General features: G+C 37.5%; 2 protein-coding genes across 7 annotated transcripts; one reads left to right on the top strand and one right to left on the bottom strand.

Annotated features, from left to right (window-relative positions):
• Positions 1-53330: 53330 nt before the first annotated feature.
• LOC102222015 (TSC22 domain family protein 3-like) lies at positions 53331-95686 on the bottom strand. 3 transcript variants are annotated; one of them, XM_023328534.1, is made up of 4 exons: positions 94961-95672; positions 69830-69898; positions 63506-63557; positions 61243-62931 (listed from the first exon to the last, which is right to left on the bottom strand). In XM_023328534.1, the coding sequence occupies exons 1-4, from the start codon at positions 95299-95301 to the stop codon at positions 62662-62664; spliced, it is 732 nt and encodes a 243-aa protein (XP_023184302.1). In that variant the 5' UTR covers positions 95302-95672; the 3' UTR covers positions 61243-62661. The 3 variants fall into 3 exon arrangements, with proteins under 3 accessions (XP_023184303.1, XP_023184302.1, XP_014327165.1); XM_014471679.2 differs by lacking the exons at positions 69830-69898; positions 94961-95672 and adding an exon at positions 63926-64298; XM_023328535.1 differs by lacking the exons at positions 61243-62931; positions 63506-63557; positions 69830-69898 and adding an exon at positions 53331-53364 and having other exon boundaries at positions 94961-95686.
• Positions 95687-113412: 17726 nt separating this feature from the next.
• mid2 (midline 2) lies at positions 113413-264296 on the top strand. Of its 4 annotated transcripts, XM_023328674.1 has the most exons (12): positions 113413-113855; positions 145310-145368; positions 191296-192176; positions 219631-219696; positions 222096-222191; positions 232239-232346; positions 237092-237240; positions 238768-238895; positions 239626-239769; positions 247286-247447; positions 260121-260328; positions 260639-264296. In XM_023328674.1, exons 3-12 carry the CDS (start codon positions 191352-191354, stop codon positions 261060-261062), a joined length of 2310 nt encoding a protein of 769 aa, XP_023184442.1. In that variant the 5' UTR covers positions 113413-113855; positions 145310-145368; positions 191296-191351; the 3' UTR covers positions 261063-264296. The 4 variants fall into 4 exon arrangements, with proteins under 4 accessions (XP_023184442.1, XP_023184441.1, XP_005806843.1 ...); XM_023328673.1 differs by lacking the exons at positions 113413-113855; positions 145310-145368 and adding an exon at positions 162932-163231; XM_023328675.1 differs by lacking the exons at positions 113413-113855; positions 145310-145368 and adding an exon at positions 163309-163475.
• Positions 264297-288358: the final 24062 nt, after the last annotated feature.

The raw sequence follows: 288358 nt of genomic DNA, 5'->3' as shown, positions 1-288358 counted from the left end.
TTAGCAGCAATCCTGTTCTTTTCAACTCTCTGCAGCTGTGCAGTTATAATGTATTATTTACCTGGCTCTTTCAAAGAATTCATCTGCAGCATCCCTTTTTCCAGGGCTAATCTAGTCCTTGTTGTCTATAAAGCATCATTAGGAACATGTTATAAAAACCACTTGACCAAATTGTGCTCAGACAAATTATTGACCATTGATGAAAATGATTACTGCAGTACAGAAAGAGAGTTCTGAGGATGGATTTTTAAGAAACAACCTTGAAAGCAGACAGTCGCTGTTTACGAATGAAAGCAAGAGGAAAACTGGCCACACCTCGTGTAACCCAATAAAACCCTGGTGAAGAATGTCTCTCGGTAAAAATTTTTTTAAAATAAACAAATAAATAAATAACCTCCTCATGAGTTATAATCCAGACAGTGGGGCTGAAATTGAAATACTAAGCAGGAGGACTGAAGGGGTGGGTTAGCTTAAGTGAAGGGAGAAGAAACGGCATGCGCCATGGACAAAATAAGGAAATCATTAGAGATGATGAGACGGCGCGTGGGCCAGGCAGGGTGCAAGTTTTTTAAAGGTCTGTAAAAATTACTGTTGTTCGAAAGGTCACTGTCTGGTGCTGGAAAGCAGCTGGGAGTTGTAAACGACCCTTCTTATCAAATGTTAATGCTGGCAGACCTCGTGTCAAACGCGCCAGCACTGGGAATATGTCTTTGAGGTCCCGCAGGTTCCATAGAAACAAGTCATTTCATTTACATGCGGAAATGTGACCAGCTAATTGCTTTTTGCAGAACATCAAATAGCAGGATGGCTTTTTGTGGCGGGGGCCAAATGGAAGACTCGAGAGAGGGGAAGCACACATACGACCTCCCATCGAGTCCATTGAAGCTGTCTCACTTTGTTACCATATGTGTCACCAGTTTGACTCAAGGCCTGAGAATGAAGGGAGAATATTTAATTTCACCCAGAGGAATCCTTATGTAATTTGTTTACTTTGAGGCCATATTAGGGTCACTTTCTACATGATGTTGAACCAAATAGTTCTCTACCCACACAAGGCTAAACAGTAATACAGGGAGGGGATGACAACAGCTACACCTTAGTGCACTCAAACAGCCCAGATTTGACCTTTCACCTGAAGAGAAACTTTTTTTTTTCCTGGTCCCTTCAAATGTTTTCACCATGCCATCAAAACAGACTTTAATGGACAAAATATTAAAAGCATAAACCTATCAGTTGTTATCAAGGATGTTTTGTTTGACTTTCTCTCAATACATGCTGGTCGTCATAGGTGTCAAACTCAAGGCTCTAGATATAAATAGAACTTCAAGATAACAGTAGTGTGCTTAAATATTATTTTAATCAAATTAAATCAGTTTATATTTGTATAGGGCCAAATCACATCCATGTGAAAGATGCTTAAAATTATTTATTCTTAAGAAGTATAAATCAAATGCAGAGAAAGCTATAATATTTAACAGTTTGTTAATAGGTAGTTTTAGCAATATGTTCTGCCACAACCCTTTGAGGGCATCCATAATCTTGATGTGGCCCAAAATAAAAATGAATTTGACACTCCTGTTTTACACTGTTATTATTCAATCTGTCCTGCACACATCCATCTCTGAGAGATTTGGCTCATCCACAAAACAGGACATGACCAGACTGCTACAAACAATTAGGACTGCAAGAATCATCAGGGCTGATCTAGCCTCCATGCAGGAGTTGTACAGCTCTGGGGTCAGAAAATGGGCAATTGACATCTCTGCAGACACCCCACATCCTGGACAGAAACAATTGTATGCTTTACTTTCAGATTGGTGCCACAGAGCGGTAGTTTCAAAAAACAGCCACCACAGCTGCCGAACAATCCCCCTGTTAAAGAAAACAGGGCGATATATATATATATATATATATATATATATATATATATATATATATATATCCAGTACAGACCAAAAGTTTGGACACACCTTCTAATTAAAATGGGTTTTCTTTATTTTCATGACTATTTATAAAGCAAGAAATTCCAATTATTAACCTGACAGGGCACACCTATGAAGTGAAAACCATTTCAGGTGACGACCTCTTGAAGCTCATCAAGAAAATGCAGTGTGTGCAAAGCAGTAATCACAGCAAAAGGTTGCTACTTTGAAGAAACTAGAATATAAGGGGTATTTTCAGTTGTTTTACACTTTTTTGTTTAGTTCATATTTCCACGTGTGTTATTCATAGTTTTGATGCCTTCAGTGTGAATCTACAATGTCAAGAGTTATGAAAATAAAGGAAACTCATTGAATTAAAAGGTGTGTCCAAACTTTTGTTCTGTACTGTATATATATAGTCTGTTATTTATGCTATTCAGCCATCAAATTGGAACAAAAGCCTTTTATATCCATTCAACTTTCAATCATTAATTTTGAGAAATGTACAGAAATAAAATTTATTCTTTTATAGTATGTGTTAAAGATCATACAGTACGGATAGAAATGATTGATCAGAGGAAAGGGCAAGAATTCATATTTCAGAGAAATTTGAATTGATTATGTCATGACAAAATGTCTTTAATGTATCTTAATATTGCCATGCCACCTTCCAAATCTTCTTCTTTTGGGATGCTCAGACTGGAATAATTTTGACTTTCTAATGGAAAAAAAATGAAACGCTGTCATCTTTTAGTCTCTCATCAGAGCTGCTAACTGCTGGCTAATGTGTGCCAGCACTGATTCCTTAGTAAATCCAGGCCATGTGAATATTGATGTATCTCCCTTGTAAACATTATCACGCAGGCTGGGCCCATTATGATGTGAGTTAGAGCGCCTCTGGACTGCAAAGGAAGATGGCACTTACTGTCTGTTTACCATCTCAAGGCTGATAACATGATGTGACGGAAGCAGAGAAATTGATTTAATCTTCAACCGCGTAGCAATGAATGTTAATTTTCTTCGAAGATGTAATCTTTGCCACGAATGGTTTGTTATAGACATTAGTGTAAACCCCACTGTTGGAGGGAACATGACTGTTATCATTCCCCTTTTGTCCCAGCTGAAAAGGGAGATCAAATGATGTGCGATTACAATGATAGGGTGTTATTTTCAATCCAAAATGCCGGAACCAGGAAACGTAGAAGGCAAATCCCTCCAGAATTATTTATAAACCTAATGATATGCTCAACACTTTGCACTTTCACAAAAAAAAACATAAGTCCTGCATGCGAATCCCTTTTTGTCCTTGAGAGCTAATAATACGAGAGAGTTCATACCAATGGGAGAAGGGAGTAAAAGTGAGGCAAAAACCTATAACTAACTCTCAACACACGAGGCATACTAATGACCAAAGAGTAGCTGGAACTTCTGTCTGTAAAAAGCAACAGTGTCAGTGGTAATTACACATGTAGAGTGGGGCTTGTCCAAACACAATTTAGATGTAAAACAATGGGTGAAGGCTGCAAATCCACCAGCTCCCTTTTCAGCCCTCCTCTTGATGCACTGCTGGGTTGTGCAATGCAGTAGCCCCCCCTTACTCTCCCTGTCTTTATCCAGACAAGACTGCAGCAGCCCCATCAGTCTGAGAGGACAAAAAGTCACCACTTGAACAGATATACCTCATTTAACACTGCCCCCTGCTGCTTGACAACTGGAAGAGCAGCCAGGATCAGCGAGAGTAGAAAAAAAAAAGATTGAACTCGCATACCTCGCTTACTCCATCTAAACACCAAAAGAAAAAGAAAAAAAGAAATCCATGAATTGCTTTATGAATACATAGATTACATGCTTCTAAAAATTCTGCCTGACTACGTGAGAAATACAGCCTTCAAAAGTGTCTTACGTGTCACGTCGATGGGAGCACTTATACAGCTGACAAAATATAAATTGTTGGTTTAAAACAGTTATAGGCTGATGGTTAGAAAATTACATCCACGTCTTCAAGTGGCTTGACTACATCGTTTGCAGTTTGATCAATTTAATATTTGGCAAGAGGATGTTACTTTGTCCGCTGATGTGCAAAGACAAGAAGAGGTCTGCAAATGAAAAAGAAAAAAATAGAAAGAAACAGCAAAATCATTAAGGCAGCCAAACATAGATTTTGTGTCAGTGCTTCATTCTAATTGTACAGACTTGCATGGTGTATTGGATGTAAAGAAGCTTGAGGGAACAGTGTGTGTTGAGTGTATGTTCAGACCTAGTTTGAACTCTGAGAAGATTGCACTCAAACTGCCTCCCTTAACGGCCTTTATAGAAAGAAAAAACAAAGCAAGGTAAGAGACGGAAAAGGAGACAGAGCTGGAAAATACAAAGTAAGAAAAAAAAAAAACACATCTGCTGGGGCAACAAGTCACAATTGGTGGTGTTCTTCATGTCGCATCCCTGCGTCACCTGTGCAGCTGCTCTCACCTCAATCCCAAACCCAGACCTTTCTCCCCTGCGTTCGTTGAATTGGTACTGTCCAGGAAAATAAACGATCTGCAAGTTCAGGCACAGCGTAGTGCCACAGTTAACTTAGCCAGTGTTAGAAAGATGTTGTTTTTTTTTTTAAATTGTATTCTCCAAAGGTCACGCTCCCCTCTCCTACAGTCTCTGCCCGTCACCTCAGCTTTGTGCGTGGAATCCTTGCCTATTGATCCGGACTCCAACAAGCACGTCCTCAGAGGCGAGCTGCTCAAATCACAGCATGCCGTCTGCAGGGCGGCTCCCACACTGTGCCCCGGATCACAAAGCATTTGATAACAGAAGAAAGGACGAAAGGGCCTGGAGAAAGGGCGAGTGGATGGCAGGGAAAGAAGGATGAAACGGTACGGGATGACAGAGAGGAAAGTAGGCATTATTGTCTGTATAAACGACATTTTTGTTTGCAGACGGAGAGAAAAACCTTCCCCCCGGATGTGTGAATCTTTTTTTTTTTTTTGAGCTTTGAAAATCTAAACGCTCTATCCAGCCCTCCCCTCTCTTTTCTCCACTGCTAAGCCAAGGCCAAATCACAAGCCCCCTTGTGTAATTTCTCAACAATGCCTCTGGCCGCCTGACTTGATGGCTCAATGCTCCCTGTATGGCATGGACTGCCTCAGAGGGAGGTCTGTGCTTTTATTTAACTCAAACTTGATACTAAAGCTATTCAGACAACAAGGATTTTTCTCTAAATACGCAGTAAAGAGTGTGTGCATGTGTGTTTGTGCAAGTCAGTGAAAGAGAGAGGTAAATCAGTGGGTGGGCCAACCAGATACTCAAGGCACAGCAACATTTGTCATCTTTCTCTTCCTCCACTTTTTTCTTTCCCCCAATAACCTTTTATTATGTATATTTAGAACTTTTTTTGTTCTTTTATTAATCGCAGTTTAATTTCTTTTATTATTATTATTATTATTATTATTATTATTATTATTATTATTATTATTATCTATAGATGTTTTCTCCTATCCCTTGCATGCCTCCTTCACAACTACTTGAAGTGTACCGCCACTGAGAGTGAGATGTGTTTTAATCTACCATGACAAATTAAAAGATCAGCCAAAGAGAGCAAATGTCATCTTTATTTGCCAAGCCCTATCAATAAAGTTGCGATCGATCCTTGTCTCTTTATCCGCATCTCCAGTCTCGTGTCGGGGGGACATTAATCTCGATGGCCGGCGTTTGTGTGGTCAGTGCGGATCTTTAAACACAGGCCCCTGGGATACAAACAGGCAGAGCGGCTCTTGAATTAGTGCTTTTGAGTTGCTGGCCTGACTGCAAGACTCCTGTCCACTTGTGTGTGAATTAGCGATTGATTGCAGTCTGATGTTTGCACTTGCAGACAGTAAGCGTTGAGAGAGGAAAGTCCTGAGTGTGCTGGAATGAAAAAGTCTCTTATCACAGGGAGATATTTGATTATTTAAAGAAGCTAAGTTTCCCCCCTGAGGCCCTCAGGGCATCAACAGTCGTGCACATTTTAATTCAGGTCACATCAAAAGCAACAACACACTATTAATGGGGCATTTGATTAATTAGTTTAATTCATTGTAAGCAGTGGACTGCTTCTTATGAGACCCTGACACAATATCCTCCCACGCTCATCTCTTCCATAAGTGTTTGCTAATAGCGGCAAGATAATGAACTACCTGAGCAACAACACAGTGGAACATTTAGTCTTGTTGTTATGTTCTTTCACTGCTCAGCCAGCCTTATGCGAAGGTTCAATGGGGACACTTACATTTAACCTCTTCTCTTTCTTGTTTTAGCAGCTTTTCTCTTCAGCTGTCAACTTTAAGCATAGCAATAATAAATCATGTACAATGTCATCATCGTCTACTCGTTTGAGTCTGCAGCCACTAGCTGTCATTTACAGTTAATTACAACAGAAGCTTTTTATTCAGACCTAAATTTTAGTTTATAAGTAGAAGAAAATTTAATTTAGTGCTAATTCAGATATTTCAGCGTTCACATTCCCTTAATTTGTTTGTCCAAATTTTGTACCTCCAGATAGATGCATTATTAACATTTGTTATTAGTTATTTTTGTGAAATTATCAAACATTTACAGTGTAAAACTTATAGTAAAAGCCACTACAACAGCATCAGGTCATCACCAACCTCAAATTAGCACAATTACGTTGCCTCCCTGGAGGAAAGTATAGACCTGATGATGAGTTTAGGAGGGAGCTCACAAGCCTGAGCAGAAGCCCTGCTGTTTAGTGCCACCATGTGGCAATGTAAAGTAAAACCCATTAAGGCAAAAGAAATTTTGATAAAACTCTTTACACTTTAATTTATTTGTTTTGTCTTAAATGAGAAGGTGGTGTGGAACCAATCACAATCATATTGGTAAAAAATTGGCTTAACAATTAAGTCTTGACATGACAATTTGTGATCAAAAGGCAACAGAGATGAAATATGTTTATGGCTTAAAAACAATCTAATTTGTATGCATACCCTCACTTTTATTAATAAAGCTTTTACATATTCTTTAGCATTTATTGTGACCATGATATTAACTTGACCTCTTTCAGCTCAGATGTGTGTATGCATGTTTAAAATATATGAATAAAATAGCTTTCTGTCTTTTAAGCAATCCGAACAATATGTGTACACAAGTCTACCAATTTTAACATGTTTAACAAAGATAAACTAATTGAATATGTGTGATCTATGCACACATAGATTACATTAAATTACTATGACTACTTGTCATAGTAATTTATTTCAGGATGAATTTATGCTTTTAACATCATTACCAAGCTTCATCCGAGTGGTGTTAATTTAATTGAACCATTACTCATGCAGAAACAATCTATAAATAAACCTCATAAGCCAATCATGTTGGATCTTCAATTCACTCATATTTTATTTATTTATTTATTTATTTATTTATTTATTTATTTATTTATTTATTTATTTATTTATTTATTTATTTTAAATCTTTCCTCATCCACTCTGCAAGTCCTTCCAGGATTATTTTCACCTCTTAAAATATCAAGCCCCCTCTAAACTTCACACACTTGGTGGTTGCCCAAAGTTGTTCGAGGCAATCAGCATAATTTTGTTTGGGGACCCATTTCCCACAAAGCCTTTTACAATCACTGCAGATTTGGATGAGCTGATGAAAATGAGCAAAGTTTAATTTGTTGTTCACAGGCATCATGGAAAAAAAAGGTTAATATTCTTAGAACTGCATAAAGAACTATGGTGTGTGAATCTAATGTTGACAAAAGCAGCAGAAAATGCTCAATTAGAATTAAAATGTCACTTTTAATTATACTTTAGAATTGTGAAGGTGTTCCTCTCTCCTTAGTATCTGCCTTGCATGTCTAAGGTGTAGGAGGATATACTACCATAAGAAAAATGCTCCAGAATTGTCTTCTAAAGCATTTGATCACCAACTAAGCCAAACCACTGCCACCAGATTTACCGCTACTCAAATAGTGCAGAATGACCCTATCATAACCTTTCTTTGTAGGATGCAATATTAGTCAAAATTAGGCACAGCTAAGCATAAATTGACTGTTAGTGACTAAGTAGTTGCAACATCATACTAGGTATGTGTGAAATATGCATATACAGTTTGCAGTAATTAGTTACATATGACACCTTTGCTGCATTAAGACCAGAAGTGGTTTGGAGAAAATTTGACTGCAGACAAGTATTTAAGATTCACTCACCTTGAGGTACCAGATGCAGGGTCTTGATAGATGAATGAAGACATGACCTGCTGTCTGATTATTCCAGCTAATAATAATCTTCGGAAACTCATAAAGCATTGTAATTTCGTTCCCAGATGCTCAGCTGATCAATAAATATATCAAAAATAAAATACATGTACCCCATCATAACAAAGTTTAGCACAGTGAATTCTTCAGTGAAATGCAACAAATAAATTTCTTACTCTGTCTTATGTAAATCCATGTGTCCTCAGGGACCCCAGACCAGTACTGGACCATTAGTGCTCTGCACTTTCCTATCTAGTCATCTTCCTTTGTTTTCACACTGTCATAATTTGAAATCATCTCTGTATTTCTCATAGCAGGAAATAACCAAAACATACGCTCCATATTTCAGCCTGAATGCTGCACATGCAGAGCACTCAGCAACCTACACCTTTTATCGTCTTTCCTCTAAATTCACACAGTGTGTAACGGAGATAATCACTCCCCTAATGAGTCGCCAACTTACGAAGGAATGCATTGCCAGATTAGAATGGAGCACGGAGCCAACAAAGGGCTTAGGGAAGGGGGAGTTAAGAGTTGACAGAGAAGCGGCCAAATAGCTATAGAATGGGGAAAAAAAGTCAGAAGCAAAGAGGGAGACGAAAAGTGCTAGCAGATAGTTTTATTCGTTAATTACTCCCCTTGTTAACCTCTCTCTAAAACTATGTGCATGGAAGCTCCACAAAGTGTCTGGGTGAAGAGAAGGAACAGTTTAATCCCACTTCCTTATATATCTCAGGCCATGCAATAAATTCTTTCCGTTGTCAGTTTTCTCCTCCTGCATCTTAAAATGTTCCTTCAGAGCTCCCCTGGGCTTCTTGTTTTAGAAGATAAGAATCAGAGGGAAAACACAACACAGCGTTTAAGCAACGGTTTGCTCTATCTCCTCTGTGCAGCAGAAGTATACCAGGATTGTACATATTGAGACCACACATTTTCAGACAGTCCATCGTCATGCCAGACTATTGCTCCCATCTTATAGTCAGTTATGTCATATAGAAGGACTAAAGTAAATTTTTTTAAGGTCAGATCTGAAAACCTTTGATGTGTCAAATTTTATTCACTATTGTGTGATTTGTTGTCAATTGTCTCTGACCTTAAGGAGTATGAAAGCAAGCACTCAGTGCATGAGGCTGATTCAGCAACCAACCAAATCACGCGCTGCTTCTTTTTGTCACTGAGATGAAAAATGTAATCAATGCTTGCACCAATCTGAGCTCACGATTGCATCATAACCACTTCTTATTGCATTCAGTTTGCATTTCATTTTGAAATTCAAGTGGGAGTTGTCTTCCAAAAAAAAAATTATTATTATTTTTTTTTACATCCCTTTTTTCTTTTCTGGAAGGAAAGCACACTGTGTCCGAATCTTTCTGATGGAGTACGTGATCAGAGACAAGAGTGTTCTTTTCAGTAAGATTGCACAATAGATTATACACACACACACACTCGTATCTGCAAAGGTTAATTGAAGATAGTTGATTCGCAGGTCAGAGAAGAGGGAAAATAATGGGTTCTGCAGTGCATGCACAGCTGTGTACATGAAATAAGACAGACTGCCATATGTAGCCAGTTATGCAATGTATTTTGAAGTTGAAGTCTTCAGTTTGAATGAAAAGGGGAAATTTTCCTTAGAACTCCTGTGATTTGAAGGTGTCAGTCATACCTACGCCTATACACCATGCAATTACTGCCACAGTCCAGTGGTTCTCTGGCTGATTAAGTCAGTGATCTAAGGAACCCTAAATGTGCTATAATGACTATTCACAGCAAAGCCAGTTTTTCAAAAAGAGCCACTCGCCTCTCTACATTTTTCATGGCTCACTTTTCAAGGCGATGCGCCTCTATGCTGTGAAAAATCCTTCACTTGTGATAGCGGTCAAAAAGTAGGAATAAAGCAACAACGGGCATGTGTTGAGGAGAATCGAACAGCTTGTCAAACTTGGACGTGGATGGAATGAAGCTGCAGTAAAGCACAGCCATCGTCCTGACAACTGATGGTGAAAACATCAGGAAGTCCATGGCCGGAAGCCAGATGACTGAAATTCAGGGTGAGCAACTCTCTTAGCAGACCTATCGCTCATCACCATAAAGATTTAAGTCTGATCTCTTTGCTTTACTTCTGTGACTGAAATGTGAAAAGTTATGAAAGTAAATAAATAAATACACTATGTAACATTTTTGATTTCAATATGGGAATACCTGCAAGACTTTGATTCAAAACAGAATATGTAGAAGTTGTTGTTTTAAGTATATTTGGTTTTGTTTGTGTATGAAACATGCAATTTTATCAGAATTTTTCAGTTAAATGTGATCCTAAATACTCCAATTCCTTTAAAAATTGATAAAGTAAATTTGTCATCCAATAATCTGCCAACAACTATCATCTGCATGAATTTTTTGATCAGATTGATTCTCTTTTTTAGCCTGCAGTAAATGTATTGATGATGAAACCTTAATTAAATTCTTAAGCTTGGAAAAGTTGTTTCTTGATTTTTGCTTGCAGTATTTTCAAACTCAGTCAGAGACAGGGCCAGAGCAGAGTAAATTAACTGAACAACCTTGGGCTTTGTTAAAACAGACAGACGAAGCCAGCGAGTCTCTTTTATCCTTATCAAGGCAAGAGTGAGAGTTGAGAAAAAAATATTTTTTTATGTTTACTTGTTGCCTTAAAAAAATTGTTACTTATTGAGTAAATCACAGCCTCGCAATGGGTCATTGAGTTTCATAAGCCGACGTAGATGAAGACTGTATGGCCGCGTTCATTTGACCAAACAAACCTATGAAACATGACATTAGTTTAGGAGAAAGACCAGATAGAGAAGAATGCTTAAACAAATTTATACCATTGGATGTGAACAAAGTATATATATCAAGGGATGAATGTCATAATAAGACATGACAAAAAACAGCATTAATGTTTTTAACAACAGACTATTAGTGATGGTATTATTTTATTATTTAAGTTTGTAATACTTCGTCTCTAACAAGAGACTGCTCTTTCAACCCTTCTCTCGGTACCGTTACGATTCAGCGTGTTGACCGGATTTAAATGCAAACGAACAAAGACGGTGAGTTGATATTATTATTTTTATATTTTTTATATTGACAGCATGTTATATTTTATTTTTATTTTGTCTACAATTGCTACTCAGTGGTGGTGTCTTGTCTCTATGCTGTAACTGCGAAATAATTTCCCTGCTGGGATGAAAAAAGTAATTCTATTCTATTCTATTCTATTCTATTATTTTTGGGACTCTAATGATAAAACATAGTAAAGATTGGCAATAATCCCAGCTTGTTAAAATGAGCTTGTAGATGGAATACAACTGCTTCTTTATTCTACATTTGTCATACATTTGTCAGAGAAGCTCAACATTGAAATTTAAGGCTTCAGAATTACAAACACAAAGTTCATAGAGGGTGTCTTCTTTAATTTTTGTTGCAATCATGAAAAAAACAATTTGATCTTTGAATTTCAGTGTGTAGCTATTCAGCAAAGTAGTAAAAGTATGGAGAAAATATGTACACATATCTAAATGTACCATTCAGTAAAACTTACATTCTTTTGCAACTATATTAAAACATTTGAGACTGGCAGAAGGCATGCAAAAAGAAAAAAAAACTAACTTTTTGGAACCACCTTCTGGTGGTGGTGTGCTCTCATACTTGACATGTTCAATACATACAACATCCAGCAGGAGGAAGCACAGGCTTTCCCTCCAAAGTTTGTGACCTGGTTTCAACCCTGAGTGTCTAGGACATTTTGTTCTAGTCTCGTCCATCGTTCCCTATTTTCTCACATGAGGTCAACCGTTTTAAGTAGCTTAAAGGCCAACTGTTCAGCCAAGTATGGCCAAAGGAACATATTTCACACTCGTGTACAGAGCTTGTGACAGATATGTCCTTTTCATTCTAAACAAAGGAACCAAGCCCAGTGTGGTTGTGACATTAATAACTGATCTGTTAGTAAACTTAGGAACTAAATAAAGTGATAAATAACAACACTTCTTCATCAATCACCAGACAAATTTTGATCTCTTAATTTAAAATGTTTCATTTTTGTTTCCTGAAAGAACTCATAAATTGGGGTTCTTAATTTAGATCTGCTGCGTTTATTACACATTTCAGATTACACAGCACTGCTGTCACGATATTTTCTTTCAATGCAAAAGTTCCTCAAAGTTCAGCACAAATCGTTCATGTTACATAAGAGCTTTTTGTTGTGTATTTGTGTCAATATCAGTGTTTTTGATCATATCGCGTTACTGTTAGCTGCTGGATCATGTGGGTGTGTACGTGAGAAGGAGCCGGTGAGATGCTTATGTGTTGTTTAAACTGCCTTGTGAAAATTCAAAAGCTGTGACAAAAGATCTTTTATCACATATCAATATTTATATTTTCAGTTGAATATGTCCCTGTTTACAAAAAATAGAATTCAAATGCATGGAGTAGGTCTGGAACAAGATGTACAGCACCTTACACAACAGGTACAAATGCATATTTCTTTTTTTATTTTCTCAAAATTTTCTAATCTTGCTTAAGGAGCATTTTATATAAATGCCAATTTGGTTATTGATACTGCAGCTACATTATATCCACATGTATATCATAACACCAAACAGTTACAAATCCCTTGCATAAATATCCCATAGAAGGACCAAATCTACAGAGCAGACGCCGCTAAACCTATGAAAGGCTTCGACAGTCAGCCAAAACACCAGCCTTTGTTCCCTGTATCACAAATCTTCTGAAAACCTGCATGAATCCTTGTGGTTACAATGCAGGTCAGAGACATCCAGGGAAATGAGATGTGCAGTAAAATTTTGTGAAACGATTAACCAGTCTATGCAAACGAAGCCAAGTGAGAAACAACACAAAGGCAGGGAAGTCCTTGTGATTTTGTGATGGTTTTCTTTCTTTTTTGCACACATGCCACTGTACCACAGACCAAGCCAATTACACAACCACAGTGGCTACAATACTTGCTAGTGACTGTGCAGTTATCTCAGGTCGTCTTCAAACTCTTTATTGAAGGTTTCATCCCTCGTCTCTCAAAGAAAACATGTTGCCTGTACTCTTGTCATCAGCTTTTCTGCGGCTGCTCAGTAAAGTGAAAGCAAGTCGTGCTCAGAACATGATGTCCTTGGTTGGTTTTCACAAAAGGAAGTGGCTGAAAACCACCTACACACAGACACACGCAACATCTGCCTTCACACATGAAATGACATGATTTATAATAGGATGTTGTGCATCTGTTGACGGCAAAAAGAAACTAAGCTGAAAAGACTTTGGTGGAAAATATTTTCTTTAACTTCAGTTGCGAGTTTCAAACTGCGGTCAAGGATTATGTAACATTACATTTATTACAATACACCTCTATAATAAAGGGTAGGAAGAACTCAAAGGTGAAAATATTGTATTTCAAAAATTAGTTGTAACTTTTTGGCAGTGAATCCCACACATTTCAACACTAGCAAATGTGAATTTATATAAAGTTATTGCATCACATGCAACAATTATTTCTTTAAAATACAAATACCACTTGCTAAAGAAAATCATAGTTATGCTTTGGATCATTGTTGAAAGCTGCATAACAAAAGCAAGTAGTTGCTGAAGTACCCTCTCTACAGTATTTTACAAAAAAACACCCAGTATCCTTTGAGCTTCCTCAAAGATCAGGAGCTGCTGTTCATCTGACCTGAAGGGCAAAGAATGTAAGCATATTGATGAAGAAGTTCAGAGAAGTAAGGTGGGGAAAGGTCATTCGAACACTTAAAAACTAAAATAAGGATTTTTAAAATGAACACCAAAATGTACACCCCGTGAAGTGAGACCAGAATAGAGGTGATATGTTGTATTCTTGGCAGTTAAAAACCTTGCAGCAGCTATTTGAATCATCTGCAGACAAAAGATGTATCACATTGGTGGTGGAAGTGGTGAAAGATAGCTAATCACACAGCTAATCGGACAGACCCCTGTTTTAGCTAGTAAAACAACACAAACTGAAATTTTATATATTCATGGAATCCAACACAACATAGTAAACATCTAGTCTTACATAACGGTCGTTAAGTTAGCTGCTAGCATGTGCTCCTATAAAAAGTTATGTCAGCCAACTGTCAGTTCGCCTCATCAACTTGGACTTGTCAGTCTGTTCTGGGTCTGCTGACAGTGCATTATACTTTTAGATCTTGTGATAGATTGTCATTTGTCCAGCACCACTGAAGCTGACACACACTTGAGCTTTTCCAGGTATTTTGGTTGCTTGAAGGATATCCCAGTTACGTCATCATCAGCAGCCCATAGCCTGCATCACAATTACTTTCTGAAGCCTTTACATATTTCTACTAATAGTGTTGTATTCCACAAATATTCAGTTTGAGTTCTTTTTTGTATGTAAAATAGCTGAAGGGATTCTTGTTTCAATAGCAGCAAGCCTCTTTTCTTGAGGTGTGTTTGCTGAAGGACCAAAATGTAGACTAGAGATGGCGTATGGATCACGTTAATTGTTTAATGAAAAAAAAATTAAGGTCTTACTTGACACATACAGCTCGTCTTCTCTTGCCCTTGTTGACTATAATCCAGCTGGTAACATATTTGAATTAGTTCCAGTTAATTGTAAACAACACAAAGTTAAAGATTTTCAGATTTTCTTTGGACATCATAAAACATAATGACGCACCTTCTATTTCCTCAATGACAGCAGGAGGAGAAGAAGGTTGCATGTTGCATGACAAGTTCTCTATCTTTTAAGTAGATGTCACCATAAGAGAATAAAAAAATCTTTGATTTTAGCTATATCTTATCAACAAAATAATAAGCACAAACTGTAATTCAGGTTTGAAAGCCCAGTCCAAAAACAATAGATCTTGACACAATCACAGACAGAAGAGAGAGACTTTGGGAGCTGAGTTTTCTCAGACTCTCAACACTGATCATTTACAACTGCTGTGATTGAACCCAAAGTCGATACCTTGGACTGGAGCTGATAACTTCACAGAACCTCATGTCAAAAACTCCGAACCACCTGTCAAAGTAAACAGCATCACAGAAGACTCTAGAGATCTGACTTGTGTAAATACTTAGCATACTATTTATAAAGTTCACAAATATGAGAAATTATACTTGTGCTATATTTTTTTCATAAAAAAAACAAATGAATTCAACCAAAGAAAATTCCCTGCAGTCTTTCCATTTTATAGTTTTAAAATTCTCTTTAAAACATATTTGAGAATTTTTACTGGGCTCAAAACATTTACTAAATAAATAAAATCAATTGTTCTTTTTTCTTTCTATATTCTTGGAATAAATTTTTCCTGGAAAAGTTTTGTTCTTAAAATTACGACCTTTAGGCACAACAGCAGGCTGCTGACATTCATCACTGGTAGTGTGAGCATTTCAGTTTACACGACATGCCTTCACCCTTGTGATGAATAGCTGCATTTTGCTATTGTTTACTGGGTAGTTTCCGGCAAAATGCTTTATTTAATGAGTTGGTCATGAGTTCACCTTTACAATCATTTTTTGTTACATTTCTTATTTATTTGTAGCTAAATTTTATTTACTATTTATTTGTTTATTTACATGCTTTAGGAGATCGATAACAAAATAACCTAAATAAGAAGTGAGGGCAAGGAAGACTTTGCGAAGACTGAGAAAACACAATTGCATAAACACACAAAGACACACGCCCCCACAGACAGACACACGCACACACACACAAAAACAATAAGTGGTGAATTATCCCAGTTGTCTCTGTAGCCCAGATGCAAATCTACCCAAATAGCGGAGGCACGCAAGCAGCAGCCGTCTGGGCGTTGTGCCATGCTGCAGAAAGGAGACATAGTGTGCTGAGGACAAGCGAGGTCATGCTGTTTTCCTTCTCAGCAGGTTTAATGAGCATGAATCTGAAAGGACAGGGGCATGTGGTCTCAGGAAAATCGAAATAATAGGGAGGCATAGAATAACGCTCATGATATGTAGTCAGTGGTGCATGTATAGCAAGAAAAGAAATATGAGCAGTAAATTGCAAGTTGCTTTGTTAGAAAAGTTCCTGAAGAGTGGAAAGCTTGTGAACTCTGTTTTAAGGCCTAAAAGTGCATAAAAATAGATAAATAAATAAACTGCTGTGGACTGCAGGACTTTCCCAGAATCCATTGATGAACCATGTAATTAATAAAATGCAAATTTGAGGAAAATGGCAACAAAAGCTTTTAATGAGGCCACACTGTCTGTCTTTCTTCATATATGTGCAGAACAACGTCAAACAAACTTGTGTAATCTGACTCGACATCCACAACAATTATTATACTCAGGCACACCCAGAAGAATGCATTTAATGTGTTTTTAGTGTGGCTGTTTGTGTGACATTAGGTAGCTGAGGCATTTTGTTTGCAACTTTGACAAACCTGTGGGACATAACCAAGATTGCATCTAAAATGTCTACCTCTAGGGGGCTCACCACCAGTAGAATCCCACTTAATTTTCACTACTGGCAAACTAACTGAACATGTACATTAGGGGAGCTTTAAATGTTATTGAACAAGAATAACAACAGCACAGACACATCGGGTGGATAATAAGTGAGTATGTTTGTATATGGAACATTATTTATATATATATTAACCTTTTTTAGTAACCTCACATTTTAACTCTAAACATTTTCAGTGTCTGTTAACAAAGACAATGAAATGTAAATATGATGGATGCATAAAATGGAAATAAAACATTTTTAACTGCTCTGTTAGTGCTTTGTGGCCACCTGAAGGTAAACCTCAGGCCTGCAGAGGGCCCACTAACATTACCTTGTTACCGTTGTCTGTTCAGTGGTGTTACATCAGACTAACCTCTTCTCTGCAATGTTTGGAGGTTTACATCAGATTTCTTGGCTGATACAAGACTTCTGGAGGTATAATGTTGTTTTTTCTTTTTGTCACCTGCAAGTGTCTTAACTTATTTTCTTAGTGCCAGTGTTGGTGAGAAGTATGTCTTCCACTTCTGCCCACCAGCAAAATAACATGTTACAGCTCCGATGTGAAAATGAATGAGTGCAAAGGAAGGTGCTGCTGGCAAAAGTGTGCATCCTGAGTGAGGTTTTCTTGTAGGTAAAGGTTGGGGAAACACTTACGGCTCTTGCTGATGTGGTGCTAGAATGTGGTGACATTTAAGCAGTGTTAGTTTAGAAGCCAGCTGACTTGTGCCAGCAGGAAGCTCTGCCAACCTCCGTTCTGTGTCCTAGAAGGTGTCAGGTCACCCAAGTTTCATGCTTTTGCCTTTCTTCCCCAGGCGGACCATTAAATATTTATGTTCAATAGATTTTCTTAGCTTTTTCTCACGAAAGATGTGTGGACTTTTTCACTTTTTTACATAACTGCAACAGGTTTAGATTTGCAAATTAGGTTGCACAAAAAAACTGCTAGGACAAGATTTATTAGCTGTAATGTAAAAGCTGCCTCTTCTTTTTCCGATATCCATCTTACTCAGTGTTTTGATTATTTTGGCCTCTCTCCAAGTAACAACCATGTTATTGATGCTCAAAGATTCTGCATGAGGCTAAACCTTTTCCCTGAAATGTGTTCATGCATGTAATAGCTTGGACTCATGAACTCAGTGTTGCTGGAAAACCCCATGGATTTAGTTTCACTTTAGTACTCAGCTTGGTTGTCATGTGATTAGTAACAGTGACTTTCACTTCACTGTAAATGGACATGATTTCAGGAATTCAAATTTTTAATTGACTGGACGTAATTGTTTTGGGAAAAAAAATACATCCTTATATTAAGCCCACAAAAAAGATTAATTATATTAAATACTAAACTATTCCGTTCACCATTTGGTTTGACCTGTTTTTTTTGTTAAATCCAACAAAAATATATCTATACACAATAAAATACATAAAATCTTTTTCTTTTAACCCATATCCAAAACTTATGTCATACTTAACTTGTGGCAAGCAAACTACTGTGGCACCTTACAACAGCGTTTTAATCGCTCAGCTAAGTTAAAAAGTGCCAGTGGAGGTATTTTCGTCACAGGAAGCAGAGCCACCCTAAGGCTGGGTCCCTTTTGGTCGGGGGTCGTTTCGCCACTGTACGTGATTGTTCCCACAGAAAAAGGGAAGTTTGCGGTTGCTGAAAACCTGCCTCAGCGCTGCGCATCACATCTGCGGGGCGTGATGGGAAAACATCTGAAGATGTCACCTCACTATCACGTGGTGAACTTCTGCATTTTGTGGCGGTATAAAAGCACAGCGAGTTATTCCTGTGCTCAGTGCTCAGAACATGTCCTAGCCACGTAATCAGAGCAGAATGAGTGTGGGTGGAAATGAATGTAGCTAACTAAACAAATAATTGGCATGTTGTTTAGCAACTCTTGAAGGACTTCAAGTACAAAAGCTACATATTCATTCTTTAGAGGTGTTTTTAATTCAATAATTCTTTAAGTTATAAAATAAAGGTTAGGTATTGAGCTATATTTTGTCGTTTTTTTGTTTGGTAATGCACTGGACTTAAACCTTTTCACATTTTGTCACCTTACAATTTCAAATAGCAATGCTTTCTGAAACCAATGGCAGACCAATAAAAAGCGTTGAATATCTTTGGACAATATGTACTTTTAAATTTCTTTTACATGTAAAAAACTGTGTCATGCATTAGTGTTCAGATACTTGAGCGAGTACTTTAAAGAACCTTCTTCTGCTGCTATTAAAGTTGTATGTTTTTTTTCTGAAATGTCTCTTCCAGTTTTTAGATCTAAGAACTGAATTTTTTGCTTAACTTTAACTGGACCATTCTAAGAGTTACATATTCAATATAACTTCATTGTAGCTCTAACTGTAGGTTTGTCATTCTACAGGAAAAGTAAACCTCTAGTTATGTCAGTAATCACTTTGAATTGCCTTGTTGCTGAAAATGTGCTCTATAAATGAAATTACCTTACCTTACATCTTATGGGCCTCTAACAGGTTTTTGTTCATGATTGTCCGGCACTTATATCCATCCTGTCTTTGACTTGTTTTCCTACCTCTGTGGAAAAAGAACATCATCAGGTTTTTGGTTTGGTCTCATCTAAACAGACCAGGATTCTTCAAAAAATTTGCTGTGGTCTCTACAAAACTTGTGGTAAACTAAAAATAGTATTCTTCTATTTATTTGTTTTGTTTTTTGTTGTTGTTATTGTTTGTTCATTATTGTTCTCTTTATAACTTCTGGATTTTAATAGATTACTTATGAAGAAAATGTGTTGTGCTGTGTTGTATTTTGCAATGTCAGCATAAAATGGATTGAATACATTTGCATTCCACACATATTTGTACTAATTAAAATTTTGCAGATCATGTTTTCATCCACTTCACTATTATGCACTGCTTTACATTGGTCAGTCAAATAACAAAATAAACTGTTATAGCGAGGCATTGTACCTGGGGCAGCCAGTTGCATCAGAACATTTGGGAGGATACAGAAAAATAGGTGCGGTGATGCCTATGATTGCATGAATGCATCTGTTCATGTCTCTGCCACTCAACATACTTTAGGTGCCATCTCTGTGAAATTGTTTGGTCAAACTGATGTGTGCATCAATATTTACCCAGATATAACAACAGAGCCGTACTGCAGCATCAGGATTACAGATTGCTAACATTTTGATCTAAGACAATTCCCCAAGCGAGTTCCTCAAATCAAAACTGTCCTCCTCTGATTTCTTGGGTTTCTCTGTAGATTGCACAGAGCGTATGATCCCGCTCAGTTACTGCCCTCCAGAGAGTCCAATTAAGACTTCTGCAGAAAGAAAACGTCCGTTGTCTGCTGCCGTATTACACGGTTTTTGCTAAAGTTTGTGCCAGAACAACCACTGGGTATGTAATAGGGCACAATTTGTCAGATGGAGAGGAATTTGGCATGCAGTTAAAAAAGCATATTTTATGCTCCTTGTAGAAGTCCATCATAAAGCAGAACAAACATGGCATAAGAAGACTAAAGCTTGTTCTTTTGTTTCAAACCTTGACGGTTTGTAAAGTAGAGCTCAGAAATTCCCTTTGGCACAACACAAGTAACTAAAATAGACCAGCTATTACAAAAAGTTTAATTTTCATGTTTAAATACAGCTAAGGATGTATGTGCGCATACATTCCTTACATTAACTGTTTTGGACAACGTCTTTATGATAGATGATTTTAAAAAATGTTTTATTTTGGAAATATATCTACAGAACACGGCGTTCCCCACAAGCCCGAACTACTCAGCATTTTACAACAGGTCTTCATAATAATAAATTGCAAACTGCACACGCTCATGTTATTTTATGTGACTTCATCTCCGCTCAAAACTGTGCAAACAAACTGTCCTGTGCTCGGCTATGCAGCCAGACTCAAATGTCATCACCTGAGGATTACCCCTCCCTGAACTGACTGGCGGCTCAACACAGCTGGCGGCACAGATGGGCACATGATCGCACACACACCAGCACTGAAACACCCCACAATGAATACAATAATGCGCACATCAAGGAACATCAAGGACTTTTGTTGACGTTCGATCATATAATTCAACTACGTACAACTTCAACACGACCACTTGTATTTAAAATGTATGGATGCTAATGGTTTACATACACAGCACACACTCGTAAAAACCCCTGAAATCATCAGTCCTGCAAAAACATACTACAAGTACAAACCAGCTGTGTTCTCACCTGCACGAGTCTTTGCTGAAACCATGTTTTGGCTTTCAGTGTGGAGACACTGGTAATTGGTCATTTGTTTTTTTTACTTGTCTGGGGACATTATGTAACTTTAGCAATTTCACACAAGGATAAACATAAGTCCCTAATCTACCAAATGAGCTTATGAAACTGCCTCCTTAACACTGCAGTGACTCTAAAATTATTTGATATTTGTTAGATACATTGCCTTGCAAAAAGTATTCATGTACTCTAGACATTTTTAGATTTACCGTAAAACAACCATAAACGTTATTGTATTTTATTGTCATTTTATGACCGACCAAAACGAAGTAGTGTGTAAATGTGAGGTGTGAAGCAAGTCAACACTGGTTTTTGAAAATTTTACATAAAGAAATTTTTAACTTTAGTCAGCCTCTTTTCTCTGAAAAATACTTCAAAGAAGCTACAATATTTTGGTTTGCAGTGGAGTTTTTTGTGGAGCTCAACAAATTGTCACTCCACAACTTTTTGATATTTATTGTAAAATTATTCTTAAATGTCATGAGGACACAGGTGTCGTCATGGATCCATTGACTAAGATATAAGCGTTTTGGGGGTGACAGTTAAGGGATGTGCTCCTTTGGGTCGGGTCATTACATAAAATGATGATAAAAATCTTTGTAACAGGACAATCAGCAGGTGAATATGTGGATGAATGAGTGAATGACTGAATTCCACTGGAATAGAACATGTGCAGTACAAGTACAGGTCATTTACCATTTTACCGTAGTTATGGCTCAAAGGAGGGGCCCTATGCTGAAATATTTCACAAATTTCGTAAACAGACAGCTCTAAGTTGCATTGTGCATGTATCTGTGAAATCACAGTGGCTTTTCTCAAGGGTTGCGGTGGATCCTCAAGATGTTACTTCTTTCCTGGAAAACCATATGAATTCCTTCAACTTTCGTGACATGACAAAATAACTTACCAAATGCCATCTTACTGTAACAACTGACTGAAATCTTTGTTCCCTGTTGTGTAAGAGTTTGTTTTTTTTCCCACACCCTGAAATAGCTTGCAAAACAACTTTTGAGTGTGAAAGTATTAATGCAACTTGAATTCAATGCTCAGATGCACTAATAGAAATAGACATATTTGTCCTGGTAAGATAAAAATGCCCCCCAACTCTTTTAATAACCCGTTCATCCATCCATCCATTATCTAACATGCCTATCCTTGCAGGGTCGCCAGGGGGCTCGTATCTATCTCCAGTAGTCAACGGGCCAGAGGCGTGGTACACCCTGGAAAGGTCACCGTTTCATCGCAGAGCTATTTTAATAATCAGTTTGCAAATATCTCTTACCTCTCAGTGATTACTAAATTCACTTCTCATCCTAACCAAAATGCTTTTCTTGGTTAGGATAAGAAGTTACATCCTGATTTAACTTCTCAAGAGTGCTGTGGTCATATTTGAAAATACACTGTTACCAAATCAGAGAGGAGAGAAGCTTTGTACCAATGTGTTGTTTGGTCTTTCTTCCATTGCCTTTTTCTTGCATCAGATTTCAGCTTTGCACTTTGTGAATCAGTATTATTCCAAAATTCCCACGCATGTGCTTATGAGGCTCATAAGTGCTCATAAGCACATAAGCAGTGTCTTTACCTCAGTTTCTTTTTGCATTTAAATTATGCACTTTGTTCCACTCTCCATCCTCCTCTGTCTGTACAAACTAATCACTTATTTTGCAAATGTCCCCCTACAGGAGGTAGTGGAGGATAAGGCCATGAGTAGTGGCCTGTCATAAGGTGTTGTGAATGGCTGAGCCGCTTTTGCCAGACACATCCAAGGTTGTTAGCTGTCTGGATCCACGACTTAATCCATGAGCTGGTAGGAGTTAATAAGGGTTTAGAGGCAGGAGGCTGTCTATTTAGCCAGGGCCTGCTTGTTCCCGTAAGGGTGATGTGGCATTAAAAAATGTCATTCTTTAATCAAATATACAGACATGTGCATAAGACTGCAAGGGTTCTGGATTTCGTCTCTCACAACTTTTTACTCTTGAATATCTGTCCCTGTAATTCCTCCTTCCTCAATATAGGTTATAATTGCAGTTTATTCTCCTAAAGAAACAGTATTCTCTATACTTCATAGAAAAAAAACAACTCAAAGTATTGACTTCATTAAGTGTCCCAGCCTGTTGTTCCATTCTGGGAAACCCTTCAATGCAAGTTGATAAAAAAGTGGGAGTAAGCTTCCATATTTCAATCTGCATGAAACTTCCAGTAAAACACTGACAGGTGCAATCATTGAGCCCTTTATAGCTGACCGCCTAAAGCTGAGGACAGGAAGTTGGATGATTTTGCTGCCAGAATCCCAGCATCAGCAGGAAAAAGCCTGGGCATGGCACTGGAAACGACTCCTTCCTGAGCCAAAGGCGCGTCGTGCACACACATCCATGCACTCACACAATCACACTGTGCTAGCTGGCAATTATAAAGCCTCTCACACACACATATGCACAAAGCAGCATGGGGTTATTAATCTGATGGGCAAAAATATTACTCACTGTACCTGTTCAGCTCCCTCTGAGCCGGGCTGGGAATCACAGTGCGTCATGCACAGCAAGAAGCATTTCTTCCTGCATTTCACGCCCATAAAGGCCTCTTGTGTTTCAGCACTAACTGTCAACTTCAAAATATAAAGATATATGATATGGGGTGACTAAACCTTATTTTTGCTTTTTCAAAACCTGTTATAGGTTGCAAAAGACTTGAGACTTTAAAAAAAAGATTCAGCTTCCAATAGAATAGCACCCTTAAGCATACAACCACAACTACAATATAATGCTTAGATCAAAGCGTGTGTGTGGGCGTGGGTGGGGGTGTTCAAGTGGCCAAGTTAAACTACAAAAGATATGTGAAAAGAACCGATAATTTACGTTCTTAGGCAGTTTCTATCCAACCTGATTGAACTTTAACAATTTTGCAAATAAAAAATCAAACTCTAGATATCGCAAGACATGCAATGCTGAGAAATGTCACTGTAATGATCATTGTATTTTGAACAATAACGTCACAAACTAGATTCTATACACACTTCATCTCAACAACCACATGTTGTTCTTTTTCTACAGCAGCTTTCTGAAAATGCTGCTGTTGCTAATCAGATTGTTTCTATTGAAGGAAGTGAAAGGGCAGGTCTCAGTTATCATTTCCTTCTACCTTGAACATTTTCTTCTTTTGTGCAGCACTTAAGAAGAAGCAGTTCTTCTGCAGGATTAGAAATCCTGCAGTATGAACAAGCTGATTAGAGCAAAATCTGATTAGAAATCCTGCAGTATGAACACTAAATAAATAAAGAGTTTTATGTAAGAAGCCAATCAAGGCCCAGTTGAAAAGTGGTGATTATGTCTTTCTAACTAATTCGGTGTTGTGAGTTAAGAGATGATTTCAGATATGATTAGGTAGAAAACATGGAGCTTTGTCAGAGGGTGCAGTTGAATGCAGGAGACAGTTATTAGACAGTTAAAGAGGTGGATGTAATTCTCATTGACAGCGATAATGAAGGTTTTCATGGTCATTTCACACATCATACTGCATAATGCTTAATAACTGTTCATCTGTAACTTTACCTCCATGCTCATTTGGATTGCAGGTATGTCATATCAACTGACTTCAAAGTGATAGGTGGGCAAGTTAAAACTAAAGGTGCAGTGAGGTGGAAATGAAACATTTTTATTTTTATTTTTGCATTTGTACTTTCAGATCAGAAAGTTCTCGCCAACAAAGCACAACCAAAAGAGCTGCTTAGCGGATGATTATTCTAAAACAAAAAATAAGTTAATAATTGTAATTGCTTTTAGTGCTGGTGGGATACATTGATCCTTTTTATGACATAGAATGTGGAAATTCACAACATTAATTGCAATACTTCTTAGACAGGATTTATGCCTCTTGAACATTTCTGTATTTTGTAATGTTACAACCCAATCACATTTTGCCCATTCTTCTTAGCATACTTTATAACTCAAGCTCTGTCACACAGGAAATAAAGAATGAATGTTCAAGTGTTGCCCAAGTTTCTCAATTGGACTTAGGTCCAGACATTGACTAGACAAAAGCATGGGTATGTTGTGATTCCATCACAGTTCATTGTAGTTCTGGATGCTATCCCTGATCTCATGTGTTATATTGCCTCTTAAAACTTTTCAGCTCTGACTAGCTTCCCTGTCCTGCATCCCCATGCCACCACCATGTTCAACAGTGGAGATAGCTTGTAGAGGATGAAGAGGTGTTCATTTTCCGTCAACCATAGACATTTGGATGTGGGCCATACAATTAAGTTTTGGTCTAATGTGAGCACCTTCCTCCATATCTTTGTTGTTTCCATCACATGACTTGTGGCAAACTGTCAACATGGCTTCTTTCTTTTGTCCTTCTCTGAGGAATGACTTTCTTTTCCCCCCTCTTACATAAAAGCAGATTCTTCCATGTAAAATGCAGATTTTGCTGTGTTATAGCAATATTCACTAATATTGTTATTTGTAGTGTATATATTCACTACAAATAACAATATAATGTAGGGAGCAAATAATAGAGAATGCAAAATTTCTGAATGAATGTAGCAGGAAGTATTTTTCTGCATTTGCTTATTTTAACAAAGGTTCGTAGAACAAACTAAAGTCACCTAATGAGCTGTTCAGTTTAAGAGAGGTCTCTATGGTCATTATTTTGAAGCTGCAGCTAACTGTGGCTAATAATCAAGCAAATCCTTTCACAGCAAATATGTGCTGCAGAACTGGAGCTGTCAGAAGGCCACATGCTGGCTTGTTTTCACTCTTTATTCCATGAGATAAAGAATGGTAATACGGCCTGCGTCTTCAAACCCTAGTTTAAGTGAAGTCATGGGAGTAAAAGTCTAAGTCAAATCTGAAGTTTTTATTTTTGTGGCCTGATTGAAACCTGACTTTGAGTCTCAAACTAGAGTCAATATTTCTGCTTTATGTTAGTTTAAGGTATACAATCCAAAAAACAAAATACTGTAATTTGTGATGGTAATGTGTCAAAATAAAAAATAAAAATAAAAAGAACTGAACTCTTTTGCAAGGCTCTAAATCATGTTGCAGAATCTCAGAACTTATTAAAGTAAATTTTAACGTTGTATTATTTTCTGGGCTGAGAAATATGAAAGGCAATGTATTCTATGCACAATTGTAGTAGTCACGTATTTCCAATGTACTTTCCCCTCTTCAGGGAAAGTTAAACAAATGGAAAGGAGCACAACTCTCTCATGACGTTATTTGGATATAATTAACACCCACAGCTTTGCTTCTGTGGACCTCAGCTATTAATCAAGCTTAAAATGGTTGCTGCAGGAAGCAGGTCTCACACCCACAGCAGAACAATATCATGTCTCTTTTTGGCTCAATCCACCCTCATCAGTCTTCATCTACTGACAGCCACACCCTAGCATTAGCCTGTTCCTCACGTCTAACTTTCCTCACCTCAACAGTCTCCAAGATGAGGAGACTGAACACCATTAGAGCTGGCCTGGAGATGACTAACAATGCCAGCAGCTACACGGGCACAGTCACGTTCAGGGTCTAAGAGCGTATAAGTCCTTACAAGGTAATTGCCACACTTAGATAAATGTGTGTGTACTGCTCAACTCACATGGGTCACTGCACACCTTCAGAGGTGACATGGATAGTTGAACACGCACTTCACCTTCTGTATACACTCACTGGTTGTGTATTAAACAAAATCCTACATAAATTCAAACTGTACACTTTCAGATGCAAACCTGTACATTCAGCTATTTTGGACAAACAGTGTCCCAGATAGGTTAGCGCAAGACCAAATTCTTTAGAAATTGGAAAATGATGCTAAGTTGTGCAATTAAGCATCACTCACACTTTCCCACTTATTCCCAGTTATTTGGCATTTGCTGCAGATTTGATTTATAGGCTGCAACTTATTCCTCAGTCAATATAAAACATCTTTCTCAGAGTGGTATTTCTTACTGCAATCTTTGTTGTAATTAGCTTGTTTTTGCAAATGTTTTTTGGGGGGGGCAAAATAGCAGTGCCCTTCCTCCGTTCAACACTTTAATCTGAGTTTGATGTTGTGGCAGTTTGAAGTCCAAAGTATGTGATGCTGGACTTGAGTCTGAGATTCTGATTTGTGCCAAAGACATTCTGTTTCTTTTTGACTTCCCTCTGCATGTGAAGTAGCGGTGTGTGTGTTTTTTCGCAGCCTTTTGGCTGGTTCTCTGCCAGTGACCGTACTTTGAACCAGCAGCAGCTGGGGCGCGAGCACAGCCAAAGATAGATGACTTGCTGGTGCTGAAACCAGCCCCTCTCTCTCTGTCCCTCTCTTCCCCAGTCTGTTTGCTTTTGGTATATCTCAACCCTCCTCTTTCCCTCTGTGTCTTCCTTTCATCGTCCACGTCACGTTAGTACATCTGCCAAATTACCATCCTCCTTCAAGCAGCTTTACAGCTCCCTGAACCACAGACTGGTAATGCTGAGCTCATTTTCCTTTGACCTATTTTCTGATGTTTTGCTTCAGTCTTTCAAAGTTATACAATTAATAAATCTAATATAATATCATGTAATATCAAAATGATATTATATGACCGGTATTTCACAACTTTTTCATAGAAGCTATAGATGACCTTTATGCAATTTTGAAAACTGCATATTTTCACATAACTGAAAATATCATTGATAAGGTTGTACTTGACTATATATTCTGCTCTCTGTGTACTGGTGTTAGTAGTGACTACTAGGTTTTCATTGTAGAAACTACTTTAAATTATGTAGGCATTCATATCAGTACAACACACTTCAGAATTTATTGCCCCCAATAATAAATGTGTACAATACTTTCAAGAAATTTATTGTTTTGAAGACACATAATTTTTCACAATAAACAAATACAAATATAACTTTTTATCTATGAAATTCCATGATAGCTTAGAAGCTTCGCATTGTTCACATTTTTAAATAACGCCATATTAAAAGAGCAATTTAATATTTTTAAGATCGAAGCGCCTCAGACTTTTTTGATAGTTAAGCTCAAGCCCATCCCATCCAAAGAGCATGTTATCATCTAAAAAACCTTCATAACATAGAAATGTTTTAGCAAAATCTCTGACTCTACAAGTGATAGGACATATCCCAGTTCCTAAAATTAAACATAACTGCAATACTTGTTTTATTTGTTTCAATTTAACTTTTTGAATTGATCGTAGGTTGTTTTTTGCTAATCTCTGCCTTGCCATTTATGGAGGGACACAATGAAGGAAACCTCTGGCTGTTAACTTGAAGCTGAAGTTAGTTGTCAACCACCTTTTTAAAGCTGCCCTGATAAAAGACAAACTTTGACATGTATGGAGTGATGCCAGACATTTTCTGTTACCACTTTTTCTGTGAAATATCCACTGTGCTCAGGTTTGGGCTTTTTCACACCTGTCTCCTTTCCTAAACCTTAAGTGTCTGTTTTCAGCGCATTAACATCCATTGCTTCAAGATAGACAATGTTCATTTGTTAGAAAAATTAGGAATCTTGCCCATTTATGGCACTGGAACAATATTTAAAAGGCATGAGAACACAATTTTATCTTGACAAGATGCACAATGAATGGTTTGGAGTTTGATAAGGGGGTGAGAAAATTCTCCAAAACTTATTCACAGTGGAATTCAGCAATGTGTGGCATCTAGGGTTAACATGGTGTTCACAACAACAAACTATTCTAAGACTTTTCTTCAACAATTGTGGGCAACAGAAACTCCTGTGGAAGAATTAAGAATGATCATGTTTAGGGAGGAAAAGAAAAAACATTAATGTGATGGAAACGTTGACGTTATGTTGTTGGATATGTCCTGTTTACACCAATTCTTCTAAATGCCATTGCTGTTATTTCCTCAGGCATCTTTTTTCTAATAATAGCTCATGCCTCTTCCCCTAAATAAAATGGCTACTAATGAACAACAGATTTCCTCCTTTCCCGCTCCCATACATCTTGTTAGCTGTCTGTTTTGTGCAGAGAGACCTGCTGAATAAGATGAGCAAGAGGGGCTCTAAACAGCTGTGTTTTCCATTTACCTAAAGAGGAGTACTAAACAAATTTTCAGCAAGAGATTTATCATGTGAAATATTGCAGGTTCTCTGCAGAAAAAACTATAGAGATGCTGAACAGATGTCTAGTCAGTGGTTCAAAGACCTTTTCATCTGGATGATAAAGGACGGAAGTGAACACGCTGCTTTGATATACATCAGCATTTCTTCATCTCTTATGTAAATATACTTTGAGGCTCACTTCCAATGAGCCCAGCTATTGTTAATTCTTCTCTACAAAGCTTTGACTTTTCTGGTCAACATAAAACACTTATAGCTTCTTTTTGGTTTTAATTTATATTTATATTTATATTTACATTCTCCTATCTGAAAAAAAAATCACTCAACATTGAACTACAAATAAGGGCATAAAATCTTTCAGAACACAGAGCTTCTAGTTCATACTAAACATTTTTGTGTCTTAAGGGATTTAGCTCTCAGAGGCAGATGAAGCACAGCTTTGTGGTGGTGCCTGAAATCCTCACAGACTTGTTCATCTTGAACTATATGGATATTTGGATACATTTAAACACAGTATTTAAAAATTGAATCACAGAAGGATTTCATAACAAAATTAAGTTTTGTGTGCAAGTCTTAGAAGCCGGTGTGGACAGAAAAGGGCAGACTCAAATATCCTTAGATTAAAAAAATAAATACACAGATAACTAGAAGTGCTCCTTACAGGTTGTGATGAACAGTGACATTTTAAACCCAAACAGTTTGAAAGATATTTGGCTAATAAAAAATAAACTTCAGTATCAAGCTGTAGTCTACACTGGCTTGCCATAGGTTGTAGACTTTTATCATTTTTTTTCTGATTTAGTCTTCTCTGAGCTATCTGAATTTTTCATGTTGCTTCAGTTTGGGTCTTCTAAAGCCAGCAAATGAAACAGAATCATTTTAGATGTTCCATTATTCAAAATAATTCCTAATGCTGTCAGATGTTTAAAGCCTGTAGAATCGCTGAGATGAAATCACACAAAAGTACCTACAATTCTAGCTTCTCACTTCTTTATAAAAAAAAAGCATCTGCAAAGCCTGCCTACTGGTCATTTAGACTCTGATATTTCGTACCTCTTGAGGTTTGACCGATGTAACATGGTCGTTCTCAGATGTCTATTTTTATTTTTGTTTTTTCGATTCTTCAATTGAAAAATGTGCTGCTAAACTTATTCAGAAAAATATATTTGTATGTAAATCAGTTTTTAAATAAAAGTTTGTTTGTATTCATGGTGGAACGTATCTGTGTGCTGGGAAGGAGCACCGTTTATGCAATCATTCAGTCATTCAAAGCTCTGTTAACAGGATTGGGGCTGGTCCAGCTCCAGTTCTGTTTGCCAATAGCCATCTGTCAAAGTGATTCAACTGCCAAGTTGTCGTGTCAAACATAAACTTGGGTACAGTGAGTTTCACAGAGAACATTGGTCAGATTGTAAAAAGGTACCTCAATTTACAAAATGAGAAACTTGGAAAATAAATCTTTCAGCATGTATTTTTCACCTGTGGACTGAAAGAAATCTCTATGTCGCCTGAAACAAGCTGTATTGTTTATTAGTAATCAATTGATTTGTTTGCTTTTGTTATTTTTAGTATTTTTCTTTCTTTTCTGTTCTTTCCTCTGAATTAATCTAAATATTCCTAAGCTTAAGGCACACAACTAGCAAATTCATAATTAAAGGCTTTTCATTTTGCTGAGATATTTTTGTCTGACTGGAAGCATTGAATGTCGAGTAGATTAAGTCATAGCTTTAGTCCAACAGAGAATTTGGGAAAAGAGCCACAAATTAGGATGAATCTAAGGAGGCCTTTTCAGCTCCAAATATGTACACCTCTTTGAAAAAGATTAATTCTCAGAAATATCACTGGAAGCATGCAAAATGCGCGTCTTCAATTATGAATAAAGTTTTCTGGTTTATGGGGAAGGGAATGAAGAAATGTCCTCATATTATTCAAAAAAAGATTTCCTTTGTACCTTTTGGAGATGCGTGTCATTTCCGATCTGAAACAAACTCATTGGATTGATATAGATAACTTTGGATTTAAATCTGCCAAAGGTGTGAAAATTCTTGGGCATGTATAAATATTTTACTGTGTCTGAGATTTATTTTACAAGTCTAGTAAACGATAATGAAACTGCAAACTATTAGACACTTACTGGCACTAGTTAATGTCAAGTCATCAATCTTAAACAGTAAGGGTTTGTTGGGTTTTTTCATCACATTAACTACACCCAAGCATTTTTAAAAAATATGTAAACTCCTACAAGTGCCTGTACCACTTTTAATGAATCCTGTCCTTTCATTTACAAGGTGTTGAGTTTGACCTACATTTCCAGCCCTGGTTTGTCTCTTAAACACCCCGGCAGCTGCAACCAGCAGCTAGAATCCAGACTGCAAGCTTTGGGTCAAACTTGGTGTTTTTGCCACAGTGGCAAACCGGAATACAGGGCATGAAAACCCATCATGCTGTATGTTGGTATAATACTTTTTTCCCCCTTTTCCATATAAACCTGCACACAAACACATGAATGTCAGCAAATTGGTGAATTGGTGGAAACGGGAACCCGAAAATAGAAGCGCTTGAATGTCATAATTGGCTGATTCAGATAATGGGGGAAACATTGATGCCAGTGGTAAAACACGGCCATACTGTTTAGGTGAAGTCACTACTGGAAAAAAAAAAATAGAAACCCAAACCCTCCTCGTCCTTCAACAAATGCTTTTTTTCCCCTTGACCTCCTAAAAATAAAATTGAAACAAGCTGTGCTGCAGATGGAAAAATTTAATGTATAAATCTTCCATCCATCCGTCGTCTGTACTCATTTATCCTTGCACGGGAACAGAAGCTTATCTTCAGTGGTCATTGGGCGAGTGGCTGGGTACTGTAGACAAGTCAGGCCAAAAATCAGCCTTACCTTTATATTTACAATTATACAATTTTTAAACTCTTAAACTATATTTATAGGACTTTATTTTTAGAGCATTCATGTTTGTGTTTCAAAGTAAACAAACATCAAAGCTCATTTTATGAGTTGGGTGTTTTTGGAGCAGGAGTGTAAATTTCCCTCAGGGGTAAATGCATACAACTTAAATGAACTGTTTAACATTCTTGTAGTGTATTTAGGCTGACTGCCTCACCTTACATACTGATGAAAAGGGTCGCTTTGGGTCTGAGGAGAGTGTGGAGCGAGCTCATGAATGAAACTCTTGTACCACAACATCTGCATCAACAGTCATTAACGACCCAATTGTGTTGCTTTAAGCGCCAAATATAGGCACAGCATACATGACATAATGCATCCAGTTTAGAAACTGCACTTCTGGCTTAACCACAGTGACGACAGGGTGGCATGACATCTTCAACAGCAAATCATTTTGCATGGCTTTTGTTTTTCTACCGAGTTTGGTCAATGTGAGGAGGGCAGGGCTCGGCACTTTTTATTCATGTGTGAACAGAGTAAAAGAGGATCCTTGTCTTGTACTGATCAAGTCATTTCCTGCAAAATAACTTTTGATGCATTTGATGGAAATGAGAGACAGATAGTTCTCACACTAGCTTTTTTTTTTTTCTCTGTCATTTATGTCCGTTGTCAGTTTAGAAAGGCACATCTCGTTTCTGAGATACTTGCTTGCGTCATTTCCTCTTTTTACCCTGTTTCTATAAACTGACTGTCGCCATAGTAACCATGTACCGCTGCTAAGAACAACAAACAGCTTATGAGTAAAACCTGAAGTGTTTCAATAGAGGAGAAATATCCCAGTTTGCACCCAGGTGTTTAGACTGAAAGCAAAATTACTTTTGCAAACAAACACGTCCACCAGCTTCTCACGTCTCTGCAAAATGAACTAAACATTTTAACTTTTCAGCGCCCAGACAACCAGAATAGATTTAAGAGTACAGGGGAGGGGCTGTGGAGGATTTTAGCTGGAAAGGCTGTCTGGCTCCCTTCCTGATGGTGACTCAGACTGAGGGGGGTTTCCTCTGTCTGTCTATCCACCATGTGACTGCAGGGTTTGCTACTTTTACTAACCCCTTATTTACATCCTTCTTTTCTTTAACAATTTCATCTGGACTGTTTTTGCCCTTATCTTTTCCTCTATCCCTCTGTGTGTCTACCTTATCCTTTCACTTCAGGGTGTGGAAGCAAAATGAGCATGTCCTTATAAGGTCAGGTTAGCTTGGCTGTGACAATAGGTGTGCTGCTGATAATTCCCTCTGTGGCCGTGCTCTCCCCGGGGAACAGAATGGTTGGTGTTTCCCGAAGCCTCTATCGGCAGATGATATGAAGAGAAAGTAAACAGGATACAGATTGAAAACAGCTGCTGAGCTCCCAGGGTTGTCATCAACTCTAGCTTTCAAATTGTCTTCTAAGATTAAACAGTTTCAAAGATGTTTTGTCTGGTGGAACAGTCTGGAGGAAGCTTGTTGAGGGAAAAAGTTGCCTCTCTCAGCAGGATAATACCTGACTTTTAACACGCCGTCTTTGATTTTATTGCTGTGACTCATGTTTGACTTGAGTTTCTTCAGACTGATTTGGGAAACAGAGTTTAATGTCTGAACGTCACTCTGTTTTAACCATGGGTGCTTTTCTCCTGTGGGATTCTTTGACAAGAGTCTAGTGTGTTAAAAAATACACTCCTATTTAACACAACAAAAGTGTATCTTTGACTTCAGTAATTACAGGCCTGTTGCCTTAAGATCTAACATAATTAAAACCATGTTATTGGCACCTCTAATCAAGTGAGTTGCTTTTAGGCCCCACTGCAGTTTGTGTTTTGCCTGAAGGTTGTAACGGAGGGCCTATTATTTACCTGCTTTTGTAAATGCACTCTGTGCTAGAGGTCAATGTTGTTAGACTTCTCCAGAGAATCTTTTGAGGCTTTATTGATACAATGTCTTGCTATGTAAAAATAATGCAATATTCCTCATCAAAATATTCACAAAGTACATGCTGTCATCAAGTGACCTGGATAATTAGGTGAGTGTTATAACCATGATATCATGTATCAGACTTTAAGACTGATCCAGTCTGGTCATGAGGTGGTGCTGCAGTCACAGATGTGGATATACAGTATATATGTAAAGACATTGTGTAATCAGTGGTATTTTACCTTATTAGTGTATGCCTACATGCAAGTTGAAGTATTTACATAACATTTCTACCATCTGATTCTTGACTCTCCTTCAGCAGTGAATTTTCCATGATGGATGTTTTCTCTTCTGTGGCACTGCTCCAGATGTAAAGCTAAATAACCAATCCTGTGTGGTTGTTATGGGGGAAAAAAAAAAAAAAAACTCTTGCTATGATTTCTTTTTCAAAATTATTAATGATGCTTCAGGCTAAGAGAGGTGAGCTGTGCTGGCTATGAGTTGTTAATAATGTTATTAGCCTAATTCTAAATACTATAAACAGTCAAAACAATGTATTCTTTCATTTTTTCTTTCTTCACATGAACTTAGAGATAGATTTCAATCCAAATCCTATCTGTCACCAGTCCATACTATGGAAATATGATGGATGGAAATACAACTTATAGGATGAGGTAATCATAAACACCAAAATTATTTACTTATTTATTTCTTTTTTTAATACTGTTTCTGTTTTGGAAACATGAGTGAGGTACAAGAATATGACTAATACCTGGTTTATCTCCTTGACAACAGGAAAACAAGATTCTTTAAAAGCAGGAAGTGCAGTGGGTTTTTTTTTGAGAAAACTTACTTCACTCATTAAGCAAAAGAGGAATGTTTATTTTTTTCTTTTACATAACTCTGAAATAGAGGAGGTTGTCATGCAGCTCATGGAGTAGGTTGTGAGAAGAAGAAAGTCTGATGACGTTCTTCAGCACATTAGAAATGTCTTAGTGTCTACAGTCTAACTCATTTAGATTTTCTACAACAAAGGCTGATTTTGAACCCTTCCAGCAAAAGCCTTATATGGGCTGAAAATGTTTAACCATCAGAGTGGTTTTCTCCTTCAAGCTAAATTAAACATTATTTTTCTTCTCACATTTTAGTCATTTAAGATGTGCTTTAGGAAGTGCAATGTTCTCAACATTTTGGCAAATTTCATCAAGAGAATAAATGTTAAAAAAACCCAGTTTCCAATGTTATTTTCAATAGTTAGAGGTGCATGTGTTTACATGTTGTCTCTCTGTTAACAATGTAGTAGTTTCTGTTTTGCCAGTTTGAGTGGCATAAAACTAGATCTTAAAGTGAAAGCTGACTTATAATTCATTATATTAAAATATGAAAAATGCTAACACCAACACTAATCAGTTGAAAGCTAATTTGTTGGGTCATTATACTATTAAACCTCACCCTCCATAGTACAAATCCTTTTGTGAGGCCTTCTTCTTTGTTTAAGCCTAAATAAATCAGTCTTAATCCAGACACATGTTTCTGTTGTGAAATAGGTATTAGAAAGCATTCCACAGACGGACATTCCCAGGACATTCCTTGATTCCCCTTACGCATCTTTCATCCACCACTAAGGAGTAAAATGAAGTGCTACGTTCTAGTGTGGATGAAAGGGGGTCTTAATATTTTGCTATAAATAGAAAAGTCACTGAGCAGGTTTGAGCGTTCTCTGAACATAATGATAGTACATTCTCCAACAGCTGATTTAGACGACTTTCATGCTGTTCAATTCTACATTATATAAAATGAGTACTAGAGTAAGCCCAGTTTTCCAGTTAATGCCATATGGAAAACAAAATGATGCCTCCATGGCAACTCATCTGGTCAGTAAAATAAAAATGTATCTGTTATATTTTGAGATTAATAAATGTATCCCATCACATTATGGCAAAAAGAAATGCAATACCATTATCATTTTATGGGTTAAGGTTCCCTTTGGTACATTTTTTTCTTTCTCTCAAAATAGGTCTGCACTAGCAGAGGGCATAAGTCAAATCAATACAAATTCTTCAAGAAAGAAATAATAAAATATTCATAATATATTTGGAAAGGTGTTATGTTGAGTAACTTTAAAGACGTAAATGCTACAGACAAAAAAGGAGTAACAGAAAGCAATGTGTCTAAAGATTAAGCAAGAAATCCAAATAGGGGAGGTGAAAATAAAAACACTTAAAAACACACATGCAGCAGAAATGGTTGGGTTTTGAAGCAGAGATCAGTGGAGAAATGAGGATCCTGGGAGTTTCTGTCTCAGGATGCAGAGGTGATATGATAATCGGGTGCTCCACTCACAGGAAGGACGCCAGTTTCTTGGAGGTCGACCGCCTTGTACTCTTGTGGTAAACAAAGGTGCCGCCTTCTATTTGCACTGTCACCTCAGGCCACCTTGTGTGTGTATACAGTTACCATAGAGAAATGTGGTGCTGTTGGTAATCAGGGTATACATGACTCATGCTGAAAGCAGCTCAGCCCGTCCCTGCGCACCGACAGAGGCGGTATGAAAACGACTGATTCAGCCTCGTTCTCTCAGTCACAGTTTCTAGTGTGACCTCTGTTACTTAGCTACAGTTGTACTTTGTGGTTCAATACTGTTTTGCCCAAGCTATGACAAGGCATGCCAATGATTCAGTTTTTCAGGTATTTCATCATAGAATAAATACTGATTCCTGAATCTGCATAACAGAGACTAAATAACTGACAGATACCAAACACCAGAGCTATGGATACACAGTGTTGCAAAGGCAAACTGAACACCAGATCCTGAATATCAGCCAGCAGAGCTGAACAGGGTAAACAGTGCCAGATGGCGCTGACAACACACCACCAGTGACAAGCACTGGGAACACTTTAAACGACGGTAGACGTGACTGGGGAATGTGCTCTGAAATACACAGGTCAACAAATCACATTTTGTTCTTGTGCTTCCACACTGCCTCGGCGAGACTTTAAACACAAGCTGCCGAGCTGTGCCAGCATGAGTCCACTTTTTCTCGAAGACAGTGTTCTGACTGCGTTTACCACCAGCACTTGTTGGGCTGTCAGTGTACATCATTTCGAGGCAGAGGGCATGTGGTGTCTCATGTGTAAAACAAGTGGATTCACAGCAGGTGGTCTGTCTGATTTTATCCTCAGTACTGTCACTGGGAATATGCTCAAAGGAAAGCTTTGACTTTGGTGCTTTATAATCATAAGATCTTTGCCTGATAAAACTCTATAAAATGACTCATGCTGTTTTCTGGTGTTGTATAGACAAGAAATGGATCAAGCTGGTGACAAATAGCAGACAATATTAAGTAGGGTCCCAGGCAGAGTTGAGAAATAATTTCATCTTATGCAATAGAATTTGGTTTTGTTTTCTTGTAAATCTATCCTAACAGTTTCCCGTGAGGGAAGTTATTTTTCACATTTCATTCATTATTTGCATCCGTGGATTGTTTTCATTTTGAATTAAAAAAAACATAACCAAACATGCGGAAAAAAATCCTGCCAGATTTCAGGGCCTATTGTACCAACTTTGTTTTATAAAATGTCTGCAGTGACATGCTGCTCTCAGGAAAAGGTAGCATGCATGCTATTTAGGTTTTCTTAGATGTTGGTGAATCCATGAATACAATTTATCACACTATTCTCCTACACCAATGATGTAATAGAGGTTGTTCATCCTCAGAGGTTATGTCTTCTTGACTGGAAAGATTTTTCACTGTTGCAATTGGAAATGTTTCATCCTCAACCGCCCCAAGGGAGTTCCTCAACGCTCTATCCTAGCGTCATTGTACATGATTCCTTTTGGCTATATTTTTGTGCTTTAGTATTTTCTACTTGCTCTATATTTATTAATATTATTACCTTCCATTTTCCTGGCAGTTTTAATGTTTTCTTTGTAATTGTTTTGGTATTGTGCAGCACTTTTCATAATTTGAATTGTGTACTAGTTTGCTGTTTCTTTTTCTCTGTTGCCTTACTCATTCCTCACATTGCACTACTTCATTAAAACCACTTTTAGCATCAACAATGAGTGTGGGATGGAGAACAGAATTAAAAAAAATGTAGCACTTTCTGGAAGCCGACCACTTAGCAGTCACCTAACAGTCTGTGATTCACTTTGTTTTGGTGTCATTACCTAACAAACCACCTTTTCCTCCAAATCTGAAAGCACTTTAACTCCAGCCTAACTTCAAAACCTGTATTTTCTCCAGCCAAATTATCCCATTGTGTGTTTAGGGCTAGAGATCATCCTGGCGTGTTTGCTTTACCATCTGTTTGCAGTCAGACACTCCACACACACACAGGACAAAACCTGCTCAAGGACATGCACTTTGACAAGCGTGTCTGTTGCATAACTAAAGTGATCACTAAAGATATTTTTACTTAGTGTAAGAATGGTCTTCCTTTGTTTGGAGACAATTTCTGTTCTAATTTTGTAAACCGGAACATTATTTAATTTTTTTCAATGCAAGACTGCTATGAGCTTTAATGTTTCATACTTGCTTGCAGGTCACTCCTTGTTATTACACCAGCTGCAGGATGAAAACAAATTATGGGATCCAATTAGCATATAAACATTGTGATTAAAGAAACATTTGCTTATCAAAGTGCTAATGTGCTGAAACAAATTTACACAAACACATTGCATAGATGTTTAGAGAGAGCAATTGAGGCATGGATAAGACTGTGAATTGATTGGTAACTCAGTTGATTTATAGATTCAAATCACATTGATGCTAGTCATTACAATTCATTTTGCATGATTAGGTCTGTAATTACTTCAGAATAGTGTGCCTGTTAAATATGCTTACAGATGAAAGAAGTGCACGAAGGTTTCTGACTGTGTGCGAATATCAATTTTAATACCCACTTTACTACACATGCACTAAGTGATCATGCTGGGAACTCTGGTAAAGAAAAAAAAGATTTTAGATTTTCAACACACACATTGTTCATCAGCAAAAAAAAAATGGAAATTCATTCTTAATATTTTGCCATCACATCAGCATTTGTACCATGTAGTTCCATGCAATGTAATGTATTTTGTAATAAAACATTGTCAGTTCTTCTAAACAAGTTGAGAGAAAAATAAGATATTATTTGTTTAAAATAACATAAAATCAAACAAAAACTCTGATCTAATGTTATTTTAGCCTGTCACAAAATCTTGACATGCTAGTTTTTTTGCATTCCATCTAATCATCAGCATGTTTTGAAGTATTCTTGTTTTCAAAGTCTACTATTTAGAAGTAACCAATCATAAAACACTGTATATGCTGACTGATGTTGCAAGAATGTTTGAACAACAAATGCTGATATATTAAATCACAAAGGTTTACTTTCAAAGGCTAGATGAGGATTGCTGATTCATCAGGTTATTAGTCCTGTTTCTCAGTGTGATATCTTAAACAAATACCTGGATAAGGAGCCAAGGGATAGTGGGGAGAGTATTTGTTCTTATGTCTGTGAATTATTGGAATATGTTTATATTTTAGAGAGTGAAATGGATGTTTGCACAAGCTTTGTAAGTAACAGTCATCTCCGGAACCATGTGTAATTGGTGCTTTTGCCTTTGATAATTTTTGGGTTGGTATATGTAGTTTGTTCACCTCTGTATGATTCTCTGTTCTTAAGAGGAAAAAAGGTGAGGCAAACACACCAGGGGAAAAAGTATTATCCTGGAACAAACACACACCCTTGTGTTTTATTTTTGCTCCAGCTTCGTCCACACCCAGTTTCAGTGTAAGACACAAAAATGCAACATCTTTCCCAGAGTGAGGTATTAGAAGAATCATATGAAAAAAATGGGATGAGTCTTTGTTTCCTTTCACTTCTCACGTCACCTCCGTCTGCAGTGTTTGTGTCAGAGATTGCTTTCATCTCTATAGCAACAGCGGCAGAGGGAAACCCGTAATCAGCAGACGAAGAAATTTCTCCCCTGCTCATGAAAGAAACCCAGAATAGAAGTTCTTGAGCCTCTGGAACTGGTTTGTACTTTCATGTACTGAAAGCGGAGGAGGTGGTAGCTGTTGTATGGTACACCACTATTTGGATGGGGATTTATTCTACAGTTTTTCCCAGGGGTTTAACTGAGAAACAAAGAAGTAAAAGAGAAGAAAATCGGTCATGCCCTGGTCAGCCATAGAAATCCAACTCAGCACAGATGTGTGTCACCAGGAGTCCTGGCACAGCTTCTTTCAACAGAAAAGCTGGTCAAAGTTTACTTGCGCTCAGTGCCTGGTGGCTATTGTTCCAAAGTGTGCTGGTAAAACTAAAGTTTGGCAAAAAAACAAAACAAAAACCTGTAATTCCATTTAGGCTTATTGAAAGATTATCACTGCATTATAGTTATTATCAATAAAGCTTGCTTCAAATTGTGTTTACTCTTATGCACATGTTATGCAATAGGATTTGGGTTTGTTTAATCTAATATAACCCTAAAGTGTAGCTCAGTGCAGGATGATGTGTGCAGCTGTCTAAATATAGAGAGGGGCCTGAAGGAGTCTCCTTCTGAGTGCTGTTCCAGAGAGTCTGCATGAGATCTGTGTGGGAAATGATGAATGAATTCAACAACAGTTTTACATGATCATAAGTTAACATCAAACCAACTGTGCCTGGATGAGTTGGTCTTTGGTGAAGGAACAGTGTTTTTCCCTTCTCTCATTTTTTTGTTTGTTTCAACAACATTGTTGCATTCAAGAGAAACAACTTTCTATGTTGTCATTATAAACATAAATGTGTGGAGTTTACTCACCTGAACGGGAAGTGTTTTCAGGAAAATAAGACGGCGCTTTTCAGCAACAAAACCTCAAGGCAGACAGATTGTAAAACAAATGGTTAATTATGGAAAAGTAGCGCAAACCCAGTTTTAAGTATTGTTGAGGAGGCTGTAATGGCCTTTCAAACACCTTGTTAGAGAGTATGTCAGGATTACATTTTTTATATACCTCTACATTATTCATTAATATGGATATGGTGGCCTCTCCCAGAGAACTCAAATATACTGTAGGTCATCACTGAATCTCTCAGCAGTATCACATTCAAAGACAAGAAGCCAAATCAGCATAGAATTGGTTCACCAGACGAATTCAACGCTGAATGGTGGTCTTAAACCCCAGATCTAAATTCTACGGAATAAAATCCTCTGTGCTGAGTGGAAGACAAGAAGGCATAGAGAACAAGACCAACACATTCCTCTGTAAGTACCTACTTGATTTCACATTTGAGGAAAATATTTCCTTTCTTAAAGAAAGAAACTTTTGAAATAATTAAAGGAGCATCAAAAACTAAGAGGGAACAGCAAAAACCTGGAGGTATGTGCAAATCTGTAAAGACAAAGAAGAAAACATGAATTCACAGTGTCAGACAGTACAAATTTATCAAGGAATGGAAAATAAAACTGCTATTTCATAGTATTTACATGTGTTACTATGCTGTATGTTTAAATCAACAAAAGCTTTATTGGTTTAAAATATGAGTAGACAGTTTGCGTTTACTGTCATAGGAGATTATTTGGGGGATTGTAAAGTCTTCAATTTGAAACATTCAGTCTGTCATTTTTGCTTTGGACCACCAACACTGAGAACATTTGCGACGAGTAGAATTAACTTGGAACGTAGGAAATTGCAAACTGCTGCTCGTTTCTAAAGCCTGTTGATTCTGCCTAACTTATCAGATGTGCTCCACACCAGAAAGTGTTGAATGATCTTGTCTGCAATTAATTCTGCATTTTCATTCATCAAGTGTGACATCACAACGGAAGACATGTGTTCGGTGAACATAATGCACTGCATATACTGTTACAGAACGATTTTGTTTTGGAAAGGATGAAGCAGAAATAACACTGTCTTTTTTTTCTAAAGACAGATGAGACCAACAGTGTTTTCTTTCTTTGATGTTGTTTTTTTGTCTCCCACAGTCTGATTCCTGAAACCTCCTGAGGGGAAACGAAATGAAAACACAGCAAGACAGCCTGATTTTATGCTGTGTTTATTTGAGTATCAGGTATAACAGTTGTAATATATTAAAAGTATCTCTGCATCCCAAACAGAGAAGTAAGTTGGTTTAACAATTTAAATCGACTTGATTTACTCTATAAATTAGACCATCACTGTTCTTTAGATGTACACTTAACTAGCACAACATGGAAAATCTTCTGCATGGCAAAAATTCAATCATATAAAATGTATGTGTTGGAAACGTTCCTCATTGCCACATTCAACAAACTAGTCTGAGTTGATTTGAGTTTTGTGATATGGTGTGTTATCATACTCAGTGGAGCCATCAGAAGATTGGTGCATTGTACTACTAAACAAATGGACATGGTCATCAAAAATACTCATTTATGTTGTGGCTTAAATGAAATTCAGTTGATCCTAAGGAACTGAACTGCAGTACAAGGCAGGATGGATCTATGCTTTTATGTTTTTTTAGTTGTTGTTGTTGAATCCTAAATCTTCTCAATTGTACAGCTTGGGGCTGATCATACCAGGCAAAGTTTTTCCAATATGTTAGTGTCCAGTTTAGTTGACACCATGTGAATTGCAGTCTCACATTGTTGTTCTTGTTTTAATGAAGGTGCACCCAGTGTGACCTTCTACTGTTGTAGTCCAGCAGGTTAAAGGTTCAACTTGTTGTTTGGGGGTCATATTCCACATACTTTCATCCAAACAACTAACACTCACTGGATGCTTTCTCTTTTCTTGTACCATACTTTACATAGCTGAGAGATGGTTGAGTGTAACAGTCTCAGTACATCAGCAGTTTCTGAAAAGAGAGAACAGCTTGTTTAGCACCAATAGCCGTGACACACTCACCACATCTAGGTCCCTTAATGCACTAAGTTGCTGCCATGTTATTGACTGATTTGCTATTTGCTTGAACAAGCAATTGAACAACGAAGAGACCAGAGAGTGTATATCAACAATTTTAACATTATCCATATTTGTTGAATGTGACTTTTCATTAGCAATGTGCTATTTAATTAGCCAGCAGATTTATTTTCTTATCACTGAGTTTCAGCTTATACAGAGCATGTGATTATTTAATCAAACTCCATAAAAATATGCAGATAAGAGGGTAAATACAAAGACTGATTAAATGAAATCAGCAAAGTTTATCAAAGGGGATCAAATTATGGTGATGTTTGAATAAAATTCCTATTTGAATCCCCAGGTCAACAAAGATCCTAAGTAGTCAAAGTTTACTTATAAGTGGAGCTGACCCTGAGAACAACACAACATATCTGTCCGTCTGTCCGTCCGTCCGTATATATTTAAAAAATTTTTTTGGGTGGGGGGTCGATTTGGTAAAGATTCCAACAATGATATTATCAATTCTAATTTAAGACTTGTGAATAAGGACACTGTTTCTTGAAGCAAATAAAGTTGCTGGGCCATTCTAAACACTAGAAAGATTAACATGAGAAGTTGTTTTACTTAATTTCACTGTCTGAAATCATTTCATTTATGATGTAAAATTGGTTCTGTTTAGTTTCCCACAGTGCTTCTGCAATAGAATCTGATAATGTTCAAAGCATTTCTTCAAGCTTTTTCATTAGTCCCTTTTCTTAACTGTTTCTCGGAACAAAGCACTATTATAACATTTATTAGTCTGTGACTCACTTTTGCCTACGCGTTTAGACTGTTTTGCCCCAATTGACATCAGTGGCGCATCCCAATGATGCTGCCTCAACCAATATAAACAATGACCTCCACTGTTGTGTTATGAAAGCTCTCCTACATGGCCTGAATTGGTAACATGCAATGTCATTTTCCTCAAAGATGACATTCTCTGTTTCTGCACACTGTGAACGCACTTGTTTTCTAGGACAATTCATCAAAATGAAGCTCCCAGAGAAGTAGTTCTCATGAGGATTTCTTCCTTGCAGCTTTGTGTGTTTGTTTGATTCTAAATCTTATTTTAAATTAGTTATTTGGTGGATTGTAAAACAGCTTTAAAGTGGATTAGAAATTGCAGCTTTTGTAAGACTGAGATCAGAGTTGCAAACAAATCCTCCATTCTACGCACCCTGGATTTGAGGCTCATTAAATACATTTCTTACGGTTCAGCAGCTGTTTTCATTGACTGGTTTTATGGGTATATAAATGGAATGCCTGTCAGTGTGTTTAGCGCTTTCAAACTTTGATAGTGGGGTGTCATATGTTAGCATCTGTTGTTTTACTCTCCTCGGCCAGTAAAGTAATTTAAAGAGAAATATAAAACTCTCCGTGGATTTTCTCTCAAATTAAATCGTAATGTTTCTGCTTTTTATGTGACATTTTTTAATGCAGCTACCACAGTAAATTTACTGCAAATGTCTTGCAGCATACCTTTGAAATGAAAGCTAACTTTAGCTTTCTCTAATTAAAACAAACTGAGAAGTTCTCCCTATATGAGAACAAAATAAACCACACTCCAGTGTGGACATATTTATCTTGCTTACATAAATTTGCGTTGGTGAAGATTACAATGTTGGGCGATAAATGGTAGTTTTTTTTACCCATAAACTCCATCAAATTGCCACCTACATTTGAGCTCCTTGCAAAGAAGCACAAAATATCTTGAATAAAACACCAACGACAATTAAGATCAAGCCATAAATCTGTCTCATTAGCCTGAAGCAAAATTCATTTAATGTGTTTAATTTCATTTAATGATCAGGCACACCTTAAGTGAACATGCTGTACATTTTGTAAGAACAAAATATTTTATGTAACACAAGTTGCTAGAGACATTACCTTGGCACAGATTTCCTTCTTGATACACAAGAAGTGTTTTTTTCTTTTACAGTAAATCTGTGGTCCTATTATGGATTTTATTCTTTGACAACATAAAAAAAATTATTGAACTGAATTAAGCTGACTTGAGATGAACTGAACTAAACTGACACACACTGAATTGAGCTGGAGGGAAACTAAAATTGGTCTTCATAGAATAGAGTAGAATGGAATAGACCTAATGGAAGTAAATTAAAATACACACAATATAGTGCTTGATTTTCCATTCCCTTAAACAGCTTCATCAATGTATTTCTAGTTTTCCCTCCTGTCTAGATGTAAGACTTGTAATCTCTTCTTAATTATAGCTGTCACTTGTATGTTTTTCAAGTCTGCCATAAAAATATATCATAAAAGTAAAGTACAGCAACACAAGTGAACAAAGAAATCAGCATTAAAGAACGAAAATCTAGACAAAATGGCTGTATAGCAAATATACAAAAACATTAATTCTGCTTAAGCCCAAACACAAACATACCAGTACCTTTAAGAAAAGGAAGTAAATTAAAATGCATGTCTGTCCTGTGTGCAACTGCCCAGACAAGGTCTGATGCGACAAGAAACAAGCTGACATCTGCTCCAGATAGATTATTGTTGTCTGAGGCCAAGTCTATGGGCCAAGTATCAAGTCTTAATCCAACTACTGCTAAAGTTTAACCAGAACAAAAGAATGAAGGACAGAAATAATATAAGAAACAATTAAAAATACCAAATATTTATCTTTCCCCCTTTTTGGTGGAAAACGTTTAGTGATTCAAAACACAAAGCACTTCACTACATTGTACTGGCACACTTCCAACACACGTAACCTAATGAAGGTCAGCTAAAAATGATCTGTTCGCTATGGTTCACATGACCCAGAAAAACAAATTAGGTGAGGCAGAGATTAGATGGAGGTTAACATGCAACATGTGCATGAATATAGGTTAGTTCTTGAACACCACACAGACTCGCATGTGCTGAAATTCAGAACAAAATGTTAAAAATTCTTCCAGGACTGAGGTTTGGATTCATAGTTTCTGGAGTTTACATATTAATGGTTAGACCCACCCAAATCAAGTGCAGAGTAATCTGGTGTTAGATAACGGATCAGCAACACAGCTGAAATAGAACAAGATATCCGCTAGGAAGGAGCAAATAATGGAAGGCAAAGGTAAATAACTCAATTGTATTGATGCAGCTGAAAATGTTTGGAAAGAAATACCAAAGGTCAAACCTACACTATGCAAACCTGAAATATTTAATCAGTACTAAACATTGTGTTTGTAAATACTATTTCAAATTAAACATTTATAGTATGTTTGTTCTTAAAGTTTGTCAGTATAGATGCAAGTTAGTAAAAGCATTCAAAAGAATGTGTGGATAATTCCTGTGGATTCACTGACTGAAAAAAATCAGTTGACTGAATGATCTAACTGAATGTTAGTAAGAAGATAACTCTGTTCTCATTACTGATCAAGAGTTCCTGGAAAACATTCATAGGAATGGAACAAACAAGCAAGAAAGAATGACGAAAGTTTTATCTCCCTCCTGTTTACCTTTAGACCGCTACATTGAATGGACCTGTTTGCATGTTATTCAAAGCTTACCATCTTTTGGCTGTAACAAACCACTTAAAAAGACATAACACTTGTGTTGTTCTTCTCCTCCGACTCAAAACTATTCAACAACATACCCCACATTCTTTTACTATAGGAACAGTCAATAAATGGAGTAAAAAATAATTTGAGCAACAAAGGCATGTGATTCTGGATGCAAACACCTAAAAATATGTCTTTGAATGTGTCCAATTATTCCTTTTGGCCTTAAGGGCACAGTTTGTGTAGAGGTCTACTAATTATTTTCCTGCAGCTCCTCCAGAGTTCCCATGGGGATCATGGCTGTTTTGCTGATTTATTCTGTCCTTATCAGAAGGGCACTGACTTGTTTGGTTTGCTGTTGTGCCATGGCCGTTTTGATTTTCAGATGATGCAATTGAACAGAGCTTTGTGAGACAATCACAACTTTTAATACTGTATCTTAACCTTATTATGATTAGAAATTCTACACATATTTATCCATGACATGTCTGCCTTTGTCTTCAGGTTGTTCTGTAATGTTCTCTAATAAACTGAAATTGCTTCTGTGTGCAGTGGTTATCTCCAGAAGTTATTTGTCAGAAAGGATTATGAATAAAAATGCACACTGCCCTTTTTAGATTATTTGGTGAATATATATATATATATATAATGTACTTTACAGTTACTTTATAATGTACCTTCCTTTCCTTTGGTCTAATGCATATGATTCTAATAAAATGTATTGCACTTTGGGATGTAGCATAAAATGGGAAAAAGGTCAAGGGTTGTGAATGCTGTTGCATGACAGTCAAAGTCTAGACTGAAGGTTGACAAGTTTACAATAGGCTACTTTTTTTTTCCTTTGCTACCTGCTTTCTGAGGGACAAAGGTCAGTGGTTTCATCTTCTGATTCGGCACACAGCTGAGCCCCGTGGGCCTGGAGGCCTTTTTCCAGTGTTATAAGGGAGGTAACCCATTTTTCAGAACTGGGCTATGCTTTGACAGCTGAGAGGAAATGACAGTGAAGTAGGTCGGTGATCCTTCCTTTCTGAGTTTCAGGCCCACAAGCCGAAGAAGAGAGAGTGGGTGTTTGTTTTGTCCGTAAGCCAGGACACAGCTTTCCCTCAGGAAACTCCTGAAAAATGCAGCATCAGACCTGAATAGTGCTTTGTGTGTCCCAAACTGCAGCTGAGGCAGCAGCAGGAAAAGCTAGAAGGATTTCAAGCCCTTTCCCTTGGTTTATTTGAATCTCTGTGACACCCAGAAAAACTATTGTTAGTTGACGGCTCAGGTAACAGGATATGACAGAGATATGGAGCAGCTACAGCTTGGAGAGCACGCTGATCTCACAACCCTACAAAGTGTCCTGGTTTGCACTTTTATTTCAGCAGTTGATGTTGTCTTTCCCTAAATAAAGCCTTTAATTTTAGGGAATTGTCACAGCTACTTTAGTTTATGCAACAGACTCCAAGTCAGCAACTCACCAGAACATTCACATTCACTTACAGTATATATGTTTTAATTTTCTATTTTATAGATAATCTAAGAATAAATGTTTTTCTTGACTAATATGGGGCTCTGAGACAAAGAATTGGGAGCTTATGCTCGACCTTGTTTGGCCATGTAAACCTTGCCCCGTAGGGAACAACCATTGTATTTTTCCATATGTTGTTTTCTCTGCACAGCCAACTGCTTCCTGTGTTTTCACCCCAGACCTGACGTGGTCTTTGCTCTGTCTTTTTGTGTAAAACAATCTGCCTGGACAATCAGCAACCAGAAAAACAGGTTGTTCCCTATGGCTCATGGTTAGATTCCTCACAGAAATTACACAGAGTTTAAACTTTTCTCGATATCTTGGTTATTCTATAAATTTTTACCATCACACCATTTTGCAAAAAAAATAAAAGTATTTAAATGAATTTAGGAAATTATTATGTTTATTGTAGTTACTGACTCCTTGACTGCCTGACTTCTAAAACTACAGATTTTCTATCAACTCCTGGAGGTGAGAGTATATTGTTCCCCCATTTCTGACTTCAGTATCTATGGACAAACTTTACCATCAATAAATAAAGAATGAATTGTTTTTGTTAAATAAAATAGCTCATCATCTGAATGAGAGTGTGAAGAATCAAACACAATGATCTGTGTTATGTTTTTTACTGGAGCAATCTGTTAGGAAAACATTTTTCGTAAATCAGTTTGAGGAATTGTAGATTATATAATAAACAAGAGTAGACATTACACAGCAGTTTTATGTAACTCTTAAGTTGTTTACTATAATAAGTGTCAAGTTTGGATTGAAAGGAGTGAATGTTATTTTGTACACACACTTATTGGCCACTAGATTAGGTATAGCTGTTCAGTTGCTTGTTAACAAAACGTCTGCAAATTAGCCAATCACCGCTAAATTGTAAACCAAGTATCAGAATATGGGAGAAAGGATTTTTAAGTGACTTTGGATTTCTAATTGGTTTGATTTCACGCAAACCATCTCTCATGTTCCAGTAAGTTGGGGTTGTAAGGATTAAAATGCAGCACTAACATTATGCAAAATATTATCTTTGAGCACCCAGCACATGAAAGCCTAAAGAAGATGGACTACAGCTGCAGAACACCACACTGGGTGTAACTCCTGTCAACTAAGAACAGGAAACTGAGGTTCACCAAAATTGGACACGAATTTCAACTCATCTCAAGTTGCTTTCTTGAACTTGACAATGACTTCACTATACACCAAAATTTCTGAGAAATGTCTCTTACACTGATGCTATTAAAGGTGTACCTAGTATTTTGGCCAGTAAGCATTGTATACCTTTTTTAAGTTCTCTTCAACTTTTCACACTTTTAGAAAATCCTAAGGAAACTTTTGACATAAGTGAAACAAAAGAAGCAAAAAAGAAAGTGTTAGACACAGCCATCAAAATTAAACCTATTTGACAGCCTTAATAATTTGTTTTTTAAATAGACTAAATTACTATTAGTAGTTAGTCAGGGGAATCAGGGCAAAGTCAGCACACCCTCTTTAGCGCACACACACACGCGATGTGTGTGTACACAAACCTTTGGCTGGAGAGTGTTGCGTGTGAAGACTGTTGAGTCTGCAGAGCGAGACAGTCCATGCACTGATCTCTGTCTGCCTCAGAGTTATGCAACACAGGCTTGGCTGCACCACATGCTGACTTTTGATTGGCTCTGCGGGAGTTGCTGATTTGAAAGCCCTGCCCCCCAAAACGGTTTCTCTCTGGAGTCACTCTGACTGAGTGCAGGGCTGTTTTGAAAGACTGTTCTCTATTTTAGAGCGGTCATGGTGGCATTTTGGCAGCTGGATCAAAGATGTTGAGCGACTAAACAAAATCTCTATTTTAGCTATTTGCAGGTGGGAAGAAAGTAGGTGAAATGAAAAAACAAAAACACATTGGAAAGAAAAATCTCTACTATTAGAGGTATATGACCTAGACCAGGGGTCTCAAACTCCAGGCCTCGAATGCCGCAGTCCTGCAGTTTTTAGATGTGCCACAGGTACAAAACACTGGAATGAAAAGACTTAATGACCTCCTCCTTGTGTAGATCAGTTCTCCAGAGCCTTAATGACCTAATTATTCTGTTCAGATGTGGTGCAGCAGAGGCACATCTAAAGGTTGCAGGACTGCGGCCCTTGAGAACTGGAGTTTGAGACCCCCGACCTAGACTAAGATATAGAAGATCCAATAATTCCTCAGCTATACACCAATAAAAAAAATCACTTTATGATAGCTGATAAAATACATGAGACCACCAGAGATAAAATCTGCATTGAGTATTTCAAGTTGTATTTTTTTCTTTTTCTGAGGTGAACAAACTAGGAGCACAGATGCTCCTGGTTTTTACACAATTTCTTTTTTCCCCCTTTGAATCTGTTTAAATAGTGATTTTGCTCCTTTTTTAAACATCAAATCTGTCGTTATAAATGAGTCCACAGAGAAGCCAAACAACTCCTTACCTTGATGCATTTTGACAGCTGATTACATGTATTTCAGTTTAAAATGACCTTAAGCTCTATGTCCTCTGGAAATGCTGATGTGGCATTTTGCAGGCTCAGGGAGGTTAAATGGGAATTCTGGGTTAAAAGGCTCAGTGATTATGAAGGAAGGTAAACATGTGGTTGAACAGCTAATCCACAGAGGGTCATCTAGATCCAGCTTGCTCCCAACAAACATAGAGTTCTCTCAGGGGGTTGAGATTTAGTATTAAACCAAATATTGGTTATCTTATTTCAGGCTTTTCCCGTAGTTTGTTTATATTTTTATAGTTTTTCATGAAGGATGGACATAACTGGATGTGATCAACTGTGCTTTTCATTTCACTGTCCACCATATTCATGCAGACTAAAAGCTTGTGAACTTGTTTTTGTCCCTGACCGGTTATCTGAGTGTGCTTGTTTAATCTGAATGTTTCTTTCACCTGAGAGCATGCAAACTAGATATAGGATACGAGTTCTGGCCTGCCACTGTTTGTCCAGTGCATTAAAGCAACAGAGCAAGAATGGTCATGTTGCAAGAACTTTGCAAGAATGTTGCAGTATTTAAAATACTGACTGGTGATCATTTGGAAAAATGCATCTCAAGATTATGAATTAATCTTGAATGTCTAATAAATAACATCTAATATCTAGAATTTAAGGTTGGAATGACCATGCCACATACAATACTATTTAAAAGCAAGAAAAGAGGTCACTAGTTTTAATTTATTGTTAATTTACTATAATTCACAATTGGGTACAAATTAAATATACAGGCGCAAATATTTATTTAAGAGTCCACTGACATTTGGATAAATGCTCTTTTGCAACTTGCAGAAAACCTACTTGCTATTGGCAGTCAACAACATATTTGCATAGTTCTATTTATTTCATGATCTTCCTTGCTGAGTTATGGACATTCATATAAATTTAATGGCTTTCTACCAGAAGATGACTAGAAATGCCCCAAAATGTTGTAAATGCTTTTGTCTTTGCCATTTAAGAATATAGTCTTTTTGTCATTGTGAGAGAGTAGCTCAATGTTTGTCTTGTTGGACCATAAATCTTTTTGAATAAGAATTTTGACTTGTCCTGCAAATTCAGTGCAGCTTGAAGGTGTTAATTCTGGAGCAGAGTTTTTCTTCATGTTGATTCTGAACCAGCTTTTTGGACAGTGACACTGGTGTTCCAGTAATCTCCAGCTTATGATCAGCATGAGCCTTAGAGGTTCTGTAATTCTTTCTGAATATTCAAACCATTTATTTAGTCTTAGAGTAACAATTTTTAGCATCTGTTTGGAAACTTGGACACAATTGGGTGATCCCAAAACTGTCTGTGGACAAGACAGACCCGACTCACATTGAAGTTTTGGAAAACCTAAGCCTCAACTGTGAAAGATTTGAGCCATAAAAGTGAAGATGGAAGCCTGGAATAAAGCACATAGCCAATGTTTTTTGAATTAGTCACTGCAAAATATATTTGCTTTTATTGTGTTTAAGAGGTACATCAGAAATGATCTTCAAGCACTATGAAATAAATTATCTCCAAATAAGGTTGACAGACAGACACATAATAGCACATTACATTCAAATTGACATCAGCATTGCTAATTGTCTCTTGTCATGAAGGTATGTTTTAGTCAGACAAAGTTGTAATGAAGCTGGACAAGCCTACATTCTTGCTTTCTACAATGCTTGCATGTCATCTAAAGCATGTGTTAGAAAAATAGTTTGCATCGCATGACAAGGCTGTATTTTAAAATATTTGGAATGCACACTGCAGCGCAGCATGTACTTACTTCGTGCATTAAGATGTATGTCTGCAGTCTACAAACCTGTCAGTGTCCTCATAAACTGGGTATTGAGTGTCTTACGTACCGACAAGCTGTCATGAGCTCAGCCTTCTGTCCATCAGGGTGTCAGTTATCTGAACACAAGCAGCTGGGAATGGTGTTTATAGATATGTCTCCCCTGCAAATTAGCAGTTTGAAGCAAATGATTTACAGACTAAAGAGGCAGTAGACACTCACATGACTCTGACATGTAAATTGTGCTAATATTAGGAGATTAAAACATTGAAGCCCAAGGGAAATAAATTTTGCAGAAATACTTGGGTGTTTACTCCTTCACACACAGTCTACAGTCACTTTGAATGAGTTTAAGTTATTTTACTAAGACCAATAATAGAAAAACAATTCAGATTTTCAAAGCTGGATGATACAACAATTATAAGACCTGGTGGTTCTGCACAGTTTTGACTCAGGGGGTTGAAGATAAATGCACACCATTTTTAGATCTCTATTTGCCAAAATTATCTTAACCATATATCCATCTTGTTTTACTTTACACATATGCAGGCCTTCATATTGCTCTATCACATAAAATCCTCAAAACATATATTAAAGTTTGTAGTTTTAGTGTTAAAAAGTTTAAGGGTTGTAAATAGTTTTTCAAGGTAGAATTTTTTATTACTTTGTTTACACCAATACAGTCACCAGCCGAGCTTGTCACCTGATCAGAGACTTTATATGAGGGGTGTTTCTGTGATCCACAGTTTCTCAGCTAGTTTTGTGTCTAGCCGTAAAATAACACTTTAATTGCTATGCAGGATTATATGAAGCACAGCACCAAATGGTGCATTAAGTCTTTATGTGTTTCAGCACACATGGCGTTGCGTGCGACTGCTTTTATTTGTGGCTCTGAAACATAAAATGTATTGTGATATAATAGTAACTTAGCTACTTTTCTTTGCATTAAGGTAGGTCTGACTTGTATAACATTATGACTGCTTATTAACCTATTGTAGATTACTGTTAGTACATCTAAATAAAGTCTTGAAAGCTAAAGATGTGCCTCTGTCACATTTAATGACCTCAAAAAGTGAAAATAACTGCCTCCAAATTTGTAGTAATCCACTGATCTAGCAATAATCCGGGGCTTTCCTTTGACGTCTAGTTTATTGTAGCGATAATCCTACTAATTTTACAGTCAATTACAGTGAGTCAATGTTGGACATTGTCTATTGCGGATTTCACCTGAAGAATCAATTATAAGGCTTTAATCATTGACGCAAATGCATAATCATGGTCACAAAAATAGGTCAGTTCTCCCTGTTGGAAAACACAACACTGGATGGGATGGGATAGTACAGAGCTCATCTGCACACAGGAGCCCTGAAAGACAAAAGTCATTCTGTTAGATCAGGGGTGTCAAACTCCAGTCCTCAAGGGCCGGTGTCCTGCAGTTTTTAGATGTGCCACAGGTACAAAACACTGGAATGAAATGGCTTAATTACCTCCTCTTTGTGTAGATCAGTTCTCCAGAGCCTTGCTAATGACCTAATTATTCTATTCAGATATGGTGCAACAGAGGCACATCTAAAGGTTACAGGGCAGTGGCCCTCCAGGACTGGTGTTTGACACCTGTGTGTTAGATGAAGACTGAATAAAATACACAAGTAATTCCCCCAAACAAGATGTGCTTATATTTCAGTAAAATGCTAGGATTTTTAAGTTTTTCAATGGTCACCACCATCAATATCTGTATCAACTAAATGTTGTGTCAAGTACTTTGGAGTCCTCTGACTTGATAATGCACTATACAAATGCTGGCCACTTGTTGTCACAATAAGCTGAGCCACAACGATCCCCGCCTCACATGTAGGTCCACTGAGTGTCCCAGTGTACCTTAGTGTCGATTTAAAGACCAAAAACTATACACCATAGGGAATACTGCCATTTACTCAGTGTAGTAAAAGCTTTTTTTGTTTCTCATTGGGTCTTTGTTTTGTGCCACTGGCCTTCAGCTATGAATGATGTTGGTTTTAGTCTGCTAGTACAAAATTTTAATTGTAGGGATCAGAAAAATAAAGAGAGAGTGAGCAGCCCTGCCCTGGCAATTAAGAAACTTCTTATTTTGACTTGTTGTATAACAGTTACATAAGGTAGCGCCTTCAGATCTGTCCTGGTTTTTTTCTTTTGTTGTTGTTGTTTATTTTGGGTTTTTTGTCTTCTGTAAAAGCTGCTGAATTCCAGCAACAGTGCAAAGCATGCAAGCTTCGGGGGTGGCCTCTATTGTAATTGAATAAAATCATAGCCATGGAGCATAGCTGCCAATTGAGAAGCATAAAGATTTGGCTCACTGACAATGCTTTCTGATCTGCAATAGCTTTGCACAGCTGGGAACAGGTTAAACGGCTGTAAAGCAATCCTCATAAAGTTCACAAACCCGGAAAACCACAGGAAGGCAATAAACCATGGAAGAACATGATGTTCTGCCATCCAAAAGGAGCTCAAAGCATTCGACCTCCCAACACAATAGAAAGGTCAAGTGTGATTATTAGGTCACACTTAAGATATATTCAAAGAAACATTGTTGTTCCTATTGTTATTGTATAATCTTAATAAGTAATGTGGGTCCATGTTATGTAGAGTTACTGTAGTTCTTAATTAAAGCTATTTTTTGTCTGATTCAATGTAAAAGTTGAGTATTAAGCTAAAATACAATTATTTTGGCAAAATAAATAATTTAAAGTCAAACATAGAAATCTGGAAAGTCTATGTATTACAATGTCAATGTCTGCTTGTTTGTTGGAATATGAAAAAAAAAAGAGCAAAATAGCTATGTCTGTTTGTGTGTTATGATTTGCACAAACAGACATAGCGTATGCATACCAGGCTACCTGTAAGTGTTTTTCTTTGAAGAAGAGTCCAACTCAGCATTATGTAAGGTTTTGGTGTTACCAGGCAAGCTGCGTCCTATTCAGATGTAAGGCATGTAAAGAGAAATATCAGAGATGAGACATCAGATATGCAACGAGACATACTGTATTTTCTCTGTACAAGGAGTTGTCTGTGTGCAGCCAGTTTAACCGCTTTCTGTCTGGCACACATCTACTCACTCAACACACATCCAATTATCAGTGAAAAACATTAACAGTAGTTGAGGCCTGTTTTGACACATATTTGAGTAACCTGAGGTGACACGTTGTTTTTTGTTGCTGGTTTTTTTTCTTTAAAAAAAAGAGTGCCTAGGAAACCTTCTTAGTCACTCAAGCATTTTAAGACAGTTGGCGATGGTGCCGACGGTGGTAGGAGTTCACCCCACAATCAGCGGGGTTTGATCCCCACTCCATTCGTCTCTGTCTTAGGCAAGAAGACACTTCACCTGCTTTGCCTGCTAGTGGTGGTCAGAGGCCCCGGTGGCACTGGTGCACAGAAGGCTTGCCTCTGTCAGACTGCCCCAGGGCAGCTGTGGCTACTATCCAGTAGCTTACCACCATGAGTGTGTGCTTGAATAGGTGAATGACTGTAGTGTTTTATGACTGTAGTGTTTTGGGTTACTCTGGGCTTGATAAGATGCTATGCAAGTACAAAGCCATTTACCATTACCTGCTACATCTTGTATGAACTGCTATTTTAATTTTTCTGAATTTTGCAGCTTCAGAAAATTCTGCAGAGGGGAAAAATGTGTAAATTCAATAGGGGGTAATGCTGATTGTTTCTGCAAGGAATTTCAAGCTGCATCAGGGTTTGTTGCATAAAAATCAAACCGAGTGCATGAAAAACGTTTCCAGAGGGAACAGTCATCTCACCTTGTAGACTGCTTTGTTTCCCAGCTCCTCCCGATTCAGACTAAAACCTTAAGTCTTGCACAAAGAAAGCCTGTGCAAGATTGCTGCTTCAACATCTTTAACTTCCTCATCAGTGAGCTTATTAAAGTGTTCTCAGGAGAATTTTGACATGTCACAGCAGCAATTCAAGATGAAGGGATAATACCTTAATTGCTGTTATATAATTCACTTCAGGACCCTGATATTAAGTATACAGCTTCTGTCTTTTGAATTCAAGTCATCATCAGTCACACCTAGTGTCATGCTTTGACAGGTTATAAATGTCAAAAAGCTTTGCTAAAAACATCTTTCACATGTTCCTGCCTTTTCAGTGGCATGTTAGTGTTAAAAGAATTCATCGTTTCCAACATTCTACATAGGGTGGAAGAATTAAATTACATTTGGCAATTTAAAAGGCAAAGAGCAATGGAGAGGACTCAGAACTATGAATGAGCTAGTGACATTGTGCTTAACATACATGAATTTTTCTTAAATCTTACCTTTAATTTCACTACATATAATCAGTGAGGAAAATATTGTGAGATATATCACTGCAGTAAAAGGCAGATTTATTTTGGCACATTTTGTCAAGGATTCTGACTATATTGTCCACATGCATTTTTAGGGAACAAGATGATCATTATTTCTTGTGTTAATTAGCAGTAATCCTATTGAAATTCTTTTTTCTCCACATGTTTGCAAACTGTAAACTTTTCTCAAATTTTAGTCTTGTTACTTACCTCCAGCCACTGGCAGCTTTACTTAGCTCAAAGCAGAAGCAACAGTTAAAAGATGCTTCCCAGACAGGTCCCATATTGGAAGCACAGCAGGGGGGAGTTACATAATGCTTTACAACCCATGTCTCATAGTCTTTACGCACTGAATTAATTTTTGAAACCCTTATTATGTTGCCATCATGTTGGGCTAAATGGAAGAAGTTTCCCAATTTGATGCAATTTAAAAATTGCATCACTTTTCACATCTGAAAAATATATCTACCCTATCTAATTCACGTTATGTAACCATTTCTTTCAGGAACTTAAATATGCCATATTTGGAAGTGGGGGTTAGTGGAGGGTTTCAATTGTGTGTGTAGTCTTGCTGAGCATTTGTTCCAGGAACAGAGGCATCAGTGTAAATTCAAAACCGATGGCTCTTGACCTTTTGTCTATTTGAGTAAGATTTTCTGACCTGGCAGAAGTCCTTAAAAATCAGCATGGATACAACCAGTGGCGGCAGGAGTCCCACTCCCTCTATGAGAAACTGTGACTGACACACAATTACACAAGAAAGGATTGCATAAATAACTAAAAGTGGGTAAATACTTCTATGACTCTTAAACCTACATAAAATGAGAACCACTTGGAACAGATATATGGATAAATTTGTTTAGAATTTGATTTTCCTTTCTGTTTTTCAGGATTGGCTATGCTGCCCACATTGACGAAAGGTATCAATAAAGTTGTTTAGCTGTGTATATGTTTCTGCATCCTTGAGGTTTATGTGTGGGGGAGATCAAAAACCACATTACATAACCATAACATAATTATCTTCAGTAATTTGCAACTCTTCAGAGCAACGTTTTCTAGAACTACTAATCCTAGTGCCAGAAATGCACTGCACAATTTCAGTTGTAGAAGGTGTAGCAATAAATATTTAGCAATTGTTTAATTTACTCTGCATGTTGACATTTTTAGCAAAGCATGCAAGTTGGGAATGGAAAACAATCTGACCAAATGATTCCCCTGCATGCAAACCCAACCACTTGGAGGCAGAGCCAGTCTTTCCCTGCACCAACCCAAAATTTCCATCTGAGACTGATGTGTATTCAGTATGCATGTGTGTGTATGTGTTGCATAACTTCAGTAATCCAGCAGAAAGTCCTTTTTTAGCTGTTTAGTTTCATGTGGCCTAAAGCTTAAACTCACAGAATCATAAGTGAAGATTTGAGTTTCAGCATTTTTTAAGAGAGTATTGATTTGAGAGTTTAACTTACCAACAAAAGAATACAGTGTCTTCCAAAAGTATTCCTAGCCCTTGATCTTGTCCACATGTTTGCACATTACAGTCAGAACATCTATTTATTTGAATTCAGCCATCTTGAGTCTATACACTATAGTATTCCCTTTTTGCTGCAGGTATAGAGACAAGTCTTTTGGGGTCTCTTCTGGCTTCACTTCAGAAATGGTTGCCAGTTGTTGTTTTTTTCAGAATTGTTTAAGCTCTGTCAGATTGGAGAGGAAGCTTTTCTAAACAAAATCTTTTAAGCCTTGATCCCAGCCATCCTGTGCTTGTTCTCCTGTATCAGATTTTCCACCAGGATTACCCTCCATGTAGCTACATCCATCTTGATAAAAGAGCTCCCAATGAATGATGCTGCCACTACCATGCTTTGGTAGTTGCTGATGTATGCTGATGCTATTTGCCCAGAGCAACTTCTTGCACATGTTTCTTTTGTACCCTACATTGCTTATGACAAACTGCCAACGGAACTTCTTAGGCCTTTCTTTCCATAATGGCTTTCGTCTGACCAATCATCCACAAAGCCCAGACTCTTAAAGTACTAAACTGGTAGTTTTTCTGTAATTAGATTCTTCCACCTGAGCTGTGGCTCTCTGCTGCTCCTAAGAGTCACTGGACCTTTGTTGGCTTCTATGCCAACTAATCTTCTGATTTGTCAGTTTAGTTGAACACACATTTTTCAGCAGATGTGCAGCAGTGCATACTTGTCGCCTTCATACCTCACTGTTCAGATTTTTAAAAAATGTAAAACCTTTTATTCTTTACCTTATATTTCTCAACTATGTGCCGCTTTGTGATGGCCTGTGCAGAATATCAAAATAATACACTGAAGTTTATGGTTGTAATGTGATAAAAGGGGAAACTATTCACATGTTGCAAAGCCCTGTCAACAAGAAGATGTTCTAAAGCAGGGGTGCGAAAGTCATTTTCAATTTTGTCCATGTCAAGATGGTGAGTGTCTCAAAGGAACAACTGAGGCAGAATGCATTAAGAAGGTTAACTCATAACTAAAATATTGTAACTTTCTCTGCATTCAGTCTTTATAAAAATGAAACATTTAACATTGAAGTAATTTGACATTAAACACATAAAAACTGATTTGATTTGACTGATAAAATAACATTTAAGCACACTGTTGTGAAGTTTTATCAAGATTTAGTTTGCCAAAGAGTCTAGAGGGCCACAGAAATAATTATGACGGCCGGATTTGACCAGCAGGCTATGAATTTGACTCATGTTCTAAACCCTACTTGATATGATTGCTGATGAGTTTGAGAACGTATTTGATATTTTCAAAGGGACCCTTGAATTTTGAATGTTGTAGAAAAAAGTTTGGGCTGATGAATTTTTTAGGGATTTCTTTAGAGTATTTTTGCACTTCCATTTGGACCTGGTTTTAAGAAGCTAAACTGAATTACGCTCACCATTTACCTAATGTGTTTTCAAAGAAGCTGCAAACAGCAGTGAAACAGACATCATGGCTATGGTTAAGAGACATCTATTTTATCAGCTGTATTTTTTTGGTGTTATGTCACATATGAAGCATGCCTGGAAACTTGTCATCAATCAGTTGCAAATCAAAGGCCACTAAAATGAATCAGGAACACACTGTTTCGGAACCAGCCTTAAAATAGAACAAGAGAGCAAGCAAAGTACTAGCTGAAACCACAGTCCTAATTGTCTTCAGGTTTTTCCTGGGCCTCTATAGTTATTGGCATGCTGGCTCTACAGCCAGATTGAATTTTTCCTTTGCGGTTGAAGCTGTTTTTGCTATTAACATGAGTGTGATTAAACTGGAGCACTGCTTTCTGTAAATAACCCTGAAGCCTCTTTCATTGATAGACTGACCAGAAGTATTTTGTGTGAAACAGCCAATAAAGACCTGACTGTTTCCTCTTTGTTAAATAATTAATGCGGCTCTCATTTAAAACTGCACACCCATCCTGCCTCTAGTGAAATTCAGAATGCGACAAGCAGAGGATGCATTGATCTAGACCATCAGCTGCACAACCAATCAGTTATTCTGTCACAGATCACCTGAAGGAGACCACAGATTTTAATCGGTGGTGATGAGTCTCAGGCCAGAAGAGGCCATGTTTTCAGCAATAGATGGATACGAGTCTAGTCTTCGCATCAGGAAGCCACAACATATCTGGTTGCATGCAGGCTGCCAGCTTGACTAAAGGGAAATAGCTACTAGTACAAAGTGTTTTTCCCCTCCTCTGCAGATTCCAGTCCACAGGCAAACTAGCCATTATTACTTCACTATCATTAGTGGTTGTGCTGTTTTTGACTTTTGGGCGGGGAAAACACTTACATAACGATTATACACAATGACTAAGAGTATGAAATGTGTCTTATTCAAGTCTGATGAGACGACTTCAAGTTGCTTATTTTTGCAGGAGAAACCATGTAGTGCCAGGTAAAAGTATTCACACCCCTTTTACCTCTACATATTTTGTCAAAAACAATTTTGTTTTGAGATGTGAAAGATCAACACAAAGGAAACTTTGAGATGAACGTAATACATTCTTTTCAAATCGTTCAAATACGGAAAGGATGATGTGTCTTTTAATTGGGCACCCCCAAATGTTATGAAACTCACTGTCTTCTGAAACCACATAAATAAAGATTATCTGCATATCATATAAAATCAACATAAATACATTTGTTCAGTTTGTTCAATAACAAACACCATTAAGACAAACAAGGAACACAGCAGACATGTCTGGGATAAAGGTCTGGAGAGTTTTAAAGCAGGGTTGCCTTATAGTATTTGTCAGATATTGGGACAACTCTAAGAATTTTTCTTTCACAAATGTTGAAAGAAAATCAAATGTATTCCCTGCATGGTTGCTCACAATCCACTTAGGACACATGTGTGACAAGGGGTGCTTTAGTAATGTGAGACTAAATTTGAAGTTTTCTGACATACATGCTATGTGAGGAATAAAACAAACACACTGAAAACACCATGTCCAGCAAAACATAATGCTGTGGTCATGCTTTGGTTTAGCAGGGGCAGGTGATGTAATCAGAGCAGATGGCAAGATGGACGGAGGCTGGGAGAAAATAATGATAGAGGCTGTAAAAGACTTAAAGTAGGCCCAAAGAAATTAACACAAGAAATTTCTTCTGTGATGTGCTTAGAAATTTGTAAGCATTTAAAAACTCTGTTTAAAATGTTTACTTCAAGATGAAGATTTGGGGGATTTCAGTGGATTTCATGTCTCACCCTATTAAGTGTCCTCAAGCAAAAATGGGTAACAATTTAAGTGTTAGCTTGTGAAAGCTTAACTTATACCTAATTAGGTTTCATTGAAGATGACAGGACAAACTGAATACAAATTGTTAGCAGTTCAAAAATAATACACAATCTCATTATGATAGAATTATGAGAGAAAGACCAACAACATGATATATTATGTAAACATACGGTTTATTGCAACTGTGCAGTTGTATCCAAAAATTACAGTTGTCAACTGTTTCAGGGATACTTTATAGCAACAAAATCGTAATTTTTACAAAACAAACACAAACAAAATTTAGCTCTAGTAACGAAGAAGACTTCTCCCTGTGAAGTTTTACACATGGTCCTCATTTGGTTAGCTTTTGTTGCCGTGTGAAAATACGTCTTTGGTAGCTGGAAAAAACGACAACAATAACCAAAGTCTTGTCAGAAATGCGATCATCGCTTACAGGCACTGTTGTCGTGCCATTGTTTTCAAGTTGCGATCTGAATAAGGAAAGAGACCATATACTGGACGGCACTACCTACAAACAAAAGAAGTGCATAGGCTGCTAGAAACACAGCCGTCTGCTTGCAAACCATCCTAACATTATTTTCCTCAGAGACATTTCATCTGTATGTACATTGTAGTTTTCCTGTGAGTTAAGCAAACAAAATGGCAGATATGGACGGACCTGTAACAAAGACAGCTTCTGAAAGCCTACTACACTGCTCTTATTGTACAATACAACTGATTTTTGTTCTGAATTTAACAAAAACAGAAGATGTAGCAGAATTAGTTTTACCCCCATAACCAGCAAGCCCCGACAGCAAACAATACAAGTCTACATGTTTTATGAGATATTACAGTATTCTGTTAGTTTACTGCAGCAGTTCATCAGATTAGATGGAGAACATTGCGCTGACCTCCACCGCTGTAGCCTTAGCTTATCCTGTGTATTTTCCTTGTTATGCTTAGGATGGACAGGAACATGGCAGCAATACACTGTAGGTAGATCAGAAGTCTGTATGTGTCTGAAATGTGCGGTTGGAAGTCCATTAAAGTATTTTGAGATGAGGTGAATCCACACCGATGGGACTGTTCTTGTTGAGACTTGGAGGGCCGTCTCAGATGGGTCTCCTCTGGGTCATGAGGGAGTGAAGTCCCAGCACTTTCCAGGTTAGCGCCTGCAGGGCAAGCCCAATCAACACCTCCTTGCTCTCCCCCTTCCTCAACAGAGGAAAAAAGGAGGGTGCTTTGCTGGAAGAGTTTGGCTAGGGAGGGAAATCCCCCACCCTCTGTCTAGGCTAGTCTGCCCTTTCTATGCTTAACACTCATGCCTACGAAGAGAGACTACGACAAAGAGCTGGATGGTACACAGGATGGGCCTGATACGGCACCAGTTTTAGAGCGTCTCTAGTTCTGGTTTTGTGCTTATCAGTATCAGCAGTTCATTTGAGTCCCATCAATCATTTACAGCACCGATGACTCTTCTTCGATGTCCCGAAGGGATCTCGGTGGCGGCGATTTAGTAACGCTTGCGTTCAAAAACGAGGTCCACGACTTTTAAAGACAAAGTGGCTCTGCCCGCCCCAAAGCAGAGCCACTTATACAGCAGAGCCAGTGCTGTGGCTACAGCTCTGCTGCTGGTTCTTTTGCTGTGGCGCTGGGGTCACCCGGACGTTCTGATTATCCAAGAGCACATCTGTCGGGATGCGGGACTGGAACTTCTCCAGCTGCTCCGGACTGGCCAGGTTCTTAAGCAGGTAGTTCTCCCTCTCAAGCTGGTTGTTCTTCTCTGCTAGCTCCTTTATCTGCTCCTTGAGGATTTCCACCTCCTCACGCACCGCGTACATCAAGTGGTTCTTGACAAGATCCTGTCATTTGAAAACCAAGAGATGGATCAGATTCAGAATAGGCATGGAACAGAAAATCTTGTAAGACAAATGAGTTTATCGCAGAACTGATGCATGCATTTGGTTCGCCTGTTGATTTTCTCCTCAGTTTTTCTGAAGGGTATTATTACAATTAAATTTGCATTTTATGAACCATGTCATTTGTAAGTATTGTTTTTTTTCTCCCAGGACTTGTCTTCAGCTCTGAGACGTGAGGAAAAACATGTCTGTACTTGCTGCTCACTTCAGGAGATTTTCACTACTTTTATTCACAATTAGTTTTAGATATTATTTCTTGCAGATGCCAGTGATTCTAAATGTCCCAAATAATCATTCTAGGAAAATGATCACAAGGTTATTTACAGGGATAAACAGCCCATGTAATGTGATGAATGAATTCTCTGTTTACAAATTATATTGAGGTCAGACTGATTGCACTGTCATGCTGTGACCTGTATAGCCCAGCCATTATAGTTTCTGCTAAAAGATGCATGAGTCTACTATATAACCTTTCTGCATGCATTAGCGTTGTGTTTGGTGTTCATTCTCTACTTACCATGGCCTGCTCGATCTTGTTGTCAATGGCCACCACGCTAGCACCAGAGGCACTGCAAACAAGAAGAGAGAGCCATAAACACACTGATAACTTCACATGCACTGTTCCTTCCTGACGTAATACCTCTGACACAGTGAAATAAAAAGCTCCCAGAACAGAAAGAGAAAGAGATCATCACCCTGCTGTTATCTGAGATGGTTTAGCGTGAACTGCACCAAGAAGTTTATGACTCTTTTCAGATCGACTACAATGTAACAGAGTCATTGCATCGTAAACAGCGCCAGCTCATGACACGCAAATAGTGGCGAAGTTGGTCATTCAAAGAGTTTGTAACAGTAAACAGCAGCAGAGGGCGGCTAAGGGATTACAACAAACTCGCGTCGGTTCATTTTCATTCAAGCACTAATCGACCAAATGTACCTGTTGTCAAGTTTGACCGAAACGACGTCTCCTCCGAGCAGCGAGGAGAAGAAAGAGATGGAGAAGTTGTGCAGCTGGTAGACTGCCACCTCCATCGGAGTCTTAGCGAACATCTCCGTGCTCATGTTGAGGACCACACTCGTTTGGATGATGCTTCTCGCCACGATTGCGACTTGGTCGGTCACCGAAGTGAGTCAATAAGTGAGGATCCGATTGGGATGATTCGGTTTGTTTGGTTCGTCGAGTTAGTAGCGCTGCACTGACTCCTCTTGTTCTCTATAAAGCCTTGGAGCTCAGTGCTGTGTCAGGGTTATATGTCAAGCTTCGCCGGTTTGTACGAGCGACTGTCTGTTGCTATTTCTGCCCCCAGCCTGTATTTGTAAGACTGGTTTCGTGACGCAAGCATAAATTATGCAAATTAGCTTTAGGGCGGGAGGGAGGGGAGAGGAGGAGGCAGAGCTTCTGTTGCCTTCCAGGACTGTCAGAAGAAAAGAAATCACTAATGAGCCATATTTTTGGGTTCTGATAAATACACCCCCCTCCTCTGCTTTTACATAATGCAATGCAACAGGGTACACTTTGTTCTGTACGGTCCATCAAGTGTCTAATTCACCCCGATATTTTTTTATATGCATGTAAACTGTTTTATGAGAATCTGTTCACAGTAATTTTCCTTCTAATGAATGCTTAAAATGGAACATGAACAAAATGATCACACATGATTGAATGTGAAATGGTTCAATGCTACAGAAAGGTACTTTTTAAGCATTTTTCACATTCGATAGTGGATATCCGGTGCATGTTTTATTTTTACTCAGAAACTTTTCAGATGTTCTTGAGAGCCAAATGACACAAGCACAATCCACTGCAATTTTAAAGTGTAATCAGTGTAATCAATGCATTATCATATTTTTTTTATGCAACACGTCAGTTCTTACACAGAGCAACGGCTTTCACCAAAAGACAAAACAACCTCCTGGCGAACGAGTCTTAATATGAGGCTTTGAACGCAGCATTGCAAGTGCCCCGCTATTGAACTTCTGTTCTTTTTCAAATGCAGATGCATGCATTTAACCCACAGACCGAGATGTGCTCCACTTCTAACCAACCTAATAAAACAAAATGAACTTTTGCATATGCGTAAACAATGTGCTGCCTTTGTAAACTAACGCTTGATGTGATCAAATGTCCCATGCACTGCGCAGTCGTCTTAATCAAATCTGATTCTCACGTGAATTGGACAGTAAAATAGGGTATTTGTTTTATGTTTTAGTTGATTAGATTTTCACTGATTTGCTCATGTGAGTTTCTTGTTATGGTGTAATTGATTCGCTGTGTGCAGAAATTGTTGTCAGTGTGATTCCCTAATAACTTGGTATAGTAATGACAATAACATGTTGTCTCCAGGCCTTGACCTACAAATTGTTTATCAAAAGGTCTATTTTCCACCCAAGCACGTGCACACTTACACTTTATTTAGGTATTTTTTTCCATATAGTTAGGTAAATTTCCTTAATTTAAGTCTGAACTCGATCGCCCTCTAGTGGTGGGAAAGTAAGTTACACTATACACTACAATGTACTGTACATAAGATAGCCTTCTTTTTTTCTTGTGGGTTTTTTTCCAGTCATCCTTTGGCACCCAGTTTCAACTTGCTTTTCCTTCCTCAATGTTTAGAGCTATTAATACATTCATTTTATAATGTTCATATGTCACACTAATGGAATTATATTTCTAAAGAGCACAACAAAAACGTCAGGAATATTTTAGTGATGTAAATAAAGGTTATTAAGTCTGCAACGATCATCCCTGATTATTTATTAACTATAAATAATCACTCAACAGTCCCTGCTCCCTGTTGCATGACCTTCTGCACTTCTGGTAGCATTTTGAACTTGTTACCACATGTGACGCAATTGCATTAAGTCTCCTCCAAACTGTAATAAACAGATTGTGGGCAGCAGTACATGCTGATAAAGCACACAAAATGTCAACATATTTTTTCCCACTGAGCAGCATCTGAATGTGTTGTTAGATGTGTTTATGATTGATGCAAAGTTTAACAGATTTTATGTCATTTCCTACAACTACTCAGCTGTCGCTCTGTGTACTCTTTTGTTGGTGTACTTTAGTGATACTGTATCAGCTGGATATATTTTTTTTGAAACACCTCTAGGTAAAACATTTTGTTCTACTACACCAGGAAGAACATTCAAAGTTATTCAGTAACTTCTGTGGAATTTTTCCTCTGAACTCTGAGAGCCTTCCATTTTTAATCATTCATATCCAATTGAACATAATCAGATTTGTAATACAATTATTTGATATTTTGTTAAATTAATCAGTAGTAAAGCTCATACAGTCAGAAAAAATGACTACAATTACAGAAATATGCATACCCTTTTAACTTATAGTTATAGAGTGGAAGGAAAATAAACTTTGTTTTTAAATTTTGTCAGCAAAAACAATTCCGAAAGATGTGTTGTTTTATGTATTCCACCTCCTGAATCAATATTTTGGCTCAAATTACAGCTGCAGGAACTGTACATATCAAGAGGCACACATCTTTGTGCCACTGACTTTTTAAAATACTTCAAATTTATTCTAGGTCTGGACTTTGACTGGGTCATTCTAGGGCATAACTACTACTCTGAGCAGTTTCCCTGTCTTGTTGAAGACAAGTATCACCATAGCTTGATGCTGCTGCCACTACCATAGTTAACATGGTTGGTGTGTTCAGGAAGATACTGCTTATTTTTTCCAGCACACATTACATTTTGCATGTTTTCTAGCAAGTTTTGGTCTTCTCAGTCCACCTTATTTAAAATGTTTATAATTACGAACTGTAATGACCACAAGCACTAACTTGGAATTGAGCACTACCTTGTAGACAACTGCAAACTTTAACACTGTTCCATAATGGACAGATTGTCAAATTAAGCAACTATTAGATGACATGTCACTAAATTCTGTCATCTGAGCAACAGATTTCTGCTACTCCTCAAGAATTATTGTGGACCTCCCTGCTTCGCTGATTAATTCTCTCCTTGTCTGGTCTTTTACCCTCTCTGCAACTCCCATGTTAGTTTGCTGTGCTCCTTGTGTTTTGTGACGTTGGTTGGTCACTGACATTTCACAAAATTCCTTTGTTGGCCTTCACAGAACAGCTGTATTTCTGCCAAGAAAAAACTACAAACACATTGACTCTATTACTACTTAGAGGACCTTATGAAGCAGCTGACTGCACTAGATTTTATTTAACGGGAACAAAATTAAAGTAGTGAAATACAAAACACAACACTTTTCAGATTATTTGTGAAAAACATATTTCATAATTTATGTTACTTGTACTGCAGTATTGTGAGCTATCTTGTTTTGTGGAAAAAAAACAAATATGTTTAATTCAAGTGTGTGGTTGTAAAATGATAAAATTATGAAAAATGTGAAGGGCATGAATGCATGTACAAGTTCTTTTAGGCAGGAGTCACACTTCTATCTAGGCTGAAATTCAGTCTCCAAAACATATCTTATATGTACTGAACACATGGTGATCAAAAAGATGAATGCATACTTATTTCATTGCTTTGCCTCGTTTTAAGTTTTAGAAAAATAAATCTTAACAACAATATGTTTTTCACAGCATAAACAACTTCATTTAGCTTGCCAGCAGCCTGTTTCTAAACAGTTTTATGTGCTACATAGACATAATTTTGTTCCTTCTCAGTAGCTGAAGTGGCTCATATTTCTGATAAACCATTGGTGCCTTATCACATTTGATGCATGCCAGTATCATTTAGTGAGTCACATTACAGCCAGATCACAGTTTCCATCAGATGTCCAGAGTTCCAAAGCCAAACATGTTATAAATTATTGTTCATATGCAATAATGGCTGAAGAAGAAAGAGGGTGAGTCATGCTGCCAACTGTTAAGCTCCTGCCTCAAGCAACATTTCTGAGTTTTGACACACCAATTTCAAGATGTACGCATCAATAACTGCCAGAAATGCAAACTGTTAAATCAACAGAAGATGTAAGCAAATAAACAAAAACAAGCACATTGTTTTGAGCTTGCTTTCTGGTCATCTTCCTCTCGTTTTCCATAAGTTTGTAATGTATGGCGTAGTGAAAGTGTGGTCCAACAATGTGGATAATTGCCACAGGCTGCAGCTAGAGGCTATCTCAAAGGAAGCTGATCTCAAAGGAAGCTGTCCATGTGGGCAACAACATTAGCTACAAACCCTGAATACTGAATGGTCTCCATAAACCAGCACACCCACAGGCAGTCATTACCACATCTCCTTCAGTGTCCTGAGCAACAAATAACAAGAAGGTTTGTGTTTTTCATATTTCTAATGAGATGTTTTATTAAATTTAACATGCTGTCAATATCTGTCATTTATTCAGAAATATTCTCTCTAGCAAAATGTTGTGCAGAAGATACAGAATATTTGATGAGATTTAACATGACGGGATTGGCATTGCAATTCAGTGTCCTTTGCTACTAATGCTCACAGATAAACAAGAAAATGTGCACATTTGTTTTATTAATGCAGCACAATTTTAGAAATTATTAAGAGCTTCGTAGAGCATTCAGCATTCATTAGTGTGGCAACAAATCATTAAAGGTGCAGTCATATTATTATATATACGTATATAAAAATTGATGTTACATGGAACCAAATGTGAGAAACTTTAGCAGATGTTTTTTTTTTTTTTTTAATGCCATAGTCTGTCACCTTTGAACTATGTGTTCTTCTTTTGATAAACCTCTGCTCTGAATAGTACATGTGGACTGGAATCAAAAGTGTGGCATTTAGTGTTCTGCTGTGATCGGACTCAGTTTGTTGCTTTTGCCTTTCTGTCATCATTTCTTTTTAGTAATTATTTCATATTATAATTCAGTCACTGATCAGCTACTTAAGTCACATTTACGTAAATTCAGTTGCGCCGACGCTTACCTGTTTTGACGCTCCCTAAAAGAAACTATGACAGTTTGGCTTATTAGGTGATCAAATTATAAGTTCTACAGGGTTAAGTAATAGGGCAAAGCTGGTCTTATTCAAATAGAAGGCAGGTATCTAATATTGTGTCAGGGTACGACAATGTGTCTAATATTAGGGCTGCGTGAAATTAGGAAAACATTTGATATGTGATAATACTGGATAACATTGCAGTAGCAATATGACTTGCGATAAATATTTAATTAAAAAGTGTTAATGTCTTTCTGGTTGGGGTTCAAAAAGAACATAGACTCCAGAAAATAAGTAGATTAGCAATACAATAGAATAGCAATTGGAAAAATGGTAATCTATTCTTTCCTTCTTAACAACAAGGTGTTATTGAAAAAGTTACTCCTGCCTGGCATCTGCTGTTTTGGCAATTAAACAACTTAGCTAGTTGCTTAATGACTTGACTATCTTCCCAGCTCTGTAACTTTTATGTTACAGAGGTTGTATTTAATACAAGCTTAATACTGTAAGCTTGTATTAAAGCTTACAGAGCTTTAATACAAGCTCTGAGCTTTAATACAAGATAGTTAAATAATTATAGTGACACCTTTGCTGTCCAATTAGTTCTTTGGGAAATGCATATTGCATGTCCCAGTAATATACGGATAAGGTAAATATGCTGTGTATAGTGCAATCCTACCAGGTATAAAGAATACTAAGTTATTTATTTCTGCTGTTTAACTGGAATAAAATCTATGTTGTTTTAGTAAAAAAGAAAGACAGAAAATATCCATCCACAACTCAAGATCTCTCAGTCGCTGACAAATTACTTATCTTCCGCTCCATTCATGTGCTACTCTGTCTTTGTCACTGTCACTCTCATGGCACCATCATGCCAAATGTCCTGCTCAAAACAAGACAAATTACTTTCCCCTCCTCTGCTGCACTCACTTACCGGCGATCCGGCCTTTTGAAGAGACTTGGTGAGTATGGGGGAGAGTAGCTCACAGTTCTGTCTGGAAAGCTGTAAGGGAAATGGGGATGATAATAAAAGAATCTCTGAGGTGGTTCGATCACCTGAAGAGGAGTCACAATCCTAGGAGAAGGCGGCCTTGCCCCAGAATAGGCAACTCCAGTGGGACACGTCTGGGACTGTCCCATCGTGGTGTTAGTGACTGTCAGGGCTGTGAGAGGCTCTTGGCCGTTTTCACACTGTTCTGTGGGTGTTTGTACCCGGGAACTGCTTCCTCAGGGCACAAAGAGGCAATTGAGCAATGACGATACTTCTGGCTCTGCAGCCATGGCTCTGAGTGCCATGCTCAGACTGATACTTGTATGATGTGACTCCATTCTAGTGAAATACAATAGTCCTAGACACCCAGCGAGGATGACAGTTCTCTGAATTGGGGCCAATTGCTCCATGTATGCAATGCTGGAGTATCTCTCTCAGGCAGACAAAAGAAGATATTTCTCAAATTGCAGCTTCAGAAAGCAATTGCCATGCCGGTCTCTGTACTGTATTTTAACAGTAGTATTAAAGTTCGCTCAAAGTACATGTAAATATCGCAAACTTATCAAGAGCCTTCTGGGAAACTGAAATTGGTCAAATAACAGCTGACATGTCGACATTTGTTTGCAAGCAAATGCAAACTGAGACAGATTAATGAAACTAATTGACTGTTATGTAACATTTCATATTATGTATGTGGTGTTAAGGAAATCCTTCAAAGTTCTGGGTTTGCCCGATGCATAAATCCTCTTTTGTCATCGGGGATATACTTGTTTGGAGAGTCACTGCTATGGAAAAAGAGCTCTAAGCAGCATTACTAAGCCAGTCTTGATTTGACAAATTGTACGCCTCTTTCCAGTTTGACAGCTTTGCATAAATATCTCACATCTCATTTTAAGCTTAATCCTGTCTGCTGGCAAGAATGTTGTGACATTTGACATCCCAACTGCAGTGCAGATAAGTCTAGTGGTAAAGGTAGTCATGCAATGTAAAACTGGATTTTCCATTCCGTGGACCATCTGTCAGATTTATAGATGCATCCTGTAATAATCTTTTAAACTATTCATTATAAAATTTTAGGTAATTTACAATTACAAAAAAGATCAGCAGCACAGGGGAGAGGGAAAAGAGATTCTTCTTCTTCTTCTCCTGGAAATGTATGCCTTGGATGTGTCATTTACATCAGTTGCTTTATGTCTTAAGTGTATGCTTATATTCACTCAAAGCACACTGAAGGACAGCATGTGGGCATCTCTGTTAATTTCCTGACCTATGTTCATCCCATTTCCAATAGTAGTTCATCTTAATTCAGTTTTGAATTTGAATTGGACTATAGGAAGAAAAGCTTTTTTCATATGGTATCAACTGTGATTATGATTGCACAAAATACGACTATCCAAGAACATATACAGGTTGGTATAAGTTGTTTATTTATAATCTCTTCTAAATTAAATGTAATAAACAAACAGGTTTCATTAAAGTCTGCATTAATGCATGTACGGTACCATAAATTTAGACCTTCAGCAAAAAGGATCTTTTGCTGGAACTAAAGGAGGGGCAAAAAGAAAATGTGGCAAATGGCACTGTGATCAGTATCGCAGCAAACAAGCTTGGGCACTTTGTAACTGCAGACACCAGGACACATCTCAACAAAAGTCAGGTGTTTTTTGGGTCACATCGTAAAGAATTACCCTGCCATATCCCTGGATATTTAAGTGTACACTGCAAGTCAGCTATCAGAGTTGTTGTGAAGGTGTCTACATCTTATTTAAGCTACTTAAATAAGATTTTTTTTTTTTTTAACGCCATAGTCTGTCACCTCTGAACTATGTGTTCTTCTTTTGATAAAGAAGAACACATGGCTCAAATGAGCCACTACTCATTTGAGTAATGGCTCTTTCAAGCTGAATGATGCACAAAAACTAATTAAGAAGAAAACCAGTCAGCTACATGCTGCATGCTCCTAGTGGCCAGGTGTTTTATTGCAAATTATGTCATCTGTTGAGAGTCAGAGAGTAATTACGATGAGCAACCTTGGTACGTTGGCAGATGCAATTTTTTGTTCTGAAAAAAAGAATCCTGGGGCATGCACAATCATTTGCATTCATATTTAACCAAATGAAGATATCCTTGAACAAAAAGAGATAAGGACTCTTGATGGGGTATTCTTTTTAAAACAAGTTTGTTGTTTTTTGGTTCTTTCATGTATTTTTCTATATATCTTTTCTCATGTAATTTTCTTTCCCATCGTATCTCTTCTTATTTTTTTCCCTGTCTTGTTTCTGGCTGAGTTTGCAGCTGTGTGACCCAAGTCACCAACAACTGGAACAACAGTGGAGCAACTCAGGCCATCGATGAGCCGCCCCCTGGCGTGCGATTATGTGCTTAGTTCTGTTTTTGTTTTCCAGTGTGCACGCTGATGCATGGCGCTTGCCGCACTTTTGTATGCCTGCGTGGCCTGCTCATGCACGTCCCACTTTGTCAGCAGGATCTGGATTTAACTGGATGATAGGCACCCTGCTAACGCTCACTGTCAGTGTCATCCAAACACTGAGCTGTTCCCACAGACTCCTGCAGGCTCCTCTGCTGAGCCTTAAAGCTATTTCTTTGTCACCTGTGAGATGATGATGGAGTCGTGACTAAGTTCCCATGGATAATTTTAAGTCACTGGCGGTCATTCTGATAAGATATCCAAATGACCAAAAGTCACACATTTCTGCAATAAGACAATGAACTGAGGAAAAAATGGATGTAATAGGATGTTTGTCTGATGTTTTTCATTAGTTTCATGCACCTGGTGATAAAAAGCTCCACCATACTATGCATTATTTTCTTGGATATGTAGGACAACTCACTGGAATCAGTGACTCGTTGTGGCTTCTTCCACTGTTTTTTATATTAGCCTGAGGATGTTACATCAGACTGATCTTTGCCAGCAACACAACTTGTGTTATACACCTGTGACAAGACCGCAATAACTCAGCTCACACAACTGGAGCTCTAAATTATGACAAAAATGACAAGTCAACATATAATCCATCAGCTGAATGTATAGAGAGTATTTTCATTTAAAAAAAGCTGTCAGATGCAATATGCTCATCAGGTAATATGCTATCATAGAAAGCTGAAAAACTAGGAAATGAACATTAGGAGTGTGCAAAACCGAAAGAAAAATTAAAGCAAATCTAGTGTATTATTCCAAATATCCTTATTTTACACATGAGGTGCTTAATTTTGAAATATTATAAGTCAACTTCAATACTCTCATGTTGTTTCTGCAATAATCCAGTCCAACGCTGTAAATTCACTTTTCCAAATTCCACCATGGCTTGTGTCTTATTGACAAACCTCATCAGACGTTGTCTAAACTTATCTTCTTTCTTAATTAATTATCTGAAGAAATGAAAGTCTTTCAGCAACACACCTGTTTGAGGAAGCATTTCAGTAAGAGTCAGTGGGGTTTAAGTAAAGCAAACCTTTTTTTATTTAGTCGTCCTTTTGTTATTCTTTGCAACTGTCTCTTATTTTGAATACAGAATAGACACAACAATTTTCAATTTAAATCATATTTAATATGTAGTTATGAAATTTAAAATCCATTTATTTACACCATTTTATGCTTCCTTTGGGAGATATGACCACTTAATTATGTTTAAACTTAAAGCAAAGCACTAACCCCAGAAATAAAGCTAAGCAGGGTTCACACACATAAACATCTATAAATTCAGCCAAGCCATAAAGGTGCTTTTAAAATTTTCACTATGAAAAGAAACTTCTGCTTCCTATCACCAGGGAACCTGATATAACATAGTGTTGCTGTGAGGGAGTACAATGGGGGACTATTCAGCACCTCTTGAAGCGCTCTCTTTTAGCAAAACGTAAAGATTAAAACCATTGAACGCTGAACTATTAAAAAGCGCCAGGCCAATCAGATCTCCACAGAAAGGCACAGTGAGAATCTCACTCAGGAAAGTTGAGGCCTGAGAGAACGTGATGATTGCAATATTTCCACAGCCTGTCTGCATGGTGAGAGTCCCCCACAGCGTGAGACAAACAGGGACAGGGACAGATGTGAAGACTCTTAAAAGGAAACATGTTGATTTAGAGCAGAGGAAAGCTGGAGGCATCTTTGTCTACTATAAAAGACAAACCGAAATGTGTGTCCAGCTGCCGCCCACCCAGGCAGGTAATGTTTCTGAATCACATGAATATGACTACAAATAAATTTACTTACTTTTGATTTCATGAACTAGTTGCATTGGGGAAAAATAATTATTCTCTTAATGGCAATGCTTAATATTTGTTCAAAACTGGATTAGAGCATATTTTACACATACATGACAAGTAGAGTTGGCTCCTTTGGATAGAATAATTTAATCAGATCTATCTTTGCAATATGTTAAAGCTGTGACCTGAATTAATCTACCAACAATTTGCTACCCTGCTCTGTTTCTGCATAATATGATCTACAATGTTTAGATGAGAATCTAATGTTTGCTGTTTGTTCCTCTGACTGAACGATTCACTTTATCTCAACAAAGTCTACCCAACAACTAACAGATATGGTTGATAGGTAGTCTTAGATCCTGTTTACCTACTTACATCTCTCAAAAGAAATTCAAATTTAGACAAATAGACAACAGGATGTGTTGTAAAACAAACTCATTTAAGTCAGATTTCAGAAATTTTATCTCTGGGAGTCAGTTAATCACGATCATTGATAAATCAATTCATTTCCTCCTTTCTGATATGCTATTGAGCTGAGAGTCCCAAACATCCTGCACTTGTCAATGACATGAATCCTTGAAACACATTTAAGGATTTGCACAATTTTAGGATGAGACTGAAAAACAACATTTGAACCTGCAGCAAGAATATCCAACCGTCTGATATTTCCTATGGTAATGGTATGACAGTTGTGACAATCAAGATATGATAGTGTTGCACTTTCACTGTCTTGTTAGAATTTTCTACTGCACAGCGTGTTCTGGGTTTAAGATGGCCTATTATAACAAAAACAGAGTTCTCGCACACCTCAAAAAGTCTTTAATTTCCTTTAATGACATCTAAATTAGTTTGGGTAAAAGAAAAACAACTATGGAAAAAGTTAGATTTCTGGGTTTTTCCTTTTCTTTTCATTTTCTGAAGGACAAAAATGGACCTTAAATGCAATGTTTTTACATTTATCTATTATTAATTGACATTCTTTATCTTTGATTTGCCTCATCAAATCCCGATGTTGAACAGTTTACCCTCTGACATACTGACTGGATGAATCATTTTACAAGTATTTATTGCATCCTAGTCAGAATCAGCTACGAGTCATTCTGACAAAGCAAATGTTTCTGTTCACATGTGTTATCATTTCTAATATGACTTAGGAGTTACTGTAGGAAGCATTAGAGGTGGAACCAGTTTGTCCATTGTGAACTGTAATAATAATTTAAGTTGATGGAAAACCCTTGATCTAAGAAGAATAATTTGCTGTTTTAGTGATTAAAACTAGCTAGGGCTGAAATTATGTAATTTCTTATTTGGAATACTTTAAGCATCTTTTCCATTGAACAAACAGGAAATGCTGCCGCTTGAAGTCGCTGCCGACCTCACAATTGCTTACAGCACACAGGACAAGCTGTAGATGCATCTTGGCTTATTTAAAACCCACACAGAGGGTAAACAAATCTGCTATCATGGTCATTTTAGGCTGAGGCTGAAGCACCTCCACCGTGTACACAAGGTGTCCAAAGTTCACTTTTAAAACCAGGGAACATTCTTTTATCTGCTCTGCACGCACACTTCGTGCAGGTACACTGATCAGCCATAGCCCAGTGCAAATGAAGATGTGCATTCAGGCATGCATGTTAGCAAGATTTCCAACAATGCATGCAGGCAAAAAGTACAAGTGTGCATCATGACACAAAGACATACGTGTGTGCAAAGAATACATGGGAATGCAAATTATAGATCAGCGATGTATTCAGACGAAGCTCAGACACAAATGTAAATGCAAAGACCCCAGTCTGCCTTTTCTCTGCCCATGTTGTTTTGTACCTAAACTTAACTTTGTGATCAATTTTAGCTCTTCTAAAACTGTGATCTTTTTGGATCACAATAAACATCTTAAAAATATGTAATTGACAATATAATGATTAATGGTAGCAGAAGTGGAAATGAAGCAAATGGCTTCTGGAATTATCTCTCACATCGGTCAATTAAAAAAAATCATAACAAAAACGAATGTGCCAGCAGACAAAAACTCTGTTGCAGTGAAACCTGCTTCTGACGTGGCACATCTTATCAGATCTGGCACCTGAGTGAGAAAGTGTGCGTAAGAGTCGTTTATTGTTTTAAAGAAGCTCAGATTTCCGCACGTAAGCAGTATTTGGGAGCCAAGAAGTTGTCGTTTTATCTCAATGCTGAAATCACCAAGATCATGCTTTGATGTATGAGCTTCGCACATTGATGGTAGTGTGTCTGTTTTAAGCTGACACATCAAGGAAAAGGCAAGGAAATTGCAAATAAAATAAAAAAATGCAACTGCTTGTAAATGGCGATGGAAAATATATATTTTTTAGACCTGGAATGTGGAAAGAAATCATAAAATTAGAGAAAACAAGACTCAGAGAGACCCACTAGTTCAAACCTGTACTGCACACCAGAATGCTCATCCAGGGTTGTTCTTCTTAAATACAATGTGGAATTACTACGCCCAATAATAATATATGTGCCAGCTTGTTTGTGAGCCATTATCAATCATTCTGTCTACTAACCAAAAGCTGTTTCAGTTTATCAAATCTAAAAAAAAGACAAAACTTTCTAAGTTATTACTACTTTTGCAGGCTAAGCATGGCACTGTTAAATATGTCACTTTTTTATTTTATTTAACAATAAATTGTTAAAAAAATTTTTATGTTGGAGATTGTTTAAAGGAAACTGGAAAACAATTCACTAAACAAAAATACATTTATTAATGTTGATTTAAATGTATTCCTGAAATTCATAATTTTTAAAAATGAGCAAATATTTAGTTAATAAAATTGTATTTGTAAAAATGTAAAAACACACAAGTATTTTAATAATTATTCTCCTTAATTGCATCACAAATGTTTATCTGTTAGCCTTACCGTTCAAAAACGTTGGACACTGCTACCATTGCTAGAGAAAGTGATTCCTTTGAATTTGTCTATTTGATCTGCAAAGTGATAATTTATGATTTATTATTTAGATATAGCACAGATACCACACAAACATAAAATAATTATATTTAAATAATAACTAACTAAACTGATCTAAATTTGCTAGTTCTTTAATTCTATTTTTCATAAATGATTATTTTAATAAATATTGATACAGTTTGTATTTATGTGATATATGTTTAAATTGTGTTGAAATTAACACATACTTAAATAACTAAAAGATTTTTTCTTATTGTCTGAATTATTGAAACTTTGCATCCCAGTAATTTGCATAAGACATTTTAAATAAAATAATCCTGAGCCCTTTAAACAGGTTGCTTCCTGTTTGCCACTTATTTGTCATTATAACTGATTCACTCATGTACTGTAAAGTAAACCAAAGTCTGTTAAGTCATTTTGAGGAACTGTGTCAAAATTTGAGGAACTAAACAAAATCACACCTTTTACAGGTTCTTTAGCAACTCCCAAAATGTGCACGTACACACAAATGTGCATTCACAGTTAAAATTATAGGTCACTGTCTTTGTTTTCTTGTCTACTTGTGATGGATTGCTGTCTTTAATGCTTGTGGGTTTTTTGTTGTTGTTAGACTGCAAAGTCTTGCTACAAAGGTGTCAAAACAACTAAATGCCTCAAGGCATCTAACAACTTTTCCAAAGTCAACAATTGCAGATTACTAGGAGTGTGAAGCTCCTGTTGTTTTAAATATTATTTAATTCCAAACATATTTAAATCAATTTTAAAATGTGCAGCTTTTGACTTGCCATGCAACTTTTGTGTCTTGCCTGCCACCTTGTGCACAACCGTTTGTCCTGCTGCCTCAGCCGTGCAATTCTTCAGTCGGGTCTGTCTGGCTGCTTTTCTGTCTCTGTTCTTCCTTTCTGCACAGCTCACCTCCTTCTTTAACAGCTGGTATTAATATTATTCCTGTCTGTCCTCATTGTCCCTGTGCATAAAAGCCTCTCTGAGTGGCGTGCTTCAGGAAAGCCTAACCCCCGACTTTGTCTCTAGATAATTATCCTGTCTCTGACCTGTCTCGTCATATACCTAATTGCCGCCTGCCGTATTTGCCCCACCTATATTTGGCCCAAGTGTTGCTGTTATGCAATGGGAAGGACCCGAAAACATTAGGACCTTGCATGAGGAGACACAAGGTAGGAAGGGTTACATTGAAACGACTTCAGCCTTGTGGACAATGGACTTAGATATTTGTATTTACTCTGCAAGTGTACCATGTCGGAGCTGTGTTCCAGATTAAAGGTGAACACACAACAAGGCTGCCCGGTCATGCCCTGCTACCCTGGTGTGAGAAAGTGAAAAAAAACAAAAAACTTTCCCCCCTCCAAACACATGAATAAACTTGTAGATTTTTGCTCAGACTAGAGTAGATAAAAAAAATCAATTGAAGATAAGCAAACCTGCATGTATATTTGTCCATGTGTGTTAACTAGTGAATTACATAAAGACCTTTTTTTTAGCACTATCGCTGATTACGAAGAAATGCTGCAAGATATGCACATTTCTTCACACCCAACGCCACTCTCTGTTTGCTTAAAAGAACACAATGCAACTCTGAGCCAACACAACTGGAAATATGCGCTTCTTAAAGTTTCGTTTTATTTCTAGTCATGTTCCAGGTCAAGCACAGGCATGATGAGGCAGACAACAGACGTCAAACCAGTGTATCGCTTTTCATCAGAGAGCAATTCACGGAGAGCTTCATATCTGAAGGTTGAGCAGAGCATGACCAAACACCAAAACAGGAAAATGCAAAAACGAGGAAGAGAAAAGATGAGGAAGAGGAGGAGGGACGAAGGAGGGCTTTCGCAGCTGTTGTTCGGCGGTGTTTCCTCTGATAGGAGATGTTGGCTGTACTCCCAGTTCTTTAGGTAAACTACCAAAAAAACATGGTTACCTCAAGGAACAAGGGTGGGGAAACAGGGTGATGGGGGTCATACTAGTTTGTAAACATAAAAATGAAATGAGCTAAGCTCTTGAAATAAATAAAAAAGAAAAAAGAATTTCTGAATGGAGTTGCCACAATCAACTAAAGTATCTAGGCACTTTTTCTTGTCAAGAGGAAAAAGTGTGCAGCATAATTTTGAAACAACCTACCCTATTAGTTGTCAAGCTCTCGATCTAAAGGTGAAAAAATCTTTTACTTTATGACATCTACGTATGTTGCACCTAGAAAGCATCATTGCGCATGCGCAACATGATGCTTTAGAGTAACTGTGCAGACATCTGCAAAACATGTTAGCCTCTTATCATGGGATCAAGATGATAAGAAGAATCTAAGTCTTTAATCTGTCCCACTGGATGTCCCAATGTGTTTGTGGAAACAGGTGTCACAGCCTGTTTTAGACTATCACTGCAGGCCAAGAGTTTGCACAATTACTCCATTCTATTCCCAAGACAATTAAGATCATGGACAATGAGTGAAACACACATTGACTCCCAGAAGTGGCTGCCAGGAAACAAACTGGTGACATTACCAAGATTATGCAGAGTTGGCGTATAAGATGTGCAAGAAAAAATTACAAATTAATATATATAAAGTGCCTTACAAAAATATTCACACTCCCCAGAATGTGGTGAATTACCACTGACAACATCATTGTAAGTTATTCCGATTTTAAGTCTAAGAAAAATACACACTAAACTAAGTTTTTGTCTTCAAAGGTTTTTGTTAAGAATCTAAGAAGTGCATTTGTGTTCAGCCCCTTTAGTCAACACATTACAGAACCACCTGTTGCTGCACTACAGTTGTGATTCTTTTGTGGTGTGTTTATACTAACTTTACACATGATTAAAATTAAAATTTTAACCTATTTTTCTTTGTAAAATAGCTCAAGATCAGAGCCCTACACTGACCTGCTAGAAGGTGAACCTCTGCCAAAATATCCTCCAGCAGCCTGCAACAGGTTTTCTTCCAGTACTGCCCTGTAATTGGCTGCATCCATTTTCCCATCAACTTTGACTACCTTCCTTACCCCCTGAAGGAAAAAAAAAACATCCTGACAGCATACCTGATGCTGCCACCAGCTGCATCTTAAATGCTCACTCCAAGCTGAGTGTCTAATTTGATCAGCTACATTATTTTCAATCTGCTTCAATAAAATGTTTCACAAGAAGAATATGTCTGTGCAAGAAGGAGAGGAAAAGCTCCCCGAAATCGAATTGCATCCTAAGAGGTGCTCAGGGAAGCTTTTTCAGGTGCAAACAATACTCACAGCACAAGAAAGCCTTTGTCAAAATCTGATATCTCCTCCTTGCGAAACATTTAAATTTGAATAGGTGGAAGTATCTTGCTAAGCTCACAGCTTCAGTTTTCTTTTTATGCTTCCTAAGTGTGCAGAAAAGCACAGAAAAAATACTCTCTTCCCATTGATATGAGCTACAGTAACTTCCTTTCTCTTTGAGCCACCAGAAAGAAAGTCTGAGAACAAAAACAGAAGAAAACCCAAAAAGGCCTTGTAAAAAAAAGGTGGTTCAAATAACAACACTTTCATTCAAGCTGGCTACTCAATGGGCAATATAATGAACAAAGCTGTTGAAGGGTTGTTTTGCCAACACGGTCACACAGTTTTTCTGTGTGTTTGTTGTGTAACCTCTTGTGAGAACAGGACAGCCTTGGGAGCACTCTGCCATTACAGCACATCTACAGATCATTCACGGTTGGAGAGTCAGAACATTAACCACGGGTCGTCCTAATCCAAGACAATCCTCATCACTCATAGAGTGATTGCTGCAGCAGTGAGAGTTTTTTTTTGTTTTTTTTTTTGTTGATATCAACTTTAGTATCAGCATAAAAACCAATCACAACATTCAAAGTAAGGGTCAGGCCAATTTTTGAAATTGAAAACAAAAAGTATGAACATTTTGTCACATTAAAGCCAAAGTGTGGACAGCACTTGTCTGAGGCACCCTGAGTCAATATTCTTTAGCGATTCCTGCATACTTGCTGCCCAAGGCCAGCCGCTGCCTTTGCACCTTATAAAACAATCTGTGATCAGTCTTAAATAATTCAGTCCAGGTTTGTCCTGTGTTTATAGTGTTTACTTGTTCGTCTTAACCTTAATGCTAAATAGAGATGACTTTTTGTGAATGTGTATTCACAGTTTGAACTACTGATTGTCAAGCTCAGACTAGAGTCTTTAAAAATCTGTTAAGTTACACTCTAACTGAGTGCTAATGGAGAAACTTCAGTCATATACTGTCTTCAGTATCCTAAGCCAGCTCTGGCATGCAGCCATATTTCTTTACAAATACACCTTGCACAATACTGGTACCAACTCGACTTTGTCCTGCTACACATGCCTGTAAGCAATAGAAAACTTGCTAAGGGTAAAACTGATAAATTACTTTTTTCTTTCCTTATTTGACAACCCTGTTCTGTCCAGTACTGCCCTCGGCAGAGAGCCACCAAGGCCACACCAGAAACCACTATTGCTTACTGCCTTCCTAGAGCAACATCCTACAGTATCATGCTGCCACCACCAAGTCTTGGCATAGGGGTGATGTTTTTAGGGTTTATTTGCTGTGACCTCCTAAATCACTGGTCAGTGAAGGCCACATTTATGGAGTGTTTTCCTGTCAACAGATCCGTCCACCAGAACTACGCATCTCTGCAGCTGGTACAGAGATAATGTGTGGCAAAAGTCAAAGGCTATTTACAACTTTTGCAAGGTACTGAATGTATGCAACAATATTTGCTTTCTTTATTATCAAAGCCCCTTTTTCAGGATATTTTTACCATCTTGAGCTTTGTGCAGCACAACACACCTGATATTCAAAGTGCTTAAAGCATAACAACATGTTTTTCTCTGCACCTTGACTGAACATTTCAGACTTTTTGTAAACATTCTGCACAAAAAAGCAGAGTTTAGTAACCTCCTCTTCAGTATGTGGACTATTCCCTCCCACGCCATGACCTGGCATACGAGAGCAGCCTGCAGAAGAAGCATTGCTCAGATGAAAGTTAAACAAGCCTAAGGATGATGGATCAGTTTGCACTTAAAGGTCAGATGAAGCAAGTGTGTGGAGCTGACATGTAAATAGGCGATGCAAGGCAAAGAGGGAAAAACTCCTGCAGCAGATGATTATTTCCTGCTGGATTCCTGTAAATGTGGGAGAATTTAGCACTTGTGGAAAATTACTGAAAAGCTGAATATGTACTGCTGGCTAAATGGAAACATTTTTTTTCTTTTTTCCATTTGTGTTATTGCTCCTCTGACATGTTACAGTTGACTTGTGATATACGTCCAGCTGTGATTGCAAAGTTTCAGTGAAGTAAATGCTGGTCTTCCTGTTTTGCTCAGGCGCTCCCACAACAAAAGATCCTCCCACTGACACACGAAAACCACTTGACCCCAACTAACTTCAACGAACACTGAAAGGTTGCAACCTTAAACGTTACGTAAACGGCTCTCTCTCTCTGTCTCTCTTTCCTTCCGAGGCTTCCCGTTATGTGACACCTTACATTCAGGCTAGTAATAAATAAGTCTTTGTGTGCATTGTAGGCCCCTGAAAGGCTTGTGTCACGGATGTGGGTGGCAGCCTAGATGGAATCTGGGTACATATGAGAAGAAATAGTGTTAAGTAAGAGAAAAATAGTCAACCTTCCCTTTTTCTCATCAGCCTGGCTGCATTTGACTATGTTTTGTCCAGAAACATCGACATGCTTCATGTAGGACTACTGTTTCGCTTAATCCCAGATTGTCGACACAACAAAGAGTGCAAACATAACGATGAATCCCTGAGTCATTCGTTTCCATGACACCATACTGGAAAGAATGCAGAAAGGGCATTTAATGTTGCTAGCATTAGTTGTCCCTAATGGTGGTGGGATGGCACGAAGGGACGGAGAGAGAGAGTCTTGTCAGATCCAACCAGTCTAAACCGCTCCTTGCTGGAGAGCAAAGCAGACAGAAGGGAGGTCATGGACAGGATGCATCTTGTTATTTTCGCTCATTTGACTTGGCTGGTGCCTCCCACTCTCTTTCAGTCTCGTCTCTTTCTCTGTCAAACAGCCAGAAACAATCACAGACTATCTGAAACTTGGCCGATATGTTCAGATTTTCCTTCACAACATATTGTTTCCCAGAAAGAGTAAAGCAGAGCCAGACTGAACAGGCCTACCTGTCGACAAATATTTTCTCATCTTCGCCCTTCCCAAACTCCCCTTCTATTTTATTTTAGTTGCTCTCTTTTCTTTCTTTGCCAGTGGCCTTTCCAGGAGTGCAGAAACCCAGTGCATGTACAACAAATCTTGGAAATTTTACAGGAAACTCTATTCATCAAACCCAGAGTTTGATGGTTCATGGAGATCTGCAAGCCAATTTTAATGCAGGGCATGAATACTCCAACCCTAACTCACATTGTCAGCTACATTTTATTCAGCGTCTGCCAAGTTCCAGTATATTTTAACTGGGAAATGAGCTTTCTTGAATAATAAAAAAATAATTTATTGCCAGCTTTATGAAACAAACCCATTGCACCACAGAGCATGCAGGTTGCCCAACATGCTCTCCAGTTTCCCAGCTTCACACCTGGATGAGGTGTACAGCTTGTTTACCTTTCTTTCTCGATTTATCAGCGTTGCACAGTTTAATGAAACTTTTTCCCAGAATTTCTCTGGGTGTTGTTGGAGCCACACGTCACATGTGAGACGTTTCAACATAAATCCTGTTTACCTCTACTTTCAAAACATCCACTGTATACAACTGTTTATTCCACAGAGAGAAATATAAGGAGAACCCTTGTACCCATTTAACTTTGTGATGCATAACTCAATTCAAGATGGGCTGCTTGGCCAAAATTATGTTCCCCCTCTTATTACCAAACTCATTACCGTTTTAGGCATTGCACGACAGGAAGAGTCTTGTTTAGGAAAGTCAGGTCTCCCTAAATTGCATCTCCACCCCAAGAACCTAAAGCTGTTTACTAACACTAACATTTCATCAGTGCTGGAAAACTGCAGTCGTCCTGTAACTTTAAAAGCAGAATGTGGGATTGGGGTCTTATGTGGCAACTTTTGAGTCCTGATAAAAAATCCAAGAGCTGCTGAAGCTCTGAGAAGTTGTTCTTTTTTCTAAGAAATGAGATGCTGCATCTGCAGAGACGCCCCAATGTTATAGGAAGCCTCAAGAGGAATATAATTTGGAGGGTGAATTGAGCCCACCAATGAGTTCAGCTCTACTGACATTTATCCCTTTTAAATTGTCCATGTTTAATTGTGCATTTTGTATTAATGCAAGTGGTTTAGTAGCATTTACTGTATTGTGTTTTACTGTCACAACTATCAGCAAAACATCACTCTTTGAAAGCTTGTGTGCAGTTATAAGAAGGGTTTTAAATCCTAAATCTAAATACTGCTGGTGACATGAATACTTTTCAGTTTTTTCATTAGGTCAACACATGACATAAACTTGTGCTTGTTCTAAATAAGAATGAAAACAGGAACATAGGACTATAACTTTCTGATTTATTTGTAACTAGCTATTGTGTACATGACGTTGTTTTTAGCTCAGATTCAAGCAGGATAAATTATTAACCTGGCTTCAAATTATGACTATGAACACATGAATTTAAACTTATAAAGGTTTTTCTCAGGATCTACACTATAAGTGAAATTGTCAATTGGTCTTGTGTGAATTGGAGTTTTCTTTGTAGCTCCAAGGCCAGCATGAGGCCCTGAGAAGCTGCAAAGTTTACTAATATGCTGGGTCAATATTGCTTTAGTATATCTCATTACTAGGTCATCCTCCAGGTTGATGTATGTTTCTCTGAGCCATTATTATCTTTTTCTTAATGAAGCTGCCCACGTTTTTCTTGTCTTTCATGTAGTTAATCTAAACATAGCCACAGTTCTTCTGTATTTGCTTTGCACCTCTCTCTCTCGCTCTCTCCCTTTGTGTCTGTGCATGTGTACACTGAGAGTACATCATGTACCCAAAACTGCATGTGAATAAAACCCAGGGAGAATAAGATAGGCTAATGATAGTCCTGGCTCAGACCTGCTCCACAAAAGCACCGTCTGGGTGCATTGTGTGGAGCTGGCTACTGTGGTTAAACAGAAACGAAAGTGATGCAGTGTGAGATGAAAACACTTGGGATTATGAAACAGGCGTCTAACAGAAAGAAAAACAGTTGGAGCAACATCAGAATTAATTTCAAATAAAGTCTGAGAATGCCAGTCTTTTAACAACAAAAAGGTATAATTATCTTAGGATTTTGAAACATATTTTTGTTGGAAAATATTTCCTATGTTAAGTTAACTAGGGGCACAAAGAGTTTAAGCTTTTCAAGCAACATACTTATCATATACTTGCTGAAGTGTTCAATGCTCATCAATAGTCATTTGTTTCCATTGTCTCTACGTTTCACCTCCTCTTTAAGTTAACAAATAGTAGCCAGGAAGGTCAGAACACCACAACTAACACAAAGTCAGAAAACAAGTGGGATACGCCTGTTGATGAAAGCAGAATATGGTGAACATTGCAGAGTCCTGCATCAGCTTCCACTAAGGCTACTATAAAGACATCATGTAACAACATGCTTTATAAACTCAAACTTGAACTTTTTGTCGGGATTTTGTATCCATACAGCACAAAATAGTTTGTTACATGGAAAAATTATGTATCATTTTTAAAGTCTTAGACGGTTTTATTAATTTATTCATTAATACTTATTTTTTTCAAACAATTTGAAATCTACGTATTTTAAACATTTAATCTGAAACCCCAACAGAAAATTCAGTCCAACAAGACTCTTAATTTATTCTCAGTAATGAAGACAAAGGAACACACCAGACACGGCTGTCCACCAACACTGACAGACTGTGCAAAAAGAACATGAAGGAGAATTGCTTGATTAGTCACCTATTAGTCATGCGATACTTGATGAAAGAGTGGCAGAAAGAATCAAAGCCATTTCTGAAGGAAGAATGTTACAAGCATGTAGGGCACGGGAAGCATGTGTGAAAAGGTGCTCTGCTCAGAAGAGGCCAATGTTAAACAATTTAGCTCACATACAAAATGTTCCAGCAGGAAAATGACCTAAAACATACAACTAGAGACAAGGTGGAATGGAACACTTGTTAGATTTTTAAATCTAAATCTGGATTTTTTGAAATCCTTTATCTTTCCGCTTCACAGTTATGTACTACTTTATGTTGGTGAGGTTTGTGGTTGTAATGTGTCAAAATCTGCAAAGACTCGTGTTGTGTGAATATTTTTGCGGAATCTTACGAGGCTACCCCTTGTGCCTTATCACTTTCCAAACTAAATACAGTAAAACATCTAAATAGATAGAGGCAGGATGACTACACTGACTATTTGAGTTAGGCTGCATGCAAAGAAGAGTGTGCTCTCTTATTATCTAATTAGGCGCCACAGCCATGGTCCAGAAAGATAAGACAGGGAGCACCAGTCACAGCTGCTCCACCCCACCACATCACCGCCTCCTCTGCACACTTGCATACGCCGAGAAACTGCCAACTGGAACTCAGAGAGATGTGGAGTAGAACAAAACTCAAGGAGAAAGAAAAGGCAATGTGGCAATAATGAGCGCAAGATCCTGAAGGACTTCCTCACATTTTTTAAACCACAAATATATAGTTTCAAAGGGTACATTTATAAAATCATCACATTCTCTTTAGGTTCTGGACAATTGTTATGTTTTACAACAACATTCTATCTTAAGCAGTATTAAGAGAACATCCTTGGGGCTTCTTTTACACAATCAGTCCAGTAACTCATGAGAATTTCCAGCATACATTACAAAAAGCTGTTTCATAACAATTAAAATTGCCTGTCATTTTTTTTCTTCTTACATGATCCTGTGGCCATTTTATCATTGGCAATATAGAATAGCAAGTAAAAGAGTCTTAAATCTTGCTCAAAATAGTTGTTTCATTATGAAACACAGAGAAATACTATGAAAAAAACATATATATTTTAACAATTTTTTTCTTTGTCATTCTCAAGAACAAGGGTGAAAATTATGGGGGGTTTTAGCCAAGCAAGAATTATTTTTTTGCATTATAGGCATGGGAGGACTAAAATATCTTGCACACATGCATCCTTCTATCCCTGCATATGCTAACATGCAGCACACAGATTCTTATTTCAGGTAAATATCTAGTATTTTGTGAAGTAGGGAACGTTTTGTGAGCCTTTATAGCATTGGCAGTGAGCAGGAAACATACTTTTGGGAGCCAAAGGGGAATCCTGCTCCTCAGATAACAAAGCAAAATACCAGCGAGTTAGCCTGAGTGCTCAGGAACAATGTCGCATTTTTGACATACTGGTAGCCCAATTTCCTTTGTACTGCAATCTGATATCTTGTTCTCCTTAATGCCTCCCTTTATGTTTGGGCTTGGTTGGTTGTGTCTGCTCAGGCAAGGGGAGCTGACCAGGTCATTCTGGTTACCTCCTGTAACACCCATCTTGAATTGTAATGGCCAAAGTTGAGTTTGAATGCATTTAATTTTAATGGTTTGGAAGAGCTCATGATCAGCTCCCTGTCATAATTCTTAGTTGCTTCTCTGCACAATCTGATCTTGAGGATGTGACTTCAACAACTAACACGTGTCACTCACAGATTTTTAATCCTCCTTTGGTACATACAGTATCTACGCTTGGGACAAAAGAGCTTAGATGGATTCTGTTGTTGTGTTGTGCTAATAATGCTTTGGGTCACCTCTGTATAATGAAGGAGTATTCAGGAGTGTTCCTGTGCTTTTAAAATGCCTCATGTCAGTTCAATGCAAAAACTGAAACGACCAATAACAGACCAGTTTCCAAGTTTATTCCTACCATTTGGCCAATATTTGACAGAAAATCTGCCATGTGTATTTGGACCACTTAAATATGGTTATTTTGTAATAAACCCTGGCTGTTTCATGGACAGAGAATACGCAAACAGATTTTTATTTTTATTAAAAAGATTTTAATATTTTTTCAGCAAATGAGCTTCGTCCAAGTCTTTCATTTGAAAATGCATACTTATGTTTTCGCATTCCACAGATTTAACCTATGTTTTTTCTCTGTGCTTATACTGTATTCCCATGACAGTCTGACATAGCGCTTGGAGATTCATCATGCATTTTTTGCTCAAACTTATTTTGGTTTTATTAGGGGTCCTAATCTGTCAAAAGTCAGCTGGTGCAAATGGGGATCTGAGCCAAAATGAACTTGAATAAATTGTAATACAAACCTTTGAGATACCAATGTACGATTATGTTAAAATATAGGTGAAAAGTTATTGCCATAACTCATTTAAGAAAATCTTGTAAGGAAATTTTGCAATTTTTGGGGTGTGTCCAGCACCTATTGACTGAATAACCTGTGTTCCTTTGGTGACAAGAAGGTAGTGAGTCTGCAATTACACCATACTATTATTATGGCTGTGCAGAAGAAAAATGTGTTCAGTGATATTGAGACAAATAATCTAAACAAAGTTCACGGAGAAAAGGAACAGCTCTCTGCAATATATCTAATATTTGTAATGTTGCTAAGAGCAACTGAGTACAAAGTGGCAACAGTGTTGTTTAAGAAAGAGTTGTACGGCCCAGATTGCATGAACTTGTGGTTCAGGGTGTGTCTGTACATTTTATACATTGAGACACACACCCCCGCACGCCCACACACACACATTCATTTCTGTCTGCACAACAAGATCATAATATTGGTTTCCATTGTCTGTGTTTGTGCAGGTTTAGGAAGTAAAATGTATGCATTCTTCATGTTTTGTCTTTGGTCTAATAACCATTTTCTCACAGACAGTAGACCTAGTGTCTGAGGCCCTTGACAGTCTGACGCAGTTATAAACTGGAACACCAACTATGTGAAGGTGGTTCCAAGAATCGTCTGGCAATGCACCAAGAACATTCCCATGCTGTTCACAAAGTCACAGCACAACAAGGCAATAAAAGCCCAATTAAAAATAAATTGTTTTGCATTCATTTTTAACCAGGTCCTCCAGTGAACAAAATGGCATAGTATGTGTTTCAAAGACAAACAAATACATGCTAAATTGTTAAAGTAGTCTTTTATGCTGGAAAGTGATCCCTGACCACCTCTTGTTATTGTAGAGGAAACTCTGGAAAGCGAGAAGAAAAAACTTTTCATGAAGACTTCCTCTCTCTTTGGCACTCTGTTTGATTTATACCACAAACATCAGCACTCTGCCTATATCTTACCTCAGCTCACTATCAACAGTACCCTATTTTTAGTTAGTCCGGACTATGCTTTGTCTTCTTTCCAGCCTCCTGTCTGACAGCCTGACTCTTACTGAAGCTTCAACTCTCCATCCTGGCATTGCTCCTCATGGCCTTTATTTGTCAGAGACATGAATCTATTACATCCCCCCCCCGACATTTTTGGCCTTATTGCCCTCTGCAACTGTGTTTCAAACACAGATGCTCCAACAGCTCAGACTTTTCTTCAACAAGCACAAAAAATAAAGTGTAATAAAAAGAGAAACTGACCAGAGTGTGCCTGCACTTTGTTCTAGGCATCAACTCAAAAGCCAGGTGTCATTAAAGACTCCATTTTAGGCTTTAATGCCTCGGTCCAGAGTGTGACTAAATCTGCTTTTTATTGGCTGAAGGTGCCTTTTATTCTAAGCCAATACCCAATGCATGAAATGGAACTAGCTGTGTGCCATGTAGGACCAGGAAAAGAGCAGATTTTTATTTTTTTATGGATTCTGTATCCTGGGGGATAGAGACATTTCACAGGCTGTCGAAGAGAAGGCCATCAGACATCTGCACTTTACATCACTTGATGCATTTAAGGAGGTGTGAGTTAAAAATTGAGGCTATGTGACCTCATGTGAGCATTTGAAATGAAACGGATAGTTATGTCAATTCAAAAGGAGCAGAATTTATGTACAAACGCACATGTTGTGAGGTAATGGGGGTATTTTAAAATACCTCAGGTATTATTTTACATGTTTTTCTTATTACTATTTAAATCAATAATAAGATTGTATGCATTTAGGGAATTTCTGCCATTTCATGGGTCTACTGAAAAGAGAAGTGGTGGTAATTTTATTAAGACCAAGGTTTCAAATAATAATTTTGTATGTAATTTTATACTTTCTGAGAAGAATATAAATATATAATTCTTCAAGAAAAATTTTCTTTTAAGAAAATGTTTACATGTGATAATTAGGAATGAAAATTTATGATAATTTGGGCCAAAATTGTTATCCTATAATATTGCTTTTTTTTTCTCAGTAATTGTTATTTACCTATATTATACATACAGTATTTACTTACATGGAAACAACGTGGATTTTGATACTGTCACCAGTGTTACTTATCTCAGATAATAATGCAAAGGAAAACTTTAAAAAAAAATTTGCTAACTTATTGAACATAATCTATTTTCTAGTTGTATTTCTCTTATTTGGTGTATTATTATTGCTTATATCCTAAAGAAATGAGTAATAAAAATGTAAAATCAATTTGACTTAATAATTCATAAGTATTTGGATCCTTTTATTCATCCACCCACTAATCATTATAATACAGTTAATTTTTTAATTAGACCTTTGTGAAACACACTTTTCATCTTTGCTATACAAGTAATAAATTGTCTTTGTGGTTTGTTTTTCTTAAGAAAGCTCAGATCAAGATATGTAATTAGGAAACTTTTATTGCTTATGATGATGTTTTGCCTCTAATGTGGGCAGCGCAGGGATAGCTAATAACAGTTTTCTGGGAACAGCATTTCATCTTCCAGATTACGCATTGTGCCATGTCTTTGCAGGATTTAAGATTGCATCGTTCTTGCACAAGAATGTCTTTGTAACATTGGAAAAGGGATTTGATTTTTAAATGTTATAGGTGGCGCAATGATTTTGTTCTGATCTCTGTGCTTGTTTCACCACGCAATCCATTTGGTCTGTTAAACCGCATGCCAGAAAATACATTTTACATCTTTACATTTTATATGGTAAGGATTTGGAAAGTGAACTCCAGACTGTTTTGAGTTGTTCCACATTAATATGATCTGCATAGAAAGGCACTTAAGAGATGGTGGTTCATTCTGAGATGTTAACACAGAAACAAATCTCAAAGAATGGCACGTAAAGCAGCCAAACTGCACAAAGCATGGGTGAAACTGAGTGCACATTGAGGCCTGCTTTGGTTTTCCATACGTCTGTTTCACCATTCATGCAAATCATGCCTCTTTAAAACTGAGGAGCTGTAGTCAGTTCAAGTTTCACTGATAAGAGGCACATTTTCAGGTGTGACTTGTGTATAAATTAACTAAATTGGTCACTGTCTGGGCACACCTTGGATTAAGAAGGAATTTACAGCGTCTCCTGTATATTTATACTGATGTTAAAGCAATAAGGAAGTCTTGTTGGCGGAAGATTTTATCAAAATTTCACCAGAGATTAGATGCACTGTAATTTCAGAATGTCACAGATTGTTCCAAGTGAACTGATATGAATTATTTGCCTCCTTTATTTGCACACCTGATAAAGATGTATTAGAAAACCTTGGAATAAAGGAATATTTACTGAAAATAGCACAATCTCACTTGGAAAGATTTGCGCTCTCTAAGCTCTGGAAATTGTTTTTAACTTCCTCTTCACCACGCATGTGGCAAGATTAGTTGATGTTCTCATCCAGGCTTGCTTATTACAGTTGTTCCAGTTGTTTTATGCTTTTTAATTATTTCACCTATTGTAGAAATGGGCAAGTTTAAGCAAGTAAGCGCTCCGTGTAGTCATTCTTATATTGGAGAAGATCAACACACAACTGCCTGATGGGAATGGCATGTTCTCTTTTATTTCCATTTTTTTTAATAGATGCTAGGAGAAATGAGTGTTTGTGTTGCTTTTTTCTCTATTTGTAAGGGCTTCAGTGATTAGAAAAACATCTTAGCATAGCTTCAATTATATATATTTATAGATGCTTTTGTCATGTTTGTTTTTATAGTTACAGTTCTATAGGTGCCACTAATTGTGAGGCCGCCGATTTTAATTCTAAACAATAATCTCTTTGTGTTTCTTAAACACAGAACAAAATGTATTCAAATTAAAGGCTGAATTCTAATTTATTTATTCATCTGATAGTATGCTACAGCATTAAAGTGTTTTAACTGTGTTTTGCATTAACTGTCAAGAAATGTGGACAGGAATGCAAGCACTTTAGAAAGGCACCATTAAAGATAAACAAATTTAGATCTTCACATTAAAACTTTTGGGTAGTCTATACAGTGTTTGAACCAAGACTTTGTGAAAGGGATTATGAAAAATCCTGATCATGTCTTTACTCCTCTGTGAGACGGTCAGATGATGATGTTTCCTGACCACACCCAGCAATAAATTCAAGATAAACTGGCCAACAATTTTCCATACAATAGGGTTTTGATTTTGCTGTAAACAAAACAGAAACTAAGGAAAGTGACTGTCTGTGTCCCACTTCTGCTGTTTTCTTCAAAAAATTTAAACAGTGTTAGTGTCTGTAATTTCTAATACTCTCTTAAAGAATTATTAGCCATTTATCACAATTTTCCCAATGGAGCTGGAAAATTAAGTCTGCAGGCAAGATCTGGGAGATTAAGGTTTAATCTCATCTTTACGTGAATTATGCAACATTTGCCTGCGCTGTTTTAACAGCTCATTGTTATTTCAAACCCATCTCTACCGAACATTCTCACACATAGCTGAGGCGTTCACTCCTTAAAGTGATTAAGTTTCAGACAGGAACATGAAATTCTTCATACCTTTTCATTGCATAATTTGTTTGTTGCAGATATTTGCCCTACTGTTTGTAATTGCTGTGTGAAGGGAGCAAATTCCTGTACAAAGAGTTCATGGGGAGGATTTTATGAGGTCTTTGACACACTGTGTTGCTGTTTCGGAAGTTTTCACTCCTTTGTGTTTTGACTGTTATTTGGCTCTTTTCATAAACATAAAGTCTCATGATCAGTCATTGTACGGTATGTGTTCACAACTCTTCAAGTTTGTCACATGATGGCACTTTTGAGACTGAAAATGAGACAAAAGTGGCCCAGCATTGCAGTCACCTGTAGTCGCCTCTAGCTAAATGATTAATATCGTTTGGTTCATTTCTGTTGAATCACAAATCCTGGCCCAATCTGAACTTTTTGGCTTTGCCTCAAACAACAATCACGCCAATAAGTCCTCCTAGAAACTTCCTGTAAGTGTTGTTTCATTTATAATAGAAGATTCTCTGACTGCTGCAACTATGGTGTTTTCATGCAAATGCAAACCTTATCCAGGGTGTGCTAAAGAATAACTATAATTATCACTATTGACTTCATCAGCAGGACTCCAAAAGAAACAGTAATAGCAATACTTGTGCAGCCCAATCAGGTGAAGACTGCAATAAATGGCTTTACGTCCTCTGCATGGTCTGTACTCATGCAAAGTAGATCATGAGCCAAAGAGATTAGAACAGCCATACAGTACAGGAAAACAAAGGCTGGTTAAAGTTTAACTAGTATGGATCATCTGCATTATTATAGCTCTTATCCAAAGAACATAACTGATATGGTAATGCCTCCAAACAACTGAAAAATTTAACAGTAACTATATTTTCCAGAGTGACACCTAAATGTTTAATCAACACAAACAATTGTATAGATGTTTTTTATCCAAATAGTCAGCACATACAAAATGGGGGTTTGTTTGACTTCTTAATATGATGAAAAGATGGCAGTGAATTTACATTTATGATCTTTTATTTTGCTTTTGTATTTTCAAACAAATACAACTAATGTATTTATAATGTTTATTGTCATGGTAATTATATGTAATAACTGAGGAACAGCAATAACATATCAGACTCTCTGATAACAATGAAACAGTGACGGTAAATGTTAAAGAAAATACAAGATTATGTGAAAGTAAGTATTTATGAAGAGAAAACAAAAGCTGAGATAAATATCAAGAATGTCCTCAAGATTACCTGTAAAAATAAATCAATAAAAATATGTCTTTCATTGGTCAACAATCGACCTTGATGTTTTTGTTTCGCATATTGTTTATAAATGTTGTTAAATGGGATTTTATTTTCCTGAATATGTATTGATTTTCCTCTCTAAAATTAGATCAGCCTGACCTTTACCCAGGAAATTAAACAACACTGAAAACTGCAGTTTGTTAGAAAAAAACAGAAGCAGCATTTCATTTATTGTTGCAGCAAATCAAACTTTAAATCACTATGACTTAATAGGTTCTGGTCCCTCTCAAAAGTTCAGTTATGAGGTTTAAAAATATGTTATAAAAAAGACCTAAGAGGGAGATGAGACACTTTCAACTGAAAGTGTCAAACCATAAAATAATTCTTTTAATAAATTTATGGGAAGAAATTGCTTTCCAACAATGAACTTTACTGAACTTTAATGAACTTTTTTACCCAGATTGGTCCAACAAAGGGATTTATTTTCGAGGTAATGCAACGAATAGTCATTGCATGTAAAGTCAGGAAGTTCAAAAATAAAATCACAGTTCACAAAGTAAAAACCCAGATTTGTCAGAGTTGCGCACGTTTGACTGCACATGTCAGTACATGCAAGAATTTGAGAAGGTGTGCAAGTGTTTTGAAATGATTTAGTTTAAAAGTTGGATCTTTTCGCCTTGCTGTTTTAGATATCAGATCAAATCTGGAAACAGTCTGAATAACTCAAAATAAGATCGTTTTCATTGATAATTTTATGCACACTTCAACAGGTGATAAGGCAAACTTCTTCATAAATATTCTTCAAGAACCATAGAGAATCATTTTCAGTTCAAATCAAAATTTGGTATTGTGAGAACAGAACTTCTAGATTCAGTCGCTGACTTATTAGTTAAGTACGTCTTAATCAAATCAGAATATTAAACGTACCTGTGAAAGAAGAGTAGAATGGACAACATAGTCTGGTCGATGTTGCTGCTGCAGATGCCCTCATTGAGGAGAAAGCAGGGGTCCCTCACCACTGACTCCAGGGAGTCCTGCCTCATGATGTTGTTCAGCTTGTCTGTGTTCAGGTTCTGGTACACCAGCTGGCTGCGGAGCTGGCGAAAGTGGTTCACACTGGGGCTGGTGGGACTTGGTGGCAGGGCCCCCGCAGTGCCATGGCTTCGAGTCGGACTGCTGGACTGGGAGTCATCACACCCGTTGGCCAGGTCCAGGCAGCAGCTGCAGCAGTCCAGGCCTATGGGCGAGCGGCAGTCTTCATCTGACATCTTCGTGTGAGAAAAGGGAGCAGGTGCAGGAATGACAGAGACTGATGTGAGGACTTAGTGGAAGAAGTTCAGGGACAGTCTAGTGTGTCATCCTGTCCCCACGCCTGGGCCAGTGAGGCTAAAACGTCAGGTTGAGCTCCTCCTGAGAAGTCGCCACGCACTCTGCCTGTTTCTGTCAATGAGTCTCCCCTCCTGTGGCTGTCCTGTGTTACAGCTTTTTTGTTCCGAGCCGACGTTGCTGCACTGTTTTGCTACAGTGGCAGGAAAATAGAGTTCTATGCAAACATTCTCTCGCCCCGATTCAGCGGGAGTCCTCTTGTAAGCAAAACCCAGAAGCTGCTTGCTGCTTATCACTGTTTTCCCTGAACTTTTTTTTTTTTTTTTTTTTTTTGTTGGCGTGCCTAGAGACACGGAGGAGGGAGCAAAAGAGGAGGGAAGGACACGCAGAGGGAGTGGAAAGACCTGTGATTGGTAAAAGGCATCACTGTTTGCAGAAACTGGTCCCTCCTTCTTTCTCTTTCAGATGGCCAGAGTGAGTACAGGAGACAGAGAGGGAGGGGACCTTGCTGAGCATGCTTCAAACATGTGCAGCTGTCTAAGCTCCACCTTACCCTGCTGACAGCCCAAGGAGTGGCCGAGAGAGAAAGTTTGCAGCAACTCTAAACTGTGATAAGATGTGCTAAGTTGTGAAAATAAAAGCACACAAGGGTTGCCTCAGCTAAAGTTGGCACATTTAATTGAAAAGGCCTGCTTCTTGTTATGACTTTACACAGTTTAGGGCCTTGCAAAAAAAATTCCCCATTGCATTTTCTCCTATTTTGTCAAGTTGCAGTCACTCAAATAAATGCCTTTAGAGCACAAAGTGTGATCTAAACAATTCCTTTGTAGATCTCATTGTATTTTTAGGGTTATTGTGCCGCTGGAAGGAAAACCTCTGACCTCAATCTTAGATTTTTTGCAGCATTCCATCAATCTTCCAGTCAACTGTGACCAGCTTCCAGTTTCCTACTTTAAATAAACATCTCCACAATATGCCACCTCCACATTTCACAGTAGAGATGCTGAGATCATGTCACATAGAGAATTTTGCAGGAAGGCCAAAAAGTTCAGTTTTAGTCTCATCTGACCACTAAATGTTGAAAAAGTTCAAGACTACAGAGTTTTAAATTGAGCATCTAAACAAGTTGGAGCATTTATTTTGTATTTCATGGTAACCGATTGTCTTCATCTGCATGATTTCAAGGCAGAATCTGACATTAATGAGCTTGTTTGCCAAAATAGATTTAGTGTGTATGTCCTTTTCTTGAGAGCAGGAGACTCTGTTTTCTCAACTTGCACACAGCCATAATCTTATCAGGCCCCCACTGTGTTTGATAGCAGTTTTGTCGATTTTCATATCTCTTTTAAAACTGTGCAACTGTGTGTGTCGTGTTCATGCCCTGCAGAAACATGCTTCACAAGCTTTAGTACAAACCAGCACAGTGTCATCACAACCGCGCTGATGCTCCGGGATGATGGCACTGCTGACCTCGGCCGCTGACCAACGAGTGTACTGCATGCTGTCAACAGATGGATGGTCACGCAAGAACACGGCAACAAGATAATTGTACTCTGAAGCGTCAGGCAGTTTCTGCTGCAGAAAAAATATATCACAGCACATATTGTAGGGGAGCAGGGGGATCAATTTAGCAGAGAAAATGACTGACTATTGCTTTATTGAGTGTGTAATGATGTCCTCAGGCAGCAAGGCTGCTACAGTTTGGTTGGGTGAGAGCAGAATGGCAGTCTAATCTGGGTGTAGGCTGCCATCTAGTGGAAAATAGGAAGCATTGAGGAATTGCTTTAAAATTATTTCACAACAGTTCCAGCAAAAGTTTATTTCTGCTTCTAGTCTTTCTAGTCTAGCTGCAGGTTGAATGATTCTGTGTGGTACCTCAGATTTAGCTAAACAGCTCAACTATGTAGATATTATTGTATGCAGCTTCACAGCTTTTGGATGTTTTCATGTAAATGATTCTGCCATTTGTAGAAGGAGATTTCAGTTTCATGCCTGTTTTTTCACCAGAATACACTTCATACTTCTTCATTTTACACATAATTTGAATTAGCAGAAGCTGCTAAGCCAAAAATGCATGGAATGACATTGGAAAATATTTTTTGTTAATTGCCGCAGTATGGGATCACTTTCATAAATTGTATAATACTTTACCACTGAAATCTTCTTCTAAAAGCAATGCTGAACATTTCTGTATTCAGTGACTACTTGTATGCACCATAACAGTTGAAGATGTGATGGGTTCTCTGGTTACGACCTGGTTTTCTATTTGTTTTGGAATGAAATGGATAAGGTTTTTTCTGACCATTTACATTGCTATCAGCAAGAAATCCATTCTTTTCATAACAATTTTTATCAGGGCCCTAGTAAAAAGATCAGTTACCCTATTGGGAGGCAGTATTAAGAGAAATATGCAGAAAACAATCAGAACAAAACTGATGTCCAAGAATTGTTCAGCATGTAAACAAAATAAATAAAATATTCTGCACACATTACATGAAAGAAGAAAAGACATGAATGGCCTGGTTTCAGTCCTAACATGTTCTGATTTGAGAGTGTGAGGAGAATTGCGAAATGAAAAATGCAAGAAAATGATTCAATGTGGCTACACACTTAAGAAAGTCTTTGAAGAAGGAATGGAGCAAATAACATTAGACAGGCTTTGCTGTGTTGAATCTTTAGTGAATCTTTTGTTTATGTCTTATGAGAAGTAACTTTGACAATAACAAGAGGTGAAAGTTTTGCTGTCTTGTTTTTTGTGGCTATATGCTTGCAGGACAGGTAAGCATGTCTAGACATTCTCCAGCATCATAATTAACCAATCATTTGATTTAGGGTAGATGCAGGACACTAACTCTTGAAACATGACTTTAGACACCATATGGTTCTAAATTGTGTGCCTAATGCTGTTTGTCTTGTTTGTTTCTATGTCACCCTGTAATGAACTGGAAACCTATCCAGGATTTAAATCAGAAGTATTCAGGAAACATGCAGGAAAAGAATATTACTTAGAATAGTATTAGAAGATGCCTATATCCAAATGTTTGAACTGAGTGAATCTCTGTCTGAAAAAAAAAATACACAGAAACTGACACCAAGTAATGAATGCATGTTGAGAGTTTTATCTCTGCCTGTTATACTTTGTTTGAAGTCTTGTTTTAACTTGCTTGGACAGAAATTAAGTCTCTGGACATTTAGATCGCACCATGCCAAATGATGCAGAAAATTAGTGTAAAACATTGATTGGTGGGGAATTGCTTTTTTACAGACAGAGTCCCATAGCTGCCTAAACTAGGTCACAGAAAGTAGGATAGTGGATGTTCTGTGTTACCGGTGGCATGCTTCCAAAATTTGCTCAAATAATTCTAATAATTCAACCCTGACATAAAACATGTCCTCGCCTTTTGCTTCAAGCTGCAAAATTGCAAAAGCTCAGCTGGTGTGACTTTAATTAAGTTTAAAATATTTGCTATCATTTAAGTTTCAAAGCAACTTTAGCTCAAAAATAGGAACAACATGGTATGTATTACCAGGCTTGAAATTATGAGTTGACCTAAGCTGTATATGTTTATAAATAACCTTTTGGTTAATGACAGATGTTCAAGAATGTGACCCGAATTATAATTTGGTCTTCACAAGTCATTTTGCTTCACTTGTTAAACCCTTGGAAACTGAAGGACGTTCAGGAAACCTTTGTTGAGTGAAACCAGTGATTAGTTTACAAAAACTATCATCAGGAAGATTAACATAAAACCTGCCTCAGTCCATCAGTAAAAATCTTGCAGTCTTATATTGTGGAAGAAGATTGATGGAACACTGTTTTGTAGATACAGTTGTGGTCAAAAGTTTACATACACTTGTAAAAAACATAATGTCATGGCTGTCTTGAGTTTCCAATAAGTTCTGCAACTCTTATTTTTCTGTGATAGAGTGATTGGAACACATACCTGTTTGTCACAAAAAACAGTCATAAAGTTTGGTTCTTTCATAAATTTATTATGGGTCTGCTGAAAATGTCACCAAATCTGCTGGGTCAAAAATATACATACAGCAACATTAGTATTTGGTTGCATGTCCCTTGGCCATTTTCACGGCAACTAGGCGCTTTTGGTAGCCTTCCACAAGCTCCTGGCAAGCTTCAGGTCGAATGTTTGACCACTCTTCTTGACAGAATTGGTGCAGTTCAGCTAAATGTGATGGTTTTCTTGCATGAACCTGTTTCTTTAGCACTGTCCACATGTTCTCAATGGGGTTTAAGTCAGGACTTTGGGAAGGTCATTCTAGAACCTTAATTCTAGCCCGGTTTAGCCATTCCTTTACCACTTTTGATGTGTGTTTTGGGTCATTGTCCTGTTGGAACACCCAACTGCGCCCAAGACCCAACCTTCTGGCTGATGGTTATAAGTTTTCCTGCAGAATTTGGAGGTAATCCTCCTTCTTCATTATCCCATTTACTTTCTGCAAAGAACCAGTTCCACTGGCAGCAAAACAGCCCCAGAGCATAATACTACCACCACCATGCTTGACAGTAGGCATGGTGTTCCTGGGATTAAAGGCCTCACCTTTTCTCCTCCAAACATATTGCTGGGTGTTGTGGCCAAACAGCTCAATTTTTGTTTTGTCTGACCACAGAACTTTCCTCCAGAAGGTTTTATCTTTGTCCATGTGATCAGCAGCAAACTTCAGCCGAGTCTTAAGGTGCCTTTTCTGTAGCAAGGGCTTCTTTCTTGCACGGCAGCCTCTCAGTCCATGGCGATGTAAAACACGCTTGACTGTGGAGACTGACACCAGTGTTCCATCAGCTTCCAAATCCTTGCAGACCTGCTTTTTGGTGATTCTTGGTTGACTCTTGACCATCCTGACCAATCTCCTCTCGGCAGCATGTGATAGCTTGCGTTTTCTTCCTGATCGTGGCAGTGACAAAACTGTTCCATGCACTTTATACTTGCGAATAATTGTCTGCACAGTTGCTCTTGGGACCTGTAGCTGCTTTGAAATGGCTCCAAGTGACTTCCCTGACTTGTTCAAGTCAATAATTCGCTTTTTCAGATCCACACTGAGTTCCTTTGACTTTCCAATTGTAGCTTTTGTGGCTGAGTCTAATCACTGGGTCAAATGAGCCCTATTTAAATGGGCTCATGAGAAGTCAACAGCTGTAGTCAATCAGAATCACTTAGAAGAAGTGAAGAGGCCATGACATGAAGCTAATTTGATTGACACAACTCTCTACATCACCAAAATTGACAATTTATGTTGCTGTATGTATATTTTTGACCCAGCAGATTTGGTGACATTTTCAGCAGACCCATAATAAATTTATGAAAGAACCAAACTTTATGACTGTTTTTTGTGACAAACAGGTATGTGTTCCAATCACTCTATCACAGAAAAATAAGAGTTGTAGAACTTATTGGAAACTCAAGACAGCCATGACATTATGTTTTGTACAAGTGTATGTAAACTTTTGACCACAACTGTATTGTAATATGGATGCGAGACAAGTACTTTCCACCATTGTACAGTTTTCAATGCAGAGAGTGCATCCTCATATGCAGCCTGGAAGATGAGAAAAAATGTTAACCTTCTGTCTAAACTGTGAAATGTAATAATTGCAGTAAGAGAAAAAAAATAACTGAGTTACACTGCACTTAAAAAAACATAGAACTACCTATATTATTAAGCAAGGCTGAATATTTTCTGTTTTAGGTCAGTTAGTAATTACCACAATTATTTCGAAACACTGTTAGAAATGGTGGCTAATATCAGAGCATTTTCTTGCATTTTGTGTTTTCAAACAGTGTAGAAACAAGTTCACTCTGCTATGGCATTAACGTTACAAATTAACTTAAATAACACTAGAGGGCAGTAAAAGCAAACTAAACGTGCAGTATGCTTTTTTGTATTATACTAATTATGCATCTTAAGGACAATATGACTTGTTATTTTTTTCTGTTTAACATTTCTCAAGTTGCAGCATGCTCTTATAACTGGAGCTGCCATTTTCAATGTAGCACTTGTGTTTACATTCTAGTAGTTTTGTAGAGTTGGGCTCTTCATTAGAGAAATGTGCAAAGTCAGGATCAAAGAGCATGGACAAAAAGATAAACAGATAATGCTGCATTGTTGTTTAGAAAGCGAGCCTCCTCTTAATTCATGGAATAATTTTGGAGTCCAGTTTTTTATAGGTGAATACAGAATTAATCTATGACACTGTCTCCATCCCAGTGCATTATTTCTTTACTGCTACTCTCGCCTGTGAATTTGATCCTCTACCTTGGGCTGCAATTGGTCAAGACCCAGACAGACTCATATCCTTGGTTGGCAAGATATGGCAAATAATCTTAAGCTTCTCACCCCCTCTGAGGATTACCTTTGCTGTCCAGTCATCTTTAAGAAATGCATCACCTCTGGTTAGCCTTGGATTATAGAAAAAAAAAGTTAAGCAGGCAATCTCTCATCACAGGAGCATACAGCACTGAACTCAAGTGGTGAGCATGTGCTTGCCATAAAGTAGATTTAGGCCATATATTAAATCGGAGTAGTAATTGTCAGGAAACCTATATCTGAGCTCATTGCCCAACATGCCTGGTTTCACTGTCTTAGTGCCCTGCTCTACCACCTTCCTCACTACTCAACTTCAGTTTTATTTCCACATTTTCCTTTTTCTTTTTAAATTACACATTCCTCTATCTACCAGTTTGTCTTCCTCACTGAGGAAACATGAAACAAACTAACTTCTGCACTGTTTTCTCTTTGTTTCCAGCCTGGTTTCTTTGATAAAACGTCTCTGACATTTAAGTATATTTTTAATGTTAATGCGATGTGCAAGGAAAATGTTGGTGCTTGTAAGTACAGTCTGTTGTCAGATAAACTATTAGTCACATGTTTAAAAAATATGGCATTTATAGAAGACTGGCAGAAAAGACAAAACATTTGCCACAAGATTATAGGAGAGACATCAGATGAATTAAATTTGGTTAGCTGACACTAAAACAAAAGTGTTTGGCCTACATGCAAAATATTGTGCCTATTGTGCCTAAAGCTTGTGTGGTGGTCAAAAATACAATGAAACATGGAGGTGGCAGCGTCATGCAGTGGGATACTTGCTTTTGCAGGGAGGAGGAAGCTGGAAGCTAAATACAGATCAAAATACTTTGCTTTTCTTCAACAGGGAAAGGGTAGCAAAGTTGATGTAGATATTACATGTCTGTTAACATCTATTCATTAATTGTAATTGTAAATCACAGTTGTAAATGCAATTAAATGTGTTTTTAAAATCGATGAGTGAAGGGAGCTGAGTTGTAAAATCCACATATCATTTCCTTTCCACTAAACCTAAGCATTTAGTGTATTGTCTACCACATAAAATCATATTAAAACACAATGGGTTTTGTGGTTTTAATGGGATAAAATATGAAAAAGCTAAATAAGTATGGACTTCAAAGTATTGTATAACACACAGCAAATATTCCCCACTGAGATCTAAATGGAATAATGCATCATAAGTTTCTTGATAAATGTTAAATAAAAAAAGTAACATTTCAAACAACCTTGGGATATTCCTTTAGAAGATTGTGCTTTCCCATAATTCATTTGTCCCTGCAGTCAATTTTTGAAGTGCTGCTACTTTGATTCAAATGTTTGATCTCCCCTGTATGTTTCTGCTGATTATTTGAGGTTCAGATGGGTTTTTTGCTCACCAGGCGGTGTCCTTTCGACAGCAGCATGTACAGTACATTTGACTTCCAACTCTCCTTCTTTGAAGGGAAGATTTGTTATGCTTCTGGATTTAGTGCTGCAGTTTTCATAACGGTAACTCACGATGCTTACACTTGAAAAGAGTCTGTTAGCCTTGATAACATTTCTGGTTTAAATTCAGGTGAGACATATTTTTTTTAAAGAAACATGTGGGAAGAAAGGCTTATGCTGATTATTCTCTGGGCTCAGCTTCAATTTTAATGGGATCCCTTTTAAATCAAACAGAATGTAACTCCAATTCTGGAAGATTGGAGTTACATCAACTTCTGATGATCCTCACCAGCAGACGTTAAGCAATTAAAAGCATATCTGATATTTTATGTCATGCCAAAATGATTAACCCACAGTTAGGTATCCTGACATATTTGTACAGTCATCACAGATCATAGGAAGATACAGGAAAGGAAAAATTTATAATCCATAAGTAGTCAAAAATGATGAACATCAGGACCTACAATACAAGTTTTTATTCTTTGATAGATTCAAAATGTGTCTAGGTTCATGCAGGTCCACATTGCAGACCAATGTAATTTATTTCAAACTGGATATTACTAAGTGAGAGAAAAAAAATATGGACAGCTTTAAGAAACGGATGCCTGGCTTGAATGTTCAAATTTATTTTCTATCTGAAAACCTTAGGAAGCTTAAAAATAAAGTTTTAGTGGCTTAAGACAATAAAATTCTTAACAATAAAATATTTAAAGTAGAACAAACTGACAGTTTCTCAGAAGTCATAAGAATAGGTCTGCACCAATTAAAAGCTACAATTACAGTAAAATCATCCAGGTTATTGGACAGAGTTATTTCAACAGATAAAAGTCCAACTAAAATGAATTACTGCAAATCTTATTTATTGTTTTGCAAGACAGATCAACAGCAGTTCAATGACGTTTTTCCTTTTCTCATCAGAAGCAATACATTTCTTTTCTCTGATATCAAATGCAAATAACAGCTGTGTCTGTGGATAAGACTAAAACAATCTGTTTTGCTGCTATTTGTTATGTTAAATCATTCATTAATTACACTATGCAGTAGTGTTTAGCATATTTTTGCTATTTTGATTATTCATATTAGGGACTGCATGTGAGTTAGACAGAGACAGAGACACCTGTCAGTGTTTCGCAGCTCTGCTGTTAAACAGGATTTTACTATCACTTCAATAAAAGGCAACATTGCAACTGTTTTAGCTACTTGTATTAGAGGTCAGCACAGTCAGTACAGTTAGGTTTAGTATCTTTAAATATCAGCGTTCATTTGTATTAAAATAGCAAACCCTTCCTGAAAGCATATATTTTTTAAAAGATTGCCTACAGTCCCTAATCTAGAATGTCCCTAGAAAGAAAGACAGAAATAGACCTCAAAAATATTATTGTTATTATCATAAAAATCTTGCCTCATACAGGAATCTGAAGTGGGTGGTGAGTTGAAGTGAGGGTGGATGTGTTGCTTGGTTTTATTACATTTATGTAATCCTGAGGCTGATGGTGGCACCCAGCGTTTGTCTGGTCTGTCCTGGAGCTTACATGTGTCAACAGTCAGACTGAGAACATCCACTAGTGTCCTCAGCAAAGTCACAGCAAACTCTTATGTATGAAAAACCATAAAGTGTCCTTGGCTAAGCCTCCACAGTGGAAACATTAGTGCAGTGTTTTCAAATGTTTTCAACAAAACTTCAATTTAACGCTTGCCAGGGGACTAACTCAGATCAAACAAAGCAACAACTGCAAGAACATCTCCCCTGGGGTTTCCATGTTGAATCTCTGGTGACAGTATTTCTAAAAGAAAAAAAAATGCTCCAGGAAAAAAAAACATTACAGCTACAGGGGCCTCTTCGCTCACTGTTAATTAAATCCAATCAGTCATTCCAGGGGCCACTGGAATCCTGGACAGACTCTGTTACAAAGAAACTGGTAACAACAAATGGCAAAAGGTCTGTTTGCTTTGACAACATTTTCAAGAGGACAACGCAGATCTCTAGTTTGTTGCAGCTAATAAATTGTGAGTTCACCAGAGGAGAAACAATATGATCCCAGTGGTTCCAAAAGCTATTTGATCTTTATTTGAACAACATTAAGAATGTCGTCTTTTTGTTTTCTTTGTTTTTGTGTATGGACTTTTTCATGCCTGAATTAAACTAAGCTGCAATCAGGCAATTCATCTGGGGAGACGTATCTTTCAAAATCTCCAACAGAGTGTAAGACAGACCTGTTCCTTAGCTAATTAGCATTAAATCAAAGGTCAGAAATTTAGTTTTACTCATTCTTGGGCAATACAGAAGAAGAGAGAAGTGTTTTCCTAAGTATGTTTCCCATATTCTGACAATTATTTGCACTTCTATTTGTTTACTACTGAATGACAGTGAATACTACGTATTAACCAGCAGGCAATGTGTTTACAGAAGAAGGTAAAGATAAATCAGAGGAAAACTGAGTCATTCAACATTTTAGTCTGCCAGTTTTCATGTACTTCTAATGGTCATTCATTAGTTTTATGAATCCCCATTGTATGCTTTAGTGTGATATCTTTGTAATAGGAAGCCTGTATGGGGCAGTCAATTAAGACTAAAGCAATTAATTTCAATTTGCACTGACAGGAAGCAGTATTGTTTTGTAAATACTGACAGATTTCAGTTGGTTATCTGGGCTCTCTGTACCAACTTCTCTTCTTTGTGTTCATTATACTTAATATCCTGAGTCACTCCACTACACAATGCATTATTTATTCTAGGAAAAGTTTTATTTTGAATAATTTTATGTGTGGGTAACTTTACTTGTCACCAATATTGTGTATGAGTTTCAAGTCAGGGTCCCCAGAAACATATTTAAAGAGGAAAGTGTCAATGTTTTTTGTTACTTTCTCTGCTTCATCTGGCATAGTTTTAATGTAAATAAATAAATGTGTCATGCAGTAAGTTGATTTCTCTCTGCTTCCAGCTTTCACATAAGGATGTCTGATATTTTTAAAAATACACTTCTAATGGGGTGTTTTCAACCTAAAAAGCTTTCTGCTTTTTCACTCGTCTCAAAACAGACAAAAACCTTTTCTACTGACAGTCTACACACATTTCTCCAGAGCATAGAAAGAAAATCTACTTTTTAAAGCATGTCTGTCTGAGCTGTATGAACAAAAATCCCTCTGAAAGACAGCATGAAATCCAGAGACTTTAAATGTGCAACATACTTCTTATTTCTTCTTCTATGGTTTAGCTTCTTACTTATACAAACCTAGTTTTAGTTCTAAACGCCATAGAGATCATTTCCACATATATCTGTGATAATGGGAGAGGAGTGGGACGCATCATGGGGTTGCCAGTGTTGGTACTACTGGGAAGCCATATTTCAAAGCCTTTCTAGATTAAACATCATGACAACTGTGACAAACTCCAGTCTGCTAATGCAAAATGGTATCTGGGTGACGAGTTACAGTAAATGAATCCGAGTCTAAGTTAAATGTCACAGTGTACAGTTTTCACAGTGCATCAAAAGAAATCCGAGTGTGTTTGAGTGTGAGTGGGACTTATAGATATCGAGCTGTATGTACATATGGAGGAAGTGAAGTGCTGCTGGGTCACTCAGTGTGACAGAGAAACTATCTGAGGCCTCTGACTTTGATGTCTGTCCAACAGCCCAGCAGGATGTTCTTCTGTGACCTGCTGGTGCTGTTGGATTGGTCGCAAACAACATTTCTGTGCCGGACGGACACTGCCATTTTATCTCTCTTCATGCTGTAATTGACAGTCACAATCAAATTCATCTTTGGCTGTTGTCTGTTTTGTATCACAGTGCCACTTCAAACAAAAGCTCTTTTCAGTTTTACTTCTGGCTGATCCTTGAAGCTCGTGATCTAATGCTTTTTCACACATATAAAAAGAACAACACAAAAAGTGTGCTTCTACAAAACACTAACAAAAATATCCTCTGAGCTATTTATTTGCCTCCTGCTGTTCTGTCATTTGCTCACATTTTTGTAACTTTTTCTGCTAATCTGTTTTTTTTCTAAATGATACTCAGGGGTCTAAGCATCATCATTATATATATATATATATATATATATATATATATATATATATATATATATATATATATTTCTGTTTTTTTCCCCCCATCTCTGCTTCACATCTTTCTCTGAAGCATGTCTTCCAGTCACGCCTGAGGCCAGAGGATTCTGAGGACAAATAAAAGTCAGTCAATGTGTCCCAGAGGACCTTCAGATTATAGGAGTCTTAGGGATCCATGCACTGGCTGTCACGACTCTCCGGGCTTGGCCCAGGAGAAATTATCTCAAGAGAGAATGAGCCAAACATCCTACTGCAAGAGGTCGATTCAGTCATTCCTACTGTGGCTACAAAGCAGTGTTACGTACTATGATTGATTTTAAACAGAAAAGCATCACATTTGAATTTAGTTTTCCATATTCTATTCACTTTCATCATTACCCAAGGGGCCTTCACATGCAAAGGTAACACTAAGTTTTCTTTCCACTTATCATTCCCAGAATGTTTGAAAAAATCTAAGTCAAGAAGTTTCCTTCTGTAGGATGAAGACATTTTAAATAGTGCACTGTTTTTGTTGTAAGTAGAAGAGCAGACATCAAAGTGGACAATTAAAACAGCAGAACTTTAGAAGAAAGTCTTTTTTTTCTTCTAAACTAGAGGAGAGAGTACTATTTGAAATACAAATTGCAGTTTGCACAATTAGGTCACGCAGAACAGAAAAAGTCTGAAGTTAGAGCTTAAAAAATGTTCATTTCTGTGATGGCTCTCAATGTCGGGTAAAAAGCATTCGAGCACCTTCAGCTTTTTCCCACTTTGTTGTATTACAGCCACAAACTTTGTTGTATGTTATTCACAGTGATGTTAGTAATGCGTTATAGAGTAATATTTTTAATGAACATCGTCCTCTTGAAGAAGCTTACAAGTGGACCACTTAATTAGAAGTCATTTATTCCTCTAAATTTCTTTAAAGCACAAATAGGATCACCATGTTGGATTGTAGCAGTAATTATTTCTCCAGCTACATGAATAATCTCGGTTTGATTGTTAAATTTGATTGTGTTTTTGGCTTTACTAATGCTTTTGATAGAATAATATTTAAAAATCAAGTAAAAAAACGTCTCATATACAACATCCCATTTGCTTTGTAAATACTTTTTTGTTGCCTCATTTGCGTTCATCTTTCTTTCTTCCTTTTTTGTTCCTGTGTCTCCACCTGCCATCTACATTCAAACCGTCTGTCGGTTTCATTTTCACATTTTCCTCAGTTATCTAACTCTGTCACACTGACAGCAAAAGCCTTAAACCCCATTAAACCCTCCCAATTCAATTTCAGGACTGCTGCTCTGTTTTCCAGGCTGCTGTCAAGCTGGACTCTAGACAGGGCCGCAGGATAATCGGAGTCCCCTCCGGCTCATCTCATCTAGCATCGCCTCCTGGCTGGCAGGAACAGATGCCTGGTTATTCGTTTGAGGATTGTGTGACACAAGACCACTTCTCAAGCTTCTACAGATAATCATCCTAACTATGCAGGACAGCGGATAGGCGTCTTAACTTCTGTTTACTCTGTTTAAAAATAAGATGGAAAAATAAAAAACCTGAGTGCCTTAAATTGGTTTAAAACAGATTTCTTTTCAGAAGAGTCAGATAAGTGTTCTCTATTCTTGCAAAACTGAATGTCTGACTAATAAAACTGGACTTAGTTAAAAAATTTGTGGCAAGATATATTCTTTCTAAAATTTAATGAACAGAAAACTGGAAATTAATGCTAAAGAATCTGTCAATATATTTTCTATATTACAAATAATAATTCAAAAGTGATCAGTATGAACAAATAGTATTTTATTTCACAATGGGCTACTTTTTCATGCATATCTCTGCTTGTTATACTATATGTGCTTATAGAGTTCACCGTTTTGGGGCTTTTTTATCCATAAAAACATATTCTTCACTCTCACTCTTCCTCCTTTTAAGTATTTATGCATCTGTACGGCTTTACCCACATTTGGCTCACAGTCTGGACAGCGAGCTGTAAGAAAGCAGCTGGCAGCCTCTTTATATCAGCGCTGATCCTCAGACGCAACAGACAGCCAGACACATAGCAGCCAAATCCTCAGAGCAGCTCAACAAAAGGAATGTGTTTAAAAACTTGCTGAAATGCTCATATACAGTTGGAGAGCAGCGATTAGTCACAGACAGTTACATAATCTGTGAAGGGCTGCATGAATGGATTCTCTGAACCTATTGTTCAGCAAAAAACAAACAAAAAAATCATGTAGGGTAATCTGTAAAGATGTATAAGTATTGCCGTTTACTTTTAAATATCTTAAAAGTGAAAGTCTAAATAAATAAATGGTACTTCTTCTGAGAGATTAGACTGAACTGAGTTTGGATCTTGTTTAAGTGAAACATTCTGGAGCCTTAAAACTTGAGTTTTCCCTGTGCAACTTCAGAAATGGGTCATTTGCCTGCGCCAAAATTTAATTAAGTATCCCACACTGTCCCATCTGCACCCAGCTTCATCAATTATTACTTCCCCTCGAACCTCAAGTTACACGTCGTCCATTAAACATTCATAAGCCCCGTAATGGTTAACAATATGTTTGGGATAATCTCTATGCAAATTAAGGATGCTTGGTAGGAGATAATGCATTTTGAAACTTATCTCCACACTACGCTAAATGCTTTTCTTTTTTTCATTAATCTCCAAGGTTTCAGAATAAGTTAGGGCTGATATTTCCTTTAAAAAGAAAATATCTCATTTACTTTTCATTAGTAGGTGGAAAACAGAAGGTCAGTCCTATTGGAGAAATATGTTTATGTATATGCTAGCATTGCTAGCATTTTATGACTAGTTTACAAATTTGCAGTTGGAAAATTGTAAAATTCTCTACATTTCTGGAGCCTTTACAGATCTGTGCTCTTGGAGTCAGAACTGGCTTGAAACACAGGAAAACATTAAATGCTTTCATGTTATTACTCCACTTTCATGGATACAATCTCTTAATACTTTAAGCGCCCATATCTGGAGTGCAGATAACTGCATAGTCTCAATCTGGGTGCAAAAGGTTAAAATTGATGAAAGGTTTTACGGAGCAACTTAAGACTGAACATACAAAGGTAGAAAGGCAGAAGGCTTCTCTAAATGTGTGTCAGTATTTAAACAAGAAGCAGCTCTGGTTCATTCCATCCAGCACTTGATCAGTTGCTAGAAAATATATGCTGGTCACATTTAAACACTTAGCACTCGAACCCATGACAGCCGCATCGAGGCCTTTGTACATGGGTCGTATTCTCCACTCACAGCGCCACCGGCTACTTTTAAAATATTTTTTGGTTGCAGTTTTTGTAGAATGAGAGAAAAATGGAAGAAATTTTTGTTTTTTGTTCAGGAACAAAACTCGGCAACAATCAAACCAAACATCTTGATGTACATCATAAATGGAAGATAAACAGATCTAATTTGTGGAGACATAAACAGCATAAACTGGCTGTCAGTTAACTATTTTTGGGTTTGTTCATATTTGTAGTCATTGTAAATGTCAGGCTAAATCCCAAATAGCTCTTACTACTTTAAAAGTCTACCTCTATAGTTTATGTGTTGATACAGAAGAGATTTAAATTTTTTTGCTCCAACTTTGTGAAATGTTAATGCTGTCTTTGCAAAAGGATAATTTACTGAGTATTTACTGTAGAGGCACCAACAACCAGCTCATGCTACCAAATTAACTTATTTTAGGGCTTTTTTCACATCTTTACCAGAGGTGAAAATGTGTAAGCCTTTTGTGACCTTGAAGCAACTGATGTTTAAAATCAGGGGTGACAGAAATTAAATGCAGCATAAGGCTCATAAGAGGACTCCAGACAAACTGTGACAATGTGAGATAGCAAAACAACATGTCTGTAACATGTATGGCAACTCCAGTCTTCTGTGCATCTGTCAATGTGTATTGATAAGGCAAATGCCATGATGTGAAATCTGCAAAGCTAGCAGTGGCATGTCCCCAAAGGAGCAGGCTGTTTAGCAGTCCTTCCACGCCAGAACAAAGTTCCACCATCCACTTTTGGTATTCAGTCCTGAGGACACGCTGAGCCCTGGAGTTCTACTTTAACACCTGCATACAGAGGAAGGTGAGAAGGAATCACAGCACACCTCCTGCCCTCACCACCTGCTCCACCGCTTCATTCTTCACAAACAAATATTGAAAAAGCAAACTGGGAGGATGATTGTTGAGCTTTTCTAAGTACCGTCTGCCTCCGCTCCACTGAGGATCCTCTGTCTGATTACAGGACGACCATCAACGGTCCAAACGGACATTGATCCATGAGAAGGTTGGCCTGAATGTTCACATCGGGTAAAAGCACAACAAACATGGCACATCTCTCAAAATCCAATCAATAATTATCTGTGGTGGGGTGAAATAATGAAGGTCACATTGTGTTGTAGGGGGGCTGGACAAATCTGAGCGAGAGACACAAAGAACACCTATCAGCTCTCCCCTCAGCATTAAGCTGTCCTTCTCATCTTAACCGAGCAGGCAACTTGTCACAGAGGAACTAATTAAGTTGGCAACAATCAGTGCGGCTCTGCCACAATTAGACATCGACCACATTAGCATTTAAAAGCTGCTTGAAAGCAGCAATTCAGCAGATAAATCTTTGTTCCTTATGCAGCTGAAACACACCAACATTCTCTCACCTGCAGGCAAAGAACAATCTTCTCTCATCCTGATCTTCAAAAGTATTGGATTATCTTTATTTAAAGAAGTTAAGTAGCTACATTTATCTTGACTGCATTTCTTAGTAATACTGATATTTCCCACCAGCTAACTACAGGGCATTCTTAGAGAACATTTTAAAGACAAGAGACAAGAGGGCAATAGGTATGGCTGCTCTGACTTCAGGACAGGGGAAATGTTGATTAGAATCAGCCAGACACTGGGATGTTTTTGTTTTGCTTCAGTTTTATAGCTCAGATACGGTCTGTGGCCCACTGACTTGCTCTGTGCACCTATTTTCTATAAATTTTCAGGAGGCATGTAAATTTATTTGTTGAAGTTTTATATTTTCTCTCCTTCTACAAGATTACATGCATAAGTATCTAATATATTGGGACAGATCAAAAACATGCATATAAGCGTGATTTTGAGTATTGAGTATCCAGCAATTTTTATGAATTGTATTGATTTTTTTGGCTCACTTAATTTTTTTTTTTAATTTAATATATATAGCTCTGTTTATTGATTAAGGTTGCCAACTGATGACTCATCAATCAATCAAAGGAAATAAAATCTTATGTTGGCTGTCTAGCCAGCAGTTTAAACAAAGAAAATAGCTCAACATCTATTAGAGAATGTAGTTTGTATTTAATTTCATTAAAATAGCCATGAGCTTGGGGGTATGCTAAACTGCAAAGTCAGATTACAGGAAAGTACTACAGAATATTTGAGGAACAAGTTATGCATTTTGAAAAACTACAGGAAATTGTTGAAATAAGAATGTTGGCACATTCTTCACTTATATGATGTTGAAAATATGCTCTGTAGTATTATTCCAAGATTTTGGTGCTTAGTTATATAAACTAAAGTAATTTTAGATGCTTTAATTTTCAATCTTTAGCTTTTAGTCTCCTCTAATTTTGCATTTATTATGCTCTCCTCTGACTGTAAAAGTCATGCCAACATTTAATAAAATATTATTGATCTACTTTTCATAACAAATGTCATATTTAGTTTTGCAGAGCCTCCACGGATTCTATCAGATTAAAGCTGGACCCATGTTAATGTTGCTTCCAATCAGAGAACGTTGATAAAATCAAAAGATTAAGTTAAAACTAAATCTCCAATGGGCAGATGGGGCAAACATTTTGCAGTTCCAAAAAAGACCCAAAATAAGATTAAAAAATTTTGAATCCCAATGGCCAAAGATTAAGCATCAGCTGAATTAGAACATGTAGCCTTGAGTAAGTAACCTGAACTAAAATAAATGAACAGTATAGCATAAAAATAACTCAAATGATTTTCTGTAAGCGTATCTAGCATCAAGCAAACACTTACTATTCCCAGGCTACTTTAAGAATGACTTAAAATTATTTTCAGTTTCATTATTTGAAACTGCTGGTTTTCAAATAATGCCACTTTTTCAAATTATGCTTATTAGACTGCCAGTCACCTGACTAATTTTAGCAGCATCCTTTCTTGTAGAGAACGGAAAAAACTGTATTTTTGAAGTGGAAATAAATACCAATGACAGCGACACCGTGAGGCCACAGGGGGTGAGAGGGCGGATGGAGAAGGAGGAGTATGGGTGCGCACAGCGCGAGTTTGGTGCGCGGGCATGGAGCAGCGGTGAAACCGATCCCAGCTGCTGCCTTGTAGGGGAATGAGAGCTATTCCTGTCCCCCTGTGGGCTGGTCACGTGTCCTCCAGGGAGCGTTTGGCTTGGGGACCACGTCGGGAGAGAGTGTAAGCGCACCGTTGCGCACAGCTGAGTTGGAGAGTAACGACATCCTCGAGAAGCGTTGACGGTCTGACGCGGAGGAACCACGACCAGTTTTGTTTTGGGGCGTAGTCATAATAATAATAATAATACTCCACGGGTTCTACTCACCCACTGCTACTATGTGGGTGATCCCTAAGTCATTGCTTCGTTAAAACTTCTCAGTGTAAGAAACTGTGATCTCCACGGCGAGCTTCTTCTCCTTCTTCCTCCTCTTCAAGTCGACATCCAGAGCTGTCACGGCAAGCGGAGGTAGGATGCGCTTCTTTCCTCTGCTTTATTGTGATGGGATGCACATAAGGACACAAACAGGCTAAATAACCAATTTTGTTTGTGCGGTGCAAACGCTGCCAGTGGGAAGCTTTTGATGCTGCATGAAACAACAAAACAGTGAGTACTGGAGAAGAGATGAACTCTTGCATAAGCTCAGTATACTGTAATGTCTATTGGGAACACAGTAGTTCTTTTTCCAAATGTTTCCAAAGAAACTGACTAAATTATAATTAGTCTTTCCAAAAATATTTAACTGGTCTTGAATTCATCATTATTGCTTAGCAGTAGGGATGAGCTGGTATGAGAGTCTCACAAAATAAGCTTGAGTAAAAATACCTTATTATGGTACTTGCACAGATGTTAATTTGGCAGTCCTCCTTTAGTATTCACACAATGAATGAAAATATTTCAGACTGTGGAATCTGCCTTGAATGCAAGAGGAAGGTATAGAAGCCATCTTTCAGCCTGCTGACTGACAGTGCACAGCACCAGGTTGGGAGGAGGCAGAGCTGCTCACCCTACCCTTCAGATAGGTTGAGAAAACACTGGTTGCTCTAACACTTTGTATTTCATATCAATAAAAGGACCAACCTCTATAATGTTATGACAGAAGCGTTAGTATAACTCGATGTTATAGTTTGTGTAACTTTTCCCCTTAATAAATGGAATCATTAAATTCAATTTAGTAATATTTGTGGAAATTAGGTTGACTTGTAGCGTTTAGTTGTGACAAAAAGTTAAGAGAAGAAATTGTTGGGGAGGCAAAAACATTTTCTGGTTCTGACACCTGTAAATGAAATGTACCAATACATTTTTGAATAAATATATATAAAAATGTAAAAACAGCACATTGTTCATAAATATCAGTGGAAACAAGAAAGTGATCCTTTTATTGTTAAAGTTATGAATTATAACTCTTAGTGGTATTTACACTATAACTTTAAACAAAAATGTAAAATGTTGGAGTTTCATTAAGTTCCATGCCATGACCTCACATTGTTTTTAGTCAACTGGGGTTACTTCCGAACAGCAGAATCTTTATTTTATGAATACAAGGGCAAAGTGTAATAGCATTTTTTTTTCAGCCAGCTGCCAGTTTGTGTGCAGCAACAGGTGGGAAGAGGCAGAGCTGCACTGCCCTGTTCTTTAAACAGAAACCTGTGGTGACTTAAAGTCTATCCATGACACGTCTAAAAAAAAAAAAAACACTGATGGTATTGGTATTATGGAAGATTTCAGAAATGTTTTCACTTAATGTTTAAAATCTAGGTACATCTTGATCTAGATATCCAGATCTACTCCTAAGAAAGTCACCTTAGCTGAATCCCGTCCCACCCACTGCGTCAGTCAGAAAATGATATTTTGTTAGACAAAATAGATAGAAACAAGTTCAAAATGGATTCTGCACATATATTATGCACATATTTTTCTCTGACTTATGCAGAAAAAACATAAGTCAGAGAAGAGTAGTCATTATAGTAATTATGCAAAGTAAGATGAATATGACAGGGTGACCTTTAGGGATATTTCATCAGTTTGGCTCTAGTATTTGGTATGTTGTTGAGGGCATGCTGCTGGTGACACTAGAAACCAGAAAAAGGTTTGCTGTCAGAAATGCATAGTGTAAAATGTCAACTCCCCATCCATTATGCATTAGACCTGAACAAAACAAGTATGAGGAATGATGGCAGGAAGTGTTGCTTTTCTGTGTTTTAAAATTAGAGAACAAATAATTGGTTAGTGTAAGCTCATCCTGTAAAACACAGTCAAACAGATCTGCGTCCCAATCCAGAATATGATGTTTTGTCTCTTTCACGCTGATCAGTAGTGGGATATAAAACCACATTTAATGAACTGTTGTTTCACCATCTTATAATAAAGATGAATGAGCCCACTCTCTATGTCTTCCTTGTTACTGCCTGATCAAAGTAGTTAATGAGACAGGTCTCAGTGCATGGGGCCTGACACTCTCTGAGACGAGGCTGCTAGTTGGGTGAATACAGCTGGCACGCTCATTCATCAAACATCCACAGGGTGCTGCCTGCTTTTTCATTCTATCCAGGCTTTTCTTATTTCTCTCTCATGCTCCCCAGTTGCAGCCTCAGATGATGATAATTAAGACATTATAAAGATGACAGAAGCTGTGCCTTTTCTGCTGGAAGGACAGGATAGCTGTGTCTACGTGCTGGGATGATTATAGTTGTGGCAGAGAGTTGGACGGAGGATTGAAAATTGTTGTTGCAGCTGCAAAGACTTCCAAGAATAGTTAAGTAGTGTACCTGTTTGGCTTCGTAAACATTGTCCACCACACTCCCTGGAAAAGATGTGTAGAAAGCATTAAAGGAAATGCACCATTTATTGCATTAATATATTGTCACACAGAAAAAGTATTACATTAATAAATTATCTGGCTTTATTCATCAAGTTTGAGCTCACAAGAGAAGGAATTTGGCTTTGGTTCCATTTTGTTCTCAGTTGAAGTATTTTAAATATGAGAATTTGAGAAGGGAATTAAAAAAAATGTTGGTTCTTTTTTCTTTAAATATGTACATATATACTACGATGGACTGGCAACCTGTCCAGGGTCTCTCGCCCCCGCCTCTTGCCCGAAATGTCTCTCTGGAGGTAGGCACCAGCACCCCTCACGACCCTACTAGGGACAAATTATTTCCATGTTGAGAAATTATTTTCCATATATCTAGTAGAAGTGGGAATCTTTTACTAGCTCACAGTTTGATAATCAGCGTTTTGGGGCCACGATTTAAGTCAAAATCGAATTTTTGATTCAAAAAGATAATTCATAATGATTTCTGCTTCAATTTATAGGTGTGCAAAGGATCTTTATGATCTACTATTGTCTGCCTTGCAGGGCAGAATGACAAATGGAGACATTAAAGTATCTTTTTCACATTTATTAGGTTTTAAACATTAATCCATTCTTAGATGGATTTACTCCCTCCCTGCGTTCTCCATTTTACTTTAACAAAACAGTCTCCTTTGTGTACAACAGGGGAGATTTCTATCCAGAAGTTTTTGGCCATTTCACAGTGTAGTTTAGTGAAGAGTTACACAAGTGTGCATGATTATGTACCGCATCAGATAAATGCTTCTTAAAAGTAACCATGCCTCCTGCGGCATAGTGGAGGTAGCAAAAGTTGAAGCAAAAGATCAACATTGCTTTCCAAGCGCTTTTCTGCATAAAACATGGCCAAAAACGTCTGACCAATCACACATCACACCACACAGAGCTCTGCACAGGAGGCTCCGCTTTACTTTGGATCAGCTGTAGTTTGGCTCTGCACATTTGCAGCATTCCCTAAGCGCACAGTCTTCACTTTGCAAACCACGGTGAAACTCATGAAGCTCGGTCTTCTCAGGCATTTTGTAAAAACCAAAATGAGTCCAAATGTTTACCACAGTGGTGATTGAATCTCTCTCTCTCTTTCATTTTTGTAGTTTGTTTTTGTGCTTTCCATGCATGCGTATATTCCAGTACTTGCTGTGAAATGACATCAGGATGTCCCATATAGTTACAAAATTGAGTATTTTATGTTGATTCTGTAAATAACAATCATGATTCTAATGTGAATAATTTTTTTATCACAGTCCTAAAAGTTAACATACTACGCTATAGAAAATTAAAGAAATTTCTATCAGAATACATCCTACACATAAATCTGAGGTTATCTGCTTTGCAGACTGCAGCTGCAACCTGAACATGCGTTGTTTCTGATGTGGGTCTGCCAGTGGAGCATTATATTAGTGGGTGCAATGTTCATTCAAATGTAGGGAGGGGGTTGATGGAGTTAGAGTGGGAAAAAAATCTATGAATATATCATTGTCAGTGCTGGCAGATAGATAGAGTTGGAAAACATTAGCATATTTGGTATAATGGAAAATCCAACATTATGCAACTTTACTTTTAATCTGATTATTTGATTGTGACCTCTTCTTCTGCTGTAGGTTAATAGACTTTGTGTTGATAATAATAACCGCTGCCTAATGTTCAGATACTCATGTTTCTCTCAGCATTTGCTGGCATCAATATAATGTATTCAGTAGCCAAAACCAAACACTAAAGAATGCTGTTGGCATATTTTAGTTTCAAGCCAAACAAAAAATTAATGTTGAGTTTTTGTTCTTCTTTTATATTTTTTCAGTTGTTTGGCGCAAATGAACTAAATAAAATTTGATTGTCTTATTAGAATACTTAATTTTGAGTTTTCTTTCATTGGTGTCCCGAACCACCTGAAAGTTTGCTTACACTTATTTTAGTTTGTATGTATGTTAAATTTACTATAAGACAGGGTTTGGATATTTTCTTATTTAATAATTTAGTTTAGTTTGACTGGGAACTGAATCATATCAAGTTTATTAGGTCATTTCCAGAGAGTTTCTTCTGCATGAATTTGTGCCAGTAGTAATTTTTATATCCAAACAATGGGTTACCTTAGGACGGTGGGATACTGAGGTCAGTCAGTCGCTTCTTTGCCAACACAGCGGCAAAAACACATTGAAGCCTCCAGTCGACATCACACTATTTAATCTCAGCACTCACCAGGGGTTTAATATTCAATTATGAGGGTCCTCCTGTTCAAGCTGTTTTTGGATGACTGATGGAAGTCCCCACCTATCGATAAGTGGGCATCTTATCTTAATAGGCTCACAGTTTGCCCCTGAAAGAAGAAAAACAAGACAGATGGCTTGTAGGACTGCTTTACTGGTGCGGTCAAAACTTCTTTGCAGTTTTATCTAATTAGTGCATTTATTAGATTTAGAAACAGGAGAACATGTGAGGATGTGGGACCAGTAAGACTAAGTTTAAAGGGCTACCTTTAAAAAGTCTTTACCTTTTTAAAAATAAATTATGCTTAATAGAATAGAAGAAATAAAATGAATGTCCAAATGTGTTCTTTCAGAGTGCTTAATGACAGTGTCATCCCCCTGCCTCTTAGAAAATAACTGTGACTTTGTGCCAAGCTGCTATGTCCAGCTGAGTCTGAAGAAACACAGGTCTCCCAGTGTTGGGCCGACAGAGGCAAGACAGTTCAGTTTTTGCCCTAGTAGAGTGTTGGGAGAGCAGTGTCTTTCTCCTCTGTCATCTTATGGCAGACAAGGCTCCTCGGTAGATAGGTATTGAGACCTTGCTGGAGGGCCATCTCTTGAGCTGAAAGCTGGACCAAGCTGTCAGTCAGATTAGCACTTAGAGGCATCGATGGGTGTGCAGCCGTATGAAAAACCTACAAATCCCCAACTCTGAAAATACACAGACATTCACAGCCTGCCCCCGAAGAACGAAAGGGTGAGATGAAGCCAAATCACAAGAGGCTGTTTTCAGATAAATTCCTCCTTTGGGAAACTACTGTGTCCTTCATGCCCTTCATGCACATGTGCATACAGTTACACACACAAACACACCCCTAGACTCCCTCTCCCTCTTTTTAATCGGAAGGGGAAAAACAAGAACATATGGTTTACTATTGTGGTGGATGCTCCGCCCACCACCACATTGTGTTAGTATTTTTCTTTATATTATATTACAGTTTATACGTTTAAGTTAGTTATTTCATTTAGACATATATTTTCTAATGGGTGCACACTGATTTAATGTCTGTCTGAATGGTTTATTTACACTTGTTCTTTGTTTGAGGTGCTGCTGAGACAAACCAGCTGGAGGAGGAAACCTGGAGCATACCATTTGTTTTTGAAAGACTGAAGGGGGAAGACTTGTTTCAAGTTGTTTTTAATTAGTTAATTTTGTCACTTAAATATTCACTTATTGTTTCTGCTAAGTAAGAGTTAGTTTTGCTTTATTTATTTCATAGAATGCTTTAGTTAATTTTGTATTTATTTGTTCTTTTGTTATGTCGTGCCTCCCTCATGTGGTAGATTTAGGTTACTCCACCCCTATTTAAGCAGCCTTTTGTTCTTTGTTGGCAGGTCAGTTTTGTTTGTGTTCAGTTAGAATTCAGTTGACCTCAGTTAAATTGGGCCCGAAATTGTTATTTATTCTTTGACTTATTTTTGCATTAAATCTTTATGTTTTGTTTGCTATTTTGGAATAATTAAATTGAATTTTTGCTACTTTGAACTTTTTTTGTCCTTGTTTGAGTCTGGTCCCTCACACTATGCACAGTACAGATCCCATAGATGAATTTATAGTAGACCTTTACTGTCAGGAGTAAATAAAGATCTGCATAAATGTGTCTGTCATTGTACAACTGCCACGTTTGGTTGAATGAATTTACCTTACTTTGACCTTATGAGATTGACCCTCAGGAAACTGCTGGATGATATTTTCAATTAGTGAATAATGATGACAAACAGCTGAAATGACAACAGGCAGAAAGAAGGCAGAACACAAACTTAGCCTGATTTTAATAATCATACTTTGATGAGTTCTTTATGAATTGTTTATTGCCTGATTAGTTTATCAATTTTCACATATGAGCTTCTAACAGTTTCATTAGAATAGCTTCATAAAGATAATTGAATCATTTTTTTTCTATTGTTTACTCAATTATGTGCTCATATTGGCAGCTGCAGTTTCTCTCTGTGAGTTAACTTTGTTTAAGTCAGCGATGGTTTGTTTACATATGCTCATTTCCATTAATTTCTTTCCAATACAGTGCAATAGAGGAAAGTAGTTTGTTTATAAATTGAAGCAATAAAGTTGCAATGAATGAGCTACCTAAGACAAAACAAAGTTAACTGGCAATCTATAGCAGACTCCTGCTCGGTCAAATTAATATGGCCTTAATGTCACTTTCATGATGGCCGTGGTGTAGAACAGGAATCCATTAAAACTTGCTAAACAATATCTGTTGGATTCTTCATTAGATTAATTCACAATATTGCCAGAAGCATTACTTTTCTTTTCTCTTTAGGCTGATTTAAGCTTCTTGTCTGGCTGTGAGAGGGCAGTGCCTTGCAAAAGTATTCATACCCATGGAGGTTTTCACAATTTGACAACCACAAATTCTTCTGTTTTAGTGGGACAGAAATGGGACATTTGGGCCCACAATCAAAACACAAATCAAGACAAGCTGCAACCGTGTCTTTGATGCAACAAATTGATGTCATTCTGCAGAGTCAGTTGATTGTGTAAATGTTAAGCTGTAAAATGTTGCAATGTAATTCTTTTAAACTGGAGCAGACGGTAGTAGTGTGCCCTCTGTTCAGAGGAGGGGGTGTAGTTAGCTTTGAATTACATGTGTTACACTGGGGTAAGGTTATATTCTAAACAAAAATTAGCAGCTAGCTGTGTATAAAGTGAGTGCATCAACGGTATCATTCCTGTATCCCTGAAGCATCACCAAAGGGAGGAGGCAGAAGAGTTTGATGTTTTTCACAGATCCTGTCTCATTGTGTGCATAGCTACTGTTTTAATAAATACGTTAAAAAAAAACATGTCTTTAAAAAGGTTATGTACTGCATCTTTAATAGCAGTATTTAATTTAGTATCAGATACTTTGCTTTGTTAGTGGCATAACAAAAGCATCCAGTTGAGGCTGTTCTGAGCAGAACAGTTCAGTTCGGAGCAGAATTGAAGAAGACAGTGTCCTCTTGGTGTCGGCTGTCACCATTTGTTACTTAGAAACATTAAAGGTCGTGCCAGGTGCAAGGATTGGCATCTTTACCTAATTTACTGTGAAATATCATTCCTAATTTCTGTCTTGCTGACCTCTGCTGTCAGGCTAAAGGTACAGATTTCTTCAGAGATACAGGCGCAATCATTCTCGGTTCTTTTGCTTCTCTCTTTCTACTCGTGCTCCACCTCCTTTCAGCCTTCTTAACTTACTGTGGATTTCTCATTTAGATTTATGAGACACATCTACACCCCCTCCTACTGACAAACATTATCTAAATCTCTCCTTTGTAGTTTATAATCATCTCCCTTGCAGGGTTTATGTAGCCCGTTCAGTTCTGCCAGTTTAGCATCAGATTATCTGCTTTGTGTCCACAGTGTTGGAAGGAATGTTAATTGGTAGGTTGCAGAGAACAAACTATTTGTCATATGCATCTTGATTTAAATTAGAAGATCTCACTTTTTTTTAATACACCAGCAGTAATTTCAGAACTTCATACAATGAATTTATGCAGTGGAAGAGCTAACTCTCTTGTTTGGCTTCTGCTTTGTTTTAAGTGCATTTTGGATGTTTTGTTCTTTTGGGTATTTTAGCCTTTTGGGTTGTCTGTACCAGACACCCTAATGATGGACCCAGGAATGTGTCCAAATTGGGAAAATCTCAACTCTGCCAGGACTGATGATCTGAAACTGCAGCATTTTCTGCAAGCTCTAAAAGGTCACGGAATCAACAATACTAATATCACACGTCAGTTCACGTCTTCTGTTGATTCAGGCTGTAACAGAGCAAGAGAGAAGAAAACTTATAGAAAGTAACAGGAAGGTTTACATGTTACAAAGACATTGCCCTGTTTCGTTCATTTGTCATGAAACAAACAAAGGGAATATATATTGAAACTGATGTTTTAGTAACCAAGGGAGCTCTTATTGCTAATTTAAGATGCTTCATAAACAGCTTAATGTTCATCCAACTACGTATACATCCATTCTGTTTATCCATCCTTCTATCAACATCGCATTGAAGAAAGGCTATTTAACTTTCCTATAGAAAAGTATTTTTGAATTGACTTGAAATAAATATTTTCAATGTAGTTTAATTACAGTACCTAAAGAGAGATCAGAATGCACATCAACAGGTCAGAGCTTTATAATAATTGGAAAATGGTAACAAATATGTGATTGATGGATTTCTAATTTCACGTTGCCACTTTCTAATTGGAGACTTTTACCTGAACATATGAAGTCACGAACCAGGGACATTTTTTATCTGATCAAAAGATGCATTGCTATTTTATATTGAAGGTTATCTTAAATATTACCTTACTTAAATTTTTGCCTTGGAAATGGTTTGGCTGGACATTACTTCCTGAACAAAATAAAGTTTTACTTTGCTAAAATTGAGGGCACGACACCGTACTTCTCTGAAGTCATAAGAGATTTTTCACATTTCCAGGTTAAACCTGAGAGTGCCGAAGGATTTAGCTCTGACCTTGGGGATCAAATCAGATACAAAACCTCAATCGACCTAAGGCTGCACTTCTCAGCTTATCACTTTTATTGCTCCTCCTTCCCTCCCAGCCTTCACAGGGTTGACTTCTTGTTGAAGAAGAAGTGCTCATAAGTGTTGTTATTTAATTTTTTTTACAGAAAACTGTTGGACAATTAACTTTTTAGAGAAAAGCTTTGCATGTGGACCAGTGAGATAACATTGTATTGTACATTCAAGCCCTAAAAGTGATATTGAATCAGCCCTCCGCGTACAGGAGAACGCTGGACAGACTCCAGCCTTCTGCTGTCCTCCTCCACCACTGGCTTTCTCATAAAGCAAATAAAGAATTACTGTTGCAACATGGCATTTTTAGATCTCATTACTGAATTCCTCATCTCACGAGAAAGGAAACCAGCTCTTAGAAAACCCCAACAAAAGCAATACTCTCATAACCCATGCGACCCAACCTCAGCCTCATGGGAAAAAGTCAGTCCTGCGCCCAATCACACTACGCCCACCGCTGCCACTCAGCAGCATTCTTCAGCTGTGTTTAGAAGGTGATCTAACATTTAAAAAAGTTCTGCAACTTTGTTTGGTTGGTGAACAGGAAAACCACCGTGGTCCCCTCTGAATGTAGGTGGGAGTTGTCTTTCTGCCCTTTATTTACACTGAGATATGAAACTATAATGAATTTGACTGTGTTTGAATGAGTCCGGATAATTACATCAGGACTTTACGTGAAAATGTTATCACAACGCTGCTGTTCTGAGTATCCACATAATCTCACTCTATACAAATTCACTTTTGAATTGAGTTACACAAGTGGGTTTTTGCAGGTTGTTTTTCTTTGATTTTTTTTTCTTTTCCCAAGAGATTTAATACATTCTTGTTCATTTCATGTCCTGCAGGCGGAATGATAAAAAAGGTCTTTCGCTGAGGCTGAACAGCTTTTTTCACACATGATTTAAGACCCTTTTCTTTTTGTATTGAAGAGAAAGACATTTCATTTCACTTACTTTGTTGCTATGGTATTGTGGGGATAAAGCAATGACAGCTTAAAATAAAAATGAAAAAAGATATTGGCATGGCAAAACATAATTGAAACTGCAAATATTAACATCACCTTTATATTGAAAGTGAAGCAAAAATTGCTTGTGAAAAAGATTCAGTGTGACTGTGATTATATAAAATATAACAAATAACTCGCTTATTTTAACCCTGGAATGTTTTTTGTTTCTGTTGTTGACACAGTTTCAACTCTCTGCCACAGCTTTGTTGTCTGCAATTGGGATTCAGAGCTACATATTTTACACGTCAGTGGACGGCACTTGTACTGACCAAGCTACCAACAATTCAATGACTTAATCCAGTTTCGTAGCAAAGAAAAATGAAGGGGTTCCTTACCTGTTGTTTGGAAGGTCCACTTTGAATCAAGCATTGCATATTTTGTAGCTGGGGATGGTCCAAACCGAGACTGAATCTGAGATGAGCACCGTTGCTGTTTCAGATCAAGTATTGGAATCACGGAGAAGTTTATAAGTATTTGTGTCAAAACCTGTCTGACAACAAATGTCACACTCGCATATTCAGCTGACTGAAAGGTTGGTTTGGATTGTTTGAAGTGAGGCTCTGTGACAGTTTTAACGTTTATTGTTTTCTTATCTCTTTTAGAAAATGTCACATCACAGTGAGATTGTTGGAGGAGTAAAGACAAAGGGAAGATTATTTGTACTGCGCTTTTCAACAACAGGACAATTCAAAGTGATTTACATGATGAAAACATAAAACAACAAGCTAGATGCAACAGATTGCAGTTACAAAATAAAGGAAAGCAAAGAAAAGTTGGGATACAAAATAAAATTACTATTTCAGTTCTAATTCATCAAAGGCAACCCTAAACAAATGAGTTTTTAGTCTTGATTAAATGGAGCTGTGTGTTTCTGCAGTTTTCTGGATGTTTGTTACAGATTATTGTTAATAACTGGATTCTGCTTTTCTGTGTTTGGCCATTGTAAGGGCATCAGAACTGGGGTGATGTGCTCTAAGTAAGAATGTAATATTTACCTGGGCTCCTTTGCATGTGGCAGATCAGGACTGAGAAACACACGAAGCATGAAGTTTCTGCAGTTTACTATGCAAATTTGAGGAAGGTGCTGTGAGAAAGGCCCCAATTCCAAATAAATGAGTTATATTTATAGCCAATGCTGAAAGCATAGCCACAGTGCTACCGTGCACCAGAAGCATGAAATGTGAGTATTCACAGCAGGATCCACTGTGGGGAAGGAGCTGCGGCACAACAACGATCAGTGAGTGTGTGAGCAGCCCGTACACAAGGGTCATTGACGAAGCTTAGATCTGGCTCCTGGTTGGTTGCTTCTGGTTGGGAGAAGCAAAAGAGGAGCTCTTTTTTACAGATAAACTGTCTCATAGTATACTGTCATGACATAGTGACAGTTTTATGAAATATCTTTAAAAAAAACAGTTTCTATAAAGGTATTCCTACTGTAGCTAAAACATAATTATGAAATCCCAAAGAATCTATCAAAATTGATTCATCCTTCCTTCACCTTCACACCCAGAAAACAACAAAGAATACAGTAATTTTTTAACAGAACAGCATCAGCAAGCCTGGCAGTAATTCAACTAAAACTATGCCAAGATGTCAGCTAATGTGGGCAGGAAATCTTCACAGAGTGACACTGCTTTAAAGAGAAGTGGACAGAAAAGTGGAGCTAGATTTTTCTTATCTTTCCCAAAGGATATAAAGTGGGGCTGGGGATACTGTGTCCGGACCTCTTATGTCTCGTAATTAGACCTTCATGTATTATGCTTAGAGAGCACAGACCAGAGACAGACCAAATGCAGATTTGCAGATGCAAATCAAACAGGAAGTAATACAGAAACCTCAAATATCAGTCTTTATAAAAAAATCTACCTCTTTGTGACCTTATTGAGCATTTGTAGCCATTAGGGAATTTTGCAAATTTATGATGATTGTTACTAAGATTTAGTGCAAGTTGGATAAAAAGCAGTTGTGTTCAGTTTATTTATTTTGCACCAATTCACAACACATGAAAAAGACCACGTAATCCAATCATACAAGAAGATTTGTGACATGCATACATTCTGAATTTATTTTAAATATGTTTTGCTTTTCTTCATTAATTGTGTATATATTTCCCAAGTCTGTGTGTTTTTAGAGTTAGCAACTAAGCAAATATTAAGGTAAAAGTCAAAGCTTTTTAAAAGGTAGTTTTCCTCAATTGTGTATGCATGTATATATACATTTTGACTTTAAAATTGCTTTTGTGTGTTTTGGAATAAAAGTGATGAAAAAAAACTTTGCAAAATAAAGTCTGCAGTCTCACAGTCTCAGTGTTTAGCCCCCTGGGTAGATTTTGACATATTTCTCTCACAGTTTGGGCTTCTCCTGTAATCACTTAAAGTTATTCACAGCCTCTCTCAGAATATACAATTTTGATGCAATATTCAGATAATGTTTTCCCCGGGTGTGCTGAGTTACTTTTATTCTCAAATTGGGTTACTTTGACAGAAATGGAAACCTATTCTCCATCTCTCACTCTGAATTTAGCTGACAATGGAGGTGCAAATAATTAATGACAGGTCGGAAATCTCTTTCAAGCCCCTCTCAAGAAACCCAACAGGGATGAAAAACGGAGCCTGAAATGGCTTGGATTGTTCTCAAAAACAAAAAAATCTGTCATCAAATCAGAGCATTTTTTTTGCTACAAAGAATTAAAATGTGTTGTATCTTTTTCTCACCCTGCCTGCAAATAATATTTTGACCCAGTTTCAGTTGAAGTCTGTTATAGATCTGATAAGAGTTCTGAATAAAAAAAAAAGTGAAATAATCTCCTTGGAGAGTCGACTTAGAAAATACAGTATATTACTCTAGAAGAGGTCACTGGTTCGTTTTTCACAGTCACTTTGTCTTGTTCAGTCCTGCAGATGTGCTGAAGCCTTTCCCAGCTGTTACTGGGCAAACGTCAGGTTACGTACTGGACAGGTCATCAGTCCAAATTCACAATCTGAGCACTCAATTCTACTGTCAATTTAAATATAGCAACCTGTGTTAGAGAAAACCAGAGAGCATGGGGAGATCATTCCTATCAATTCTAGCAGTTCTGTTCCTCACATTTATATATTGCCTTTATATAAATCACTGATGGTATTTTTAGGTGAGTCTACAATGTTTTGTAGAATTAAAACATCCTATTCATAAAACACATGTATGAGACATAATGTTTTGACTTGTTAGAACTGATGATATTCTGCCTTGAGGTTGGCTGTGCAAACAGGGCTTCAGGTTTGAGATATATCGCTGAAAAATGAAGAGATTCATTCCACATCTTTCTCAATCATCCTATAGGCATGTTTTTTTCCCACCACAGAAGAGTTGATGGAAGGATGGACAGGTCTACATGTAGGGCAGTTCTGTTACAAAACTATTTGAAAAGACTGGAAAGATGTTTACAGATGTTCTTCATCCAGTCAGACTACGCTTAAAACAAATGTACATAGTTGTTAGAGACACATGTCAAAAGATAGTTGTAATTGCTGTGAAAGGTGTTTTTCTAAATTATTTGCTTTGGGAGGAGAATTAATATTATTCTACACATGACTTGGAAAACCACATATCTTTTTCCTTCCAGGTCACAATTATGCAACACTTGTTCTATCACATGAAAATCCCAATAACACACTGTCACATTGTACATTTAAAGTTAGAATGTGACAAAATCTAAAAAAAATAAAACTAAATAAATTGTAGATTTATAGAATCAAAGATTTCTATGAAAGCTCTGAAAAAATGTATCAGCTGTCTCAGCAGCACATCAATTTGTAACTAAGTGATGAGACAAACTATTTGGCTGCAGATAGCTAAATAGTGATAAGAACTATTTTATTAAGTCTTGGCTGATGAGATGTTACTGTTAGCAAGAATTTATTTAGCTAAAAAGCGGCAGCTGTAATCTTGTTTAGAGCTGATGAAGGAGAGGGGAGCGCACACTGGAGATTGATGCAGCCTGAAGGAGAGAGGAGAAGTGAAGCAGATGGAGAAACAAGCTCAGACGTCCTGAAGCAACTCTTTAGAGGATCTGGGGAGAAAGGGACAGTTTGTTTTATTCAGTGTGTACGCTGTTATGGAGTATTCACTCAAATCGACACGCAAAGCTGCAGTCTTTCTGCTGTGCTTGGTAATAGATTTTACAGGACGTGGCTCCCTTCATCTGTTGTATATTGAATTTCATCAGCAACAGCAGATATATTGCACTGCTATCCAATACTGCAGTAAAAATGAGGAAAGATGTGGAATTTACTGATTTCTCTGACAGAACTGTATTTTTTCCTCACTCCATGTTATATATACATGTCAGACTTTTGCTTAGTGCATAGATTCTATGCGTAGTTTCTGATTTTAATCTTGCTGTGGCATCGATTTGTTTCATGGTTGCTTGTTTTTACATTATGCAGATGCAGTGACAGTCCTTTACTGTGTTAGATTTTTCAACTGATTTGCACTGGTTGATGAAAATACATTCACATTATTATCAATACACTTTGTTCATGGCTGTGTGTCAGTCATACGGTTGTGGTTTGTCAAACGATATATCTTCACTTCGATTAACATCTTGAAACTCACAGGAGGTAAATTAAATGATTTACATTTTCCGCTCCTGTTGAGCCATCTCCTTTTTTAATCTCCAACTAGGATTTCATCTCAAGCAGAGAGCTTTAAAATATTTAAATTAGAATAAATTATCTGTGTGATTATCGTTTTGACTCGCTGATCAAATAAAAAGTTATAATCAGACTTAATGAGTTCATGATTTGATTCATAATGTACCACATATTAAATCATTTTAGTTATATGTTGTTAATTATTTATCCTCATATGTCAGTTGCTGTGAGGACAGCTGATGGCCTTTCCTCTTTAGTAACGGCAGCTCTTTCCTCACTTTCCTCCGATGTAAAACTCTTTTGAATTTTTGTTCTTCCGTGTCCTTTTAATTTATAATTTTGTGTCAGCATTAATCCTACTTGAGCTTTGTAGAGGTTGCACTAACATTGAGTTGACTTCGTTACACCTGACCTAATCTGGCTGGGATCTGGTCTGTATTCATGTGTTTTCAAGAGACACTAGATGGCACTATGGGTGTATATAATTCCCTAGAAATCCTGTTGCTTCTCTCGCCCTAATTTTCATGGACTAAACAGAAAATACAAACGGGATATTGTTATTTTGAACATGAGATAATTAGGGAACATATTCATCAGTGCTATAAAGGGAAGCTGGATTCTTTAACCATGTTTTTGTCTGTTGTCTTTTTTTTTGACTCCATCAAGCTTCCAGAGTTTTAGTTATGCCAGAAGCACTGAATTTTTTATTGTTTCAGATTAATGCCTGTTGGTTTTTGTAAATATAACCAGGTAACTGTATGTTTAGAGAATGCCAGGACTTCTTTTAAAGGTGCTAATGTTAGTTGCCTACATTTTGCAAAACCCATGTTTAATCCTCTTTTCATTTGCCATGGTATTAAAAAAAGAAGGTTGTGTGAGTTTTTTATATGAAGTACTATCATACTCTCTGCAGGATGTGTTTTTGTGTGCAATCCTTTTAAGCAGTGTTCCTTAGCTGACGGCTCTGCCTCATGAATGTGCATTTTGTGTCATGCACTTAATCTGTTCCATGTTAAGGATTAGCCTTCCCATCCACACAGGGAAGATAATCTCTCCTTCCCTCACCATCTATTTCCCCTCCTTGCATCCTATTTTTCCCTGCTTCTTAATATTCATATGTCATGTTTATTTCCGGTGTTCCTCTCAGTCACTGTCTCATTTATTCCATAACTTCCACATCTCCGTTTCCACTTCCCTATATCACTTCCCTCATTTATAATCAATGCAGTTTTGCAAGCCTCACAGCTTTTCCTATCCTCAGCATCAGTACTTGAGAAAGTTTTTTTTGTTTCTTTGTTTTTTTGCCCAAAGGCACAGGCATACAAATCCTGGACCATAAACATTAGAGTTTATGTAATTAATTTTAATATTTTTCTGTTTTGTTTATTGACCCATTATTTTTGAAAAGGCTTCTGAGGTTGCTTAAAAATTCATTAAAAAAAATCTTCAGCTTTCAATAGTCTTGCATGCAGTTCATTCAGATGTTCCCTACTATTTTGAGTTTACACCTTAAAGTTCTACATTTTGTATGTTCACTACTAAAAGCACAGGCATTCATTTATTATGCTTGTTGTAGTTCTGCCTGAGGAACTGGGAGTGTTATTACTGAAAGGTCTACATTCATTCTGACCTATGAACGTTTGAAATAATTCTGCTGAAGGAACTGGCTTTGTACTTTGCTCAGGGATTTAAGATCAAAGTGTATCATCCAATAAAATTCACTACTAGTTCCATCATCATGAAAAATGTGTGTATTTAACGAGATTTGCTTCAATTAAATTAATTTTATATTTAGGGCTATACCGTTATGAAGATTTAGGCTGATATTGATATCTGATATTCATATACCTGTTATTGCTGATAACACGTTTACTAATATTACATATGTCATACAGTTCCTATGATCTATCCACATGACATCACTATTCTGATTTAATGAAACTCCCTTAAGTCATTTGCTCATCACTGTCACATGCTGAAAAATACCACTTTTGTTTTTTCAATAACACATAAAAGATTGAACATTTGCTGCAGGTTCCTTTATAGAATTAGGTATTTGAAATTTTATAGAAGATAAAAGATATCAAGATTATTCTGATTTATGCATAACATCATATGTACCCAATCTAGTAAATCTAGTCATTGTTTTTTCTAAACTCAAAAAAGGGCCTGGAAGTATGATGAATTTATTGACCAAAATAGTGGCGATTCATTTTGATGCAATTATTGAATCCGGAGAAAAATCTGTTTTTTCTGCATTTGACCTGATTTTTACCAATCAGAGGCAGTCAATGGGGACAAAAGTATAAATCCAATTTCTGGCCCATTGATAGTTACATCTCTATGTAGCTGTTAATTAGCTACATATGTTAAGATTATAAGTTGTCAATTTAACCTACTTACACAGTTTGTTGTAACTCTTGTAGCTCTAAAAATAAAACCTTAAGAATTAAAAAAAGACTAACACATACTTAAAATATTATATTAGGAATCGTTTCAAGGTTTTTAAAATTACCGTTTATGTAAAGCTTTTAATATGTTGTAATATGTGTCTGTTTTTATGGAGGAGGTTAAAACAGCACATATAAACTGCTGTGTGGCAATATTCTAATCCCATATGCTTGTGCACCAAAGAAGGAAAAATGTTGACTGGCTGCCAACTTTAAATCAGCTGCAGGGTGGTATTTTTCTAAACCTATAAACCCCAAAATAAAACATTTAACATGATGCTTGAAGTAATATTGTGCTCTGCTCTAGGAGAAACAAATACAAGAAAAAAATGTTGCTTCTTTCATTTAGGCAACATAAATTCTTGAAACCACTGAAAGAGTGAGAGAAATGTTCTGTTAAGAATAGAAAAGTGGAAGAAATGCCAAGTTAGTTATTTACGATCAAAGTTTTTTTATTTTTTTTACCAGAAAACTTGCAAAAGCTGTCTGACCGGTACCTCAACATATATTATATTTGCATTCTCTGCATCTTGAACTATTAGTAAAATGCATTCCTGTACTGCTACAGCATTGGAACTGAATAAATGATCAAATTGTTCTTAGCATCAATCAGATATTAAGTTGTCGTATTGCATATTTCAATCCATAAATCAATCCTTCAATTTTAATGATAGAGCACTTTTCAAACACTCAGGTGGATCTGCAGCTTTTCCGCTGTTATTTTCTAGGCAGGATTCTCTAGAGTTGTTGATGTTTATCTCTTTGTGACCTTTTCTCAAACCAGAACTAACAGATCAATCACGGCAGAAGCCGTATTAGCTTTAAACAAGCTCTTTGTTCAAGTCCACTGTTTATTCACACTAATTAGAACACTTCATTGTCAAGAGAGTTGCCTGGCAGTGTGTGTATACCCGTGTCTGCATGTGAGTGTACTGATAGAGCGCACAGCACGACCACTACAGTAGACCACTAGACATAGAAAAAAAAGAAAAACACAAAGGCCCCTTAATCACGCTCTACGTAAAGAGCTCTCTTTTTTCCAGTAAATTGTAACCATGTAGTAAAAGATGTGCTCATTCAATAAGTGATTTAAAGAGTGTTGCACACAGTGACCTCTACTGTGATTGAGCTATTTGTTTGGATGAACTAGCTCAACAAGGGATAGAAGTATGTAAAATGCATCTTGCATTGTTGTTCCTATGCACATTGTGTACTTTTGTGATTTAAAAAAATAAATATTAGTTGCTAACTGATACAAACATTAAAATAACCTGATTAAAATTGTAGCAGGTTTAATTAAATGCTATTAATACAGCAAACTTACTGCAAAGGTGATCTCTGCATGCTTTTCAAAGAAGCAAACAGATCTATTTTAACTCATCTTAAATGCATTGAAAATCATTAAAAACCTCTCTTACTGTCATACATTAACATTAAGATATCTCCTGATTTCTAAATATGTTTTGAAAGGTTGTCAGAATGAATCAAACAGTCTGACCACCTATCCTAATTTTCAAAGACTTAGTTTACTCTAAATTTGGATGGGACCTTTAGTTACAAATATTACATTATTGTTGAATTTGTTGAGTTAAATACAGACAAAGGTTATTCAACCTTCAATAAGCATACATAGGATGTTCATGGATATTCCTGTTTTGAGGAAAAAGCGATTCAGATTATTCTGAGTTGCATTTATTTAGGTTATTTGAGTCACAAAACTCCAAACTGTGAGACTTCACAGATCTCACTGATGTTAGCATGGCAGCATTACTAGAAATAAAACTCTCAACCTCTCAGCCACTTTCTCGTTGCATACTGTGGTGGAAGATTACTACAAGTTAACATCTGCTGGTCATGTTATATTAAATGCTTGTGAACTCTCACCAAAAGAACTACTTGGGTTACATGTACAAGGTTGGGAGTTGTTTTCTACAGCTGCATCAGAACCAGACTGTCTCGCCTCTTGTTTTGAATTCCTTATCCCTGGTATAAAACTTATGTGTTGTCTCTGCCTGGCAGAGCTTTTCACCCAGACCTGCTTCATTATTGATTGTCCTACAAGTTCTCTTGTTTGACAAGAGAGCTTGTCCTACAAGGTTTATTCAATATATGAATAAATATTCATACTCGTATTCATACTCAATATTGAGTAATTTCACCTTTTCTTCCACAACACAAACCAATCCAAGTATTTATTTATTTATTTATTTTGTTGTTGTTGCAAGATCCTGACGGTTGTCTTCCATAGATAAATCATTCTATTTTGGAGAGTACCTATATATGAATTTACATATTTAGCACCATTTCGTAGAATTAATTTCTTTATTGTAAAACATGTAAGAAAGCCAAAAGAGCTTTTTATTGTTTCATTCAGTATGATGTAAGTGGCTCGTGAAGCAGAGTTCACATTGGTTTTACTGGGGAATAAATGTTTCAACATTTCATACTGTGGCAGTGCAACACTGTAAGACTAACTCCACACTGTGCAAGCAAAGCTGTTGAATACAGGCCTTCTGGGGGAATAAATGGGAATATGTTGCTTTTTTTCTTAATGTTTTAAAGCCTATATGCAATTTAGTTTTCTATTTTAGGTACTGAACCCAAAGGGGGGCTTGTTCTAGTAATGTACTATATGCAAAAACAGAGCAGCTTCCTTAGAGTAGCTTTGTTAAATTAAATGTTCACTTTCTGCTCTGACAGACTGCGTTTTAATAACTGCTCATGCTCTTTGTCCATCTATTTCTTTAAGTTTATTATGGATGTGGAGACACTTTCAGTGCAATTCTGGTCCTTGTATACAGTCTTTGTTTCAATTTTACCACAAGTGTGTAATGATCTTACTTAAAATTAAATAACCTCTACTGATAAAAAAAGGGTCTTGATGGTGCTGGTGGAGAAACGTTTTGGGGATGTTTGGTATTTTTTTTGTAATTTTAGTGGCAGATTTCTTTGCCCTAGAAACTTCCTGGACAGTCGTCTTTGTTCCAACATTGGGTTTGCTTTTTTTTTTTTAAACCCATAGTGTTCTATGAACATATGACATATTTCTTTCCTTAGGAACCAAAACAGGAAGAGCTCAATCATTTATTTCAGAGACTAATGTGCATGTTGCTTACAATAAAAGCAACATTAGAAAGCATTTTCTTTATTTTCTTATATGACTTGTTGATCTTTTTTGCATGTCTTTGTGGTTATATTGACTAGTGTTCCTGCATCATGTTGTATTTAGGTCTGGTCTCTTCGTCATGGCTGTCGGTTTAGCCTTGGCTGAACACGTCACATCACACAGAACAGACACAAATCATCTTTTATCATGACTTTACTGCAAACATCACTAATATTATTTTTGATCAACTCCACATATTACCGACTCTTTTGATATTCCATGTCTTCTTTTGTTTGTTTGGGCCAATTTTGAAATCCTGCGCTTGTTTTTCAATACATGAAAATAATGTCCTAAAAATAAGGTGTGGACGGGGTCCAGACGAAATTGCTGTTAGTTGGAGTCCAGACATTGGGAATCTCAGGTTTACCAGACGGTGTTCACAGCCAGCTCATGCAAATGCATGTGGAGCTTTGAGCTCCTGTAAACAGACTGCATTGGTAGAAATTTCATTTTTTTCCCCCAAAAATGTCCTTTGATAACTGATGTAAGATCTCCTGCTTGGGGTGTTTGGCTGCTCTCCTCAGGCTTCAATGAAGGACAGTCCATTTATTCATTTGTTCTGTTCCCAGAGCCCCAGCAGCCCAGCGCCTCAACCCTCTCTCTTAGAACATGGAACAAAGGGCATATTCTGTCACAAGAGAGTGGATGGGAGAAAGGAAGTGGGTGAGTGAGGGTACATTAAATTCCAAGTGTAGAGAATATTTGCACACGATTCTAGTTGAAAAGCCCTTGTCTTTGTCCATTTTGGTATGTGTGTGTGAATGTCTGTCGTGTGTGACACCCCCCCGACTCCTGGGGAATACCCAGCAGATATTATTCAACAGTGTTCTTTGTAAAACTTTGTTCCGCACAAAGGGCCCATTCCACGCTCAGCTCTTTAGAAGCTTATACATCAAAAATGTGACTGAGCGAGTAGAGGTGTGCATTGTGATCAGTCCGCTGGGGGCTCTCTGTCCTTGGTTTGACTCATGGGAACTAGGTAGAGCCGTGACTCAAGAGTCTCATGTTTCTGGTTTCAGTCATATCGTAGTATTATTTCCCACATTATGAGCAAACAGCATGAATGTGGCATTGTTGCATGTTTGGTTTTAGCTTTAACTGAGTTATGACCCAAAGGGAAAATTTGCTTTGTAGCAAAGTCCTGGCGCTTCACCAGAAACTGTGGTCAGTTTCTTCCCTGTAGGTAGATACTTGGTTTATAACTTCTATGGTTGTACTGACACCACTGCACAGAAACCTTGATGCAGTTTAGCAAATATTGACTTGAAATTGAAAAATGTTAATATACCCAATAAAAAAGACACATTTAGACACATTTATAGAAAAGTCAAATTGATATGCTCTTATCATTGTTTGCAACTTTTTCACTTTAATTAGTGCCTCACCTGTCTTCTCTGTCTTCCGTGACTAAATCCCCACCTCCAACTCCCCTACCATCACCCCCTACTCCCTGGCCCTCAGCTTAGTCAGCCCGCCACCTCTAAGAAGAGCCCTGGTGGTTCCAACTTCTTCCATATATGAATGATGGACGCAAGATCCGTGGGATCTTCAAAACAGCAGAAAGTTTTCTGCATCTTTCCCCTGATTCATATCTCAAGACAATCCTATGTCGGCGGTCAAGAGGCAATTCCTTTAACTTCATGCTTGGTGTATGCGCTCTACATGAACTGCCTTTTGCAGCTTCTAATAGAGATATTTCTGGGCTGAGTGACTCCACTCAGATGTGGAAGGTCCTGTATTTGAAAAAAAGAAAACACAGATTGATGGAATTACAAACTTTCTTTTTATTGGATCTGTTGGAGGACAAAGCAACACTGCATTACTGACAACACATGGCAAGAGTTTTTCTTATGGTTTGTGAATCTTTTTCAAGAAGCTCTTCAGTTTTACTCAAGGCTACCCTTTCATTAGCCTGGCCATTGCCCAACTGTGCAATTCTGCTCAAATAAAATCTGGCTTACAGCACAATCTGGACTTCCTCCTCTTCACTTGTATTGTCTCTGGTAGATTTTCTATCTGAACGATGACGTCGATTTTCTGCACTGTTTAGAATTGTAGTCTGTCTGTAGTTTTAGCAATGGTAGCAGTGGAAGTGAACAAAGCCATTCCATCCGTGTTGGCCACGCTTCAAAATACTGAATTAACATTAACAGCCACCTTGTACATCTTGGCACTTCTGTCTTCACAGTGGAGGATGGTTGTTTATGGCTGTGCTGTTGCATGCCAGTTGTTGACATTTCACAGATTTATACTACAGAAGTGCTTAGTTGTTGCCATCTAGTGGCGGAATTTATGTACTACATTTAAGAGTGCCGTTTTTGATGATGTCATAAAAAGCATACCAGGTAGGAGAAGACAAGCATGGTTTGCTCTCAGTAACACTGCAACTTCGATTTAGTTGGTCTTTGAAAGCACTGTTGGTATGCATTCAATTTTGCAATGGATATTTTGTTGACTAATTATAATTTAGCCATTTGTATAAAGCAATATTTCTTTTATAAGAACTTTTACAGCCTTGAGCTAATTATTTTCTCTGGAGCAAATTTATTGTACTTTTATGTGCTGTATTGTTTGCTACTGTGTATTATTTCTGAAAGTTTGTATGTTTATTTCTTAGTTTTACCCTACTTCAACTGGCTTCAGTAAAGAGTCAACGTAAGCACTTTTGTCTGTGTGGACATTTTGGAGAGGAGTTTATCTGAATGTCGACTCCAACAAGGCGATGGAGGTTGAGGACATGGCAATGGCACAGGCAATTTTCAGGAGACTTCGCAGTATCAATCTGGTGCATTACAAGCAAACATTAGCAAGTAAATCTTAAACATTCAGTTTATCTTTGTATGTTGTTACAAGAAACAGCAAGATGTGATTTTAAAGCTAAAATGCTGCATGTTGGTCCTTAAGAGACTTGTCTTTGCATTTCAGATTTTCAGAGATTAACTCTATTTCACACTTTTACTTGATCTTCAAAATTCCTTCTAGCTTCCCTCAATATCCTGCTGGGATCTGAATTCCACATGGGTTGGTTTTAACTGAATTTCTGTCATTATACTTAACACAAACAGAATTTTAAATTTGCTTCTGACATCCTTTTTTCTTGTAGTTTATACAGAAATGCAAACCATGGCCGTCCAAATAAAGTGACGGGCCAAAAAAGGAGAGGAAAGGGTCGGGTTCAGGTAGTGTGATTAAAGGCACCGTAAGCCAAAATCTTTTGTTGTGAAAGAATTGTGAGAAAGTCTTTGGTGAGTAACTTAAATTTTAGGTACTGTGTGTGACCAAAGATATCCTGTAATAAATACCAAACAGTATCGGATATTTTCTTGAAAATAGTGTGCAGTTATTGCAACTCCAGTGGCTGAAAGATTTTTGTCCTCATTTGCCCAATGGTGAGTGTTAATTCTGCTATCTCTTTTTCCCCATCTGCTATTGAATCTGACTTCAATAATTATCACATTAATACCAATTACCTTCTATCCATTTATTGTTGGACTGATATCTTGATCTGTTTGAGGTGATTTTGCTGTGACAATTTATACAGTAAAGCATCTTCCATTGCACAGTTAGACATGGCTTACTTTTAACATTTTTTGAGATCGAGCTCAAGCTGACACATTCAAGCTCTATATTATTTTTAAAGCTTTAATCACAAAAGCACTCAAGATGCCTCTGGATAAACTCTGGAGAAATTACAGAGATACCCAAGTTAGGTGGAAGAAGCTGAGGGGGAAAAGTAGCAAAAATTCCCGTTTGCCATTTACAATGGCCTTGGGACACAGTAAACAAGTAGAAGAAAGTGCTTTGATCAGATAGAAATAAGATCTATTGTTTGGTAGAGATAAAATACTAGAAATGACAAAGAGTACAAGACAGTACATAATATATGAAATCATGCAGTCATGCTGTGGGGAATCTTTCTTCAACAGGGATCGGGAAGTTGGTCATAGCCGATTAAAAGATGGAAACGGCTTAAAACAAGTCAATCCAGAAAAAAAAAAAACATCCTTGGACTTAGACGAAAGCTCACCTTTTGCTCACCAGGACATACACCCAGAGCTGAAAGGAAATGGTTTCAATCAAAGCAGATCAATGTGTTGGACGGGCTCAGTCGGTGTCCAGACCTCAATGTGGTGCAGAATCAGGAGTAAGATTTGAAAATTGATGTTCACAGAATGCATGTATGCTTCACTAAACATTGTTAGCCTTTCATAGGATTAGCCATGTGCAGAAGCACATTTTCTCTGCCAAGTCCATCTTCTAGCAGCTCGATGCTTCACTCTAACCCTTCACAGGACGAGTGCACATGCTCATTCCCCAGCACAAGACTAGCCATCTGGAAACTCCCTCTTTGCATTGTGTTGTGGTGTGATTCCCTTTCTCCTTCATTTCTCCTTCTTCTGCCTCACTTGTGTCACTTTTACACTGAGTAATACACAACAAACACGTCCCACATGACTCCATGTGACATTTAGTCATTTTTCTGGAGGTTTAAATAAGCTGTTTGAATAGCAGTGACATTGAAGAGGTAGTGGAGACAATATTCACAGCAGTCCCTCTACCCCTGCAAACTTGCAGTAAGTTAGGGGAGTTTTCAAGGACGCAAAGCAGCATTCATATTCATGTGTAGTGATCAAATGTAAATGATTACCCAAAGGATTATGGCAGCAGCAGCATTTACCCTGACTCTGTTTTTAGGCCTCTTTATAGAAAATTTATAGTCCTAGTTGTGGGGTGCATGGCTTCAACATCAAAGCTGGTGTGTCATTGGTTTTTATTGAGTAACTTACAACAAATTCAATAGTTTGCTGTACAGACACAGAAACAAACAACGTATGATTTTATTCTGGCATGGATTTATAAATGCATAGCTGCACGGACCAGCTCATAATGATGAAACTTCTCATTGTAGGGTCTTTAATAATGATACGACTGCTGAACAAGAGCTGATGGTGCATTATTTAAGAGTTTGTCTTCTTTCAATAAGCCTGTCTTCATTGCTTCTTCCTCTGTGATGAAACAGTCAATGGGGCGCTCTGCTGGAGCAGCAAATCAATGACAATATGGTTGATCAAAGTCTAGGTCACAAGCCTTAAACAACACCAGGCAAGATATTAAGTATTTAGACAATGTGGAGGAAAACAGTGGGAGACCCAGATCAGAACAAAAGATTGGAGCTGCAGGAAGAACATAGAGGGAAAAGAAACATAACTCCCACTCCTCTGCTTCTCTTTGTGATGTGAATGAACTGCTCACTCAAACAGTATCCATATTTCCACTGTTGAATTTTTGCATATTTCTGTCCTTTAGTATTCGACACACAAGCATCTTCTTCAGTAAAGGCATGTTGACCAAAATGTTTAATTCTTATCTCCTTCCCAGCTATTTTTAACAAACTCTTTCATTATAATGAACATTTTTAGATGATGAAGAGCTAGTTAATTATTTGTTGCAAAACATCTAGTTTATTAAAAGAAATTAAGCTTATATGGCCTTGACAAATTAGAACTGTATCAGTAATATAGCAGAACCGAACCAGGCTTAATATTACATTTGAATGTTATAACAAAGTATGTTTCTTTCAGAAGTTGTAATCAAAAAGCTAAACTCATCTACAGATTTATTAGGATATTGATGCATTTCAAATTATTCGTAGCTTACAGGGAATCACACTTCAATTTTATGAATCTATAACACCAATTTAGTTGTAAAAAATTTTTTTTTTCAACTAATTGTCTTAACCAAAAAATTTATTTTTCTCATTTTGAATTGAATTATAAAATATTTTTTTGATAATGTTCTAATATTTTTGTAGTAGTTTATCTTAATTTATGTTATTCAACTTTAAAAGATTATCCTTTACTGAACAGTTAATCAAAAATGCAAAAAAAAAAAAAAATCATTTAAAAAGAATCAAGTATTAAGCCTCCATTTTTTTCTTGTTCCAATATGTTTCATTTAAGTGTGCCTGCCTAACACTTCCATACACTAATGCTTTATTCAGGAGGTGATGAATACAAACATGCTCCAGAGTCGTTTTGTCCCACTGAGAGTTTTAGCATGGAGAATGGAGCAGTGGCTTGGGAAGCAGCTATTGTTACTGTCAGGTTGTGTGAGTCATTAAACCAGCCAAAATATGCACCTTCTGCAGTGAGGTAAACACCAGGCTATGTTTGTGGATCCTGATTATCCTTCTGTTTATTCCAAGGAACAGACAGCTGCTGATATGTTGCATATATTATCTGTTTGCTGAAGGAAGGAGCTTTTCAAATAGATGATGCTGCACGTGCCGATGCAGCAACTTGTATAATTCCTGCAGGCTCTCCATCTGTACATTTGCAATCTGTATGAAGATGATGCAAGGCTTTCACAGCCAAGTTTACATTAACACTTTTTCCCCAATCGACTGTTCAAGGCCAAACTACTATAGAGGATTTTCTCATTAGTAATAAAAAGTGTGGATACTGAAAGCTAAACTGGGAATGGTTCTTTACAAATGCACCAAAGCTGTCAGTAGATGTCATAAAACATATGTAATAGTTGCGATAAGTCTTTCAGGGCTCTCTTCGGCCCGTACAATGACTTTCAGCTCTGAAATAGTTTTGGCCATTTGTCAAAAGGGAGACTGCTATGGAAAAGTTACTGTAGTCTCTGCAGCTGTGTAGATAAATCCAGCAATTAAAAAGTTTTCTCAGTTTAAGACTTTTAGCGAACTTTGTAATTTGGAGTTCCTTAGTTAAAAGGCAAGAAATATCTTCAGAGTGCAGCTATAATAGAGAGACATGGTGGTGTTAAATGCAAGTACAAGAGGAAAAACAGTCATGAAGACCAGAGGCACAGATACTCAGGGTACTGTACAGAGGGGCAGTCATAAAAGACTAAATTATAGAAAAAGTTGGTTGTACTGTAAGCCAAAGTGAAGTGTCATAAATCCAGAAGACCTTTATAAATATAGGTCAACAAGTAGGAAACCAAAAATGTTGTTTGTGAATTCTGCTCCCTCATCCTTGTTAAATGTTCAAGTCCTCCAGCTAAGTAGTTGACAGATTAGAAATAAAATGTTGCTACTGCTTTAACACAAGTTGTGTTTTTTAGTTAGACTTGTTACAACGTCCCAGTTGCTGTTAATGACTGGCTGTTATTTTTCAAACCACATTTCAGTGTCTAAACGTCTAAGTCTGTGTCCTCTATCTTAGTTTTTATGTCACTCTGCAATGTCCTACTCCTACATAAGTGGATTTTACTCAATATATGTCTTGCTCCTTTTAAAAGGCAAATATCATAATGTTTTATAGCCAACCCCCTAGAGCACCCCAAAAATCTAGAATATATAAAAAAACAAAATCCTAATCAGCCTCTATATTGTAGAGCTATTTGAAAAACTATAGAGCATGCTTGCCTGTTCTTGTGACCATAAAGGATCACTTTCCTTACAAAAAAAACCATACATATCTAATGTAAAAATTTTGAATAAGAACAAAACATTAAAAAGGTAAAAATTGTATTTATTAGAAGATACTTGGAGGCTTTAACCTTAACTGTCTCCCTGAAAATGCTTACATGTCATCCAGTAGGCCTATGAGGACAACAATGTCCTCATGACACTTAAGGGGTTAAATGCTACAATCAAAAACACTTCATAGCTTGTGGAGGTGTTTTAACAGGAAGACTTCTTACTACTGACCTCATGCTGGGGAAAAGTGCTGATGGTTGATGGATGTGTGGAGACTGCATCCTGTTGTGAATGAGGTCATTCTTGGAAACATTACAGGAAGCAAAGATGTGTGAATTTTTTGCAGATCAAAGTCCAAAGACTGATTTGTTTAATGCTGATAATTGACATTTATGCAAAACTTGTGTGTGTGCTAAACCATACGAAAAATGCAGCCAAGCAAAATGTTCAAGTTACATGGGTTATTACCCATGAGCTACTCTGAGAAACATAGATTTCTTTCTGTCCATAGATTTACAAAATCTTCAGACTGACAAAAGGAAGATAAACACAAAAGACCCAACAAGGCAGATGACCTGAAGGCAGCTATCAATGTAAACTGTGCTTCTAATACACCTACTCAGTGCCACAGGCTGGTCACCTCTTTGCCACAGAACATTGATGCAGTAATTCATGCAAGAGGGGACCCAACCAAGTATTGAGTGCTAATGTACACACTTTTAAACAGTAGGAGATTAGTTCGTAAAGCTTTCTTTTTCTTTTTGATATAATGTGATATTCTTATTTGCTGGTACACTAAATTTTCTTGACCGCCATAGTTAATAAAACTGAAATAGTTTTACTTTATTTGCAATAATTTATAATCTCTTAATAATGATAGCGTCACTTTCAGGGAAGACTGGTAGGAAATATTGCACTTTTACACAAAAATGTATTACTTTTTTTAGATGAACCTGTAAATGACCATTAAGAGACAGGACATAATACCTGAGTTATTTTTTTCTTTTTATTCTGTGGGTGTCCTCTTGATTAGCTTCCTCTCTGACTCCCACAGGAAGACTCTGGCGGGCCAATACCACCACGTTTCTCAGCAGCTTTTGAACATTTAGGCGAAAGAGGAACATGATGGAAAAATGTGGAGGCTGGCAAGAGAGGAAGTCATGCTGTTATGCTGTTCTCATGTTGATGACAGACCTGTTTCCAAGTAAAAATTTTCCCTTCACAAGGGAAGAACTTCTTTCATAAAGTCTTGTTTTTCTAACCGCACCTGTTTCTCTTGTGAGAAGCACTTAACTATACTTCAGTAAAAACACATTATGATGATTCACCTAACCTTTTATTTGACAATGAAGATATGTTTTTATAGGCTTGAAGGTTCTTGTAGGTCATGAATAGAAGCCAAGCACACTGAAAAAGTGAATAACTAAAGTGCTTCAAAATTCAGCTTTGATATGATGAGAAATATTGAGGGAAAAGGAACAGCTGTGTTAACCAGCTGCCAACTGGGCAAATGGAAATGTATGGATGGCATCAATCAGCAATGCACCCCATGGGCTAGCTTCTAGTTAAAACAATTATCATAATGATTGTGCAAGAGAGTCTTTCCTAAATCATTTTATAATCCTTTTTACACCTATTTACTGCAGTTTTGAGGTTTGTGTGACGAGCCTAATGGAAAAAGGATGTACATTTTTTTAAATGGCTAACTCCTTGTCAACCTAATTACATCTGTTTTCTTTTTTTCATACATCACTATAAATCTGTTTCTACACTGAGACTGAGAACAGAGCACCTTCATCAGTGTTGGGTGGGTGGATATGGTGAGAGGTCTAATCATATTTATTTTGCTGAATATATTAGAGGATGGAGAAAATGTAACATCAGAAATCACAGAAATAGCACACACAAACAAATACATTACAGTTTTAATTCATTTTGACAACCTGTCATAAGCTATGTGAGATTTACAAAAAAGATTCACTAAATATAATGTAAATTGATCGATAAAAACCTTTGAAGCAAAATTTTAGTTCTAATATCCAGAAAAAATACACTAATCAAGCATTTCATTGTTTTGAACATAACCAGTAACATTGCCTGTTATTTCGTCACAAGATAAAAACGCAACGCAAGATAAACTGCAGAACAATTACATTTGAGAGGAAAGTGATGGAAAACAAAACTGAGAAAAGACTTGTAGCAAGCAGCCATTTTGTCAGTAAATCACCAGGCTTCATTAAGTGCACCTCTTGTTAAATTGTTCTGCTAAATAATGAGCTGTATTGAAAATTAATGAATTTTTTCCAGACTGTTCAATGCAGACAATTCATTATGCAGTCTGCAGAAAAGAAACCTAATGGAGAATAAGTGAACGTAAATGTGGTCACTTTCTTCAAATAATTTTAGCTAATTCTCTTTATGCAAGTGCCACAATGAGATAATGAAATATTTCAGGAAACCTGCATAAATTCTCAGAGGTAGGAAATTGTTGAATGACATGCGGTACTTTTGCTTTATCAAGTTAATTTGCAATTGTGAGAAAACATTTGGTGTGAAGAGGAATCGTTTCTCTGTTTTATAGGCAACAATAGATTGTCTATCACCAAATATGCAAAACTCTACCAGAGAAACCCAGATCAATTTGAAAATGTTCCCTACAAAATTAATATACAATATTGTGAACAGTGGAGTCAGAGAGTCAGTAAGAAAGTCCAGAAGTTAGGAGATATGTAATTGTACTCAACCTGCCATGTTACAGTAAGCTGTACAACCACATGGGTTCAGAGGCAAGACCACTGTATGTCATCACAGGCTGCACAGAGAAATGTTAAACTAAAAAGTCCTTCAAGGTACAGACTTGACTTGAATGGAAAATATTGCTGTTTGAACAGAACAAGATCTCCTACCATGACCTGTCTTCTTACCCAAATTTGCTTAATACTATATTCATTTAGCATTTATTCTATATTTCTTCCAATAAGTTAAGCATGATTTTGTAGGCAAGTTCAGTTGTAAATAACTGCTAAATGGAAAAAGCATATTTTACAATAATTATGTTAATCTGTGACTTAAATTGAACCAAACTGAAATATCTGTCAAAACTATAGAGGCTGTAAAGATTGCAACATGCAGTACTCTAATGTATAGCACTGAGCTGCATTTTCTATATAAACATAGCTGTTACAAATAATATTTATTGACCCAACCTCTACAAACTTGTCATACCGAGCAACCATATGCGTCTCGGTGTGAATGTGTGTAGGGGTGTTTGAGAGAGAGTGTGCGTGCCCATTCGGCATGTGTATCTGTCACACTCTGTTGGTAGTTACTGCTCCCATCCACAGCCTACTGTGAAATTACCATTTGTTTTGGACTCAAACATGGGCTTTCATGCTAATCTGACTTGTTTCTTTTTTTCACTGCCTCCCCCAGCTCCTCCTCTTCCTGCTCATTCAGTCTTTCATCTGATATTTGCCTCGCTTGATGCTTTATTTCTTTTTTTTTTTTCTCATTTGTCACCATTCCTCCCTCATCTCTGTTGACTTATCTTGGTCTTTTGCATTTTCTCACTCTGTCTCTCTTTGCAGGCCATCAGTGCCCACGGTGATCCTGCTCAGTGCTAACTAGTCTGCATCCAAGACCTCAGGTACACTTCCTCCTCCTTCTCCTCTGTACTTCTCTTCCTCCTCTTCCCTTTCCTCCTCAACCCATCCTCCATGTCTTGCTCTATTTTTAACTCCACTCTCAAAGATCTTTCCCCTTGATTTTCAATCTCCAATCCAAACCCTCATCTGTCGCCAGCCTTAGTATCTCTCCAGCCAACTATCTGAAGAGAGTAGGCCAACACCTGTTCAGTAATTTATACCCATTCATTTTTTTATTCCTTTGTTATAAGAAAACTGATGCCTGAATTTCAGTTTGATCTACTGGAAACAAGGATTTGAAGCTTATATTTCTTCATAAAAATATCAGTACTATCTTCAGTGTATGACAGCTTCCTCTTTTTCCTTATTATTAATAAAATGTTTGAAATACGTTTGAGAATTACCTATTCCTGGGAAATCTCTGACCTGATCCGAGTCAATTTGCTTTTCGCTGGTTTAAGGAAATGTTCCAAAGGCAGATATGAACTGATGTCCTGTGGCAGATATTTTATGACGATACATGAAAATGTCAGGTGTGAAGTGATCACAACTACAAATGTGTGAGATGCAAAGTATCAAAATGACCAGCAACAGACAGCCAGTGCTTCTGTAAAGATAGTTTCCTTTTCAATAGCATCTCACAATTTTTGTCCTTCCTCTGTTAGTCTAAATGTTAGTCTTCTCCCTATTGTAACACCTTCCTCACCAAAGGTTGTTGCTGTTAAAGAGAACTGGTAATGTTTAAACATGGTGTGTTTACTGATTGAAAAACAATCACATTTTTGAGTTTCTGTCAGCTGACCAAGCCAGAACTTAAAAAAAAAAAATCATTTGATTCCAGTCCACAGTCAATCGCTTGGTGCTTCCCCTGTATTGTGTTGAGTTGAGGTAAAAGAGTGTGACAGTGAACGAGAAGAATATATCAGTGCTGCAATCAGGAATCAAACCCTTGACAGTATCTGGACAAACACCACAAAAACCTGCTTAAAGCCATTTCGACTTAAACCCCTGATTACATCTGACAATGTGTCTTCAGGGGATTTGTTCATTCATGTCTTAAATGGTTTGCCTTGTAAGACTGCCATCGTGTCTTGCAGCCTGGCAGCCATGTGAAGCCCCCCGCAGAGTTGAAACATAATGCACTTGTTGGTCTGTGTGGCTGAATTCCAGGTCTTTGTCAGCTTCCTTCCTCAGCCTTGCGATCATTTGCCATCTCAGTGCATAATCTCATGGGAAAACGTAGTGGCACATAACCTTCACAGCTGGATATTTGCTATAATCTCTGATTTGTATTGTTTGTGGGAGGAAAGCATGTTGACATCACAGAGCAGGTTTTCCAATGAAATTGTTGGAAAAAGCACTAAATTGTCAGCCTAGATAGCAAGACTTTCCAACAAGAGTTGTGCTGTCTTATTTCTGAATGTGCTTTGAGTTTCCATAGCAGTGTCCTTTTGTGGTTTACCCTCCTTGTCACCATTTTATGGGCATCTGTCAACTGAGCAGTAAACTACACAATAGTTTACTGACCCAACCTAAAAGGACATTTTGCTCAGGAAACTTTTGCAGATATTTGGAGTTAATTAGGTGATTAGGACATGACGCCATGATCATCTAAATTATGCTAAATATTCTCTGTGAATAAGCAACAAAAAAAGTACAGTATTCTTATTTTTTTAGATGTATTGCAAGATAATTACTGTAGCAGTTAAACAAATTGGATTAAATCTCATTTAATCATCTTTAAATGACTAAATGGTAGATTTTAGAAAACCTTTAATCAAAAATTTTAGAAAAAAACTGAAAGGTTTTAGAAATACAGAAGTCTGCTGATGTGTTTTCAAATAACGTTTTTAAAATTAGTAAAATGTATATTATGTAGATTTGAGTGGTAAAAAATTCTATATCATATATACATCATGATATCAAAGACACATATTTTGACATACCTATGATCCTTTAAGTGGAAATCATTTCTAAAAATGCAAAACATAAATGGAATAAACTGAAATGTAAAAATTGGTTATTTAACTGCCTGTTTCCAAGTTCAATGGGTAATTGTGTTTTAATATTAACCTAATTATCATGATTATTGTTATTTTCTTCATAAAACAGCTCTAGTTGGAATCACCTGATTCCAGACTTGGCAATTAGTAATCAGTGCTCATGTCTGAGCACTCGTTTTCCACAGATGGCTTCTGTAGAAAACGTTTTAGTTCAAATACCTGCTCACTGCACAGACAAGTTCCCATTTTCTCCCATTTGATGTAGACAGTGGAAAATGCGAGCTGTGCCTAAAGTAAACAGCATTTTGTCAGCCTTAAACGGTCTGACTCGGTAATAATCCTTGTCTGAGTTCCCAGACATGGCATTTAGGACTAAGGACAGACCTGCCTGGCAGTGTTGCTGCCTGAATGCCCCGTGCAGGACCAGGTAGACAGCTCAGGGACTATCCATTTATCAAGCTAACAGTCCTTCACGGCTATAGACAGCAACTGTCAATGGGGCACTTTTGAGTTATTATGTTCTTTACGAGAGAAAACGTGTCAATTATTTTAAAAAGGGGTGATGGGGAGATTTTAAAAGCCATTAATTCTCAAATGCATACACACAATGTCTATCTTATTGTCACGCACGACTCGAGTCACTTTAATTGACTCGTTCACCTTTAATATTTTACCCGTCACAAAAGCTTTAATCCGCAGGAGATGTAAGAGGTCAACCGCTGCCATGCTGAGATAACAATTGCAATATTGGGGTATAAAAAACAAAATCAGGATTCTGAATGAACAGAAATTGCTATAATAAGGTCCTATACTTCGTCATAGTGCAGAGATGAATACTGTTGATTATGGGTTGTACTGCCCACAATGTGTGACTAAATGTCTCAGAAAAGCGTAAGCGAGTTTGGAATGTTGAAAACTTTGTCAATCAGCAGCAACACTTATCATAACAAGACACTTCATTAAATAAGGCAATTAGTTTCTATACAGATGCTGAGGGCCAGCATATTGTTTTTACTGCAACCTTTTACTCTCTAAGTCTCTCACCAAAAGGTGGATTATAGTCTGGGCTTTTCTCTTCCTTTGCTTTTGTCATGCCCTCTTCTGTGTACTCTGTATTTAAACGTTTATCCTCTGTCATGATGCCATGAAGAACGCACAAACCTCGTTGGTTAAGTGGTAGAAAAACCTGTTTCCTTGTGTCATACTGGCAAAAATGTGTCATATTCTACCCACCAAAAGTCACACAGCATTTGAAAAGGGATGCAGCACTCTAACTCACATTTGTTAATCTTGATACTGTCACTATATTTTAGTAGAACCTTGCTTTTATAGACATGCATAGCTATATATACGTACATATACCTTGTTTTTATACATGTTTCCTCAGTTACAACTTTCACACTGATGAGTGGTGTTGCTTATGCTACCTGGTGGCTCACTGATGCTGTATGGATTGTACTTTTATTTATCTGATAATTAATCAGCCAATTTCTCAACACGTTTCTGTGTTTTTGCCTTGGAGATGACTTTCCAAGAGGCTTCATTCTACTTTGAGACTTGTGTCCTTTTATCACTCTGCTCCACCTTTTGCTTTCCTCTGCTCATTTCTGCCTGTTTTTCCTCTGATGTCTCTATTTATCGTTGTTTATGTCTCCCTTTCAGGGCTCAGTGAAAGTATAGGTGAAATAGTTATAGTGAAATAGGTTATAGGTTAAAGAAACTTTTTTTCCTCCTTTCGCTTTCTTGCTTTTTGCATTTTTATTTCCTTTCTCTACTTTTTTGTCCAATCTCTGGTGAAATACCTCCTGACAGCAGAACTACCCTGAAGCCTTCGTTGGCCAGGTGCAACACTATAAATGAAAGGTTTGCTGCCAGATCTCTGTTTCAAAGATGCCTTCTGCTGCATCTCAGCTCTCCTTGGACAGCCTGTAGCCCACATCAGGCAGATAGAATGAAAACAGGGCAGGAGAAGGATAAGGAATGGGGAAAGACAAAGATTGGAGTAAAGGCTGCAAGACACAAACAGCAATAGACAATAGGGTCTTGCCCCTTCTTCAAATGTAAAGTTGTATCTTGCCCTAGAACAGCATCTCATCAAAGAGGCTTGACATCCAGGTGAGCACAGCTGAGGGAGACGCCGTGCCTCTTCATTCACTCTGCCTCCAGTTTGAAGCTCCTCTTACTCAGTGTGACGGCTGCTGAGGGACATGAAGGAGGTTTTGGACATGTTCTTGGCATGGGTAAATCATCAGATGTCTTGGACTCAGGCAAAGGATTGAGTTCAGGTAAAGAACATTGTATGCCCTAAAAAAGAATCCATCAAACTTTCTCCCTTAAGGCTCCACTTGTAGTGTCCAGTCATGTCAGGATGAATGTGCTCATGTGGTTTCAAGCTTTAAATTGTTTGTAGGTACGCTTTCTTTTAAAAATTCCTTCTTTCACCTGGAACATAACCCCGTATCAAGTTGACATGGACTGATTCTCAAGTTACTAGAAATGTAAGTAGAACAAAGGCCACAATTCATCGCAAAACAGGCATTAACATGATCACCCTGTTACAGCTCATGTTAGCCCTAAATTAATGTCATTGCTCTTTCTATGATTTCTTATAACTTTAACGTACTCTGATACTAACATTTGTAAACCTGTACATCCTTGTACATTTTGAGGATCATACACAGAAACAAGTGAAGTTTTCTTATTGCTTTTATTTGTGCATTTACATTATCCTTGCTTTTGAGGGCTTTAGTTTTTTTTATAGGATAACTGAACATAATTAAGACTGAAAGAAGCAAAACAAATCACAGCTAATTGTGCAATTGTGAAGTACTTATATGATGACAAGAACTTACATGCACCATAGAAAAGTCTTAACCCAGTTATGTTTCATTCCATGATCATCGTATCTTTACCCACATAGACAGCCCAGAAGCATTACTGCTGTCTTTGGGGGGTAGCAAGAAGAGAACAGCTTGGATGCCACAATAGTTCAACAACAATATGATGGGAGACAGAAAACATTAATATTTAATGTTATTTTTAAAAAATCTATTTTTATGTTTTCACTGAGAGAATAAACATGTCCCTTTAGGCTCCAGATGCAGCAAATTAGAAAGAAAAACTTCCAAATGCAAAGGATGCTATTTCAAGGAATAAGAAAAATATAAGCCAGAGATGTGTGACGATGTCTCTTTTCTGGTTTTTGTAAGATGTTCATATGATGTAACAATCTTAGGTGATTCTGATTTCCCTTTAAGAACTATTATAAATGGAGAAGAATATATATACATACAGTATATCTGGCCAGGAGCTGTCAATAGTTATTTATAGAAGGATCAGAGGTGCACCTTGTTTGTGACACAGCAGTCCCTGATTGACAAGATGCTTATATTTTAAAACAAATAAAGTAATACGTTTGGCATGGAAGTGTGTATATTCCCTAGAGAATGTAAATCCTAAATTCAAGTCTGAGATTCCCAAATGTTTTCCAACATTTTAGATTTAAACATGTTCCATTGATATCCAGCAAGGTTTGGTTTAAAACCTGAATTTGCAACAGACAGAGCAACTTTGTGATTCTCCTCACTATCTGCTGTAATTATTGCTTTCGACATTTGACGTCTATGGAAATCTGATCATAACATCTCTGTGGCTGCAGTCAATATCCTTTATATTTTTGTTATGAAGCATTCTATCTCCATTTGTTTATTAGTTGTTTTGGGATAAGCTCTGACTTTGCCTTTTCATAATCAATAGAAAGCACAAATCTTTCAGCTGAAGATGAAATAATCTTACCACTCAAGAAACATATCATGTCAGGTCTTTCATATTTTTTCATTTTGAGGGTGCAGATTCTCATATGGTTTAAAATCTTCTCAAAAACTGAGATATCAGCTTCTTTTTCCAAGTAGACTCAAATCCTTGAACAACTTTATTACAAAAGTTGCACAAAATTTGCACTTGTTTAAAATTATTTGCTAGCCTGAAACATCCATACACAAAGGTAATCTCAGCAGAGATTACAAGGGAGACGGGAAGGTTCTGCATTATACCCACATAAATTTTATTGGAAGACAAGCGGAAAAATGCACTGTAGGTCAGAGCTAAGAGATTTAACTCCTAGATGCTGCAGCCGCAGAATATAGAGAGGGCAGGCAGTAAAACAACTGACAGTTGGTCATTACGAGAGACGCAGGTGGGCCAAAAATCAATCATGCCAAGACTGGCCTGGACTGTGACAGATGCCTGACATCTGCCTGATGAAGAGCTCTGCTGTTGCTCTGACGGAACAGAGGGGGGATGGGACACGCGATGTGGAAGTAGAGAAGGGGACTTGAGATGAGGTGACGATAAACTGTGAAGACAAGAAACCAGAATCATCATGAAAAAACAGAAAAGGATAAGATGGATTGGGCAATGAATGTTTTTTTTTTTTGGAATAAAAGTCAGTGACGTCAAAAATTCAAAGTGTAATGAAAAAAAGTTGAACAGTCCACAGGAAAAATATTTAAGATATATTTTTTTCCATTACCTGGATTGTGACTTTTATTTCCTGTGGCTACTGTTATTGTAACAGCATGTTAACAGTCCTCTATTAGAGGCAGCCACAGGCAGTGTTATGACTACACCTTTAGTACCTATTTCATGCTGTCTGGTCTAACAGCAGCGGGAAATATGTCAAGTGTGAAATGGCACTGCACTACCTGTAAAACTTGGTTTAATTTGGCTGTCAGCTTCTTGCTTATTAAAAAGAAATATCTTTCTGTTAGAACTAAAATATATCTGTCTACCAGCTGCTGCGTTAACAGAAAACAACCTGCATCTTCTCCAACTCTGTCTCTGTCTTCTAGAGAGAGAAAAGAAAGAGAAGCAGAGCTATCTGTTCATGCCAGCAATCAGTTCGCTCTTTCCCTCTCTTTTGTAGTGTGCAAAGTATGTGTACCATAGGTATAAACAGACTGGTGCCTGAGGGAGATCCCATATATCTGAGATGTATTTTTCTTGTGTTTTTCAGCATCTAATGGGGAGCATACATGGTTTAATTTCTTTTAGCCAGCACTTGTACTCAGTTCTCTTGACTTTGAAACTCCCAAATAATTTGGTGTAAATGATCAGGAAGTCACATACTCATGAGTATCTAGTCAACACAAGAATGCATGGTAAACATCTGTAGCAAAGTGCTACGGTCAAATGAGGCCAATATGGAATTTCCACCGCACACACCATTTCCACTGTGAAACATGGTGATGGCAGCATCATGCTGTGGGGGTGTTTTCCTCAGCAGGATTAGGAAATCTAGAGTAAGTGGATGGGAACATGGATAGAGCTAAATAACAGGGAGACCTGGAAGAAAACTTGTCAGAAGCGGGTTCTCCTTCCAGCAGTCAAAACTCATCCTTTACCCAGTGTGAAAATTTTGTGGTAAGGTTCTCAGGAGCTCTCAATGCAGAGCCTAAGCCACTTTGCACAGGGGAACTTGGAAAAAAAAGAAGCCTTGTTTCAAGATGTTTAAAGGTCAAATGACGATTCACTATATGTGCATTATAAAGTGCACGTATAGAGCATTGACATGTTGCACTCTTCACATTTTCATTCGGACAAAAAGAAAAGCATGACTCATATTGATTCCACTTTACAATTATGCTTCTACCACATGTAATTCAAATAAATACATTAAAATGTATCTTTACTGTAGGTATCATCAATCTGTGTAGTATGAATCCTTATAAACAGTTATAGCTCACAACAGCAAGCCATTTAGCTTTGCTTTTGCCAAACCATGGTCTCACTTACAACTCCCACACTTTTATTGCCCTGGAGTCCAGCTGACCTGAACACAATTTTATTAATATCTGCACACATGGATCTATTGAGCGCTTTCAGCAATATGTTGCTTGACATGCTCTTGCAGAAGTATCATAAAACGAAGCCAAGCCAATCTCAAACTAAAAACTCAATTTCTTGTCATGTTTTTCAGCCAGTAAACATGGAACCTGGTTCACGTAAGCAGAATACCACCGAAGGGTTAAGAAAAAAGGGAAATATATAAACCTTTTACTTCTAAACCAGGAAATATGAGACTGAAAAAATGAGATTCATTCAGCCAATGGAGATTAATGAGCCTTATTTTAGTTTTCATATCCTTTTATTGGCATCACTTTTCTTATAAATTTTGCAGCCTATTGAACTTCCAATCTAAAGAATGATATAATTTGCATGCATAAATTTCGATACCTTCTGTTTATGATTATAAATATTAAGTTGTAATCTAGAGTTGGCATTGCCTTTTTTATATAATGCCATCTCTACAGCAAGCTTAAGCTTCTGCTTATTTTAACTTATTGCTCCTTCTGTGCACTGCAGTGCCTTTGCTCACATAAATGAACTGCTCAGATAACATGTATTATACACTGAATTTTCTTGCACATTGTTTCTCACTTGCAACTTATTTCCTCTCAGTTTGACTATCATCTACCTCTGGCGTCCTATATTTCCTTTCCCTCACTCTTACCTCCATCTCCATCTCTACCTCTCTTCTTTCATCTCCTGCTTTAATCGGGCATCTGATCACAGGCCCAGGAGGATGGAGGAGGGATAATGAGATTAGTCTGTACATGTTTACAGGTTCTCATTTACATTGAGCTCTCACTGTCTTTCTCTGTCTGACCCATATTTCTCTATATCCCTCCTCTTCCTTTTTGCTTTTTCTGTCTTCATTCTTCCCCTCGCTTTCTCCCTCTCTCCTACCTCAGTGACCTGCCTTCTGCAACAGGATGTGCAAGCTTTGTTAAACAGTAATCAGTAATAGCATATGCTGTAAAACCAGCGAGACTTTAATTTCCTCTCCATTGCCTCTGATCTATATGCAGAAACTGATTATCATGTCAGTGATCTGTGATCAAAAGTACCCTCAGTGATTCCTGCCCTTCTTGTGATTTACCAGTCTGAGAACCGGCAGGCCGCTTAGATTTTGCCCAGTGGAGCTATCCAAATAGAAAGAAAATGTCATTGAGACTACAGCCAGTCCAATGTACTGACTTATCAGTTTGAGCAGGCAATCTTTCAGAGGATGCATAAGGTTTATACCGTGGGAGAAATGAAATGCGCCCAGCAGCGGGGGCTGTATTGATCCACTGTGACTGAGATAAGGGATGATTTCAAATGTCTGTAATCATAAACAACATGCGCCATGTCTGGGAAATGTGAGCAACACAGTCTGCATAATATACCATATCTGTAACTGACCAAAAAGCAGCCATCCTAGTGGAACTTAACATCATGTCTTTCAAAGACTTGCTGGAGAAAGTTTAACAACAGCACAAATCGGGACACAGAAACCTGTTAGGAGCTCAAATGTGCCAAAATGCCTGACTAATACAATTTGAACGTATTTGAACTGTTCTGGAAAAACTGAAACAACTAATAGTAGCTTTTTGGGTCCAGGAATTATTACACATAAATTATGTTTTTTTTATTTCCAATTAGAAAGTAATTGTCTTACTTTCTCATTTCTGGTATAATTTCCTAACTGTCTGTGTTCATGAAATATTTTCAGTAATAAATTCTGTCTGATACTGAAAATGTGCAAATGTCATCCTCTGTGATACTAGACAAAGAACTTTGTGTTATTTCTTATATTTTTCTTTTTTGAGAAAAAACAATTAACTCTTAGAGACATCTAAGATATTCTAGTATATTTTAATATATTTTAGATTATTAATCCAGCAACTATTCTTGTGGTATCAGTTCACTAAAAATGTTGTAGCAAATTGTCAATAATTTATAATATAATACTTTTCTGGCTTTAGACTCATTTTTTTGCAGTGTTTAAAATCTGTTTTTTTAATAACTACCAATATAACCTTAGATCTAATTATGTTTGAAAGAAAGTAATTCAGTGACTAATACAGATTTGCAGCAGTGAAACATTTCTCTTTCCAAAGTCAAAAATGAGCTTTTCAACCTCCCAGTTTTAATCTCCACAATTTGTTTGACCTTTCCACCCTTTAATATCCATCCTCATTATTTTCTTTCAGTTTTTTCAATGTAGTGATAAAGCAAGCTTCATATTGAAAGTGTTGTGCTGCTAACTTCAACACCCAGCCTGAAATAAGACAAAAGCGACTTCATTTTAAAAATTGTTTGTAAAACATTAAATTCTGTAGCTATGGTCTTGTAGCCCTATTGTAGCGATGTCCCCTCAGATGTAATGTTCTGCTTTTGGCATTCTCCATCATTGAACAGATGCTACACAGTTAACATGACCACAATATTTGAATTACATTAATTAAATGGAGAAAGTTGTGCAGATTTTCTATGAATTGATATGCGATTTGGTCTGCAGAAGTATGTAATATTTTGCATAGTGATATTGTGATCAAAGCATGTTACTACTGTTAGAAATGGGACACCAAGGCAACTTGTTGACATCTTGACTTTTAAAGAAATGCAATGTTATTAAATTTCTCTATGAACTTTCCATGAGGTAGCAAAAATGTCTCTCTTAAATTGATACCAAGCCTTTGATTCACTAAATGTGATCTTTTAATCAGAACATAGTTTGCTTCAAATTATTCTCCTTTTTCCTTTGTGCATGTTTCTGTACAGATTCGTCTGTTATTTTTGTTGTGCTGAATGACAAATGACAGCACAGAGCATGGGTCAGTGGGATATCCATCCAAATGACCCCATAAAGAATGTGCTTCTCTCTCCATTGGCAGCAGCAGCCATCAGTCCTCAGAGTTTGCCGTATATCTCCACAAGTAGTCTGTCTTTTTCGGCTCCAAGCTGTCTTGGTGTTGAGCCAAAGGGTGAAGAAGGCAATGCAACTGTGATAAGAAAGTCAAGTCACTGTCTCTGTTGACAACACGTGTTCATGCAGCTGTTGCCATTCATTGAACATGGATTTTTTTTGATCAGACTCCAGTCTCTTGGTCTTAATTCTCTGACAGATCACATCTAATCTTTCTGTATCAATCAGATCTGACCCCGTCCCCACTGCGGCTCTAATCTAAATCTGTCTAAATCTATTTGATGTGCATGCTAGAGTAAGTGCGAGATATGCAAAAATTAATGGATTCAGCTTTTTCTACTTGAGGCTGCATGTCTGTGTTCATTAACTGCAACCTTTCCCACTTTCTAACAACAGTACAGCACACAAAACCACAGACTGCAATCTGTGCAGTTAATTATTGTTTTCTTTGGGTAAATCCTCCTCTCTCTGTACCATTAATGTCAGAATGCCATCATTCAAAAACTCCTCATTTTCACTTGAAAAGATTTCTACATGTGTATTTTCTGCTTTGATTGCGTTGCAAACAAAGTATTTGCAGCCTTTGTTGGTGAGACTTAGCGAGACTAATGGAAATCTGTTTTTAGCTACTCGTTTTTTACGCTTTCTCAGTTTTTATTGATCTGTTTATACTTTCACAATTTTAAATAGCAAATAAGAAGGTGCAAAGATACCTCTTTTAATTTAATATGGGATAACAAATCTGTTGTTGTTAGAATGCTGATGCCTCTGTTAACCACAGAAATTGATAAAAATGTTCACTGTAGTGTTTCACAGCAACGTAAACAAATATGATGTGTTAAATTTCCACTATACTACCAAAATATGGCATGCTTCCAAACCACTGCATTCAGATGTTTTAGACACTTCAATAGCCACATGAGTATAAAATAAAACTCCAACATGGTATCATGACAGGATTCCACCTGTGCAATAAGTGCAGTGATGAAATTTACTCACCTCTAAATATTTCACAGTTAAACATTAGTGATACTGTAATGAAGTAGAAGCAATGGCCTCCCACAGAGTGGAAGGCCATGCAAGACATTCACAGAAGTGTGTCTGTGGCCCAGCAGGTGAATCTGAGGCTTATAACACCAAGTGTAATGCAAAACCTTTAATGATCAAATGCCTCCAAAGCATTTGTAAACCACCACAATACACAGCTGCTTTAAGGTTTCGGCTCCTAAAGATTTCAGTGCTCAAAAGCAAACTAAGGAGTTTTTTTTCTGAGTGTTTTTCTTGATCACCTCATTTTGCAGCACACAGACAGACGAGTACAATGAGTCTCTGATGAGCAGTGGGCTTTGGGAGAGGAAAAAGGAAAGAGAGGAGCTGATGCATATCCTCTGGACTCACGCTGTTTGATGGTACTGGTCATTTTTCATGGCAGCATGCATGTTGACGTCCATGAACATTTTTTTTTTCTGTGTGTGTTTGTGTATGTGGTGAGCTTGAACACCCCCTCACATACACACACTCAGAGAAGTGTTGGTAAGCTGATGGTAATTTGATATGTGCTTTGCCCCAATGCCTGGGCCACAGCACCACAATGGCGAGGCCAAGTCTCCGTCGTCCAACGGGTTTACTGTCAACAGCAGCCTCACTCCTTCAGCTTGTCCTCATTCTGTCACTTACCCTTCGTCCTTCATATGAATTCATCACTCTTTTCCTAATGCCAATGTTAGCTAAAAGAGCCTCTTATATAAATACCATCAAACATGAGCTGCTTCTGTGAACTTGTGCAGATATCACAGGCATACATTCGCTTCTGTTGTTGATAAAAAATGTTTCGTTAGTCAGATGGAGTTTCTTCTTTTCCCCTGCACACAATTATTATTGTTGATGGACAAGAGACTGAACATTCCCCCCACCCTCCACACACACACACCCTCCTTGCTGTCACTTGTGCATGATGTATGTGCCTCATGTATAAGTTATAAGCTTCATGGATTTGTCAGTAAATGTAAATATTGCAATAAAACTTGGAAAATGGTGCATCAAAGCTCAAACAGTACTGCACAACTTAAATATCATTCCAGGTCTGGTGATCATCGATATAGATCTTATTAATAAGACATCAAAAATTGCTTTTCTAATTGAAGTCTGTCTTGATTTGCACTATGTAACCGCAGTATCAGTGAAAACTTGTATTAAAACTTCTGGGAGGAAGGTATGTACATTAATCTTGGCATCTATATTTATGTTTGAGACTCTATTCTGATATAAGAAAGGGAACAATTCTTTATTTTCTCTAATAAAGCCTGTTGTTGCCTTGTAAAGCCTGATTGTTGTGCTGACTGACAACACTTGGTTATTCTGTATTAGAACAAAAACAGTAAAAACTAATATTTTTGAGGCAGCGTTTTGGGTATTCATTGTTGTCTGACTTAACCTCATTTTAGTAGCAAGTTGACCAACCAGTGAGATTTCCTAATTGTTGTGCTGTTAATCACTAATAGCAAAACGGAGTTATGACAATGGACCCTTTTGGATTATAGTTCTACAAAAAAGCTTTCTTATCATCCAGGCCTTTTTGTGGATTTTTGTGGGGCGTGACCTAACACATGCAGCATTCATTTAATGTGCAGGATTTTCTCGAGCGCTGAACTCGGCATCTCAATCTTCATGCAGACCTACTCTCAAAGTGGGCCTGCATGAAGTTCTTTAAGTACTAGGCAAGTTGTTGTGTATCAACCTCAGCGTGTCTTATCTGCTTCAAATTCTGCTAATCGACATGTTTCTTACGCTGGATGATGTCACTGCTCTGTGTGGATCAGCAAACTCCTGGTGCTGCAGCTACTGGATCTATTGCTTTGTATTATATGACACTTGTTCCGTGATATCATGTTATCGCGTCACAGTTTATAGTGATTATGAATTTATGACTACCTCCAGAGGTGGATCAGGAGCATAATGTGGATTGCCTTCAATCCTTCATTCATGCTTTTCAGTTAATTGTGAAGCATATTAAATGCATGTAGATAATGTAAGTATGAACTAGAAAGGCTAATGTACGTCTCTTTGTTTTAGGCATTCAACCAGTAAAAGAACGAACTCATTAATAAAAGTTGTAACATGCTACATTTGATAGTAGTTATGTGAGATCCAAGTTTAGACTTGCAACTTTTGATTTTAATGTGTGGCAGCAATATTTGATGCAAAGCTCTGCCAAACAACTCTCAACTCAAACTAGAAATGTGGACAAGCTGACTTTTCATTACAAAGATAATGTGCCACAGCAGGAAGGTAACCAGTGCTACCAAAACTGAGATTAGCATCTACATTCTATCTTTGTATCACTGCTAAAAGTTAAAACCTACAGCACAAGTTTTCAAGGAGTCTAGCCAGGATTTGATCATCTTCGATTCAAAATCTAAAATACTTTGGTCAAACCTGAACTTGATTTTCTTGACTGAACAAAGAAGGGTTAAAACCCACTTTAAGATTGTGATAACACAAAAAGTTCATATTAACTACGATTTACCTTCAGGACCAACATAGACAAGCACAGAATCCATACAGTCTGGTCAAATATAGAATAAATTATTCTGCACTGATTATAGATTCTTTAAAACACTTTTCATTTGTTAAGGCAAACCATTGGTAGTCGTAGTTTTATTGCCCTTTTAAGCCCAATATCATGTCTTGTTTTGTCTCATAAACTGGCTGTATTGCTATATCCCTAAAGGTGACAAATGAATCTGCTTTATCATTGCCATGAGTAAGCTCAGCATGAGTCAAGTGAAGTAGTACAATACCTGCCAACTTTCTCTGCATACATTTCCAGTCTGCCCAAGCCAAAAGGTTTCTTTGTTAGTGAGAATCTTAAGACTGTAATCCATTGCTATCAGTCGTATATTTGCTAATATGGTTGCTGTAATCACACGGGTGTTACAGCATAATTGGAAGTGAGTCTCAGTGGCTCAGAATGAAAAAGAGAGAGATTAAAAAAGAAACTGGCTTCAAACAAAATGTCAATAGCAATCCTGTGACCTATCGCTGCGGTAAAGAAAGGAGGTGCTTTGAAAACACGGTGAGTAAACATACATTAGTGCTCGCCAACCCACAAAACACCAAGTTCATTTAGAGTGCCGGATGATAAAAGCTTCTGCTCAGTGCTGTTCACTGCCTGGCTCAGAAAACTCAGATGTCCATGTGGTCAGCAAGTGAAGATAGCACTGGTGGGTGCCTCGGGTTGAATTCAGGCTTAGTTTGCACAGTCAATCAGCCAGGCGTTCTTTCAGACTCAAAGGGTAAAAGACCTATTAAAACTCAAAATACCTCCTGCCAGGAATAGACACAATATTCACTCACAACTTGGTCTTGCTGTGTACTCAGTGCAGCATGTTGTTTTTATAACTTCACTTACAAAGACAGCTTAAATAGGAAGGTGAAGAACAAGATAAGGCACAGTCTCAGCTCTGTGTTTTATCACAACAAAAGTCTTAAAGTTGCTGATCTTCTGCTTAAGTGAAAATTTTAGTCAGTCTCTTGGATTCACAAAGCTGTGCGTAACTTTTCTTATCATCTGATCGGACTGAAGTTTTTGTCAACCTGTTTGTCTGGTAACACGACTACAGCTCTTTAATATATGTAACAAAAGAGCCAAGCAAACAGAAATAACCTGATATGGTCAACTCATCGCACAGCTGTTCAGCTAATTGTTCACACGCGATGTTTTGCATATGGAGGACAAAACGCAGGTTTTATTGTCTTAAAATGTGTTTCCAGAGACTTTGAAGTTAAACAGATGGGCAAATATGGCAAGATGTGAACTTAAAGGTTGTGAGCGGGGCCCCAGACACCTTGTATGGTTACATCTTGTTGATAGTCTGAGGACACACCTGCTTGTAAGGACACACCTTGTCTGGCACTGTTCAGCTCTCCCTGTTGTGTTGTAGAAGCAGAAATCTGAGTCTAACCTCTGTCCTAGTCAGCAAGTAACACTGCTTAATTAATCAGACCTTGCACCAATGGCTCTATTCACGTTGCTGCTGTTGAAACACTGGTACATGACTATTTTCCTGACACATTCTTCAATACAATAGTTTTATGTTCATGGTAAAATAATAATAGATGTCTGCACTATTGAAGGTATATTATATTGTGCCTGTGTTTATTTTGAAAGGGTGACCTCACTGCAAAAGCAGCAACAAAGCATCAGACGACACACACAAAAAAGAAATACGTGCCAAGCTGTTACAGGTCAGACAGGTGCAGGTCACGACAGGCAAACGGCAGCAAATTTCCGGGCCAGTCTGCCTCTTAACCCCTGCATTGTTTCCAATTAAACACACACATGTTCAAGTGGCAGAACAAACATCAACAGCTGATCAGAAGAACAAAGTTCAAAGAAAGCCCTGGGATATAGTCCTTTTTCAAAAGTGCTTATACCTCCTGAACTTTCTCCATGTTCTGTCAAACACAAACTGAATGTTTGATGATGGACCAATACACAGTAGCACATAGCAAAAAAGAGTATGGAAAGGTATACGTGGTTTTCAAAATTTTGCGCAATTAAAAATCCTAAATGTGTGACCTGCAATTGTATTTCATCCCACTGAGCCATAGCTTTGTAGGACTAAAGATTTTTTAGTACTACAAAGAGAAGACATTTTTTTGTTGCTGTTGTTTTGCTTAGCCAGATAAAATAGAAAACATCCGTGAATATCAAATTCCATCTTCCTATCCACTCTGAGCTGCTTCCCTTCCTCTGCTGATGTAAAGCATCCTGTCAACACCCACCACTGCTAAATGGGCCATCTCATGGCTTTCCTTCAACAAAAACTTTCTTTTTGAAACATTTCAGTTGAACCACCCAGCTTCTCTGGGTAACCACAGGCATTTTTGTTGTTTTACTAATTCCATTGTCCAGTCTGTCAGTTCATGGAAACAGTTTAGCCTTTGTGTTGTTCAATACTCCTTTCATTTTCAGAAAATGGACTGTACAATCCTCTGTAAGATGGGATTTTGTTTAATGTGCTTTAAACATTTCCAGAGCTTCATCCCTGACCTGTCTGCCGTGTTGCTTGGTCTTCATGATGTTCTTTGTTTCACAGAACAGCTAAAGATGTAAACTCTGTTTCACACAGCTGGATTCCTTGTACTATTTAGGTGACTTCTGGTGGCAACTGGATTTTATTCAGGGGCATCACAGTAAATGGGACTGTGTACAAATGCACAACAAATTTCGCCGATTTCATTGTTATATGTAGAAATGTCATGCATCCTGTCCCTTCCACATCACAAGTATGGGTGATAGAATTAAAGCTTTATGTTGCTGTTATTATGAAATATCTACTTAAGTCTAGATCTATGAATATTTTAACTGATGTCCCTGGGCCATTTAGGATTTAAGGCCCTAATTTCTCTAGTTTCCTGCTTTACTAAATAATAATGAAAAGTCTATGATGTTTAATTAGAAATCTGCATTTATTGCTCAGGGTTACATCATTTTCCAAAATAAGAAAGTGGAAAACGAAAATGTGGCCGCATTTGTCATCCTTAGTGGAAAACAGCTCCATGAAGGTGAATTAACCCTATGTGACCTCACTGTCTGACTCCTCGAAATTCTTTAAATAAATCCACTTCAAACTGTGACCCGCAGTCTGCTGCTAAAGCACACATTCAGTGAGTTAACTAGGCGTTAACACTTTGTGCTCCGCAGTTCAGGCGGGGCGCGCTGAAACCTTGTATCTGCTTGCTTCTGCGTTTTGTATTGAGAGGGTAGGAGGAGCCGCTTTTCCTGTGATTGTCCGCCTCCCTCCCTTCCTCCTCTTGCTCTCTTTCCCTCTCTCGTTTTTTCCAAAGTTGAACATTTCGCTTTGCCTGGGAGCTTTCGCCGGCGGAGCGGCGCAGCTGACTTGCTCTGAGTCTGGCCGACAGACGGAGCGCTCCGGGGGCTGTCATTTTGGAGTTCTTTACGCGGGGTCTCCAGCAGAAGGAAATGAGTCATTTGCGGTACCCAGACTAGCTCTTTAACCGAGTTCTGTATTTTTTTTTCTCCTTAAATCATATCGGGATACTTCCAAGATGTCACAGGAACAGCGCGTCGGGCACGTAAAGCTGGTAGGTGTCTGAAACCCCTCCCCTCGTCCCTTGGAGGTGTCTGACTCGGTCTTGGTGTGAAGTGAGGCTCAGCTCTGTGGCTGCGCTCGCACACACGCAGGCGGAGAGACGCCCGGGAATAGAAACGGGAGCCGGTGGTTATTTTTTCCCAATGTCAGCGGGGATTTTTCTTTAACTTGACGCGTCTGGCTTTATGCTTTTCTTGTGAGTGGACTCTAGTCGAAAGCGTACGATCATGTCTGAGGTAGGCTGCTGGCAATTACTGATGAAACTTAAAAGACTGATTGTTTCCCCCTTTATTTGAGAAAATAATTGAAAATAATAACATTTAAATTGAGATGTTTGCTGTTTATATAATAGTTTATCAAAGTGCGCAATTGTCGGAACCCACTCGTTTTGGTGATGACAGTGACATAAAAAGACGCACAAAAGCCGGTGAGGATCGATTGGCTGAACTGTTGACAGCTGGTCTTTTTGTCCGGTTCTTATATCTCAATGAAAATTAATGCGTTATCTGTCTGCTTCTTAAATGCCAACATACTACAACTGTGTTACTGTCGTCCTTGTTCTAATATATGATTTAACACATTTTTTTCTGAGTTGCTAAACCAAAATGATTAACACAGAATCCTGATTTTTTTTTAAGTCAAATCTAAAGTGGTTTGCAAAAGTTTTAATTTCACTTAACTTTCATTTCCCTTAACTTGTTACAAGTTACATCCACAACTTCAGTTGATTTTATTTACATTTGGTGGGATAGATCAACACAAAGTACTGCATGATTGAGAAGTTCTTTGTGAGAACTTCCCTTTGCTTCAGTCAGAGCGACACGTTTTTTGGAGTGTTGTTCTACATGCTCTGCATGTCTTGACTATGCTGCAGACAGATATTTTGCTCCTTCTTAGCAGACCATCTAAAGTTCAGCCAGGCTGCATAGAAAACAACACAGATTCTCAGTTAGATTTAGTTCTGGACTTTGACTGGGCCATGGCTGTACATTTGGAGTCATTGTCCTGCAGGAAAGTGAACCTCCGCCCATCTTTTTGGCATCTCTACCATGTTTTCTCCCAGAATTACCATGTATTCAATTTCAACAATCTTCCCATAAACTGTGCTTATCTTCAACTAGTGTAGAAAAGCAAATCCACAGCATGATGCTGCTGTTATAGAAATAAGAAAACTTCTGCAATACCTTCTCTGCAACAGTGAAGTGAGCTATGCTTCCCCAAAATTAAGGTTGTGTCAAATCGTGATAAAATGCACAAAGTTGTCATAGAGGTGTTGAGGTGTCACCTATAATTTATCTGTGGCTTGTGCTGAATGCCAAACATAAAACTCAACTGAGCTCTGCTAATCCTGCTGAGCTCAGCTGATGGTGTGAGGGAGCACTATTGCTATTCATGCTGCTTTGAGTCCCTTTGTATGTGCTGCACGGCGGGAAGCATTAACCTCTCATGTTATTTGATAATGTTGGCCTTGTAAAATGTCTGGTTTTTCGTTGGCAGTCACCTTTTTCTGAATCAATAACTCATCCAATTTCTCTTTCTAATTGTGTCTGTGGCACCTGTTTGAGCACAATGTGCTAAAGATGAACTAAGATTCAAACCCAGTCATCCTAGTGTATGCTTTGTCAGTACACTGGGACGAAGATGCACCACAATCAGTCAACCAGAGATTGGCTCGAGCCTCTCTGGTCGGTGTTAACACTATCTCTGTCAAAGAACCTGATGTATATTTAGTTCTTAAGATAAAAAATCTGATTAAATTTAACTGGCGTATCAGATTGCAGTGTAAAATCTGAGTTTTGGTATCGGCTGGGAAAACCACTATCAGTGCATTTCTGCACCAGCTTAAGTACTTTCCCTACTTATGTTTTTCTGGAGGTCTGGAAGCTTACTGTCTCATACCATTACACAACACATCTCATCAGACTGATTACACATCAGCACACTCACGGATGCTCCCATCTCAAAGAGACAAGAGCAGAATCGATGCTCCAGGCTGCTGCTTAAACCTTCAAATGCCATACATTCGCTTTACTGACCGTCTTTCTATCTATAGGCTTGTTTCCTGTGGTCCCTTTCCGCTCCTCCTCCCTTCCTCTCTCCTGTCTCATTCTATCCATCTCTGTCTTTACCCTAAGGAAAAGTGGGTGTTGTTTCCTGTTAGAGCCCCAAGGTATAGTCACGCTTTCCTCTATAGAATTGTAATAGTTTTAAAAACAACCTATTTGGTTTTTCCTTTTGTACATTAATGCTCATATATTCACTCAGAATAAAAAGTGAATCATGACCTACTGAATTGGTTTATAGTTCTCTTTAAGATCTCGAATATATGAAATTGAAAGAAAATCTTCCGCAATGCCTAATCTTCTTGCCCTGATCTGTCACTAAATCGTGTTTTAGAACATCTCAAAACAGACTGTTTTGGTGTTGACATATTTGTATCTTATGTTAGTGATCTATGGTGTTTATTGTTAAAAAAAACTCTTTGTGTAGTGTAAGAGAAAGTAGCAACTTATTGATCAGATTTCCAGTAGGCTCCCATCATTTCAAAATTGAACATCTGCAATGACAAGCATAACTTAGAACCTCAAAAATATAAAACAAAGCAATTAAACTTTACGTTCAACCTTCCTGTTATCTGCTGGACATCTTTTTCCCTCTTGATTTCTCTTGGTCTGATTGACTCACATGTCTCAACATGTGGAACAAAATACAATTTCCATTTAACAAGTCTTTTTATTCTTATTCTTCTTCTCAGAGTGAAAAGTGTTTCTGTTCATCATAGTCTGGTAGCTCTTACATTTTATGTGATCACTGAACAAAGATCAGCTTTTCAAGAGAGAGGGCAGCTGATTATTGGTCATAGTCAATCAAACAAAAGATAGGCCGATCCCTGTACCCAGCTGACGTCTTTGTACATTTCTATAACAAAGGATCAGAAAATAATGAGGTAGTGAAAAGTCAGTTTCAAAGCAGTACGTCCTTACTCTTCACAATGTCGGCTGTCAAAAATATCTCTGATTTCCCTCTTTGTTCTGTTAAATAATTTATGGCATGTATCGTAGTTTGGCATTTTGTTTTCAGGTTTCTGTCAGATCATAAATCAAGTTGTCTTTTTCACACGTAATTATGTCCTCAAATGTCCTTGCACACTAAATCTGAAGGAAAATCCTGTCATCTACATTAATTAATTCAAGTTAGGCCACCTTTTCTCTGACAAGACCTTTTTCATCTTGATTTCAGATATAACGTGAGTCTGATCTCTAATTCCATCTGACATTAAAACGTCCTTCCCCCAAAAATCTTTCCCTTTACATGAAGGAAACTTTCAGGTGGCCATTCTGATAGCTTCCAGTAATATCTTTACAACATAATATTCGAACGTCACGGCAGGAGCAACTGGGACCCAAATACAGTTAATCTGTGTGGGTGGACAGTTTTATGCAGTCAAGGCACATACCAGTAGAAGTTATGCATTCAAACTCCTTGTGGTTTTAAATCATTGCCCTCTGCTCCAAGCCTTGCCATTAGTGACATTATTCCAGCTTTGTGCAACAAATCTAGAAAGGAGATATTCCACTAATTCTTCTCAGCAGGTCTACTAAATCATCTCAGTCAGCTGGCACGGGTCCGTTAAAAGACTTTTGACTGTTTAAATTTTTTTTTCCCCCTTTGTGTTATTCTTTATACACACACATATATATTCCCTTCTCACCCACCGCGGGTGGTTCTTATCCTCTGAGCTCGGGTCCTCTACCAGAGGCCTGGGAGCTTGAGGGTTCTGCGCAGTATCTTGGCTGTGCCAAGGACTGCACATTTCTGGACTGAGATGTCTGATGTTGTTCCTGGGATCTGTTGTAGCCATTGGTCCAGTTTGGGGGTGACTGCCCCGAGGGCCCCGATGACCACAGGCACCACTGTGGTCTTCACCTTCCAGGTCCTCTCCAGTTCCTCCCTGAGGCCCTGGTATTTCTCTAGTTTCTCGTGCTCCTTTTTCCTGATGTTGCAGTCGCTTGGTATTGCTACATCTATCACAACGGCTTTCCTCTGTTGTTTATCCACTACGACAATGTCTGGTTGGTTCGCCATTACCATTTTGTCTGTCTGGATCTGGAAGTCCCACAGGATCTTAGCTCTGGCGTTCTCCGTCACCTTTGGGGGTGTTTCCCACTTTGATCTCGGGGTTTCCAGTCCATATTCTGCACAGATGTTTCTGTACACTATGCCTGCAACTTGGTTATGTCGTTCCATGTACGCTTTCCCTGCCAGTATCTTGCACCCTGCTGTTATGTGCTGGACTGTCTCAGGGGCCTCCTTGCACAACCTACACCTTGGGTCTTGTCTGGTGTGGTATATCTGGGCCTCTATTGCTCTGGTGTTTAGGGCCTGTTCCTGGGCGGCCAGGATGAGGGCCTCTGTGCTGTCCTTGAGCTCCAGCTTTTTCCAGCCATTGGTAGGATTTACTGATATCAGCCACTTGGGTTATTTGCTGGTGGTACATCCCATGTAGGGGCTTGTCCTCCCATGATGGTATCTCTGGCACCTTAACCTCCGTTTCCTGTTGTCTGAGATATTCACTGAGCACATTGTCTGTTGAGGCTTTGTCCCTGATGTATTTATGGATCTTAGTTGTTTCGTCCTGGATTGTGGTTCTCACACTCACTAGTCCTCTGCCTCCTTCCTTGCGGCTCGTGTATAGTCTCAGGGTGCTGGATTTGGGATGGAATCCTCCATGCATTGTTAGTAGTTTTCTAGTCTTAATATCAGTGGCTTTTATCTCCTCCTTTGGCCAGCTAATTATTCCAGCAGGGTATCTGATTACTGGCAGGGCATAGCTGTTTATCGCACGGATTTTGTTCTTGCCATTGAGCTGGCTTCTCAGGACTTGCCTTATTCGTTGGAGGTATTTAGCTGTGGCTCCTTTCCTTGTGACCTCATCGAGGTTGCCATTTGCTTGTGGTATACCTAGGTACTTGTAACTGTCCTCTATGTCTGCTATTGTTCCTTCTGGGAGTGAGACCCCTTCTGTGCGGATGACCTTCCCCCTCTTTGTGATCAGCCGACCACACTTCTCTAGTCCGAATGACATCCCAATGCCTGTGCTGTAGATCCTGGTGGTGTGGATCAGTGAGTCGATGTCTCGCTCACTCTTGGCATACAGCTTGATGTCATCCATGTAGAGAAGGTGACTGATGTTGGCCCCATTTTTGAGTCGGTATCCATAGCCAGTCTTGTTGATAATTTGGCTGAGGGGGTTCAGGCCTATGCAGAATAGTAGCGGGGACAGAGCATATCTCCTTGGTATATGCCACATTTGATGGACACTTGTGCATATATATATATATATATATATATATATATATATATATATATATATATATATATATATATATATATATATATATATATACACACACAGTATATATGGAATATAAAATCAGAAATATAGGGATTTAAAAACAAAATCAGCCTGGGACGTTGATGGTTTTAAAGTGTTGAGGTAAAACTCAGTCTTTGCAACAAGATTAAAAATCTTTTTGTCTGTTTTATATTAGCCACAAAGCCCTAATTTATTTATGTATTTTTTTTTAAACTAGGTGGCCAAACTTCCTATTGAGAGTGCAAGCATTTTAACGTTTCTGTGTGAGAAAGCAGAAAAGCAGTGACTGTCAAATAGGGTGTGACTGTTCTTTATTAAACCCCAAAGTGATTGAGTTTAGGCCTTCAACTGGTAAACTATCATCTTATTTTAGCTGTTTCTAGAGCTGCAAAAACAGATGTCTCCATGTACCTGCTCTAGAAAAAAATTATCACTACTCTATCTCCGAGATTCCCAAAATGCTGCCAACATTTCCAAAATGATCTTTTTCCAACACCGACAGAGGATGAAGATGAGCAACTTTGCTGTACTCCCATTATGCCTTCCTGTTATCTGGTTAAATACACTCTCTCACAGCCAGTATAAACCACAGACATGCCTCAACATGTCAAACAAAATAGCTTGCTAAAATTCTATAATTCTACCCAGCACCGACTAAGATGAGTCCACTACCCTTAGGGCACATCCACACTGAAGCTTTTGTCAGGGCATCCTGATTGCACTTCGCATGGTTTGTAAAGAGATCACATTTGTGGGTTTCAATCTTGCCAGTGACCTGGATGATTGATCCATTTATTGTCTGCCTCCAATCACCAGCCATTTGCATTAAATGGAAAGTGTCCAACTCGACTTCAAAGATGAGTAAAGGAATACGTTTGCACCCTAGTTGTACACATCAGGTGATCACTTTACACCATCCAAATTATTAAAAGCCAGATTCATTTAAGAAACAAAATTAATTGTCTAAACTGTATATTGAGGAGAAGTTGCACATTCTATGATGGAAAGCTGGCTGTAGTAAATTCTGAAAAGAAAAAAGGAAAACTCCAAATTCATTCAATAAAGGACATGGTTTCAATCTGAAGCACTGATCAAGGGGATAGCTGTGGGAGTTCAAACCCACGCAGCATGGAGATATACGATGCGGTAGACGGCCACATATTTCTGTTCTGATACTTTCATTGTACTCAGTGCAGTGAACGTCCATATCAAGGGGCATTTCTGGACCACTAGAGTTATAGGGGGCTCACTGCATGCATTAGGAAGTTATTAAGCACTGCACCAAACATCCCAGCACTCTAAAACCAGTCTCATTTGCATTTTTGTCTTAAATTAAATCTTTCTTTGGTGAATGGGAAGTTTAGTCTTTCCCTTTTTGGTTGAAAGTATAAAGGAAGTAAATGATTGTTAAAGCGAGACAGATTCTTTAAGTTTTTTTTCATCAGAGGGATTTTTATCCATGGTAGCAGCAATTTTTTCTAAATCTGTGACATTCTTAGTGTTTTTTAAATACTGCTCTGTTAAATGTACCCACAGAGGACATCTTTGATAGTTAAGCTGTGAAACTTTGAGGTCCTTGTTTTTCTTCCCACTGGTTGCATCTAAAAGGACAAAGAGTAATCTTGTGATTCAGAGTTCAAAATTGGGTCTCAAAAGTTACACAGGTTTTCCACTCAAAAGATTTCTACTTTTCTTCAGTTCAGATCAGATTGTTTCTTTTACTTTCATCTGACAATTTCAAACTTTTGAACCTCAATTTTAAAGCAATTCTGCATAAAAAATCCCTCTGATGACTAATGAATATTGAGTGTTACTTCTGAGATGGTAAAGTAGAGCAATGGAGCACCAGTTTCTCTGTCCAACAAGTATATTTATCAAAAAGCTTTCCCTTATTATACAGACGTGCTTTATTTTTTATCAATAAACATTTGTTTGTTATGTTTTGAATGGTTGAAGTAGTTTTTTAAAAAGAAATATATTTTCTAAAAACTGAAAATATATTCTATTTTCAAATCTTCAAATTTTCCTTTGTTTCCTATAATCTTCCCCCACCACAGAGAGGATATGGCAGTTTTTGTTTTTTTTTTTTTTTTGTCTTTTCAGCAGCCTTTACTATGTCAGTAACATGCAATATTAAATCATAGCACTTTATTTTACCATAATTTTACAATCATAAATTACAAAAAAAGAAAATTCACATGGCACATTGTATAATTCCAGTTGAAAGAGGATCTGTGATAAAATATTAATGCAATTCTTTTACATCAAACTATGTTTTGTCCAAAGGTGTTCATTTTTAGCTTTTCATGTTGCAGGCTTGGGACAACAGTCTCAGCCTCAAGTAAGTGTTCAACTTTACTGCAGAAATCATTTTAGCGAGGCAATAAATTTAAAACAAAAAGTTGTTTTGACTGATTTGCTGTGCAAAGGCCTGCAGTTGCTTCATCAACTCAGATTTTTCCCCACGTTTCTCTCCTTTTCTCATTTTATTTATTTGTTTTACAAACTGCGGGGTACAATGTGGAATTAAACTACTGTTGCAGTATAGTATTTTCTGCAGTATTTAACTGGTCAAAGCTCCAATTCGAACATTGTGCACAAGGCCACCAACATCTAATTCACTTCTTTTACCCTCCTTATTGATCTGACCTCTAGTCGTTTCTCTCTCTGGATCCTTAGTAGATCTTTTGTGGATAAATAGAGCAAAAATTTAGCTTCCAAGGTTTTAACTGGCTTCGCTGTCAACAATGGGAAAACGGCAGAAGCAAAGCTGATTTATGGCCCTTGTTAGGAGAGAACATGCAATCCTAGAAATAGATTGTATCATACAAGCCAAAAGTGTTCCTGGAAATAAAGTGCTACTGGCTCATCATTACTCAAATCACATCTTGTATCAATATTGCAGAGATGAATGTTATTTTTATTTCACAGTGAAAAAGATTTTCAAATTGAATATGATGAGGAATACATATGTAGACATGATGTGGGGTCTTTTTTATGTTCAAAAATGAATATTAACATGTTCCAAGTTATTGTAGCTCCCACAATTTTATGTTGTTGATTTTTCTCACCTTCTTTCTTGCTTTTCAGTCCATTCAGCTGTTTTTGTCTCCTCTTTATCCTGTATTGGGCTTATTTTTCTTTATAATATCCAAAACACTGACTGTGTTCATCAACCTTATTCCTATATACTTCATTATGTTAAATTATTGTTTTCAAAGAAAGTGTAACAAAAGTGACCTTGACATAATGACAAACTTTCTCTTCATTTTCTGACCTTATGTCTGGTTTTCTCTTGGCTACATCCAGCTCCTCTCTCTCTGTTTTTCTAGATTCATCTCTCTCTGTCTGTTCTGCCAACAGAGAAAAAAAACCCCGTAAAAAAACAAGCAGAGATTTTTAGTCTAATCATTGTAAATTCAAGCACCTAAGGCAAGCTGAGGCAGCAGCAGTAGACAATCAGTGTTCACCACCCATCACCATCATTTCACAGCCTTGTTTTTGTTTTGCTAGACACACAGTGTAGTGTCCTAATCAAAGATTTTGCAAATATGAGCCACTGCTTCCTGGGGTTCAACTTTACCCATCTGCTTCATATTTAGAGCAGAGAGTAATCACAGACTTTGCTCCCATAATATTTGATGGGAAATGTAGCAGTAAATGGTGATAATTAAAACTCCTTAATAAAGTGTGGAATTAAGATCACCTCCTTAAACACAATCTTGGTGGATTGCTGGTCTGGAGCATGTAGATGTGGCTTAAGAGACATTATAGCCTTACAGAAGTAATTGTTGTCCAACTACTAAGAATAATACATTTCTATTCAAATTATCTGAAGTCAGTAATCTGTTCTAAAAATTATTCATAGGTGGAAACAATTTGAGACTGCTGGCAGTCTTCTCGGGTTTGGTTATCCCAGCTGGTTTACCACAAAGTCAGTGCTCAGGAAAATTGCAAAACAATCCCAGGCTCTACCATTTCTGTTTACCATGTTAAATCTTCATAACAGTACAGTAGAGAAAGGTTGAAGAAGCTTTTCTGAGAAAGTATATTTTCTCTAAAGGTAATATTGTTAGGCAGTTAGGTTTGAAGAGTTGGCATCTGCTTATGCCACTAAACCTCCAGAAAAATGTAATTCAGGCAAATGAAACCAAAGTGGAGATAATTGGCCATGATGCACAGAAACATGTTCGGCAAAAACCAAACACCAGCTGTGATGCCAACTATATTCAAAGAAATGTCAGTTACTAAAGAATGACTTGCTTATTTACTTTTTCAGCACTTCTGAAAAAGTAAATAATCAAGCTGCTACATTGGCTCAAAGTCCAGAGCATTAAATGGTGAAAACTGTATCATGTGTTTAAGACTGCATATAGTCATTCACTCCTTCACACACACATTTGCACACTGACGGTGGGAAGCTATTGGATTGTAGCCACAGCTGTCCTGGGGCAGTCTGTCAAAAGCTGTCATTACCTTTTTAAAATCCTGGGGTGGGACTCGGGAAAGCTATGGATAAATGGATCCTTGAAGACCTTCAAAAACTTAATTATCCCCAGCAATGTCGTAACGAAGGTTGGACCAGGATTGCTCTGAAACATGAGACTGATAAAGTCATGAAGAAAACAACTACCTCAAGTTTTTTGCTGCCGAATGTAGTTAGTGAAGTTACTGAATTTAGGGTGCACCTATTTTTTACATGACTATAAAGACAATACAGGGCACTTTAGTTTCCCCATCACTGCAGCAGTGGAAGCCAGTAAAGTAAAAACACTTCTCAGCTCCAGCCCACCAGGCGTTAGGGATAAAGTTTTTCATACCATACCCAGAGGCCTTTCTGTAGGTTACACCACACCTTCTTCTTCTTGTGAAAATATGACGTTCTGGTCAGAAGAGTTGTGTGACCTGAGGGCAGTCGGACATCATGTCTTATGAGAGAACAGTGTTCTGGAGCGTTTTTAGTTTCATAGAGGATTTCAATTCATAATGCAGCCAAAAGGTTATTAAGTTTGCATAACTTTAAATGAGCATGTGATTTCTTCCTTGCTTTATGCATTATTGCGTTACCAGAGTGTGTTCATAAAGGTTTCCAAGCACAAAGAAAACCTGTAGCACTGTCGCACCAAATTTTTATTCATTTAACAGCGTTGAGTTGAAATAGACTCATTTGCACCAGCAGGAATTTTGCTTGTTTGAAATTTCTAATATTCTCTTAAGATCCTCTTCTGTGTTGTTTTATAATTCCTGGAGGAGGTTATATTTTTTTTATTTATTTAACCAGCTAAAATATGATGTTCTTCAACTATGTTTCACTTTTTCCATGAAGGTGGATTGTGAATTTAACTAATCAGTTGAACCTGCCTGTTGGAGAATAAATCTATCTTATGTGGCTGGACTGCAGTGAGTTTATTTGGGTTTTAAGTCTTTAGATCACCCCAGGTCAGTACTGATGAGGCAGTAGGCATTGTTGACCTTCACCATTATACTCTTTGGTTTTGCACGGCCCCGGGGAACAGCTATTTTTAAAATGCAGGCAAGGCTGGGCAGCTATTGTTAAACTAACTAGCTATTGATTTGTGTTGACCTCAGTTGCAGGGCCAGACTGACAATACTAAATATGTGTGTGCTTGTTTGTTTGTTTGTTTTCCCACGTATCCCAGAATATTTTGGAGATTTTATGCCCACTAAAATTTGTTTTTTATATTGACTTTTATTTACTGTTTTACACAATATGTACAGCATATTTACTTTACCAACTACAGTATTCATTCCTTTTGAATGAATACTGTTTTGTGGTGTGAAAAATACTTAAATGCAACACCTTATAAGTTAATCTCAGTATAAATACAGCTGTTCTAAGAAGATTTACCAGCATACCATGCTACAGTTTCTATTGGGCTCTCAATTACTAATAAGACTGGCACTTGAAGGGACAAATTAACAAATTTGCCTTTTTGTATTGCATGTTTTCCTCATGCATTTCTGAGCAGATGCCAGGAACGTGTGATTATCATTAAAGTTGTTGTGGGTCGGCGAGAACAGCTTTGGCCTACATTGTCACTTGCGGGAGAGCTATCTGATCCCTATCATTTTTAAAATGCTGCTTAGTCTGAGATTATTTTTTAGTGTGAGTAATATTATCCAACAAATAAAGGAAAAAGTTAAAACTCATTCAACAACGAGAAGCGAAGTTTTCAAAAAACGGGAAAAGTTGTAGAAGAGCATTAAACAATATCCCATGATCTGAAAATCTCATGGATCATAGTCCAATCCTTACATTCACCTAAACTCTGGAGGAGTTGCAGTGATCCACAACTAAGTTGTGAGAATCAAACCTCATCATTAACATGGTGAGAAACTGTTAGGTGCTGCAAACTCTTGAAAGTGGAGTAGAGGAGTGGCTAATCAGCACTTATTCCTATGTTAAAATGGACCAGTCAATGTCCAGAACTAAATCCGATTTAGAATCAGGTGCAAAATCTAAAATTGGTGTTCATTGTTGCTTTTGATCTAATTTGACTGAGCTTGAGTTATTTTTTTCATAAAGAAGATTGAGGAAAAATTCAGTCACCAAATATGTAAAACTGTTAGGAGACTGAACACAAACACAAAGCAAAGTTTTAGACTTTATTTTAAGCATTTGGAAATCATGTCTACTTTTTTTTCTACTTTACAAATATTCTCTACTTTGGACAACCCTATCACACAAAATACATTCAAGTTTGTGGTTGAAATAGCTCAAAAATGTGAAAGAGGCATAGGAACGTCCCTAGTTGCCTTCTTATAAATTAATCATCTCAGTCTTTTTGGACTGCATAGCACTTTTCAGAGTGTTTCTGAACTAAAACAGACTTTTGGAAATATTTTTCCTGTCTGTTTTGTGTCCTAATGCTGAAGCTCAGCTGACTATAGTTCATGCAAAAGGCACACATGGTGACCTTTATAGCTTTGAAGCTTTCTCAGCTTGAGTAGAACCATGTGTGACACATCTGTGCATTGTCTGGACAGAAAGAAGTACAGATCCAGACCCCATAAGTCTAGTTGGAGTTGTCCCTTTAAACAACATAATGATGGTCTCTAATACTATTTCAAAATCAGAGGAATTGATCTCAAATGAAGCCAGGAGGCAGTTTGTTCTTCCGTTTAATTGGTCTATGATCCTTAAATTTATCCCTCCACTTGTTTGACTTCTATATCAATGTTTATCAATGTTACACATTTATGTTCTCCTGCAACTAAGTCTCCTCTCCTTGTTGCCCTTTAAGAGCCTTTAGAACTACTTTGTAAGAATTATTATATGATAATGGGTTTCAATAATAACAAAAAATACATAAACTTTGCCTGCCAAAGAGCATTATTGCCTTATTACCTTTTTGTTTTCCTTTTTTTTCTGGGTTTATAAAGAATTGGCTCATTACTACAGTAATGTTTTTTTCCTGCTTAAATGAAGAGGTACTGCTTGGCACTACAGATTAGCTTACTATTATATGTTGCACATCATTACAGCTTTATGTTTGCTGCAGATGCCATAAGCAAACTCAGATCTGTCACATACTGTAATAGTTGTGTTGTAACCTGTAGCATGTTGTATATTAGCATCCTACAAAAGATGGAGGGGGTAGCTCAGTTCATCAAATTCCTATTTGAGCTCATTGGTTCTTGCCCAAATCCCTGAATCCACTCTTTGCTTCACCACAGACAAGATTTCCCATCATAAGAAAGAACAAACAATATTTTCTCACAGATAAATAAAGCTAATGGAGCAAATAGAGCCACAAGCTGCTGACATTTCAGCACATGGAGCCAATCGAACAGCAGCCAAAGAAAACAATGGCCATAACCTCCCCCGTTGAAGGAAATGCCAAACATTACAGCGTTGTATAAATAGAAAGGCTCTGACTTTGCAGAGCGAGATAGAGGACAGGAACCCCCTCCCTGGGGACACACTGATGGCGAAGTCTCCCACCTTTTCTTCCCACTCCACTTTCCCAGAGCGTGATCTATATTTCGTAGCCGATTTCTCTTGACCTCTTTTTGCTGTTTGTCTGCTTTACCTCTGTATTTTTAATATCTTTTTTTTTCCTACTGGACAGCCGGCCACAGTGAATAACTGAATGGCCTAGTAACTCCTTATGAACACCTCATACTTTATTAATGGTACCATCTACTGAAGCTGAACTGGTAAATGAGTTTTTTGGATAGAGATGGTGCAGATATTGACCCAACGTGAAACAGAGTAGGTTTCTAGATATGTCCCTCTACTTATGGTCATGAACGTCCCACACAACATGCAGCTTGAGGCGTTTTACACCAAAAGCATCCAGCAGAATAGGAACATTCATCCAGGATTTAACTTGATAAATAATGTATTTCTTTTCTCAGTTCACACTCTGTCTCCTGTGAAAAGGGAAGGTAAGATTAAGACAGTCATCCACAAAACGAGGTTAGTGTCTCTTTCTGTATGCTTTGAGATTGTGGATGATTCAGTCGAGATGACTCTGACAAGTCTTTAATTTGTGTTATCATTTCTATCTGTTGTGTAACATTTGCTTCCCTAACCTGGAAGACTGGACTGTTTGTCAGACTGAACCCCAGTGGCTGGTGTAAAGAGATTTAGGAAACTATGTGGATGAGGTAAAATTCCCCAAAAAACCAACCCTGTGATGTTTGGTTAGGGCAGAGATAGAAAATTGAGGTATTTCTTATACAAAACACTAATACCTGTGAGACCCTAATCATGTCCACCATCCTGTTATTCACTAATTCAGTTTTAGCATCCTCCTATCCTTTGTCTATACCTCCTTATCCTTCGGGGGTCACCGGGGACTGGCGCCTGTCTCATTGTGCTGAAGGGTACGCCCCTGGATAGGTCACCAGTAAATCACAGAGTTACAAACAAACAGGAAAATAGCTGTTCGTATTTTTGAAGGACGTGAAGAGAATCTTTACATGAAACAAGTAAAGCAACTCCAAGCTAACAGATCCACAGTCCAGAGTTTGAACCTGGAACATTTTTGTTGCAAATCAACAGCAATGGCTAAAGCCTGCATATTCAATAGTGGTTAACAATTATCTTTTCTTTTTTTTTTTTTTATCAGGATTCAAACATTTTTCAGGAATTTCTTGTCAGTCTTCCAACATAAAGCATTTGTCTTATGACTGGTAAACACCTCATACTGTACATCTACAAGAGCTGAAAATACAATTTCTCTCTGAGAGGCGCTTTGTTAGTAAGCAGAGTGTACTGCTTATGCATTGTGTAAATTGCTTCCTCACATAACTTGGAGCACATTTGCATATTTATAGAAAATTCCAGTTACAGGTATGCCATCAACTTGGCACCATGCTCTAGTGCACTTATGTGAAATGTATTAAAAGGATGGAAAAATGAGGCTATACTGGTGTCAAGTATCAGTAAAGAAGTTTGATTTTCTGGGAGGAAATACATTACCTAAGTTTTGCTGGATGAACTTTTTTAACTCATTTTAGCTTTTGGTTCACAGTACTTGGGACTCTGAGAAAAAATTAGTCAAGTCAAAGAACGCTTGCTTAGAAAATATGTTGTTCTCAGAATAAAAAGTGAAGCAACATGAGAAAAGAAGTACAAGATGCCTGTTGCTTAGTGGTAGTGTGGTCATATTCCAGTTTAGAACTGCCCTTGGGTAAAAAAATTAATCCTTTTTGTCCATGTTGTCTTTTCTTGAGAATTCATCAGACAGAACTGCAAATATATTTGAGTAAATATCTACCACAAATACTGTATGCCTGCATGGATGAATAAAACTGGTTCAACTCTATTAGAGATGCAGAACAGGAATTAGTGGTTAATAATCTCCTGCTAAAATATTGACCAGTTCATACAATGTATTTATAAGATTATCGCTGATTTCTCTTTAGAAAGTCATATTCAAGGTGTAAGAACAATGTTTTTATAGCTTTGCTCTAATCAGCGATCCTGAACTATTTATATTTGGAGAAGAGATGATGTTGTGCCTTCTATGTGAGAGAAAATTGTAAAGCCTTTTGCAAGACAAGAGTAAGGATTAGATTTTTTTTTTTTAAACTGATAAGCTTTTTAAGATTAGCACAGATAGTACCATAACATTAGTCACCAATATTTCCAAATCCATTGTGTTCAATGACAGATTGAAAACTCAAAAGGACAAAACAGGATAAATTCACTGTATTCTGTTTAACCCTCCTGTTATCTACTGAAAACCTTGATCTTTCACTTCTAAGTAATTCTGTAACTCATTCTGAGAAAAAAACACATTTTAAATCCTCTTTACACAGTAACAGTTTCACTGCAGGACCTTTATGTTTAGTTCTTTGTGTGGAAAATGATTGTGTGTTTTTTGGTGTTGGCCTCATATACTTGAACATACTGTAATATGTGCTCTTAATATTAACAAATGACAAAAATTGGACTAATTGCAGTGTTTGTTTGTAGAACATCACAATGTCCATAGTGGCCATCACTCAGGGAGTATTTAACGAACTATATCTTTTACGGTGGCAATTAGAGTTCAGTTAATTGTCCAATATAAAAGAGAAACAATTTTTTAGTCTCTCTGCACCTTGACAGAACAGACAATAAACAAACTGTTTATAGATTTATATGGAGAGAATGTATTTTATGTAACACATCAAGATTTTTCATAGCTTTAAACTGCATTTTATAGAAATAGGATAGTAAATAAGGGCACAACTGGTTTACGACATGTGCATCCATTTTTCTAATTTCCTTAAGGATATTTAGCTACAGTAGATAATTAACCACATATGTTTTTGCTCTTTTTTTGTTTAATTTGTAAAGAAAGTCTGTAATCACTTGTTTATATCCACTTGACCACAGACTGTAATGAGGCTGACAGACATTAACATGGTTGAAAGTATAAACATATTTGAAGCCTCTTTACAGATCATTTGCTCTGGTATATTGTTAGCTCTACTTTATTCCCCTCTCTGTTCATCCCTTGTTCACCCCAGCATGCACAGCTGCGTCTAAATGTCTCATAAGCCGTTCTGCCAACTTCTGATCCCGGGTTTGTTCTCACCTGGGCAAAAGCACATGAATAATGGAATGGCATGAAGTGAGGCCGGGGCATAGTTGCCACAGTGCTCTGTTGAGGCCTGATAAGGCAATCCACCGCAGGAAAAGAACCGCACAGAGCTGACGAGACACCCAGTGACAGTATTAACTTTATTACCCACAGGCTGTCAAGCTGCTAACAGACAGAAGTATTAAGTCGATGTTAACTGAGAGGAGGTGCGCTCTATTCACCGTCACAACTCTGTTAAAATTTAATTTCGGTCTGCTTTCATGTATAAATGCATTAAGCTAATTAGCAAGTCTGATTTGGCCATAAGCTTGACAAGAATTGATTGTTTATTTTATTTTTCATTGTCTTGCATCAGCAAATGTCCTTCACACATGGCGGAGCCTTCATCAGCCTACAGATGAGCAGAAAAACAATACTGTTTTCTGTACTGTGTACAAGTTCTCAGTCTTGTCAAAATTGTTTGATTTTATTTTGAAGCAATGCGTATTTGCACCCATGAAATTAAATTACTTGGACAGATCTTTAATTAATTGTCTTAAACACAGCTATGCGAACACTAAAGATAAATGTAGTGTGGAAAAACAATGAACCTGTGTATCCTAAAGGTTGAGGGGTTTTAGGCCAACATCTAATGATTTAAAGGATCTAGGATGTTAATCTTAAACAGTCTTTAGTTAACACAAGATTCTCAGATACATTGGCTTGAAAAGTTTTCATGCCATCTAAACTTTCAAATCTTTTTTCATGTCACAACCACAAATTCAGTACACATACACAGAATTAAGATTTTGTGTGTAGCAAATACTTTTAAAGAGGAAGGACACTGATTGTGTTTCAAACACTCTTACAAATAAAATTCAGAAGCTTCATTTACTCTAAATATGTGTTAAGAAAATTTGGTGCAAAAGGCATCAGAGAATCAGCCACTGATAGGACAACTGTTTGTCATGCACTTCACTTTAGGGGTGTATTAAAAGTATAGAAAAGCATCCCTTTATATGTTGGTAAGAAGAAAAAACAGCCAAATAAGATTCCTTTTAGCCTTTGCCTTAAGCAATGTAAGGAGAATGTCAAAGAAGTTCATCATCAGGGTTTAAGACTGAAATTTCTGGCTTACATGCTACGTGCGGCCGAAAACTAACACCATATATCAGCCTGAACATTTCACAACTATCCCCATTGTGAAATGTGGTGGCAGCAGCATCATGCTGTGGGCAACATGGTTAGCATGGATGGGAAATTGAATGGAGCTAAATACTGCGTAATCTTGGAAGAAACTTTGTTAAAAACTGCAAAAGACCTGTTGATGGGATGGGGGTTCACTTTCCAGCAACATTGCAAACCAAAACATCCAACCAGCTATGAGTTATAATATCAAGGCATGTTCATGAGTTAGATTGGTGCTGCCCACTCTAGACTGAAATCCAACAGAATTTGAATATTGCTGTTCAGAGATGCTCTCCATCCAATTTGCCTGAGTTTCAGTGATTTTTGGATGAAGAAGGTGCAAATATATCAATCTCCAGATATACAAGGCTAGAAGACACATACCTCAAAGAACTTCTAGCTACAAAAGCACATGTTTGTCATTTTATTAAAAAGTAAAAGCTTGAATTTGTTTATTTGTAAGAACCCTGTACCCGTTTCCTTCCACTTCACCGCTAAAATCCTTGTAAAACATACAGTAGATGCTTCTATAACTTGGAAAAATTTGAAAAAGTTCAAGACGGGTGTGAATTCTGTGGCATTGTTCTCTGTATTCTTTTAAAATCTTATTTGGAATCCCAGAGTTTCCCCTGAAACAGCGACGAGAGGGTTAAGCATTGAGCCCATACTCTCATCTGTGCTAAAAGTGAAATGGAAACACCAGCTTGTCTGCAGAAGCGTTTACATTCTATGAATAGGAATTTCTGAAACCAGCCGGCTCGGAAATCTGTGGCAGATAGGAAAGACTGATCCAGTGGAGGGAAGAAGATTGAGAACAGAGGAAGAGGAAAGAAAAATATGGAGGAAAATGTCAGAAATAGAGGTGGTGACCAAAGGAAGCCCAACTCATTTATCATGGACTAAACAGTTACCTTATCAAATAAATAAATGTTAAAGAGAAAACACAATCTACATCAGGGTGTGTAATTATGCCCACATTTTTGTTGCATTTTATATTAAAGTTTCACATGCTAATGGTTTTCTCAACTTCCATCTTGTTGAGCTTTAAATGACTATAGGCCGTGTGTGGCACAACTCTGCTGCAAAAATCTTTTTGGTATTTTCAACCCCACTGGTTTAAATGAATTGCTATCCAAATGTCAACAGAGAGAAATGTCAGCCATTCAGTTCACTAATGGCACTGGATTCCAGTGATTCCATTCAAACAATGTTGTTTCTATTTGGTTTAAACCCTCAGCTGGGGTATTAAAACCATAGCAAGAGTGCTTGGAAATGTTGTTGATTCTGAAAACATTCCTATAGCAGCTATATATAATTATGCTTAAATGAACCCTTATGAGTTATACTTGTACCTATTTAATCGGGATGTGTCTAGGTGGTTAAACATTATAGAAACAAGTGAGCCTCTTTCTGTGGAGACGTGTTGGTTACAGCTGCGATATTTGGTGAAGCCATTAATGTATGAATGGAAGCTCCTTGTTTCAGTGAGAAATCCACTTTAAGATACAAATACAGATAAGAAAGCACCATCTTGTGCCACTTCCAACACCCTCTTTTTTTTCCTACCAAGTGAATAATTAATGACGTTTCTGCTGAATAAGCAAGGCAAGAAATCTTTTTAATTTGTTTTCAGCATATTTAACCTTTTACCTGGTGAAAAGATGCTGGTGAAATCTGAATAACAATGAGTCCACAGCAGATTGAGGTCAGAGACTGCAGGCTTGACAGCTGAACAGCATGTGTCTTTGTTTAACCTGCAGAATCAGCTGACAGCTAACAACCATTGTGCTATTCCAGAATGGGGTTAAGTTAGAAAGGCGGCATTTTTATCCACACTGAGTGAAACATCCCTAGGTTGTTACTAGGCTCAGTTATTTCTGGAAAAAACAACAACAATTTGTTGCAAATTTCTTTGAGTATTTACTGCTCCTTTGAAGCAAAATTACCCAAAACTATTGTTGGGGAAATCTGTTTTAAATTTGCAAAGCCTACACTGTCAAGAAAGTAAGAACAAAATGTTCATGTACTGATTAAAACATTGTGAGGATTGGAGACTAAGTTGAGTGGGGGCAGAGTAGCATAATAGTAGGTTCAGATGTTTTTATATTCCTTCCAAAGATTTCAAATGTAACGTGGTTATGTCAAAAACTTTCTGAAATATATTTCTAGGCTAACTTTTTTAAGAATAGGAACCTTGGAATTGGTGATATGTTTATGTTATGTATGATAATATTGGTGTAGATATTCTTGTTCTTTCTCATGCACCATCTCCTTTGTGTGTTACAGCCTAAAAACATGTCTGCAATGTTGGACACTTAACATTGTTTAAGTTAACATTTGTAAGTTCTTTTTTTTAATCAATAAACATCAAAATGGCAACATTTTTAGGGTTTTATCAAATCATTGAGATATCAGAGAAAGTGCTGAAAAGATCTACTAAAAGTCTGGCAGAAAGAATGTGCTTACTATTTTTCCTCACAAAAAATACCATTTCTACAGTTTAGAAATGTTTTGTACATGTTTGCTAAACTTTTTAATCTATTAAAAACAAAAATGTATAGTATTCCATAATAAGATAGCTTACTTGGAGGGGGGGAGGGAGTGGATATTTTGAAGGTATATGTTAAAAACATTTGTTTTTGTAACTGATACTTTGGTTTCTGAGATTGTACATGGCAGTTTTGTCAACACTATTTTATGTCACTCTGTCTCCTCTTCCATCATTTGACAGAAATAAACATGAGTTATATTAGCTAAACTGCTGAATGACATGTCTGGGATTTCATTGTTACTAAATAAATTCAAAGTGTGTGAGGAGAACGTTTTAATGCCTTGCCACTTTCAAAGGACTTCTGAGTGGGACACATGTTTCTCATATTAAGCTCCTTCAGAAGCTTCTTTACTCCTCGACCTTCTCCACCATTAAATATGTTTAAGGAATCCAGAGATCTGCTATGATGACAGAAAGATACCAAAATGGCCCAGTGGGGTACGCCTTTTTAACAAGAACTTCTTTTTTAAGCTTAGTCTTTGATTTGGTAATGACATTTTGTGTTCTACCCAGCTGAGTAGAACTCTGTCATGATCTCTGATTATATTTTCAGGAACACCCTTCTTCTATTTCATTAACATACTTCTGTTGTTACAAAGACATTAGATGCTGCAAGCTTTTATGCTCTTGTCTTCTTCTCAAGTATATCAGTTGGAGTAAAACACACTCAGTTTAGTTTACACACATAAGTTGTAGGTTTCTGTCACTCTGGTTTAAGGTGCACTCCAGTGACAGTTAATCAATTTGTCAATAAATAAATAAATAAATAAATAAGAAATAGTCCAGGAGAGGAGCTGTGCCACAAAGTCATGTTTAACTGGACTATACTGGGGGGAAAATCGTAAAAGAAACACAGGCTGGTAGCAGAGAAATCGCTTTTAGCTTGGTCTCTGCTGTGTAGGCTGCTCATTTGTCTTCCTGTGTACTTTGTGTTCTGCCTCATTTTAAAGCTTGGTTAAACAGTGTTAAAAGTCTCCTGATCACTTTATCTTTACTCTGTCTTTCGTTTCAAAGGTGAGCTACTGTACAGTGTTTTCACAAGTGGATACAATTTTCTGTGCTCCTAATCTAATGAGGGTCTAGTAAAAATACAGTTAAATTTTATTATCTGAGAGCTTTTAGATTGTCTGTCTGTTGATCACTTTTGTTTGCAGCTGATTTGTGGAGACAAAAGAGAACTCCATTCTTCTGCTCTATTTTATGGAAAATGCCTTTTCTGAGATGTCTTAATTCAGACACAATACTCTTTAGGTTTGCCTACAGCAGGGGTGTCCAAAGTCGGCCCTCGAGGGCCAGCATCCTGCGTGTGTTAGTTCTCTCCCTGGTTTAACGCACCTGGATCAAATGATGGCTCATTAGAGGCCTTAGGAGAACACTGACATGCCGAGAAGGTTGTTACTACCACTAGGGAGAGAACTAAAACATGCAAGATGCCGGCCCTCGAGGACCGACAGCAACTAACATACAGAACCACATTATAGATAAATAGAGAGATAGAGCAACAGGCTAAAAAAATTATAATTATAATCTTCTCTTTAAAGATCTTAAGGTCTTTTTCTCTGGTTTCTCAAGAGGAAAGTGTAAGTTTAGCTTAAAGTTTGGTTTATATTTGGATAACGACAGCACTCTTCATGTGTTCTTTCTAAAGTTTCTCACCACACGCCTGCTGTCAGTTTTTATTTTTTTTTTCTGTATTCTCCAAAAGCTCAGTCATGTGATTTTCTGCTTCTGCTCCTTTACTAAAATAAGGCTGTCATTTGCAGCTTCCAGTGTGATGGATAGACTCAACTACCACAGATAGATTAACACTACTCCTTGCACTTGTAAAGAGCAGTGTGAATACAGATGGAGGGATTGCATGGTGGGCTGTTGTGCCGGAGGACTGATATTCTATACACACACAGAATCTGACAGTAAAATGTGGCGACTGTTTATTACAACCATGGCGTGTCCTAGTCAGTTGTAACTGGTGCAATCAGCTGATGCTTGATTTATGGCAAAGAGCTCAAAGTAAATCCCCAGTTGTAGGCTTGAATGTGTGGGTCGAGCTATAGTATATTTCAACTGTTGGGTTCACAGTAGCCTTGCCAACTACAAAATCCATTTCCATCCTTGTTATGTAATGCTGTAAAATACTTGTGGTTATGTGCTAGTGCAGTAGTTCAGGTTAGTAGCTTAGCCAAGTGACCCAGATAAATTTCATATTTGTGTTGAAATAGTTTGAAAAATCAAAAGCATCTGCATTATCAGGGGTAGGAAATAATAATGTCAGATGGTCTTAAATGCTGATTAAGGCAGTAACACTTTGATATTATTTGTTGTACTTCAGTTTTTGCTTTCATTCATTATGTGGGTGGGTTTCAATGCACCTCAATCAAGCACTACCTAATGCTGATTTTGGATTAACTTCAGCTGATGTCACACTGTTTTTTATTTTGTCAGGTTTGCTGCCATTTTGAAAAACATCTGTTACGTTTGCTAACAGTGTGAAAAAAGTTTATTTAACCTGGTCAGTAGGTTTGAATTCACAGTGTCCCTTTGTCCCCCACCTGTTATGCCACTGCCTTGTTTTTGCTGTTACATCCCTTGAGTGGTCCCCAATTAGATGGACAATTTACAGGCTAAATAAATCAGAGTTAGCGGTTTCAGTTTCAACCTTCCAACATGATGCAGGGAAGTAAAGTATCAGCATTCTGTTATGTGAAATTAAGTGATGTTGAAATTGTTGTGGCATATGAGGTACTGCTTTGTTAAATCCATTGCACTGGAGAAAGTGCAAAACCATCACCACTCTTTTTTAGGAGTTGTGATGGTTGTGTGGCAGGCTAACTGATCTACTGATCAAACTTTACATGCTACACTAATAAATGCATATGACTGCAATGTGGGAATGTCATTTGAGATGTTGACACTGAGACAAAAGCCTGATACAAAACAGTGTGGTGGGGTATTAAAAGTTGCAGTATGTAAGTTTTATAAACAACAGGTTTTATATATTTGTGAAAACTGTCACTATGTCATTACATGAGGCAGCTGGTCCTTGGTAAAAACATCACACACTGTTGCCTCCTCCCTGCTCTTTTGTCTCATGGTATACTATCGCAACATAGTGACAGTTTTAACAAATATGTTAAATATATATATATTGTTCATAAAATTTACATATTACAACTTTAAAGGTAAAATCTGTAGATTTCCTCTCCATTTCAGAATAATGACTTTAACATATACAAACTGTCACCTCTGTGTTACTTATTTGTTAAGATAGCTTATACAACTTCTAAGACTTTGCAATTGAGCAGGATCATTTAAAAGATTAGATTACATTAGATTAGACTAGATTAGATTAAATTAGATTAGATTAGATTAGATTAGATTAGATTGGAAATAGACCGTCACAGGGGAGAAATAGACCTCTAAGCACCATTTTTAACATGTTTCCTGAGATAAACATGCCTACATGTTGCCTTAAAACACTACATTTAGTTGTTTGCAGGAATATGACATTTGTGATTTGAAAGTCACAATTTAAAATAAAAATGTCACAGCTGCTGAGTCTTCCCCCAAAGGTCAAAGTGTGGTGCTTTGTTTCAATGTTCCTGCTTCATCAAGTGTCCATCAGCCACCCCCTCATGGCCCTGCAGCTGTATGATTAAAGTTCATTGGGGAGCAATTTGGTTTTCGCCAGCGGATTGTTTACTCAGGGATAATCATCTTTGTTTCATGAGTCTCACTGCTTGTGACGGATGCATTTTTTGCAGCATTGAATTCAGACTCATACATACACACAGCCAAGGGACTGTGAATGTGAGCTTGTAGATAAACAGCTTCTTTTATGCTTTTATTATTTGCAAGATTACTAAGTAGCAGAAAGAACAACATGAATATCTTCTCTTCTGGAGCATTCCCTAGGGTTGTGTCTTGCAAACCAGGAGTGGATACGAAAGCCTATGCAGAGAGGAACTGTAAAAGTGTCAGAGACTCTTAGTTTGGTTTTTAAAGATCTAAGTAATCAACCATCAAAAAAAGTCATTTTTAAGATAAATGTTTGCCTTTAAAAGTTGGCCTTATGTCAAAGAAAACATTGATCTATTTAGATTTCTCTCTCTCTCTCTCTCTCTGGTATCTGTAGCATTTTCTCATAGTGGCAGCACTTCATTTTAACAACATATGAATGAACAAAACCGTTTTTCTTTGTAAATATTATAGTTTTATAAAGTGTTGTCCATGCCACTTAGACCCCAGAGCAGCCTTTCTGTCTGGCATGAGGCCAGTGATTCAGCCCCGAAGTGGCTCCCATCATAGCCCATACCGTTTCCCCAGGGTGACATAGCTGAAGCCTAATGGGCTCTGTGATGGTGTGTTAAAGCTTGGTGTTAATTATAACACCATGCTCCGTTAAACACAGGCACATTAACATCGGAAGGCCCAGCAAACTTGATTGAGTTAACCTTGGAACTGTAAAGTGGTCGTTTGCTCTCTGTTGATCTGATGGCCGTTATAATTTATCTTTAGCTTCTTGGCACAGATTTACTGCAAAGTGTGTAATTTTGGAAAGCAGTTTTCAGATTCATCAAATTCTAGTTAGCAAAAAAATTAAATAGGCCCACTTTATACATTTCATTGATGATATACTGTTTGCTGAAAGCATCTTTTCCTCATAATAAACTTCATTTGATTTAATAACGTTCTGCATGAGCTGGTGTTTAGCGGCACTTAATGAATGTCACTTTTGTGTCTTGTTATTGCAGACAGGTCACTCAGGTGGGAGTCATATGCAGATGAGTTGTTGCTGTCAGTCTCATAAAAATAGTGACCTCAATGTATTTTTTAGCATTTGTTATGGAATTTGCATAAGAGAAAGTTGCAATACTTGAAATCAGTTAGATATCCTTATTTTAGGTTGTGTAGCAAAAGTTTCTATTAACCAGTGGGTGTTCCTGGATTACTAGCACCCTGGGCTATTTCTCTTAAATCCCGTACAACCCACACCTGCCAACCATAAAGCCTGTTGTGCAACAAACAATGACTTTCGACATGTAACTTGCTGATCTATTACAAAATAAACAACAGCCAATGGCAATATGCCTACAGTGTTTATGTGAGTTGTCTTTAGTATCCTTCCTGTCACTCTCTCACCATTTGTGTTTATCTATTCAGTACCCAAAATGCTGCACTGTAGTGCAGAAAAGCCATAGGAAAGTTGCTGACACATTACTGACAGAACTAACAAATTTTACAAGTGCTTGCTCTTGAAGCCCAACGCATTATGATGTCCTTGGTGGCAAGCCATATTGCCTTTATCAAAAACTCTCAGTAGTCTTCACAAAATATGCTTTGCAAAATTATTTTTTATTAATAAAAAAAGAAAAACTGTACAGTTCAAATTAATTTCAGAAGTTGAAGGTGTTAATACTAAAACCTCATGTGGACAATAACATCTCATTTGCAGTGGACATATAGTGATGCACAAGTTACTTGCTTTAAGAGGTTGTGCTGACATGACATTGCCTCTGCCTTCACATCTAACTCCTCTGATTATTTCATTTTGTCTGTCTCTGGTTATCAGCTGTCTGATAAACTACAGACAAATTAGACCTTTTGTTGGGATGAGCCGAACCTTATGCTGGCTCTGTTAGTGGAGGTCGGCTTCTGAACCTTCACTTTCATTGTGCCAAACAGAGGCAGCCTCTTGATAACAATCATATAAAGCATCTGCTAAAATGCAGCCAAGGTGAATACTGGAGGAGGATATTGTGTGTCTGCAAAGACAGCAAAATAAAAAATATACAGCGACCTTTAGCTTCCATGCAACTTCAAACACAAGTAGTCGTATTTGCACAAGGACGGTGCTCTTTCCTTTTTATTACCATGATATCTGCATGATTTTCAAAAGGTAGGGATTTATACTGTTTTAAAGACTGTAAAATTGTAGCAGTGCAATTGCTTGCTGTAACCGTTCTCTTCAAAACATTACAAGCATAAACAAATCATGTTCACTCTTACAGCTCAGAGTTTAGAGTCTCTTTCTTGTACAGCAAAAGGAAACTTCAGTTAGCACAAATGAGTCTTGGCTTCTTTAGCTCTGTTTGTGTCTTTATGCAAACCGGTCTTCAGCAGTTCCTTTCTCCGGTTCCTGAGTTTATTTGTGTTTAGAAATTCAGTGAAATCGCTGGGCTGCAAATGGGCCACCTCAGGAAATTCATCACTTCTCAGTATGGAAACAAAATAGAAGACAAGGACAATGCAGATGTGTGGAAAACAAGCTGCGAATTTGATTATCTGTTCCTGTCAGCACATGAAGTCATTTTAACTGCACAATCAACAATATGTGCAATAAACCAGCACATTTAACTCAGTAAAACAATAAATGAATGTCAAAAAATGTGTGTGAATAGGCATATTTAATAAGACATTCAAATGAAATGCTTTAACATGTAAAATATGAGAAATATCTTTTTTAGTCCCCTTGGCTGTTTAAAGTGTCTTAAAATCGATTGACTGTTCTTAAGCATCTTAAATGATGACTTACCGACTCTGCCACTGCATAAATTAAACGTCTGTTTTAACCTGTCAACATTTTGTACGTCTAAGAAAGTCTTAGATTCAAATCATCTGTTTTTCTTCTCTATCATGACCTTAAAACATGTTTTGGTTTTTCAGTTATGCAACTGAAAAGCAACTCAAGGGTGAATTCTGCACGAGAGAGACAGATGCTATCATTAATTTAGAAACGTAATGAAATTGTCACTGTCTTTCATCTGGTTTATTACTGCTGTTTCACGGTGCCTGCTTGGTTTCTTTTAAAAGATAGAGCAGGTCTACAAACTGCTCACCTATGGCCTTAAATCAGCAAGGTGGCAGTGTTGGGGAAAGGAGTTATTACTGATTTCACATATCAGTGATTTTTAAGGCCACCTTGAGGGTAAGGCAGCTTGATATGCAGGCTAGAAAGTGCTGAGAAATCTTGGAGATTTAGGGAAAAGATGTGAAATCAATTTTCCTACTGAGTTTAGACCCTGTGTTTGTTCAGCTGCTCTGTTTGAATTTGTTGTTGTAATCTTGCGTTTGATAGTTTGATTTTCCATGTAGCTAAATGTTTATTGCTCAATAAGTCAAGCTGATTTCACTTGAAGATATGTAATCTGTAGAGTGAGTGTGTTAAAAAAGGCGAATGTTCTCTATACATGCATGTCTCTGTTCCTTTGACTGTTGACAATGTATCTCTCCTTTTCTCTTTCGTTTTCCTCTGTATTGATTTTTATTTCTCTTCTAACATGAGCTAGCCTCTGTCCTTTTTCTCCCAGTTGGTTCAGTCGTTGCTTTTTATACAACTCTAAAAGAAGAATCACATGGAAAAGGTTTGAAGAAATAAGCTGGGCCCACAGAAGGACTTATAGCTCACCTATACAAGAAAGTGCAAATGTTAGCTGTGCTAAATCCTCATTGGGTTCCAGTTACCTGCACCCAGTATCTCACAGCGGATGTGCTGTAAACAGATTCTTAAAGTATAGCCCAAGACTTAAAGGATTAACAAATTTAGTTGTTGTTAAAAGAACATCAACTTAGACTGATGTCCATAAATTGATCAGTCAACTACATTACACTAAAAAAAGTACAACAAAATTTCTGCATACTCCTTTAGAATTCATCTAAAATCAACATGAAATTTGAAACTTCAAACATGTTGTAGGAAAGACAAAGTTTTGAAAATTAATATCAGTCCTGCTAGTAACAAAGAAGAACTAAAAATACAATGTAATGCATAAACAACTTATAAACAAATTCCAAACAACATATTCAAACCTACAGATTAGTTAATAAAGACACTATTAACAAAAAGGAAATGCATCTTTATAACAACACTAGCAGTAAATTTCTCCTCTCTTTTCTTGTAGGTAACTGGCCAGCTTCCGTGGGATTTGATGTCACCTTTAGATTGGTTTAACTGAAGATGGAAACACTGGAGTCTGAGCTGACGTGCCCGATCTGCCTGGAGTTGTTTGAAGATCCTCTGCTCTTGCCCTGTGCCCACAGCCTTTGCTTTAACTGTGCCCACCGCATCCTGGTGTCTCATTGCTCCACCAGCAAACCCCTCGAGTCCATCTCCGCCTTTCAGTGCCCCACGTGTCGTTACGTCATCACGCTGAATCACCGCGGCCTGGAGGGCCTTAAGCGCAATGTGACGTTGCAAAACATCATTGACCGCTTTCAAAAGGCCTCCCTCAGCGGCTCCAACTCCCCCACTGAGAGCCGGCGGCTGCAGACGCAGCGGCCCTACACCGCCACCATTAGTGGCACGATAGCTGGAACGATCGGTGGCGGCGGCGGTGGAACAGGTGGAGGAAGTGCCCGTGGCAGCCCAGCCACTTCAAGCCACTCCCACCCGCACCCCAACCACACCAATCACGCCAACCACACAAACGCAAACCACAGCCCAGCTGTTGTGGTGAAGATGGATCCAAGGATCAGCTGCCAGTTCTGTGAACAGGATCCGCCTCGCGAGGCTGTTAAGACGTGTGTTACGTGTGAGGTGTCGTACTGCGACCGATGCCTGCGTGCAACACACCCGAACAAAAAGCCTTTCACCAGCCACCGCCTGGTGGAGCCAGTACCAGACACTCACCTCCGGGGCCTGACCTGCCTGGAACACGAGAACGAGAAGGTCAACATGTACTGCTTGGTGGATGACCAGCTTATCTGTGCCCTCTGCAAGTTGGTGGGTCGTCACAGAGACCACCAGGTGTCTTCGCTCACAGATCGCTTTGACAAGCTCAAGGTTAGTCCTTCAGTATACCCTTTAGTGTACAGAACCGCCTCCCCCATTATGTACTCTTTATCTTTGTGTTAGGATGGTACAGTAAGCCACAACGTTAACCGACTGTTTTGCTTTCATAACAATGTTTCTGTAAGCAAGACAGACGTATCACAAACAGAGAATCAGAAGAGATAATTTGGATGGTTTACTTGCTGGGAGAGGAAAGAGAGATGGAGTCCAACAGGGAGGGCCCTCATAATGATAGTCGTTGAGCTGGCATTCCCTGTGGCCGCTGAGCTTTCACGTGTAAAAACCGGGACTGCTGAATCAGGCTGAAAAACAACAGAGGAAGGCAACAGCATGAGCTAATTCCACCACTGAAGGCCTAAAGCAGTGAGCTGGCACCGACCAACTTTTATCTTTAGTGTTTGCAGAGCACATGAACGCTCTATATGGGTGACTGGCTTTGTTTGTGTTTAGACTTTGAATATCTTTTTTAGGAACTACTTTATGCATCTTTAAGATTTTGAAACAGCAACCAAAAATAAGACATTAAAATTGTGTCATTAATATTACCCAGAACAAATATGTGGATTAAGGCAGAATAACAATTGTTAACCGCAGTACATGAGTGGTTTTATCAGATGTAGAGGAACAAGGAGTGGATCTGTGTTCTCACAATGGCTTTAAAAATTGTGTTCATGGAAGGATAATGAAATCGGGATTTTAGTACATTAAAATATCATCAAGTTGAACGTCATCTACATGTTTACAAAGTGCTATGTCTAATATTGATGGAAAGACGAGTGGAAGAAAAAAATTATTAAAAATGGTGCACAAGCAGCATGGATAATTGCAATCTTAAGAAAAATTTTGAAGTAACATCCATTCAAGAATCTGTAGAATAGTTTCTGCAGCTGGAGTCAGTCCTTCCCCACACTCAGACATATGTTTTTGAGAAAGTGTTGGGTTTTTTTACAACATATTAATTTTGTAGCATCTCTTTCTATCTCTTTCTGTCTCTCTTTGTCCCTACATCTAAACAAAGTGCTTGCATGTTTTTATTTTGTCAAAGTGAAGTTGTGGTTCAATTATTTCCACTGAAAGGGATTGTGTTGTGAAAAAAAAACAAATGGACACCTTTCAAGGGCAGAGATGTGGCTTGTTTCACTAAGAAAATCACATCTGTTGTTTAATTGTCAGAACTTTTTGCCATTCTTCAGCATGAAAGTGTATGTATAAAATCATGATGACAGTGTATCATTTTTACATTGTTAATGCTCAGCGTGGAACAAAACTCCAATCCATTGGGCTTCAGGGGTGAACACAGTAGCTGTAATCTTGCCAACGTCTCAGAGCATCCTTTTCATTTTGGTGAAAATGCGCTCCCACATTTTGTATTATTGATGCAACTAGAACTGCGGATGTCACCTTCAGTTTTGTCAGCAAAACTCTTGCTCAGCACCTCTCACTGAGCACAAGGTTTATTTTCCCTGCTGTTTGCCACCTCATTCTCTGCAGGCTGAGGGACGAGTTGCTGTAAGTTGTTTGTGGTTCCCCTCATTTTCCCTCAACTTCCTTGGCTGGCTGTGGTTCTTTTGAACATTGCCCAGCCTAGGGCTTTGAACTTCCCAGACTTTGAATCTGCCCCAAATCTAGGAGGAGAGCTTTCCAAGCCAACGCTTCAGTCAACTCACCAGTGGCATTTGGAGCTATTTTTTAACTTTCTGACTCATACCAGTGCAAGTGTTTCTTCTTTCTCTACTTTTATGACTGACAGAGGTTCAAAGCTCCAAAGGATTAAACAGAGCACTTTTGCTGCTCCGTCCTGCCTTCCTGTTATCTGCTTAAAATCTTGCTCTCTTGCAACCTAAAGGGCAGACATGTCTTGGTAGAAAGTACTATTTCCTCATGAATACCTTATTACTTATCTTGTTTATTTTAAACACCAGTGATACTGATATTAGCCAACTGTGAATCTGGTGATAACTCAGGATTGGTCAAGCTGCAAATTGTCCAATTTCTGTCCTTTTCTGACTTCTTATTGTATTACTGATTAGGAAAATAGATTAGCTCATCTGCCTATGTGACTCCTGACTCACCCTGATTAATCTTTGACTTCTTGGTCACCCTTCAACCATCCTGTTTTTGGAGTTTCCTTTCAGCCACACTGTCACTATGATTTTACTCACATTAAGGGAAAAGGTAAGCTTCCCTTAGGCAGAAAGGGATGTTTCAGGAGCAAAAATGTCAACAAGTGCTAAACAGCAGTTCATACTGTAGGAAGGTGAGTTATTCCATACTCAGCTGATGAGCAGATTCCCTCTCTACACATGCAGATGAATTAGTCTCATGTATTTTGGAGACTTCTATCTTAGTATTTCAGTTTGATGTAGTAAATTAATGTAGCTTTAAGGAGCTGCTGCCAAGATTGTTTGGTTGTTTTTAGAAAATCAGGTGCATTAAAGTCACTCCCAGTCAAGATTTGGAGAAGAAGAGAATATCTCATCACTGCTTCTTTGAAAGTGCCTGATGCATCATTAAAATGTCATTTGCATCAATTTGGGGGCAGCTTAACTACCCCTTTTGGAGGTTGGTTATACAAAATCAAGAAGCTGATTGTGTGTGAGAGTAAGTTTAAAATTCTGTCTATCAATATAAGTATTCATAATTAAATAACTGAACACAGCATATCAGTATTAAGTATGAGCGAACTGGAGTTTTCATGGTTGGGTCTGATTTTCATTTTACCGTCTCCCTATTTTTGAATTTATTTGTTTATTTCTTTTAAAAAGTACATAAACACTTGTATTTTTTCATATTTTTCCACAAACCTCAGGGTAATTTGGGGGGATTTCATGTGACAGCTCAACAAAAGGTTGTGCAAGTATGAGTGGAGATTTAATGGTTTTAGTTTTTACAAACTAAAACCATTAAATCTGACATACATTTTTACTCTGCTCCCTGAGTAGAATCACATTTTGCATTACAATCAACAAAAATTTGAATGTTACATCCAGCTGGTGCGTATCATCTTCTATATTTGGTGTGTCCTCTACACGACTCATGGCAAGTTGCATACAGGGTTCCTCTTTACTTTTTTAAATTATTGAGTCTGATTGCTACGTTGTGGAGTTAACTAATAGCTGTCATGTCAATAAATTGTCCCACCTGAGCTGTTCCAGAGTAAACTTGAGCTTCTGTGCGTCTTCTCAGATTAGAGTTGGCTGATCTGTCAGTTTAGGTGGATAGCCATTTACTGACAGGTTTCTATAGGTCCTGCAGTATTCTTCCAATTTTTTTAATGATGATATAAACAGATTTCCATGAGGTGTTTATTGATTGTGATTTTCATTTTATAACCTAAACCTGCTTTAAACTTCTTCACCTTTTTATGCCTGATCTGTCTTCTCTGTCTATTGGTCTTCATAACGCTGATTATTCACAAATGCTTCCTACCAAACATTTGACAACTTCAAATAAAGGCTTTATTTATTAGTATCAGAAAAAAGATGCACATCAAATGTTTTTTATTTGTAAGAACCCTGTACCTGTCTTCCTTCTACTTCATATTTGTGTAGTAGGAGGTTTACTTATGTTGCTGAGACACTGTAAAACATCAAAGAAAAACATTAAAGTTATAATATTAATGTAAGAAATTTGGCAAAAGTTTGAGGAGTAATAATACTGAAACATTTTCCTGATGGAAAATCCCACAACACATCTGAAGTAATGATCCAGAAATGACATTACAACAAATTCAACACAGACATAACCTGGTGGCTTCACTACTGTCTTGTGTGCTAAGAGATGAAAAAATCTAGTCTGTAGTAGATTTGTGACTGATAACTGAAATTACTTTGGTGGTCCAATGTCTCATAGGCAGCCAGATGTGTTCAAGTGATTGGTTGTCAATCTGAAAAGAAATGAGACGGTAAGAGCTAAGAGAAAGTGGCAAATGTGAGAAATAATGATAAATAAATCAGAAGTTCTTGGTGCTTTTTGTGCTGCTTGCTGGTTCATTTTGCTCTGACTCACAAACTCCGCAGGGCTCTAAAGTGAGTATGTGTCACAGCATCAAGTGCTAATGAGCTGACGTGGTGGAAGAGCTTATTTCAGAGCTGTCAATCAGTGTGACAGATGAAGCTTATGGTTTAGGATTCTCAGCTGTCCCATTGTACAGTAGTAAGTCTGTGTGTGTGTGTGTCCGTAATTTGTTGACAGGTTTCTAAGTTCATCAGGTTTCCTGCTTGAACCAGCCATGTTATGCAAATAATAAGTTCAAAAGAAAATTCAAGGCTCTTTCCAGTGATCCTGGGATTAATTTTTGTTAAGACAGAAACAAGTCCCTGCATATCATCAGCAACCCCACCCTTCCCCATCCTCTCCTGTCCTCCATCGCTTCATTTCCTTCATTGCCTCCAGTCTTGCTTCTTCTCCTTTTTTTCTGTTGTTTTCTTCATTCACTCCTTCCCCTCACTACTCATATTTTACCCTCTCCTCCCTCCCTCCTAAGCTGCTTGAGGCTCTGTCTAACTTTTTTAGTGTGGTGGCTGCTTCATGTCTGCTCCTGATGCTGACTCCACTGCTGCTGTATTTACACTCGTTCTGCTTTGCTAAATCCTGAGGCGAGCTTATGCAGATCTACACGGGGAGAGGCACACTTGCAGAGCCATATGAACCTTTATTACTTTAAGACCTGCAAGCGGACCACCGGTTTACTGGCGCTTAAGGCTGAGCAAACCTGATCTGATTGTACACCAAACACTGAGTGAATGCATTCGCTCTTTTCTCTTTATTTCTAATAAACCCATGTATTCTTTATTACATTTCCGTCATTAACGCATTTCCACTATATTCATCACTGTCACTATATTACTCCCACTCCTCTGTTCTTGCATAGAGGCAGACAAACATCTTCCATCCCACATGCTTTCTGCCACCGTGTGTTTGTCACACCTCCCTTTGCCTCATTTGGCCCCCGGTCAGTCTGTCTTGCTTTGCCTCCCCTCTCTTCTGCCCTCAGTCACCCACAAACCCACTCACGCTGCTGCAGCATGTAGCTGGTGAAGGCAGAGCTGCAGCCCTCCTTTGTGGTTGTGTGCATGAGCTTTATGTGATTGCATTCAAATATGTGCACCTCGGAGCAGTTACAGGTTTGCGTGAGTGCCTACGAACAGATGTAGGTGTGCATGTGTCTCAGAGCTGTTGATATAATTTTGAACATGTGAGGAATGACTGCGGGCTTAGTGGTATGTTGCCTTCAGAAATCAAAGCTCTATCTGGAGAACAGAGTGAGAAGGCGCATTCTCGCTCACGCTGACGGAGAAACCAAAGATGGAGCACAGAGCTTTTAGTGGCTCCGTGCATCATTTCTCTGCCTACACACGTTAGCGCCGCTATATGTTTAGTCTTTACTTTTCCACACACACAAGATGGGTTCAGGGTTCCTACGCAGCCTTTCAAAGGTTGATAAAGTATAGAAAATACTTTATGAATTTTGAAGTAACAAAAATAGAAAACCGAGTATCTAAAAAGGTTATTCTTGTTCAATTTTAGTCTGTTAATTCTTTAGTGACCTAATTATCAGTTTAAAATTGATTGATTGGTTTTGCACATCACCAGTTGATTTTACCCATTAGTGTTTTTACTTTCACTCTCTCAATGGCCTGTACTTGTATAGTAGTTTATCAAGTCCAGAGAACTCAAACGTTCGTCACATGCATTTTGATATATGGGGTTGCTGTTGTTCCTAATCTTACAGACTGTCCTTTAGAATTATATAATCTGGAATAAAGCTGATCTAAGATGGCTGAGATTCCACATAAAGTAGTGGTTCAAAGCCTAAATTCACTAAATTCAATTCACTACAGATAGATTTTGGAGCACTATTCAAGCAAGATCTGAGATTATTTATACACAAATGTCCAAACTTTATAACATGTGCTGAAAAATGATTAAATTTGAGTTTGGAAAAAGGTGCAATTTGTGATAAAGGATGTGAATGAGCCTCGCTGTTTGGTGCATTACACGTAGTCATGGACTAATAAAAAAGATCTGTCAAATCACTAGATGCCACTCAGTTAATGTAGTGCTTATGAAGAAAGTAAGTGAAACGCTTTAAAAGCATTAAAACTAAGCAAAGGAAATCTTAGTTGCATTTATATTTAGGATTGAAGCAGTGTAAAAATGCATCAATTCAGTGTTTCCATTATATCCATTTTGTGAGAGCAGCCTTCAGCTTGTGTTGCTGGATCATTAATCTCCCTGCAGGCTGCTATCCTCATACTTGCAATGATTACAACAGCTGACAGGTAAAAGTGAGTAACACTGCTCAGCTTGATCCAGTGCAATGATCTGCTAGGAACACAAACATCATAAAATGGATGTTCTTTTTGACACCTATCAAAACATTTTGGTAAACCAGTCACCTGAGACGTCAACACACACTTCTCCCACCCACGGATGAGCAATCTATATGATTGTATCAAAGTGCACTCTGTAACATAACAGCCTAAATAATCTTTTTTTCATTTTTCCTTGGTTCATTGACTTTTCTACTGATGTAATACTAACATATAATATATCTTCTACAGAGTAGCTTGTTGTTTAACTGTGCACAATCAGCATGTTGCTGACAGTTCGATGCTTATACCTGATAAAACAACACAGATGGTTCTTTTTTGTTGAAGTTTAATTTCTTTTAGATTGCTGATATCCACTGGAACCGAGGCCCCAGACTTACTGGCTCATTAAGTAAGCCTATTGGAATCCAGTTTTCTACACCTACATTGTTCTGACTCCTGACTACTAAAAGCGAATTACTCTATGCAAATAGCTAGCACACAAAATAATATTTATTATTTTTCCTTTAATTACTGTGAACTTTCAAATAAGTATCAAATGAATTGTACTTTTTCAACAGATATCATATCAAGGCACTTGACAAGACAAATACAATAAAAACAAATTGTAGATGCAGTTACAGACACTCTAATTCAATTGTATTTATTATACACTACAGTCAAAACCTATTGATCATCTAGTATTAGCTGATAAATTGGTTATGAAAGCGTATTAAACAGGACTTGACCATTGTTTTAATTCTAATTCTGTACATTTTTAAACTAGCTATTTGGGGCCCTACATTCCTGCTTTCTTGTCTTCTGTTTTGCTGCCTTCTTATTTTAAAGTTACAAGACTTAATCTTGGTAGTCAGGCACATGAAGGCTTGACTGTATTTTAGGGTAAAGCTGTAAGACGCTGACAACATGGCAGAGCTTAGCTGAGCTTCTGACACTTTTGACACTTAAAGAAAATCATTTTAACTGTGGATGTTCTAAATACAACTTTTGGATTTATGAGTTATGCTCACAAGACAAGAAACTTAGAATGCATAAGTTGGTTTTTTTAGCACGTGCTCTCTGCTATAATAATAATAACCTTATTTTGTTTCATTAGGCTTCGCTAAAGTGTTAATACTGCTTTAACGTCTTTATGTTTAGTCACATAACCAAAACAGTTCAACATATTTTGGATGATTTTATGTAAAAGACCTACAGTAAATCACACATATTTGTTAAGATGATGAAAAATGATCCATGTTTTTCAAAATATTTTTCCAATAAACATCGCAAATGTGTAGTATGCATTTGTATTCAACCTCACTAAGACAACAATTTGCAAAGTGACCTTACTTTATAGCTTGTGCTTATAAGAAAACGTTTACATATTTACAGTGTCCTGTATATAAATGACTTAGAGCTTGAAGAAAGCCGTAGCATCTGTTAATTTCCAAATCCACCTTTGTGATGTCACTGAGCAGGATGTGTGAGGGGCAGATTGGGACGGTGTACTTTAAGCATGTTAATAGGTCTTCACATTCTTTTAGCCAAAAGCCAGACAGTACAGAGAACATGTCAATAGTTGTAAGGTAAATGTCATATACAGTCTGGATAGTTGTTTGTGAGAAACCTATTTGAATCTTTCTCCTAATAGTATTCTATGGAGGATTTTGTGTTGTACAGCTGAAGGTTGACATTTTGGGTAATTCCAAAAATTGTTTATGCAAATTTACTACAAAAGCTGAAATCTTTAGATAAATCAATGTCTCATTATTTAGTAGAAAATCAGGTTGTTAAATGATGATATAACCTATGTATGAACATTATCATGAAGCTTGATTTAGAAGCTAAATGTATTCATACTGACAAGTTTTATTCCAACACATCTTTCTAAGTCTATCCTTTAAGCAATAGGTCACTGGATCTCCTAGATTGTGTTTCGTTTGTGCTTCACAGACAATGGACAGGACAAAATAGCATAACAGGAATATTTGTCCTACATCTGGAAATTCTTCCCTCCTCACACTGACATATTTTGGTCAACTCATGTATACACATAAAGGAACCTTGAGTCAGTGCCTGTTGTGGTCTGTTTGTGCAAAGTTTTGGTGACTGCCTGCACACTTCCTTCTCCTGTGCTCTGTCTGCGTGAGGAAAACAGCGTGCCGCTCTGAGGCCGCCAGGCAGGAGCAGCGTGTCACCGTGGGAAGATGCTTAGTTTAAATGAAGGACTCCAGTGTGCGAGGAACAGCACGTCTTCACCCTCACGGGAGTGGAGACCTCTAATTTAAACTGTAAATAGCAGTCTTTATTAGTAGCTTCACATTGTGAACAATGATCATAGTTTTAATAACAGATTTAATCTGAACCGGTTTTATTATCTGGTGAACTGGACTGGCTGTTTTCGCTGTATGGTAGTTTTGTTCCATGTTTTTCTTACCTTTAAATTCTATTTTTTTATGATAAATATTATTTTGTTATGAATTGTTATGGCAGCTCAAATCAATATAGTTGTAACTCCTAATGACAAATGGCTAATTTTTAAACCCACATATGACGCCAATAAAATCTATAAATATTACCTATGTGGCATACATAGTGGAAAATGTTGTATATGCCTGTTTAATCAAAGCAAGAACAAGTCTTCATGACAAGAGGTTGAAAGTCTTCATTTAGATCTCTTGATTTAGTCACATTTATATGGAGACTTCCTTACACGAGTTTTCCCTTTAAAGAAGGTACTAAAATAAAAAGGATAACAACAGGATCTCTTTCACAGACGCTAAACAAACTGTTGGCGCGTTTAGCAAAAATGTGTAAAAGGCATTAAAATAAATTCAACTTCCACTGCAGTAGAATAATCACTCCAGCCTTTGATGTGTGAATTTATTCAGTGTGGGTGGAAAATGCCATGTTAAGAAATTAATGTTTACATAGAGTTATCCTTTCTATTTTCTACGTAGATTCTATATCATCCTAATAATTTTTGTCTCGTTATTCTGGTTAAACGCTCATTGATGACCCATTTTCAGTTTTCTGTCAGATCCTCGCTGAGTGCTGTACATCCAATCCAACAAGATTCCTAAGCTCTTTGAAAGCAAAGCAGACCCACAGCATCACAGGGAATTTTCCATATAGTCATCCTTCATTTCAGAAGCACCTGGAACTTTTTTTTTAAATGCATAAAGTTATTCTCATCTGTGCTTCGTTTCTACTGGGCGGTACGTCGGGTCGGTGTGATTCAGTGGATAATTCTGTCTGTCTCCAGTGTAGAAGCTTCCCATGCAACTGACTCGTACTACATCATTTCTATCCCCCTTCAGTTGTATCTCTAGTACAGTTAGGGTGGAGAAAACATCACTGCTTGTGGCAATAACTTTGCTTTCTTCTTGTTGTACTGGTATGATGTAATATTAGGCGTTTGGGGTTAACCCCGCCCGCCCAGTGAGAGACAAACTGTCCATGGAAACACTACCCTGAATTCACCAGACCATAAAATAACATAACAAACCGCACTAACCCATGCCTTTCTGCAAGGCGGAAAAGAGGCATTTGCTAACGCCAAGATGCAACTTTTTTGCTGCTGTAAACTTTTAATACTTTCTGATTTCCTTTACCCTCCTATATTGGTGTGGTGGCTAGATAAAATGGCTCCATTCTGGTGGCCAGTGGTTAAAAGAAATGAGCTTCTGTGTAAAGTCATATTCCCACCAGGGAAACAAAAGCCAGTGGACTACTAGAATTAAAAAACTGAAGAATAAATCTCAAAAATACTTCCATAATAGTTTATTTTTATCACAACAAACTAATTTTTCATAGTCTTGGAATTTTTACCCACTGAAGAAATATACCAAAATTACAAAGTGTTAGATTATGGAACTGTAATCAAAAGCGATTTGATTTAAATCCTTCTTTCACATATTTAGCAGGAATACTAACAAAATTGTGCGCATCTAAAAGCTGTTGTTTCTCAGGCTCTTCTTTCTACTCACAATGTCAATAAAAATTGATTCCAGTCACAAAGTGAGTAGTTTTCAGCTTGGGATAGAAGTTTCTTCATTTTGTTAGAATTTGGCTGCGGGGTTTCCTTTTTTGCTGCTTCATTGCTACATCTGCTTGCACAGTAAAACACATAATCTCTCTTTGATCAGGGAGCTGAACAGTCCAATGGCTCCTGCTTTTGATTGGCTGTAAGCCATGTTACACATGGCTGCTCAAGTTAGTAAGAGATCAACCTTGCTTGTCCACTTTACAAACACACTAAGTTTTCCACGTGTAGTTTTCTTTCCTTGCTCTTACCTCCCTGAAGGGAACTTTTCTTTGCTTTTACCTCAAGGCCATGTACTGCTGTAGACTGAAAAAAAAGTCTGATGGAAGTGACAGAGAAAAATGAGTTCACTGTAGAGGCTAGGCCTTCAGAAATTAGTCATTTTAGAGATTTATGAAACCAAGGAGGTAAAACCGAACAAAAAGGTGAAACTGACATGTTTTCTGATGAGTTCTTTGTAAAAGCTCCAAGTCTTTTAACTTCCCTTTAGATTCACTTCTAGATTTTCTCTCAAAAGTTATAGACTACCTGTTGATTTTGCAATGTAGTGTGCATTGCTTAAAACATATTTTTAGAGTGCTTTTTGTTTCAAATTTCATAATACAAGTTAGATGTCCATAAAACAATCACCAAAGCGGTGTTGAATGACTTGTACTTCTTTTCAGCAAGTGTGGTTTCTTCTGAAAAGGTTGCATGTGTTCTTGTTATTTGCTAAACATAAGGTTACATAATATTCTCTCAACATTTATCCACAGTCACAAATTTGCAAAAGAGGGCAAAACATTATTTTGTTAAGTATTTCACAAGGCAAAGTAAAAACCAAACAATACATCAGACAGCTGACAGTTGGAGCCAATTGAAACATCTGTCATTCAGACAGACAGTTTCCACAGTGTAGTAAAATATCTACAATAGATTTGTATGTTACCACTTTTTAAAAGGTTTTATTTACTCCAGTGGTAATAAAACTGAGAATGGTTACACAGATTTGTGGTTTGTGAGAGAGGGTGAAGACATGTGGTTTGACCAGGACTCGAACCCAGGACTTGAACTCTCCGCTTTGAGGACTGAGGCCTCTATACACGGGTCGCCCAACCGCAGCGCCCACCAGTTTTGTTTTAATGCCTCCATACATTCTTTGATACTGGTTAAGCTTTGCTAGACCCATTTTAGCTAAAAAGATGTGATGACATTTAATTTTTCTGACATAAGTTCTCCATTTTCATGTCTGTCCATCATAAATGGAAGTGTTGTTCAGTGAAGTTTGTAGTATTTATTTTACTTTAGGTTATATTTGACTATTTTCAAAAAATATGCTTTTTTTGTGCATGGACATACTACTTGGCATCAAGAGTTTAGGAAGTAGTTTAATATCACTAAGAATGAAATTTCTTTTTAAATCCACCCTCTGTGGCTGTTCACCACAGTAAAGGAAGGGCTACACTTTGAACAACAAGACCATGAATCGACTGGGAAAACTTATGTCCCCACTGAGGTTGTTGATTTCACTTGACAGAGAGATTGGGAACACAAGTTAACGGCACTGTGCCCCCAATGTCCTGCTTCTAAAGCCGATAAAAAAGGAGGGCGCTGATGCATGCTTAATAGCATGCAGGGACCCTTTTATGGCTTCTAAAAAGGGACACATCACCTTTCCTTTCTGAGGCAATGGTGGTGACAGCAGCAGATAGCACCCTGTTCCTTGAGGCTGTCATCCAATGGAAACATGAAGATATACTCCATTTATTCAGATGCAGTGAATAAATGCACTGAACAATGTTTAAAATATGTTCTTGTGTTTATTGGCAGCAGGGTCCCTAAATATATCATTTGTATGTAGGTGTAGAAGCAGATATAACATCTATTAATTAACTGTCCACACCTTCAAAAGCTGATTGCAAAAGAGTCTATTTTGGATTATGCATGTTGTTTTCTCTGTTTTATTTTGAGATTTTTCTTTAGTATGTTGAGGTATTAGCACTGTAAAATCTACTTAAATCCACATTTCTTTAGTTCGGCTTTTAATAATCGTACATGGGCTCTGTGGCTTTTTATCCCCCATTCTCCAGCTGACAATATTAAGTCACACTGAACAATTTTATTAGACATGCAACAAAACAAGTACAACAGCAAACAAAAAATAACTCATACTTAATAGTAATTAAATAAAAAGAACCTATCATCTTGTTACAGTTGCAGACCATAAGTAATAAAACTAGCTCTCATGCTACAGTAATAAAGCTGATTAAGAAACTAAGAGCTATCAAAACACAATTCAGTTTTTCAATATCACTTTAATCTAAGAGGAAAAAGTAAAAAAAGTTTGATCTACCCATTATTAGAAAGAAACAGGTAAAATGACCATGCACACGCGCACACACACCTAAGAACAGTTTAGAGAGACCGATAAATCTAACAGTCAGTTAGGGTAGTCAGTACTAGGAGAGAAGCCGTGTATGAGCAATGAGAAGGCAGAAACGTCCCCGACACGGATTTGTAAAAGATCTTCATTGCAGCAAGGCAACAGTTCTACCAATTGTCCACTGTGCACCCTTTGCAACAAAACGTTATTACTAAGTATAAAACTTCATTACCGGAACAGATGATTATTTTGAGTGAGCCTCTCTAACAACTACATTTAGGATTTGTTTTGGCTAACTCATAAAATCTACTGAACAGGAACTGAACTTTGTACGTACAAATCAAGAGTTGTTTGTCACATCTCTTGATTGAGAGATGTGACTGCAACACTTAGCTTTATAAGTGTTGCTTATAAAGCTAAGCCCTCAGTCCGCAGATATTAGTTTATGTTGGGTTCAAAGAGATCCCATCAGTTCCACGTCGCCTGGATCTCAGCTGTCAACATGGATCAGAACTTATTTTTTTTCCACGTTAGGAACATTGACAGCTAAATTTATTAATCTGTCATCAACACCATCACTCTAAGCTTATTTGTTTGGAGTCAGACAGAGGAAGTTTAGTTCCCCTGAGGAGTCACATGAAGAGGAATGTCCTGCAGATGCAAGCAGTGGAAAGAAAACCCACACAGAAATGCAGAAACCAAGGGGCTGTCTCTCTCATATCAGCTGCTGTCTCCCTGGAGACACTGAGCCGTGATTTCTCACAGTGCACATCACACACATAGATGGGACTAAAGAGGAACCACAGCAAGAGTTATGAGTTTATTGCCCTTCCAGAATGTTTTCCCTTTAGTTAAGTGCTTAAAAAGAAAAAAAACTCTTACCCAGGCTGTAAAAAGTTAAATACAAGTTCACATGAACAACAACCTATCGCTTATTGAAGTGTGCGACCCAGAATCCGGGGCTAGTGTGTGAAAAGCTGTGTGCCCCCTTTCATTTAAGATCATGTAAAACCACATTTAGCAGCAATAACTGGGAGTAATGACACTCAAATTGGCCATGTCTGCTTCTCACATTGTTATGAAGGAACTCTTTCTATAGTGTTGCCATAGTTCATTGAGGTTTGTGGCCATCCATTTTGCACATCTCTTTAAGGTCTCACCACACCATTTTAATTGGCTTGAGGTCTGGAATTGACTGAACCAGTACAACAGCATTATTCTATTCTTGATTCCTTTTTTCTCAGCATTTTATCTGAAGAATCCACTATATGACCTCATTATGAACTTGCTGGAACAGTCATTTCTGGGAAAATTGGCTGCTGTCTCAAAGCAAGAACTACTGATATTTTAAAACATCTTGATAATCCTCCCCAGATTGATGTAAAAGAACAATTACTTCTTTAATCTTTCAGCAACAATTAGCAATTCATGATAACTAGAGAAGTTGACGTTAACACCAAAACTATTCTACACTTGGTATTTTTAAATAAATATGTGATTGCCTTTTTTATCAAATATTTCTCCAGAAAAAAATGCAGACATTTAAAGATTGTGAGTGTGTCATCCTACTAAACAACTTTGAACAGATTTTTTGTATTCTGCTTGTATCCCCTGAAATAGTAACAGATTTTTCCACTACAGTGGTACTGCAGATAGTCTGACCTTATGCTACTTTAGCTTATCCAAACCTTCTCGCTTTGTATCTACCAAGTCATTTGAGTTTTTTTCTTGCTTCTGGTGCTGATTGTGATGGTGAGGCTGCAAGCTGTAATGAAGTTGGTGGTACAGTGCTGTTCACTGGTAGTAAAGGGCTCATTAAGCCTGTTAGCCTGTATAAGTGAGTGAGGCAACAATTCTAACAGAAACCATCATTGAGTCTCAAAAGATCATCTCAATGAAAGATACGTATAGGATCAAGTAGTTTTTTGCAGCATCTTTGCTCTAAAATGATCACTGAAGATCTGCAAGAGAGAAGTCTTGTTATTCATTTCCACCTTCGTCAACCTCTATTGTTGCAAGATTTTTCTGTTTGTGTTCTCAAATACGCCTCAAGCTTTTTGCTCAAAAAATAGATAACATCTTTAAAAGAGAAATTTGATTAAAAAACATGCGATGACTTGTTTAACAATTTTACCGGCCGCTCTACATTCCTACACTTATCGATGGTCACATCCTCTGGGCAGTGACTGAAAGAATGAGATTGCAGATACAAGCAGCTGCAATGAGCTTCCTCCATGGGTGGTAAAGGCTCTCCCATCTACATATAGATGGGCGGATGGATGGATGGATGGATGGATGGATGGATGGATGGATGGATGGATGGATGGATGGATGGATGGATGGATGGATGGATGCATGGATGGATGGATGGATGGACATGCAAAGGCAGGGGAAATAAAACAACTATAAATAAATGTACAATTTCCAAAAAAATATAATCTGAAAGCACTTTACAAAAAAAGAAAAGTATTGCAGGTAACTCAGGGAAACAAGTATATGTAGGTGTTGCTATCAGCACTAGACTCAAATGACTTCCTTTATAAATATGTAGTAATCTGCTTCCAAAACCAAATCCCTTACAAGGTAACAGTTCAGCTGAGATGGAGTAAATCGCTTCAAAGCATTTTAAAAGAAGCTATTTGAACTTATACAGTGTCATCAAGCTGCATTGTTGCTCGAGACCATGCATGAAGGGGAAAAGCTTGGGATTGGGTTTAGTTATCTTTGTCCATCACCAAGTGCAACATTGTTGAAATTTGGGTCTTTATCAGAATCAGGATCTTCACCAGTTTTACATTTGAATTCCTGCTGGGCTCTTAGACATGCTGTTGGCCAAGATAAAATTCTTGAGACAGTCATCTGTCCATGTCTCAGACTAGTGTAATGACGGTATTGTCTACTTTCATATTCAGGACAGCAGCAAATATCCACCTACAGTGTCTTTAATCAAACCTATTTGTCCTCTTTTATTTGTTTCCCTGAAAACCCAGGCCTGAAGTAAACAATAAACAAAATAGTTTTTTTTAAGGAAGGGGAAGAAATGTCAATGATATGGAAAAAGAAGGTTGGTGCAATAATCTAAAAAAGGCTCAAAGAACCAAACATGTTAGGGGTTCACAGTTAGATGTAACTGCCTCAAATTATGTCAGCATGAAAATCACTATATTAGTGTTTTCCTAAATTGCTATATTTTTGTTTCACATTGATATTAGACAATTATTCTGACCTGAAGAGCATGAGGTTGCCCATTCATTGTGTATGTTTCATACAGGAAGACAGTGTAGAACTGTCTCCTATCAGCATTTCCTATGTAAATATCCACCATTATCTGTGCAAATAAACACCCAATACAAGGTAACAATGACGTAAAGTTTTCTAAAATAGTGTTCACCTGAATTAATTTCTGCTTTAGTTGTGCCCCTTTCAGACCAGCCATCACCTTCAGCCTACAGATCTAACTAATCTTCATTCTTAATAAATGAGCGTGCCCAAATGTTATCTACTGCAGGGTAAAATTAACTGGTTATAACCTTTTTTACAACTCCTTTTCATTTAGAGACAAACTAGAGGGGAACATTTTATTTTCTCAGACTGTCTCCTTTCAATATCCGGAAATAATCCTGAGCTTCAGTGTAATAGCCAGGCATTGCAAACATGGCAACAGTTTGAAAGTTTATAAAGGTTTATAAAACTTTTATGAACTTTAGAGTTTATAAAAGTATTTAAAGTGGACAGTTTCTGGAAAAGTACATTTTAGGCTTGTGAAATGTTGCTATAAATGTCAGGTACATAATTCCTTAGCTTTTTTTTTTTTTGCATTGACATGGCCTTCACCAAGGCTAATACCAGGACACTCCATAATTTTATCTGGGGTTTTTTATCTTTCTACTTCTTTTAACTTCTTATTGATGGAAACTAAGTTGCTTATGGCATTTAAACCCACAATAATAATCAGTTCCCAGAGTTTTTCATTTGCAAATCCCTCTGTTACAAAACCCATGAAACCCTTTCATAGAAAACAGTCTGACTTTCTAGAGGTAAAAAACTGTATCATAAGTTTCAATAATCACAAGAGATCATTGTTTCTGCTGAGTAACTAAAGGTTTAAAAACATGACACGTACAGCATCTTTAGGATTACAGATGAAAGACTCTACAGAGAGAATAGATTAATATGGAGGCCTTAAATAATTAAAGGTCAGATGAAAAATGTCGCTTCAAATTCAGCCTGCTGCAGTTTTCTCTGTGGTTGCTGAAATTTCCTCTGTCATGTCTGTTATCTCTCTTAAGGCAACTGTCATAATCAAGCCTGTTAAACTTAAACAAAAAGCACGGTCAGCATTGAGCAATCAGAACGCGGGTTTTGTTGTCACTGTTGTTGCATTCTTACAGACCAAAAAAGAGGTCAGAAAAATAACTATCAAGATTCGGGATGACATGAGAACATGACAAAAGCATCTGAACAGAAGCAGTGGAAATGGTACTCTAGAAATCAGAGGTGTCATAGAAGGAAAAAAGCAGAAGGAGAAGAAAGGAAATGAAACGATGATGGGACTCAGCAGTGGCAGCATTGATGGGTCTTCATTCATCATTGTTCAAGGTTTGATAGGCAAGTCCTCGTTTGCACTCTTCAGGGCTTCAACAAACCCACAACTTAGGCTTCAGCTGTCAGTGCAGCCCATTTTATCGCAGCTTTTTTGTTTTAATCTCAGAAGATCCATCCCACTTTCAGGGAGTAATTGTTTACATCCTAGATTTAAAGTATTCACTTGACAAGCTTGTTATCTGGGATAAACAATCAGACATTCAATGTGAGGATTAAAATGATCCTTCAGCCAATAAAGAAAAGGTGACACATTTCAGTCACTAAATTATGCATCACAGTAGCTTTGAAAATTGCTTTTGCATTTAATAAGAGGTTGCCTGTAGCAATTTCAATTACTTTTTTTTTTCCTTTTGTGTAAACATCCTTACGTGATCCTGTGTCAGGTCAGGACTTGTGATAATGAGTTAGCACACGGATAACAAAATGATTTTTGACATGTCAAAGTATTCTTAAAAATTTAGTATGCCGTGTCATGTAAAAGTATTTTTACTCATTAAACTTTTCTCACATGTCATATATTAACTAAACATCAACAACAAAAGCTGCTGTTAATCAGTTTGTACGTTTGTTTTATTTATATAGAAAAAATAGAAAGCATGAATCCTCTTGCAAACCCCTAAAAGGAAAATATGGATACACTGAAATCCTTCTTAAATGCTGTTTTGTTCGTTTATTGGAAGAGGGCACTGAAGAAAATCTAAATCAGCTGGCAGTGGCACTGTTCATTTTTTGCACCAAAGGACAAATGGCAAAAATGATGATAATGGGAGGGAGAACCATGTTGGAAAAAAATTTACTTCACTTTTGCCTCCAGCCTGAATCCCTTGCTGCTTCCATTTAGCTTCCCTTCAGATGGGGGAAATGGATTGGAGTTGCACACCAGCTCAACCAGAAAGCCTTGCACATGCAAAATTTGTGAAATGCACATGAATTTTCTAGGAGCGTAAATGTACTCTGGTCCGTGCGTCGTAAGTGAAACTATCTGATACGTCACTTTGCCCAGAGCGATATGGTAAAACACCGCAGAGGACTCTCAAAAGCCGCGGAGCCGCTGAGAGGAACCTCTCAGCTGCCATGTCACTTACTCACTGTTTTCACAGCCAAAGGGTGCTAAGCTTTCAATCTCGATTTCTCAGGGTAGTAAAAATACAGCTGTTCCATCTCAGTATTTCCCAGCTGCTTTTGGTAACTGTGTGTCCCTCAGAGATCAAATCTAACAAGTATTAGCAAGCATAACATGTAAGTGACAAACAAGAGAAGACGAAGTCGGATGTTAACCAAAAGAGACATAAAGTGGGAAATATTTGGGCTTGAAAGTTTACAGCTTTTTTAAATAAATGGACTGAATATATTAGCGTTTTATAATCATATCTACCACTCAAAACGCATAAAAATTGACCCAGTTGCATTCACAATTGCACACATCCACACACTGATATGGAGTTCGGTAGGCAGCTTGAACTGAAGCACCTTGAACTGAGGGAGCAGCGTTGTTTGGCAGGTGGAAGACGGACTCAAACCTGCAACTTCAATTGCAAGAGAACTACTGAGCCACAGTCTCCCCATATTTAGGCTTTCAACTCACAAATCATCTCTGTCTCCTTCATACATTACATGATATTATTTACATATTTATTATTGACAAAATCAAGAAAAATTGTGTCTTTTTAGATAAGCAGTACAGAATACTTTAGAGAACATAGAATATTTTAGGACACAATTGAAGAAAATATTACAATGAAGGACTGGAGTCACCAGACACACAACATTACCAATTTGTCTCCTGCAATATCTATTTTTCAAAAGGGCAGTGTATTTTCATGACTGTATGAGTTGGTCAATTATTATAATGGAATCATTGACTTTTCCGGCTGCTGTATCAAGTTTAAAAGAAGCCATACTTTATTGGTAGGAAAGTTTAGCTCAGTGTCTCCAGAAATGATAGAAATTGGAAGGTTGTATGACATTAAACCCATTCAGGAGGTGGGATCACTGTAGAGCAGACCATGTAGGCTTGATTTCCATTGTTTACACCTCTAAGAGAACACAACATTCAACTAATGCGACTTTAATGGTGCATTCAATTGCAACCGAGAACTTGGAATTTCAACATACTTAAGACAGAATTAAGGACGACTGTAAAGATGTACTAAATTCAAAACAAATCTCTTATTTTATTATCAATTTAAATGAAAGTTTGACTGCCTTTTTCCACTGAAAGTAGCTTTGAGATTTTACTAATACATCGCATATTTTCAAAGAGCTCCTGTATTAATCTTTCTCTTTTTATCATCTTCTCCATCTTTTAAGTGAACATTGACCTTTGAGTCAGTGGCACTCAGCCTAAGGATCACAGTTCTAACTACTGTCAGGCTGAATCTGGAACTAAATGGTGACAAGGTGACATTTCTGTTATCAGGCAAGAATAGCTTCATGACTTGTCATGTACTTAGTCAACTATCTTCTCCACTTAAATGCAACGCCATTGACATGTCCACGCCCTTCTACTTCTTTATATGGTTGGATGTTTTTCTGCTTAGAGGCTTACAGGAGATTTAGTGAGAACAACACCTGGGTTTCAGCTCAGCATTCTTCTGGATTAGCTAACCAGCCGCTGCTGAAGGCTGTGGTTATCTCGCTTCTGTGACAATTTTTGTTCGGTCCTCAAGCTCAAAAGGGATTATAACAGGCCACCTAATCAGAAGCACAACCTGACTATTTATTCAAGTGAAAATAAGTTAGTGAGAGATATTCGGTTGCAGAGCTGATTTTTTTGGACTAAATTTCTTATGAAATCAGAAATAACATTCATGTTCCACCCTAATAGCCATGCAAGGCATCTTATTTTGTAGCAGCCAGCTGTTTCTGTCAGTTTTAGTTGTTGCTTTGCTCTAAAGAGCCTCACTAATGTGTATTTTGCTCTCATTCAGGTGATTTTTCAACATGTGCAAAGTTCTTTGAATAAGCTGCTTATGTTTAATCAAAGAAACAAACCAAAAAAAAAACAGTCAAAACAAGAAGACCCACCAGAATATAGTAAAAAACCAAATGCTTAGAAAGCTGTGATTATTGAGAATCTGGGAGCAAACTCTACCCTAGTACTTACTTTTCTTATCAACAGGAAAAAGAATGAATGAATGAAGGAGTGAACTGAAGTGGAAAAAAATATTTTGCAGATAATTTCCTGATTATTTCCTTCAGACCTGAAATTCATTTCTAAAACTGTCTGATATTTTGTTAGTTAATTAAAATCCTGCTGCCAATTTATCCGAACTCTGCTACAGACTCTTATCTCTATAAACATCACAGGTTTTGGAGAATATGAGATTTTGATAGGAGTCACACTGGTTACGCACCACTGAAATCTTTAAAACATCAGCATTCCTTGCGTGTCCCTCAGCTGGTCACTCGAATCTAATGGTATCATCCAGTGAGGACACGGTGGATGTAGACAACAAAGACCTGCAGTGTGGGGCACAACATCCATCTCAGCTGGTCATACTCACCAATCCTGTCAATCCTGCAAGTTATTAAGATGCTGCAATTTCTGATGTTAGTGCAATGGACAACTTGTGGCTACTGGAAACTGGAAGAGACACACAGAGATTAAATAAAAACTGAAAGAACTTCAGCCATACTTCACTCTAGACAGCCCTCTTCGATTTCTGTCCATTTTTTTTATTAATTGCATGTTTTAGTTTTTGTAGCCATTAGATTGATTTAATGTTAATTTTTCTTCTTTGTTCTGTCATTTGTTCTATCTGGGAAGCCATCCATCTGCGTCCTTTGTGGGAGACAGGCGGTTGGAAGTGATCCCAGTGGGTGTACTCACTGAATTTGTCATCACATAACTAACCCAGAGTGACAGACAGCTCTGCATGCTCACTGTCACACCTACAGGCAAATTTGGATTCCCCAATTAACCAAACACAAAAAATGTGTTTCCACTGTGAGTGAAAAGCAAGTGTACTGGCGAAAACCAAAAAAGAGAGAGGAACAAGAATCCAGAAAGGACTCAGCAACACAGAATCTTTAACCAATCTCCTTTCTTCAACTAATTAACAATGACAGCATATTCTGGTACCTCAGGTTTAAAAAAGAAAACACAGTCGGCACTCTCATTATTTGCTAAAATGTGAAACTTCAGAATTTTATCACTAATGCCCCTCTTTTGACTAGCAAAATCTAAACCTCTTGCAGCCCATTCCTGAAAGCATTTTACCCTCTGCACAAAGCCACTCACTTTCATGCATTTCTAGCAGAAAGCAATCTTTTTCCTAATAGATTCCATTGGGCTTAAACCTTTTGTGAGCCACTTATTCACTCTGGTCTTTGAACTTTTTCCGTTAAGTGTATTATTCAGATACTACAGAAATATTGATGCAACAAAAAGTGCTCATATTAATAACCATTTTTGATTTAAGCAGGAACAAAAATTAGCAAAATTTTCTAGCATAGTTTTTTTTTTTTGTAATACCCTTGTCAAATTGTTGCATATGCGCCTTGTGCTCATGGCTTTAAGTAAATAAATCATCATAACCTTTCTACACATCAGATACTATTGCATATTTAATATCTGAACAAGCCAAGCTACTATAGAAGTTAAAAAAAAGGTTTGCAATTCAGACACAACATATATTTTGCACATATTTGCCATTGCAATAAAATGCATACTTATGCAGGAGCACAGTTATTTACATGTGAACCCATTTTTAGACACACAAACACATATGGCAGGATAAGAAAGAGCATTCAACAAAGGGAGCAGGAGACACCTTTTTTTCTTTCAAAGAAAATATTGATTATTTGGAACACCAATCAAGCCACTTGAATGGTTTTTGCATTCCTCCATTTTTAATCTGTTAATACGGAATTGCATTTCTCCTCCAAGAATTCATTGCAGGCTGATTGAAATAAAACAGGGATCTCTTTAAGCCCATTCAACCATATAACTGTTTTCCTCTAGCCTATTTTATCTCAGCCCAGGCACCTCTCACAATCCCCAAATTTCCCATCTTCTTATACTTCAAATGTCTTGGTATCATTTGTCTGTAATCTCATGGTAAACAGCTCATAAAGGACAGAGGATCTGAAAGTGGCCAAGGTAATGCCTGTGCTTCGTACAAAGTCAGTTTTTTTATTTTTTTCCATTTCATTTTTATTCTCTCCGTGCATTCGACTGGTCCTCAGGAGTCCCAGGTTCTACTGTTGCAGACCTTAACAAATAATTGGGAGGCTAAAAGCACAGACACCCCATGAATATCAAATAGTCTTATAAACAAATTTAAATGCCAGACCTCCTCACTGGTGCTCGGTGGTTATGACATTAACTACACAGTCATTATTCCCTTTCAAATCCAGTGAGAAATGGCTTGACCTTAATCCCCTCATGCGGCTAAAAACTTACAATTTATATTGGATTTGTGTCCATTTAAGGTACCATCCTCCAATAATAAGTGTTTTGGGATGAAGGCTGCTGGGAACCGTGGTAAAAGCTTTTTAAAGTTTTTATCTTTTTTTCATTCTTTCTCTTTTTTAGCTTTTTCCAACAAGTCTGAGGAAATAAGTGAACAAGTATGCTTTTAACTTTAATGTAGTCATTTTAGTATTTCTTTTCTGCAGTGCATTTCTTAGCAGAAAACTCTTGTCTTGATGGATTTGGTACAGAGGCCACCATAGTCTAATATTCTGCCTTTTTTTAAGTAAGACACAAGAAAAATGTGTTTATATTTCACTTGGTTTTTGCATCCCTATTGGCCTCATTAATTGAGCTCCATGCTTGAAGGTTGTGTGACAAGCATGACTCTGTTTAAAATAAGCTGCTACAATTTGTTGTTCTCAAGGATTTTATTCTGTGAAATATCATCCTTAGACAAAAAACAGTGTTTCCCAGGAGGCTTGAGTTGCGACACGTCCAGATTCTGACAAGCCTTCTTAACAACTTTTGTAAAGTGAGCTTGTTCAGCTCTTGTGTGAGCTAAAACTCTTGCTTTCGTTTCTGGATCTCTTAGTGTCTTGTTTCTCTTGTGGATAGGGAAAAGTATTGATTAAATTATAAGAAAAGACTTTGAACATAGACACTTGACCTTAGGGAGTTATGTTCCATCTGTGTTGTGGTTTGTCTTGGACTTTTGTTGTTACTATTCTTGTAATGGCTGACGAGTGTCGTCTAATAAAACAGGGGCAGAGTTCAGCATAAAATTGCATCCTCTGGGACAAAAAATGGAAATTTGTAAGATGTTATCTTTTGCTGTTTCTAAGTGTGTGAATGCTGCAAAAGCACTCATTCTAACACTGTTGGTCTTTTACACTTTTGACTGTCTGTGCTATTTTTACATCAAACACTGATAAAGATGCTGATCTTTACTTCCACCTAATAAATTCAGTGATTTTTTTCAGGGGGTTTAATTGAGTTTAATTTCACCTATTTAAAGTCAATTTTACTTTACATTACATTCGGATGTTTTTCACTTTTCCATCCTCATGATACCATTTTTTATTTGATATGTTTGTCCTGTATTTGTTCAACAAACAACAGTACTGCAATCAATGGATACTAATTCTTCTAGACTAATTGTTTAATTTAATTTCAAACCTCACCCAAAATAAGTTCAGTGGCCATTGTATTAGGATTAGCATAATAATATTTCACCAAAATCTAAATAATAATTCATAATTACTGTCAAAGTTGCCCTGACGCACAGCCCAGATGATGTAATTCTGTGATTTTGTTATTAAGCAGCACTTTGAAGTAAACAAACCCCAAGAGACACTTTAGACTGAATAACGCAGTGAATTGTGACAGTTGTAAAAATGCTGTCCATTTTTACAGCTATTATCCCTCTCTTCTCTCTCATTGGATATTGTAACATAAATAGGGATTTTTTTCTTAGTAGACATGGATCATCTCTAAGGAAATGAAACCCAGAAGCCCCTGAACACAATGATGTCATGTGCAGGCGGCTGATGTAACCCAAGTTGAGAGGCTGTCAGCAGTTGCGGATGTGCTTGTGCTGTGGGCAGACAGAATAAGGACTGAAGCAGCCAGACACAGGTTGAAGAGCTCGAAAAAGCATACTGTATAAGGAAAAGTGTAACCCAGTGAATGGCAGGAAGATGAATAATAATAGAAAAGAAGAGAGGAGAAGAGACGGAAAGACGACTGGGTCGGAGGGCGAGCCAGACGGGAACTACTCAGCCGAGCTGCCCCTCACAGCATGGGGCTCAGACCTATTTCCATCTCATCAACCCCCTCCATCTCAGTGGCCTTCTCTGTATTCGCTGTCATAAGATGCCATGTCCAGAGCTGAATCAGAGGATGACTGATATTACCCCATGCCTGAAACCATCCATTCAACACTTGGTTGGTTGCAACCTCCTCTTGTCTTTGTTCTGTCGATATTTCCTTTTCTATTTATGTTCTTTTTTCTGCTTCAGCTCACTGTCTCTGGGTGGTGTTAGCTATCTCCGATGCCTGTTGGGTGCTGTAATGATTTTTCTTGTTGAGGTTTGCTCCTGCTTCACTCCTTCTGTCACCTATCTTCCCATGAAAGGCAGATCCTTTAAGATCCTATAAGATCCTGACAGTAGAAGTCAGACCAAACCTTTGTGAACAAAAATCACAATTTATGTTCCTGTATCTACGTAAAGAAATTAAAAATATCCTGGATAACAAGATAAGACAAATCTATGTATAAAACTAAATCACCTTGCAAAACTTAATATCACTCGAAGCTTCTCGCAAATTCTCACATCATGAACTCCCAATTAAAGGGCAAAATTAGTTGAAAAGTTAGTTCTTTTCGACTAACTTTGATCATTCAGACGCTAAATAAAACACAAAATAGTTCAAGACCAGTTAGATTTGATGGAGAATATAGATGAGATTTGATCTAAACACTTCCTCTGGCTCACTGGTTTGAGAAGATGGACCTCATTACAGTCTCAAGTCTTTTGCAGCCTCTAACAGATTTTTTCTTCTGTGATGAACCTGTGTTTCGTTTCACCTCTCGTTCCATGTTGGAAGGGGAACCTGGCTACTTAATATAAGGCAATATAAGGCACTCCCACCACCATGTTTTACAGGAGCATGATGTTTTCTTGACGATGCACAGTGTTTTCTGCCACACTGTTTTGAACCCATATGCGATAAATGTTTAACAGTTGTCTCCTCCTATAACAGCATCTTCCATAACCCAGATTTTAAACTCATTGACAGATTCTTTCACCCAAGTTATATATCGCAACATTTCCTCCAGAATTACTTACTATATTTAGGTGGATTGCAATGGCTAGGGATGTTTGCAGTTTATCAATATAGCTATGTGTTACTCTATTGGTCTGTCTTATAAAATCCCATTGAAATAAATAAAAACTGTCGGTTGTAATTTTTTTAAATGTGAAAATGTTGAAGGGATAATAATAGTTTTGCAAGGCACTACATATTACCTTCTCTCTCATTCTTGTCTTTTTTTCACTGAATTGAAAAGTCAGATTGTATATAAATCAGCATCCCTTCCAACTCCTGTGATTTCTTCTAACTGCTGTAGTATTCGTCTTTGGGGTTTATTTCTGCAACTTTGATCATCAAGACATGCATAAATTACTGTATTACTCACTGACCAGCACTGGCTATGGCTGGCAGCCCAGACGCTATTCAAGTCAGCAAGTCTTGCCTCTTCTAAGTCATTTTTGAGACTACGCCTAGTCATTTCCATCTGACTCATACAGCGTTCTACTGCAGCTTGGCCACTGTTGTTCTTGAAACAATGTTATTCAGATTATTGGGGAGATTTTTTTCTATTTTTGTAGCTCTCTGAGATATAAACACAACTCGGTCTACAGAGTTGTGTTTACTTTCGAGATGAGAGAGGTTCAAGACCAAACTTTTGATTATTTCTTTTTAGAAGTTGAGTGTTTTGTTGCTTTAATACTGACCTCATTTTATTGCAGAAATGTATTGATATTAATAAATGTTTTTATTTATTACTTTTAATAATAATTAAATAAGTCTAAAGCACACATGTATGGGAGGCTAAGTCATTGAATTTGTTCATGACTTACATAAGGTTTTTTGTTTGAAGATGAATTTTTTTTTTACTCTTTTACTAAACTGTTGAAATTATGGTCACATGTTCAATATAGATGCACCGATCAGAATTTGAAAGGATGCCAACATTTTCCAAACATGTCCCACGAGATATGGAGGATGAAGGCTCCACATAACTAAACAGGGCATTTTTGTTAAAGTCCATTCACCCAGACAGTTATCTACTAAAGTCTGAGTCTCTTTCACTTTTGCAGCCTGTATTAATCTTTAACATGTCTTGCCATAAAACATACAGATTCCTGTTAAATAACGTTTGGTTTTGAAAGCTGAACTGATATTGAAACTAGTTAACTGAGTTTACTGGACTGAAGAGTGTTGCTCTTAGCATAGTCTGGTAGCTCTCAAGTATTGTGCCTTCATTGTTTTGAAAAGAGTCTTAAGATCATGGCCTGCCAGTTCTGGTCATCAGCCGACTTCTTGGTGCTTAAGTATTTAATGCTGCAAGTTGGATATTATGTCAGGGCTAGAAGGCACTTTGGGATTTTCAATGTGGTCACTTTCTAATGTGCTGGCATTTTGTGAATAAACCTGTGTAGAAGTCCATCTCTTGTGATATTCAGACACATATTTGTAGCAAAGAAACACCCAGTGAGTCACATACATAAACCATGGCATACATACATGTATGTAGGTCTGTTGCGGACAGAGGAGTTTACTTACCCTGCAGTCTCAGGTGGGGCAGCTGTGTTCTGATATATTAATCATCTTGGTCCCCAGCTTGCTAATTAATGACCCATCTGTCCCCACTCACTGTGGCTCCACTTCAGGCTCCCTGAGACAGCCCAACACTCTCTCTCTCTCTCTCATGATCTAAGCTCAGGGCTGGTTCTGAAGGAACAAATGTCAACAGCCAGTCTAAACGTCTCTGTCTCATCTGCATTCAACTTTCTCTGGAGCGTCTCTCCTTGGTTGCTGTGCATTAAGCTTGCAGATGTTGTGCGATCAGGCTTGTCTGTGTGTGTGTTTATGTGTGCACTTATGTAGGTGTATGTGTGTGTGTGTTGTAGGCTTATCAGGTGAGCCCGGGCAGAGTGTCAGATGCAGTAATGGAGGCTTCAAAGACAAGCGCTGCGGTGAGTTTCCCGGCTGCCTTTTTACCAGAACCCTAAAACCCCTGTGCCCATCCACATACCCTCCCCATTCCTTCGCTATTCCCACAGAGGAACAATAAGGCACACAGGTAGACACTTGGCCGGATAAGGAAAGGATGCAGAAAGGAAGATAAGGAATCGGATAGGTAATTAAGTGGCCACAAAGTCAAACAGACAACAGATAGACAGAGTATATCAGGCTGACTGACAGGTTGAGGAGATACTGGAAACCACTATGGATCCCTGATTGAGGGGGGAACAGATAGAGCTGCATTCAGGCAAACAACCTACAGACCAGGTGTTCGTCCAGATCCACTCCCCCTCTTCACTTGCATGAGTAGAGATACTTCAAACGCCCGCCGCTTGTCTGCTGCTTTGTTCCACTGTTTTCTTTGCAGCTGCAAATGTTGCTTTTGATGCCACCACCATTGATTTGCTTCTTTTGGAATGGCAGCTCCTTTTTGTGCCTTCTCATTTGCTTATCTCCATTTTTTTTATCTTTTGTACTGTTATGAGTGAGTTTATTTTTCTGTGAGATCGTCTTTTGTCTTGCATTGGTTAAACAGCCACGGTCAATGGGCTGTAATTGAGTGTTTGATCATTAAAACTATTAGTGAAGGCTGATTATTTTCAGAGATCACAGTGTTCTTTCCGTGGCTTTGATGTAACATGAAATAAGGTTAGACACTTAAATCACAAATGGACGTTTTTTGGCTCTTGCATCATCTTCTGTTTTGGTTGCTGCATTTATTTGCACTGATAGAAATTTAATGTGGGACTATGTAGAATGAACCTGACAAGATAAAATAACCAGAAGAAAAACATTTGTTTCCATTTAAGTAAACATTCAGAGACATTTATTTTAGGATTATTATTGAATTAATGAATAAACAGGTTTAAAGTAATCTCTTCCATTTTCTACATCTACTTACCTAAGAACAAAGGATTTGTGCTGTGCTTTATTATAACATCCCACCCAAAAGATACCTGGAAGTATTAATAGAGCTTTTACTGTTATTGCCCTAAGCTCTCTATGTTTGAGCTGCACTAAAGATAATCATTGCACGTCCAAAAAACGGTCTTTGTTCAACATGTATAAATATTCAAATGCTCTAATGTAGATATTATATACCATTCACCAATCAGGCACAGCGTTTGATCACTGACAGATGATTCATACTAATTATCTCTTCATCATTGAACCTGATAGTGGGTGGGATGTATAAGAAAATAAGTGACACTGATCTCAAAGATGACTTGTTGAAAGCAGGAATAAATGGCAACACAGAGTTCAATAAGGGCAACTTTGAGAAGGTTATACTGGTAGGTAAGATTGTCTCCCAACGTTGAAGGTGTTTCCCATATTGTAAGTAAAATAATCTGCCAGTGGAACTAGTACTTTTTTATCAGTACGGAATTATGGACTTGAAACAAGCTTCTTTATCTTGCTAAAAGTTACTTTTAAGCTAGTTTTGACATATTTCAAGTGTATTAAGATATTTACATTAGAAACCAGACCAAAAATACTCGGTAAGATTTTGTGTTTTTGCAGTGTAGTGTCAGATCCTCGTCCTACAGGTGAACTACTGTACCTCAAATAGGAAGGTGGCAGAATACACTGTAAACAGCTGCTTATAGGGCTGCAAAGCAGCAGATCAGTCAGATTCCCCATGCCGACCTCTGGCCACAGCCAAAAGCAAACACAGTTGGCATTATAACTGCAGTATAAGAGAAGGGACTCTTTTTGGAAGCCGGTGAGCTGGCCGAGCCAGTGTTCTGCTTTGAACAATATTCTGCTGAGAAACCCTGGGTGAACTGTATTTGCTGATGGCTGTAATCTCTTTTAGCAGTATAATGCACCGTGCCACAAACAGCAATTGGTTCAACAGTGATTTGTTGTGTTGACTTGGCCTCCAAATGATCAGATCCTAATTAAATTGAGCATCTGTGCTGGCTTAAGAAGTCCAATCTATAGAGGCCCACCTCACAACTTGCTGTACTTCAACGATCGGTTGCTAACAACTTAGTGCCAGATACTACAGCAAGCCTTCTGGGTCTAGTAATGTCTGTACCTCATGGGTCAGGGCTGCGTTGGCAGCGAAAAGTGTGACCAACACACTAATTGGCAGCATTAAGTCAAAATGTTACGCCGGTTTGGCCGATTTATGTCTTAGAAAACTCAGCAACTCAGATATATTACCATCTTATTACCTAGTAATGAAAAGACGCATTATTTATCTTCACATTACACACAAATTTTAAAATTTTATCACTAAGAATTGCCAGAAAATCTGGCACTCAAACACACATCATTAGTGATCTCTTCCTCTCTCTCATTCCCCTTTTCTTCCTTTTGTTCCCCTCCTTGTCCCTTCAAACAGCAAACTCTGGAGAACAACCTGACCAACCTGGTGAAGAGGAACAGTGAACTGGAGAATCAAATGGCCAAGCTCATTCAGATCTGCCAGCAGGTTGAGGTATGCCATATGTATTCATGTTGTTAACTTCAGTAAGATTAGACTGCTCATCCTTCCTCGTGCTCTAATAGAAAACCTCGGTTCCAAGATCACAGCCTTTAAGCACTCATGTAATCTTAATTGTCTTTTTTTTTTTTTTTTTTGCCAGCAAACGTAAAACCCCAATCAGCTGGCCGACCAAATCTGTCTATCTTACCATATTACTGAGGCTTACCCTAGATTTTAGTTAAAGCTCCTCTTAATATCACCCCCCCCTCCTCCTGTGTTATGACCCCCACTGTGATCATATTAAAGTAAGAACTCGTTTTTTAGCTGCTTTGATTCTTTTTAGTGTCTATTCTGAAATTCAGTGGTTTTTGGGGGCTTTTTATTTTAAAAAAGTATTTCTATTACAGTTATAAAGTCCTTCAAAACACTAAAGCTATTGACAGGAAAATATCATTATTTATTGTAAAAGGAAGCAGTGAAATTCATCTCTTCTACTTAAATGAATAATTTCAACTGGTTCCAAATGATGACCTTTAGCTTTCAACAATTGTGCATTGCAGTTTACTGTGACTAATTATTCATGGGAACTAGCTGATGTTGTCTCAGATGTTACTTGATTCTTATTTATGAGCTCCATCATAAGACTAAATGGGTCTGGAAGACACCAAGCTGGCAACAATGAATGGGAAAGACAAGGCAGTTGTGTGTAAAGTTTTACTGGTAAAGATTATTGTCTCCAGAAACCCATGAAGCCCCACTCTAACTCCAGTTTTCAGTAAATCTCACCATGGAAGAGCTCATTTTTAAGATGAAGCGGTGTTTTAACACTCAGGAGTTTAATTTGCTCTGGAACCACCGACACAAGCAAATTATGGTCCCTGTGAAGTTAAATAAGATTACATGTCAAATGACATATATCTCTGCAACTTCTCACAAACTTATTCAGTAATGTGTCACATCTTACTCTGATGCAGGTTTGTGACAACCTCACAGGACTATTTCACAGCCGGTTGTCCTCATCTATACTCGGAGCTGTCTGCCGGTTTTTATCATTTAAGCTCAAGCTGTGATTTAACAGCTACATTTAGAGAATGCTAATAATCACCTGCCGCTTGTTCGCTCTTCTCTGTGCAGTAGTTAAGAGTCACACACATATGAGCACATATTTTCCGTCTGCACACTCACGTTTAATAAATGTCGTCATTTCTCTGGGAGATTTGACATTAATGGCTGATGAGGACAAATGCATTTCAGTGGTGCCATCTTTCTCCACATAGTATGTTTCTTATTAGTGGGGCATGACTCCATTTTCTCTGAGTCACTCTGAGGTCTCTAAGCACAAACTCATGCAACCCAATCAAAAATTAAATGATCGCTGTGTGATTTATTGAGTACAGACAAAATGTTCATCAACAGTGAGAAAACGAGCGCCTTCTCGCTCGGGTTTGCATTCAAGGATCCTGCTAAAAAATTTATACTAACTACTCAAAACCATATGATGGTTGAAAAAGATAAATTTAAGGAGAATATTAAAGAAACCCCCCTAAAGCTGCTTTTTGATGTGATCTTAGAGGCAAGAGGTCAAGATATTAATTATTTACTAGGTGAAAGCGCATTGAAGCACAGAGGTTGTTAAAGTGTAATGGGAAGGCAAGAGAAAGGGGAAGTGAGGACTAATGAGGAGAAAATGGGGAATCCAAATATAGGAGAAAAGCTGCGAGGAAAAACAGGACGGTAAAAGAAAAACAAAAAACAAGGGTCAGCATGGCAAACAGAGAAAAGGGTAAAAAGGGCATACTCTGAATGTTAGCGTGACTACCAATGATTACCAGAACAGACAGAGGCACTATGCAGAGGAAAATGCTCAGTAATAATGCAGTGCAACACAAAAAGGGAATAAGGAAATGGGAGTTTTAGCAGAGTGAGACAACTGTGTGCAAAATAAGAAATCTTTGAAGGGCTTTGAGCGTGACCTGGATTTCTCTGCTCTCTGTTTGCAGGCGTACTGTATTGGCACCAAAGACATGATCAAACATAGTGCGAATTCTCTTCTAGTGTGTCAGCACACACAGCAGCGAGGCCTTCTCATTGGGGAATTAGCTTTTCTTAAGTTGTAGAAAGGATGTGCTGACTTGACTGTGAGTAGGCTGCCTGTGTCCTCAGGGACGTCTAGCTTTAACACAATATTTGTTGTTTTTCTTCCGGCTTAATGGCATTCTGAGTTGAGTTCAGGTTTTCTTTCAAATGGATGGTGATTTTGTTTAAAATAATAAAACAGGATTTATTCAGTGTTTGAATTATTATTTCATAGCACTTGACCCTTTACAGATTTAGTTTATGCATTTTATTGGGGGAGTGTATTTATGATGCTATGTGTTTTAAAATAATATTTAAAATGAAAAACCTAACAACTGTTGTATGTATTTGTTTTTAGTCTCAAACTTACTGGTTTTCTTGTAGCCTGTCTTTATCTTCCAAACCTTCTTAGCACTTTCACAGAAAAGCTTTCCCGCCGCCTGATGCTGCCACCCCTGTGTTTAATGGGGGATGGATTAAAACAGGGGGATGTGCTTTATTAGTTTCCTGCCATGCATAGCGTTTTCCATGTAGGCCAAAAAGTTGAGCCACATCTGTCCAAAGTACCTGCTTTAACCTTCTTCAAATCATTATCCCTGATGTGGTGATATTTGTACTTCATGAGGCAAATAAAACTTTGAGGCCTCCTACAGAATTAAGATATTTCTACTAACATTAATACAGGTGATCTGCAGGCTAATGACATCCAAAGTCTGAATAATTGGTGTTGTATGCAATTGTACACCACAATTTTCATGTATTTATTGATAAAAAATAGAAAAAATCTTAAAACATTTTCTTTCCACTTTATAATTATGCACTACTTGGTGTTGGTGTTTTATATAAACTCCTAATATGACTGTTTGGCTAAGCTCTGTATTGGTCAAAAACAAGATGCTCAGGCTAAAAACTAGAAAAACCTTCATAATTTATATTACAGGACTTGTACATTTTTGAAGTTGATTTCTTGATTTTTAAATATAACAACCATGGTTAACTGGTTTTGATATTGAATAACTATATAAAATCTATTACTTTTCCTAATCAAAAATGAGCTCAGTTTTTATGATATTGTTGTTGAATTCCCAATGAGCCTTCACTCTTATACAATATTCAATGGCTATTCCTCCAAGATTTTAAAACCTGGTGGTGATTTACATTTTAGCATCCTTCACATACAGTTTGTCTTCAAAGACCACAGTTTATGCTCTTACTAGGGGCTAAAGCTTTGAGAAGTGGAAACTTTTTAATAATGTGTTAATTACTTGGAAGCTTCACTCAGACACAGCTATTGTGGAGTAAGCTTTTTATCTAGAAAGCAGAAAAAGGAGCGGCCAGTGTATCCAACCCTAAGTTTTCCAGTTAAAGTTTCATGTGAGCCTTCAGAGCTGATGGAGGGAAAAAAGCGAAAGAAACACATCAGGCAGAAGCTTACTGGGTTTAAACGCTCAGACGTGTATGTCGACCGATTAAGCAGCGAGCTGCAAGTCATTAGTCGAGGCCTGTCTGGGTGTGTGTACACTGAAAGTGATCCCACTGTGTGCAGAATATGAATCAGCAGTGGAAGATGGCTGCAGTGCTGCCTGATATTTTGTTTCAGGTCTCAGATACCGTCTGTAACCTTTCCACGGGAGCATTGGGGAGATCTGCCTGCCAGCAATATGTGTCATTAGCAGCTCTACTTTTAGCAGAGTGTAACAATACAATTGCAATAGGAAAATGTCACATAATAAAACATTCCAGTTTTTAAAAGTTGCTTTGGTTTCAGTAGATAGTCAAATTGTACTTTTGTGTTTGTCCATAGTTTTATCAGTTAAGCCAATTCCTTAATTTTGCATTTAAACATAAGTGTGATTATAATAATTAGGTGTTATTTTAAAGTATTATCAATTTACACATTTCTTTATCACAATATCTGAGTTTTGTAATACAGCACCTTACAAAAGTATTCATGCAGCTTGAACATTTCTCCTTTTTGACATTTTTACACTTCAAATTTTACTGGGATTTTGTTGGAATAAACCAGCAGCCAAGTAAATCACTTTGTTACCAACGTTCTTCAGATGTCACTTCTAGATTTGTTAGAATATTAGTCAACAACCTGCATTGTGAAAACCAAGGAACACAGGAAACATGTGAGAGATAAGGTAGTCGGGTATCTAAAGAAGTGTTGGACATAAAATATGATCTGAACCTTTGAACAGTTCAGTGGTATCTGTCATCTGAGAGTAGGCAATAACTAGAGATTTAACAAGACATGGCTACCCATCTAAATCGATAGTTCGTGAAAGAAGAGCATTAATCTGAGAAAATTACAAGAAGTACATTGCATATTTATTCTAAGTGTGCAATCAACCTGGAAGAAAAAGACTTCCAGCTGAAATTACAGTGGGAGGTAGTTCTTCAAAGTTAGGTTTTTGTGGGGCTGTATCCAATTGTCAACTTGTCAAAATTAAATTTCTAAAATTAAATTGAAAACAATGAGCCATCGTCCTCACACCTCATAATTTTGCACTACTTTGTGTTAGTTTGTCACAGAGAAATCCTATAAATATACATTCAAGATGTTGGTTGTAACGTCACAAATGTCAAAAAGGCTTAAGGGGTTTGAGTGCTTTTGCAAGACACTCTATGTGCAATAGTTGAACTTAAGAGAGTATAATTGCAGCTGAACTGAATGTCATGAGAACGATACTGTCCTTGAATTTAAAAATGCCAACTTGCTTATGGCAATAAAAAGAAACTGGATCAACAAACTTGTGGCAGCTTAATATCTGCAAGGACTTTCTGTATTGTAGATGTAAGATGTGGCATATAATCTGTGATATGTTTATGGTGGTAAAGAGATAAAAAAATTATTAATTTTAAAATATATTAATAATGCGGTAAGAAAGATGTAAAAGAAGACTAGCTTTAAAAACAGTTGGACATAACTACATGTGAATGGTGAACTACACTGTGCTTCTTGCTCTATGTTCCTGAACCAGAACAAATATATATTTATTAGATTGAACCAGGCATGCACAGGTTATCTTATTCCTGTAGTGTACTGTAAAAGAAACTCTATTACTCCTGGAAGTCTTACAGTTTTCAAAGAGGGAAATCAATGATAGAAATTTCCCACAAGATAGATATTAGTGTCAGGACCATAAAAAGATGTTAGTCCTTTGAATAAGCAGAACGACCACAGAGAAGATTGTTTATGTAACAATCCCTGCTTCAATTCACAGTGATCCTCGCCAGTTTATTTGTTCAGTTTTAATTACCAACCTTTTACCTATCAGATCTCTGTTTGTCATAATAATCGTATTTCTGTGGGCATTTTTGAAGAAAGTGTTTTTTTAATTTTAGATCTACGAATTAATTCATTTGTTAAAAATCCCCAAAAAGATGCTAGTAGCTTGTGACTCAGTTTTAGAGTGAAGTTTGGGATTAGGTTTTAGCTGGGGTCAAACATTTAGGGAAGGTTGAAGGGCTCTGTTTGTTTCAGTGAGTGTCCTTACAAAGATAGCAATAATAAGTGTGTGTGTGTTTATGTGAATAGCTGTGAATAAAGAGGCTTAAGTGGATTGCTGGGTAATAATGAGCTTTGTGGAGCGATGAGTGGAACTTGGTTGTTACAGTAAGTAGTTTCATAAGCCCCTTTCAGACTTCAACTGAGGGTGTCAGTGTCAGGTCTCCATAAGCACCCAGTCAGCAACGTCCCCTGACGGCAATCTTATGTGGTCAGACTATGTGATAATTACATATCACTTTCAGTGAACTGGCTGAACTGCAGACAGACATATTAATAAAGGCAGACAAAGTTTCTTTCTCGTTGGCTAAATTGGGCATTTTTATATATATATATTTGTCAGAAACGAATCTAACATTTCATGGTACACGGTTTAAAAAGTTCTCAAAGCCATTCTGATGGAAACCATCTACAGGTGATTCAATTCTGCAGAAAAGTGTGTTAAAAATGTGTTATCATCATTATATCAATAGGCAGAACAAGATAGTCTGTTATATTTCAAAATGCATCCATGCTATTCATGGCTGTAATATATGTGTCCATTTGGCTGGCCTCTTTCTGTAATGGATGCCCACATTATGGTTTAGATCAGGGGTGTCAAACTCCAGTCCTCAAGGGCCGGTGTCCTGCAACTTTTAGATGTGCCTCGGCTGCACCACACCTGAATAGAATAATTAGGTCATTAAGACTCTGGAGAACTGATCTACACAAGGAGGAGGTAATTAAACCATTTCATTCCAGTGTTTTGTACCTGTGGCACATCTAAAAACTGCAGGACAGCGGCCCTTGAGGACTGGAGTTTGACACCTGTGGTTTAGATGATAATAGCCAAAACAGTCAATCACACAGAAAGTGCTCAAAATAATATATGAGAAGAGTGAAAGGAGCAATTAAAATGGCATTTTCCTAAAATGCAAATACAGCGTTTAGAGTCTTACTGCAACTTTCTGACAAAGCAGGAAGAGAAAAATGTTAGAAAATTCCAGCTATGGTAGAGCGGTTTTTCTTATTGTTTATTGTTTTGTTAATACCTTTTCAGGAAAGAAAATCCTGTTGTGTAAATGAGGCCTTACAAGCAGCTGTAGGGAGAACCGGCATTTTGTTTTGGCTTTGAAACCGTTGCAGAGCTTTTATGTTGGCTGTACAGAGGTTTACAACTCACTAAAGGAAAAAGCCTTATGGGCCACCTTTAAAACACTCAGCACCCATTATTCCAGCAAATAATTACACACAGAAAAGTAAAAGATGTGTTGGACATTTATATTAGTTTAGACAATTCTTTACTTTTCTTTTGCTTTTTCAATCTGCTCTCTAAACTGGAGCCTATTTGAACCTTCGACCATACACACCTCCTACACTTAGAAACATTTTAAATGTACATAACTATGTAATTCCAGACAGATTTAAATGTTTCAGGAATTTATTTATTTGTTTTAACAGTAATGCTTAATGACTTTGGAAATATCGGAATTCAGTTTTTCTGAAAATTTAAAGATTATGAAGACCAATGAGAAAGGAATGTTTGATATAAAAATGCTAGCCTTAAACGGTTCAGTGTTTGCACTCAATACTTGGCCTGGGCTTTTTTTGCATGAATTACTGCATCAATGAGGCATGTGATAGAGAAGATTCAGTTCATGGCTCTGTTGAGGTTTTTTCCTTGCTGCTTTATTGGCCTTCTGCTCATTTGCATTGTTCTGGTGTTTCTCGTCTTCCTCCTGACAATAGCCCATGACCTCGGAGGTTTGGGTCAGGTGGTCAATCAGCCTAGTAAATCCATTCTAATTAAAACCAGGAACTGTTAGTTTTGGCAGCGAGGTCAGGTGCAAAGTGCTGCTGGAAAAACAAAACAGGATCTTCATAAAGCTTGTCAGCAGAGAGAGACATGCACTGCATTTTTTAAATTGACAAAACACAGTGGACCAACACCAACACATGAAATCTTCCCTGACTGTAGAATCTTCAGTCAGCGAAGTGCAGCCCTGCACTATTCCTCTATACTCTGAGACTTTGTTTTCCTAAAGAAAAGCAACATTTACTTTCATAATAAGCAGTGTCAGGTCAGTTCTTTTTCCTGTGTTTCTGTGTAAGATGTTTCTGATGTCTCTTGTTCTGGAGTGACTCAAAACAATGAGTATTACCATTGTAGCCAATGTCCTGAATCTGTCTGTCTGTCAGTCTATGAAGAACATATTCTAGTTGCAGTCTGTCTCTGGGAAATCTGCCCCAAATATTTGAATTAACTTTGTTTCTAACTTTCCCACAGGCTGCACTTGTCAGTTGTTTGTGCAAACATTTTCTACCACACTTTTTCCTTCCACTAAACCTTACATGCTTTTGGTTACATTACTTTCTGAACAGCCAGCTTCTCTATCAATGTGTGGAGCATAACAAGGAATTTCTCTATTAAAATACTTTTCATTGGTCTTAGTTGCTATTTTAGTTGTCTGAGAAACACAATTTCATGTTTCTGTTATCTGTAAGGGATAATCTTCAGAAATATGCGATTGATTAATTCAGCATTGTAATGAATGAAAGTAAGCTTACCATTTTGAAATGAATTACTAAATCACTTCAGTTATTTTCCATTTTTCTAACATCCACTAAAAGATCTATAAACAAATGCAAAAAAAATAAATAAATTACAAATACTTTTATCACATCTGTAAATATTTAAAATTAACCTGACAGGATAAGTCTTTGCATTTTAACAGTGTACCTCTGGTCCCTTTTATTTCATTTTCACATTTTATGTTTTTTATTCCATATTGGTTAAAAATTGAAGGTTTTCGCCTTCCAGACTGTTCTCCAATGTTGTAGAGTTATTATGAATTGGTACACAGCAGAGTAGCCTCACGCATGGCTTGTTTTGACAACAAATACTCTAGGACTCAGTCAAGCAGTTAAAGCAACAATGTGCTTTGTGGATGTTGTGGCATTGGAGAACATCTTTGTGAGGAAAAGTTTCTTGCTGCTTGTCTGCATTTTTTGGACAGCTCTGAATGTGGCTGTTTGAACGATTAAAGCCTCTATCTCTCACTGCACCGGGTTGCTTTGTTTCCCAAGTGTTCTTGAGAAAACTTTGTAATTTCTCTGATGCACACAGTCCTACTAACAGAATGTGGGTCTCCCGTCATCATGAGGTAAAGCCCTTGAGTTGCACACAGTGAACATCTCAGCAGGGCTCAGTGCAAGAGAAGATGAGCGCAGCTTTTTATTTTTGCTTTATTGCAAATACAGTTTCCACATTTGTACACCTATGCTGTGTTGTACAGTGTATAGTTTGAATTGTTTAATGTAATACAAAATTAAATTCATGCAGGAGACAGAGCAGAAATCAGATACAATCACATCCAGTCATGTTCTGCTTCTCAGAGATGATAGATGATAGATGCGGACACTAACTCATATATTTGTACACATTTTAAGTACATTTTAAGAACCTGGTACCTTTGACAGAATCCTTACCACTATTCCTCACATTAAAAAAAGACAGGTGTAACAGTTGGACGCTTGCAGCTCAGTTTCTCATCTCCATTCCTCAGCAGTACAGTTAGATCTGTCCTTTTTTTTTTTTTCATGTAAACTCCTGCCGTAAGTGTTTCTGAAGCTTTCAGTGTAATTATATTATGTAGTTGGCAGACCTTTTGCTGGGGGCTCATTGTTGCAACTCAGCAAAAACACTTTTAGAGTTGGCTGTTTAAACTGTGTTGGACTCATACAGGGAAGTGATGCTGAGTTGCCTCGGCAGCTTTGGCCCAAATATAATCACAGAATATATTAAATTGGCACCATGTAAGCATATTTTGCCAGTAAATCCCAAACGGCTATCTGTGGGATTTTTCTTCCAGTGAAGATTGTAAGATTCCAAATAATCAGTCTCTTTTTTTTCCTAAATGTAGATTTCTACAAACTGGTGTTTTGGAATACTTTTTCAGGCTCCATAAAAGAACACGTTGTAGTTTCATTGTAGCATCATTGTAACGATTTGGCAAAACTGTGTAAGCATTTTCCTCCACAGCTGTTCAGCTCGTACATTTTACGAGCTGAACAGAACAAGTTTGCCTACACTGACCTGTCCTTTTTCCCTCCCCCATCACATTCGATGTACTCCAAGTTATAAACTTAATGTTCCAACGCTCTTTTTTCCCTCTGGACTAACATCAGTTTAGCAATATAATGATTTATGATTGTTCCTGTGAAAACAATTAGTGAGTTAAATCACCTATTGTTGCTGCATTTGTCAGAAGTATTTCCATACCAGGTGCATTATGTTGCTGGAGGCCTCCGTTCCAGGTGTACGGGTTGCATAAGGCAAAAGATAAATGAATGAAACCTTTGAAGATTTAAAATGATAATTTACTAAGAAAAACTGCTTTTTAAAAATTATTTCCTACAGTGTAAAGAAATTCAAGATGTGTGAAAGATGTCATATTTTATTATTAAGTTCATTACCTTTTTTTGTTCAGGTAAATACAGCCATGCATGAAGCTAAGCTGGTGGAGGAGTGTGATGAGCTGGTGGAAATCATCCGCCAGAGAAAACAGGTCATCGCTGTCAAGATTAAAGAGTCCAAGGTACATTTTATTAGAATATTGGGATATAAGTCAGGAAATTAAAGTTGCATGTATTTTGGAACATTGTGAGATAGGGGCTTAGGAAAATGCATCTTTAATCATGTTTTATGTTTACATGTCAGTATGAATAGACTAGAAATTGAGAGTTTCACACCATTTAAAAAGTTGTGCTTGCAGACTAGGCCACTAGCAGTCCTAGTCTGCAAGCACATTTTGGTTTTATACAAGAGAGTGCATAATAAACCAGAACTGCTGTGGACTGAATATATTTGTCAGGCCTCTTCTTTAGTATTCTACCGCTGAGATTCAGGCAGCTGACCTAAATGTAGAAAACCTCTGAACTTCACTCTTGTGTTTCAAAGAGAAGTCTAGGATTTAAAAAGAAATGTCTGTGGTCTAACCCTAACCCGTGTATAACGCGGCTGCTTTTTCTACCTGAGTGTTTAGGGATTCATGACAGAGACTCTCCCAGAGGATATATGCACGCTGATGGTTGGAGTATTTTTAAGATGGCAGAAAAGTTATCATATTCCTGGGCAGTGAATATAAGGAGAGAACTGGCTTTTTGGTGTGTATGGTTCGAAGAATAAAGAAGCGTGTCAGTTTATTCCTGGAGATTGCAGACAAAAGGCAGAACTTCTTCTCCCAAGAGTCTCAGTCAGTCTGGCAGAGGACAGGAAAGGGAGGATGATAAGATATAGGTCAAAAACAAAGAAAATGTAAAACATCAGAAAATACCTGAAAGGGTCACAAAAAGGAATGAAATGCGCAAAGTGAATATGCCACATGACCACGCATTATCAGGGAAACACAGTTAGTCTTAGATATTTGAACAAACCACTGATCCAGGTTACTGTTGTAGGCAGTAATGTCGGGTACTTGATTCCTTCTAATGGGCTCTGGATCTCTTGAGGGTTACTAAACTGTCATAGTCACAACTTGTCAAAATAAAACACACATATGTACACGCCTAGTCTAATGTGTGTGCCTGAATGGTATGACTGGCTGTTTGCCAGGCATCCTCTCTTCCTGTTTTTAATGATTCCTAGAACATTAGTCCCAATGTTGAGATTTTGTAGCTAATACTGACCCAAGTCACTTAAAACTCGAATAATATTGAGACCTGGTCCAAGACAAAATCAATGCTATTTAGGCTATGTGGTTAAGAAAACTGCTATAATGTTAAAAATGTCTTGTATAGCTGTTCACTTGATTACAAATCTGATTCATCCACCTTTAGTCTTCAGTAAACTCACTTCCAGCTCTAGAAAAGCAAGAGGTTTTTCAAGCTTTTTTCCAGTAGTGCAAAGGTAGTGCCTCCATGTTTACTGTTTTGTTGTAATATCAGTTATTGATCATAATGATTTCAATCTGGTTTTCCTTTGTCATCTGTTGATAAAACTTGCAGGAAACATTCTTTATAAAGTTAGCTCCTTAAATTAAACATTATAGAAGTGTGAAAAAGTGTGCTCTGTGCATCTCTAGGACATTGGGGGATATGTGAGCCAGGTCCAGGATTTTATTTTGAAGGTCACTGCAGATTCTCTGATTTCTCTGGCTGTGTAGTTAAATTAGTATTTTCATTTGTGCATGAATGTTTGCTCATGCTGAAATGATACATACAAGTAATTTAGAGTTTTAATAGAATGCACCTTCAAGTAAGTAATACAGGTCACAGAGAGAGTTGGAAGAAGTAAAATACCAATTAAGTTTTCTAATATTGTGCAGCCACAGTCCTAAGTATTTATTTACTGAAGTAAAAAGGCCAATACTTAATTATCGCAAGATAATAAAAAGTTTCAATTCTCAAAATGGCTGGTTAGATGTTATTTTCCTGCCAGAACTACTGTTAGAAGCTGCCTCCCTCTAAGAATCATTTTTAAAGTTTATTCTCACATGTTTTTAATGGGTTTTGCCAATCTCCTGGAAATGAACAACAATCAGGTTCATGTGAGCCTTTCAAATAATTTATAGAATATATGTTGTAGACCAGCAACAGGAACTGAGTTCACTCAGAGTCTTCTGATATCAATCATTTAATAAGGTCCTGGTCTGAGCCCTGACTCCATCCCTGATATGAGATTATGACATCCTACTTAGCTGCCTTGAATCAATAAACACTATTAAATTTCATGAAAAAGATAGAACAAAAATATGCAGCTCGTACAGAAGCAGATAATGCATTGATTCAGAACAATGAAGCAATGCCTCTGCAAATATACAGCAGCTGATGAATCATCTACATCCATTTATAAAATCAACTGAGGAGTGAAACACCTGTCCCATGTACCTTGTAGCATATTGACTTTTTCTCCAGGGCACTACTGTTTGTTCCTCTTTATTTGGACAACTAAAATCTGGTAAAGAACTTGAGATTTCAATCTAAATATAAAATGTGGGCTTATGATTGGGTTTTTTTTTTTGTAAAATTAAGTAACATTTAAAGGAAGGCATGTGGAGGTGGGCATACTGAACTTGTACTGTAGAAATATATTACAGTTTAATGAACTATTGAACCAAGACTGGAGGACTTCCTTTTAAACTTTGATATAAATTTCTATTTTCCATGTTTGGTTGCTTATTCGCCCATCAGTCCAGAAGTGGAAAGACAAACCTTAGCATTAGTTCAGCAACAAAAGACTCATCTGTTTAAATAAAACAGATGCTCGTACAGAAACACTCTCAGCCTGGACCATATTGTCTATTATTCTGAGCGAGAGGAGTAATCGTCTCTAAAATTGTTGTTCGCAGCAGATGTCGCCAGATAGTATCCCATCATTAAGGCCATCTTGCTTGTTTCCAGTCACCAACCAGCTCAAATATTGTTCCTGAGGGCCAAAGAGAAAGACTATCTGAGACGTCAGTAAAACACCCCATTAAGTCTTAAGCTTTAAAACTTGACACTCAGCACCTTTTATCACCTGCTGAATAAAGGTGGATAATGATTCACTTCATTTCAGATTTATGTTTCTGACACCAAAGTTGGAAGAGAAACATTTCACAGTGAAAGCATTTATGCAAACATAGAGATGTTGCCTTATATACTATAGTCATACCATGTATGATCCAAAATGCCAGAGTGGATTATTTTTTAGCTTTTCATTATAATTAGGACATTTTCCATGGTAATGGGAACAGACTTGGTCCCGCATGAGTTTTTAATCTTCTCCTAACTAATCATGGTTACAGTGGGAAAGTCCCATAAAGGAAGCACTGTATTTGTGTATCTCTCATGTTGTTTACTCTAACTGTTGAACAGCCTTTGGTTATTTATTAAGGGAGTTTCACCAAACTAAGTTCACATCCAGAGTCAGGATATAAGCCTGAATGAAGATAAACAGATTACTTTAATTTCAAATAAAGCTTGAATGGTTTCCTTATTCTCAATGGGAAATCACATTACAGCTGTTGAATGAAACGGCCTTACAAAATGCAGTAGCCTTACTTGAACCCTGGTATGTCTCTTGGTGGACAGAAAGTTCAGTTTTTCTGGATGTAAATAGTGATTGCCCATAATCACATGTTTCCTACCTTTGGTATTTTCATGGACATTTGAAACCTGCAGACCATTGCTGTGGACACTGGTCAAAGATAAGGAAGTGATTGTTTCTTAACATTACTAGGTTACAAGCACAAAAAAATTATTTCATGTGAGATTTAATTTGACACAAACTAGCATAAAATTGTGAAGTGGAATAAACATGGTGTATAAGTTTCAGGCTATTTGACCAATAAAAACTTTTCTCTATTAGTGCAACCAGTTTCTTTCAGAAGCCACCAATGTGAATTTTAATCTCAATATAGATACATCTGTTCTGTGAAGGTGATGATCCTTACAAAGACTAAGGAACTCATCACATAGGTCAGAGATGAAGCTTTCGAGAATGTAAACTAGAGGAAGGTAATGAAACAGCCTTCATAGCTTCTAAAATATGCACGGCGTGGTGCTTTGAGGACAAGGGCTGTGAAACCGTTCGAACCCTAACCCTCTAATTTTTTTTAGTTGTTATATTTGAAAAAAAATATATATATACATATAAAAAAATAAAAGACATGTTTGTGGCATTTTATGAATATGAATATATCACATTACTGAGCAATTTGTTAAAAAATGAATAACCTTTTGATTTGTCTTTACACCCCTGTGTTGAGAAAACGTAATTGAATTGTAGAATAAAAGTATTTTTCATGTTTGTGATTTTACATTTGGATAGAGAAGATTCATTGGCAACTGGTTCCAATTATCTGTAAAGAAAGAAAAGATTTTCCTCATGTTCTTTAATGGACTTATAAAGTGCAACATATGCAAATGACTGTTTAAGGAATTTATATTACTTACTATTATTACTAGAATTATAAGACAAGTACTTGAAACTTATGTTTTATGCTTTACGCTGCTATGATGCACCTCGCATGGTCCTTTGAAATGCTTCTGCAAGCATGAATGGCTTTTATATTCGACACCTCCACAATGACAACACTAAAATCAGCTTGAAAGACAGATTGTGTACAGCTGAAGCTTCTTGCAGAGGTTTTGGTAGTCAAACATTTCCCAGGCAACACACTATAAAGTCGCCATTGTTGTCTGCCTTTTCAGCATGGAAGAAAAACCACAAACAGTCTTGTTATTGTAACAGTGATCATAACAGAAATTAATCTTGGCAAGATTCAGTTTGTGCAAATGAACATAAATCAGTGACTGTGTCAGAACGTAGCAACCTTAGCTGTGCTCGTGCTTGTCTCAGGTGATGAAACTGCGCAAGTTGGCTCAGCAGATTGCAAACTGTCGCCAATGCTTGGAGCGCTCCAGTGCCCTCATCACCCAGGCTGAGCAGAGCCTAAAGGAGAACGACCATGCACGCTTCCTTCAGTCTGCCAGGAACGTGGCAGAGAGGTGGGTCATGACACAGAAACTCTGCACACACAGGAAGGTGGAAAAAGTAATAAATATTTATCTCTATCTGCCAAAGACAATTGGCAGATAGAGAAGATTCAATATGTGGCCAGCTTGAAAGCAGCTCAGACCTTGCTAAGATTTTATTTTATTTTTTTAAATGATCATGAATATATCAATAACACTACTGAGCACATAAGCCAGTGCTTATGTGAATAACAGTTGCACAGTTTATTATTTAAATCAACCAACTTATTAATGCAACTTGAGTTTTCATTAGTGCATGTAAAGCCATGTCCATCGTCATACCATTGCAACCAAGGAAATAAAGAAGCCTCCTCTTGACACTGGGCATCTCCCTGTGGTTCAACAGACTCCCATTAGGCCATGTTGTGGTCTAAACCAATCAGAAAACAGTTAATGTTTACTGGACTAATTAATCATTTACCAGTCAATATTGCCTTTATGGAAAGTGATGAGAAAAAGAACTAAGTCTGTAAAAATGCTATGCTAAATCCTTTGGTAGTAAAAACTTTTTGTACTGCTGCTTGGTGCACCAGTGTAACCAGTGCACCAAACTAAAAGTTAGTCTGGACACCTAGTTACAGGAAAGTGGTTATAAATTAAAGATAAGAGGTGAGAAGGAACTTTATTCAAGTCATCCGGGGTTTTTTCACTTACACTCGTTCCTCTAGATCGGATTTTGTTTGGAATTTTCCCAAAAGACTCATTTATAATTTATCTGAAAATAGAAGTTTTTTACTTTTTAAATCAAATCTTTCACTCCAGAGTAGCTTCTCCTTTATTCAGTTTTTACTTCTGAAATCCAGCTGAAGGGCTGCTGGTAAACTCACCATCGTATCGAACATACCTGGTTCCTGCAATCAATGTCAAGCCTCTGTTGAGAATCATCCATCTTTTAAGAGCCAGCTCTGTCTTCATTACCCACATCCTTTCCTCCCACCTTGAGCTGAGGCGCTTTTTACTCAGTCTCACAGACAAAGATCTTGTCAAGAAGTCTTCACCCAGAGTTGAATGTTTTATCTTGCTCAGTCTTGTTGAACCCTCACCGACTTCACTGAAACCCGGGAATTTGAAGGCCTAGAACTGCTTCTTGCTTTACTCTATAGTCTGCTGCGTAACTCTGCTGCAACCCTGGTTCCTGCCACGAGCTGCTCACTCATCCTCAAAGCAATCGTACCTTTCTGTCGAGTTGCAGAGTTGTGAGAGGTTTCAGTTTGTGCTGAGCCTCACGTCTCTTTCGAAACACAGCGACAGAGGCATACAGAACGTATTGCAGAGGTCTTCTTTGTGGCTTTTTCCACACCTGTTCTTGTGTCTACCATCTCTCACCTCCCGTCACCTCACTTCTTTCACTCCGCTGCTTCACAGCCACCTCCACCACCTTTTATCTTTTCACACTCCTCCTCTCTCCTTCATTCATACACCCATGTGACCTCCTGAACTTTTGTATTTTTGCCCCTTTTGCTGATTTGTCCCCTTTCTTCTGCCCCGATCATTTTACAGGGTAGCGATGGCGACGGCCTCCTCCCAGGTACTCATCCCTGATGTGAACTTGAATGAAGCATTTGATAACTTTGCCCTTGACTTTTCCCGAGAGAAGAAGATATTAGAGGGTCTAGATTACCTAACAGGTAAGACTTACTGATTTAATTTAAAAACATTATCATTTTTGATCATCAGTACAAGTTTCATTGCAGTAATGTTCTATTTAATATAAAAAAAATTTACAATGAGGCTGTAAAATGCAGGGTGAATCTCCGTGAGATGCAATGTTTGTTAACCGCATTAACTGGGCCAAAAACTGAACAGAAAATGTTCTTATACATGTTTGCTTGTGGCAAAACCACAAATAGAGCTGATTAGTTGTCTTCTTATAGCTTTCTTGTTTCTAATCTGACCTGGGGGCACAGTTAAGTTCAAAGCTATTAGTTGTCCTGTCAACATGTTCTCCCACTTGATCTCTGCAAGCTCCTCCAAAGTAATCATTGGCCTCTCGGGAGCCTCTCTGATAAATGTTCTCCTTCTGAACTTTGCACTGAACAGGTTGCACTAAATATAAGTTTATGCAACATTTTGAGCAATGTGTCCTTTCACATTACAACAGTGCTACTTGTTGGTCTATAATGTAAATTCCCTGTAAAATAGATATACATTTGTAATTGTGATAGCTCAATGGGTAAGAATAAATTTTTATGGGATTGTTCAGTTTAGAGCAACTCTTGATTATCAGAGTATCAGTATTTACTGATACTTTCTAAGTATCAGTAAATATCTTCAACCTATTCCTTTGTCTTTTTGATCTTTACAAAAGAAGCATCACTTAGAAGTAAATCCTGATTTTTTTTTTCTCTCCACATGTAGCGCCCAACCCGCCATCCATCAGGGATGAGCTGTGCACCGCCTCCCATGACACCATCACCGTTCACTGGACGTCAGAAGACGAGTTCAGCGTCACCTCCTATGAGCTGCAGTACACCATCTACACTGGCCAGACAAATTTCATCAGTGAGTCGAAAGCACATGCTCAAACACACACACATTCAGACAAACGGTTTTGTTGAAGAGAACATGTTTAGACTGTAGGGCCTATAAATGACTATGCCGCAAACTAGAAAATGTTTCACAGTCGGATAATGTTATGGCTGAGGAGATGTTCTCAATTGACAGGAAGAGTTTATATTTCATAATAGTAACACTTTTTGTATAGCTTACAAATTCCAGGGAACCTGCAATTAAAAAAATGTAGAGTGTTTTGAAAGGACAAAAGCTCAGTTATCACAAACCGATGTTGCAAAAAACAATTCAAAGCCCTACTCACCTGGTACCTGAGCTCCTCCAAGATCGGTGTTTCATTCCACTGCCACAAATACAAAATAGACTGTAAATCTGAATCTTTTTAATTTGCACTTCTCAGTTTATAAGACATCAGTCCAGTGGCTCACACAGGACTGTTCACAACCTCTAGATGTGAAAATGCTGCTTCAGTGTTTGAATGCCTAAAATCAATAGAAGTGAGGTTTTTTTTTTATCAATATGCATTGCTAATAGAAGAGAGCTTGGTCTCTGGCCAGAGCAATTAGCAGATCCCACTGGTGTTCTAACTTGTAACTGGAACCCATTCATCATGGGAGAGGCGTCATTCCCAGATTGTAGTTTCGACTTCCCAGGCAAGTCAAGCACACTGTTAGGCACCAGGTTTCCCTCAACAGTGTTTAAAACCAAGGGAAGTTTTATTATGCAAGTAACTGTTTAGATAGCATACAAAATTCAAAGTTAATTTCTTTATCAAATACATAAACTTATTTCTCAGGAGTTTTTTTGTATTTTCCAAGAAACATTGCTGAATGGTAAATTAAAGGTCCTCCATATTATTGAGACAGTTTTTTCAATGTCTAAATGTCAGTTTTGCAGTCCTCCCAAATAGATATCTTATTCAGCCTTGATGATTTGAGAAGAAAACAATCACACACTACTTTACAAACACTGTGCATGTTTTATTTCCAAGGGGTTCTGTTAGAAGATAAAGTAGATTCTTCTGAAGTTAATCCCTAAAAACCCCAGACAAACAACAATATGTAATTTCTGATTTTCTATGACTGAGCTAAACTGCAAAAGCAGAAAAGCTTACTGTAGAGGAGTAAATATGTGGGAAACTGCCAGGTGCTGCTAATCAGAAGTTCCTAATTAACTAATCATCAGCAGGTGTGAGTTCATTTACAAAAGCAGGAGACGGATTTTGCCGTTCAGAAGTATCTGGGTATGTTAATATAATGCTATGGAAGAATGCCAGCAGTGCTTCAGATGTTGTTTCTGATTGGTTGATAAGATTCAGTGGTTTAGATCTAATACAGCTGACCATGTGTTAGGAGATGGTCCGCCTGCAAGTTCACTCCAAAGTAATCCTGAGCGACGCTTAGAGATAGTCCAATAAACCTGAGTGAAATCTCACAGTATACATGTCTCATTTTAAGTGTTATTTTATTCAGAAGGGTTGAAGAGAAAATGTTAGCATATACTAGTTTTTTAAAAAATAATAAAAATCCCAGAATAAAAGACTGATAAAGGCTAAAATAATCTCCTTTAGGAAGATTTTTTTTCAATATGGAGCCATATGGTTGTCTTACACAGTGAAAACCAAATATATCTGCACAAAAATCCTTTACTGGTTGCTTTAGAAAGCTACTTAATCGTGATTTACAACACAGTTTCCAATGTCTCAATCTTTCCAAGTAGTCTTGCAGTTAAGAGCCATCCTGCTTTTTTTCTTTCCCTGAAGGTTTTCATGCCTCATGGGATGTAGAAGTTGGGTCATGGTGTCTTATGAACTGTGCCTTTTGCAGGATCATCCAGGCATAGCAGTAGAAAATAGAGCTGGCAATTAAGGTCAGATTTCAAGGAAAGCTGTAGGCAGTGTCAACTGCCCCCCCCCCCAAACAAACCCAAGATTTTTTTCTCTGCAAACTTTGGCCTCTACATGTGGTATGCCACAGTTCAACAACCGTTTGCCTCTTTGTGAGGAATGGAGGCGGGGATGCGGGTCAAAGTTGATCTACCACTGACATCCTAACAGACGGGTGTGTATGAAGCCAGACAGCACAGTGAAAACAAACCTGATCCAAATACTGATGCTGTTGTCACTCAACTGATAACACAACACCGGGATGGTATTTACAGGGATGACAAGCAAAACAAAGGTGAAATACAGCACAACAGCTGTGTGAAAATAGACTTATGTCTTGCTGACTCATTACATTTTTGGCCAGCTGTCATCTGGGATCATTAAACACACACGAGCATTTTCAAAAGTTTCAGTTTTATGTGGAGCACCAGTAATTAGGATTAATTTTACAGCCACAAGAGCTGGACACCTTCCAGTAATTATGTTGATCATGAGCTCCTCCTTACACCAGAGAACTGTAAGTTTAAATGTCAGGCCATCTGCTGAAAGCTGTTAATGGGATTGTAAAATCATATAATTTCTAATAAAAGAGAAGTAATTACAACCTGTTAATGCGAAGTGTATTTTCAGGCGTCCTAGGATCCTGATTCTGATGTTTTTCACACAAGGACTCCACATTGGTATTACTTGTATTAAATATTAATGGCACAGTTACTGACCTGTTTGAACAAAGATGAATAAAGCAACAGAACCCCATTATTGCTCAGCCATTTTGTTTACATGTTAAATATTTAATAGAAATGAAACATTTCTGTCCAACTATAACCGTTTTTGTTTTAAAAGTGACAGCCGTTCTCAATAAATGTAAACAGGGATTGTGATTCTTGATTTATAGTAGCTGCTAAAAGTTACATTGAAACTGAATGCAGCATAATGGATAAAGTTTCATTTTAAAGAGTCTGACAAAATCTTTAAAATATTTACTCTAACATACTCTTAATCCCAAATAAAGGAATTAAATTCTCCTTTTTGCTTACATTTTAATTCTAGATTTCGGAAATCTGTGTTATAATTAATTTACAACACAGTGTGTAAAATCATCCAACTCCCCGGCCAGGGATCTTTCTGCATGGAGTTTGCATGTTCTCCCTGTGCATGGTGGGTTCTCTCCGGGTACTCCGGCTTCCTCCCACAGTCCAGAAACATGACTGTCAGGTTAATTGGTCTTTCTAAATTTTCCCTAGGTGTGAGTGCGTGTGTGTGTGTTTATGGTCGTTTGTCCAGGATGTACCTCACCTTTCGCTCAGAACGTTAGTTGGAGATTGGCACCAGCACCCCTGCTGACCGCACCAGGGACAAGGGTATACAGAAAATGGATGGATGGATCATCCAACTCGTATTCAGTCTGTTTTTAGATTTTTAACAAATGCAGTCCAGATTCCATTAAAAACTGTGAAATATGACTTTAATTTAGCCCCATATCAGGAACCCTGAAAGAGGTGTGAGTTTCAGAGTCATCAGCCAATCAGGTTGTTTAGCCATATTTCCTTACAGTGCTTACACCACACAACAAAATGGGTGTCCTGTGGAACGGGCATGTAAATAGAAACGTATTCTGGGCAAAAACGACGTTACTTATTTGCCCCCCTGGAGTGCTTGTGCCCTCCCTCCACCCAATGCTGCCCGTGGTGGTGAGCCATATTGGCCAAATCAAAAAACTGCATTTGGAACAGAAACTATGTTCTAAACTTCTTCTGAAATAAATCCAGTCCATGTACTGCTCTCCCAAATAAGCATGTTTACAATGCCCTTCAGTGCATTTCTAAAGTGCAGATTATAAACCAAATCTTAATCAGTAGAGCTGCCGGCATGAAGCAACACGCTGGGCCTTCATTAGATAATCAACACCAAAGTTGATTTGCTTTCAGAACTTCTATGAACAGAAAGAAAAGAATCTGCTGTGGGGGAGGAAACAAATACAAGACCAGGGGAAAATAATGGATGTATAGGGCTGGAGAAAATTACCACTTACCAATATGAGGAGGCTGTCATTAATGTACATAAATATGCACATTCATGCATGTTCCCCCCCCACACACACACACCCCTGTGCCTCTTTACTCTTTGATCCTTTCATCATCTCTTCCACTCTTCTGCTCTGTAACCTGACATTTCTCCATCTAACCATGCAACTCAAGTGCCCTCGCCATTTGAAACATCAGGATACATTTCAGCCATGATACTCCGAGTGACTCAGAAATTCAGCGCTTTGCTGCCACAGTGTCCTCTGAGATTCATAGTGGAAACTGAGAAAGAGAGAAACCCATTAAGTCTGCCATGCCACTTGAGTTCTCCAATATAGCTTTTCTCTTAAACTTTCCAAGTGGCTAAATGCTCCCAGCTGATGTCCATCCACAATCCCCTCGCCCCAGGCTTCAGCTCCTCAAGGGAGGTAGGAGTTGGGTCAATGTGTCAAAACATCGTTTTACAGGATCAGTAGAAAATAAGGTCAAAGAAAAAGAAAATGTTATATCTCTAATCTTGAACAAACACACACGCTCATACCTAAGAACAGTTTAGAGAAACCATTCAACCCTACAGTGATATTTTTGATCTTCAGGAGGAAGCCAGAGTACCTGGGGAGAACGTACACATGTGAGGAGAGAACATGTAAATTCCATGCAGAAGCCCCCCAAGCTTGTATTCAAACCTGGGGCCTTCTTTACCCAAGGGGAAAATTTGTAAAACGTCAAGCGGTCTTTCTATTTCTGCAAGCTGCTGTAGCATAAAAAGAAGAATAACTAAGTTATGCTGTGTTGCTTCTAACTGTGGTCTGTGAAACGTGGAGCATTGTGTGGGCTCTCAGGAAGAAGAAGAGGTAGAAAGGGAGTCGAAGTTGATGCGAAGCGAGGTTTTCGTAGCTCAAAATGATAATGCTGTTGTCACTTAGTTAATAAAAACCAGTACGTATCTTTAAGGCATGACAAGCAAGACAAAGGTGGCACACAGTGCAAAAGCTTTGGGAAAACAGGCTCATGTCTTGCTGAGTCATTCTTTTTTTTGCCAGCAGATATTTTGGTTATTATCATCAATTAAAGTCTTACTTTATGAAATATTTCTCAGTAACCTAGGGGCCTATAACAAGGCGGTGTTAATGGCCTAGTGAGTTAGACGTATGTTCTCCATGTTTCATGTGTTGTCAGAGTCCATGGATTTGTTGAATTATTAACACAATTACCAGTGGAGAAAATCTGAATCACTGTGGCCAAACAAGCGCAGTGTTTTCCTCCAAAAGGAAGTGGAAAGTGTGACACGTCCACGCTCACATGCAGGCACACTCTGCCACTATTAACTCTGTGTTGCATCATCAAAGAAAAACCCACTTCTTTTCCCAGGATACTTTGTGCTGCAGTTCCCTCCTCACAGCCACACACACATATACAGTACTGGAGAAATACACGTGCTTGGTGTTTGGATGCACATTGCTCTTTTTTTTCTCTATTTTCTCTTTTCTTCTTTATTTCTGCACATTGCTTTCAAGTACAGCTTTCTTTAAAGGAGGAGCACTTCAGTCAGGAAACCTCCTTGGTGTCTTCTGACCTAATTTAGCAAAAATAGAAACTTTTGAAATCAGAAGTGTTAACAAAGAGTTCAAACGTTTAATCATTTCTCTCTACTCCGTTCTTCTTTTATCTTTTGAAGGTCTACATAACACTACCTGTAGGAGATGCTGACAAATGATAAATTGTGCACAGGATCCCTTTCTCTGTGGGAAGGAGCAAACTGTAAAACTTCCGTGCATCGTTCAAGTTTGACATTGCATCTTTATTTTCTTCCTCTATAATCTCTAAGGAAGATGAAACCCCCTGCATCCTTCTTTGCCCAGATAAAAATGTAGTTTTAAGAGCCCCATCCCCTCCCCGCCTCTCATTCATTCTTAAAGCCGGCTAACTTTTAAAGGCCTTATTTGCGTCCCATGAAGTATGTATATTTACAAGCAGACTCTTTGCCATTACTTATGCATGCTGTTTCCATCTGGCTCAATAATTTACAACGCATCCTAACCAGAGGGGACAAAGTAAGTATGGTCCTGAGAGCTGTACCCCTCTCAGAGTTTATATTTCTCTGTAATTGTGCAGGAGGAAAGAAAGAGGAGACTGTTCCTCTGGAAGTTATTTCACTTTTTGATTGCTAAAGTTTAAATGAGCTGCCAGGTCTCTGGCTCTTTGTGTGAGATCTCCCTCCAGGAAATGTGCTTTTTAATCCTAATTTATTGTTGCATTTAATGACCACATTTAGGTTCATGTGTGAGATTTATTAAAAAGTAAATGTTTGTCAGTATTTCTAAGCAATCTAACCTATTTTCATGAATGGTGGTGTGCCACAACTTAATGCTACAATGCAGTTTTCTATATTCAAATGCAATCAAGCACAAACTTGACCATTATAGGAGTTATTCTTTTATGGTTCATCCAGACCTTTTATAACTGATGCTGCAGTCAAAATGTTTTTAAAATTGTTGAATTGGGAGTATGTTGGTTTAATTATAGCTACATCTTTGGGCACAACATGTAATTTTCAGTGTAAAATACATTTTTTGTATTTTTAAATTGTATTTAACATCTCAATATTTATCTCAATACATAGAAAGTGCTTTGCAAAGGTATTTTTTATTTTATTGGTACTTTATGTGAGAAACTACAATCCACTTTGCTATGTGGGGTGAAATAACGATGCACAACACTCTTAACACACAGTACTCAGCATGAAACATGGTAGTGGCAGCAGCATGCTGGGAGGATGCTTTATGTCAGCAGACACACAAAGCTGTCGAGTTGATTGGAAGACGCATGAAGCTGCATAAAACACTATTTTGAATTGAAAATGCTCCAGAACAAATTGACATTATGGCAGAAAATGATCTTTTATGATAAAGAGTAGTCTGTCGCATAACAATGCATCAGTAAGATGTGAAATATTTTCCCTAACATTTCATCAAAAGACATGGAACAGGAACAACCCTTTAAAAGTTACATTTCTTCTTAGCTCTGAGCTCAGATTTCTTTTTCTACGTAAAAAGCTTCACATCTCAGACACCGAAAGAACTGTTTGCAACAGGTGGATGTGGAGCTAACCCATGATTACTAACCCTTCACTTTGAATGAAAGCGTCCACCAGCTGTGGTCATGTTGGTATTATCCCTGCTCTCGAACATTTAAGCATTAAAGGGTATCACACGCTGTTGCCTGGAGGCGATTACTTATAGTACCTTTGATACTTTGAACAGATTGTTCATTTTGCCGTATGGTTTCAGCTTAGTGAACACACTGGATTGCCTCCTGGGTACTTGTCGTAATAACTCTGTTAGAATTGTAATGGAATAAATCTGTAGGTGCACATAAATGTTGCATAACTTTTAGAAATCACCTCTTACTGTGCAATGGCTAACTCGAGGTTTTCAGAAATAAAATATTGCTCTGTTTCAGCTGGATATGTGGGAGAATGTTGCTGTAACCATCAGTAGAAAATTATTTTCAGCAAGACTTTGTGCAACTTTCAGACATCAAGAAAACTTTGATACTTATCCGTTCTGGGTGTGTGTGTGTGTGTGACCTCCACCAGGTCTGTACAACTCAGCAGACAGCTGGATGATTGTACCGAACATCAAGCAGAACCACTACACGGTGCATGGCCTGCAGAGTGGCACCCGTTATATCTTCTTCGTCAAGGCTATCAACCAGGCGGGAAGCCGCAACAGTGAGCCAGCCCGCCTCAAAACCAACAGTAAGTCGGAGAACATGTGACACTTCTTTGGGTTTCCTATGAATATTTACAAGCCTTGTTAATTTGGTTTTGGATTACTACTCCCGCTGCAAGATTTCTTCTGTCTGTGTCATTTGTGTTTAATAACCTGCAGATGCTCACATGCGTTTATCAGAGATTCATGTTTGATTAATAATGAGTTTGGAGAAGTTTTGGATCAGGTTGATCCTCAACAGATCATTCTTTAATCTTTTGCTGAGATACGTGGTAGTTGCTATGAAGGAGTGACGTGTCCAGTTTGATGGGATCAGACACATAATAGTGAAGTTTGTAATGTTTTGTGATTTTATATAAACCAATATTTTTAAAATTGGCATGTAGTAATCTTGTGTTACCTCCACTTGAACACTTTTTTGATTTTTATGTTTTGTGTTTGGGTGTTAATTGGAACTAGTGGCAATGCAAAACATGCTAAGCAGAAGGACCAAGAAAAGAGTACGTACAGAATTTCTTATTTTTTCCTGTTACTCAAAGATACTTTTAGTGAGTTAGTACCAGATTCAGTTTTTTTCTGTCACACCGCTGTGGATGTTGCAGGATCCACAGTGGTGCTGTATTACACAAACAGCACCTCAGAATTGACTCTTTCTGCAAAAAGGCTGCTGCATTTTAACACTGAATCAGACAAAGTTGTCTTTGCAGCATTATCTGTTTCTTTTTGTACCGGCACATAATATGGGATAGATATTTTCTTTCTAACATAAATGTTTTTATTGATGTAACAGCTGCTCCCCTGTAAATTGCGGATGTGTTTTTGGTTTTTCTTTTATCTTTTTCTCCCAAAAGCTGTTTTGCTTCCTGCAGAATTATGATGCCTTTGCATTGAACTTTTTCTTTATACTTTGTTCTGTGCCCACCGCTTGTTATCAGTTTGCAGGATGAAAGACCGAGGAAGCAAAGGAAGTAAAATCTCACAAACTGTAGGTCAATAATGTGCATAAATTCAGAAATACTAACAGCCTTCTGGGTATAGTACAGATGGAAATCTTGTCTTCTGCATAATGACAAGAAATCATTGAAAATTACAATATGAGAACCTGAACAAAGTATAAGAAGAAAAAAATATTTCTAATGTGCAAGAAAAACCCCTCATCACTTATTTTTAATTACAGGGAAATAGTTGCTCATGACACAATATGAGTTAATATTATTGTTAATACACTCTGCCTATGAAACCTAATGTTGAATATATATGTTAGAGAGGTAAAAGCCAAACTTGCTTCTGTCAGGAGTCTGTGGCATTTAGGATTAACTGCAGTGGGAAAATGTTCAGCTTTGTGAAATGGGTGTGTTGGAAACTGTCAAGGTGAAGGCAGGTTTTCTCCCTCCTCCTCTGACAAATAATCTTTCTTTCCTAACCAACTCTGTATTGTCAATTCAGCAAAAAACGTCTTAAAGACCTTTTTGTTTGTCATCATTCATTTCATCTCATTCATTTAAGGGATTCATGTCAATGACTCCAGTTGTTATCGACTGAGAGCAAGCAACGGAAACACAACTGCACACTAACTTGTGCAAAACTTGTGCAACATTTAATGACACCACATAAAAAAAGGGGGTAAAATGTGGTTTTGTTTACATAACAGGATGACATCATGCAAAATCATTATATCACTCAAGAGGATTAAGTCCCTGAAGAAGTAATTTATAAAAAATTTACTAACGGCACTAATTAAGTAGCTGACTTTGTAATTGAGGTCATTTTCTGATGTAATTCTCAGAAGTTTATTTGCTACAAAAAAAACATAATCAAATAATTATATATATGTCTGTAGCATGAATTTAAAAAGACCAGAAGGAGTGACGTGTCCAGTTTGATGGGATCAGACACATAATAATGAAGTTTGTAATGTTAACATCTTGTCTCTGTTAGGCCCGACTATATTGCAAGACCAAAAATTTAGCTTATTTGGTTTACTTGTACATCAGCTCTACAAAGTAGAAAAGAAAGGGTGTTTATCAAGGTAATAGATGCAGAAAGTTAAGCCTGTTTTAGAGCGAAAACTCAGTTTCTCAAAGGGAATGTCAAGGTCTTTTGTGGCAGTGGAAAATATTATTTCTTTCTACCATCTGTTTTTTTTTTCTCAATGCGTCTGGACCCTTTGAGTTTGCTCTATGTTTACTTTTTCTGCTTTGATATGCAAGATATCTGGAATTTGAAAAACTTTTATCACACTGCAGATAATTTTCACAAACATCAGACAAAATGCAGCACTTCATTTCATATATTAGGTTGATTTCATTCGTTAAAAAATTGCCAAGAATTTCTGTCAGAGTTCACATGTATTTATTTTTTCATTTTGTTTTTTGTCCAGAACAAAAAAGTTTGATGATAAATGTTATGACAAAAACTTTTCAGAAACAAAATAACTCTAGTCTGGCTTAATAAAAGATGTTAGTCCAATTACAGATGTAAAACATGAGCAGCTATTATATTTCAGCTCTGCTTCCTCTGTTCAAAGTAACAAGCTAGTGGCAAATCACACTCTACTTAGCACAAGGTTTACAACAGTTCATCATGCTACATCAAACCTCATGGATATGTAAATGTGTAACTCTTAAATAAGAAGGCAGTCATGTTTCTAAAATTTGATCCTACTCCACTGAGGTTTGCAAAAAGGCAGCTACATCGCTGTTAACATTTTATTCTACAGAATTTAATAAAGGTATGATTTTGGCCTCGCAGATGAAACAGTTGGAGACCTCAAAGTCCATGTAGCCTTAATCTTTCAGACTGATTGATTTCTATATGACTAAATATTGTAATGTCTGCATCATGCTTTATTAAGTGCATGCAGTGAACACTGGAATATGTCTTTTGAATAACTTTGTCTGGATTGTATGTCTAGGCTATAAAGTACCCCCCAAAAAAAGAGTTTCTAAAATAAAAAAATTTAAGTTTTAGCTTTCGGAAAGATGGCCTCACATTTGACTCTAGATACTTTATCAGAAGAGTTGATAGTCGGCTCAATGATTCCAAGGTGGCAGCTGCCATCATTGTAAAACCAGATTAAATTAGCATTCCTCCAGCACCATGCTTGACAGTGTGTTAGTTGTTTGTGCACACATTTTGTGTTTGGTTTTCTCCAAACATGTCATGTTCATAAGGGCCAAAGATTTATATTTTTGTTTGATCAATCCAAACAAAGGATATTGAAGTGTTCAGGTGAAATCTTTAGTTTAATTTGGGTCTTTATATTATTCTCTTAGAATCAATAGTCTTTGTCCTTTGTAACACATGTAAGGAACCGTTCTTCCTGTCATGAAGTTCTCTAAATTAGAACTGTAGCTTTTGGGGTTTTAGCCAATTTTTGATGATTGGATTTATCTCCCTAAAATAAAAAAGAAAATATATTTGCAACAGAAATTTTTTATTTTATTTTATATCTTTCAAGATAAATATGCTTGTTCTATAAATGCTTTATTTAATGTAAATTCTGTTCTGCTTAAGAAACGCAAGATTTGCTCAATTGTTGAAAAAAAATCATTCTTTTGGTAGGATTCTAATAGTGAAGGAAAATAAATGACACAAGTGACAAAAAATGGATAAAAAAAATAGTCAAAACATATATCAATAGTACACTAAAGTTACTGAAAATATTTAACATATGGTTATATAATATCCAGTACTAATATGGCACAGTGCTGATGGATAATTCCCACTCCATACTTCTTCTTGTACTCAGTGATGTGAAGGGAAAGCTTGTCCACCCACAGCCAACATGAGTCGAGATTATGAGCCTGTGATTGTCAAGCAGCTTTTTCCCAAAGCTGTGATGATTTAGACAAGCCATCAAAATAACAGCAAAAAAAAAAACATGCATATTTTTATCCTCAAGATTTCACAGTTTGTTTCCATCTCCTCATGTTTTTTCTGTTTTCTTTCCAACTCTCCTATTTTATCACAGTATTCAGATTAAGCAACTTTAGCCATCTGTTCATATCCAAGCTGAGCTTGGATTAAAACGGGTCACAAAGGTCATCAACATCTCACTTGCGCACCTTGCTGCTTCGCAGGCTCTGCTGTAATAGCAGGTTTCTTTCCTCTCATCTTGTCTGTAGCCTGATTGGGAGGATTAGCTGCCTCAGGAAGCCATCAGCCTAAGCTCTTCATTATTTGGCTAAAAGATGCAAAGCAAACAATATTGTGACATGACGCACTGCTACACCCTGAACAGCCACGCATCATCCCAGTCCTGTCTCTTCAGAGCAGCAACTCACAGTGTATTAAAATAATGTGGTAAAAGTATCAACACAGCAAACTGAAGTATCACGCTACCATAAAGTTAGCACCATTGTGTCTTTTCCAACACACTACGCAGGGGTCCAAAAAACAGGAAGAGTTATTTAGTGTCAAATATGCTTTTTTAGAGAGTATTTCTATTTAAATGGATGAGGCTTTTTGTCCGATTAAAATGGGTCACAAAGGCATGTTGAGTACAAGTTCTGAACATTTAACATTTGATAATAACTATGTCTGTATTTTTCTCATAAATGTATGCATGTATTAAGGACAGCACAGGAATGATCTGTTTCAGTCTAAGAAAAAATACTATATACTGGACAAATATTATGGGGGCTGACCAGTTAGACACCAGTATGTATTTTGGTGTGCAACGCTTTTAAATCTTAATTTTCGTCTTCTGTCAATTTATCACCAGTAATTCAGAATTACTGATGAGAAAAAGCCTTTTCTTTTTCAAAACACAGAACCAATCAAATGGTTAGTTTGATCATTTTGTCTCAAATATTTTACTAAAGTGTTTTCAGTTCAACTGACAAGTTGCCAGACAATAGAGATTTGAGTTGCACATTGGACCAAACAGGTTTTAGTCATCGTATCAACATAACGGTTTATACCTTTGAATTACAGTCAAACAAAATGTATTATGGTTAAAAGAAATGATGGAAATTGAAGCAGAAGATTTAACGTGAAATTTACTTCTCATTCACAAAGGCGTACTTATCCAATTCACACTTTTGAAGTCATTTTTTAGATGGTGGCATTCAAATCAGTACTGTTGATGTCATTGAATCCCATTTCATACCTGAATATTACATTAGCACACAACACTAGCCAACAAAACTTAAGACTTCATGACAAGCGCATGAAATCCAAGAGCATTAAGTGAGACCCGGTAAAATTCTGCACACCTGAGTTTATTTACTGGTCTTTTGAATGAGTACAAAGGCAGGTGCTTCTGTATAAAAACTGACAAATTACATCTAGTGATGTCTGAAAACAGCAGAATGTGCAGCTTAGCATTTAAATCAAGAACAAGGAATGTACTGTAGAAAAATCAAACATTGGAATTAGGTTTCAGCGCTTTATGTGCTGCATTTTATAAAAAGGAAAAGGACGGGACTGGTTCCAACTGAGAGGTTCTGTTGTTTTTTTTGTTTTGAAAATCCTCTGGGGGCTTTACATCCCATCACGTGGGATTCAGTGACTGATTGAAACATTTACAATCATGTCTGGGTGTGCTCTGCAGCTTTTTGGGTCAGTCACAGCAGCCACTCGTTGGACTCTGAGAGGCTGAAAGTGAGCAATGGCTCTAATGCCGTCCTTTAGAGGAAGTATCAGTGAGCTGCTAGGTGCTCACGGTCAACATGTAAAGTAACTCTCAGTTTTCCTGAAAAACACATGAATAACGCATGATGAATAAGAATGTGGTAGAGACGAGGGTCCACACATGCATGTGTGGTAGCGTGTGACCTTTTATCAGCGCGCCTGCACTCCTGCATTTACCTCAGAGTGAACCGTGACCAGTTTTCTACATCACTGTCTTTAGAAATGAGCTGAGAGAGCTATAAAGAGACTGAAAGAGGGAGTATGAAAGTGGATAAAGAAGTGAGAAAAAGAGAGCGTTGAGTGAATAAAAGACAGCAAATAGCTTTTTACACAGATGTGGGTTTGGAGAGTTCAGGACCATCATTGTGCTGCTTTTTAGCCATTTACAAAATCCAGGAATTTACAAAAAAGTAAAAGGGTGTACTTAAGCAAATAGTAATGTTATCAAAATAAAGATTAAAATAATTTGTTTACTGTTTATGCCATGTTTTACATGTTTCACTCCATCAGCTTTGATTTCAATTTGTTCGAATAAATGTAGAAAAGTCCATTCAATGTATGTAAGATTAGAGAAGGAACATGTACCACCGCTCTTTCTTTTAAAAAAAAATAGCAAAAGCCAATGTGATAACAATCATAAGTTTGGTATTAAAGCACCATATTTTTTGTGCTCATAAGCATGAAATTGAATTAAACTTGTAAATGAATTCGGTCAGAGCTTATTAAGGCAGCGGCTGAGAAAACAACCCACATTATTCAAAATGGCTTTTATTAATTTGCGGTTTGCCTGTGCTTTTTACTTCACTATCTGTCTCAGTAATTAATTATATCAAGAGCTAGTATATATACACAGCTTTCGCTGAAAATCCTTTCCCTTATTAGCTGGATATATACTGTGCCCTTCACATATAGAGGCAGCCATAATAATAATAATAAAAATGGAAAAGTCTAGGAACCGAGACACATTTCCATTTCCTGTTCAGTACAACGCTGATTGGTCAGGACATTAGCGTTATATTTTTATACTGAATGAACCTTGATAAGCTTTTCACATTTCCTAACTTAAAGCTGTAACTTTCATTCACTTGTCAGGTGACATTTCCTTTAGGTGTGAAGGCTGACAATGTACACTTCAGAAAAGGCCAGTCGTCTTATAAAGAGAAGCTGGATGTTAATTAGGAATGCTTTTCAAGTCCTTAAACCACCGAGAAACGTAACAGTCACCTCAGTTTTTTTACGCTTTTCTATCAGGCTTTATCAAAAGTCTTTCTAATTTTTTTTCTAGCAGTCCTCCCTAACAACACCTTCCGAGACCGTTACAGGGTGTAGCTGAAGAAGAACATAATAACGATGGACAGCTGTCTTCGCTTGACGCTTCTCAGTGGGTTTTCTTTCCTATCAGACAGAGAAATACATGATTTAGCAGTGAAAGGTGAGAAAATGTGATAGATAAACTCAGATCCCCTGGAAGTTTTCTAATCACACCCATCCTGTACCTTGTTCTATAGCTGATTAATTTACAATCTCACTAGAGTGCAGCTGCGTTTCATCTGGAGCGCCTCTGGATTACATACCACGTTACATATGAATTAGGTAGTCAGAAGACAACTGGCAGGCAGCCATGCATTTTAATTACATGAATGGATTTGTGAGTTCAGCAGGGATTCAGGAACCGGTGTGAGTTTGCACGTGTCAAGAGAACGCTCCGAATTCCTCCTGCGGCTGTTTCTGCTGCAGCGATTGTTTAGTTATGCAGTAAAATTGATCGTTCTTTCAATCTCGGCCTTGTTAGTTGCAGCTTAACCTAACCCTTAGCAAAAATGCAAGGAAATGAAATAGTCAGTTACTAATAGGATGTCCCACTGCAAGATTTCCAGCATGTTCCCAGCAGAATGAGCCTGGAATGGAATTACAGCACAAACGCGTTTCTTCAGCTGTGGCCCCTTTCAGCTCATATCTCTTCCTTGCCGTCGATGTGGCTTCTTTTTTTTGTGAGTTTGACAAGTTTCCATTTAGGATTTCTGAGTCTTCAACAATGCAGGGCTCCAAGACAGTATAACAGAGTTGTTATCACCTCTGCAGACAGCCAGATATACTTCTGATTACTGCTGTATTACTGAAAAGTGGAAACAGTCTAATGATAGTGCATGAACAAATGTCCAGATTGTAGAATATGCTGTTCCAAATTCCCATCTTATCTTTATTGTTTTTGTTCCAAACTCTGAGCAAAAGCTGTGCAGCAGGATGATTGATTTGCTTGTGTTGCTATCAGCACTAATTCGCTTTCTACAGAGGAAATATGTGTGTGTTGTTTACAATAAAAAGAGTATTTGAAAGGGGTTTGGAATCAAATTTTTTTTGAACATCCACTGAGTTTGTACTAGCCTTCTCTCTAATATGCTGTATATCATCCTCACATGCCTTCTTTGTGCCTCCAGCCGTGTAGCACACCAGAGGAAATCACATTCGGCATGTTCTCCGGGTGCTGCTTGCAAACACCAGCATCCTCCCTGTGAGTTTGGATCTGTTCATTTCATGGCAGCTCTTCAAATATGAAGGCGCCCCGGTGACATCAGAAGCAGTCAGAATCATAGAAATACACATTTATTGCAACAAGTCCAACACTCAGCTCGAAGCAAAAGAAACAAGGTTCCTATACAGTCTGGAAAAGTCTAGCACTTAATATGATCATTTTTCAAGACTGGATGACGATGGAACAAGTTGGAGTTTAAGTAATTTCCTATCCTTGCAATTTGCAAGATCATTACATAAACTTGCAAGCAACAAGCTGCGTACAGATATGTGAATCAAAAATGATTGGAAATGGGATATGAAATAAAGTTGTTTTTTTTAATTGAACATAATTAAATCATATAAGATTTTAGCCTTTTTATAATTATATAGGGGCATAATTAGCACGTTATGCACCCAAAATAATGTAAAGAAAAACAAGACCTTTAAAACAGAAACACATACAATAAAACAGACACAGACAAAAATAAAAACCAGATTCTGTTTTATTTGGTATGATTACAGGTATGAAATGTAAGTAGGAAGGGAATGAATGGCATATAATCTAATTAACCTTTTGAGATAATAAGTGAAGTTTCAGTCTGTTTTCTCATAAGAAGCAGTGGGAACTTCAGTGGTGCTTGTTAGCAGAGCTGAGAGACTCAGATTGTTGAACATGCAGCCCTGAGCCTTCTCAGGGCTTAAGATAACTTTATATTTGTCACAACACTCTGATACCATCTGGGTGCTTCAAATCAGAGACAATATGTTACATGTCAACAAAGGCCGCCACAGAGGAGAATCTGGCCGTGTCTCAGCATTGGGAGCTTTTGACGCAAGATTAAAGACAGATTGTGACCAGTCAGTTTGCGATGGCATCAGTTAGTACCACAAGGCGTTTTTAACACCAACATCTTTGCACTCTTTGTGCATTTTGCTTCTGCATTTTTTTCTCCACTTCCTTGCTCAAACCCAAAGTGCAACTTATTATCATTTGTATGTGAAAGAAGCCTATTGCTGTCAGGGATGGGACAGAGGAATTGAGTTTAGGGAGGAAAAATGTTTCCACACTTTCTTTTTCAGCACCAATGAGAAGAGAATTTGTGGGCATGCAAAAATTACAAAGTGAAATCCTTTTTTGGTTTTTGGTTTTTTTAATCATAGTTTCTTGTCAATACTAAGTAACACAAAAGCCAAAGCTTTCATTAAAATTTTTAATGCCCTTACAATGTGAAAATACAGGAGGATATTTAATTAACTAAATATCCATGTTTTTGTTCTGTTCACTGCTGGATGCAAGTGTCCACATTCAATTCTACATGTTTTAAAATGAGGTTATGGTGAAATATAATCTAAATCTGAAATTAGTTTACCAAGTGGAAATGTGGCGTTATCCAGTTTGAGACATAGATAAAAAACCTTCACAGTTTTTTACTGGAGTTGTATTTCAAGAATCAGGCTGGTTCCTAACATTTCCTCTTGGGAATTTGCTATACTGTATACATGCTTTTGCACATAGTTGATGTTGTGTGCATGCGTCTGTCTGCTTGTCCTCTAATGTCATGTGCGTCTCCCCTTACCCAACCTCAGGGCCAGCCTGAGCTCTCAGGAGTCATACCCTGGAAAGGCATGACAGAGCCCCAGTGTTTGGAAATGGCTGCGCTGGCAGCGATAAGCAGTTCAAAGAAGAGAGCGCATTAATGTAATTGGGTGCCAGCAGCACATTGGCCTCATCGTCTCATATGCACACTCGGTGACACACACTCACCACGCAGATTATTGGAGAAGAGTGTCTGAGAGTGGTGAGAGGATAGAAAGGATGAGAAGGAAAGAATTGGAGAGAGAGCGAGAGAGAGAAGGAGGGAAGGGCAGATAGTGAGAGGAGAGGAGGAGTCGGGGTCCTCATTGTGTTGCTCATTAAGCCATGGGAGACTCTGAGAGCCTGAGAGATGAGACGAGAGGTGTCAGAGTTAAATGTCAGGTCTGGTAGGGATGTGACTGACTTAGTTGAAGCCACATACACACACCGACATGGACACCGAGAGGTAGCTCAGTGGGGCTCCTCTATCGTTTCTACAGACTCCTATTATCCCCTCAGCTTCCTCTCTCTCCCTCACTCTTTAGTCTCCTTTTCTCTGCCACTCACCTAGTTTGCCCCCCTCAATTTTTCCACCCATTACACCCAAATTACTGGTGTCATTGCAAACTGAATACTTACAGGCGGATAGAAGCGCTTCCACTGAATTGCAGCAGTTCCTACCAACTGCGGTGGAAGTAAAGGCCATTTCCTTCAGCTAATTTCCAAGTCTGTGTGATTGGAGGAACAGAGGGAGATGCCGGGTGACTTCCTTCACTGTTATGAAATGTTTTCACCAAAGGCAGCGCGGGCCTTTGAAGTTTCGACTCTCTCGCCCTTGTAATTCAAACAGTCTCCTCTTCTGTTTCTCCCTGTGAGTTCTCTGCAAGCACTTCTCACCCTACTTTTTGTTTATTCACTTCTGCTGCTGGCGCTGCTGCTCGAACTTAAATTCCTCTTCTTGTTTCTATTTTGGTTCATGGCTCTTTCTCTTTCTGGTCCTTTTTAACTCTACAATCTTGGGCGACCTGGTACTTAAAAGAGCAGACACAAAATAATTAAAGTATAAGAGCTGAAGGAGTTTGATGCATTATTGCGTTAAAGGGATCAGAAAAGTAATTTCTGAATAGTTAACCACTGCTATTACTACTGTTAACTAGTAACTACTTCTACTTTGAAACACATGGGCTTCAAAACAATTTTGCTTTGGTCTCAGTCAAGTGTAGGTTAAACTCTTTTTTTGCCAGTTCACAAATTTACAGGATTCTGTCTATTATTATTTAGTGGAGCCAAATCTCCAATAGATAACAGTATATTACTTTGAATTATTGATTGTCAAAAGAGATAGCAACTAATGCATGTTTCATATGAAGCATCCAGCATTTTGGATTCACTATTATGAATCCAAAAAAGTACAAAACTATGCAGTTGTGAAATGCCGAAGGGACAGAATGACCAGAACTAGCTAAAATATAAATAACACAAATGTAAAAACAATTCATAAGTGCCTAAAAACGTCTATTATCAACATCTGAGAAATGTACACAATTTTAGCATTGTCAGTGTATAAACAGATGGAGTTGTACAGCATAAATACATTTTGTAGATGTATTATTTGCTTAAAATTCTCTCATGCATGCTTTCTCAGGGAATTTTGATCGTGCTGTACTAATCTGTAGACTAATATTTAACCCAGTGGCCCAACATTACTTTTTTTCTTGTCTGTTTTCCTATATGGCTAAATATTGCATTTCCTTTGAGTTCCTTCATAACTAAAAGCCTGTGTCTAGGTGCACAGTTCATGTTGTATTTAAGATCCTTCAAAGCTTTTTCTAAGCTTCCTGTTCTGGTTCTGTTTGAAGACCTCTGGATTCCTCAGAGAAGCTCTGTCGGCTCCTCTCTTGCTCCTTTTTAAAGCATTTGGAAATCTCCCTTGTAACAAAGAAAATGGACAGGAAGGATGTCTGGTTGTTTCCACCTATCCCAAGTGCCACTGATACAGTGCAGCTGACAGAAATGGTCAAGAAAACGAGAAATGTCCTCCTCTGGGACGAGACACTGGATATATCTGATGACATTGTGCTTCTGTCAGTCATTAAAGTTGCTTTTTCAATAGTGCAATGGCATCAAATAATTTCAACAGCTGACGGTGCTTTTTTGTACCATTAACAGTCAACATATTTTATTTTTATTTACAATGACAAAATGTCAGCGTATTTTATTGGGATTTTATGTGATAGTCCAGAGCAAAGTAATGCATATTTATAAAGTGGAAGGGCAATGATTCACGACTTTCTAATATTTCTTTTAAAAAAGTCTGAACAGTGTACTAACTCTGATAGTCACACTTTAACTCTGATAGTCCCAAATAAAATGTGTTGTTGCTTCCAGTTATGTTGATGCTTTTGCAAAGAAGGCACTATATAGTAATATTTTGGATTAAGTTTATTGGAGACATCAAATAAAGTTTCGAAAACCAAATTAAAATCAAAGGGCAATTAATGTTCAAATAAATTTGCACTGAAACATTATGAATATTATTTATAATTTCAACATATGTATTAGAACTTTAATGGAAATTGCATGCATTTATTGTCCGACCTTAGGTATGGATTTTCTTATTTATTAAAATCCAAATTGTTTTTTTTTTTTGTTTGTTTTGTTTTTTTCTTGCAAACCTTAAGCAACTTGTCTTCATTGGTTTGTAAAATCTGTAAACCAAATTAAAAAATATAAGTTGAAGTCAATATAAATTTGCAAATACAGTGAAAATAGAAGGAATAAATAAACATAAAAATTCAAATCTAATCTAAAAAGATGTGGCAAAAAAATTTTATTCACATCTTTTGCCACATATTGTCACAATCCTGACAATTTAATAAACAATTTTTACTTATTTTTGCTGAAATAGTCTGCGTCGTCTTGTTCTTGTTCTGTAACAACCCTTTCACTGAGCAGCGTCTCTGTCTCTCCAGGTCAGCCATTCAAGTTAGACCCGAAGACCGCCCACAAGAAGCTCCGCCTGTCCAACGACTGCCTGACCATGGAGAAGGACGAGAGCTCGCTGAAGAAGAGCCACACGCCGGAACGGTTCAGCGGCACCGGCTCGTATGGAGCTGCCGGGAACGTCTTCATTGACAGCGGTTGCCACTACTGGGAGGTGCTGCTGGGAGCATCCACATGGTGAGAGACACGCTCTGGCACGAGAGCGTTATATAAGCCTGCAAGTAGGCTCAGTAAACTCAGGCATCTTTGGGGAGTTTAAACCTAGTCTGTTATGCAAACTCCTCACTCACAAGCAGAGCCTTACAGAGAGAGTGCATGCTCTTGTAACTATATGCATCTCTCACTAATTGGCTGTGAAGGAAAGGTCTCAATGAAGAGTCTTCCCTGTGTTCTATTTCCTGAGATTAAGTGCAAGTTAAGTCAGTAAAGGGAAACCACTTAATTCTAATCTGTTTTAAAATAAAAAATAAAAGTTTCTTTCTTTCAGGTATGCCATCGGCGTTGCTTACAAATCAGCTCCGAAAAATGAGTGGAGCGGCAAGAACTCGTCCTCGTGGGTGTTCTCGCGCTGCAACAACAACTTCATGGTGCGGCACGACGGTAAGGAGATGCTGGTGGAGGCGAGCCTGCAGCTGCGGCGGCTCGGTGTCCTCCTGGACTACGACAACAATTCGCTGTCCTTCTACGACGCCATGAATTCCCAGCACATTCATACTTTCGAAATCTCCTTCCTCCTGCCTGTTGTACCCACTTTTATGATCTGGAACAAGTCAGTCATGATTCTCTCAGGACTACCTGTCCCAGATTTTGTCGATGGGGTGGCTACAGATCTCCAAGAGCAGCAGCAGCAGCAAATGGGTCTGTGTCGACAGGAATCGCCGTACTTGACGGGGATGAAAACCTGCCACTGACTAAGCTTGCGACAGAAGAGTGGATTAGGACCTGACAGACACTGACGGCTTGACTGAGCTTTGCTCTGATCCTCAAGAAGGAATGGGTGACTGTCTGAAAGCATTGGAAAAATGTTACTCCTGTTAGTTTGTAGCCACTCTGTGTTTTGCATATTCATCTAGCTTACAGGAAAGGTCTGTTTGACTGAAAAGATCAATGTGTGTTAAGTTCATCAAATGCCCTGCAGTCACTGTCAAAGGCAGCTTGAGCAGGACGGGATTCCTGGTTTTCAGAACCATTTTAGGCCCTTCTGTTTTTATTTCTTTTTCTTCCTTTGACCCCCTCGGCAGGAGATCAAGGTGAAAATCGTTCAAGTTTAAAGTTTCAAGATAGAGCTAGCGGGATTAAGTCTCATTAACTTAATCATGAAAAGTCTTATTTTTAAATTGTGAAATTTTTCGTGCAACAGGAGCAAATACATCGGCATACCACCAACAGGTGCATCTTAGTAAATTATAACACCACTCTTTAAAAGCTTAAAATGATTCTAGAAACATAAATGTCTGCCTCCTCCTCCTGGAGCAGTGAGTGGCATGAAATTGATGCTGTACACATGAAGGCTGCAGATTTCTTCCCCATTCTCATTCTGCCCATTTTCTCTCATGACTATGGATAATGAGAGCATAATCTTTAATAGCTTTTATAAATATAGATTTTTGGCCTCCTGAGGAGAAATGTATAATAATACATATTTGAACTCAGCTCATCTGTGTTGTTAGGCCTGATATTTATCATCTTCCTCTAAACCTAAAGCCAACAGAAAGAAAGTCGTATGGATTTCAAAGTTTGCTCAGCCACCAAATCATCACTGTGGAGCTTTAGAGATGACCTCAGTAAAACTTATGATTTCTGATTTTTTTTTTTTTAAAAATGTCACTTTGAAATTTCTTTTTATTTAATTATTTAAATTACTGGAATAAATTTCCCAACATCAATTACATAACGATGTTATAATTCACTGAGACACACCTGTATAGTACAGCTTCCAGAAAATAAGCATATTCTTCCACACCTTAGTCCAAAACTGCAAAAAGATTAAATATTTTGTTTGTTGTAAATTTGGATGCCAATTTATAACAGTGATTTGAATAAGTGATTGCAATTTACTTGTAAATACTTGTTTTCTGTGTCCTTGGTAGCTGTAACTTAGCTTTCCTAAAGCCTTCTCCTCGTTCTTCCTCCTAGATTTATCCCATCAGCCCTGTTTGTGTGAGTGGGTCCAAACTTCCAGGTTCCAGGAAGCTTTAACGTTGCTCCCAGATTTTGTTTCTACAACATCACAGGGAGCAGATTTGCATCATGTGACTACTCTGTTTGTAAGATAAGAGACTTATTGGACACAAGAAAACAAAAGTAGTATTTATAGAAAGGAAGATGGTTTAACTTTATTTTAACGTTACAAAATATTCATGATGCACTTTTTGAACTTGACATCATTTGCCCTCTGTGTTGTAAAGTAGAGCTAGAAGTGAGTGGCAGGTTACAGTGGGGAGGATAAGTGAAAGAAAACACTGTGTTAAATTATGTTTACCATTAAAATGAGTGTGGTGCAGAAAAATGCTGACAACTTTTCAGGCAACTCTTATTGTTGCGCAGAGCAAAATATAACAATGAAAAGATCTTTAATTCCTCATTGCACTTTGAAACAGCATACAGTAAAGTTAGCTTTCTTTGGAAAAGGGATGTGATTTTTATCTAAATGTTGATAAATTAACAACTTTTTTTTTACTCTGATATTAAATTTTCAGGGCTGAAGAGGGTTAACACTTGCTATTTGTTGCAGTGTCACGGCATGACTGTGTTTTCCTCCACATATGTGCACATTTTAACACCACATAATGCTCCATGTCACAAACAGTGCATGCAGCATTATCAGATCACAGGAGCTCACTGGGAAGTTCACTACATATAGTTTCATTGTTCATCATACAGCAGATTAACTCCAGTTATTCTTCGCTATTCACATTTAGTTATAGCTCGAGGTGTTCATAAGTTGTTGGGGGTTTTTTGTTAGGTTTCAAGGCTTAGTGTGTGTTTTTTCTGGTTTGACATTCAGGTAGCAGTGCTGACCCAGACAATCAATGTGTATTATACTGTAGTTTAGGCAGATTAAAGAGGTTGCACAGAGGAAAAAGCTGACAAAAAACTGACACTGGATGTTGGGTAAATGAAAAAATATCTATATGTAAGTAGTCTTTTAAAACTGATCACACCATATGAGAATTTTGCATTGACTCTCATTTGCCATTTTCTATTCTGACAACTTTCGATGTCATTGTGTCCGAAAGTCTGTGAGGCAAGAAAACATTGGTTTAAATGTTTTCCCATCTCATGTATTAAAAAGGTTTTTCGTTGATTTTATGGAACCACAAACATCCAGCAGTTTACCTATCAGCTGTGCAAGAGTTGTCAGAATTGCACCGGATCAGCGATCATTTAAAGAAGGCCTTGATGGTTAGAGATGACCCACTTAAGATGCAGCAGAGTGGGAAATCTGTCAGGCTTCTGCTAAGTTTCTTTTGATTTTCAAATATCCATCAGTCTTGTGGAATAATGTCCGTCGCAGACTTGACCGCGCATTGATTTGGGAGGACGAGCTCAGTGTGTGTACTTGGCCAGGTTACTGCATGAATATGTGACCTTGTTGAAGGTTCAGAAAACTTTTCCTGTCAAAACAAACATTCAATCTTTGTTTATTGCTTTTTTGTTTTTAAGGAAAAAAGAAACGAGACAACTACACAAAGTTGCCATCGCCGTGCATATCAGATTGTTTGCAGTGCTTCTTTTTTGTGTCACAAGTCAGTACAGTAAAATATATTTACGGTGAATGACTTTCAATAGCTTCCCACTCCTCGTAGTGCCGTGTTTATACCCTAGAGACAATGCAATAGATTCTTCTTTTTGCTTTCCTTTTCAGTAGCTTTGGGACTTTTTTGTTTTTTTCTTTTATACAACGGAAAAGAAAAGTGCTCCTCTCCTTCATGGCACTGGGACCTTAAAAAGCAGCACAAACAGAGTGGCTTTGCCTTCATGCAATGCTTTCTGTTTCCATAGATATAACTGAAATACTTTTAGCCAGAGAGGAATGTAAATCAGAGGGGGAAATATATATTATATAAAGTTGTATAATGTACAAAATATATATGAACCAATGTTATTTATGTGAATTTGAGTCCAATAAAAAGTCTGATCCCAAAAATCTTCTTGTCTTTTGTCCTTTATGTTGAGTGTTATGAACAAAAACAGTGTTCCCTAAGCGCATTATTTTCCTATTTAATCATAAGCAAGACAAATTATAAGGTATTTCTGTAGAATACTAATCACTGGGACTAAAAATCTACAATGCATCAACTTTTTTTCCCTGTCACATTACTATCACTACTTTTGCTGTGTTTCTGAGTTTGTTGTGATTTTGTGTTATAGAGTAACACAAAGTAGCACCTAATTTTTAAGTTATTAATTTTTTTTCCTTCCTGGTAAAGAAAAGTCCATCAAGATCCTGCCTTGCTTAGCCATGTAGATGTATTTATGCTGATGTATTTATACTTGTGCTCCTTTTCACGTAGTGTTTTGCATTTAAATCCCGGTTTTCACTTTTGTTCTACAAACAAGCCTCTGGGGAATTTACAGAATATCTGTAATACATAGATTAATTACACATAGATGGACTGGATTTACTACTTATGTGCAGAGATGGGTAGAAAACCCAAACACTGTACTCAACTAGAGTTGCACAACTTCAACATATTTTTTTACTCAAGTAAGAGTAAAAACTAATCGTTCAAGAAATTATTCACAAGTAAAAAAGTATTTCATAAAAAGGTTACTCAAGTACTGAGTAACTGATCAGATCATCTGATTTAATATTTTTAAAGTGATTTAAAATAATTTTAAAGAGTCTGGTGGTAGAAAATGGCATTAGAACAACAAAGCTTGTGAACAAACGAGAGATCTCACTGTAACCTAAACTATAGGTGTGTGTATTTTTTTCTTTATTATGTATGAGTAGTGATACTTTCTAGAAATATTGCTCAAATAAAATTAAAAAGTACGTTATAGCAAAACCACTCAAGTAATTATAACTGAGTAAATGTAAATAGTTACTATCCACCTCTTATTATGTGACTATCATTTTTAGAGGCATCAGGGAAAAGGGGCTGATTACAAATCCTTGCCACACAAAGGCAAGGATTTGAGCTTTAATATGACTAAATGTAAAACTGTTTATGAGGTTTAAGCTGCGTTTCACTCAAACAAATTTCTTATAACTCCTGTGATGCCATTGATGAGTTTAAATGTTTCAAAGCACAGCGTTTGAAGGCCACAAGGTTTCCGGCCTCTGGCAGGTCATCTAAAGCTCGAGGTCGAGTTAGAGGGAATATACCCGCTTAGTTCGTCATCTGCCATCACCGAATACGGCCTGATTCCCAACAGTGCCTGCAGGCGTGGAACACTGTGACATTGACCCAAAGCTGATAAGCAATATGCTCACTTTTTTTGCTGTTGATATGCATTAAATTTATTCAGAGGAATCAAATATATTCTAGCTGTATCACGATTTTCAGAAACGTGATGTTTTTGATTTGATCCTCTAAACAAGGCCTTAGCAAAGATCGAAGTGTGTAGTTTGTTTTCTGAAGAGTCTAACAGTATCCTGTATCCTGGCAGGTAATGCTTTCAAGAATACAGAATTTTTATACAGCTAGCAGCAGCAAAATTCAACCACAGATTGTTTTCAACAACACAGGCAAAATAATGTATTCACAGCACATTTCAACCATGAATTAGGAGCTATCTACAAAAGGTAAATGTCTGATAAAAGCCTCATAAGATCTGCGCTTAAAAATATATTTTACTTGCAGACGCTGGAATTTAGATTAACTCTATTACATGTGTAGCAGACAGCAGAATGATTTTGCACAGAGAATGAAAAAAAAGTGAATTAGTTTGGCATCTTGTGACACAGCTGCAGCTATAACTGCTGCTGGCTGGCAAACGCCAGAGTGGACCAGAAGGATGATTTTAGCTTTTGTAGATATTTGATGACTGGTTATTACCAAAATGATGGGGCTGTGAGGATGAGTCCAACCCTGCAGCAATGATGCCCTTTATTTATGCCCCCTACAACAATCCTAATGCAGCTACAAGGAAACTGTTGTGCAACGGACTGCGCTGCTGCTGAAACATAAACTCAGTCTGCAGACAGACGGAAGTCCCATTTGGTTTATATAGGGGTTAAATATTTAAGAGGTATGTGACCTTTGTGATCCTGTGCTACAGAATTCAATTATCTGGTTCTGCTTTTGCTGAAAGAGCTTGGTTTTCTTTTGAAAAAGAAATATTTCATGGAATTCCTGAAGGTATTTCCTAGTTTTTCTCTATTGTTTGTGTTGTATTCACTCATTTCTAAGATCCTACTAATGATTATCCACCTGTTCAACGACAGCACCATTTACTACTGTCATTGCATCATGGGGCACTGACTTCATAAAGTCATTTACCATGTCCTTAGTTTTTAGTGTGTTGGTCTTTACAAATGACTTATGACTCCATGAAACAAACTCATCCACAACAGGCGATTCACCATGAAGAAGACTTCCAACGACTGGATCATATTTAATGTTGTACTGTGAACAACGATAGTCATTAGTATGCAAAATATTAAATAGGAATAGGGGAGAGAGACAACATCCCTGTGGTGAAGCAGCAGAAGAAATTAGCTGACTGGATAAACAGTCATTGACTCTCACACACTGAGATCTATCAGTTGAAAGTCTACCGACAAAATTAAAACAAGTTTAAATTGGTTAAGAAGCTTACCAGATAAAAGATGTGACTGTGTAGTATTAAAAGCTGAAGAAAAGTCAATAAATAGGAGGAAAATTAATAAAGTGACCACAGCATCTTCAACGGTCCTACAAGGCCGGTATGCAAATTGCAGCAGATCAATAAGCGTTTTGACTTGCAGCAGAATATCTTTCCTAATGGGCTTTTCAAATGACTTCATCTCTAGAGATGTTAAAGGAGAGGGCTTATGCTCATTTAGTGATGCAGGGCTTATAGTATTTGAAATTAGAGCAATAATTGACTTTTTTCATACCTCAGAAACCCTCTGTTGTTGTGCTGAGCATAATTGCTCCGCACACATTTTTAGCACCTTACCATACATTATCGGGCTCTGGAGTTTTAAACTTTAAAATTATAAAGATTTTACACCCTTCTTTCAATAAAGGACAAAGTCTGCGGGTATCAGGGGGGAGCCCTTGTTTTCCTCATTTAGTTCACTCAATGTGAACTCTTTGACACCAATGTTAGATCAGCATTAAGCATTTAAATGTCTCTTTTGTGTTTGTGTGTGTGTGTGTTTATTATGTTTTGATGTTGTTGGGGATACAAATTCAGAGACGAGGAAAGTGGTAGCACGTTGAAAAGGATAACTTAATAAACAGAGCAAACAAAAGAAAGAGCACAAGGACAACAGAAGATCTAACATAGAGTAAATGAACCAAGGACTATTTATACTACAGACTTTTATTACTGAATGTCACACAAAGAAGTAAATCAGCAGGTTGAAAACAGCTGAGCATGAGAAACTGAGACGCTGAGGTAAAAGTAACAGTAGTAACCTACAACATAGAGGAAAAAAACAAAAATAATATACTACAATGGAGCAAAAATAATAAAACTAGACATAAAGTTCAACAGACTGTAATAGTATTTGCTTAGAAATGAGCTATGCATTTTTATAGCCATAACTTTCTTCTTCACAGCCTGGTAAATCCATCCACAAAGATTAGATAACATACAGAATATACTGGCTCCATACCATCTTACAGACAGCTTTGATTTTTCTTGAGGGAAGACGAGCCTGAGCAGGTCTCCTCCATCCAGTTCATTAGACTTATTTTTAGTGGCGGCCTGTGATTGGAGCCTTGTCTACCTTTCCATGTGTAGCAGATTAGCTGGCAGTGAAGTGTGATACTCACGCTACATCTGCTTCCTCACATAGCTAGCCAGCTAGCAAGCAGGCTGTTGAAGTAACTCGTAATTACATTTCTAATTGCAGAATAATTAGGACTCCCTGTGTAGCTCATTAAGTCATTTGTCACCAAAGCTGTCAACCTGGTTCACATCAAGACCTTAATTACAAATGCAGCTATAGGTGGATAATCCTTGACATCGTATTTTTATTCAATTATTTATTTCTTTACATCCATGGTTTGGATATATATTATGTAGATGTGCCACATCACAAGAGTTAGTGACTGAGCATCTGGTTACAGTTTTCTAGTATTTTAAAAATGTTTGTTGATTGGATTTATGGCGTCTTATTTACGGTTAAAACACACAAACTCTAATGTGTGCAGTTATTGTAGTTTACATGCAACTCTGAATCCAAAGGCCTTTTGTGATTTTGTGAAAAAATAGACAATCATGTCCATGTAACTCGCCAGTTTGAAGTCTCAGGGGTTTTTATGAATGGGAAGAAGAAGGTAGGAGTTGAGACAAAATGTGATTTTCATATCACAGAAAAAAGAAAAAAAAGACAAGGTACAAAACAAATCTGTGGTGGTGACGCTGAGTCGTTTTCTCTAATGGACGGATCAATCCAGCCTCCTACTCCTGAAAGCTTAATTCAAAGAAACACCATAAAGTGCTTGGTTAAAACCGTCGTGGATAAAAGAACATTCAGTGTCAAAACAAAAGATAATTGCAAGTGCCTGAATTACGTATTTGTACTGTAATGTGTTCAATACAAGAACATAAAAATAATCGAGAAGTAAAAAGGCATTCTCTCTTTTTATATTGAGATTTACAGACTACCTCAAACTGCAGGGCCATAAGCTTTGTTTTTAAAGATACGGCCTTGAACATCTGTGACTAAAGATCATAAATTATATTGATATTTAGAGTGATAAAATCTTTTGAAAAGTACAGTTTACTTGAAGTTATAAAAACTACTACAAACTGTCTATGTTGAAATAGTGTAAAAAAATGACTGGGTATTTGAATACAACTAGCAGTTATGATTGTTAATGCTGCACTCTTTCTTATCTTGGTGAATGTAAAAGTACATTTACATAAGTGGAAAAATAAAGACAAACACTTTTTAATGAAATCTTGTCACAATGATGTATGTGTGTTGCTCATGTTTTGCATTTTGCTTGTGTACTCGTTTTAAAACATTTAAAATACGGTCGGCTCCCGCATCAGGAAAGACTGGGTTAGTTTTGTTGTGAGATTAATGACTTTTATTTATTCTTCTTCCGTGCCTAATGATCCTTTGACCATCTGGGGATGAACATTAAACGGTCCATACTAAGCCTATTAGACCAAGCAATTACCTTCCGAATTAATCATAAAATAGGTTGAGCTGCTCTCAGTTGGAGCCGCTTTAAGAATTCAACATAACAAGGTAAATTAATCTTCCTATGTGTAGACAGAGCATGTGCATAGAGCAGCACAAGCTTAAGGGTTACTTCTTTTTCCATTTCCATAGCATTTACATAACATGTGCATCATTGATATTAGGGCACCTTGATTCATCTGGAGGTCAGATTGTGTATCCTGCAGTGTCAAATGTGTAGAATAGAGCGATGCCGGGGCATTTTATACATAAAACCACGTATCTTCACACAGTATTCAAAAGCAAGTCATAAATAAAATAGTGTGAAGGATGCTTTTCACTTATGGGCACCTAAAACCTTTCCAGAGATTTACAGTAAGACAGTAATTGTGTCAAACTATTGTGGTGTAAACAAATAATAATAATAAAAAAACTTTTATTATTGTGATCAGGATTCTGTGAATTCATCAGAATGTAGTTAAAGCAGTAAGTTCCAGTTACCACACCAATAAAAAGGGCTTGTGAGAAAACCCTGCTGCTTTTTCACATTTTACTCTTAACCTCATAAAATTGCATGAAAATAATATAATTTCTAACGTTCCACCTTTTTTTGTTTCACTCCTGCTATCAATGTCTAAATTTTCATGGAAGCTTTTCGTCTAGCAGCTCTGTAAATACCACAAATATTGATCACGCACCATTTCTGCAGCATTAATCCTACCAGCATTTCCACTAATAACCCAATAAGTTGTGCAAACAATAATTAGCAGAGCTAATGCACACCCACAGTCAAGAAGTCTCCATTAGCATTTTTAATTACTTTCCTAATTTTTTTGATGCACAACTCCCTTGGCTGATCGTAATGCAAATCGCCCCAAGTACTGCAGCATTTTCAGGAAATCAGCTCTTTACTTTCAGTGTTGAAATGTGATATATGCATTCAGTTAATCCCAAACCCTTGACGAAATGCAGTGAGATATGTCAGCCTCTTTGAGTGGCCATCTGTGTTTCAAATTTGTGTCGTTGGGTGCAGGTTTGTCACTGCTAAAAATGTGCAGCTGGACGTAATGAAGCAAAAATCTGCATGAAGCTCTGAGCACAGATTCACCGTCACACACACACACCTGGTCTTGTTGCTCCCACAGCACCTTTCAGGGTTTACTGATATCCACGCAAAAGGTGGTAATTTCATTACGATCTGCTTAGCAGAGAGGCAGCTACTCTATTTAAATCTGGCTGATTTAGAGACTGATCTGTTCTCACATGGGAGAGTTTGACAGAGAGAGTGGGAGTTGAAGTGTGCCAACTCCTTAGTCTAATTCTGTGGTGCCTGCTTGTCTGTGGGTGGCTGCTTGTGTTTGATAATAAGGTTGTTTTTATTTTCCCTACTTCATTTTCAGCTGCTTCACCTTTGCTCAGAAACTCTTGTTCCTTTTTACTGAACAAATAAACCATGTGAACGGTATAAGTAGTAGTTAAAACTGATATAATATATACTCGTTGCTTTACGGCCTGCTGAGACAGACAGTGGCTATTTTAATCTCCGTAATGAAGATGCATAGCTCGTCACAGAGAAATGTGCGCAGTATCTTGGCAGCTTGATAGAGGAGTGATGATCCTCAGGATATGAGGATCCATGCAGGTTGTGGACCACCCAACCCCACTGCCTCTGTTTCTATCAGAGCTGTCTCTCCGACTCTCAGCTCTCACACTCCACTCCATCACTATCTAGATGAACCTCTAAAGGTGGAATCAATCACCGCTCCCCGCTGTCATTTCAAGGAACCCTGGTGGTTTGGCCGTCCTCCTGAACGAAAGCGATATGTCCTGGTGCTTCAGAGGAATCTCTGCTGAAATCTAAATCTTTCGATCTGAACTTCTGAAGGAGACAGGCTGTTAGTTTTGTAGAGATATCGTTACAGGTACTTCTCAACAGTGTTGGCTGTAAATCTAAAGAAAACCTGAACTGGATTAGAGTTTCACCTTTCTTTGAGTTATCTAACACTGATAGTATCTGTCACAAACTCTGTCCAGGAATCTTAACACGATTTTGAATCATAAATCTTGACCCTAATTGGCTAAATGACAACTGAGACGTTGATTTTAAGAAAGAACAATTTAAAACAGACATTTCCAAAAATTTATTGATCAGATCCATCTGAAACATTAAAGGAACAGGTTCCTACTGACGTATTCCCAAATGCAGCAGATATTTCTAGGTGTCTGGTTTAAAATCCTATTAAATAATTCATAAACCAACTTAATTAACTCAAGGCTTTGCTATGATTTGTCTTGTTTCAATTCTGTTTCCTATTATTTAAGTCATACAATCAAATGACTTTAAGTTCACATAGTCATTAAAAATGACTTCTGCCAGTGTGTATTATCTATAAATAAAACCACAATAAAAACCACAATATAACAGTATATATCTATATTGTAAATTTGTTTTTGACCCTGTTGTTTTTACAAATTCTGTTGCTGGGTTATTTCAATACAGATGCACATTTTTGACCTGAACACTTGCTTACAAGTGTCCTGTGGAATAGTGATTATTTTATAGCTGTCGTTCAGCGAAGATGTTCTTATTGCCTCTCTTCTAAAACAATGTTTCACTGCTGTCATTTTGGAATAATGAACAGAACAGTGCTCCATTAAATGTCTGAAGCTTAAGATGTTATTGTATAACTTAGCACAGCTTTAAACTTTTCTGCAAATCTACTCCTGAGCCTTCATTGGTGTGATTACCCAGATTCAAATGGAAATGTTATCGTCTACAGAAGTTGAAGACAATATAAGTACTAAGTGAAAATATCGACCTTTCTATAAGAGACTGTTGTAGTTTTGTTGTCTGAATCTCTTGTTTTTCTTTGTACACAACTTGGATGTTTCATATACTTGTCCCCACTTATATCACATAAAAGTGTTAGTAATAGTTCATAATTGCTTGTAAAAAGCATTTAAAGCCCCCCTGCGATGTATGTTTTATCTTTTATTTCAGTTCTGATGGGCTTTTTGGCTGCAGCCTTACCTCTTTTGCATTTTCTTATGTGCTCAATTTTGGTTTAATTTCTCTTTTTACTGAAGAAAAATTAATTAAGCAAGTTTACATGCAGAAGGTTGGCAGCAGATAAGCATATTTGTGGAGCCAACTGATGACGAGTTTATATTACAAGCTTATATTGTTAGAGTATGAAAGAGAGAAATCAAGAAACAACTTCAGAAAATGCAAACTTAGCAAAATAAAATCCAGTTGTGAGTTTAACAGATGCTGATTCAGACTTTTGATTACTGTTTACATGATTAAAATTGAAAGTCAGTACGAGACAGCATGTTTAGTGTTTATGCTGATGACCTTTATTTACAAAATAGATGAAAAAAAAAGTGCCATAATCCTGAGAAGCTGCACGGATCAGCAGCACAGATGTTTATGGGAGTATAGTGAGTCATGCACTCCACAAATCTGACTGTTATGACAGTTGAAGAACAAAAACATTGATGATGAGACCATCAAAACTTTGCTGCAGTTTGTAACAATTCACATTACAGACATATCGAACATGTAGAAGACGATGCGTTGGCCTGATGAAACCAAAGCTAAGCATTTTGGTCTGTATGCAAACACGATGTGTGCTAGAAACAAACACTTTACATCAGGTCAGACCATCCCCAGCAAGAAACATGGTGGTGGCAGCCTCATCCCATGGGAATGCTTTTCTTCAGCAGAGAAGCTAATCACATCTGAACTGAAGATGGATGGAGGTCAGCCTTGGGAGAAAACTTGTTACAGCCCAAGAAACTTTGACTCCAAGGAAGATGTTCATTCTAAAAATACATCCAAAGCAAAAAGGCCCAATTAAAATCAAAGTATATTCTTGCATTAAAATGTGCAGAACTAAATCCAACTGAAAATCTGCAGCTAGACTTGAGCTTTGATGTTTACAGGTGCTTTACTTTAACTATTGCAGAATCCATACTTCTGCATGCCACAGTATTTACAGGGCTCAGCGAATGAATCAGATAGAAGCTTTCACTTACCCAACTTTTTAATGTTTATTCCATGAATATTTGTCTAAAACACCTGCTGGTGTTCAGAGATTGAAGTGAGAATGTGGGAGTCTGAAAGTTTTAATCACACTGTTTCCAGAGAGCGTTTGTCCCCCCCATCAGTCGTACACTCACTTTTACCGGTTAATAAAGCAAATAAATACCCTCAGGACTTTCTAACAGATTAGTCCAAAGTTGCTTTTTACACAACGCTTTAAAACCAATGGTGGGAGAAAAAGAGAATCAGTAATTCTGCACTTATTCCAGAATATTAACACAAATGCATACTAGCAGAAGTGTAATAAAGCTATTCGTGTTCAAGTAGTTTATGCAACACTCCAACTGAAAGTGACAGAAACTCGGAGGCAGTTGCAAACAATCTTTTTAACTATAATATCCGCAACCATTGTGGTACGAGCAGAAAATGTGAACTGACATCAAAAAGTCTGGTGCAGAAACAGGCATTGCAGGGTGAAGGTAATGTGGAGAACCCCCCTGTAGACATGTAAGTGCTATAAACAGGCAACAGAGCATAAGTGGCTGCTTATTTATTATCCAAGCCATCAACATGACTCTTTCCCTGGGAGAGATGCTAAAAGCACCTTAATAATTTTGTTTAGTGAACCATGATAACACTTTGAGGCACACATGGTTGATGGAGGAGGCAAAGAACATTCACCATTTAAATGATGCATTCTGTTTTCATTAATATCCAGCCGTCTGTATCTTATTTATTAAGGTATCCTTCATACCGATGGAAACTCATTACATGTAGAGGTTCACAGCTTGACATGTTGACTTCATTAGATAGAGGACATGACAGCTGTTCTTTGTGCTCATGATTCACTTATGTGTGTGAGAGATGATCACTGACAAGGAAGTGCAGTGAGACGAGGAATAAAACACTCAACAATTACACCATTGTGAGATAAAACAAAATTTCATTTCATACTTTTGCTATTTTTCCAGCATGATCTGCTTTTCTTTCAGATTTTATAACCTTGCAAAAGGTTTTGATTTTTTATGTAAAAACAATTAAAAACTTTATAAAAACTTGCATTTTTCTATAATAAATTAGATTGTATGTAAAAAAAATAATTAAGTGACACTATAAAGAGAATATGTTTTGAAAGCACAAAGAAAAGAAACTTCAAGAAGCCATAAAAAGCAATGAAGGCAGCTGAAATCTGTCAGCAGGAAATTTCCTTCCTATAAATATCAATTAATATTAGTTGGCTTTCTGATAAAAAATGACTAAATATTTTCTTTCTTGCTGTCAGAAAACATATCATGCCACCAGCTATGATTATACTTTTAAATGTCTGAACGATCTGCAAATGGAAAGAACGTAATCTTACAATAAATCAGTTACCTTCTATAAATGTTGTGGCTTTCTAAATAAAACATTGATTTTGTTGAATAAAAATCAAATCTCAAAAACACTTATTTCAAATGAATGAAAAAAATGTCTGGCTTTAAGGTTTTATCCCCAGACTCACCATTTTTAACATGTTTCAGCTCTGACAGGTTCCCAAAATTTCTTACTGTGAGGCTATAAATGGATCCACCAACTGCTACTGTATTCATCTAATGTTATGTAATTTTAATCCTGCTCTTGGGGAACAGTTGCTAATCTTTATGTGAACAAAGTGATAAACAGCAGTGCAGCAGCACGGGAGAACAATTGAATTGAAGCACACTTCATGCGCAAACCTTGGTCCAGTTAGATGTTTACAAATATAAATGATTTTTAATTCATATTACAGAAGAATTCTGCTCTCTTAAATGAGTTTTGCTCTAAACTGGGAGCATTGATGTTATTATGTGATGTTTATCTTTGGATAACTTCTCTCATGTATTGTCTTAAATGGATTCATAGCATCTTATTAATACTTAATTCTTGGTATTGATGCAAATTTTAATGTCAATTTTTGAAAACATGAAAAAGTTACTTTGGCATGATGTATGTTTTTTTTTCCCCTCTTGAAATTCCTTTCAGTACTTTTTGTTTAATATGGCATCAAACCAATAAAACGTGAAAGTAGTACAAAATAGCTGTTTTTCTAATAGTCCTTTAAGGGACTAGTCCTACTTCTGTGTCACATATATTTCATTCATTGAACTTAATTTCCTCATTTTGATCCTGCCTGATTTTTTGCAAACCTTAATTTTCTACCAGCAAATAAAGGGAAATGAACAAATTATAAATTTTTGTAAATTTCCTGGGAGGGGAAACAAAGCATTCATGCTTAAGGAAACTAAATAGTTAGCACCAGCAATGTCTGAAGGTCAAAAAGATTTGCATGTAAATGCCCTTAAATGAAGGGAAACGCATTATAGAGAATACAGTATCTAAGATTTTAATGATTTTTTTTTTAGATAAACTCCTTTACATAAAGTTTGAGAATAAACTGACTTGGACCCAACCATCATAAAAATATGCCTGCTTTTTCACTGCAGGCATATTTGTTGAAACCAAAGATCATCTACTAAAAGAGGGCTCCTTTCAGAGAAAAAACTAACGGTCTTCTGGCAGTGATTCATGTGTAAAGCAAACTCTGGATTTGCCTGACAATAAGGAGGAAAGTTCCTTAGTAAACAATGATACTGAGATCCAAAAGGTCATTACTGACAAACTCTTCTTTTATCTTCTTGCAATAGCTCTCTGATTGCATTTGCATAACAATTATTTTGTATAATTACAGTATGCCTGTGGTTGTTGTGACCTGAAAAAATACTTTTTAATTATAGGGCCAAAAAATAACACCTTTCTTTCAGGGTTTTGCTGTGCATGAAAATGCCAGGGAACACACAAAAAAAATTATTATGTTTTATTTACTTCCACTTCTAAGAACTGGCTTGAAACTTTTCTGAAGGTCATTGACAAAATAAAGCAACTATATTAAACCTACAGCTGGAAGATCAAGATGTAGTTTCATGAAGAAATAAACAGAGGCCTAAATAAACAAATGGCTTTTGCAGCGTCAGAAGGAATTACTGAAGCAGCCAAGAGGCCCAAGGTAACTCTGGAGGAGTCAGAAGGGTTTGCAGTTCAGGTGAGAGAATTTGTCAACATGACAACAGTTCACCTGTTTTTAAGGCAGTAATGTGCATGACTTAACCTGGTTGAGATGTGTGGTTAACATCAACTAAGCACCACAGCAGAAAAGGTGACAGTAGTCACATCAATAGTAGGGACTTAGAAAGGGGCAGGGTGAGATCGAACACTGAAGCAGCAGCGTTGAGTGAAAGTCCTTAAGATTCTGATTTTCAAGTCTAAGGATTACAACTATTGCACTTCACCAATTACACAACAGGCTGTGGAAGGAAAGGTGAGGGGAATACCTACCATTGTGTGTAAGTTTTCAAACTATGGAAACCCAAATTAAATGTTAATGCCTGGCCATTTCCATCAAATTCCTGAGAACTTTGTAAAAACTATGAACAGCTGTTTGCTTGAACTTCCATGGCAATTCACATGACAAAAATCCCACTTTTGCATGTCTGTGGCTTCCAGCAGTTCTGCTTACACAACAAAACTAATTACATATCAATGACTGGAGACTGGGGGCTTGAGGGAAATGCATGTCCTTGTCTCTGAGTTTTCAGCAGTTTGAAACATTTCACATCAATTCCTGTCCATTCTCATTTGATTCCTGAGAAGATTGCAAACTGACTTTAACAGTCTTTTGCCTGAAGGTCCGTTGCAATTCATTTGACAAAAATCCCACTATCATGAAGTGGTTCAATAAATATGTCCTTTTTGTTTTCCCTTTATTTTTGATCTAGGATCAAAAATGAGTTTTCTGCAAAACTTACCTTGTTAGGAGATGAAACAAGCTTTGCTAGACAACAACTCAGCCTTTCTGGTTTCTTAAAACCCCACAAACATGTCACAAAGTAGATGTTGATACATGATATTGATACTGTTTGTGTTTCTGTTGATGTTTCCACAGGCTGTTGCTAACAAAATTCAGCATTTGCCAGTTTATTTCTACAGGCATCCAAGATCTTTTGGCCGGCTGCCTCTTTTCAAACAGCATGGTGATTCATCCCTGGTCATGTTACATTGGCAAGTGAATCACAGATCTCATGGATGGTCCAAAACTTTTATAAAAATCCTTATCCTTGCTGGTAGTGTTGCTCTATGATGCCCTCGCCCTGTTTTTATCCTCTCCATCTCTTCCAAGGCATGAACAGCAGGATCCCTGGGAGAGGGGATGATATTGTTATCCTGGAGGCTGCAACGCTCCACGGAGCTATGCATCAATATCTCCCATCTGCCTTTGATGTTCTATAAATAGATAAACCTTTCTCTGTGATAATGAACCTGAGATTGAAGATGTTTCCTGCCTGCTGCGTCTTTGTCTGTAGGCTGACTTGGACAGGGCAGAAAAATGGTGGGCAGCTGTTGGGCAGCTTCTTTCAGAACACTGCCTCAGTGGGATAATACCTTATCAGAGTAGGATTAACAGGTAGTATTTCTTATAGTTGTAGTTACAATGAATATATCATCTCCTGCTGTTGGATTTGCAGTCGCAGGGCTGAACACTCGTCGCTTTACTCAGTTAACTGACATTTCACAGCTGCCAAAATTGAAATGTCACCATGTGAGGGTTTGCAATTCATGTTTTAGTTATATCTCATAGTCTGGCGTAACTGCAACTGGTCCATCCATTCTCTACAGTGAAGTTCATCAAACTAAAGATAGAAGGGAAAATGGATAAACAGTGACTAAATCAATTTGGGTTGCTATAATCATAATTATTAGTCACAAGCATCAAAAACAAAAGGAACGGAAACTTGAACTACATCACTGTGTGAGATAAATCTATACATCTGAGTTTGACTTTATAAATAGAATCATAACAATAATCATAAGAGTTTTTAATTGCATTCTTAATTATCTGGATCCATCAGCATTTAGAGAATAATTTTTGAAGACTGATATTTTTATTTGTGGCAGCGCTCTATCATGACTTGGACAAAAACATAATAGGCCAATAGTTCATTTCAGATGGTTTTATTGTGAAAAATGTTGAAGAAGCTGTGCAGCATATTTACAATGGACATCCAGGCAGGTTAAAAAACAGCAGTACCTTCATTACATCTCAAAAGTCCATCTTCTTCGATATGACCTGTTCAGAGTCTAAACTGACTCCCTGTCAGAAACCTCCCTGCCCTCTTGCGTAATCACAGGCTCCGCCCACAAGTAGAAAAGATAAACAATTACTTCTAACTCAAGTAAATTCTTATCAAAGTATACAAAATAAATAAAATAATCATAACTATAAAAATAAACCTGTGACCAAAAATGCAATACTCAATTTAACAAAAATCATTCAATTAATATGTCCTGATGACGTCATTGCATCATCACGTGACTCCCTCCCGGCGCGCTTTAATCCGGAAGTAGCTTTTTTTTTAATATCTGAACCGGGAAAATGTTTGACACTGAAAATTACAAGCGAGCGTGGATCCACGACGAGCCGCGCCAGTTTGAGCTAAAAGCAAAAGGTAAGTCATGTCGGATGTGCATGTTTGTCTGCTGTGTGCTTGCATGTCGACACGGATTTTACTGTAGAACTAATCCCAGCTCTTGATGGCTCCTCTGTCACACTATTATTAAATTAACTAGATTATAATCAGACAAGAAGGAAATAGACACAAGACCAAAAAGTTTGATTTTCTAAGGAACGATAGCCTGAGATGATCCCTTTGCTAATCAGAAAACATGATTTAGACCTTTGTTCTTAACAAAAGTTGATCTTCTCAAAAGGATTACATTTCAATAAACAATTAATATATAATTAGTTCATAATACGTACACATACTTTCAAGAAGCTCAAATTATGCACCAGTTCTTTCCAATTTAACAAGGGGCACACAACTCTCACTCACCAAGGCTTTCTGGAGCATTTGGTTTACCTCTGCCAACTCTGGCTAATTAAGATGCCTTTCATCCGAGCAGACAACAACAATACTGGCTCATATTGGCACACCTACATTATGCTGCGTATGTCTAATTGAAAATTCAACTTTATTTTATGCATTGCAGCTGGCTGAGCAAGTGTTGCAGAGTTTCTAACTACAAGCACCAACCACTCCTTTTTTAAAAAGCAAAGTAACAGATGAGTCCTTTTAAAAGGACAGGGGCATTCAAATCCCACTGTACATTATGATGCATTATGCAGACTAGCTCTGTAAGGCTCTGGCTCTATGCAGCTCTCTGCACACACATCAACCAGATTTAAAAGCCATTTCAAAATAGATCAGAGGTAAGGCAAGTCCACAAGGAGACAAAATTCCTTAAGGGGTTTGTGATAATTATGAATACATGAAAGCTGGGGAAAAGGAAACATCTTTTTCAGTCATGGAAATAAACTACAGTGTTGACATTGCCAGAGAAAATCCTCCCTTTAAGTACAGATACAGTCAACCAGAATATTTAAATGTGTTATTTTAGTTTTCATTCATTTCTTTGATGGACAAGACTTACAAGACGACAATAAGTCAGATGTGCACAAATATTTACTGGGTCACTGATTTCAACAACAAATTGGGGATTCAGTGTTTCTTACATTTTTCAGCCACATGAAGCATTTAATTTTTATGAAGGAATTGTCACAATTCATATCTGTTAGTGGTTTGGTTTTCACCTGTGTTTGTATTTTGATCTTTTCAGTGGTGTTTCTCCATATTAAATCATTAGTTGAGATGAGTCCTTTAGTACTTTCTTGTGTCCTGCTCTGTGCATTTTGATTCCATATGTTAGCATTAGCTTTTGGTTAGTCAGATCCTCCGTTTCCATTCATTTTCTCCTGCGCCCATTATCAATCTTTCACTTGGTTTCATGCTCAGACTCCCATCCCATCTGCTCTGCAATCTGTTGATTATGCTCACCTGGTTTCCATATTCCTCATCACATCACATTATTTAAGCTTCATGGTTTCTTCATCTGACTGCAGGATTCTACAGTATTCTGCTGCAAGGAAGCACTTCTTGAGCAGGAAGTAGGAAGATGGTCTGAATTATGAAGCTAAATACAATGCTCTGTGGGGTAAAGTAGCTACTAGAGGCTGCAAAAGAATTGGGATAGTTGTTCACATTCTATGTCAATGACTATAAACATACAGTGATTTGTAATGAAATGAAGTAAAACATATTCACCAATGGCTGTGAAATATGGCTCTACAAAGTACTAACTCAGGCGGGCTAAGTACCAAAAACACTTTCCAGATTATGAGTTCTAAAAATAGAGAAAAAATATACAATATTCTCCTTGCACTTCAAACTTATTCAAGACTTTGTGTTGGTCTATCAACTTAAATTCTGATGAAATGCGTTAAGGTTTGTAGTTACAAATTCTGAAAAGTGTGAAAAGAGGTTTGAATACTTTTAAAATGCTCTTTGAGAACAAACATTAAGATAAACAAAGAAACATCTTTAAATATTTAATCAGTTTGGAAAATTGGAAACATTTTAGTTCTATACTCCAAAACATTGGAACTAATTATCTCTGAGCAGCAAAGCCTGAGGACGGAGAACTTCATGTTAGTCTCTTAATTTGATTTCATAAGTTCTTTATGATTGATGTTAATATGATGTGAAACTGACATCCCCTCTGACAAAATGTACACAAATGAACTGTTATTCTTTAATTTTCCGTCATCCTTTTAAGTTTAGAAGTGGGCAGAAACTTAAAAAAGCAAATATAATTTTTTTTTTAAAGGAAAGTTTAAAGTGATACAAAAATGTAGGTTTCAAACCGAAGTTTCTGCGTCGTCAAACAAAAATATCACACCTGACCAGGAAATGCATTCATGAATAGTTTGTACTAAAATTAATTTCTATTTAATATCCATTTCTGTCAATAGACTTATCTCTGCCGACTAGTCTGATACCCTTCAGATTCATCCTTGTGTGCATTCATGTACATCTGCTGTTTATGTAATGATCCAGTAATCTAACATAACAAGGTATCAGTCAGTGCTTTTGAGCTGGGATATTTTAAAACATTGCAGATTCAGATGCACTTACTTTGATAAATTACAGACTCTGTGTCAACAAGTAAACTGACAACATCTGCATAAAATGAAACTATGCCATTTCAAAGAAACACTTGCATGCTTATATATGATAAAACTCAATGCAACAAATAGTCTTAAGGAAAAGGATATCTGACCTTTGGAGCATTTTTAGTTTTTTATACAGAGACAATGCATAACATTTGAGTGACCTCTTTTAAAGAAAGGTGAATGGTACCAGGTTGTACCAAAAACTTGCTAATTTTCACCGGCTGTTCACCATCAATGAGTTGATGAAAAACCAGTATGAAATGTAATTGAGTATCTTTGCATTCCATACATGTCCAAAAAACCATGACTCCTATCTCACTACAACCAATCGAACCATTTACAATAATTTTGTGTGAGTACAATCCTACTCACACAAAATTATTGCTTACTCACATACTTTTACCATCAGCGAGTACTTACAGCCACCTCTAGAGGTCGCTCTAGTGACTAGTCGTTGTAGCGACAAGTTCTATGTGCTCAATGTGACACTCTAATGCTAAGAGCTGAGCAGCAAAATCATGGAGGATTTTGTAAACAAATGTTTGTATAAAGTATCAGATTTTCTAAACAAAAAAATCATATTTGAAAAGAATATGAGTGGGACTTAGTTCTGCTATATCTCCCAGAGCTTTTTTTTTTTTTTTTAATTGCATTTAAAAATATCAATATGCATGTTGTCATCCTAACATTGATCTTAACAGGTTGGGAACTTGTTTATAAAATACACTAACAAGGTCATGGTCCAATCTCTTTCAAAATGCTGGGTAGTTTTCTTCCCATCATGCCTCCCTGATGTTATACAGGTATGTACAGTATGTTAGCAATTGTAAGTGATGGGATGTCCCAATTTATTGTTCTCCAGCAATTGAACTTTACCAAAAACATTAAAACTGTATTTTCTGATGTTTATATTGTTTACATTAGTTTTTTTTCTAAGAAAAACCTGTGAAAATTAATGTTAATATGTCCAAATATGTTGGATTGGATGAATTGATATACATATTATTGCAGGAATTTATAATCTTTTCAGATGGCTGTATGGAGGATTACATCCAAGGAAGGTCCCTCTGTGAGTATATTATACAGCTTAAAATAGATGTTTTGTTTTTTAGGCTATAATTAAGTTGACATATTGTGTCTCATCAGCCTTGCCTGAGTTCATCTCCCTGAATTAAATCAGGATAGTTGAATTTTTTTATTCTACATATGTCACAGTGATTCAAAATGTTGTTAATACTGATCACATTTCAAGAACAAAGTCAGAGGTATATGGAAAACATCTATGTATACAAGACTATTTTTATGTGAAGGCATGTGTCTGTTGTGTAATTTCAGCAATATATCCCACTTCCTCCATAACACACAAAATAAAGGAGAAACTGATAAATGAGTCTGGAAAACACAGACAGCACGCAACATTAGTTTGGAGAATAACAGTTTATTTTTGCTCCAGAAGCCTCAAATAATGATTTATTGAAACACTCTGCAAACGTCTGCAAGCATGGCTGAAAAACTGGGGGCTTTAGTGATTTGTTTGTTTGATCCAGATGAAATCGACTGCTTTTTTTTTTTTCCATCCGTTATAAAATTATCGCGGCTTGTCACAAGCTACAAACAATTAATGCATCACTGAGCAATTATTGTTTAATTTATGAGACATTTATGAAAGCTTTTTGAACCATTGCATGGCCCCAGCGTGTTTGTGTGTGTGTGTATCCATGCCTTGGGCTTATCGATGTTCTGTCTCGCTTGTGAGCAGCACATGTCAGATAGAAAAAGTGCATTTTTAACCATAGTTGTCCAAGCGTGGCGTTTGCCAGAAGGGGTGTACAGTATCACCATCTACCTTAAGCAGATGATTATTGCAATCTATCATGTATCATATGGAAAAGGGAAAAATGCACACAGAGCAAATGGGAGATAGAAATGAGTGGTAGAAAAAAATATGAAAAAAAGAGCAACAAAATGCTAACCAAAATAATCCAAAACATGTAGGACAAAGACTTATCTCTTTGTCATCTTCTCTAAAGTCCTTTGCAAACATATTCTTAAAATATGTGCATTTTGTCGCATTACATCCACAAACAATGCATTATTCAGAGGATCCCAGTATTCATAGAGGCTAGGAATCACAACTGCCAGCGAATAGCTGAAGTCTGTGAATACTCCTGTGTACTGAAACTTACAGACCAGGCAAGAGCAGCTTTATTCTGAGAAACAGCCCACTCCAGAGAAAATCCGGAGAAGCTGCTGAGATTCACAGTGGGAGAGAGTCAGCTGACAGGACAGCTATTTGTTTTGGACTACACAAATCTGGAAAAGTGGCAAGAAAAAAAGTAACTGTTAAAAGAAAACTGATAGAAACCTTGTTTAAAGCTTGTTAAAGGTCATATGAAGATGCAGCAAACACACAGAAGGAGGTACCTGGACCTTTTAACAACGTGTGGGATAGAAAATAACTACTTCACCTCAGCCACAGAGACATTTGGTAGTTGCGTTTTGAGTAGACGCTTTTATTCAGAAGATAGAGGGGAAGTGGTAAGAGTTGTTGGGAACGTGAGATTTCAAAATATTTTTGTTTCCTTCCATCATCTCACAGCGAGGGTTGACTGACTTCTACATAAGAAATCCTGCTTAAAGCTTTAAATGAAATAAAAACAAATACTTAAAAACACAAAACTCTTTGAAAACACAAAGTCCTATTACAGCTTGTCCCATAGCAATTTATTTATTATCTAACTACATGCTTTAATTTTTCATCATATTTTTATCTTAAATTACACACTGCCACACTGGCTAATTGAATTCTGTTTACTCTGTGGCGTGAACATTGAATGAGCTCAGATGACTGTGGTAAAGGTCACGTTGTATGCTTCAATTATCTCTCATGGTTTAGTTCTCGGGCAACTCTAATGCAGTGGTTCTGAACTGCAGCATGTCACCATTTTGCGGTTCATCAAACTATAACAAGCAGATGATCATATCACAGCAACGACACATGAACAAGCACCTCGTCAACCAGCAAATAAGGCAACATTTGGGTGATAAAGGGATGTCAGAGGAATGAGTCTGAATATTCATGTACACTGTTTGTTTGCGCAGATTTTCCACAAAGACAACCAATCTTTTTCAGACAATATTCTCTTAAACAAGCTCATAGAGAGATTGGGCTCTTAGCTGAGAATGAATGATGTGATGCCAGTCGATTGATGAATGAATTAGGAGTAAGGACTTGGAAATGTTGCTAAGCTAATTAACAATTCTATGAGCACTGAGGTCCCACAATGCTCAATGAATGATGTTTTTGAGCTGGGCTCCAAGACACATGGTGAAAAATGAGCTAGCATTCCTCTAGTAATATTACTGGAGCACCACAGGGCTGCGTGTTTGTTACTCTGCTATTGTCCCTTTTTAAACATGCCTGCTAATTCCCGAAATCATAGCAAATCTTGCAGCGGATACCATTGAGATAGTTTGGATTTCTAATAAAACAATCAAAAGGATGCTAAGAACTTGTAACACTTGAGGCAAGACAACAACCTTGCTTTGAACTTAAAGAAAACAGGAACTAATTTTGGATTTCAGCTGTGGAAAATATGTTCTGCAAATGATCAGTTTTTAGGAAAAGGAATGTTTTCAAAATATATGGTTTCTTGGCTTTCAAATCAGATCTAAAGGAGTGAGTCTGAGCCACCAAAACACTAGTCCTGGGTTCCAAATACCATGTTCACTTGTCTTTCCCTTTTTTAAAATTGAAAAAAGACTTAAGTTGAATTTACTTCAGCTAAGATTGTTGGGGAAACAAATATTGGTAGTATTGATGATTTTGCAAAAGAAAAAAATTGTCTATTCACATGGGATTCTCCCCAGAATGCACGTTTTCAAATTAAAGGTTGGATATTTTTGTAAGGTTTTACAAAAAGTAACTTAAATGTATTAAATATTTTAATGCTTTTTATCCACATTTACCAGTGGTGGCAATAGTTGCTGAGGGTTCTTATGTTTGAACTGCAATCTTCAGCTGAAACACACATATTGCTTGACACCAACCTTGTGTTTCTGTTTTGCTGATATACAACAGTGTATAAAAAGGTTGCAGAGGTATCGATGCAGCTTTCTAAAACACTCTGGCTGCTGGGAGGAAAATGGTCTCATCATAAAAAAGCTTCAGATGAAATGTTACGTTTGAGGCAAAGTGATGATGAAGGTTTTTATGGTGCTGTCCAATTATGATTTTTTTTAAGAAGCTCTAAGTGATTTACAGGCCTTGCTGCAAAGCTGTTGCTGTGTACAGAGACCTGAAAGCAGCTCCGGTTTGGCAACAAAATGGACAGAAGCAGCGCTGACGTGAGTTTATGACCAGAGTTTGCTTTGAGTCATTTCTCTGAGCATTTTAAAATGACCTGAACACCAGACAGAGTGAACACACTGTCTTGCAGTAAAAAGGCACTGCAAGTCCTTACACCCATTATTCTGTGCAGACACAGCTGTCCTCCCAACTTAATAGATTCGCTAAGATAGCTCTGCGTTCCAGTTAAAATCCTGTTTAAAGTACTCGCTGCCCACATGACAAGAAGTTAATCCTGGTATGTTTTGACATGTTTCTTAAATGCTTCAGCCTGTTTTGATGTTTATATAACTCTCAGATGAGCCCCTCTGATTTATACTAAACTGTCATTTCCATCAGCCATGGGAGGCCCTGACCAGGATTTGTTGTTTGAAATGTCAGAGTGAAAACAGGCCAGATTGTAGGACTGTTGTTGGTTGAACAGTGGAGGCAGACAGGAAGCCCCCTCAAGGGTGCTCATACCTGAGCTGATGGAAGAATAAAAATAATTACTTAGGGGTTTTTGATTTACACTGACAGGCAGGCTTGAGGGCATGCCTTTACGGTGCTTCAGTGTCTGATTCAGTGTGCCATTATCCCCTAGCCTAAGTCTGCAGGTGTCAGCTTAGGCGTGAAGAAAAGCTCCGGTGCATCGTGTCAGGGAGGAGAAGCACAACTCCATCTGTCTTCCAAGCTTCAGCTTTCAGTCCTTAAAAAATATCATTGAGCTCCACACGAACTTGTTGAGCACTTACATTTTCACCACCACCTCTTTTTAAACCATTGAGCTGTAGTTGCAGTAAATGTAATGTTAATAGAAGAAAATTAGTATCAAGCTAAATTAGGTTTAAAATGGATAATCAGTTAGTGGTTTTTAGCCAGTTTCAATCTTTTCTCCTTAATTCTTAGGAAAACAATCTGAATGTGGAAGAGATAGACATCAATTTAAATATTTTGTGTTCATTGTCTGTTGTTTGATAGTCAGTTCTTCATTGGCCTGTACATAATCTAAGACGACACATGGTAAGTCTGACATCCAAAACAAATAAATATCTAATTTGATTCATATTAAAGTCAGAATATTATCCTGTTTTGAATGAACTAAAAACTTGACTTGGAGCCCTGACCTCTCAAATGCATAGGTAGCACCAGATATGTTAGATGCTGATGTATGCAGCTATGCCATCTGGAACCCTACTACTGTTCCTGGCAGTGAAGAGAAAAATGTTTTATTGACAACAAAATAATTTTTACCAGGAAGTATTGAATGGATGTGTGGCCACTTGTTTGCAACAAAGGAAAGGATGGAGAGAGTATTCTCATACCCATGGATCCTATATTCAGAAAGTGAGGATGAGTTTTATCAATGTAAACAGGGGAGGAAGACAGATTTCTGCTTACCCATCAAAGCTCTCTCCTTTAGAAAAGTTTTTTGTCTCAAAATTGTGTAACAATAAGAACTTACAATCAAAGGAAGCAACAATCCAAAGCACAAGTGTGGGAACACAACAGAGGTCGGCCAGGTTCTGCTTCAGGTTTCTTCCTGACATTTCTATGTCATTGTCACCACTGGCTTGTTCAGTGTAAAGCACTGGTGCAATGTTAGACTCTTTGTAACCAGCTAAGCTTCATTTGATTCATAAAAACATGGACAGATTGTGTGGCACAAAGTAAAACCTATCCAATCACTAATATGAAACTATGGAAGAAATTAGCTCATGCTCATTGGTAAGAGGACTGGTCAGAACTGGAGCACAGATTTTGTTTATTGATTTATTTATTTTGCAATTTTTCAAAAGGGATTATTAGCCACCGTCATGAATTACGGAGAAGCTTGGATTCCCATTGTGCTTTTAAATTTCTGGATAGGTTTCAGGTTTGTTAGCCGTCAAACGTTCTGTTGTTAGGCAGCGTTTCTTTCTCCCCCTCACTAAATAATTCACCAGATAGTGAGATATTCAGCTGGAGAATTTGCTATCACTAATTTTATCCTAAGTGGCCTTATTTGAATTTATTAGTGCCCAACTTTTCAAATGTCACATCATTATTCCGTTGTTGCTTCCGGCCAAATTCTCAGCTGTTTTCTGTTTACTTTTGAAAAATGTAATTCAGTTTTATGTTTATTTTAACTGAAGACATGAAATAAATAGTACTGTGTGCTACATGTCCAAGCACAAGTGAATTGTGAAGTTTGTAAGAATAATAATAAACATAATTTAAAATACTTTTTCAGAGCTTGCATATCTTTTGCTATCATAAAGTGAATCTTTTTGTGAACGATTCCTATGTTTGTGTAAAGGTTTCCATTGCAATAGACCTGGGTTCTGATATAACAGAAAACTAAAAAAAAAAAAAAATCAGCTAAAGATTAAAAAAGAAAAAACAATACATCACATATGTTCATCTGGACCTAAAACAACATGGAAGTATGATGCAAAAGACTGGTTACTATGTCTC

This window comes from Xiphophorus maculatus, chromosome 23 (genome assembly GCF_002775205.1).
Source record: "Xiphophorus maculatus strain JP 163 A chromosome 23, X_maculatus-5.0-male, whole genome shotgun sequence".
In the NCBI taxonomy this organism is placed as follows: domain Eukaryota; kingdom Metazoa; phylum Chordata; class Actinopteri; order Cyprinodontiformes; family Poeciliidae; genus Xiphophorus; species Xiphophorus maculatus.
This window is presented reverse-complemented; position numbering and strand designations above follow the sequence as displayed.

Coding starts and splice junctions, on each gene's coding strand:
- LOC102222015 (XM_023328534.1), bottom strand. CDS start 95,301: ATGTCAGATGAAGACTGCCGCTCGCCCATAGGCCTGGACTGCTGCAGC. Junction 69,899..94,960: donor ATTCTACTCTTCTTTCACAG/GTACGTTTAATA, acceptor TTTCCCTTACAG/CTTTCCAGACAGAACTGTGA. Junction 63,558..69,829: donor TTCAAAAGGCCGGATCGCCG/GTAAGTGAGTGC, acceptor TCTTGTTTGCAG/TGCCTCTGGTGCTAGCGTGG.
- mid2 (XM_023328674.1), top strand. CDS start 191,352: ATGGAAACACTGGAGTCTGAGCTGACGTGCCCGATCTGCCTGGAGTTG. Junction 219,697..222,095: donor CTTCAAAGACAAGCGCTGCG/GTGAGTTTCCCG, acceptor CCCTTCAAACAG/CAAACTCTGGAGAACAACCT. Junction 260,329..260,638: donor CTGCTGGGAGCATCCACATG/GTGAGAGACACG, acceptor TCTTTCTTTCAG/GTATGCCATCGGCGTTGCTT.